General features: G+C 31.5%; 8 protein-coding genes and 2 long non-coding RNA genes across 31 annotated transcripts; 5 read left to right on the top strand and 5 right to left on the bottom strand.

Moving 5' to 3' along the window:
* Positions 1-51,128: 51,128 nt before the first annotated feature.
* Positions 51,129-105,955, top strand: LOC139502822 (uncharacterized). Its single transcript, XR_011658952.1, has 3 exons — positions 51,129-51,223; positions 52,936-53,053; positions 105,566-105,955. It is a non-coding gene; the product is annotated as an uncharacterized lncRNA (long non-coding RNA).
* A 1,453-nt stretch (positions 105,956-107,408) lies between these two features.
* On the bottom strand, positions 107,409-112,127 carry LOC139504300 (BTB and MATH domain-containing protein 38-like). Its single transcript, XM_071294365.1, has 2 exons — positions 111,746-112,127; positions 107,409-107,845 (listed from the first exon to the last, which is right to left on the bottom strand). Exons 1-2 carry the CDS (start codon positions 112,125-112,127, stop codon positions 107,409-107,411), a joined length of 819 nt encoding a protein of 272 aa, XP_071150466.1.
* On the bottom strand, positions 107,465-146,470 carry LOC139502819 (peroxisome proliferator-activated receptor delta-like). Of its 3 annotated transcripts, none has more exons than XM_071292432.1 (9): positions 144,841-145,005; positions 138,514-138,734; positions 137,865-137,975; positions 137,234-137,378; positions 136,344-136,531; positions 134,356-134,562; positions 133,347-133,545; positions 131,600-131,859; positions 107,465-107,845 (listed from the first exon to the last, which is right to left on the bottom strand). In XM_071292432.1, exons 1-8 carry the CDS (start codon positions 144,944-144,946, stop codon positions 131,612-131,614), a joined length of 1,425 nt encoding a protein of 474 aa, XP_071148533.1. In that variant the 5' UTR covers positions 144,947-145,005; the 3' UTR covers positions 107,465-107,845; positions 131,600-131,611. The 3 variants fall into 3 exon arrangements, with proteins under 3 accessions (XP_071148533.1, XP_071148532.1, XP_071148531.1); XM_071292430.1 differs by lacking the exon at positions 107,465-107,845 and adding an exon at positions 146,373-146,470 and having other exon boundaries at positions 131,463-131,859; XM_071292431.1 differs by lacking the exon at positions 107,465-107,845 and having other exon boundaries at positions 129,698-131,859.
* A 7,678-nt stretch (positions 146,471-154,148) lies between these two features.
* Positions 154,149-167,004, top strand: LOC139502814 (protein phosphatase 2C-like domain-containing protein 1). Of its 10 annotated transcripts, none has more exons than XM_071292399.1 (9): positions 154,167-154,367; positions 155,806-155,940; positions 157,848-157,868; positions 158,278-158,295; positions 160,627-161,823; positions 162,191-162,292; positions 163,740-163,963; positions 165,338-166,436; positions 166,589-167,004. In XM_071292399.1, the coding sequence occupies exons 1-8, from the start codon at positions 154,310-154,312 to the stop codon at positions 165,836-165,838; spliced, it is 2,256 nt and encodes a 751-aa protein (XP_071148500.1). In that variant the 5' UTR covers positions 154,167-154,309; the 3' UTR covers positions 165,839-166,436; positions 166,589-167,004. The 10 variants fall into 10 exon arrangements, with proteins under 10 accessions (XP_071148502.1, XP_071148500.1, XP_071148507.1 ...); XM_071292398.1 differs by having other exon boundaries at positions 154,276-154,367; positions 155,803-155,940; XM_071292405.1 differs by lacking the exon at positions 158,278-158,295 and having other exon boundaries at positions 154,172-154,292; positions 165,338-166,428; positions 166,603-167,004.
* A 3,311-nt stretch (positions 167,005-170,315) lies between these two features.
* Positions 170,316-182,719, bottom strand: LOC139502817 (EF-hand domain-containing family member B-like). Its single transcript, XM_071292424.1, has 9 exons — positions 182,429-182,719; positions 179,720-179,782; positions 179,120-179,450; positions 178,321-178,645; positions 177,149-177,371; positions 176,262-176,457; positions 175,031-175,210; positions 174,234-174,415; positions 170,316-173,032 (listed from the first exon to the last, which is right to left on the bottom strand). The coding sequence occupies exons 1-9, from the start codon at positions 182,516-182,518 to the stop codon at positions 172,853-172,855; spliced, it is 1,770 nt and encodes a 589-aa protein (XP_071148525.1). The 5' UTR covers positions 182,519-182,719; the 3' UTR covers positions 170,316-172,852.
* A 184-nt stretch (positions 182,720-182,903) lies between these two features.
* LOC139502815 (solute carrier family 15 member 1-like) lies at positions 182,904-228,726 on the top strand. 10 transcript variants are annotated; one of them, XM_071292416.1, is made up of 25 exons: positions 182,919-183,082; positions 185,827-185,884; positions 187,511-187,568; positions 189,260-189,312; positions 190,089-190,173; positions 190,661-190,802; positions 191,460-191,537; positions 193,520-193,619; positions 194,358-194,448; positions 195,606-195,683; positions 196,690-196,772; positions 197,906-197,980; positions 200,217-200,306; positions 202,765-202,809; positions 203,416-203,451; positions 204,213-204,301; positions 204,912-204,993; positions 206,531-206,647; positions 207,291-207,449; positions 208,653-208,699; positions 210,128-210,259; positions 210,983-211,103; positions 215,083-215,214; positions 216,980-217,087; positions 217,445-217,714. In XM_071292416.1, exons 3-25 carry the CDS (start codon positions 187,514-187,516, stop codon positions 217,616-217,618), a joined length of 2,172 nt encoding a protein of 723 aa, XP_071148517.1. In that variant the 5' UTR covers positions 182,919-183,082; positions 185,827-185,884; positions 187,511-187,513; the 3' UTR covers positions 217,619-217,714. The 10 variants fall into 10 exon arrangements, with proteins under 10 accessions (XP_071148511.1, XP_071148514.1, XP_071148519.1 ...); XM_071292411.1 differs by having other exon boundaries at positions 182,952-183,082; positions 185,827-185,841; XM_071292410.1 differs by lacking the exons at positions 187,511-187,568; positions 216,980-217,087; positions 217,445-217,714 and adding exons at positions 227,498-227,605; positions 228,455-228,721 and having other exon boundaries at positions 182,904-183,082; positions 185,827-185,841.
* Positions 228,727-236,079: 7,353 nt separating this feature from the next.
* LOC139503526 (FAST kinase domain-containing protein 1, mitochondrial-like) lies at positions 236,080-248,335 on the bottom strand. Of its 2 annotated transcripts, none has more exons than XM_071293318.1 (7): positions 248,163-248,335; positions 243,382-245,699; positions 242,629-242,748; positions 240,292-240,423; positions 239,248-239,329; positions 237,437-237,551; positions 236,080-236,240 (listed from the first exon to the last, which is right to left on the bottom strand). In XM_071293318.1, exons 2-7 carry the CDS (start codon positions 245,624-245,626, stop codon positions 236,154-236,156), a joined length of 2,781 nt encoding a protein of 926 aa, XP_071149419.1. In that variant the 5' UTR covers positions 245,627-245,699; positions 248,163-248,335; the 3' UTR covers positions 236,080-236,153. The 2 variants fall into 2 exon arrangements, with proteins under 2 accessions (XP_071149419.1, XP_071149420.1); XM_071293319.1 differs by lacking the exon at positions 248,163-248,335 and adding an exon at positions 247,561-247,638.
* Positions 248,306-254,851, top strand: LOC139503527 (uncharacterized). Its single transcript, XM_071293320.1, has 4 exons — positions 248,306-248,505; positions 250,238-250,386; positions 250,884-250,960; positions 254,472-254,851. The coding sequence occupies exons 1-4, from the start codon at positions 248,412-248,414 to the stop codon at positions 254,584-254,586; spliced, it is 435 nt and encodes a 144-aa protein (XP_071149421.1). The 5' UTR covers positions 248,306-248,411; the 3' UTR covers positions 254,587-254,851.
* Positions 254,852-260,332: 5,481 nt separating this feature from the next.
* LOC139502821 (uncharacterized) lies at positions 260,333-264,327 on the bottom strand. The gene is made up of 2 exons (XR_011658951.1): positions 264,191-264,327; positions 260,333-260,657 (listed from the first exon to the last, which is right to left on the bottom strand). It is a non-coding gene; the product is annotated as an uncharacterized lncRNA (long non-coding RNA).
* A 69-nt stretch (positions 264,328-264,396) lies between these two features.
* LOC139502820 (angio-associated migratory cell protein-like) lies at positions 264,397-287,716 on the top strand. The gene is made up of 11 exons (XM_071292433.1): positions 264,397-264,586; positions 266,481-266,597; positions 267,267-267,386; positions 268,600-268,739; positions 269,112-269,256; positions 270,211-270,297; positions 272,597-272,712; positions 274,247-274,323; positions 274,669-274,759; positions 286,622-286,776; positions 287,598-287,716. Exons 1-11 carry the CDS (start codon positions 264,493-264,495, stop codon positions 287,671-287,673), a joined length of 1,218 nt encoding a protein of 405 aa, XP_071148534.1. The 5' UTR covers positions 264,397-264,492; the 3' UTR covers positions 287,674-287,716.
* The last annotated feature ends 642 nt before the right edge of the window (positions 287,717-288,358 follow it).

The raw sequence follows: 288,358 nt of genomic DNA, 5'->3' as shown, positions 1-288,358 counted from the left end.
ACACAGTCGTTTTGATCTGTTATTTATTTCAGTTCGGGAGATAATTTGCCAAAAATATTAAAAGGTTAATGGCATGTATTTGTCCCGGTATCAAATGACAGCACCTTTTGAATTTATTTATTTTAACTCGAAAAAATATAATTCATAGTATTTGTCGTGTTTTATCCAATTGCTATAACAACAGTTATTTGAATTATCACAACACTATTCAATATAACCCATTAAGATAATTTAAAACATGACATTTTCATTTGTATTGCACATTACCATTTATACATATGTATACGATTTGTGAATAGAAATTGCTTTTTTATAATTATAACCTGTTGAGTAAAATTTAAACAGATATATCCAATGAATCACCCTAAAAAGACTTTATGTTCAATTTTTTAAGTATGCATCCTGACCCAAAATAAGGTTATGTTGCATAGTTTTAACTAAAAACATATGATATAGGGTAAATCAAAATACAATTGTTGTCTTGTGCAGTTGTGTTGCTAGTTGTTGTTACTTGTCACTTCAATGTTCAATATAAGATACTCATAGATCTAAAATAAACCGATAACGCCATGGCTAAAAAAGATCAAGACAAACAGACAAATAATAGTACTCAAGACACAACATAGAAAACTAAAGACTAAGCAACACGAACCCCATCAAAAACTGAGGTGATCTCAGATGCTCCGGAAGAAGGATAAGCAGATCCTGCTCCACATGTGGCACCCGCCGTGTTGCTTATGTTATTACAAACCCGGCAACTAGTCTAATTCGGTAAGTCACATATATATACGTGGAAAGGGAACAGGATTGTAGTGACGACTTTAGATAAATACCTGATATCAAATCATCTTTTCGCGCTATATTGTCATAAGAGACCTACAAATCTTCAGCAAAACCAAATGTTGTAACCTTTATATAATAATTCATCGGAGTAGCATGGCATGAAAAGAAGTTAAATCACAAAAATACTGAACTCCAAGGAAAATTCAAAAGGAAAGTCCAAAATCAAATGGCAAAATCTAAAACTCAAACACATCAATCGGATGGATAACATTTTTCATATTCCTAACTTGGTACAGGCATTTTCTTATGTAGAGACTGCTGGATTAAACCTGGTTTCATTGCTAGCAAAATATCTCTCTTGTATTGTCAACGTATATTTATTCCGCCTAACAGAAGTTCCACTAGAAACTTTATTATAAACAATGTCATAATACCTTTTCCTGTTGGAACAAATATTCTATACTATTTATTCCGTTAGGAACATATACTGTAATATATATTCCTGTGGAAATAATATTCCAGAATATTTATTCCTTTTGGAACTTATATTATGAAGGAACTTATATTCCGTGACAGTATGACAGTCGCATAAAATCCCATTATATTGACTACGATGCTTAAACAAAACAAACAAAACTTTTCTAACCTATTAATAAGTTAGTTTCAAAATACCTAGACTGTAACAAAATTCTTTAAAATCAAAAATTCAACTGTAAAAATCTCAACAGACATATATTCTGATGAAGTGTCAAACTTTGAAAACTTTCTGATACAACCTTAGAAATGTACAATGTTTTTTAGACTATATTTAAGTTTGTTTTGTATAAAAACTTTTTTTTCCAAACATGTGAATAAAAAACAGCAATTTTGTCGATCTCAACAACAGAAGGTCATTTGCACTAAGAAAGGGCTGTTTTTGACAATACAATGCACATATATCAGGTACTAGCACCATCAAGTCATGCTAAATTACTGAAATCTTCACAATTCTAGCATTTTAGTTAAATTTTAGACGGTTTTCGTGTGAAACGTAAGTTGCCGCATTCGTGTTCATCCTTAATATTAAAATGTAATTTGTATTTTATGATAATACATAACATATATAAAGACTGAGGATGAACACGGATGCGGCCAATTTCATTTTTGACGAAAACCATCCGAAAAGTGACATTTTTCGGCATATTTGGTAGTTTTTTCATATTTGAGCTTGAATTTGGTCGTTTTTAAAGACAAAATCAGTTAAAATCTTTCACATAAACTAATTGATTCAAATGAAATAGACACTTAAGTGTTTAAAAAGTGGTCAAAATCTATCGTCAGATAAACCTGAAATTTGAGGCCAAAATCGGTCCTTACTCCTTTTGGAAATTCTTAATAACAAGAATTCATAAAACGAATAAGCCAATAACTATAAAATAATAAAATAATAAAATGTACAATAAACAGCAACAACAAAAATTTTAAAAACTGATTTGATAAGCAATAGTTATCTAAGAACGCTATTCTTGACTTGACTTGTTTGTTTAATATGATATCATAAACGTTCTGCTGTTGTTGGTTTTTTTTTCAAAACGTTCCTTTATATGATAACATTTGTCATTCACAAAAATGCAATACATAGTAGGGTTTTTTTTTTTTTTTATTTGCCAGTCATTTTCTTATGTAGAGACTGCTGGATTAAACCTGGTTTCATTGCTAGCAAAATATCTCTCTTGTATGACAGTCGCATAAAATCCCATTATATTGACTACGATGCTTGAACAAAACAAACAAAACTTTTCTAACCTATTAATAAGTTAGTTTCAAAATACCTAGACTGTAACAAAATTCTTTAAAATCAAAAATTCAACTGTAAAAATCTCAACAGACTTATATTCTGATGAAGTGTCAAACTTTGAAAACTTTCTGATACAACCTTAGAAATGCACAATGTTTTTAGACTATATTTAAGTTTGTTTTTTATAAAAAAAAAATAAAAAATTTCCAAACCCTGTGAATAAAAAACTGTTTTCTCAGCAATTTTGTCGATCTCAACAACGGAAGGTCATTTGCACTAAGAAAGGGAAAATATGTGACATCAATTATACCTTTTATTAGAGGTATTGATTCGTTGAAATGGTAATCATTAGTCTGTCCATATATACTGACTTAAATGTAGTTGTTTTGCTTTCCTGACACTAACATGACATGCTACCTTCGTTTCTGTGAACAATTGAATCTTTACACTGTTTCTACATCATGACACAAAGTGTAAAGAATGATTAACATCGTTTCCTTACTAAAGAATTCAATTAAGGATTCAGTATGGTCACAGCTTTTCCTATAAGTGTTAATTCAAAATCCCATTTCGTCTTGTGTCAGAAAATTTAACATCGCTGTCAACTTTAAATTACATCTTTAAAAAGATTTATCAAGGATAGATATTTAAGGTCTTTCCTCTACAAAGAAAAGACCTTATTGTTTTTCTTCCGTTTTTTTTTTCTTCTTTTTTTTCTTCCAACATTTTTTTGACATGCCCGCCTCTTGTTTCTGATGAAGTTATTAAGACCAAATATGGAACATAATTTTAGAAAAATTGTATTTCGAGAACCAGAAGTCATAGAGACTTAGGACCTTCACAAATAATCTTAAATTCATGTGACCTTTAATATGCAGTCAAGGTCAAAGGTCACTGAGTGCAAAAACAAATTACGCTGCAATTTCAAGCTTACATATTAGGAAAACGATAAGTCCAAAAATGTCCGACTGTCTGTTCAAAAGTTGCAACGGGATGATTTTTAAAAGTATAGTATTTTGTGTATATCTTTTCAAAGGTAACAGATATCAACCTACTATAAACTGCAAAGATGATCAGTAATTCAGGACCGTCAAATTGAGGGCAATGTCAGGTCATGATGAAATTTCACCTTGACCTTCACAGTATACTATGACCTTGACCTTGTGATATTTGAAAGGTCAAGTGGTCTTGAGTTGAATGGTGGTAGTCCCATGTCTCCACGACTTCCGGTTCTCAAGTTTGGTATTGCATCATATATTTGATGATTTATTGTGACCTTGGTGAACTTTGAAATTGTCCTAATTCTTTTTCTATAATGTTGTCCTTTAACTGTAGATCATTTACCATTGAACAGATTTGAGATATCTATTGTTGTTTTAGAGATAATGCAGTTTAAAATTTTGTGAGCGGCGGCATGTATTTCTGAATCAACAACAGCTACCACTTAAAATGTTCAAGAAATTGAAGAGGTTAACATAGTTATATGTTTGACCAAATACCAAAAACATTCCATTGAAAAAAACACCAAAAAATCATTTTGAAATTTTCATGTTTTGCATTGACTTTGTAAGTTTCATAACTTCTATTTATATCGTTGATATTGCATCAGTTTTGGCACTTTGTCAAATGGGGTCATCTGATATATCAAATTGAAGGTCTCAATAAATTCTACTTAAAAATGAAAATTTTAAACCTCTTTTTTATCCCAGATGGAAGGGTGGGGTCATTTAGTGCAAAAATTCAAATTTCTCAGATGGTAAGGTTGTCGCATATCAAATGAAAGAACATAAAGCGTACATTTCAAATTCCAAATTGACGTCCCCCAAAAATTGGTTGTATGGGGTCATTGAGTGCAAAAAATAAATTGTTCTTTTACGATAGAGTTGTTGTATATCAAATGAAAGGTCATGATGTGTACATTTGAAATATCAAATTCCCAACCTCCAAAAATTGGTTGGATGGGGTTATTAAGTGCAAAAATCAAACTTTTTAGAAAATGGCGTTGTCGCATATCAAATGAAAGCTCATCTACCCTGTGTTACATATATCATACTTCCGATCTCAAAAATGTAGGCGGATGAGGTCATTAAGTGTACAAAGCGAAAAGTTTCAGAAGGTATGCTTGTCGTATATCAAACGAAAGGTCGTACAAAAAACATTACGAAAACATCACTTTTACAGGAAAGACCTTTCAATTGTTTTACAAACAATTGAGATACTAGTTTAGTTTATTAGTTGTCAAATACTTAAAATCAGAAATTATATTTATTTAGAAAAATAATCAATAGTGGTTGTTATGCGTTTCTTTCTTTATCGAGCTTACTATTATAGTAAACACAAAACATATTTATTGAGAAGCCATGATGACCAAGTGGTTAATTAATCCATCTACAGTTATCACTACCCAGTTAACCCTAAGATTCGTTTTCCGCTTGTGACAGGTCTAAATACAGTTTCTCTTCGACTGATGATTTTTTCATGTAACCTTGGTATCTTTCGCCTTTTGCTTTTACATTTCTGCTATTTTGCTTGTCCAGTTTAAAAGGAATAGGATCGAAATTTTAAATTCTGGAACGGATTACTTCGGTAGTTTGAGACAGTGTCATATTACGATGGATATTTTGGTACTACTATATAGATATAGGATGATGTGGTGTGAGTGCCAAAGAGACAACTCTTCATCCAAATAACAATTAATAAAAGTAAACCATTATAGGTCTATGTACGGCCTTCAACACGGAGCCTTGGCTCACACCGAACAACAAGATATAAAGGGCCCCAACATTACTAGTGTAAAACCATTCAAACGGGAAAACCAACGGTCTAATCTATATACAAAACGAGAAACATTGAAAAACATTGTACAGAATTGGAACACGATATTAGAAAATAAAACATATATAATAATATTCAATTAGCAACAAGTTGTCGTAATTTTATTATCTATTCACTGATGTACATATGTATAAAGCTATTGTAATTTCATAGACTTATCTATTTACTGATGTACATATGTATAAAGCTATTGTAATTTCATACACTTATCTATTTACTGATGTACATATGTATAAAGCTATTGTAATTTCATAGACTTATCTATTTACTGATGTACATATGTATAAAACTATTGTAATTTCATAGACTTATCTGTTTACTGATGTACATATGTATAAAGCTATCGTAATTTCATAGACTTATCTATTTACTGATGTACATTTGTATAAAGCTATTGTAATTTCATAGACTTATCTATTTACTGATGTACATATGTATAAAGCTATCGTAATTTCATTATCTATTTCCTGATGTACATATGTATAAAGCTATCGTAATTTCATTATCTATTCACTGATGTACATTTGTATAAAGCTATCGTAATTTCATTATCTATTTCCTGATGTGCATATGTATAAAGCTATCGTAATTTCATTATCTACTTACCGATGTACATATATATAAAGCTATTGTAATTTCATAGACTTATCTATTTACTTATGTAAATATGTATAAAGCTACTGTAATTTCATAGACTTATCTATTTACTGATGTACATAGGTATAAAGCTATTGTAATTTCATAGACTTATCTATTTACTGATGTACATGTGTATAAAGCTATTGTAATTTCATTATCTATTCACTGATGTACATTTGTATAAAGCTATCGTAATTTCATTATCTATTTCCTGATGTACACATGTATAAAGCTATCGTAATTTCATTATCTACTTACTGATGTACATATATATAAAGCTATTGTAATTTCATAGACTTATCTATTTACTGATGTAAATATGTATAAAGCTATTGTAATTTCATAGACTTATCTATTTACTGATGTACATAGGTATAAAGCTATTGTAATTTCATAGACTTATCTATTTACTGATGTACATGTGTATAAAGCTATTGTTATTAATGAATATTTTGTACATTTTTTTTTTAAATTCTTACCTTCTCAAGTTGTTTGATAAATTTGATTTTTCATGCTGCTGCGTAATGTATGTCACTAGGGTTTGAAAATCTATACATGATATCTCATAATCATATTTTCATTTAGTGTGGTGTTTTGGTAGAGTAAATTTACATCTAACTTGCTTTGTAAAAGAGGGACGAAAGATACCAGAGGGATAGTCAAACTCATAGATTCAAAATAAACTGAAAACGCCATGGCTAAAAATAAAAAGACAAACAGACAAATAATAGTACAGAAGACACAACTAATGACTAGGCAACACGAACCCCAGTTAAACCTGTACATTTTTTCATAGTCAGTTATTGCCAAGGGGTTTTAGTTTTTGGTATTTGTAGTGCTTCTTTAGTTTTGACAATGTGGAATTATAATGATTATTTTACCACGACGGATCAATTACAATAAAAAATATGTTGCAAAGTAGAATTTTCCTTTAAAAAAAAAGGATGCCATTTAAATGAATATTCAATTTGCTGATCATTTGGGATCAAGTATTCTATACTTCTTGTACCTTTAATTGTGTTGTATCAGACTGTGATAGCACAAGGACCGTTATGTTGTTCAAAGGAATAAAAAAAAAGTGTGTTCTTAAAAAGCAGATTAGAATAATAGAATGCTATGACCTAAAGGTAGAAATTTCTTCTGTACGCATGCTTTTTTTCTTAAATCTCAACTATTTTCGTTGCCATTTGTAAACAGTGATGTTTTAAAAAGTTTTATAAAGAACACCAACTGTAGAAGTAACTATAACTGGATATGTTTTACCTATAATTCTAGTTTTGATATCTACAACAACACTGTCAATTAAATCTTAAACATCAGACCAAGTGGCTTAGTGTTGTATCTGTGCCATTAAATGATTGACTGAATTCTAAATTCAAAAAAATTGTTTTTTTCGGATGAATATACTTATGTTTCAAACTAGTATGTCTAGAGACCAACCAAAATCAAGCAATTGCATAATCGCAGCTTGCACTGTTGTTTATCTTATAGGAATCGAACAGGTATTTTTTTTATTATTTGCGTCAAAATGAACAAGTGTGCCTTGTCTGGTAGGTCCCTGTTAAGTTTAATATTTGTTTTCAATTCAAATTAACAATGTGTACTTTAAATGGTGTCATAACTCTCTCTGATCATGAAATTGCATGATTGTATGATAGCAAAAACAATATATCTAATGGACTGCTAATGTTTACAGATGACATTTTTCGATTTCAGAACAAGAAATTACAATATAGATAAAAAGTAGAACTACCATACAAACAGTTCAAAGATAAATAACAATTAATCGCCTGTAGAAAGTGAATACATTATTGTTGATGTTATTTAGTGATATTACAGTTTTGACATACAAAGTTTACTGCAAGCTTAATTTATGCCACACAATTCGGTTAACTTTTCTTTTAGTGACAAAAACTTTGAAAGGTTGTTTCTTCATAAATCTTCTTAATTTGTGTGTTTATATTATTTTTTTAACCTTTAGTGTCCATGATTCTGAATTATAAACCTGTATTTATGTCCAATTTAAATATTGGTCACTCTCGAACCCTATTGGGTGTGCAAGTTTCCTTAATTTTCAAAACTATTAGCTGGTCCTTTACTTGATTTGAATAACACTTTCATTCCAGTTTATTCATTTAGAAAAGAGATTTCTTCTTGTGTACTCTACTTTTCAGCTTAAAGGATTGTAAGATATGTTATAAAGAAAAAAAAAGTGAAAAATACCAAAGAGGCACTGCAAAATTATACTAAAAAACACGCAGATAACACAAAATGCAAAATAACATACTTTGAACAAAATTGGTCCTTGTCATGTTTTTTCAGGCTTCTTTAAAATTAAAGTCAAGTATTTGTTTTTTTATCTTTTAGTAAAATTTTGTTGTTCTAATGTGGATTTTTCATCAATCAATGTAAAAAAACGTATGATAAGCATAAAGTTTACTCTTTGTTTTTTTCCTTCTTGAAAAGTTTTTCTGATTTTTTGTTAACTTCTTGATACAATTATTGTGGGTATCATTTAGACATTTCGGAGAGGTTTCAAACATAAGTTTGTCATAGTACCTTATAGTATAGTAGTTTTGCTTAAGTCTTCGCCAATATTCTATAAACAACTATTTTATTTTGCGTACCCAGTCTCGGTCGTTTTAATTTCATGCGATTCCCTCAAGTTTTTTAGAACTTGGTTTATTATTAATTTTTTTTTTATCAATGATCGTTGTATTCAATACGAATGTAATAACTGTATTGAATTGCTCATAATTGTGAAAGTGAACCGCTACAGATGGAATGAGCTAAACAAAATCAGAAAATATCACCGAAAGGCACTCAAAAATCATAAAACTATATAAAAAAAACAACAACAACAAAAAAAACAAAAAAAAAAACAAAGACGATACAACAAATGACATTAACAGTACCAACTTACTGCACCAAATTCGCATTTAGACAAAATATTTCTTTTCAGGGATTTTTAGGGTCAATATATTTCCAAACAATTATATTACCGAAAACGATCAAAATGTGTAGTCAAACAAACGGAATCGGTGCTTTGTATAAGGATACATTCTATAAAATTCAACATCAATAACGGTTTCATATTTTCCATTCTGGTAAATTTAAATATGTATATGCAATCGCATCTGAAAATGTAGACATACCCAATATTTTCATAAATGTTTAATAGACATATACATCAATATCTTCCATGTAGTTTTTTCCCCTCTCAAGACCAAAATATCTAAGAGGAATGTTAAATGGACACTACATGTAGCTACGAGATATATATAAAATCTAAATTATGATTTGTTTTGGTTCAGTCGTTGATGAAAGTGGAGTAGTGAAATAATAATTCTCCTTAAGAAGCCAGTATAGATCAATTTTGTCAAAATAATCTAAGAACATCGATGATGAATTATTCACTTGCAAGTGAATGATTCAACCTCATTGAATCCGTATTCATGTGTCCTTCAGTTCAAATCTTTGTAATACACATGATTTATGCGTTTTACGTGATTCAAAGAAAAAAATGTCAACCTATAAAGTGAAACAAAGGTAAATCATTTGATTGACTGATTCTAGCCACACAAAATACTCATTCTCATACTGATAAAAACAAACATTTACTTATTTTTCAACCTATGAATGAAATAAAACAGATATAGAAAAATCCAATTGCACGCGGTTGCTAAATACTTATAATTTAAGTTTATGTTTATATTGTGTTATGTGTTCGTCGGTAGTTTTCGGAGGTCTTCTCGATAGTTAATTAGATAGCGTCTGGACTCAAATACACACTTAGTTCTGATATATATTATCAAGTATATGCACTGTTAACTGATTTTTGAAAAATTATTTTGTGTTGGATATGTGTTTTAATATGTTACAAATATGATATGAGAATTTCAGTCAAATCGGTGAACAGGATTATGACAGGTAATCGCCTTTTAAATCTAAAGAATTTTTCGTGTAGATAGCTACAAATTATTGTCATAATGTGGTAGTTTACAATATATATGTTCCCTAAAGCTATCAAATATATTGATTTATTTCATTAACTGATTTATAGATAGTTCACCCACTTTGAATCTTACTGGCAATTTTTCATCAGATTGAGATCTATTCGGGTTGTCAAAATTGGCAGTATGTATCCATTTGCAGTAAACATTGTCCATTTGATACGATACGACATTACAGAGTTTGCTTTTCCTTACATGGTTTCCTAATTAGATGATTGTTTCCATAAAATAACACAGAACTCTAATGAAACGTAAAGTTCTTTATTAAATGGTACAATCAAAAGCTCAAACAAATGAACTGATAGATTTCGCGTTATCCTTATGAAACTTTACGGACACCATCACGAGTTGATTGCCCGTTACTAATACTTTGAAAAATATGACTAAATATAAATTGCATCGATAATCGCACTCCTGATGATCGAAAACTACGCAATTCTTATTCATATTTGTATTCAAGTTTTTTGTTATTGCAGTCACAAAAGTTCCTGAAACATTTTGCAATACAAAATTAAACATTTGTTTCATGAGAGAAGACAAATATACAGTCATTTGGAGACAACTCGGATAGATACCCCAAAAGGTAGCACATGTTCATTTATTCATTCATTGTTCTCTGTAAATGAAAAGCCTATCTTGATAGGCCATACACCATATGTACTGAAACTTACATATATATGTCATAAAATTGAGAATGGAAATGGGGAATATGTCAAACCGACAACCCGACCAAAGAGCAGACAACAGCTTAAGGCTACCAATGGGTCTTCAATGCAGCGGAAAACTCCCGCACCCGGAGGTGGTCATCAGCTTGCCCCCAAATACAATAAAAATGGACGTCACACTAACCTCCAACACATATACCTGAACTAGAATTAAAAAAACATAAAAGACTAACAAAGGCCAGAGGTTCCTGACGACTTTGGACGATAGCAAAAATGCGGCGTGGTTAAACATGTTTTGTGAGATCTCAACCCTATCCCTATACTTCTAGTCAATGTATACATTTTTCCTGTGTACATTTTTCATGCATAGATTTTTCATGCGTTTGTGTACTGTCCGCATGTTAAATTTATATGTTACATGAGACGTTATTAATCAAAGGAACATGCTAACGGGACAATCCAATTCAAGTATTGGTAGATATGAAAATTACATAATAATTATTAAGATAGGTTTCGAAATAGAAGTAATCTTCTGAAAAAGTTGCAACTTTTTGGTATATAGCTAAATACTACTAGAGCTCCAAAAGACCATGTTAACAATAAATTCAACTATCAGAGAAATATGTTGAGCAATATATACCGTCTTAAATTTTACATTGTTAAGAAAAGTTGTTGCAAATATATAAGTACAACCACGAATATTAACGCATACGATAGACATTATTCCAGTAAAATGAGCAGTATAACGTATAGTTTTACTTACATTTACTTAAAGTAGACGTCTGGTGTTAGTACATTAATGTTTAGAATGTTCATGATTTTCCCATCAAGGAGATAATAACTGGATGTCTTGTTTGATAATTATATTTGAGGAGAGTGTTCTTTGTAAGTCTACCGTTGGGGAAAGAGCTGATGTTGCAATAATTGCTTTATTAATAGCATCAACTGTCATTATTTCACAAATCTTTCCTGGGTCATTTTGAAGATATGTTTGTATTTGCTTACTTGTTTATTCCTTGTTATATCGTATTTAATTTCAAGTTGATAAATAACAAAAATAACTGTTGGTTGAAAGTCTTATCAGCTCAGTCGTTGGTCCTGGTGTGGTTTATAAAAAAAACTTTGCTTTTGTATACTGTTGAATTATATATGTTTTCCCACAAATCCATTTTTAAGGTTTGATACGTCCTGATGTAGCTAAATCTAGAAAAACTCGGTGGACTCGCCTCAATATAAAATCATTATTTCCAAATAATCAATGAAAATTAGAAACCAATCCAGGACGATAAGAATCGGCATAAAAAAATGACTTTCATCTTTAATAAGACAATACATAAATTTTAGTACAGAACTTCTGGAGAAATTCTAATGACCTCAAAATGTACTTTTTATTCTTGACATTTCACCAGTTTGTATTTACATGATGCGTGCAAAGCAAGAGTCGATTACCCAATTACTTGATCTGGAATTACAAATGTATAAATTGATTTAAGTACAATGAACATTATATAATTCTATTGAGATAAGTAAAAGATTGTTGCACGTTTCGAAAAAGTACAACATAATGCAAAATATTAAAGGTTAATAAGACTTTTATAAAAAAAAAATTACCATGGACGGCACACTTTTGAAATGAAGCTTTTTTCGGAATGAAATTTCAATTCGGTCAGTGGATATTAACTACAATACAGAATGTATTTAGAAGCACTTGCCCGTGAACACGTCATTTCTAAAATTTTCAATGATATAAAAGTACTTGACTTCAACAGTATTATATATTATCTAACCTTTGTTGTCCGAAACTTTTCAGCAATGTTATTCAGTAAATATAAACAAACGTCGTGTGCAGCAGTCAATAAATGTAATTAGAATTTATATTCGCACTTCCGTTTTGAACTTTATCTGAAGTAGTACGTGACTATACATTCATTGATATACTTCCCTCAAAGATTAATAAACCAAGGTTGTTATTTTAGTGACACCTGATCCAATTAAGCATATGTGTGTGCTAAAGAGTTGAAAAGTATTAATTTTTTAGAGATGTTCTTTGCTTGATTTTTTATAACGCTAATGTTTAATTTTCACGGTTTTATGATATCAAGCATCTACCTTCATCTGTTTTGAATTCACGTAATGATCTTAATGAAAGAAGAAAGCAATGTGACGTTCAAACTCATATAAAGAAAACTGACAACGCCAGTGCAAAAGAAAAGAAAAAACAACGAAAATATAAACAAAGTTCACACAACGTACACAGCTTTGAATCATAGCATAACGATTCAGACAAAAAAAGCAAGGAAATAATATGCTCCCAACACATAGTCTGCTTCCCTCTAACTTAAACATCAGTAGTGCTGTCCACCTTCACCTCTGGTTAAAATAAAATGTTGATGATATATCAGTTAAACAATAATTCTTTTAGATACGATTTACATCTCTAATTTTTTATCGAAAATAAAACAACATCCTACATAAACAACTTCATTTTGGTGTTATTTTATCCGAATTTAATCTTAAAGTTAGGCAATGACATTCAGTTCTCATGAATACAACGTCCAGTTAAGCCATAACGTCTATGTGACTGAATCATTCATTAAGTTCGGCGAAAGTTTATGAATAATTGTATTTCAAATTGATACATTTGCTTCAGTTCTGGCGTTTCTTTTCGTAATATATAAGAATCGAAATAACTGTACTTAAGAGTTGACAACGTTATTTTAGTTATCCTCAATTATACGATAAATATGTTTATAAATTAACCTTGTGTGAAATAAAGAATAAAAACGTTTTAGAATTGTAACCAATTTTTCCTATTGATTAATTGTTTTTTTTTTAATCATTTATTATTCCAAAAAAACATTCAAAAATCAATATAAAGCTCTTAAGATAAGCTTTGTATTGTCTTCCATATAAAGGACTTCAAAATGTTATTCCATTCAACATGTAATATGGTTACCAATGAAACAACATTAAGGACCAAAGATTACATTTATCAGAAACACAACACATATTTTCATTTCCAAAAGTATTTCATTTTGATGTTCAATGTTCTTGGCATTATTATTCAGATAACACTTAACTTTCGCCAAGGTGTATACAAAGGAAACGGAAAAATAGTAAAATGTTGTAAGATTGAATACGATTTAAAATATTTTTGGTGTGAAAAAAATTTGGGTCTACCATATTTGAAGAACGTTTGATTATGGTATTAATAAAATAAAACCATATCTGATCTAAAAATGATATATCTTAACGAATCCTTTTCATAAACACGTCATCGTATTGTATAAATATTGTCATTGAATTCAGGTTAAATATGGAAAAATATAGCCTATGGGAATATTTTTAACATCATTGCTAGGATAAGGTTCCTTCAAAGGATGCAAACTGTGCCATATTTGATTTCAGTAATTCTTTTTTTAATTTACTTTTTTTATTGTCCCTTTCTTGTTATGGAATCAGTGGCATTGCTTATTCTCGGGTATTTAGTTTAAAACACGTTTTTTTTTATTTCCGATAATATTGCCATTTCATTTTAAGTACTATCTGAAATGGCGTCAAAATTAATCTGATGTGATCCTTTAAATACTTTACCATTAAAAAAAGAGTGTGAGTAGAAGTTTGTTCACAAATTAAACCTGTCAAAAAGGGAGGAGTCTAGACAGATAAATATATTACATGAAACGTTACTTAAAATATACTTAAAACCTACTAACGAGCATCATCAGTGTCACCATTACTGCCTTTTCATTATCAATAATCCATAAAACGCTGTCGTTACATTTAAGGAAATTATTGCATACATGTTTTCTTGACTTTTAACCACTCCATGGATTTACCATATGCACAAAAGCATATCAGATTGTTTGTTTTGTTGGTAAAGAACATCTTCGTTAATTGTACAATATATGCTTGAAATATTGGTATCCAGCTTTGTTAGAGTGACTTGGACTTTTTGCATTACCTATTTTCGTTTTCTAAACCTTGAAATTAATTGCTTTTCAATTGCTCCCCAAAAACTAGTCAAAAGTTTTCATTTACTCCACTTCTTTGTGATATACTTTGTGTCTTTGAAGAAAAGGATGAGACGGAAGTAGAAGTCTCTTTTAACAGATTTTGTAATTGGCTTGAAGCTTAAAGTAAATATTAACGAACGGTTTTAAGATGAAATGCATTGTAAACTGCATGCATCACATTTCTAAGGTGTCAAAATTCAATCTGTTTTTCAATTATCTAATAATTAAACTTAAACAGAAGAAGATTAAGCAGTAACTTGTTTGTCACTGTAGAAAAATTAGAAGTTAACATGTCTAACATCATATGGTTGTTAATCTTTGACATATGGATGTTATTTGATAACGTACTATTTACTAAGGAACCGATGACGAATTAGTGATTGAGATATTCAGCTCACATAAGACTGTTTGCCTTGCATGTATACAGGTCGATATCAAATTAAACAATATACATTTGTGATCAGTTATGCCGTCAAAATGTCAATATAATCTACATAAAGGATAACATCGCATCACATAGTTATATATAAAAGCGAGTTACATTGTACACATGTGTTTGACACTTTGTTTCATCATCAGTTATATCAAATACTTCAATGTCATGAATTTTCTTGAAAACCAATTCGGAAGTGAATGCAAACAAATATGTTGAAAGCCGTTCTGTCTTTTCATATAAAATATCATTTTGCACCACCTTTTAATAATTTATCAAGTATTTACTGCATTGTTTGTATTAATTAAAAATATGAAAGTGTGTATGTAAATATTTAGATCATCAGAATAAAGATGAAACTCACTTTTTATCATTTATATATTGAAATTATTGTATTTATACAAAACGTTAGCGTTATCTGAATATTAATCATTCAAGGAAGGAGAATTAGTATTAATTTTCATGTTTTCTCCTGACATTTAAGACACATTAAGGATTTCAGATAAGGATAGATTGAAGACGCTTATTTCCCTTTTTATTTTTTTCTAAGTCATTATGCCAAATATACGTCATGTATCGCTTTCATCATTGATCAAAACAAAGTATTTATCACATTTTAAACAAGCTAATAAAAGTATCTCGATAAAACCGCATGTCAGTTTTTTTTTTTTTCATTCTTTAATTGAAATAACAATGTTGTAACCATCGATCTATTTTTTGATAGTTATTTCGATTAGTGTTTTGTAATTATATAACCCAAGTGAAATGATATCGAAGATACCCTTCAATGTTCAACATTATACGGCATAAATAAAAAAAAACGATCAGAGAATTCCCTCTTACATGATAATCTCCTACTTATATCTATCAAAAATATCATAACGACTTTTAATGACACCCCTAAAAAACTAATTTCTGGAAAAATTACACAAATATAAACCGTTTTAGGGTATTAAATCAAAATGACTTTAACAAGACACTAACATTCGTGTGATGTCTACTCTTCCCGAGAGAGATACAAGTATCTTGTCTTAGGGAGGGATAAATCATACTTTGTAAAGAATCACTCTGATTCAAACAAAAAATTCTCTGAAACCGATATTATCAAGATGCTTGATTTCTTGATTGACAACATATTTGTAACGTTCGGAGGACGTGTTTTTCAACAGACTGTCGGCATCCCAATGGGAACAAACTGTGCCCCTCTACTTGCCGACTTGTTTCTTTATTATTATGAGGCTGACTTCATGCAGGAACTTCTAAGAAGAAAGATAAGAAGTTAGCAATTTCCTTTAACTCTACTTTCCGCTATATAGATGACGTTCTTTCACTAAACAATTCAAAATTTGGTGACTATGTGGAACGCATCTATCCCATCGAATTGGAGATAAAGGATACTACAGATACAGTTAAGTCGGCTTCATATCTTGACTTACATCTAGAAATTGACAATGAGGGTCGGTTGAAAACAAAACTTTACGACAAAAGAGATGATTTCAGCTTTCCAATTGTGAACTTTCCATTTCTAAGTAGCAACATTCCAGCAGCACCTGCATACGGGGTATATATCTCCCAATTGATACGATATTCCCGTGCTTGCATTTCCTATCATGATTTTCTTGATAGAGGGTTACTGCTCACAAGGAAGCTATTAAACCAAGAATTCCAAATGGTGAAGTTGAAATCATTCCTTCGTAAATTTTACGGACGCCATCACAAGTTGGTTGACCGTTATGGAATAACCGTTTCACAAATGATATCGGATATGTTCCTTACGTCGTAACTACAATCCCCTTCCCTTTCATGAATGTGACCTACCGAATTAGACTTTTTACCGGATTTGTAATCACATAAGCAACACGACGGGTGCCACATGTGGAGCAGGATCTGCTTACCCTTCCGGAGCACCTGAGATCACCCCTAGTTGTTGGTGGGGTTCGTGTTGTTTATTCTTTAGTTTTCTATGTTGTGTCATGTGTACTATTGTTTTTCTGTTTTTCTTTTTCATTTTTAGCCATGGCGTTGTCAGTTTATTTTAGATTTATGAGTTTGACTGTCCCTTTGGTATCTTTCGTCCCTCTTTTGTTATCTTATTTATCTAACATTTAAAACATTCAACAACGGAAACTTTGAAACAGGAGATGGAAATTAAGATAATTCCGAATCAACTATCAAAGCACTGATTATTTAGTAAAATGTACTCTAGGTCTATAAAACATGTACTTAACTATAGATTTTTTTTCTACATTTGGAATATGTTATTTATAGTTCAACCAGTAGAACAATAGGAGAAACATGTTGTAGTGGTTAGCTCATATGACAACTAACGCAAAGGCTCCTGGTTCGATCTCCGTTCAGGGGAGAAGATTTCAGGGATTACATTTCCGGCTTTCCCTTGACACCACTTTAGATAAATATGTTTAACTAATTCTATCATATGCAAAGAAAACATGGTTTGTCTTCGGAAAATAAATTAAACAGATAATATATAAAGAACGACAGGCAAAATTAACTCTTACACCTCATTATCAGTTTTGAAAGCTCTCAGCAAAATTGCATTCATGATAAGTCAGTCGTAAAATATCAATTATGAAATTTTCAATATAATGCAAACAACTGTCAAATTAAAGATATTTATATTTACTTCACTAAATCAATTTTTCTTTGAGCTAATGCATGTAATCCGCACAAAGAAAATACTTGATTTTTATTTGAAATTGTATTTTGTATGCTGAGTGAGGATGAAACAGTGAGTTATTTATATGATTTGATCTTCCAATTTTTCATAAATAATTTAACATAATCTCAATTGAAACGTTACGCTATTGCATGTTAACTCTATACAGAACTATAAGGAAGAACGATGAAACACTACATTAGATGTTTAAAGTGACCATTACGAAAGAATAGCGTTGACTTATACTTAATGACTTAACGTTTTATATGGATTTTTTTCAAAATATATTGACCAAAGTCCCAGTGTCAAAATAAGCTATTTCACGTGTTGACTGAATGAAATTCTTTAATTTATACATATCTTATGGAAAAGTGTATCATAGAAGTGAACTTCAATGATCTTTTATTCTGCTTTGGACTTTGCAAGATTTGTAATATTAACCGTCAATACAGGAATAAATAGAAACATAGCGTTCATATACATAAACATTCTCTAATAAAAAAAGAGACGCTTGTTAAGTGACGTAATTTATTTGAAATGCAATACAGCTTCAATTTTGTATTTGTCTGTCTTTATAACTATTTTGATATGAGCGTCACTGATGAGTCTTTATGTAGACGAAAAGCGCGTCTGGCGTACTAAATTATAATCTTGGTACCTTTGATAACTATTATAGGATACATACACTTAATTTTGAATGCACCAATAAAAGATTTTTTTCAAGAGACATATCATATATATATAAATATAAAGGTGTGCATGAAAGAAAATATAATACATAATACAATTTACAAAATACGAAATACGAGCGGAGAATGATACAATACGTTTAAATAAAGTGAGAACAAATATACTATATAGTGCAGTTAAATTCGAAGTTTTTCTGCTGATTTTAAAAATATACCTAAGTTATTCAATTTTTTACTGTTTCTATTTTTAACAAACAAACAAAAATTTAAATCCTGAAGATTGTCTTCCACTGGAAAAAGACTACCTTAGTTGTATTTTGGAATCTTTTGGTCCTCGTTGTTTTCCGTTTGATGTTTCTGAGCTATTGGAGTTGCCATTTGATAAGGGCCTGTCTGGTTTTTTAAATTAGCTTTTTTCTTCAATTTTGTATTTAATCAGATAACAATGATAGAGGAAATATAAATGCATCATACTCATTGCAGTGTATCCTACAAGTTTACCCGTATTCAAAGTATTCTTTAAACTTGAAGATTGGATAGACATAGAGTACTGTGAAAATGCTCTTAGGTCAACATAACTCCCAGGATAACAACATAATTTTTAAAATAAAAGAATTATTGGTTCAAAGAAAATTAAAGTCAAATCTATATTTGAATATAGATAAACGCTGTGAGTAGATGCTATCCATGGTTAACAATAGTTGACGAATTGTAAAGACATCCCATTGGTAGTAAAGTAAAGATATGGATATCTCTATCAGTCTGTTTTATAAGACATGCTTCAGGCTGCTTTCAGGCCAAACTCTACAACCAATACGACATCTACAAAAAAACTAAAAAATGATATGAAAAATGACGATGATATCATAAGCATGTTAATCTCCATGATTGGGTATGGCTAGGATAGTAGTAGGCCTTCCCTTCATCAAGCTTCTAAAACTTGGGAAATCTCACACCACAACATTGTACGGTTATGTTATTTGTCGTCATTCTTCTTTTTGACTCACTGTTTAAACATAGATAATATATTATTTCGTCTGAATAACCAAATAAATACAGTGACGTAAATCGATTAGAAGTTTTTTCTTGTATTAATGATATTGCTCGACGCAGATACTTTTACTAAGGTAATAAAAATTCCATTTAGAAATGTTCAATATTGAAACAAACTAGTAATGATTAAAATAATACAACAATGCATATGTAATTATTTGTAAGTGTTGGCTCATATAGTAATTAAACTTTCTTTAGTCACTTATCCTCGACGATCAGTTGACAGTGCGTTCTGGTATTGGAAACATGAAACAATTACAGTAGTAGTTATCAACAAAATTAAACACAGCATGATTTGGTTACATAGCGATTTAATCGAAGCAGATCAGGTGATGAAAACCCTTTTTAATGTTGCATGTCACCAGTTCAAACGTCTGGAAAAGATAACTGACGCATTATACTCGAAAGCCTCATAACAGTAAAAAAAGTTTCTATATAAACTTTCCCTTTAGGATTTAAGTATCAAATTAGGGTTGGAATTATAAATATTGTCTGAACTTATTTTTAAACAAAACTATATTCCGACCAATCACTAGCAATACAAAATTAAAAGAACACTATAAAAATTCTTTTATCAGAAGTGTTTTTTTTTTTTAATTGGATTCACCTTCATCGGAAACATTCAAATCAGACTATATTAAAGCCAAGAATGTAAAAGAACCGAAACAGTCGAAGAGCTTAATATCTCCCAATTGATACGATATTCCCGTGCTTGCATTTCCTATCATGATTTTCTTGATAGAGGGTTACTGCTCACAAGGAAGCTATTAAACCAAGAGTTCCAAATGGTGAAGTTGAAATTATCCCTTCGTAAATTTTAAGGACGCCATCACGAGTTGGTTGATCGTTATGGAATAACCGTTTCACAAATGATATCGGATATGTTCCTTACGTCGTAACTACATTCCCTTTCCCTTTCATGAATGTGACCTACCGAATTAGACTATTTACCGGATTTGTAATCACATAAGCAACACGACGGGTGCCACATGTGGAGCAGGATCTGCTTACCCTTCCGGAGCACCTGAGATCACCCCTAGTTTTTGGTGGGGTTCGTGTTGTTTATTCTTTAGTTTTCTATGTTGTGTCATGTGTACTATTGTTTTTCTGTTTGTCTTTTTCATTTTTAGCCATGGCGTTGTCAGTTTGTTTTAGATTTATGAGTTTGACTGTCCCTTTGGTATCTTTCGTCCCTCTTTCAATAGTCAAAAAGACCTAAACACATTATTGAAATCCATCTAAGGTCAACTTTGCTTGAGGAAATTAAAACCTCAATGTCTTTATAATTTTAGAATTTATAAACGGAAAACGTATATATGTAATCATACCAGTAATGAAGTACTGACTACTTAGCTGATGATACCTCGGCCACCTGCTAGCAGAGGTAAAATAACACGTTATCAATAGTATGTATCTGAAGTGCTTTTATAAATTTACCTTCATTTCAACACTTGAAATTTTAACAATGATACAGTTAACAACCAATTATACAGAATAAAAGTACAACACTTTATTTTTTATTAATGGGATTCGTGTTGCTCAAGGTTATTTTATATATACATATAGATTGTTGTTTTCTTTTCGTTGTTTTTCGGGTTTCGTAAGAATAAAAACGCAATTTAGGGAAAATAACATAACCCATTCTATGTGTGCCTGTCCCAAGTCAGGAGCCTTGTTGTTCAGTAGTGGTGTTTGTTGCTGTGAAACATCTTAGTTTTTTGTTATTTTTTTTGTGTATAGGTTAGACCGCCAGTTTTTTGTTTGAATATATATTTTTTTTCAATTCAGGGCCTTTTTTATAGCTGAGTATGTGATATGGTTATTGCTCATTATTGCAGGCCGTACGGTGACCTATGGTTGTTAATTTCTGTGTCATTTTGGCGCTTGTGGAGAGTTGTCTCCTGGCAATCATACCAAATTTCCTTATGTTTATATATATTTATTCATTAAAACGAAGCGAAATAGAAAATATTTTTATCTCGTTTCTATTTTTATGAGGGGAGCTATTGAAATAATGTTATTGTTATCTTCTCTTTCTTGACTCTTTCGTAATAAACAAGCAAATGTTCAATTTTCTTTTTCTTAAATTAGCACAGACAAAATGTGTTTACTGATCATTGAGAATGCTACGAAATAACAAAAGCAAATATTTCCAAAGACTAATTCTTCTTACATGAACGGATCTATCTATTTAGGAACATACAAATGATATCAGACATTAGAGACTTGTAATTTGGCATCTAATACTTTTTGAAAAGAGTACAGTATCCACAAAGATGAAAACATCAGTCTAAACGAAGCGAACCTATGGATATATTTAAGCCATTGATAATAGTATCAAAATGGGTGTGTATGTCTTCCGCTGTCAATCTGCATTCATTACTAAGAAAATGGTTTACTTATTACAAAAAGAAAAATTACAAAAACTCAGAACTCCAAGAAAAATTCAAACGGAACACTGTCTTTATATAATGGCAAAATCAAAACCTCAAACTCATCAAAAAATGTTAATAGCTTTTTGTGGATAAAAAATGTTTCTTGGTCATAAATGAAATTCAACTACCGGCATCTCATTCACCCTGTTCACCTAGTTTTTGTGTTGTTGTTGTTTTTTTTTTTTTTTTTTTTTTTTTTTAATTGAACCTCTGTACTTTTTCAATTGACTTAGGCTGAAGTAAAATATATAAGAAAGTGGTGGCGGATAAAAAATGAAAATGGATCGACATGGAAGACTTTTCTTTTGAATTTGAATTAGAAACCATTTTGAGGAACATGTGGGAAAAATTGTGATAACCGTCAATATGAAATCAGCATGAAAATTTGTTTGCTTAATTAATTCTGCGCGTTTCGTTTTCTAGTCAGTCTTATGAATAGATCCTTCGATTGTTTACCTTAAAAGTGTTTTGTATATTTAGGTTGCTGAAGACTAAGAATTTCAATTAATTATAAAACGGTTTTTAACTATCCTTTAGATGAAACTATTCAAAACAAGGATGAAAAATATAAACAAGACCAGGTAGATCTGTGATTAGTATAAGTTGAAGACAATATATTGCATAATTAAGCAAAAATAAAAAGCATACTCTTGTTGTAAGCTAATATTTAAAAGAAAAAAAATATAGTGAGCTGAAGCGACTTAGCAATGACCATTTCTTTTAAAGGAAATGTATAGATTTCATAGCAGAACTTACCATATAGGCAATTGAACGTAATAAAAAAAAGATGTGTTCAATCTCGAAAACAAATTGACAACGCCACAGCAAAACAAAAGGACCAAAAGACAAACAATAGTATACACAATACAAAAACGAAAACTCAAAACTGAGCAACATAAACCCTTTCAAAATTCGGCACTGATATTATGTGTTACCAGAGGGATATCATAGCCTATTCAACATGGGGGAAATCTAGTGAAGCATTTTAAGCATAGTTAAAATCCAACTCTCATTTTTCAACTCAAACCCGTTTTTTTTTAAATAACTCTATATAGAAACCAATTTATCGCCTTTAACCTTATTTGACCAAATGGTCTGAAAAACAAATAATATTTGTTTATGAATTTATCAACTATTATTACAATAATATATATTGTTTTGGTTCTATTTCCTATAGAGATCCGTATAACGAACGATATGATGCAGAGTCATCAAGATGATCGACTTTACAATGTTTACACACATTCCTTCTGCTATGAAAGACTGCATGTAGACATATTGCGATGAGACATATTCATTCACCGAATTACTATGAAACCTTTAATGATATTCTTTTTCGTTTTGCAGTAATATCAAATCATTTGGTTTTTTTTCTACATTTTACCCTACTGTTCCTCATACTCATTTGAATGATAAAGTACATCATTAGAAAATGGATTTCGAAGATACAAATTTCTTGTTTACCGTCATAAAAATCTTACTTTGTAGACAACCGGTATTGTTCACAAATCAATAACTGTAAATTCATATTTTTTTATTAGAAAACATGTCAACAGGAGTGGTTTTTAAAATAAAAAAACAGCATTTTAATTGGTATTTTTTCTTTTGCATACATCAATTCCGGAAATGGTAAAATTCAATCTCGATTTTTTTTTTCATAATCAATCAAATATTGCAAAAAAGATACACGTATAAATTTCTGAAAATAAATATTACCGAAGATAACGTGAGTTTGTTAGATTTTTTTTTTCAACTGACAGTCGGTATTGCACTCGATTCATATTCTACATGCCTTCTGGACGACTTTGTTTCGTAATCATATGAAGCAAACTTTCTACAAGTCTTCAAAAAAACAAAAATACCTTTTTTTTTATTTCATTTTCCGACATATTGGTGATGTTATGTCACTTAGAAACCAATATATACAGTGAATGTTTACATATTATATATCCCAGTGAATGCTTACATTTTATATATCCCAGTGACCTTGTGGTAAAGACTTCTTCCGAACAAGGAAGTCTGATTCATACATTGGTAATATACTCTTTAATCATGTTAATGACACCAAAGGACGACTTCAAAATAGAACCTATGACAAATGAAATGAATTCAACTTTTCAGTTGAAAATTTCCAATTTTATAGCAAAACATATCGTGTGACGTTCACATACGTCAAACTGATACGTTATGAGCATGCTAGTGCATGCTACACAACATATGCTCAATTCACAAAAAACTGCTTTGACAGAGTTATGAGAAAGCACGAATGCAGAGGATTTACGGTCACCATGACGAATTTGATTTTAAGACAGCAGAATAGTTGTCTTAAAAGAAAATGTACGCATTGTGTCCTATTCCCCAATGTGACCGTTTGAATGAGAGTTTATTCTGATTGCGGGCATTGCTTGCTTTGCAAGTAACTCTTACCCAGTCGACATGTTCGCTTTTGTTCCTTTTAGAAGTTAATGCGATTTTTGTTTGATACTTTTATTGGTCTTCTTACTCGACTGATATGATATTTGAACATCGGTAAACTACTGTTACCAATTTTCAATAAAATTTTCTAGTATTGTAGGTTTCTTCTTTATAAACAATGAATAAATATATTGTTTCAAACAACTGAGTATGCCTTAAATAAGGAAATAAAAAAAAAATCAAACAAGAAAACCAACAGTTGGAAACAACAATAAAAAGACAAATATTGTATACAAGTACAAACGATAACCACTGAGCTACATGCATCTGGCTTTTAAGAAGCACATACAAAATGTTATGGGGTAAAACAGGTGTTGTTGAAATGTTTCTAGGCATCAAACCCTCTCCATTTCCTGAGACAGTGGTGTTACGACAACACATTAGATGAACAAACTATTAAAATCAGTAAAAAATGGCTTTACATACAAATCAACGAACAAAAAACACTAAATACATAAAGTACCGGTCTGAAAGTTGTAGCAGTTCCTGAAAGCTAGTTAAATTCCAATAACAACTAGTAATAAACTTCTTATCAAGAAATGTACGTTGTCTCATTCGCTTATGCAGCCAAGAATAAAATAGGAACATGTTTCATTAGTTGACACTTTACATGGCTACAAATCAGTCAATCACTAAACAGAAAAGTGGTTTGAAGTAACGTCAGATTTGTGAGATCTGTATGTCATATACAATTTAAACAAAGTAAATCTACCTTAATGAGAGTAACTGCTCCCGACTTCGGTCTTTATATATTAGTTTTTTAGGTGAACACAATTAGAACATCATATAAAAAAGATGTTTAAATTCAATGTAAACTAGTCAAAACTTCACAAATAAACCTATCAAAATAGCTCCAGGAAGTTTCTAATCGGTATTCAAGTTTAACACGTACCCATGTGGTACACCAAGACCAACTCCCACGGTTAGAGTTGACATTGATGAATTGTGCTATTTCATTCTCATTAGTTCTAGCCAAACTTTTCTACGTAATTTTACTTCTCTGACTTACAAGTGTTTAAGCATTTCTGGTGGAGACAACCTAATAAAGGGCTTTTGGCGCGCAAAATTTATAAAATTTTATATTCATTAAATATTATTACATTTTATCATCATAAGAATACCTTAAATAAAGGCAACAGTAGTATACCGCTGTTCAAAACTCGTAAATCCATGAACAAAAAACAAAATTGGGGCAATAAAACCAAAACCGAGGGGGTAAAACAAACGGGAAATCAAAAACCATCATCAAGCAGACAAACAACCAACATTTCAATACACAGTATAAATAGAATAGATTACCGCGAACTATACAAAAATTCAAATGGGGCAATATGCGTAATTGTTTCTCCATAGGCGGTAATGGTAACGTTTTCTTCTGTTGCTCATCCCATGTCGTAAACTTGTATATGTATGATTGCTTGTTTCGAAGCTGAGACATTTTTACATATGTGGTTAAATTTTCAGGGTACGAAGTGTGATTCATTTTTCCGTAAATTAGCAAACCCCGAGTATCCTTTTGCGATGTGGCTCCTCATGGTAAAACATCCCATTTTTAACACAATAAGTTCTTTAAAAATTTAATACTTTGAACACATTTAATAGCTCCATAGAATTTACACATTTATTCTGTGTTCAATTACTTTCTTAATTAACACAAATGGTTCAGCTCAGTCATTTGTTTATCATAGAAATGTGTCAAATATCACTACACAGAGATTTTTTGTTTACACGTGACTTTTGAGTTCCTCATTTCAAGGCGCATTAGGGATATTGTCCCATATTGTGACCTGATTTGCTGTAAACAGGTTATTAATTCCTGCTTTACAAGTGAAGATGTAAATCAAAGTGTTAAAAAATCATTATGATAGTAATTAAAGACGTATATAAAAGGTAAAATATTCAATAGCAAAGTTCTATAAATAGTATTACTTTGACAAAAAAAAATGTTTTGCAACGGTATTAACATTGACGGATTTTAGCGTAATGCAGATATAATATAATATAGTCGATTCATTTTCAGTTGTGTATTGAGTTGTTGTTTTTAAGAAAAAGTGCGTTTTATTTTTTCCTTTGTAAATGTCTTTGATGTTGTTGCATTGTACAATTATAAAGCTATTTGGTGCATTAGTCTTCAGACGGAGTATATTGTAGCTTTATGACTAATTTTAATTGATCAAATCAGGAATGTTTAAGAAGAAAAACGTTAAATGAAAATTGACGACAAATAAGTTTGACTGACATCAATTAATCCAATTTGTTATCATTTGACTTGTAAATTGATCCTTGAGGCGACCTGTAAACAGGCAATATAAATATCTCATGAAGTATGCACGCAATGATCTTTCTTATTTCAAGTATCACTGGTGAGATCTAGATTTACGGCAAAGACATGTGAAGTATCAAATTAATTGTTATATCATTTTATTGGCAATATGTAATTACTTTAAATGGCGCCTGCCTGATGCATTATAATTTCTAATCACTTATTCATCTTAATGTCTAAAACTTTAATTTCCATTATGAACATTTGTTATGTTCTTTTGTTAGGCTTCGTGTTAATCTATCTTTACTTGTAGGTGTGTCTTTTGTTTAATCGTTGTCCGTGTTTTCTGCATTGATATGTTACCCATGATGATACCGAGGATGTTACCCATGATGTTACCGAGGATGTTACCCATGATAATACCGAGGATGTTATCCATGATGTTACCGAGGATGTTACCCATGATGTTACCGAGGATGTTACCCATGATGTTACCGAGGATGTTACCCATGATGTTACCAGTTTTTAACGACTTTGGGCTTTAATCTACGCTTAGGTATATTTTTAATCTTCACGTCAAATGTAAGTATCAGTGGTTGTTAAACAGAAATTTAATGCTTACAATTTCTTTGTTTTGATTTAATGCTTACAATTTCTTTGTTATGCCCTTTCGACCATTGGCTGGATAACTTACTGATAAAGTCTACCAAACGTACAGATAAATTGAATCGTCCACACAGAATCCGTGTGAAATAACCAACCAAGGAATACAGATAAGAACATATTTATTATATTTTTGATTGAGTATCATTAGTTAAAAGATGAGTATCCTCATCATGTATCATTTGATCACTGAATTACATTAAAGTAACAGACAAACCTGTTTTCGTGATACTTATTGATTGTAAAAACCAAATAAAAGGTTTACCACTGTTTGAAAATTGCAGGATGTCAAATTAGTTAAAGCTTGCCCATTACAATCTCGGGGTGAAACGTCAATCTTTGTCACGTTCAACTGGTTAGTTTATTTGCTGCGTTGTGATTAAACGTTACATAGAATGACTATTTCCTTCTTTTTAGAGATCAAAACTGACAAATAGAAGTATCAATGTCCTTGAATTAGTTTATCTAACATGAAATTTATAGGAATTTTGTCGACTATTGAAACAAATATTTGTTTTAAATGTACGCAATTGGACTTGAGATTGCCTTTCTTGTTTCTTATTTGTTACATCTAGGTTAATTGTACGAAAGATTAGAAATATTACTTATGCTGATCTTTGATATATTGATCTGGGTTAACATTTAGATCGGCTCGTTATTCAACCGTTATTTAACATGTCTTGTGTCTATTCGTGTTTAGAGCAAACTATATTACCGACTATCGTTGTGGCAGATGCATTCGTTACACCAAATCACAAGAATGTTTATCGGCCTGGCAGTTTAATAAATGTTTTAGTTGATTTACATGTTTTGGCGATCGTGTACAGCTGACCCAGCAAACTCCAACGGTACATTTTGTGAACTGTGCAATGAAAAGATATTCTTTACAATTCATCGTTGATGTTATCAGATTTAAAATATCTCCCAATTACATATACAGGCGCAGATCCAGGGGGGGTCCCGGGGTTGGAACCTCCCCTTTTGTGGACGATCAATGGATTTGAATGGGTACATGTAGTTGGACCCCCCCCCTTTTTAAAATGGCTGGATCCGCCCATGAAATAGTATGCAACATAAGCGCCAAATTGTACCAAAGTGAGTTGAATAACGGTCAAACTTGAAGGATTGTGTTCCAAGCCTACACAATGTTCCAAGCCTACACAATGTTCCAAGCCTACACAATGTTCCAAGCCTACACAATGTTCCAAGCCTACACAATGTTCCAAGCCTACACAATGAGACGGTCGTTAGGCAATTATATAATCATTCCCAAGAGGCTGAAGTTATAATATATATTCATACGTTTAATTAAGATATGAAACTAACTTTTAGTGTTTAAAACCTGCTGGTGTAAAATATCTATAGTACGTTCATACACTAAGGCAATTTGTTTGGTATTGTACTAATGTTTCAAACAGGATTGTGTCAAGGTTTTGTGATCAGACAATGCCCTTGTGTTGCTCTGGCCGTTACTGTACATTTGGGTTTGATGTCTTATACAGCTTGTGTACGCGTCATAGTAATCTGCTCCTTTAAAAGTTTATAAACAGGTGGTAATAAATACATAATTGAAAATGTGTACTAACGAGATGGTGATAGGAAGAAGTAAAAACACAACCTAAACGACTGCTCATTGTGGCTCTCCAAAGATATGTATAGGAGTCACGTTCTGTGTATGACGTTCAATAGCTCAATTCCCTTCTCATTCCCATTATTTCCTTTATACAGTCTCTTCCTAAAATTGCCTTCATAGTATCTTGATAAATACATTTGTGGCGATTGTGACATTATCTAATGACACTGAATAATACATGTGAACTTGCATGTGCGACATAACGAGTACCACATGTTGAGCAAGAACTGCTTTCCATTCAGAAAAACTGATACCTATGAGTTCACCCCTCCCCTTTCATTTTGTTCGTGTTGTTCAATCTTCAGTGTTCTATGTAGTTGACTTGTGTGTCTTTTCAACATTTTTCTTTCTTCATTTTTTTTTTTTGCAATAACGTTGGGCGTTGTCAGTTTTTCCTCGAATTGTGGGTTTTGGTGCCGTCTGCTTCTCTATATAACATATATTTCCAATAACAGCAAGTGGGCGGCTTGTTATTGTAAAGAACCAACTGTAAAATTGAGTATGAAAATTTGGAATGAAACAACAACCCGCCCAAAAAGCAGAAAACAGCCGAAGGCCACTAATGGGTCTTTAACACGACAAGAAAATCACTCACGAGTTCGGAGTTCCTATCGCAAAAAATATTTCACACGAAGTTATTAATCTGAAAGTTTGTACGATTTCTAATATGCTTGTATAATTGATGTTTTAACTAATAATTTAGTTTAAAAGAACACACTTTGTCAGGTACTACGTCAGTGCCGAATTGGTTACGTAGATGAAAGTTTTCTAATGTTTGTATTGTTATATAAGAACCCTTATGATAAGTTGAGCTCTGACAGTGTTGATCAAACAACTTAAATACAGGAGAATAAGAATGTTGACGTAATTATAATCTTAAGAGATGATATTGTTATTGGAGATAGAACGAGTAAATATTTGAAGAAAAGCGGAACTGATCAAGTTTTACTTTATGTCTTAACGCTAACCCAACTTATTGTATTATTTTGTTTTGTCATGATTAACTGGTACATAGTATGACGATGCATTATGTTCGATTGTTCGACAGAACATTTAACAAATTGATATGTTAATGTCAATAAATATATATTTTCCTTAAAATAAATCTAGCACAAAACATTATTATTTACAAAACTATAAACAGAAAAACAATGGCTTCGCCTAGGTCCCTACTCTATGAAATTCGAAATTACCGAAAGCTAGTTCAAATATAAAAAGAAGATTCGATATTTTTCACAATGAGACAATTCTGCACAATAGATCAAATGTCACAGAAACTACCATCTATCGGCCTTCAACAATGAGCTCCTACCGAAAACATTATTTTAACAAATAGATAAATCAAGCTTTACCTCAATTCAAATATGTTTCAGTACTCATCAAATTGATTTAGTTAAAGGATATGCATTCTAAGAAAACGATTTTACCTTGTAAAATGCCAGAATATAAGGTTGTTTTCATTGGTTTATACAATATGGAAGCATTTAATAACAGGCGGATACAAAAGAAATGGGACTATTTATGAGAGAAGGTCGAAAGGGCCAAGTTGGTATATTTACTTGTTTACAATAACTGTTACTATGCTTTATACATTTGATAAATGTGCATAATGTAGGATTTTGTGCACCTCTAGACTTGTTTTACTTTTAAAATTAAAGTAATGAGCTTTTAAATATTTGTAAGCTTTAAAAACAAATTTTCACAAAACAGTTGATTGTGGAAGTTGCAAATACATGTGGATCTTCTTTTTTTTTTGCATAAGCATAACTTTGGCTGAAAAGTAAAATACAGAGGGAGTTAATAGATTGATTATAGCATTAGTTGTCATCATTTCTGCCCCTTGTGATAGTTTTGGAAAACTATCTGAAAATTAATTATTTTATCGAAAAGTGATAGTCGAGTATACTTTTTTATGCTCAGGCCTGTAAGTTGAGTTAACTATTCTCAAAACGTATAAAACATATCATCTCGCTTCAGATTTTATTATTTTTATATATATGTTGTGATTCACACTGCTGAAAATACTGAAATAAAAGTTAAATTATTCGAACCACTTTTTTTCAGGTTTTTGTTTGCAAATTTCATCAGATGTGTTTAAATGCACAATAAACAATCAAAATACCGCTAAAGTCAATTTGATTAATTGACAATACTATGATGAAAGTGCACTTATTTTGATTTGTATGAATGAAATGAAATTCGAGGTTTTTATCGTTATTTTTTTTCAGTTCATACCATTGATTAATATAACACATGCAATACTGATGTGACAGTTGTAAATTTTGATAAAAACGTTGTTTGGACAGAATAAAAGGATTGATACAATTTATGTGATTACATATAGAAACAAATTAACTTAAAACTCTATCAAACAAAATTTTGTTTTGATATTTGTAATCGTTTTATTTGTTTAAATTCTTCAGGGTTTTTGTGTTCACAAATCGTACCTGTAGGTACAAACACGTTCATTGTAATTGTTCATACATGTACCATTATATATTATACCTACAATCTAGTTGATACCTATCTATAAATCTATCATTTGTTTTAACTTTTATGTTCTGTTTAACGAAATTTCCTGTTGAACAGATTTTTATACTTAATTAGAATTTTTACATATTGTAACATTTTGCATCTACGCTATGAATTTATTTGTATCTGAAAGATATACTTGCAACATATGTTTAATTTTGATTAATGTTGTCCTTTAATATGTATGAGGAAAGTACTCAATATCTATGGATGTAAATAAAATGGTTCATCATAATTTGTTTCCGTGATTAATGCTTATAAGTCTCCCTTTGTAGTTATACCCTAGAATACAAATACTTAGATGCTGTATATTTAGGTAAGAGATACAATACAAACTGATGTTACCATGAAATTTGGCGTGTTAGCAGTATCAAATTTGCATTTGTTTACCCCTATTTTTGTATTTATCATTCAAATATGAGACTGGTTCTTTCGATATGTTTCCTTATGATATTATATTAATGATTTCAAATAATGTTAATACTGGTAATTCAAATGAAAAAAAAAACTTTTTAAATTAGGCTTCAGAAGAATAGAAAAACAATTAGTGTTAAGGAGATTATTGTTGATTCAATTACTCAAAAGAAAAATCTAAGCACAGTGAAAATTGAATATTTCTGGAACGTCAATTTCATCTAAACGCGTGAAGAATTTCTAATTAATGTTTAGAAATTGTTTTCTTTGGGTGATTACATATATGATTACTTAATTGTGTTGTTTAAGATCGTCCCACTTTTCACGTATAGTATACGGATCCCATAAAGCTTCATCTAAGAAACGTTCATGAGCAATTTGATATTATGAATTGAGTTCGGAAGATATAACTTGGGAAATTTCACATCAGGTCTCGCGATGTAAACGTGTCCTTGTAATATTCGACAATCAGCAGACACTAAGGAATTATATGATGTTGGCCTTTTGCGTATGAAGTTTAAGGACTCAGATTGAAATGAAATGTGTCATATTAACTTCCTTATGACATTCTCAACGTATATCCCAAAAAAATTATAAAGTTCTTTTTCGTTTTTAACAAATCAGATGTCAGAGTTTTAGAAGGAGCAGGAAGATATATATTCCAGCTCGGAACGTCAATGTAGGATAAACTGATTGTTGGCATCAATGACTCTGTGTTACTTAAAAAACAGAAGGCATAAAAATACCATTCCATGTTCCCTATCTGATATAAAGGAGAACAACGTGTTTCTGTACCTTTTATTCGTATTTTCAAAATAGGTGTTGTCTTTCTTTTTACGCAACTCTTTACTATGGTAAAAATCAATGAAGCTTTTATTGTCCGTATTTGATTATCGGCTCTTCTGTTGTGTTCCTATCTTATTGAGAGTACCTTTCATTCGTTCTTTCAAGAATTGCAATTTCATTCGTTTAAACGGACAGGGCATTATAATGAAATTAATTTGTCCTTGGTGTTTTCATCATTTGTAGCATAGAGGGCGTTAGTTTTTCCCGCTTCAAAATTGTTTTTGCGGTATTTGATTGCCTATGTAATCATTCAGCAAGACATCGCCAATCTAGAAAGTCGAATTTTCTTGGTCAATCTTACTTCTGGTTAAAGTTTATTCAGCTTTATATTGAAGAGTTTTTGGTTTGATACTGATGTATGAATTATCTTATTATATGAATATCAATTGTATGGTCATTTCTATAAATTTATTGTTTGTAAAAGTATGAATTATGGTAATTTTTATAAATTTACTGTTTACAAAACTTTGTATTTTTCAACAAAAAAAAAGGATGTTCTAATTCCAGGCATAGATTACCTTAGCCGTATTTGTCACAACTTTTTGGAATTTTGAATCCTCAATGCTCTGCAACTTTGTACTTGTTTGGCTTTTATAAATATTTTGATATGAGCGTCAATGATGAGTCTTATGTAGACGAAACGCGCGTCTGGCATACTAAATTATAATCCTGATACCTTTGATAACTATTCGAAATTCTAAAGATAACCTTAGCCATATTTGGCACAAATTGTTGGAACTTTTTGTCATCAATGCTCTTCAACTTTGTTTGGCTTTCTAACTTTTTTATCTGAGCGTCACTGATGAGTCTTATGTAGACGCGCGTCTGGCGTTTTAAATTATACGCTGGTTACCTTTGATAACTATTATAAGTGTATGTATATTGAATATAGAGCATCGGCGTTGTCGTGAGACTATCTACTTTACAAAGTATTTGGTATGTATTATAGCTTTTCTTGGCGTGTATATTCAGAGGGTTTATATATACTTGGTTATTTGGTACAAGTATTGGATTATACCCCGAGAACATGAAATCATTTACCTGAATCTGTTTTAAAAAATAGTATTTAAATAATAAAAAAAATATTAAGTTAATTTGTAAAGAAACTTTCTACATACTCTATTAGCTGTTTTACAAAAAATAATATTAATTCGATTCTTTTAGCCAAATATATTTGTAAAAAATATCGCTATAAAAAAAAAAGGAAGAAACGGTCTTGAAATTAAATTATCAAAGAAAAGAAAATGTTGTGTAAAATCAAACTGTATACAATATATAGCCTGAGAACATAGTTATTTCGTAGTGCTTTCTTAAGACTAAAATGCAAATTTAAAATATCTCTGCTCTTTCCAAAAATGTTTTTTGCAGTGAAGTGTTCTACTTTTGGGGCAAATTATATAAGTCTATCGACTCTAACTCAAAATATTGATAATTTTATGTTCAGGAGTCTTTAATTCAATTTGACAGCTTCAGACATACTAATTTTCGATCTTTTCTAACTGAACCAAATCACTACTTTACCTAAAGATTTAAGCCCAAATATTTTTTACATGTAATTTTGTTCCTCTAATTACTATTTTAGGCATAAAATATAAAGTAATGAATTTGAAAGGTATATGAAAAATTTGCAAGTTATACACTGTTCACACAAAGGACGATAACTGTGTCCCCTGGCCTAATAGGTGAGAAAGACTTGACAAATTTTAATAAAACTAGGCAGGAACTAAAATTAGGAAATTATAAAACAGTTTACCAAGTTTCATGGCAATATAATATACATTAGGGACCATATGGTCATACTAATATTTCAAATTTAGGTGTTTATTTTTTACGTGTATATCTAACAATTTCAATTTTTAAGATTTGGGCCTATAAAATCTAAATATTGCTTAAAAAACGTTGTAAACGCCTTATATATATTGTAGCATGTATTTGACGCAACTGACCACTCATTTGGTGTATCAGATTTTTTATATATAGTTATCAAAGGTACCAGGATTATAATATAATGTAGCATACATTTAAAGCAACTGAACACTCTACCTCACTGATAATTTTGTTGTGATTTTTTTTTTTAAATAAGGAGAAATTTCGTTAAGAAGAGACAGTGGAGTACACCTTTTATGTTCAGGCGTGTTTTAGTTGAAGAATCTGTGTTGTAAACGTATAAAGTAAAACTATTAGATACATCATTTCGCTTCAGATTCTATTATTTTTATATATTGAGGCTACGTGTTGATTTAATAACAGTAAACATTCACAGCGCTACAAAAATGAAATATATGGGTTTTAATAAGTCATTAAACAGACTTACAGTGTTCGAATAACATGTTTTTACTCAAATTACTTGACGACAGACTTTACCAATTTATTTCAAACATGCATAACTTCCAAAAAGCTTTATTGTGTGTGTGATATCTAATTTTATGAGTCTTCAACCTCTGAAATGTTTTAGTCTGAACTTTAATGAATTATTTAATCAGTCTTTTATGTTTTGTTTTTTGAGGTTTTTTTTTTTAACTTTCAAAAATCCCCCCTGACAACCGATCAGACAATTTTTTTTATTTGACAAAATGCATAAAAGGATGCATGGTTTGTTATAAGCAATATGCTCACATCAAAGATTTCAAATCATTGCTTAACATCTTTTTTTAAAGAGAGTATTTGTTTAATTATGAAATTGCAGTAAATAAAAATTAAAATTATTCGAAACAATTCAGGGTTTTTGTTGTTAAGTAGATATCATCAGCTATGTTTAAATGCACAATAAACAATCAAAATATCGCTATAGTCAATTAGATTATCGTTATTTATACAATTTTTATCGTTATTTATACAAGTTTTATCGTTATTTATACAAGTTTTATCGTTATTTATACAAGTACAAATGCAATACTGGTGTTATAAATTAAGATGATAACATCTTTTTGTACTAGATAAAAGGATTGATACATTTTATGTGATTACATCCAGAAATAAATTAAGTTAAACCTCAATCACACAAAGTTTTGTTTTAATTTTCAAAATCGTTATATGCATTTAAATTCAGCGGGGTTTTTTGTGGGTTATTTTTTTTTCAAGCGTACCTATAAGCACAAACAGGTGCGATGGGAAACTGTTTATACGTGTACCATTGTAATAACTATACCTACAATTCTTGATACTAACATACCTTCCATTTCCTTCATATTTTATGTTCTGTCTAAAGAAATACATATTGCTGTTGATTTTTATACTTAATTAGGAAACAAATGCATCCTTGAATATATTTGTATTCGAAAGTATACTCAATATTTACGGACGTCGATGAAATGGTGAGTTTATCATAATTTGTTTCCATGATTTGTAGTTAACCCTCTAACACAAACACTGGGACTGTATTTTTAGGTAAGAACGACAATACAAACTGAATGTCACTATGGCAGTTGGCGTGTTAGCGGTATCATATTTGCATTTGTTTCCCGCATTTTTTTTTTTGTATTCATGATTCAAATCTGATGATGTTGACATTTCATTGATGAGTTCCATGAATTTGATACTGAAAAATAATATCTGATTTTTTAAATTAGGTTTCAGAAGAATGGGAAAACAAATATAATTAAGGAGATTATTGTTGATTCAATGACTCAATAGAAAAATCTAAGCACAGTGAAAATTAAATATTTATTGAGGAAATTCCTGGAACGTCAAATAATTTAACGTCATCTATACGCGTGAAAAGTTTCTTATTAATGTTTAGAAAATGTTTTCTTTGGGTGATTACATATATGATTACTTGTGTTGTTAAAGATCGTTCCACTTTTAACGTATAGTATACGGATTCCATAAGGCTTCATCTAAGAAACGTTAATAAGCAATTAACAATTATAAATTGAGCTTGGAAGATAGTCATGATGTAAATGTGTCCTTGTAATATTCGACAACTAACAGACCCTACGAAATGATATGATATTGGCCTATTGCTAATGTTTAAGAACTCAGATTGATGTGAGATGTGCCATATAAACTTCCTTATGACATTCTCAGAGTTTTTCTTACATATAGTTCTGGTGGAATTACTGCAAACCCCATTAACGTCCTAAAACCAGGCCATCCGTCGTCATGTGTTTCGACCCCTAGATCGGTTTTCTCTCGGGATGGGAGTCCACAGTGGTAATCATCACTGTGCATTGGTGGTGGGTTTCCAGATACTACTGTCTCTCTTTATCCATATCCAGCAAGATGCTTTCTCTGCTGCTTGGCTCAGTTTCTTGATTGATTCTCTTCTTTACCTGTCAGTTACTCCTACTGCAGAAAACAAACTCAACACTGACTGTGCAGGGAAGCCTCTTCAGCCAACCTCAATAGGAAAGTGCCATGTCTGCCATCCTCTACCGCTGCACTCTGTCAACAGTTTATCTTACTTTGCCCTCTATCTTTCATTGGCTTCGCAACATCTCTCCTCCGAGGGAACAGTCAGTTCTATAATTACAATTTTTTACTGCCAGAAAACCAGAGAACCATGCCTGGTCTTATGGTAGATGGTACAATATCCGAAATTTTCTATAACTTCTTCTAACTGTGAATCTGATTGTTCTGTTTACTTTTCTGACATAGTTTCCCCTCCTTCACAAAGTGGATCTTGATGTCATTTTAATGCGAGTTTTGCTAACTTTGAATTCTTCTACTATAGATGTTAATGGTATCTGAAACTTTGCGGTCCTGCTGTACACTCCGACAATTGAAAAACTTGGAGGGACACCTAACAATTTCCTTAGATGTCTGTTGATGGTCCAACTATTGTCGATGTAATATCGAACAACATAAGTGGCCATGGCCATGATATCCTTTAATTTATAGTCAGAGTTCTAATTTAAATTTCCACAGCCATCAGTTATAGTATCCATATCCTTCGTTTTTCTATTGATAAAAACTGAAACTAATGTTTTAAAAACGTATTGTAAACGCAAATGATAATTATAGAATAAGGAGATGTGGTATGATGACCAATAAAACAACTATTCACCAAAGTTAAAATGAATACAAATCGAAAACACGTCTATGTATTCATTATTGCATTTTGATATCTGCAGAATGCGGTTGTTGTGTTAAGAGACAAACCTTTGAATAGTATTACCTAGAGTAATGACTTGAAACAAAGGTCTCGCATACTTTAAATGATATAACTTATCTTTAAGATCTTTCGCATTGATAATCAATATTTATATATATGCATATGCCGGTTAATAAAAAAGGGAAAAAATGTAATGGAAAGTTAATGTAAATGTCAGTTCTCTAAATGATTTATATATCCGCAAGAAATAGTCCTCGAATTATATCTTAATTTCTGATGAGCAGATCTGCAGAAATGACGTTATTACATCATTCACACCTCAATATGCATTGTGTTCATGCTATATTTCATTTTTAAGTAATTAAGTTAAAAATATCTATGTCTATTTTTCTCAATCAAACATCTGGAATATAATCAGCTGTTTCAACTTTCTTGGATTTCATAGTGGCTTGTTTTGGGCCATCTGACGGATTGGGTTAAGAATTCTTTCTTTTTTAAATGCTGGTGTTATATAGCCATTTTCTACAAGGCTACCCACAAAACCGGTTGAAAAAATTGGCATGATCTCATTTTCATCCGATGAAATTTGGAATAATTGCCATTTCGAATTCCACGCCAATATATATTTCGGCCTGGGTTGCATAGATGCCATGTTGGGTACAAATTGTGTGTTTTTTATTGACGCGCGTGTCTTTTCAAAGGTATGTGGCCGAATAGTAGGGTGTGGCTCTGTCTAAAATTCGATTTATTCGTATGACTTTCATAATAATTGATGTATTGTTTAATAAAATTACCTCCTCCTTTGATATAAGATTGGTTGAAAAATTCCATCCATTCATAAATTAAAAATTCTGAAAAAAAAAATGGACATCAGTAAAGAACTATTGAAAGGAGTTACCTTACATTAAGCATTGAACTTTTTTCAGCAGCGGTATATGTCCACTGACGTGTGCATGTCAGATAGTAGGATGATTTCATCACAAAATAGTATCTACAACCTAAGTTCATTTCTGCATGGTAACTCGTCTGTCTAAAAGTCCATTAGTCTGTCTTTATGTCCAGTAGTCAACATGTATGTCCTCTAATCAGTGTTCACCAGATGGTGTTTATACTCACCAGTCTGTCGACATGCCTACAAGTTTGTCTATATGGCCACCAACTGTGTGTCTCTGCAAGTCTCACTAAATATTCACCAGTCTGTCTCTACGTTTTAACCGGTCATTCGACACATCCACCAGTATATGCGTGTTACCACCAGTCTGTCTATGAGTCCACCAGTCTGTATAAGGTTCACGTGCAGTCTTTCTAGTTTCTTCACACCCACCAGTCTTTGTGTGTGTCCATTAGTCTGTCTATGGGTCCACTAGTCTATAAAAATGTTCAATGACCAGTCTGTTTACTATATATATATACTCATATATATATATATATATATATATATATGAGTCTGAAAGATTGTGTAACAATACCGATAAATAGATGGAAAACAAAACACTAAAAAGTGTTGAATATCATTGCACAAAGATGGAAAAACTGAACAGATGATATAAATTATACAATAATTGCAAATATTTCGGCTCAACAAATGGCCTTCTTCGGTGACAAAAGTTTTAACAATAATGAGATATAATGTATAAGGTGTAAACATAGATCACTAATAATACAGGTAAGTTTTGGTCGATTGATTTTAATCCAAAATCCTGAATATAATAATATTAACACTAGACTGTAAATTTAATTATTTCTTTCTATTGATTCCATCTGGATGGAGGACACCCAGTGTTTTTATCCAAAACCTCTCCCGATTTTCTCTTTGCCTATTTTGCCATGTACAATCCTGTTCGATCACAAGGATCTTCATGTGATCAAAATCTTTCAGGTTGTGATCTGGTAACCTGAAATGTTGGCTGACAGGAATGTACGGTTTTTTTGTGAGGTCACTTTTTGCGGGTACAAAAATGGCTCCATCTTATGCCAATATATTCATGGGTAAATTTGAAAAGCAACTGCTGGAGTGCTCCATCGAAAAACCGCTTTCCTGGTATCGATTTATTGATGACGTTGACATGAAATGGGACAAGGGAGACCAAAAATTAGAAACTTTTATAACAAATGCTAACAATCAACACCCTACCATCAAATTCACCCATGAAACATCTAATTCCACCATAAACTTCCTTGATACATCTAGCACCCTCTCTGTAGGTATAATAAACACAGATATATACTCTAAACCTACAGATACTCATCAATACTTGTCGCCTGAAAGTTGCCATCCTCCACACTGCACGAAGAGCATTCCATACAGCCAAGCTCTCAGAATAAGGCGAATCTGCTCCTCTGAAGACACTGCAAAACAACGTCTGGGGCAGCTTAAAGGACATTTAAAAAGAAGGGGATATAAACACAAAAACATCAAAAATAGTTTTCGAAAAGCGGAATCCATCCCCAGAAGCAGTCTGCTAACTTACAAAGATAAACAGAAAAGTAAAAGAATCCCATGTGTGCTCACCTACCATCCATGCCTGAGAAATAGTTTCAAGACCATTCGTGATCATTGGACAGCAATCGAGAAACATTCGAAGTTATCCAAAATCTTTCCTGAGCCTCCCATGATTGCCTTCAAACAACCTAACAGCCTGAGAAATATACTTGTCCGTGCTGACCTTTCCAAACCTAACCATACTGTAGGTAATTGTCAGCCTTGTGGGGACAAGCGCTGCAAGTGTTGCAACCAATTGCAGCATTCATCAACATTTCACAGTAAGACCACAGAAAAGACATACAAGATCTTTTGCAATGTCAACTGCAAAAGCTCAAACGTGATTTACGTTCTTGAGTGTCCTAGATGTGGTCTCCAATATGTTGGTGAATCTATGCAGCCATTTCACAAACGCCTCAATGGCCACAGGAGTGACCTCACAAAAAAACCGTACATTCCTGTCAGCCAACATTTCAGGTTACCAGATCACAACCTGAAAGATTTTGATCACATGAAGATCCTTGTGATCGAACAGGATTGTACATGGCAAAATAGGCAAAGAGAAAATCGGGAGAGGTTTTGGATAAAAACACTGGGTGTCCTCCATCCAGATGGAATCAATAGAAAGAAATAATTAAATTTACAGTCTAGTGTTAATATTATTATATTCAGGATTTTGGATTAAAATCAATCGACCAAAACTTACCTGTATTATTAGTGATCTATGTTTACACCTTATACATTATATCTCATTATTGTTAAAACTTTTGTCACCGAAGAAGGCCATTTGTTGAGCCGAAATATTTGCAATTATTGTATAATTTATATCATCTGTTCAGTTTTTCCATCTTTGTGCAATGATATTCAACACTTTTTAGTGTTTTGTTTTCCATCTATTTATCGGTATTGTTACACAATCTTTCAGACTCATATAATTTTTCCTGTTTGTGTAGTATTGTCAATTTTGATGATCCAATACCTATTAAGTTTACTGGTTGGTAGATTCTTATAGACTCTATATATATATATATATATATATATATATACAACTCGTCTAAACATCAACCCAACAATGTTAGATCTGTAAATTTGCTTTCGCAAATTTTTGGTTCTTCCCTCGCCGGGATTCGAACCCATGCTACTATATATATATATAAGTACGTCTGAGCCAGTGACAACTCTACAAAAGATTTCAGTAGCATGGGTTCGAATCCCGGCGAGGGAAGAACAAAAAAATTGCGAAAGCAAATTAACAGATCTAACATTGTTGGGTTGATGTTTAGACGAGTTGTATATACATAATGTACACAGCCATGTATCACCATCACTGCTGGTGATCCAATGGATTAATCTGTTGTAGAGTTGTCACTGGCTCAGACGTACTTATAAATATAATTACTTTCTGTGACTGTATCTTACATTAATTTCAAGGCCGTAACTACCCAGGCAATTGCCTCACTAAAATTTCGACACTGATTATTTTTTTTATACATATATATAAATATAATAGTCATTTGTTGTTCTGTCTCAACTTTAATTGCTATAACTTGTCATCCTTCCTATTAAACTATTCTTCCTGGATATAACTCAGCATCTCAACGGGTGATGTTTCTCGATTACATTAACCTAGTAACGATAATCATCATGGATCTTTAGTTAAAAACAGGTTCTTGCAGAAAAAGGAAAAGCGACACTGAAGGTAAAGAAGGAATAATTCTAGTAAACTAGTTTTTTTTGTGAACAGAGTCTGAGTATTGCATATAACTTCATTAGAACAACCCAAAAACGATAAGTAGACTGACAAATCAAGTACTGGTCTTCGGAAGGAGGCAGTTCTGTCTGCGTATTCATTTCTCCGTTTCACCAACTTTTGACAAATCAAGTACTGGGCATCGCAAGGGGGCAGTCCTATCTGCGTATTCATTTCACGAACTTTAATCTTTCTCTTTACAGATAAATAAAATATAAATAATATGAAACATGAATGCATGGATTATTAGTTATCTTGGTGTAATCAGGGGGTGTACAGAATTTTACACCGTTGTTGAAAATTCATACACCCTGAGGCGCAGCCGAATGGGTGTATGAATTTTCAACAACGGTGTAAAATTCCGTACACCCCTGATTACACCAAGATATCGAATTTATTTCTTATGAACAATTCCTTTACTCATTTTTAAACTGGAATGTAAACTTGAAAAATGCTAATGGAAGATTTCCAGTGTAACATTTTTTTTCAACGTCGATGTTGCATTTTCAAAGACTTTTTCTTTTTCTTTTTTCCAGAAATTCAGAAAAAAATTGGTATAATTTGAATTTTCAGGAAAAAAAATATTTTTAAATTTAAAAATGTTTTTTTTTTTTTACATATTTTTTTTCTTTTTTTTTTTCTTTATTTTGGCAAAATTTATTTTTTTGGAATTTTTATCCCGGGGTGAACAAGGGTGGGGTGTTATTTACACCGGGGTAATTAACCAATCAGATTGCAGGATTTTTGCTACATTAGAAATAATAGTTTTTATCCATTTTTCTTTAACCTTAAAAATCGAACGAATATCCCATATTCTAATTTGATATTATTGAGGAATGGTAGAACCTTTAACACAGGATTTTGTCTTTACTTATTCGGGACTACGGAATTTCGTTTCTTTATATTCGGGGTTTCGGAATCGGACACCCCCAACCCCTAACCCCTAAATTTATAGATTCTGGAACTAAAATATCACCAACTATTTCCAGAAATAATTTGAAATTACAGAACTACATGTAAACGTCAAAAACTCCATTCCAATTCCCCTGTACCCGTATCATAGATACTTACTCTATAGATAGAATCATATACATGTTATCTCATTGTATCCCTAGTTTGTCTACTCTTTGTCAGCATAAAAGCGAGTTTAATATTTTGTAACTGCGACTGAATGACGGTGCTTACAGGAAAGCTTAATTTCCTTTTGCAAACAAAAGCTGCTACCGAATTGCTGATGGAGAAGGAATTGGAAGAAGACATTGATTATTGTGTTGATGATAATGTGCTACCTTTAGAAACACAGACTGCCCTGAAACGACTGAAAACTTGGAAAATAGCATGCATGAGTGGCGAGAGATTGTGCGGTCTTGCCATGCTCCATGTTAATCGCGATAAGGATATCAGCAGACCAAATTATGATTCTGAAACGATTTGACTGAACCGGCAAACTCTACTGAATCGATGTTTGTTCTATGTTCTGGCAGCAGACTCAAATCAGTGATATTTGGGTGATTATCTTACATATAAATTTAAATAAAGTTGTTAAAAATTTGGTGTTAGTAAAAGTCTTAAATATGAAAAATTTATATAAAAAGTGTCCAAATTCTAAACATTATCAAACTCTCTTAAAATGCCTAGAATGCAGGATTTTGCACCATTAATTTCATACCCTCCAAAAAATATTTTCGCCTAACTACGGCCTTGAATTTGTAGGATCCTTTACTATAGATAATTTAGCTGATCTGTAAAAATTACGTCTCCATGCCTTATATATCGTTTACTGTAGTACGACGCTAAAACTGACGTGAAAAGGTAACACCCGGCCACCGATAGCTTCATTTTTATGAAGCCCAGGTGGTCGTGTGGTCTAGCGGGACTGCTACAGTGCAGGCGATTTGGTGTCACGATATCTCAGTAGCATGGGTTCGAATCCCGGCGAGGGAAGAACAAAATATTTGCGAAAGCAAATTTTCAGATCTAACATTGTTGGGTTGATGTTTAGACGAGTTGTATATATACATATATGTTACCCGCCATGACATTTGCAGGCTTATGGAGGTAGAACGTCATTGTTAGAAAAAATATAAACATGATAAATATCGAGATTCAATGAAATACGTATTGTGAAGAAGAGATAAACACTTTCCTTGGCTTCTTTTTTGCTGACGCCGAACTATACATTATATATACAAGTTTTGAAGAAGTTTTACTTTATCGTTTGAAATGGAATATATTTGAATCTACATTTTAAATTGATACAAAAAAAAATCAAATTTCTGCTCTATAGATTTCCTTTCATAAATGAAATCTGAAATACATCCCTAACAAATGCACCGTATAAAATGCATATAAGAGAACACCCACTTATAAACTGTTACGCGTCGCATATTAAGTATAGAGACATGCATAATAAATCTAAATTAAAAAAAAAGGAATTCTTAAAGCTTACTTTGACAAATTTTAAACTAACTTCATTTCAACAAGTTTAAATTACATGTTCTAAAATAGAGCAACAAAAAAAATCCTCTGCTTTATAAATTTTCTTTCATAAATGGAGTCTGAAATATATCCATAATAAATGTACCGTATCAAATGCATATATGAGAACACCTACTTGTAAACTGTTACGCGTCGCATACTGTGTTTAGAGACATGCATGATAAATCTAAATTAAAAGACGAATTTAAAAAAAGGAATTCTTAAAGCTTACTTTGAAATTTTTTTAACTAACTTCATTTCAACAAGTTTAAATTACATGTTCTAAAATAGAGCTAAGAATTGTTTGTATTGTAGTAAATTTAAGTCTTTGAAATCTCATTCAAATACGCTATTGAACATTAAATACAATAATTTTGTATTTTATAAATTAGTGCCTTCAATAAATACAAGCCGTCATAGAACAATCTCATTTTCATACCGATATTCGAAATGACTCGTGTCATTGCTATTACAACAAATATGTCATTATAACACGACAGAGAGTTTTGTTTTGGAATATTCTAGATAAATATACAAAAAGCAAATTTTAGACAATGTACCATCCTAAGCCTGGAAGTGGCTAGACACATATAGTTAACGTCGATTTTCTCACAATGACGTTCTACCTCCATAAGCCTGGATATGTCGTGGTTGGTCACATATATGTCACTATAGCAACAACCTCACATTAACTTCACTTTGTGTTCACACTTAGAAGTGAGGTTGTTAATCCGGGTTCGCCTCACATTAACTCCACCTCAAATGAGGGGTAATTTTTATCAGGGTTCGCCCCGGGATAAAGCGTTTAGACTACCTAAATTTAACCCGGATTAACTAATTCGGGTCAAACCGGTTTGAAAAGGCATAGTGTGAACGGGGTACAAGACGCTTGATTAACGTTAATAGTGCAGGGCTACAGGCGGTCCCCTCGATTGGATAAATGACGTCATTTAAAGACGCGCATTTTTTTCCGGTGACGGATGAACACGAAAGTAAATAAATTCTCATTCCCCTTCTCCAATATCCTCTGTATTTCCTTTCCCATCACATCGTATCACTCTCTCTTTCACTCACTCCTCTCACACACTCTGTCTCCACTAAAAGCCATCCATGCTCCCGCTCTTCTCTCTCGATCACACCCACCCACGTATACACTCACTCGGTACTCTCTCTCACACTCACTCTTCTCTCATACACTGATACTTCACACCCTGATACTCTCTCCTCTCACACACTGAAACTCTCTCTCTCTCTCTCTCTCTCTCTCTCTCTCTCTCTCTCTCTCTCTCTCTCTCTCTCTCTCTCTCTCTCTCTCTCTCTCTCTCTCTCTCTCTCTCTCTCTCTCTCTCTCTCTCTCTCTCTCTCTCTCTCTCTCTCTCTCTCTCTCTCTCTCTCTCCCATACTACAAATTTAAAATTTTGTCATACAAAATTATCTTTCAGTGGATAAAAAGTTACTTTTGTCATGACAAAATTCATTTTTGTAACACAGACTTTACTTTTGTTACCTAATTTGAGAATTGGGCGACTAAGTCAATTTTGTATGCAAATTAGTTTAGTTTGGATTCTGTGAACTAATTTGCATACAAAATCGACTTTTGTGACACAAAATTGAATCTTGTCTCACAAAATTGAATCTTGTCTCACGCAATTGACTTTTGTGTTTTAATTTCCATATTAGGTAACTAAAGTCAATTTTGTATGCAAATAAGTTTATATTTGCATACCTTTGTGACAAAATTGACTTTTGTCCAGACAAAAATGAACATTGTCTACAAAAATGAACTTTGTCTACAAAAATGAATTTTGTCATCACAAAATTGAAGGTCTCATAAAACAAGTCTGTATCACATAGTTTTGTATAAAGACAAAAATGATTTTGTTATGACATAATTGAATTTTGTACAAAACCACAAGAGTCCCATTCGGCGCCTCGTAACACGACACTTAACCATTACTCCTATGCATGACCACAACTCCTCTCCCAGTGAATGGTCTGTATACGACTGTTTCCCACCCACATGAAAAAAATCAATGTAACAGAGATTCAAAATGGCTATGACAGTACAGGAATTCTACTCCTAATGGGCAGTGGACACCTCAGTCCATCGGTGAAGACACCACTGTCTATCATTGGCTGCGAAAGGTTGATACTTGTCCCTTCAGTTAACCTTCATTCTGTAAGAGCACACACTATACAACAAAATAGAAGTTTTTAACGACCTTGACTGGACATACATCCATCGCCTGGTCGGATTGGTGGCCAAAAATGCGTTTGGTGAGCGTTTAAATATTTTCTGCAGTGGGTCAGGAACAGGTGGAGGACGACATTTTTGGTAGGACGCCATCTTGGTTTTGTTGATTTGTATTTGGTTTGTTTACTATTATAATGTTTCTTTTGTACTTCACAACGGCTGCTTTCAGAGCCAGATTGGTCAGCTTGGCAGCCCGCTTACCGTCACGATGATGGAGTACTGGTAGATGAGTCTCGGACGTAGTATTAACGATGACAGGAAGCTTTATCAGGACCGAAGGCGTGAGACAGTGAAATGAAGGTCCATGATCTAACACCTATGATACAGCCCTCGGACGTCAGTCGGCATAACACACCCCATTTATAATGGGTTTTAGAGTGCATGTTGACGCGGGAATTTTCGAAGAATACCAAACGTTTACTGTATGTAGCGTTGAATTGGTAACTGTCATCAAAAGTAGTCAATCGTTGGTCCATCTGCAAGTAAACCCTCATTGAAGATAGCGAGTAAAGGAGAGCAGACCCCCAGCACGTTCGTTAAGCTGTCATGACTGAGACGTGACTGGATATGAGAACACTATAAATAAGAGCATCTATGCTTTATTTGTAAACGAAATTTCGTACAACAGCTCTAAGATCCTCTAATATTATAGCTGACATTATGAATGTGGTTATTTCAAAAACGTGTATTTTAATTTTCATTTAAACCTGTAGCCATGTGAATTACGAAATTTTCAAACTGCAATAGTATCAAAACAGCAAATATAATGAATAACAGAGAAGGTCCTTTTTGTACATATACCAAGGGGAAACTTCGTCACCCGAGAAGGTGTATGAATTGGTTCATATTTATATTTGTTTCAATCAATATCTAAATTTATAAACTAGTTTTTTTACGTTTGTCTGATGTTAGGTTGAGAGTTACAAAGTACTAATTTCTATGAAACTGTGAATCTGGCCGGGGTATTCAGTAATTGCAGGAAAACCTAAAAAAAGAATTATTTAAGTAATAAAGTGACTTAATACACTGATCCCTGTAATTGAGGAGGTGAACATGGAATGATTCCCACTTGCCCCTCCTTTTCTCCTTTTCTTTTATTTTTGGTTACCATAAAAATCCTTTTTTACTTCCCTCGCCACCTGGTTTCCGTCCCACTCTCAATTCCCTCCAACCTAACTCCCACTCATTTCCAGGCTTCGATTCCAGAATCGTGTCCACCTAGTGGCATCTTTGAGGGAAGGGGGTTTCGAGGGTTGGAAACCCACTTTTTTGGACGATCAATGCATCTAAATGGGACATATGGTTGGACCCCCCCCCCCCCCCCCCAAACTATCTCATGGGTTGGAAACGATTGTCTCAATATATACAGACTGGTCTATAATCGATGGTGAAGGGGTATTTCTTAATTTTAATAAATTATATGATATATTTATAGAACTGGTTAAATGGTATGTTTATTGAACTGGTTAACATTGTTAAATAATATTTTTATTGAACTGGTTAAATGATATGTTTATTGAACTGGTTAAATGATAACCTGGAGAGAAACATATTGCGACTGATATTTGAAACTTTTCAATCATTATTTAAGCATGCTGTATATAATTAATCATTTTATATAAATACCATGACGGAGAGCTAAACCGATTGTCGAATTGAGGGATGTAATATGTGTGCGAAGCGTCTGCATCAGTCAAAAGAAATTTCGAAAATGTTTACAGAACTAGAGAGAAAACCTATCATGACTTGATGGAGAGCTAAGCCGATTCTCGAATTGAGGGGTGTAATGTGTGCGAAGCGTCTGCATCAGGTAACGGATGTTGTCAATCATGTATGGATAAGAGCAAGAATGTATCTCCCATTCTCAATTTTATTACTTATCAAGGAAAATTATTGAAATATTCTTTGAAAATCTGTAAACACCATAAAAAAATAAAAATAAAAAAACGAAAAGTGGCTCCATACCATAAACGCCTGTGATCAATTTGACATCATTCGCACAATGATGCGGAAAACGCTTTGAAAGCGTGACAATTTTCTCTTCTCTAGAAAGCTATTACTAAGCAATGTAATATTACAAATGTTTGATCATCATATTATTCTTAACAGAGACATATATAAATTTGTTTTACATGCACACGTATAAAAATTGCGGTTTTTATCCAACGCAATCATAGGTTTGAACGTAGTTTTCAATTTAGACTCGCATCATGGGCGTTTTTCAATAAAAACGTACTTTCTTGTCCCAGCCACCTAAAAAAAAAATGTGTTTGATCTTTGCAAGTAATTTTTTGTGCAGTCAGTACATTAAATTAGATATAACATTTTTAAGCAAAGAAACAGTTTATTTTTTAGAGAGATTGATAAGATATTGATTCCTGAATGGTCCAAAACAACCAAAATGGCATGTCCCTAGACCGCCTGTTCAACATTCATACTCTCAAATATCGTAAAAAAATGAAGAAATAAATATTAATTTTATTTAATATAAGTTCGTTAATAATTCAAAAGTATGTTTAGAGCCAACATATTTTAATAAACAGCTTTTAACATAGGATTTTTTATTTTAGAAGGTGTGTCCCTAACACAATGTCCACTACGAAACGAAGTCATTAAAACTTGCTTATAAACAGTTTTATAAAATCAATGTAATTTTTTGTTTGCAAGAGATATAAACATTAGGGTCTTACAAAAGAAGTGATGCTTTTATAACGGCAATTAAACTGTTGGTAAGAAAAATTGAGCACATCAAATGGACCAGAGTGATACCGTATTTTTGTAAATGTCCACTACGAAACGGGTCAAATCTCCTTCAGTAACTGGTTTTAAAATTATGAAAAAAAATATCAGTGTACAGCTTAATAACGCTTTGATGAATACAGTCAGTCTTGTTACTATTGCAATATTGGGGTTGTGAGAAAAAAATAAAACATGTGAATACGTCCCCTACGAAACAAGTTTGGGAGTAAAACGTTTCGTAGTGGACACTACCACTACCATGCAGTCTTTTTTTACTCTTTTTTCAATTATATTCGTGCAAAGCAAATAACAAAGGTTAGTTTCATGTAATTTTTATTATGTTTTTATCAACATAGAATAGGGTTGATGTCAACTACGAAACTTTTTGTCCACTACGAAACGGTTTTGTCAACTACGAAACGTAACAAAATGTCCACTACGTAACATGAGTTGTACCTTCATATGTGAAGTACTGTCTAATCTTTATCAATAAAAAATGGTTCTCCAATTCAAAAAATAATGAGATTTTTCTAGTATATAACGTAAACAAACTGGAATGTCTATAGGAAACATTTAAAATTGCAAAAATATGTGTGTTTAGAAGCAGTTTCGTAGGGGACAAAAGTCCCCTACGAAACAGTACACAAATTATGAAAATAATATCATTTTAAAGAGTATTTAAGATTGCACCTTTTGTTTACAAACAGGTCTATAATAGAGGTATTCAAAATAACTCTTGAAAATAAATTTAAGACTAGTTGATTTTCCATTTTTTTTTAGGTCTGAAAGGAACGCTTTTATTGAAAAACGCCCATATATACATGTATATATATATCCAGTACTGTCAAAACAGTGTTGTGATATATAAGTGCAGAAAAAAAGACAACTGTTTTTTTTTTATTTTTTTGCTAAGAACTTATCAAATGTAGCAAGGATACAAGACTGTTACTAGTCTCAATGTTTTTAGCATTATGTAAAATAAGAAAATAATTTAACCGCCTGTGAATTTTCAAGCATGAAATAATATTAGTGGATTTCAATTATTTCGATAAATATTTGGGAATTACCATAAAAACTCGAGTTGTCCTTCTTCTGTCGTGCTAAACAGGGCATTTTCTTTCATTTTTTTTAATAATCTTAATTTTTCTTTCTTTTAAAAGATTTGTAATATCAAAAGTACTTGTTTTTTATCAAGCTCGTCACAGTGCCATACAAGTGTAATTAACCAATCTGCTATCTTCAAATTATATGTCTTCCTTCAAGCATTGCTGGAATCAAGAGGGATTGAAAAGATACTCAAGGATATGTAAAAATCGGATAGGTATATACATTTCAATGTATTGACAATAAAATGATAGAATTGCTATAAATAAATTGTAATATAAAGATTTTATGGAACTAAAACATGTAGGTCCCCTATACTGAAATTTCATATAAAACAAATAAATTTGTTTCCGTCTTTTAATGTTATGGAAATCCGTTTACAAGACTTCCCCTATAGGTGACATGTGACGACAGATGTTATTTAAGCCAGGTAAGTACGTGTAATATACATTCGTGTATAATTTAACACAATGGATGGTTTATACGTAGTGTTAATATGGATAGTTTGTCTTATTCCAGCTAGTAAGTTGTGTAAACTTATTGTTTTGGTCTGGTTTATCAGTACTCGAATTGTATTTCATATGTATAACGTTAAATAGTCCAGTAGTAACAGTGAACAGTAGAATGTAGTTTTCTATATTTTTTTTCTTATATTGTGTTTTATGTTTACCTTATCTTAATTGGTTAGATAACAAATGATATTTTTTAATGTATTTTTTTATTTACAATACATGTCATGGTGAATGTGTATACGTAATTTGAAAATTACTTTGCCCTTGGCCCATTTCTTGTTGTAATTTGTGCTTCATAAAATCTATAATAATCGGATCAAATCTTGTGTTTTTGATATGTCTAAACATCTGGGGGCTTATTCACAAACATCCGTTAACGGACTTATTAAGACTAATCAAGTGTAATTCGTATTCACAAACTGTGACCCTTGTTTTTTTTCTTTTTTAAGTTTTGATCCATTTTGTCGATTTTCGACGAATCTTTTAAGTATTCATGTAAGCTTTAATGTCTATTTCTCATCTAGTCAATTGAAGAATGTAATAAAAAAGATACCTTCATATGCTGCTTTTAGAGATAAATTTGGTCGAAATTTAGACATTGACTTTTTTGGGGGGGAGGGGGGCTTAAGCATGTTATATAACAGTACTATCATTTGGGCACATAAACTTATTTTTTGTTTTGTTTCAAAAGATAAACAAAAGTGGATTTTTGTAAAAAGACAACATTCGGAATATCTTCTCTAGACTTTACATGGAAACGGTGCGAGAGTGACAGAACATATGATTCAGATGTGGATATAAAAAGTCCAAAGATCTGTATAAATAATCTAAGCTTCTTTCCTCTTGCAAAAGTATTAAACATTTCACTTTTTTATCCTTTAAACAAGTACATTACAAACTAAAATTGGAAGAATTCGTCCTGTATAATGACGTAGATATATTGTTTTATGGAGTGATAAATCGTTCTTTGTAAAAAAAATATCCACTCCTATTCAAATAAACATTTTCTGAAACTGACATCATCAAAATGCTTGATTTATTAATTAACAACATATTTGTTACTTTAAAGTCGTGTTTTTCAACCAACAATCTAATTCCCGTGGGATTTAACTGGACTCTCCTTCTTGTCGCCTTTTTTTCTTTATTATTTTGTGACTACTACATATAACATATTCTAATTTAGAATTAAGAGAAGCTAGCATTATCCTTGAACTTCACGTCTCGCTAAACAATTCAAAGTTTGGTGAATCTTTAACTTACTTCGATGATACACCACATGCAGTTAATTCTTGAACACCAGGTAGTAGGCCTAATCAGGAACATTAATTTATACTGTTACAAGGTCTAATCATTCAAGTCCTTGGCTAAACAAAGTTCTATCAACACATTTAAAAAGTCTTCGCAGCAGAGGTTTCGAAATAATCATTATATTTATTCTACTTACTTTTCAAGTTTTGATATTTTTTTCTAAAGAAAGCTTTTGACTTATATTATTGTGAACATGATTGCGAGGTTTTTAATATATTAAATAATTAAAATATAATCTGAAAATCATTACCAAAACATCTTAATTTGTATTACCTTGAACAAACTTTCAGTAAGTATAATTTAGTTTGCACAATATCATATTATATTCCAACTAGTTTGATAGATTCCTTTTATTTCATATTTTGCCTAAAAACATGAAGATATAAAATGAACACATTTTTTTCTTTATTTTAGCCATTTTTGCCCCGATTGAAGTGATGTGTCCTGATGGAAGGCGCCCATTGAAGTGCGCAGATCGATACAAAAAACACTGTAATTCTATGTATTGTCAGGTCAAAGAGGCCGTCTGCAAGTAAGTATTAACTACACAAAGAATAATTAACTACTGTAACAATATGTATTGTCAGATCAGAGAGGCCGTCTGCGAGTAAGTAGTGACTGATACAAAACCACTGTACCAATATGTATCGTAAGATCAGAGAGGTCTTCTGCGAGTAAGTAGTTACAACACAAACAAAAACCACTGTAACAATATGTATTGTCAGATCAGAGAGGTTGTCTGTGAGTAAGTAGTTACTACACAAACATAAACCACTATAACAATATGTATCGTCAGATCAGAGAGGTCTTCTGCGAGTAAGTAGTTACAACACAAACAAAAACCACTGTAACAATATGTATTGTCAGATCAGAGAGGTTGTCTGTGAGTAAGTAGTTCAGTACTACACAAACAAAAACCACTATAACAAAATTTATTGTCAGATCAGAGAGGTCGTCCGCGAGTAAGTAGTTATTACACAAACAAAATCCACTGTAACAATATGTATTGTCAGACCAGAGAGGCCGTCTGCGAGTAAGTAATAACTGATACAAAAACTAACAATACATATTGTTACAGTGGTTTTTGTATCAGTAACTTCTTACTCGCAGACGGGTCCTTTGATCTGACAATACATATTGCTACAGCGGTTTTTGTTTGTGTATTATCCACTTACTCGTAGACGGCCTCTTTGACCTAACAATACATATTGTTACAGTGGTTTTTGTTTGTGTAGTAACTAGTTACTCACAGAAGACCTCTCTGATCTGACAATACATATAGTTACAGTAGTTTTTGTATCAGTTATTACTTACTCGCAGACGGCCTCTATGATCTGACAATACATATTGTTACAGTGGTTTTTGTTTGTGTAGTAACTACTTACTCGCAGACGGCCGCTCTGATCTGACAATACATATTGTCAAATCAGAGAGGTCGTCTGCGAGTAAGTAGTTACTACAAAAACAAAAATCACTGTAACAATATGTATTGTCAGGTCAAAGAGGCGGCCATCTGCGAGTAAGTAGTTACTACTCATGAATATATATAGCTTAGAGGTGGGGATCTCGACGGTTTTCAAGTTCTCAAACAGGAAGGGGTAAGGTGACCCTAGGGACTTCCCCTATATTTCATTTGATTTGTTAAATTGTCCCATACATGAATATATATGGTTTAGGGGTGGGGATCTCATCGGTTTTTAAGTTCTCAAACAGGAGGAGGTAGGGCGACCCCAGGGACTCCTCCTATATCTCATTTAATTAGTTATATTGACCCATACATGAAGATATATTGTTTAGGGGTTGGGATCTCGACCATTTCCAAGTTCTCAAACAGGAGGGGTGGGGTGACCACAGGAACTCCCACTATATTTCATTTTGTTTATCACATTGTCCCATACATGTATAAATATAGTTTAGGGGTGGCTTGGGGATCTCAACCGTTTCTAAGTTATCAAACAGGAGGGGGCATGGTGACCACAGGGACTCCCTCTATATTTCATTTCATTTGTTTAATTGTCCCATATATGAGTATGTATGGTTTAGGGGTTGGGATCTCATCCGTTTCTAAGTTATCAAACAGGAGTGGTAGGGTGAACACAGGAACTCCTCCTATATTTCATTTATTATATAGTACAATACATGAGTATATATAGTTTAAGGGTGGGGATCTCGACCATTTCCAAGTTCTCAAACCGGAGGGTGTAGGTTGACCATAGGGACTCCTCCTATATTTCATTTTATTAGTTATACTGTCCCATACTTGAATATATATGGTTTAGGGGTGGGGATATCAATCGTTTCAAAGTTATCAAACAGGAGGGGGAAGAGTGGCCAAAAGGAAGCCACCTATATATCATATGATTTGCTTACATCCAGGTGTTATATATTATAGTTGCATTATTTGTGGAAATAAAGTAAGAATCTTCCAGCTACTTTAACTGACCCTTCAAAATTGAGAAAAAAAATACCCCTTCAAAATTGCAGTAATATGTTTACACTTTAAAAGCATCTTACATGCAGTATTATCATTTATCACTGATCGATAAAGAAAATTTATACTGTGACTAGGAACATATATACTGTTCCCAGCTGTCACATTGTGTTGGATTTTGACATTAAAATTTGTAATTTTGAGTTTCTGTATAAAATATTTTCTGCTTTTTCTTTCTTTTACATCTATCTTTTGGTTTTCAATTCTAGTGTTCATATTCATTTACCATGCATAGATGTATTTTGTCACCAGCCTGGATGTTTTGGTAGTTGATCGCCAAAACCCGGAATTATCCTTATCCACTTCCGAAATCGGATCCGATATTGTAATTGTCTTCTTAAGGTGGCACGGTAGTATTTGCATTCCAGAATTTAGGTTGCTCTTTTGTGTATCTAAACAGTGTGATTGGACAAAAAATACAGTATCAACTGAACATACTTTCCCAAACTGAGGGATGAATCAGGTGTAGAAAAATATGAAATAATTTTACATACAGATGAAAATGAATTTTTGAGAATTTTTTTAAATTTTGTATTCACTGCACCATAAAATACCTAAAAGTACTAGTGGCCTTAGGTTTTTAAAAATAGCAAAAAAAGTAAACGGTCATGATACATATTCAAATTCATTTCTGAATAGTAAAATGAAAGTACTTCAGTTAACTGTGAATGTAGAATTTTTTGCAGTGTTAGAAAGTGGTGAAAATTCTAAAAAGGCTATCATTATCCCTTATGGGCCAGGAAATACTACCGTGCCACCTTAAGGGGGATATATATTTTTACACTAAATCAATAAAGGAACTTTTTTTACCCATGCAATTTGTAAGTTTATCAATAAAAAGTTGATTAAGGGCAACTATGATAAAAACAAGCCTTAAATTCCACCCCTGAGAGTAAAAATTGCTGATTCAGCAAATTTTGGCTGATGTGTAGGTAATAATGTAAAAATTTACCTAGAAAGTAGAACTTCATTATTTTTATGTAACTTGCAAAATATTTTTAATTATAAATGCTCGCTTTAACTTTTCGCAGTGTCTGACACATGTGCAACCACTGAAATTTGAGACGCGACATTCTTCGGTTGCATGTACATCCTATTATTTTCACCGAAATAAATAAATTGCATAATTCTTATTTTTTTCAACACAAGTACAGCTATACTAGTTTTCTTGAGGTTTAATTTGTAGTTCTAATGTAAAATGACACCAGAAGGAGCTTTTGGGGAATCAGTAAGTGGTTAAGGGGTTCTTACTTAGTCATTTATCTCTCATATTGGTCTGAAAAAGAGATAGAAATAGGGGTTTCTGTACATTAACTAGACATTATTTTTGACAAAGAATGTATTTATGATGCTATATCAGTAAGATTAAATGGTTTATTCATTTTCCATGCAAATACCATTAGTTGTTAATATTTTCTGATAGTGAAAAGCACAATAAAGGCAAATTGATTATGTAAGGGGACATAATTTAACTTAATGCATACATGAGAAATAGACAAACAGTCAACTTAGAGATGTATTCTAGTACATGTATTGTCAAACAGATTTTGGAATAACAGTTAACTGCAATCTAAAGACTCTTGTTGTATTGCCCTCATAATCTGGAAATGTTTAAAGTAATATAAGGCATGCTGTAAAATGTGGAATGGACTTTGATATCAGTTTTCATGATTTGGTGCTTAAACTGTTTCTTTTAGTCAGATTAACCATAAACATAGTTGGCAATCCAATAATTCCTCCTGAATCACCATGTTTGACTTCTGTGTTGATTTGAAACATAATATATTTGGGTTTTGTTCACTCTTTAAGTAAAAATGGTAAAATGAAAAAAAAGTGAAAATCTGCCAGATGGGGTAGGGATGTAATGTTTCATTTTTTTTGGTAAGAAATGAGTGCAGACTAGTATTCTTTATTGTAATATGTTCCAAAGTAAGAAGTCTATGAATCATAGGTGTCATGACTGGTTTCAAGTTTGTTATGTCTTGGTTAAGGGGGATATATATTTTTACACTAAATCAATAAAGGAACTTTTTTTACCCATGCAATTTGTAAGTTTATCAATAAAAAGTTGATTAAGGGCAACTATGATAAAAACAAGCCTTAAATTCCACCCCTGAGAGTAAAAATTGCTGATTCAGCAAATTTTGGCTGATGTGTAGGTAATAATGTAAAAATTTACCTAGAAAGTAGAACTTCATTATTTTTATGTAACTTGCAAAATATTTTTAATTATAAATGCTCGCTTTAACTTTTCGCAGTGTCTGACACATGTGCAACCACTGAAATTTGAGACGCGACATTCTTCGGTTGCATGTACATCCTATTATTTTCACCGAAATAAATAAATTGCATAATTCTTATTTTTTTCAACACAAGTACAGCTATACTAGTTTTCTTGAGGTTTAATTTGTAGTTCTAATGTAAAATGACACCAGAAGGAGCTTTTGGGGAATCAGTAAGTGGTTAAGGGGTTCTTACTTAGTCATTTATCTCTCATATTGGTCTGAAAAAGAGATAGAAATAGGGGTTTCTGTACATTAACTAGACATTATTTTTGACAAAGAATGTATTTATGATGCTATATCAGTAAGATTAAATGGTTTATTCATTTTCCATGCAAATACCATTAGTTGTTAATATTTTCTGATAGTGAAAAGCACAATAAAGGCAAATTGATTATGTAAGGGGACATAATTTAACTTAATGCATACATGAGAAATAGACAAACAGTCAACTTAGAGATGTATTCTAGTACATGTATTGTCAAACAGATTTTGGAATAACAGTTAACTGCAATCTAAAGACTCTTGTTGTATTGCCCTCATAATCTGGAAATGTTTAAAGTAATATAAGGCATGCTGTAAAATGTGGAATGGACTTTGATATCAGTTTTCATGATTTGGTGCTTAAACTGTTTCTTTTAGTCAGATTAACCATAAACATAGTTGGCAATCCAATAATTCCTCCTGAATCACCATGTTTGACTTCTGTGTTGATTTGAAACATAATATATTTGGGTTTTGTTCACTCTTTAAGTAAAAATGGTAAAATGAAAAAAAAGTGAAAATCTGCCAGATGGGGTAGGGATGTAATGTTTCATTTTTTTTGGTAAGAAATGAGTGCAGACTAGTATTCTTTATTGTAATATGTTCCAAAGTAAGAAGTCTATGAATCATAGGTGTCATGACTGGTTTCAAGTTTGTTATGTCTTGGTTAAGGTGGCACGGTAGTATTTGCATTCCAGAATTTAGGTTGCTCTTTTGTGTACCCTACTTAGGTAAATGTATCTAAACAGTGTGATTGGACAAAAAATACAGTATCAACTGAACATACTTTCCCAAACTGAGGGATGAATCAGGTGTAGAAAAATATGAAATAATTTTACATACAGATGAAAATGAATTTTTGAGAATTTTTTTAAATTTTGTATTCACTGCACCATAAAATACCTAAAAGTACTAGTGGCCTTAGGTTTTTAAAAATAGCAAAAAAAGTAAACGGTCATGATACATATTCAAATTCATTTCTGAATAGTAAAATGAAAGTACTTCAGTTAACTGTGAATGTAGAATTTTTTGCAGTGTTAGAAAGTGGTGAAAATTCTAAAAAGGCTATCATTATCCCTTATGGGCCAGGAAATACTACCGTGCCACCTTAAGGGGGATATATATTTTTACACTAAATCAATAAAGGAACTTTTTTTACCCATGCAATTTGTAAGTTTATCAATAAAAAGTTGATTAAGGGCAACTATGATAAAAACAAGCCTTAAATTCCACCCCTGAGAGTAAAAATTGCTGATTCAGCAAATTTTGGCTGATGTGTAGGTAATAATGTAAAAATTTACCTAGAAAGTAGAACTTCATTATTTTTATGTAACTTGCAAAATATTTTTAATTATAAATGCTCGCTTTAACTTTTCGCAGTGTCTGACACATGTGCAACCACTGAAATTTGAGACGCGACATTCTTCGGTTGCATGTACATCCTATTATTTTCACCGAAATAAATAAATTGCATAATTCTTATTTTTTTCAACACAAGTACAGCTATACTAGTTTTCTTGAGGTTTAATTTGTAGTTCTAATGTAAAATGACACCAGAAGGAGCTTTTGGGGAATCAGTAAGTGGTTAAGGGGTTCTTACTTAGTCATTTATCTCTCATATTGGTCTGAAAAAGAGATAGAAATAGGGGTTTCTGTACATTAACTAGACATTATTTTTGACAAAGAATGTATTTATGATGCTATATCAGTAAGATTAAATGGTTTATTCATTTTCCATGCAAATACCATTAGTTGTTAATATTTTCTGATAGTGAAAAGCACAATAAAGGCAAATTGATTATGTAAGGGGACATAATTTAACTTAATGCATACATGAGAAATAGACAAACAGTCAACTTAGAGATGTATTCTAGTACATGTATTGTCAAACAGATTTTGGAATAACAGTTAACTGCAATCTAAAGACTCTTGTTGTATTGCCCTCATAATCTGGAAATGTTTAAAGTAATATAAGGCATGCTGTAAAATGTGGAATGGACTTTGATATCAGTTTTCATGATTTGGTGCTTAAACTGTTTCTTTTAGTCAGATTAACCATAAACATAGTTGGCAATCCAATAATTCCTCCTGAATCACCATGTTTGACTTCTGTGTTGATTTGAAACATAATATATTTGGGTTTTGTTCACTCTTTAAGTAAAAATGGTAAAATGAAAAAAAAGTGAAAATCTGCCAGATGGGGTAGGGATGTAATGTTTCATTTTTTTTGGTAAGAAATGAGTGCAGACTAGTATTCTTTATTGTAATATGTTCCAAAGTAAGAAGTCTATGAATCATAGGTGTCATGACTGGTTTCAAGTTTGTTATGTCTTGGTTAAGGGGGATATATATTTTTACACTAAATCAATAAAGGAACTTTTTTTACCCATGCAATTTGTAAGTTTATCAATAAAAAGTTGATTAAGGGCAACTATGATAAAAACAAGCCTTAAATTCCACCCCTGAGAGTAAAAATTGCTGATTCAGCAAATTTTGGCTGATGTGTAGGTAATAATGTAAAAATTTACCTAGAAAGTAGAACTTCATTATTTTTATGTAACTTGCAAAATATTTTTAATTATAAATGCTCGCTTTAACTTTTCGCAGTGTCTGACACATGTGCAACCACTGAAATTTGAGACGCGACATTCTTCGGTTGCATGTACATCCTATTATTTTCACCGAAATAAATAAATTGCATAATTCTTATTTTTTTCAACACAAGTACAGCTATACTAGTTTTCTTGAGGTTTAATTTGTAGTTCTAATGTAAAATGACACCAGAAGGAGCTTTTGGGGAATCAGTAAGTGGTTAAGGGGTTCTTACTTAGTCATTTATCTCTCATATTGGTCTGAAAAAGAGATAGAAATAGGGGTTTCTGTACATTAACTAGACATTATTTTTGACAAAGAATGTATTTATGATGCTATATCAGTAAGATTAAATGGTTTATTCATTTTCCATGCAAATACCATTAGTTGTTAATATTTTCTGATAGTGAAAAGCACAATAAAGGCAAATTGATTATGTAAGGGGACATAATTTAACTTAATGCATACATGAGAAATAGACAAACAGTCAACTTAGAGATGTATTCTAGTACATGTATTGTCAAACAGATTTTGGAATAACAGTTAACTGCAATCTAAAGACTCTTGTTGTATTGCCCTCATAATCTGGAAATGTTTAAAGTAATATAAGGCATGCTGTAAAATGTGGAATGGACTTTGATATCAGTTTTCATGATTTGGTGCTTAAACTGTTTCTTTTAGTCAGATTAACCATAAACATAGTTGGCAATCCAATAATTCCTCCTGAATCACCATGTTTGACTTCTGTGTTGATTTGAAACATAATATATTTGGGTTTTGTTCACTCTTTAAGTAAAAATGGTAAAATGAAAAAAAAGTGAAAATCTGCCAGATGGGGTAGGGATGTAATGTTTCATTTTTTTTGGTAAGAAATGAGTGCAGACTAGTATTCTTTATTGTAATATGTTCCAAAGTAAGAAGTCTATGAATCATAGGTGTCATGACTGGTTTCAAGTTTGTTATGTCTTGGTTAAGGGGGATATATATTTTTACACTAAATCAATAAAGGAACTTTTTTTACCCATGCAATTTGTAAGTTTATCAATAAAAAGTTGATTAAGGGCAACTATGATAAAAACAAGCCTTAAATTCCACCCCTGAGAGTAAAAATTGCTGATTCAGCAAATTTTGGCTGATGTGTAGGTAATAATGTAAAAATTTACCTAGAAAGTAGAACTTCATTATTTTTATGTAACTTGCAAAATATTTTTAATTATAAATGCTCGCTTTAACTTTTCGCAGTGTCTGACACATGTGCAACCACTGAAATTTGAGACGCGACATTCTTCGGTTGCATGTACATCCTATTATTTTCACCGAAATAAATAAATTGCATAATTCTTATTTTTTTCAACACAAGTACAGCTATACTAGTTTTCTTGAGGTTTAATTTGTAGTTCTAATGTAAAATGACACCAGAAGGAGCTTTTGGGGAATCAGTAAGTGGTTAAGGGGTTCTTACTTAGTCATTTATCTCTCATATTGGTCTGAAAAAGAGATAGAAATAGGGGTTTCTGTACATTAACTAGACATTATTTTTGACAAAGAATGTATTTATGATGCTATATCAGTAAGATTAAATGGTTTATTCATTTTCCATGCAAATACCATTAGTTGTTAATATTTTCTGATAGTGAAAAGCACAATAAAGGCAAATTGATTATGTAAGGGGACATAATTTAACTTAATGCATACATGAGAAATAGACAAACAGTCAACTTAGAGATGTATTCTAGTACATGTATTGTCAAACAGATTTTGGAATAACAGTTAACTGCAATCTAAAGACTCTTGTTGTATTGCCCTCATAATCTGGAAATGTTTAAAGTAATATAAGGCATGCTGTAAAATGTGGAATGGACTTTGATATCAGTTTTCATGATTTGGTGCTTAAACTGTTTCTTTTAGTCAGATTAACCATAAACATAGTTGGCAATCCAATAATTCCTCCTGAATCACCATGTTTGACTTCTGTGTTGATTTGAAACATAATATATTTGGGTTTTGTTCACTCTTTAAGTAAAAATGGTAAAATGAAAAAAAAGTGAAAATCTGCCAGATGGGGTAGGGATGTAATGTTTCATTTTTTTTGGTAAGAAATGAGTGCAGACTAGTATTCTTTATTGTAATATGTTCCAAAGTAAGAAGTCTATGAATCATAGGTGTCATGACTGGTTTCAAGTTTGTTATGTCTTGGTTAAGGGGGATATATATTTTTACACTAAATCAATAAAGGAACTTTTTTTACCCATGCAATTTGTAAGTTTATCAATAAAAAGTTGATTAAGGGCAACTATGATAAAAACAAGCCTTAAATTCCACCCCTGAGAGTAAAAATTGCTGATTCAGCAAATTTTGGCTGATGTGTAGGTAATAATGTAAAAATTTACCTAGAAAGTAGAACTTCATTATTTTTATGTAACTTGCAAAATATTTTTAATTATAAATGCTCGCTTTAACTTTTCGCAGTGTCTGACACATGTGCAACCACTGAAATTTGAGACGCGACATTCTTCGGTTGCATGTACATCCTATTATTTTCACCGAAATAAATAAATTGCATAATTCTTATTTTTTTCAACACAAGTACAGCTATACTAGTTTTCTTGAGGTTTAATTTGTAGTTCTAATGTAAAATGACACCAGAAGGAGCTTTTGGGGAATCAGTAAGTGGTTAAGGGGTTCTTACTTAGTCATTTATCTCTCATATTGGTCTGAAAAAGAGATAGAAATAGGGGTTTCTGTACATTAACTAGACATTATTTTTGACAAAGAATGTATTTATGATGCTATATCAGTAAGATTAAATGGTTTATTCATTTTCCATGCAAATACCATTAGTTGTTAATATTTTCTGATAGTGAAAAGCACAATAAAGGCAAATTGATTATGTAAGGGGACATAATTTAACTTAATGCATACATGAGAAATAGACAAACAGTCAACTTAGAGATGTATTCTAGTACATGTATTGTCAAACAGATTTTGGAATAACAGTTAACTGCAATCTAAAGACTCTTGTTGTATTGCCCTCATAATCTGGAAATGTTTAAAGTAATATAAGGCATGCTGTAAAATGTGGAATGGACTTTGATATCAGTTTTCATGATTTGGTGCTTAAACTGTTTCTTTTAGTCAGATTAACCATAAACATAGTTGGCAATCCAATAATTCCTCCTGAATCACCATGTTTGACTTCTGTGTTGATTTGAAACATAATATATTTGGGTTTTGTTCACTCTTTAAGTAAAAATGGTAAAATGAAAAAAAAGTGAAAATCTGCCAGATGGGGTAGGGATGTAATGTTTCATTTTTTTTGGTAAGAAATGAGTGCAGACTAGTATTCTTTATTGTAATATGTTCCAAAGTAAGAAGTCTATGAATCATAGGTGTCATGACTGGTTTCAAGTTTGTTATGTCTTGGTTAAGGTGGCACGGTAGTATTTGCATTCCAGAATTTAGGTTGCTCTTTTGTGTACCCTACTTAGGTAAATGTATCTAAACAGTGTGATTGGACAAAAAATACAGTATCAACTGAACATACTTTCCCAAACTGAGGGATGAATCAGGTGTAGAAAAATATGAAATAATTTTACATACAGATGAAAATGAATTTTTGAGAATTTTTTTAAATTTTGTATTCACTGCACCATAAAATACCTAAAAGTACTAGTGGCCTTAGGTTTTTAAAAATAGCAAAAAAAGTAAACGGTCATGATACATATTCAAATTCATTTCTGAATAGTAAAATGAAAGTACTTCAGTTAACTGTGAATGTAGAATTTTTTGCAGTGTTAGAAAGTGGTGAAAATTCTAAAAAGGCTATCATTATCCCTTATGGGCCAGGAAATACTACCGTGCCACCTTAAGGGGGATATATATTTTTACACTAAATCAATAAAGGAACTTTTTTTACCCATGCAATTTGTAAGTTTATCAATAAAAAGTTGATTAAGGGCAACTATGATAAAAACAAGCCTTAAATTCCACCCCTGAGAGTAAAAATTGCTGATTCAGCAAATTTTGGCTGATGTGTAGGTAATAATGTAAAAATTTACCTAGAAAGTAGAACTTCATTATTTTTATGTAACTTGCAAAATATTTTTAATTATAAATGCTCGCTTTAACTTTTCGCAGTGTCTGACACATGTGCAACCACTGAAATTTGAGACGCGACATTCTTCGGTTGCATGTACATCCTATTATTTTCACCGAAATAAATAAATTGCATAATTCTTATTTTTTTCAACACAAGTACAGCTATACTAGTTTTCTTGAGGTTTAATTTGTAGTTCTAATGTAAAATGACACCAGAAGGAGCTTTTGGGGAATCAGTAAGTGGTTAAGGGGTTCTTACTTAGTCATTTATCTCTCATATTGGTCTGAAAAAGAGATAGAAATAGGGGTTTCTGTACATTAACTAGACATTATTTTTGACAAAGAATGTATTTATGATGCTATATCAGTAAGATTAAATGGTTTATTCATTTTCCATGCAAATACCATTAGTTGTTAATATTTTCTGATAGTGAAAAGCACAATAAAGGCAAATTGATTATGTAAGGGGACATAATTTAACTTAATGCATACATGAGAAATAGACAAACAGTCAACTTAGAGATGTATTCTAGTACATGTATTGTCAAACAGATTTTGGAATAACAGTTAACTGCAATCTAAAGACTCTTGTTGTATTGCCCTCATAATCTGGAAATGTTTAAAGTAATATAAGGCATGCTGTAAAATGTGGAATGGACTTTGATATCAGTTTTCATGATTTGGTGCTTAAACTGTTTCTTTTAGTCAGATTAACCATAAACATAGTTGGCAATCCAATAATTCCTCCTGAATCACCATGTTTGACTTCTGTGTTGATTTGAAACATAATATATTTGGGTTTTGTTCACTCTTTAAGTAAAAATGGTAAAATGAAAAAAAGTGAAAATCTGCCAGATGGGGTAGGGATGTAATGTTTCATTTTTTTTGGTAAGAAATGAGTGCAGACTAGTATTCTTTATTGTAATATGTTCCAAAGTAAGAAGTCTATGAATCATAGGTGTCATGACTGGTTTCAAGTTTGTTATGTCTTGGTTAAGGGGGATATATATTTTTACACTAAATCAATAAAGGAACTTTTTTTACCCATGCAATTTGTAAGTTTATCAATAAAAAGTTGATTAAGGGCAACTATGATAAAAACAAGCCTTAAATTCCACCCCTGAGAGTAAAAATTGCTGATTCAGCAAATTTTGGCTGATGTGTAGGTAATAATGTAAAAATTTACCTAGAAAGTAGAACTTCATTATTTTTATGTAACTTGCAAAATATTTTTAATTATAAATGCTCGCTTTAACTTTTCGCAGTGTCTGACACATGTGCAACCACTGAAATTTGAGACGCGACATTCTTCGGTTGCATGTACATCCTATTATTTTCACCGAAATAAATAAATTGCATAATTCTTATTTTTTTCAACACAAGTACAGCTATACTAGTTTTCTTGAGGTTTAATTTGTAGTTCTAATGTAAAATGACACCAGAAGGAGCTTTTGGGGAATCAGTAAGTGGTTAAGGGGTTCTTACTTAGTCATTTATCTCTCATATTGGTCTGAAAAAGAGATAGAAATAGGGGTTTCTGTACATTAACTAGACATTATTTTTGACAAAGAATGTATTTATGATGCTATATCAGTAAGATTAAATGGTTTATTCATTTTCCATGCAAATACCATTAGTTGTTAATATTTTCTGATAGTGAAAAGCACAATAAAGGCAAATTGATTATGTAAGGGGACATAATTTAACTTAATGCATACATGAGAAATAGACAAACAGTCAACTTAGAGATGTATTCTAGTACATGTATTGTCAAACAGATTTTGGAATAACAGTTAACTGCAATCTAAAGACTCTTGTTGTATTGCCCTCATAATCTGGAAATGTTTAAAGTAATATAAGGCATGCTGTAAAATGTGGAATGGACTTTGATATCAGTTTTCATGATTTGGTGCTTAAACTGTTTCTTTTAGTCAGATTAACCATAAACATAGTTGGCAATCCAATAATTCCTCCTGAATCACCATGTTTGACTTCTGTGTTGATTTGAAACATAATATATTTGGGTTTTGTTCACTCTTTAAGTAAAAATGGTAAAATGAAAAAAAAGTGAAAATCTGCCAGATGGGGTAGGGATGTAATGTTTCATTTTTTTTGGTAAGAAATGAGTGCAGACTAGTATTCTTTATTGTAATATGTTCCAAAGTAAGAAGTCTATGAATCATAGGTGTCATGACTGGTTTCAAGTTTGTTATGTCTTGGTTAAGGGGGATATATATTTTTACACTAAATCAATAAAGGAACTTTTTTTACCCATGCAATTTGTAAGTTTATCAATAAAAAGTTGATTAAGGGCAACTATGATAAAAACAAGCCTTAAATTCCACCCCTGAGAGTAAAAATTGCTGATTCAGCAAATTTTGGCTGATGTGTAGGTAATAATGTAAAAATTTACCTAGAAAGTAGAACTTCATTATTTTTATGTAACTTGCAAAATATTTTTAATTATAAATGCTCGCTTTAACTTTTCGCAGTGTCTGACACATGTGCAACCACTGAAATTTGAGACGCGACATTCTTCGGTTGCATGTACATCCTATTATTTTCACCGAAATAAATAAATTGCATAATTCTTATTTTTTTCAACACAAGTACAGCTATACTAGTTTTCTTGAGGTTTAATTTGTAGTTCTAATGTAAAATGACACCAGAAGGAGCTTTTGGGGAATCAGTAAGTGGTTAAGGGGTTCTTACTTAGTCATTTATCTCTCATATTGGTCTGAAAAAGAGATAGAAATAGGGGTTTCTGTACATTAACTAGACATTATTTTTGACAAAGAATGTATTTATGATGCTATATCAGTAAGATTAAATGGTTTATTCATTTTCCATGCAAATACCATTAGTTGTTAATATTTTCTGATAGTGAAAAGCACAATAAAGGCAAATTGATTATGTAAGGGGACATAATTTAACTTAATGCATACATGAGAAATAGACAAACAGTCAACTTAGAGATGTATTCTAGTACATGTATTGTCAAACAGATTTTGGAATAACAGTTAACTGCAATCTAAAGACTCTTGTTGTATTGCCCTCATAATCTGGAAATGTTTAAAGTAATATAAGGCATGCTGTAAAATGTGGAATGGACTTTGATATCAGTTTTCATGATTTGGTGCTTAAACTGTTTCTTTTAGTCAGATTAACCATAAACATAGTTGGCAATCCAATAATTCCTCCTGAATCACCATGTTTGACTTCTGTGTTGATTTGAAACATAATATATTTGGGTTTTGTTCACTCTTTAAGTAAAAATGGTAAAATGAAAAAAAAGTGAAAATCTGCCAGATGGGGTAGGGATGTAATGTTTCATTTTTTTTGGTAAGAAATGAGTGCAGACTAGTATTCTTTATTGTAATATGTTCCAAAGTAAGAAGTCTATGAATCATAGGTGTCATGACTGGTTTCAAGTTTGTTATGTCTTGGTTAAGGGGGATATATATTTTTACACTAAATCAATAAAGGAACTTTTTTTACCCATGCAATTTGTAAGTTTATCAATAAAAAGTTGATTAAGGGCAACTATGATAAAAACAAGCCTTAAATTCCACCCCTGAGAGTAAAAATTGCTGATTCAGCAAATTTTGGCTGATGTGTAGGTAATAATGTAAAAATTTACCTAGAAAGTAGAACTTCATTATTTTTATGTAACTTGCAAAATATTTTTAATTATAAATGCTCGCTTTAACTTTTCGCAGTGTCTGACACATGTGCAACCACTGAAATTTGAGACGCGACATTCTTCGGTTGCATGTACATCCTATTATTTTCACCGAAATAAATAAATTGCATAATTCTTATTTTTTTCAACACAAGTACAGCTATACTAGTTTTCTTGAGGTTTAATTTGTAGTTCTAATGTAAAATGACACCAGAAGGAGCTTTTGGGGAATCAGTAAGTGGTTAAGGGGTTCTTACTTAGTCATTTATCTCTCATATTGGTCTGAAAAAGAGATAGAAATAGGGGTTTCTGTACATTAACTAGACATTATTTTTGACAAAGAATGTATTTATGATGCTATATCAGTAAGATTAAATGGTTTATTCATTTTCCATGCAAATACCATTAGTTGTTAATATTTTCTGATAGTGAAAAGCACAATAAAGGCAAATTGATTATGTAAGGGGACATAATTTAACTTAATGCATACATGAGAAATAGACAAACAGTCAACTTAGAGATGTATTCTAGTACATGTATTGTCAAACAGATTTTGGAATAACAGTTAACTGCAATCTAAAGACTCTTGTTGTATTGCCCTCATAATCTGGAAATGTTTAAAGTAATATAAGGCATGCTGTAAAATGTGGAATGGACTTTGATATCAGTTTTCATGATTTGGTGCTTAAACTGTTTCTTTTAGTCAGATTAACCATAAACATAGTTGGCAATCCAATAATTCCTCCTGAATCACCATGTTTGACTTCTGTGTTGATTTGAAACATAATATATTTGGGTTTTGTTCACTCTTTAAGTAAAAATGGTAAAATGAAAAAAAAGTGAAAATCTGCCAGATGGGGTAGGGATGTAATGTTTCATTTTTTTTGGTAAGAAATGAGTGCAGACTAGTATTCTTTATTGTAATATGTTCCAAAGTAAGAAGTCTATGAATCATAGGTGTCATGACTGGTTTCAAGTTTGTTATGTCTTGGTTAAGGGGGATATATATTTTTACACTAAATCAATAAAGGAACTTTTTTTACCCATGCAATTTGTAAGTTTATCAATAAAAAGTTGATTAAGGGCAACTATGATAAAAACAAGCCTTAAATTCCACCCCTGAGAGTAAAAATTGCTGATTCAGCAAATTTTGGCTGATGTGTAGGTAATAATGTAAAAATTTACCTAGAAAGTAGAACTTCATTATTTTTATGTAACTTGCAAAATATTTTTAATTATAAATGCTCGCTTTAACTTTTCGCAGTGTCTGACACATGTGCAACCACTGAAATTTGAGACGCGACATTCTTCGGTTGCATGTACATCCTATTATTTTCACCGAAATAAATAAATTGCATAATTCTTATTTTTTTCAACACAAGTACAGCTATACTAGTTTTCTTGAGGTTTAATTTGTAGTTCTAATGTAAAATGACACCAGAAGGAGCTTTTGGGGAATCAGTAAGTGGTTAAGGGGTTCTTACTTAGTCATTTATCTCTCATATTGGTCTGAAAAAGAGATAGAAATAGGGGTTTCTGTACATTAACTAGACATTATTTTTGACAAAGAATGTATTTATGATGCTATATCAGTAAGATTAAATGGTTTATTCATTTTCCATGCAAATACCATTAGTTGTTAATATTTTCTGATAGTGAAAAGCACAATAAAGGCAAATTGATTATGTAAGGGGACATAATTTAACTTAATGCATACATGAGAAATAGACAAACAGTCAACTTAGAGATGTATTCTAGTACATGTATTGTCAAACAGATTTTGGAATAACAGTTAACTGCAATCTAAAGACTCTTGTTGTATTGCCCTCATAATCTGGAAATGTTTAAAGTAATATAAGGCATGCTGTAAAATGTGGAATGGACTTTGATATCAGTTTTCATGATTTGGTGCTTAAACTGTTTCTTTTAGTCAGATTAACCATAAACATAGTTGGCAATCCAATAATTCCTCCTGAATCACCATGTTTGACTTCTGTGTTGATTTGAAACATAATATATTTGGGTTTTGTTCACTCTTTAAGTAAAAATGGTAAAATGAAAAAAAAGTGAAAATCTGCCAGATGGGGTAGGGATGTAATGTTTCATTTTTTTTGGTAAGAAATGAGTGCAGACTAGTATTCTTTATTGTAATATGTTCCAAAGTAAGAAGTCTATGAATCATAGGTGTCATGACTGGTTTCAAGTTTGTTATGTCTTGGTTAAGGGGGATATATATTTTTACACTAAATCAATAAAGGAACTTTTTTTACCCATGCAATTTGTAAGTTTATCAATAAAAAGTTGATTAAGGGCAACTATGATAAAAACAAGCCTTAAATTCCACCCCTGAGAGTAAAAATTGCTGATTCAGCAAATTTTGGCTGATGTGTAGGTAATAATGTAAAAATTTACCTAGAAAGTAGAACTTCATTATTTTTATGTAACTTGCAAAATATTTTTAATTATAAATGCTCGCTTTAACTTTTCGCAGTGTCTGACACATGTGCAACCACTGAAATTTGAGACGCGACATTCTTCGGTTGCATGTACATCCTATTATTTTCACCGAAATAAATAAATTGCATAATTCTTATTTTTTTCAACACAAGTACAGCTATACTAGTTTTCTTGAGGTTTAATTTGTAGTTCTAATGTAAAATGACACCAGAAGGAGCTTTTGGGGAATCAGTAAGTGGTTAAGGGGTTCTTACTTAGTCATTTATCTCTCATATTGGTCTGAAAAAGAGATAGAAATAGGGGTTTCTGTACATTAACTAGACATTATTTTTGACAAAGAATGTATTTATGATGCTATATCAGTAAGATTAAATGGTTTATTCATTTTCCATGCAAATACCATTAGTTGTTAATATTTTCTGATAGTGAAAAGCACAATAAAGGCAAATTGATTATGTAAGGGGACATAATTTAACTTAATGCATACATGAGAAATAGACAAACAGTCAACTTAGAGATGTATTCTAGTACATGTATTGTCAAACAGATTTTGGAATAACAGTTAACTGCAATCTAAAGACTCTTGTTGTATTGCCCTCATAATCTGGAAATGTTTAAAGTAATATAAGGCATGCTGTAAAATGTGGAATGGACTTTGATATCAGTTTTCATGATTTGGTGCTTAAACTGTTTCTTTTAGTCAGATTAACCATAAACATAGTTGGCAATCCAATAATTCCTCCTGAATCACCATGTTTGACTTCTGTGTTGATTTGAAACATAATATATTTGGGTTTTGTTCACTCTTTAAGTAAAAATGGTAAAATGAAAAAAAAGTGAAAATCTGCCAGATGGGGTAGGGATGTAATGTTTCATTTTTTTTGGTAAGAAATGAGTGCAGACTAGTATTCTTTATTGTAATATGTTCCAAAGTAAGAAGTCTATGAATCATAGGTGTCATGACTGGTTTCAAGTTTGTTATGTCTTGGTTAAGGGGGATATATATTTTTACACTAAATCAATAAAGGAACTTTTTTTACCCATGCAATTTGTAAGTTTATCAATAAAAAGTTGATTAAGGGCAACTATGATAAAAACAAGCCTTAAATTCCACCCCTGAGAGTAAAAATTGCTGATTCAGCAAATTTTGGCTGATGTGTAGGTAATAATGTAAAAATTTACCTAGAAAGTAGAACTTCATTATTTTTATGTAACTTGCAAAATATTTTTAATTATAAATGCTCGCTTTAACTTTTCGCAGTGTCTGACACATGTGCAACCACTGAAATTTGAGACGCGACATTCTTCGGTTGCATGTACATCCTATTATTTTCACCGAAATAAATAAATTGCATAATTCTTATTTTTTTCAACACAAGTACAGCTATACTAGTTTTCTTGAGGTTTAATTTGTAGTTCTAATGTAAAATGACACCAGAAGGAGCTTTTGGGGAATCAGTAAGTGGTTAAGGGGTTCTTACTTAGTCATTTATCTCTCATATTGGTCTGAAAAAGAGATAGAAATAGGGGTTTCTGTACATTAACTAGACATTATTTTTGACAAAGAATGTATTTATGATGCTATATCAGTAAGATTAAATGGTTTATTCATTTTCCATGCAAATACCATTAGTTGTTAATATTTTCTGATAGTGAAAAGCACAATAAAGGCAAATTGATTATGTAAGGGGACATAATTTAACTTAATGCATACATGAGAAATAGACAAACAGTCAACTTAGAGATGTATTCTAGTACATGTATTGTCAAACAGATTTTGGAATAACAGTTAACTGCAATCTAAAGACTCTTGTTGTATTGCCCTCATAATCTGGAAATGTTTAAAGTAATATAAGGCATGCTGTAAAATGTGGAATGGACTTTGATATCAGTTTTCATGATTTGGTGCTTAAACTGTTTCTTTTAGTCAGATTAACCATAAACATAGTTGGCAATCCAATAATTCCTCCTGAATCACCATGTTTGACTTCTGTGTTGATTTGAAACATAATATATTTGGGTTTTGTTCACTCTTTAAGTAAAAATGGTAAAATGAAAAAAAAGTGAAAATCTGCCAGATGGGGTAGGGATGTAATGTTTCATTTTTTTTGGTAAGAAATGAGTGCAGACTAGTATTCTTTATTGTAATATGTTCCAAAGTAAGAAGTCTATGAATCATAGGTGTCATGACTGGTTTCAAGTTTGTTATGTCTTGGTTAAGGGGGATATATATTTTTACACTAAATCAATAAAGGAACTTTTTTTACCCATGCAATTTGTAAGTTTATCAATAAAAAGTTGATTAAGGGCAACTATGATAAAAACAAGCCTTAAATTCCACCCCTGAGAGTAAAAATTGCTGATTCAGCAAATTTTGGCTGATGTGTAGGTAATAATGTAAAAATTTACCTAGAAAGTAGAACTTCATTATTTTTATGTAACTTGCAAAATATTTTTAATTATAAATGCTCGCTTTAACTTTTCGCAGTGTCTGACACATGTGCAACCACTGAAATTTGAGACGCGACATTCTTCGGTTGCATGTACATCCTATTATTTTCACCGAAATAAATAAATTGCATAATTCTTATTTTTTTCAACACAAGTACAGCTATACTAGTTTTCTTGAGGTTTAATTTGTAGTTCTAATGTAAAATGACACCAGAAGGAGCTTTTGGGGAATCAGTAAGTGGTTAAGGGGTTCTTACTTAGTCATTTATCTCTCATATTGGTCTGAAAAAGAGATAGAAATAGGGGTTTCTGTACATTAACTAGACATTATTTTTGACAAAGAATGTATTTATGATGCTATATCAGTAAGATTAAATGGTTTATTCATTTTCCATGCAAATACCATTAGTTGTTAATATTTTCTGATAGTGAAAAGCACAATAAAGGCAAATTGATTATGTAAGGGGACATAATTTAACTTAATGCATACATGAGAAATAGACAAACAGTCAACTTAGAGATGTATTCTAGTACATGTATTGTCAAACAGATTTTGGAATAACAGTTAACTGCAATCTAAAGACTCTTGTTGTATTGCCCTCATAATCTGGAAATGTTTAAAGTAATATAAGGCATGCTGTAAAATGTGGAATGGACTTTGATATCAGTTTTCATGATTTGGTGCTTAAACTGTTTCTTTTAGTCAGATTAACCATAAACATAGTTGGCAATCCAATAATTCCTCCTGAATCACCATGTTTGACTTCTGTGTTGATTTGAAACATAATATATTTGGGTTTTGTTCACTCTTTAAGTAAAAATGGTAAAATGAAAAAAAAGTGAAAATCTGCCAGATGGGGTAGGGATGTAATGTTTCATTTTTTTTGGTAAGAAATGAGTGCAGACTAGTATTCTTTATTGTAATATGTTCCAAAGTAAGAAGTCTATGAATCATAGGTGTCATGACTGGTTTCAAGTTTGTTATGTCTTGGTTAAGGGGGATATATATTTTTACACTAAATCAATAAAGGAACTTTTTTTACCCATGCAATTTGTAAGTTTATCAATAAAAAGTTGATTAAGGGCAACTATGATAAAAACAAGCCTTAAATTCCACCCCTGAGAGTAAAAATTGCTGATTCAGCAAATTTTGGCTGATGTGTAGGTAATAATGTAAAAATTTACCTAGAAAGTAGAACTTCATTATTTTTATGTAACTTGCAAAATATTTTTAATTATAAATGCTCGCTTTAACTTTTCGCAGTGTCTGACACATGTGCAACCACTGAAATTTGAGACGCGACATTCTTCGGTTGCATGTACATCCTATTATTTTCACCGAAATAAATAAATTGCATAATTCTTATTTTTTTCAACACAAGTACAGCTATACTAGTTTTCTTGAGGTTTAATTTGTAGTTCTAATGTAAAATGACACCAGAAGGAGCTTTTGGGGAATCAGTAAGTGGTTAAGGGGTTCTTACTTAGTCATTTATCTCTCATATTGGTCTGAAAAAGAGATAGAAATAGGGGTTTCTGTACATTAACTAGACATTATTTTTGACAAAGAATGTATTTATGATGCTATATCAGTAAGATTAAATGGTTTATTCATTTTCCATGCAAATACCATTAGTTGTTAATATTTTCTGATAGTGAAAAGCACAATAAAGGCAAATTGATTATGTAAGGGGACATAATTTAACTTAATGCATACATGAGAAATAGACAAACAGTCAACTTAGAGATGTATTCTAGTACATGTATTGTCAAACAGATTTTGGAATAACAGTTAACTGCAATCTAAAGACTCTTGTTGTATTGCCCTCATAATCTGGAAATGTTTAAAGTAATATAAGGCATGCTGTAAAATGTGGAATGGACTTTGATATCAGTTTTCATGATTTGGTGCTTAAACTGTTTCTTTTAGTCAGATTAACCATAAACATAGTTGGCAATCCAATAATTCCTCCTGAATCACCATGTTTGACTTCTGTGTTGATTTGAAACATAATATATTTGGGTTTTGTTCACTCTTTAAGTAAAAATGGTAAAATGAAAAAAAAGTGAAAATCTGCCAGATGGGGTAGGGATGTAATGTTTCATTTTTTTTGGTAAGAAATGAGTGCAGACTAGTATTCTTTATTGTAATATGTTCCAAAGTAAGAAGTCTATGAATCATAGGTGTCATGACTGGTTTCAAGTTTGTTATGTCTTGGTTAAGGGGGATATATATTTTTACACTAAATCAATAAAGGAACTTTTTTTACCCATGCAATTTGTAAGTTTATCAATAAAAAGTTGATTAAGGGCAACTATGATAAAAACAAGCCTTAAATTCCACCCCTGAGAGTAAAAATTGCTGATTCAGCAAATTTTGGCTGATGTGTAGGTAATAATGTAAAAATTTACCTAGAAAGTAGAACTTCATTATTTTTATGTAACTTGCAAAATATTTTTAATTATAAATGCTCGCTTTAACTTTTCGCAGTGTCTGACACATGTGCAACCACTGAAATTTGAGACGCGACATTCTTCGGTTGCATGTACATCCTATTATTTTCACCGAAATAAATAAATTGCATAATTCTTATTTTTTTCAACACAAGTACAGCTATACTAGTTTTCTTGAGGTTTAATTTGTAGTTCTAATGTAAAATGACACCAGAAGGAGCTTTTGGGGAATCAGTAAGTGGTTAAGGGGTTCTTACTTAGTCATTTATCTCTCATATTGGTCTGAAAAAGAGATAGAAATAGGGGTTTCTGTACATTAACTAGACATTATTTTTGACAAAGAATGTATTTATGATGCTATATCAGTAAGATTAAATGGTTTATTCATTTTCCATGCAAATACCATTAGTTGTTAATATTTTCTGATAGTGAAAAGCACAATAAAGGCAAATTGATTATGTAAGGGGACATAATTTAACTTAATGCATACATGAGAAATAGACAAACAGTCAACTTAGAGATGTATTCTAGTACATGTATTGTCAAACAGATTTTGGAATAACAGTTAACTGCAATCTAAAGACTCTTGTTGTATTGCCCTCATAATCTGGAAATGTTTAAAGTAATATAAGGCATGCTGTAAAATGTGGAATGGACTTTGATATCAGTTTTCATGATTTGGTGCTTAAACTGTTTCTTTTAGTCAGATTAACCATAAACATAGTTGGCAATCCAATAATTCCTCCTGAATCACCATGTTTGACTTCTGTGTTGATTTGAAACATAATATATTTGGGTTTTGTTCACTCTTTAAGTAAAAATGGTAAAATGAAAAAAAAGTGAAAATCTGCCAGATGGGGTAGGGATGTAATGTTTCATTTTTTTTGGTAAGAAATGAGTGCAGACTAGTATTCTTTATTGTAATATGTTCCAAAGTAAGAAGTCTATGAATCATAGGTGTCATGACTGGTTTCAAGTTTGTTATGTCTTGGTTAAGGGGGATATATATTTTTACACTAAATCAATAAAGGAACTTTTTTTACCCATGCAATTTGTAAGTTTATCAATAAAAAGTTGATTAAGGGCAACTATGATAAAAACAAGCCTTAAATTCCACCCCTGAGAGTAAAAATTGCTGATTCAGCAAATTTTGGCTGATGTGTAGGTAATAATGTAAAAATTTACCTAGAAAGTAGAACTTCATTATTTTTATGTAACTTGCAAAATATTTTTAATTATAAATGCTCGCTTTAACTTTTCGCAGTGTCTGACACATGTGCAACCACTGAAATTTGAGACGCGACATTCTTCGGTTGCATGTACATCCTATTATTTTCACCGAAATAAATAAATTGCATAATTCTTATTTTTTTCAACACAAGTACAGCTATACTAGTTTTCTTGAGGTTTAATTTGTAGTTCTAATGTAAAATGACACCAGAAGGAGCTTTTGGGGAATCAGTAAGTGGTTAAGGGGTTCTTACTTAGTCATTTATCTCTCATATTGGTCTGAAAAAGAGATAGAAATAGGGGTTTCTGTACATTAACTAGACATTATTTTTGACAAAGAATGTATTTATGATGCTATATCAGTAAGATTAAATGGTTTATTCATTTTCCATGCAAATACCATTAGTTGTTAATATTTTCTGATAGTGAAAAGCACAATAAAGGCAAATTGATTATGTAAGGGGACATAATTTAACTTAATGCATACATGAGAAATAGACAAACAGTCAACTTAGAGATGTATTCTAGTACATGTATTGTCAAACAGATTTTGGAATAACAGTTAACTGCAATCTAAAGACTCTTGTTGTATTGCCCTCATAATCTGGAAATGTTTAAAGTAATATAAGGCATGCTGTAAAATGTGGAATGGACTTTGATATCAGTTTTCATGATTTGGTGCTTAAACTGTTTCTTTTAGTCAGATTAACCATAAACATAGTTGGCAATCCAATAATTCCTCCTGAATCACCATGTTTGACTTCTGTGTTGATTTGAAACATAATATATTTGGGTTTTGTTCACTCTTTAAGTAAAAATGGTAAAATGAAAAAAAAGTGAAAATCTGCCAGATGGGGTAGGGATGTAATGTTTCATTTTTTTTGGTAAGAAATGAGTGCAGACTAGTATTCTTTATTGTAATATGTTCCAAAGTAAGAAGTCTATGAATCATAGGTGTCATGACTGGTTTCAAGTTTGTTATGTCTTGGTTAAGGGGGATATATATTTTTACACTAAATCAATAAAGGAACTTTTTTTACCCATGCAATTTGTAAGTTTATCAATAAAAAGTTGATTAAGGGCAACTATGATAAAAACAAGCCTTAAATTCCACCCCTGAGAGTAAAAATTGCTGATTCAGCAAATTTTGGCTGATGTGTAGGTAATAATGTAAAAATTTACCTAGAAAGTAGAACTTCATTATTTTTATGTAACTTGCAAAATATTTTTAATTATAAATGCTCGCTTTAACTTTTCGCAGTGTCTGACACATGTGCAACCACTGAAATTTGAGACGCGACATTCTTCGGTTGCATGTACATCCTATTATTTTCACCGAAATAAATAAATTGCATAATTCTTATTTTTTTCAACACAAGTACAGCTATACTAGTTTTCTTGAGGTTTAATTTGTAGTTCTAATGTAAAATGACACCAGAAGGAGCTTTTGGGGAATCAGTAAGTGGTTAAGGGGTTCTTACTTAGTCATTTATCTCTCATATTGGTCTGAAAAAGAGATAGAAATAGGGGTTTCTGTACATTAACTAGACATTATTTTTGACAAAGAATGTATTTATGATGCTATATCAGTAAGATTAAATGGTTTATTCATTTTCCATGCAAATACCATTAGTTGTTAATATTTTCTGATAGTGAAAAGCACAATAAAGGCAAATTGATTATGTAAGGGGACATAATTTAACTTAATGCATACATGAGAAATAGACAAACAGTCAACTTAGAGATGTATTCTAGTACATGTATTGTCAAACAGATTTTGGAATAACAGTTAACTGCAATCTAAAGACTCTTGTTGTATTGCCCTCATAATCTGGAAATGTTTAAAGTAATATAAGGCATGCTGTAAAATGTGGAATGGACTTTGATATCAGTTTTCATGATTTGGTGCTTAAACTGTTTCTTTTAGTCAGATTAACCATAAACATAGTTGGCAATCCAATAATTCCTCCTGAATCACCATGTTTGACTTCTGTGTTGATTTGAAACATAATATATTTGGGTTTTGTTCACTCTTTAAGTAAAAATGGTAAAATGAAAAAAAAGTGAAAATCTGCCAGATGGGGTAGGGATGTAATGTTTCATTTTTTTTGGTAAGAAATGAGTGCAGACTAGTATTCTTTATTGTAATATGTTCCAAAGTAAGAAGTCTATGAATCATAGGTGTCATGACTGGTTTCAAGTTTGTTATGTCTTGGTTAAGGGGGATATATATTTTTACACTAAATCAATAAAGGAACTTTTTTTACCCATGCAATTTGTAAGTTTATCAATAAAAAGTTGATTAAGGGCAACTATGATAAAAACAAGCCTTAAATTCCACCCCTGAGAGTAAAAATTGCTGATTCAGCAAATTTTGGCTGATGTGTAGGTAATAATGTAAAAATTTACCTAGAAAGTAGAACTTCATTATTTTTATGTAACTTGCAAAATATTTTTAATTATAAATGCTCGCTTTAACTTTTCGCAGTGTCTGACACATGTGCAACCACTGAAATTTGAGACGCGACATTCTTCGGTTGCATGTACATCCTATTATTTTCACCGAAATAAATAAATTGCATAATTCTTATTTTTTTCAACACAAGTACAGCTATACTAGTTTTCTTGAGGTTTAATTTGTAGTTCTAATGTAAAATGACACCAGAAGGAGCTTTTGGGGAATCAGTAAGTGGTTAAGGGGTTCTTACTTAGTCATTTATCTCTCATATTGGTCTGAAAAAGAGATAGAAATAGGGGTTTCTGTACATTAACTAGACATTATTTTTGACAAAGAATGTATTTATGATGCTATATCAGTAAGATTAAATGGTTTATTCATTTTCCATGCAAATACCATTAGTTGTTAATATTTTCTGATAGTGAAAAGCACAATAAAGGCAAATTGATTATGTAAGGGGACATAATTTAACTTAATGCATACATGAGAAATAGACAAACAGTCAACTTAGAGATGTATTCTAGTACATGTATTGTCAAACAGATTTTGGAATAACAGTTAACTGCAATCTAAAGACTCTTGTTGTATTGCCCTCATAATCTGGAAATGTTTAAAGTAATATAAGGCATGCTGTAAAATGTGGAATGGACTTTGATATCAGTTTTCATGATTTGGTGCTTAAACTGTTTCTTTTAGTCAGATTAACCATAAACATAGTTGGCAATCCAATAATTCCTCCTGAATCACCATGTTTGACTTCTGTGTTGATTTGAAACATAATATATTTGGGTTTTGTTCACTCTTTAAGTAAAAATGGTAAAATGAAAAAAAAGTGAAAATCTGCCAGATGGGGTAGGGATGTAATGTTTCATTTTTTTTGGTAAGAAATGAGTGCAGACTAGTATTCTTTATTGTAATATGTTCCAAAGTAAGAAGTCTATGAATCATAGGTGTCATGACTGGTTTCAAGTTTGTTATGTCTTGGTTAAGGGGGATATATATTTTTACACTAAATCAATAAAGGAACTTTTTTTACCCATGCAATTTGTAAGTTTATCAATAAAAAGTTGATTAAGGGCAACTATGATAAAAACAAGCCTTAAATTCCACCCCTGAGAGTAAAAATTGCTGATTCAGCAAATTTTGGCTGATGTGTAGGTAATAATGTAAAAATTTACCTAGAAAGTAGAACTTCATTATTTTTATGTAACTTGCAAAATATTTTTAATTATAAATGCTCGCTTTAACTTTTCGCAGTGTCTGACACATGTGCAACCACTGAAATTTGAGACGCGACATTCTTCGGTTGCATGTACATCCTATTATTTTCACCGAAATAAATAAATTGCATAATTCTTATTTTTTTCAACACAAGTACAGCTATACTAGTTTTCTTGAGGTTTAATTTGTAGTTCTAATGTAAAATGACACCAGAAGGAGCTTTTGGGGAATCAGTAAGTGGTTAAGGGGTTCTTACTTAGTCATTTATCTCTCATATTGGTCTGAAAAAGAGATAGAAATAGGGGTTTCTGTACATTAACTAGACATTATTTTTGACAAAGAATGTATTTATGATGCTATATCAGTAAGATTAAATGGTTTATTCATTTTCCATGCAAATACCATTAGTTGTTAATATTTTCTGATAGTGAAAAGCACAATAAAGGCAAATTGATTATGTAAGGGGACATAATTTAACTTAATGCATACATGAGAAATAGACAAACAGTCAACTTAGAGATGTATTCTAGTACATGTATTGTCAAACAGATTTTGGAATAACAGTTAACTGCAATCTAAAGACTCTTGTTGTATTGCCCTCATAATCTGGAAATGTTTAAAGTAATATAAGGCATGCTGTAAAATGTGGAATGGACTTTGATATCAGTTTTCATGATTTGGTGCTTAAACTGTTTCTTTTAGTCAGATTAACCATAAACATAGTTGGCAATCCAATAATTCCTCCTGAATCACCATGTTTGACTTCTGTGTTGATTTGAAACATAATATATTTGGGTTTTGTTCACTCTTTAAGTAAAAATGGTAAAATGAAAAAAAAGTGAAAATCTGCCAGATGGGGTAGGGATGTAATGTTTCATTTTTTTTGGTAAGAAATGAGTGCAGACTAGTATTCTTTATTGTAATATGTTCCAAAGTAAGAAGTCTATGAATCATAGGTGTCATGACTGGTTTCAAGTTTGTTATGTCTTGGTTAAGGGGGATATATATTTTTACACTAAATCAATAAAGGAACTTTTTTTACCCATGCAATTTGTAAGTTTATCAATAAAAAGTTGATTAAGGGCAACTATGATAAAAACAAGCCTTAAATTCCACCCCTGAGAGTAAAAATTGCTGATTCAGCAAATTTTGGCTGATGTGTAGGTAATAATGTAAAAATTTACCTAGAAAGTAGAACTTCATTATTTTTATGTAACTTGCAAAATATTTTTAATTATAAATGCTCGCTTTAACTTTTCGCAGTGTCTGACACATGTGCAACCACTGAAATTTGAGACGCGACATTCTTCGGTTGCATGTACATCCTATTATTTTCACCGAAATAAATAAATTGCATAATTCTTATTTTTTTCAACACAAGTACAGCTATACTAGTTTTCTTGAGGTTTAATTTGTAGTTCTAATGTAAAATGACACCAGAAGGAGCTTTTGGGGAATCAGTAAGTGGTTAAGGGGTTCTTACTTAGTCATTTATCTCTCATATTGGTCTGAAAAAGAGATAGAAATAGGGGTTTCTGTACATTAACTAGACATTATTTTTGACAAAGAATGTATTTATGATGCTATATCAGTAAGATTAAATGGTTTATTCATTTTCCATGCAAATACCATTAGTTGTTAATATTTTCTGATAGTGAAAAGCACAATAAAGGCAAATTGATTATGTAAGGGGACATAATTTAACTTAATGCATACATGAGAAATAGACAAACAGTCAACTTAGAGATGTATTCTAGTACATGTATTGTCAAACAGATTTTGGAATAACAGTTAACTGCAATCTAAAGACTCTTGTTGTATTGCCCTCATAATCTGGAAATGTTTAAAGTAATATAAGGCATGCTGTAAAATGTGGAATGGACTTTGATATCAGTTTTCATGATTTGGTGCTTAAACTGTTTCTTTTAGTCAGATTAACCATAAACATAGTTGGCAATCCAATAATTCCTCCTGAATCACCATGTTTGACTTCTGTGTTGATTTGAAACATAATATATTTGGGTTTTGTTCACTCTTTAAGTAAAAATGGTAAAATGAAAAAAAAGTGAAAATCTGCCAGATGGGGTAGGGATGTAATGTTTCATTTTTTTTGGTAAGAAATGAGTGCAGACTAGTATTCTTTATTGTAATATGTTCCAAAGTAAGAAGTCTATGAATCATAGGTGTCATGACTGGTTTCAAGTTTGTTATGTCTTGGTTAAGGGGGATATATATTTTTACACTAAATCAATAAAGGAACTTTTTTTACCCATGCAATTTGTAAGTTTATCAATAAAAAGTTGATTAAGGGCAACTATGATAAAAACAAGCCTTAAATTCCACCCCTGAGAGTAAAAATTGCTGATTCAGCAAATTTTGGCTGATGTGTAGGTAATAATGTAAAAATTTACCTAGAAAGTAGAACTTCATTATTTTTATGTAACTTGCAAAATATTTTTAATTATAAATGCTCGCTTTAACTTTTCGCAGTGTCTGACACATGTGCAACCACTGAAATTTGAGACGCGACATTCTTCGGTTGCATGTACATCCTATTATTTTCACCGAAATAAATAAATTGCATAATTCTTATTTTTTTCAACACAAGTACAGCTATACTAGTTTTCTTGAGGTTTAATTTGTAGTTCTAATGTAAAATGACACCAGAAGGAGCTTTTGGGGAATCAGTAAGTGGTTAAGGGGTTCTTACTTAGTCATTTATCTCTCATATTGGTCTGAAAAAGAGATAGAAATAGGGGTTTCTGTACATTAACTAGACATTATTTTTGACAAAGAATGTATTTATGATGCTATATCAGTAAGATTAAATGGTTTATTCATTTTCCATGCAAATACCATTAGTTGTTAATATTTTCTGATAGTGAAAAGCACAATAAAGGCAAATTGATTATGTAAGGGGACATAATTTAACTTAATGCATACATGAGAAATAGACAAACAGTCAACTTAGAGATGTATTCTAGTACATGTATTGTCAAACAGATTTTGGAATAACAGTTAACTGCAATCTAAAGACTCTTGTTGTATTGCCCTCATAATCTGGAAATGTTTAAAGTAATATAAGGCATGCTGTAAAATGTGGAATGGACTTTGATATCAGTTTTCATGATTTGGTGCTTAAACTGTTTCTTTTAGTCAGATTAACCATAAACATAGTTGGCAATCCAATAATTCCTCCTGAATCACCATGTTTGACTTCTGTGTTGATTTGAAACATAATATATTTGGGTTTTGTTCACTCTTTAAGTAAAAATGGTAAAATGAAAAAAAAGTGAAAATCTGCCAGATGGGGTAGGGATGTAATGTTTCATTTTTTTTGGTAAGAAATGAGTGCAGACTAGTATTCTTTATTGTAATATGTTCCAAAGTAAGAAGTCTATGAATCATAGGTGTCATGACTGGTTTCAAGTTTGTTATGTCTTGGTTAAGGGGGATATATATTTTTACACTAAATCAATAAAGGAACTTTTTTTACCCATGCAATTTGTAAGTTTATCAATAAAAAGTTGATTAACGGGCAACTATGATAAAAACAAGCCTTAAATTCCACCCCTGAGAGTAAAAATTGCTGATTCAGCAAATTTTGGCTGATGTGTAGGTAATAATGTAAAAATTTACCTAGAAAGTAGAACTTCATTATTTTTATGTAACTTGCAAAATATTTTTAATTATAAATGCTCGCTTTAACTTTTCGCAGTGTCTGACACATGTGCAACCACTGAAATTTGAGACGCGACATTCTTCGGTTGCATGTACATCCTATTATTTTCACCGAAATAAATAAATTGCATAATTCTTATTTTTTTCAACACAAGTACAGCTATACTAGTTTTCTTGAGGTTTAATTTGTAGTTCTAATGTAAAATGACACCAGAAGGAGCTTTTGGGGAATCAGTAAGTGGTTAAGGGGTTCTTACTTAGTCATTTATCTCTCATATTGGTCTGAAAAAGAGATAGAAATAGGGGTTTCTGTACATTAACTAGACATTATTTTTGACAAAGAATGTATTTATGATGCTATATCAGTAAGATTAAATGGTTTATTCATTTTCCATGCAAATACCATTAGTTGTTAATATTTTCTGATAGTGAAAAGCACAATAAAGGCAAATTGATTATGTAAGGGGACATAATTTAACTTAATGCATACATGAGAAATAGACAAACAGTCAACTTAGAGATGTATTCTAGTACATGTATTGTCAAACAGATTTTGGAATAACAGTTAACTGCAATCTAAAGACTCTTGTTGTATTGCCCTCATAATCTGGAAATGTTTAAAGTAATATAAGGCATGCTGTAAAATGTGGAATGGACTTTGATATCAGTTTTCATGATTTGGTGCTTAAACTGTTTCTTTTAGTCAGATTAACCATAAACATAGTTGGCAATCCAATAATTCCTCCTGAATCACCATGTTTGACTTCTGTGTTGATTTGAAACATAATATATTTGGGTTTTGTTCACTCTTTAAGTAAAAATGGTAAAATGAAAAAAAAGTGAAAATCTGCCAGATGGGGTAGGGATGTAATGTTTCATTTTTTTTGGTAAGAAATGAGTGCAGACTAGTATTCTTTATTGTAATATGTTCCAAAGTAAGAAGTCTATGAATCATAGGTGTCATGACTGGTTTCAAGTTTGTTATGTCTTGGTTAAGGGGGATATATATTTTTACACTAAATCAATAAAGGAACTTTTTTTACCCATGCAATTTGTAAGTTTATCAATAAAAAGTTGATTAAGGGCAACTATGATAAAAACAAGCCTTAAATTCCACCCCTGAGAGTAAAAATTGCTGATTCAGCAAATTTTGGCTGATGTGTAGGTAATAATGTAAAAATTTACCTAGAAAGTAGAACTTCATTATTTTTATGTAACTTGCAAAATATTTTTAATTATAAATGCTCGCTTTAACTTTTCGCAGTGTCTGACACATGTGCAACCACTGAAATTTGAGACGCGACATTCTTCGGTTGCATGTACATCCTATTATTTTCACCGAAATAAATAAATTGCATAATTCTTATTTTTTTCAACACAAGTACAGCTATACTAGTTTTCTTGAGGTTTAATTTGTAGTTCTAATGTAAAATGACACCAGAAGGAGCTTTTGGGGAATCAGTAAGTGGTTAAGGGGTTCTTACTTAGTCATTTATCTCTCATATTGGTCTGAAAAAGAGATAGAAATAGGGGTTTCTGTACATTAACTAGACATTATTTTTGACAAAGAATGTATTTATGATGCTATATCAGTAAGATTAAATGGTTTATTCATTTTCCATGCAAATACCATTAGTTGTTAATATTTTCTGATAGTGAAAAGCACAATAAAGGCAAATTGATTATGTAAGGGGACATAATTTAACTTAATGCATACATGAGAAATAGACAAACAGTCAACTTAGAGATGTATTCTAGTACATGTATTGTCAAACAGATTTTGGAATAACAGTTAACTGCAATCTAAAGACTCTTGTTGTATTGCCCTCATAATCTGGAAATGTTTAAAGTAATATAAGGCATGCTGTAAAATGTGGAATGGACTTTGATATCAGTTTTCATGATTTGGTGCTTAAACTGTTTCTTTTAGTCAGATTAACCATAAACATAGTTGGCAATCCAATAATTCCTCCTGAATCACCATGTTTGACTTCTGTGTTGATTTGAAACATAATATATTTGGGTTTTGTTCACTCTTTAAGTAAAAATGGTAAAATGAAAAAAAAGTGAAAATCTGCCAGATGGGGTAGGGATGTAATGTTTCATTTTTTTTGGTAAGAAATGAGTGCAGACTAGTATTCTTTATTGTAATATGTTCCAAAGTAAGAAGTCTATGAATCATAGGTGTCATGACTGGTTTCAAGTTTGTTATGTCTTGGTTAAGGTGGCACGGTAGTATTTGCATTCCAGAATTTAGGTTGCTCTTTTGTGTACCCTACTTAGGTAAATGTATCTAAACAGTGTGATTGGACAAAAAATACAGTATCAACTGAACATACTTTCCCAAACTGAGGGATGAATCAGGTGTAGAAAAATATGAAATAATTTTACATACAGATGAAAATGAATTTTTGAGAATTTTTTTAAATTTTGTATTCACTGCACCATAAAATACCTAAAAGTACTAGTGGCCTTAGGTTTTTAAAAATAGCAAAAAAAGTAAACGGTCATGATACATATTCAAATTCATTTCTGAATAGTAAAATGAAAGTACTTCAGTTAACTGTGAATGTAGAATTTTTTGCAGTGTTAGAAAGTGGTGAAAATTCTAAAAAGGCTATCATTATCCCTTATGGGCCAGGAAATACTACCGTGCCACCTTAAGGGGGATATATATTTTTACACTAAATCAATAAAGGAACTTTTTTTACCCATGCAATTTGTAAGTTTATCAATAAAAAGTTGATTAAGGGCAACTATGATAAAAACAAGCCTTAAATTCCACCCCTGAGAGTAAAAATTGCTGATTCAGCAAATTTTGGCTGATGTGTAGGTAATAATGTAAAAATTTACCTAGAAAGTAGAACTTCATTATTTTTATGTAACTTGCAAAATATTTTTAATTATAAATGCTCGCTTTAACTTTTCGCAGTGTCTGACACATGTGCAACCACTGAAATTTGAGACGCGACATTCTTCGGTTGCATGTACATCCTATTATTTTCACCGAAATAAATAAATTGCATAATTCTTATTTTTTTCAACACAAGTACAGCTATACTAGTTTTCTTGAGGTTTAATTTGTAGTTCTAATGTAAAATGACACCAGAAGGAGCTTTTGGGGAATCAGTAAGTGGTTAAGGGGTTCTTACTTAGTCATTTATCTCTCATATTGGTCTGAAAAAGAGATAGAAATAGGGGTTTCTGTACATTAACTAGACATTATTTTTGACAAAGAATGTATTTATGATGCTATATCAGTAAGATTAAATGGTTTATTCATTTTCCATGCAAATACCATTAGTTGTTAATATTTTCTGATAGTGAAAAGCACAATAAAGGCAAATTGATTATGTAAGGGGACATAATTTAACTTAATGCATACATGAGAAATAGACAAACAGTCAACTTAGAGATGTATTCTAGTACATGTATTGTCAAACAGATTTTGGAATAACAGTTAACTGCAATCTAAAGACTCTTGTTGTATTGCCCTCATAATCTGGAAATGTTTAAAGTAATATAAGGCATGCTGTAAAATGTGGAATGGACTTTGATATCAGTTTTCATGATTTGGTGCTTAAACTGTTTCTTTTAGTCAGATTAACCATAAACATAGTTGGCAATCCAATAATTCCTCCTGAATCACCATGTTTGACTTCTGTGTTGATTTGAAACATAATATATTTGGGTTTTGTTCACTCTTTAAGTAAAAATGGTAAAATGAAAAAAAAGTGAAAATCTGCCAGATGGGGTAGGGATGTAATGTTTCATTTTTTTTGGTAAGAAATGAGTGCAGACTAGTATTCTTTATTGTAATATGTTCCAAAGTAAGAAGTCTATGAATCATAGGTGTCATGACTGGTTTCAAGTTTGTTATGTCTTGGTTAAGGGGGATATATATTTTTACACTAAATCAATAAAGGAACTTTTTTTACCCATGCAATTTGTAAGTTTATCAATAAAAAGTTGATTAAGGGCAACTATGATAAAAACAAGCCTTAAATTCCACCCCTGAGAGTAAAAATTGCTGATTCAGCAAATTTTGGCTGATGTGTAGGTAATAATGTAAAAATTTACCTAGAAAGTAGAACTTCATTATTTTTATGTAACTTGCAAAATATTTTTAATTATAAATGCTCGCTTTAACTTTTCGCAGTGTCTGACACATGTGCAACCACTGAAATTTGAGACGCGACATTCTTCGGTTGCATGTACATCCTATTATTTTCACCGAAATAAATAAATTGCATAATTCTTATTTTTTTCAACACAAGTACAGCTATACTAGTTTTCTTGAGGTTTAATTTGTAGTTCTAATGTAAAATGACACCAGAAGGAGCTTTTGGGGAATCAGTAAGTGGTTAAGGGGTTCTTACTTAGTCATTTATCTCTCATATTGGTCTGAAAAAGAGATAGAAATAGGGGTTTCTGTACATTAACTAGACATTATTTTTGACAAAGAATGTATTTATGATGCTATATCAGTAAGATTAAATGGTTTATTCATTTTCCATGCAAATACCATTAGTTGTTAATATTTTCTGATAGTGAAAAGCACAATAAAGGCAAATTGATTATGTAAGGGGACATAATTTAACTTAATGCATACATGAGAAATAGACAAACAGTCAACTTAGAGATGTATTCTAGTACATGTATTGTCAAACAGATTTTGGAATAACAGTTAACTGCAATCTAAAGACTCTTGTTGTATTGCCCTCATAATCTGGAAATGTTTAAAGTAATATAAGGCATGCTGTAAAATGTGGAATGGACTTTGATATCAGTTTTCATGATTTGGTGCTTAAACTGTTTCTTTTAGTCAGATTAACCATAAACATAGTTGGCAATCCAATAATTCCTCCTGAATCACCATGTTTGACTTCTGTGTTGATTTGAAACATAATATATTTGGGTTTTGTTCACTCTTTAAGTAAAAATGGTAAAATGAAAAAAAAGTGAAAATCTGCCAGATGGGGTAGGGATGTAATGTTTCATTTTTTTTGGTAAGAAATGAGTGCAGACTAGTATTCTTTATTGTAATATGTTCCAAAGTAAGAAGTCTATGAATCATAGGTGTCATGACTGGTTTCAAGTTTGTTATGTCTTGGTTAAGGGGGATATATATTTTTACACTAAATCAATAAAGGAACTTTTTTTACCCATGCAATTTGTAAGTTTATCAATAAAAAGTTGATTAAGGGCAACTATGATAAAAACAAGCCTTAAATTCCACCCCTGAGAGTAAAAATTGCTGATTCAGCAAATTTTGGCTGATGTGTAGGTAATAATGTAAAAATTTACCTAGAAAGTAGAACTTCATTATTTTTATGTAACTTGCAAAATATTTTTAATTATAAATGCTCGCTTTAACTTTTCGCAGTGTCTGACACATGTGCAACCACTGAAATTTGAGACGCGACATTCTTCGGTTGCATGTACATCCTATTATTTTCACCGAAATAAATAAATTGCATAATTCTTATTTTTTTCAACACAAGTACAGCTATACTAGTTTTCTTGAGGTTTAATTTGTAGTTCTAATGTAAAATGACACCAGAAGGAGCTTTTGGGGAATCAGTAAGTGGTTAAGGGGTTCTTACTTAGTCATTTATCTCTCATATTGGTCTGAAAAAGAGATAGAAATAGGGGTTTCTGTACATTAACTAGACATTATTTTTGACAAAGAATGTATTTATGATGCTATATCAGTAAGATTAAATGGTTTATTCATTTTCCATGCAAATACCATTAGTTGTTAATATTTTCTGATAGTGAAAAGCACAATAAAGGCAAATTGATTATGTAAGGGGACATAATTTAACTTAATGCATACATGAGAAATAGACAAACAGTCAACTTAGAGATGTATTCTAGTACATGTATTGTCAAACAGATTTTGGAATAACAGTTAACTGCAATCTAAAGACTCTTGTTGTATTGCCCTCATAATCTGGAAATGTTTAAAGTAATATAAGGCATGCTGTAAAATGTGGAATGGACTTTGATATCAGTTTTCATGATTTGGTGCTTAAACTGTTTCTTTTAGTCAGATTAACCATAAACATAGTTGGCAATCCAATAATTCCTCCTGAATCACCATGTTTGACTTCTGTGTTGATTTGAAACATAATATATTTGGGTTTTGTTCACTCTTTAAGTAAAAATGGTAAAATGAAAAAAAAGTGAAAATCTGCCAGATGGGGTAGGGATGTAATGTTTCATTTTTTTTGGTAAGAAATGAGTGCAGACTAGTATTCTTTATTGTAATATGTTCCAAAGTAAGAAGTCTATGAATCATAGGTGTCATGACTGGTTTCAAGTTTGTTATGTCTTGGTTAAGGTGGCACGGTAGTATTTGCATTCCAGAATTTAGGTTGCTCTTTTGTGTACCCTACTTAGGTAAATGTATCTAAACAGTGTGATTGGACAAAAAATACAGTATCAACTGAACATACTTTCCCAAACTGAGGGATGAATCAGGTGTAGAAAAATATGAAATAATTTTACATACAGATGAAAATGAATTTTTGAGAATTTTTTTAAATTTTGTATTCACTGCACCATAAAATACCTAAAAGTACTAGTGGCCTTAGGTTTTTAAAAATAGCAAAAAAAGTAAACGGTCATGATACATATTCAAATTCATTTCTGAATAGTAAAATGAAAGTACTTCAGTTAACTGTGAATGTAGAATTTTTTGCAGTGTTAGAAAGTGGTGAAAATTCTAAAAAGGCTATCATTATCCCTTATGGGCCAGGAAATACTACCGTGCCACCTTAAGGGGGATATATATTTTTACACTAAATCAATAAAGGAACTTTTTTTACCCATGCAATTTGTAAGTTTATCAATAAAAAGTTGATTAAGGGCAACTATGATAAAAACAAGCCTTAAATTCCACCCCTGAGAGTAAAAATTGCTGATTCAGCAAATTTTGGCTGATGTGTAGGTAATAATGTAAAAATTTACCTAGAAAGTAGAACTTCATTATTTTTATGTAACTTGCAAAATATTTTTAATTATAAATGCTCGCTTTAACTTTTCGCAGTGTCTGACACATGTGCAACCACTGAAATTTGAGACGCGACATTCTTCGGTTGCATGTACATCCTATTATTTTCACCGAAATAAATAAATTGCATAATTCTTATTTTTTTCAACACAAGTACAGCTATACTAGTTTTCTTGAGGTTTAATTTGTAGTTCTAATGTAAAATGACACCAGAAGGAGCTTTTGGGGAATCAGTAAGTGGTTAAGGGGTTCTTACTTAGTCATTTATCTCTCATATTGGTCTGAAAAAGAGATAGAAATAGGGGTTTCTGTACATTAACTAGACATTATTTTTGACAAAGAATGTATTTATGATGCTATATCAGTAAGATTAAATGGTTTATTCATTTTCCATGCAAATACCATTAGTTGTTAATATTTTCTGATAGTGAAAAGCACAATAAAGGCAAATTGATTATGTAAGGGGACATAATTTAACTTAATGCATACATGAGAAATAGACAAACAGTCAACTTAGAGATGTATTCTAGTACATGTATTGTCAAACAGATTTTGGAATAACAGTTAACTGCAATCTAAAGACTCTTGTTGTATTGCCCTCATAATCTGGAAATGTTTAAAGTAATATAAGGCATGCTGTAAAATGTGGAATGGACTTTGATATCAGTTTTCATGATTTGGTGCTTAAACTGTTTCTTTTAGTCAGATTAACCATAAACATAGTTGGCAATCCAATAATTCCTCCTGAATCACCATGTTTGACTTCTGTGTTGATTTGAAACATAATATATTTGGGTTTTGTTCACTCTTTAAGTAAAAATGGTAAAATGAAAAAAAAGTGAAAATCTGCCAGATGGGGTAGGGATGTAATGTTTCATTTTTTTTGGTAAGAAATGAGTGCAGACTAGTATTCTTTATTGTAATATGTTCCAAAGTAAGAAGTCTATGAATCATAGGTGTCATGACTGGTTTCAAGTTTGTTATGTCTTGGTTAAGGTGGCACGGTAGTATTTGCATTCCAGAATTTAGGTTGCTCTTTTGTGTACCCTACTTAGGTAAATGTATCTAAACAGTGTGATTGGACAAAAAATACAGTATCAACTGAACATACTTTCCCAAACTGAGGGATGAATCAGGTGTAGAAAAATATGAAATAATTTTACATACAGATGAAAATGAATTTTTGAGAATTTTTTTAAATTTTGTATTCACTGCACCATAAAATACCTAAAAGTACTAGTGGCCTTAGGTTTTTAAAAATAGCAAAAAAAGTAAACGGTCATGATACATATTCAAATTCATTTCTGAATAGTAAAATGAAAGTACTTCAGTTAACTGTGAATGTAGAATTTTTTGCAGTGTTAGAAAGTGGTGAAAATTCTAAAAAGGCTATCATTATCCCTTATGGGCCAGGAAATACTACCGTGCCACCTTAAGGGGGATATATATTTTTACACTAAATCAATAAAGGAACTTTTTTTACCCATGCAATTTGTAAGTTTATCAATAAAAAGTTGATTAAGGGCAACTATGATAAAAACAAGCCTTAAATTCCACCCCTGAGAGTAAAAATTGCTGATTCAGCAAATTTTGGCTGATGTGTAGGTAATAATGTAAAAATTTACCTAGAAAGTAGAACTTCATTATTTTTATGTAACTTGCAAAATATTTTTAATTATAAATGCTCGCTTTAACTTTTCGCAGTGTCTGACACATGTGCAACCACTGAAATTTGAGACGCGACATTCTTCGGTTGCATGTACATCCTATTATTTTCACCGAAATAAATAAATTGCATAATTCTTATTTTTTTCAACACAAGTACAGCTATACTAGTTTTCTTGAGGTTTAATTTGTAGTTCTAATGTAAAATGACACCAGAAGGAGCTTTTGGGGAATCAGTAAGTGGTTAAGGGGTTCTTACTTAGTCATTTATCTCTCATATTGGTCTGAAAAAGAGATAGAAATAGGGGTTTCTGTACATTAACTAGACATTATTTTTGACAAAGAATGTATTTATGATGCTATATCAGTAAGATTAAATGGTTTATTCATTTTCCATGCAAATACCATTAGTTGTTAATATTTTCTGATAGTGAAAAGCACAATAAAGGCAAATTGATTATGTAAGGGGACATAATTTAACTTAATGCATACATGAGAAATAGACAAACAGTCAACTTAGAGATGTATTCTAGTACATGTATTGTCAAACAGATTTTGGAATAACAGTTAACTGCAATCTAAAGACTCTTGTTGTATTGCCCTCATAATCTGGAAATGTTTAAAGTAATATAAGGCATGCTGTAAAATGTGGAATGGACTTTGATATCAGTTTTCATGATTTGGTGCTTAAACTGTTTCTTTTAGTCAGATTAACCATAAACATAGTTGGCAATCCAATAATTCCTCCTGAATCACCATGTTTGACTTCTGTGTTGATTTGAAACATAATATATTTGGGTTTTGTTCACTCTTTAAGTAAAAATGGTAAAATGAAAAAAAAGTGAAAATCTGCCAGATGGGGTAGGGATGTAATGTTTCATTTTTTTTGGTAAGAAATGAGTGCAGACTAGTATTCTTTATTGTAATATGTTCCAAAGTAAGAAGTCTATGAATCATAGGTGTCATGACTGGTTTCAAGTTTGTTATGTCTTGGTTAAGGGGGATATATATTTTTACACTAAATCAATAAAGGAACTTTTTTTACCCATGCAATTTGTAAGTTTATCAATAAAAAGTTGATTAAGGGCAACTATGATAAAAACAAGCCTTAAATTCCACCCCTGAGAGTAAAAATTGCTGATTCAGCAAATTTTGGCTGATGTGTAGGTAATAATGTAAAAATTTACCTAGAAAGTAGAACTTCATTATTTTTATGTAACTTGCAAAATATTTTTAATTATAAATGCTCGCTTTAACTTTTCGCAGTGTCTGACACATGTGCAACCACTGAAATTTGAGACGCGACATTCTTCGGTTGCATGTACATCCTATTATTTTCACCGAAATAAATAAATTGCATAATTCTTATTTTTTTCAACACAAGTACAGCTATACTAGTTTTCTTGAGGTTTAATTTGTAGTTCTAATGTAAAATGACACCAGAAGGAGCTTTTGGGGAATCAGTAAGTGGTTAAGGGGTTCTTACTTAGTCATTTATCTCTCATATTGGTCTGAAAAAGAGATAGAAATAGGGGTTTCTGTACATTAACTAGACATTATTTTTGACAAAGAATGTATTTATGATGCTATATCAGTAAGATTAAATGGTTTATTCATTTTCCATGCAAATACCATTAGTTGTTAATATTTTCTGATAGTGAAAAGCACAATAAAGGCAAATTGATTATGTAAGGGGACATAATTTAACTTAATGCATACATGAGAAATAGACAAACAGTCAACTTAGAGATGTATTCTAGTACATGTATTGTCAAACAGATTTTGGAATAACAGTTAACTGCAATCTAAAGACTCTTGTTGTATTGCCCTCATAATCTGGAAATGTTTAAAGTAATATAAGGCATGCTGTAAAATGTGGAATGGACTTTGATATCAGTTTTCATGATTTGGTGCTTAAACTGTTTCTTTTAGTCAGATTAACCATAAACATAGTTGGCAATCCAATAATTCCTCCTGAATCACCATGTTTGACTTCTGTGTTGATTTGAAACATAATATATTTGGGTTTTGTTCACTCTTTAAGTAAAAATGGTAAAATGAAAAAAAAGTGAAAATCTGCCAGATGGGGTAGGGATGTAATGTTTCATTTTTTTTGGTAAGAAATGAGTGCAGACTAGTATTCTTTATTGTAATATGTTCCAAAGTAAGAAGTCTATGAATCATAGGTGTCATGACTGGTTTCAAGTTTGTTATGTCTTGGTTAAGGTGGCACGGTAGTATTTGCATTCCAGAATTTAGGTTGCTCTTTTGTGTACCCTACTTAGGTAAATGTATCTAAACAGTGTGATTGGACAAAAAATACAGTATCAACTGAACATACTTTCCCAAACTGAGGGATGAATCAGGTGTAGAAAAATATGAAATAATTTTACATACAGATGAAAATGAATTTTTGAGAATTTTTTTAAATTTTGTATTCACTGCACCATAAAATACCTAAAAGTACTAGTGGCCTTAGGTTTTTAAAAATAGCAAAAAAAGTAAACGGTCATGATACATATTCAAATTCATTTCTGAATAGTAAAATGAAAGTACTTCAGTTAACTGTGAATGTAGAATTTTTTGCAGTGTTAGAAAGTGGTGAAAATTCTAAAAAGGCTATCATTATCCCTTATGGGCCAGGAAATACTACCGTGCCACCTTAAGGGGGATATATATTTTTACACTAAATCAATAAAGGAACTTTTTTTACCCATGCAATTTGTAAGTTTATCAATAAAAAGTTGATTAAGGGCAACTATGATAAAAACAAGCCTTAAATTCCACCCCTGAGAGTAAAAATTGCTGATTCAGCAAATTTTGGCTGATGTGTAGGTAATAATGTAAAAATTTACCTAGAAAGTAGAACTTCATTATTTTTATGTAACTTGCAAAATATTTTTAATTATAAATGCTCGCTTTAACTTTTCGCAGTGTCTGACACATGTGCAACCACTGAAATTTGAGACGCGACATTCTTCGGTTGCATGTACATCCTATTATTTTCACCGAAATAAATAAATTGCATAATTCTTATTTTTTTCAACACAAGTACAGCTATACTAGTTTTCTTGAGGTTTAATTTGTAGTTCTAATGTAAAATGACACCAGAAGGAGCTTTTGGGGAATCAGTAAGTGGTTAAGGGGTTCTTACTTAGTCATTTATCTCTCATATTGGTCTGAAAAAGAGATAGAAATAGGGGTTTCTGTACATTAACTAGACATTATTTTTGACAAAGAATGTATTTATGATGCTATATCAGTAAGATTAAATGGTTTATTCATTTTCCATGCAAATACCATTAGTTGTTAATATTTTCTGATAGTGAAAAGCACAATAAAGGCAAATTGATTATGTAAGGGGACATAATTTAACTTAATGCATACATGAGAAATAGACAAACAGTCAACTTAGAGATGTATTCTAGTACATGTATTGTCAAACAGATTTTGGAATAACAGTTAACTGCAATCTAAAGACTCTTGTTGTATTGCCCTCATAATCTGGAAATGTTTAAAGTAATATAAGGCATGCTGTAAAATGTGGAATGGACTTTGATATCAGTTTTCATGATTTGGTGCTTAAACTGTTTCTTTTAGTCAGATTAACCATAAACATAGTTGGCAATCCAATAATTCCTCCTGAATCACCATGTTTGACTTCTGTGTTGATTTGAAACATAATATATTTGGGTTTTGTTCACTCTTTAAGTAAAAATGGTAAAATGAAAAAAAAGTGAAAATCTGCCAGATGGGGTAGGGATGTAATGTTTCATTTTTTTTGGTAAGAAATGAGTGCAGACTAGTATTCTTTATTGTAATATGTTCCAAAGTAAGAAGTCTATGAATCATAGGTGTCATGACTGGTTTCAAGTTTGTTATGTCTTGGTTAAGGTGGCACGGTAGTATTTGCATTCCAGAATTTAGGTTGCTCTTTTGTGTACCCTACTTAGGTAAATGTATCTAAACAGTGTGATTGGACAAAAAATACAGTATCAACTGAACATACTTTCCCAAACTGAGGGATGAATCAGGTGTAGAAAAATATGAAATAATTTTACATACAGATGAAAATGAATTTTTGAGAATTTTTTTAAATTTTGTATTCACTGCACCATAAAATACCTAAAAGTACTAGTGGCCTTAGGTTTTTAAAATAGCAAAAAAAGTAAACGGTCATGATACATATTCAAATTCATTTCTGAATAGTAAAATGAAAGTACTTCAGTTAACTGTGAATGTAGAATTTTTTGCAGTGTTAGAAAGTGGTGAAAATTCTAAAAAGGCTATCATTATCCCTTATGGGCCAGGAAATACTACCGTGCCACCTTAAGGGGGATATATATTTTTACACTAAATCAATAAAGGAACTTTTTTTACCCATGCAATTTGTAAGTTTATCAATAAAAAGTTGATTAAGGGCAACTATGATAAAAACAAGCCTTAAATTCCACCCCTGAGAGTAAAAATTGCTGATTCAGCAAATTTTGGCTGATGTGTAGGTAATAATGTAAAAATTTACCTAGAAAGTAGAACTTCATTATTTTTATGTAACTTGCAAAATATTTTTAATTATAAATGCTCGCTTTAACTTTTCGCAGTGTCTGACACATGTGCAACCACTGAAATTTGAGACGCGACATTCTTCGGTTGCATGTACATCCTATTATTTTCACCGAAATAAATAAATTGCATAATTCTTATTTTTTTCAACACAAGTACAGCTATACTAGTTTTCTTGAGGTTTAATTTGTAGTTCTAATGTAAAATGACACCAGAAGGAGCTTTTGGGGAATCAGTAAGTGGTTAAGGGGTTCTTACTTAGTCATTTATCTCTCATATTGGTCTGAAAAAGAGATAGAAATAGGGGTTTCTGTACATTAACTAGACATTATTTTTGACAAAGAATGTATTTATGATGCTATATCAGTAAGATTAAATGGTTTATTCATTTTCCATGCAAATACCATTAGTTGTTAATATTTTCTGATAGTGAAAAGCACAATAAAGGCAAATTGATTATGTAAGGGGACATAATTTAACTTAATGCATACATGAGAAATAGACAAACAGTCAACTTAGAGATGTATTCTAGTACATGTATTGTCAAACAGATTTTGGAATAACAGTTAACTGCAATCTAAAGACTCTTGTTGTATTGCCCTCATAATCTGGAAATGTTTAAAGTAATATAAGGCATGCTGTAAAATGTGGAATGGACTTTGATATCAGTTTTCATGATTTGGTGCTTAAACTGTTTCTTTTAGTCAGATTAACCATAAACATAGTTGGCAATCCAATAATTCCTCCTGAATCACCATGTTTGACTTCTGTGTTGATTTGAAACATAATATATTTGGGTTTTGTTCACTCTTTAAGTAAAAATGGTAAAATGAAAAAAAAGTGAAAATCTGCCAGATGGGGTAGGGATGTAATGTTTCATTTTTTTTGGTAAGAAATGAGTGCAGACTAGTATTCTTTATTGTAATATGTTCCAAAGTAAGAAGTCTATGAATCATAGGTGTCATGACTGGTTTCAAGTTTGTTATGTCTTGGTTAAGGTGGCACGGTAGTATTTGCATTCCAGAATTTAGGTTGCTCTTTTGTGTACCCTACTTAGGTAAATGTATCTAAACAGTGTGATTGGACAAAAAATACAGTATCAACTGAACATACTTTCCCAAACTGAGGGATGAATCAGGTGTAGAAAAATATGAAATAATTTTACATACAGATGAAAATGAATTTTTGAGAATTTTTTTAAATTTTGTATTCACTGCACCATAAAATACCTAAAAGTACTAGTGGCCTTAGGTTTTTAAAAATAGCAAAAAAAGTAAACGGTCATGATACATATTCAAATTCATTTCTGAATAGTAAAATGAAAGTACTTCAGTTAACTGTGAATGTAGAATTTTTTGCAGTGTTAGAAAGTGGTGAAAATTCTAAAAAGGCTATCATTATCCCTTATGGGCCAGGAAATACTACCGTGCCACCTTAAGGGGGATATATATTTTTACACTAAATCAATAAAGGAACTTTTTTTACCCATGCAATTTGTAAGTTTATCAATAAAAAGTTGATTAAGGGCAACTATGATAAAAACAAGCCTTAAATTCCACCCCTGAGAGTAAAAATTGCTGATTCAGCAAATTTTGGCTGATGTGTAGGTAATAATGTAAAAATTTACCTAGAAAGTAGAACTTCATTATTTTTATGTAACTTGCAAAATATTTTTAATTATAAATGCTCGCTTTAACTTTTCGCAGTGTCTGACACATGTGCAACCACTGAAATTTGAGACGCGACATTCTTCGGTTGCATGTACATCCTATTATTTTCACCGAAATAAATAAATTGCATAATTCTTATTTTTTTCAACACAAGTACAGCTATACTAGTTTTCTTGAGGTTTAATTTGTAGTTCTAATGTAAAATGACACCAGAAGGAGCTTTTGGGGAATCAGTAAGTGGTTAAGGGGTTCTTACTTAGTCATTTATCTCTCATATTGGTCTGAAAAAGAGATAGAAATAGGGGTTTCTGTACATTAACTAGACATTATTTTTGACAAAGAATGTATTTATGATGCTATATCAGTAAGATTAAATGGTTTATTCATTTTCCATGCAAATACCATTAGTTGTTAATATTTTCTGATAGTGAAAAGCACAATAAAGGCAAATTGATTATGTAAGGGGACATAATTTAACTTAATGCATACATGAGAAATAGACAAACAGTCAACTTAGAGATGTATTCTAGTACATGTATTGTCAAACAGATTTTGGAATAACAGTTAACTGCAATCTAAAGACTCTTGTTGTATTGCCCTCATAATCTGGAAATGTTTAAAGTAATATAAGGCATGCTGTAAAATGTGGAATGGACTTTGATATCAGTTTTCATGATTTGGTGCTTAAACTGTTTCTTTTAGTCAGATTAACCATAAACATAGTTGGCAATCCAATAATTCCTCCTGAATCACCATGTTTGACTTCTGTGTTGATTTGAAACATAATATATTTGGGTTTTGTTCACTCTTTAAGTAAAAATGGTAAAATGAAAAAAAAGTGAAAATCTGCCAGATGGGGTAGGGATGTAATGTTTCATTTTTTTTGGTAAGAAATGAGTGCAGACTAGTATTCTTTATTGTAATATGTTCCAAAGTAAGAAGTCTATGAATCATAGGTGTCATGACTGGTTTCAAGTTTGTTATGTCTTGGTTAAGGGGGATATATATTTTTACACTAAATCAATAAAGGAACTTTTTTTACCCATGCAATTTGTAAGTTTATCAATAAAAAGTTGATTAAGGGCAACTATGATAAAAACAAGCCTTAAATTCCACCCCTGAGAGTAAAAATTGCTGATTCAGCAAATTTTGGCTGATGTGTAGGTAATAATGTAAAAATTTACCTAGAAAGTAGAACTTCATTATTTTTATGTAACTTGCAAAATATTTTTAATTATAAATGCTCGCTTTAACTTTTCGCAGTGTCTGACACATGTGCAACCACTGAAATTTGAGACGCGACATTCTTCGGTTGCATGTACATCCTATTATTTTCACCGAAATAAATAAATTGCATAATTCTTATTTTTTTCAACACAAGTACAGCTATACTAGTTTTCTTGAGGTTTAATTTGTAGTTCTAATGTAAAATGACACCAGAAGGAGCTTTTGGGGAATCAGTAAGTGGTTAAGGGGTTCTTACTTAGTCATTTATCTCTCATATTGGTCTGAAAAAGAGATAGAAATAGGGGTTTCTGTACATTAACTAGACATTATTTTTGACAAAGAATGTATTTATGATGCTATATCAGTAAGATTAAATGGTTTATTCATTTTCCATGCAAATACCATTAGTTGTTAATATTTTCTGATAGTGAAAAGCACAATAAAGGCAAATTGATTATGTAAGGGGACATAATTTAACTTAATGCATACATGAGAAATAGACAAACAGTCAACTTAGAGATGTATTCTAGTACATGTATTGTCAAACAGATTTTGGAATAACAGTTAACTGCAATCTAAAGACTCTTGTTGTATTGCCCTCATAATCTGGAAATGTTTAAAGTAATATAAGGCATGCTGTAAAATGTGGAATGGACTTTGATATCAGTTTTCATGATTTGGTGCTTAAACTGTTTCTTTTAGTCAGATTAACCATAAACATAGTTGGCAATCCAATAATTCCTCCTGAATCACCATGTTTGACTTCTGTGTTGATTTGAAACATAATATATTTGGGTTTTGTTCACTCTTTAAGTAAAAATGGTAAAATGAAAAAAAAGTGAAAATCTGCCAGATGGGGTAGGGATGTAATGTTTCATTTTTTTTGGTAAGAAATGAGTGCAGACTAGTATTCTTTATTGTAATATGTTCCAAAGTAAGAAGTCTATGAATCATAGGTGTCATGACTGGTTTCAAGTTTGTTATGTCTTGGTTAAGGGGGATATATATTTTTACACTAAATCAATAAAGGAACTTTTTTTACCCATGCAATTTGTAAGTTTATCAATAAAAAGTTGATTAAGGGCAACTATGATAAAAACAAGCCTTAAATTCCACCCCTGAGAGTAAAAATTGCTGATTCAGCAAATTTTGGCTGATGTGTAGGTAATAATGTAAAAATTTACCTAGAAAGTAGAACTTCATTATTTTTATGTAACTTGCAAAATATTTTTAATTATAAATGCTCGCTTTAACTTTTCGCAGTGTCTGACACATGTGCAACCACTGAAATTTGAGACGCGACATTCTTCGGTTGCATGTACATCCTATTATTTTCACCGAAATAAATAAATTGCATAATTCTTATTTTTTTCAACACAAGTACAGCTATACTAGTTTTCTTGAGGTTTAATTTGTAGTTCTAATGTAAAATGACACCAGAAGGAGCTTTTGGGGAATCAGTAAGTGGTTAAGGGGTTCTTACTTAGTCATTTATCTCTCATATTGGTCTGAAAAAGAGATAGAAATAGGGGTTTCTGTACATTAACTAGACATTATTTTTGACAAAGAATGTATTTATGATGCTATATCAGTAAGATTAAATGGTTTATTCATTTTCCATGCAAATACCATTAGTTGTTAATATTTTCTGATAGTGAAAAGCACAATAAAGGCAAATTGATTATGTAAGGGGACATAATTTAACTTAATGCATACATGAGAAATAGACAAACAGTCAACTTAGAGATGTATTCTAGTACATGTATTGTCAAACAGATTTTGGAATAACAGTTAACTGCAATCTAAAGACTCTTGTTGTATTGCCCTCATAATCTGGAAATGTTTAAAGTAATATAAGGCATGCTGTAAAATGTGGAATGGACTTTGATATCAGTTTTCATGATTTGGTGCTTAAACTGTTTCTTTTAGTCAGATTAACCATAAACATAGTTGGCAATCCAATAATTCCTCCTGAATCACCATGTTTGACTTCTGTGTTGATTTGAAACATAATATATTTGGGTTTTGTTCACTCTTTAAGTAAAAATGGTAAAATGAAAAAAAAGTGAAAATCTGCCAGATGGGGTAGGGATGTAATGTTTCATTTTTTTTGGTAAGAAATGAGTGCAGACTAGTATTCTTTATTGTAATATGTTCCAAAGTAAGAAGTCTATGAATCATAGGTGTCATGACTGGTTTCAAGTTTGTTATGTCTTGGTTAAGGTGGCACGGTAGTATTTGCATTCCAGAATTTAGGTTGCTCTTTTGTGTACCCTACTTAGGTAAATGTATCTAAACAGTGTGATTGGACAAAAAATACAGTATCAACTGAACATACTTTCCCAAACTGAGGGATGAATCAGGTGTAGAAAAATATGAAATAATTTTACATACAGATGAAAATGAATTTTTGAGAATTTTTTTAAATTTTGTATTCACTGCACCATAAAATACCTAAAAGTACTAGTGGCCTTAGGTTTTTAAAAATAGCAAAAAAAGTAAACGGTCATGATACATATTCAAATTCATTTCTGAATAGTAAAATGAAAGTACTTCAGTTAACTGTGAATGTAGAATTTTTTGCAGTGTTAGAAAGTGGTGAAAATTCTAAAAAGGCTATCATTATCCCTTATGGGCCAGGAAATACTACCGTGCCACCTTCACGGTAGCCATGGTTATTGTGTTTTCAATGTTGTTTTTGTTAGTCAGATACGATTTTACTCGAATTTACACATTATACGTCGGCAATTTTCTGTATAAAGCTAGCGGTTGAACAAAATGAACATCGCTGTCATGAGTAATAATGATGAAAATAAGTTTTGAGATCGTTTATTTGGAGATTTTGTCTTTGACTTTGGTGACAAGGTTTGCCAAGTTATTTTTTATTGTCTTTCAAGTGGACGGTCCGTCGGGCGTAGCTAGTAACCACGTCGAAATTCCGATTGCAAAAGTGGAAAGTCGCGGACCTCGGACCACCGCTAATTTAAACCCCTGCCTCCAAATTGAAAAGATACCAAAATTTCGTCTTCTAATTCAAGTTGAAATTGCCGCCAACAGCATGAACAGTTGAACTTATTATATAATAGATTACTGACGTAGTTGTACTACGTATTGACGACAAACAATATATTCCTACGACTTTTGCCATTTGGGAATTCTAAACTGCTTGTCTTTACAGATTTTCGGCGATTAAATATTTCATACAATTGTTCCTTGACATCTTTAATAGCCCAAAACACAGGTGATAATAAACTACATAATGATTCCTAATGAGCACTATTTCCAATGTGCAACTTCAAAACTTTTGGGTAATTCGACGATCATTTAAGGTTTTTTTTGTCATATTTTTTTTGTAATCCAGAATTAAAAGTATTAAAAAAGACTAGTGTTCAATTAGTTATCATGGTTATATATAACATAGTAGCCAGCTAGATAATAACAATTGCAAGTATTTCAGCATTTAGGCAGCAACCATTTGATTTTCTGGGGGGGGGGGGGGGGGGGGGGGGGGGGGGGGGGGCTATGGTTTTTTTTTGGAAAAAAAAGTTTGTTTCCAGTTTTTGGAGAACAAAATAATTTGTTTTTGATTCTGAGAAAAAAAAATTGTTTGTTTCACGCTCAGCTGCCACTATATGTAATGCTAAAATTGAAAGAAAAAAATTGTTTTCGACTTGTAGCGAAAAAAAATAGATTGTTTTTCGCCGCAGGCGAAAAAAAAAAGTTTGTTCAGAAAAAAAACCATAGCCCCCCCAGAAAATCAAATGGTTGCTGCCTTATTGGGTAGAACACAAATCTAGGGTGCTCGCATAATGCAGCTCAGTCATAACTGCATAAAACCCACTGCAACAATTTGTATTGTCAGATCAGAGAGGCCGTCTGCGAGTAAGTAGTTACTACAGAAACAAAAACCACTGTAACAGTATGTATTGTCAGATCAGAGAGGTCGTCTGCGAGTAAGTAGTTAAACAAAAACCACTGTAACAATATGTATTGTCAGGTCAAAGAGGCCATCTGCGAGTAAGTAGTAACTACACAATTATCATGTATAATATAATATGCATGTGTAGCCAAATTCATAGATGCTTCATTATAAAAATTTGAAATCAAATTATGTAAAAGTACTTCTAAACGTATCCATAATGAAATATTTAAAAAAAAAAGCCTACTCTATCATGTCTATCTGACGTCAACATTGCCTGAGAGGTAAACAGTTGTTACTAAACTTGTTAATAGTTTACCAGTCATTGTTGTTAAATAATGAACCCACGAGGTAATGCTTGATTTATTGATTGTTGCTTGTTTAACACCCAGAGGCAAATATTCGGAACAAATTAAAAATTACGCACAAAAGATAACTGAGTTGATGCGTCATATGTATTGCCAGTGGAAAATAAATGCTTGTTAGATATGGCAAACATTCCCCCCCCCCCGTCAAAAGGCCACCTATGGACCCCTCATACCATCTGATTCCCACTGGTCACCAATAGACCCCTCATACAATCTGATTCCTACTGGTCACATATGGACCCCTCATTCTATCTGATTCCCACGGGTCACCTATGAACCCCTCATACAATCTGGTTCCCACGGGTCACCTATGGACCCCTCATACAATCTGATTCCCACTGGTTACCTATTGACCCCTCATACAATCTGATTCCCACTGGTCACCTATGGACCCCTCATACAATCTGATTCCCACTGGGATCTTCTTGACGACTTTTTCCTTTGTTTATTCGAGGCTACGAAATATAAGATATTCTAATGGATAATTAAAAGAAGCAAATTGCAAGGGTACTTCAACGAGAACTTTAGCTAGTCGTTTATTTCGGAACGTAGAAGAAACCTTGCACAATTGTTTGAGGTGACCATAGATTGCTTGACTCAATATATGTCACCTTCGAATTTCCTACATATCCTACTTTCCATTCGAAATTTCCATCCCTGTGGGTTCAGCCTACCTTGCAGAACAAAACTTTTAATTTTTGATAGCCTATCGTCCTTGGTATTTACGAATCGATTCCCACTGGACGAAAGCCGTTAAGCAAGCAACTATCATTCAAACAAAAATGAACAAGAATGAGAATATAAAACACCACAAAAAATATCTTTAGTACTGTTAAGCTTCAGATACATTCAGTAACAAACTTTCTTCAAGGCAACGATTTACAACATTTTAGGGGCCAGCTGAAGGACGCCTCCGGGTGCGGGAATTTCTCGCTACATTGAAGACCTGTTGGTGACCCTCTGCTGTTGATTTTTATTTGGTCGGGTTGTTGTCTCTTTGACACATTCCCCATTTCCATTCTCAATTTTATGTAATTTCCAATTTTTAGTAATTGATTTGAAAAAAAGTTTGTGACATCAGCGTTAAAGGCTGCATTTGTTTGTTGCTTTGTTTTTTCTTTACTTGGTATTCGGTGGGATTTTTGTCTTTTCAGTTTCACTATATTCTAATGATTTTACGCTATAGCCTCTGTGAGATAAACTTGAATGTATGAAATAAAGCCGGTCTCTCATGGTGTTTTTTTTTATTACAGTATTGATCTATGTTTTACGGATTGCTGGCCACGATTTTACTTCAAGAATGGTACTAGATTGAGCCATACAGACTGTGGAGGATTCACATAGCTCATATTTAATTTTTAAACAAACAAGAACATAAAAAAGACGACTAATGAAGACAAGTGGGCTGATTCTTTCTATTCTACGTTATGTTACGTAAATCAAACATTTATATCTACAGACTTATATGCATCAATTCGCCTTTTATTTTTTCTTGAAAGAAATTTTCATTCATGTAGCTCAGAAACTAAGTTCGGATCTACTCTTGACGACAAAACTGTGAACTTATTATCGGCCACAGCTGTTTGCCATGGTCCATTTCTGTACAGTAAATAATTTAGAACTATAAAAAATCATTCAAATTATGTCTTGGGAATTGTTTCATATATGCACTTTAAACTTTTCCTGATAATTAAATCAATATTTCCTTCTTCCGCGTTTTAAAAATGTCATATTTCGTTTGTTGGTCCATCTGATATGATAAGTGTTTTCCTGATTTTGCAAGTGACTTTGTTCTTCCGTTTTATACTGAAAATAACCTTGAAGTTAATAATATCTGTTTGAATTTCTAATTCTTACCATTAGGGGTACACATAATAAAAGTCAGGATTAGAAAATCGGGAGGGGAGAGTGTGGCAGGGTATTTAGAATCATATTCAAAACAGTGTGGTCCTGGCCATTGATTGACGACCTAAATTATCCCATTGACTGGGACAGATTAGGTGAACGTTTGTCGGTAACAATCACTGCTCACTATGTACTTGTTAAAGACACTGAATCTGTGGGGTCACCAAAGGTTCTCAACACCTAAATAAAAAAAATCGAAAAACGAATCCGGAATAATACGATGTGTTGATTTATATCAATAATATAAATCAAAACATAAAGGTTATTCCTGAATAATTTTTCGAATTATTTTATTATTAAAGGCGTTAAGAACCTTTGGTGACCCCACAGTTTTAATTCTATAATAAGCAAAAAGTGAGCAATGGTCGTTACAGACAAACGTTCACCTAATCTGTCCCAGTCAATGGGATAATTTAGGTCGTCAATCAATGGCCAGGACCACACTGTTTTGAATATGATTCTATATCTCAAAACAAGAAAACTTATACGGGATGATTTAAAATGTTTAAAATGCAACATAGAGTCAATGTGGATAGAATTAAAAGAGAGGCGAAGGATACCAGAGGGACATTCAAACTCATAAACCGAAAATAAACTGACGTACGCCAATGGTGAAAAAAGAAATAGAACAAACAATATAGTACACAAAACACAGCATAGAACACAAAAGACTAAGCAAAACAAACCATTTTCATAAAAAGAGGATTTGGACCATACGCATATTGTCTGAATATTGGTGTATCTCTTAGATTGCATTCGCTATGGTCAATTTAAAGAGAATCTATCCTGTCAACCTTTTGTTAGTAAGTGAAAACACTGGAGAAACTTGGGGCATGGACCTTTTTCTGATGTTTATATTTTTGCCTTTTTTTATAATTTATAAAAATCGTCAATTCACCAAAGTTTCTTGACAATATGTTAAAGCGTTTTTGAGTAATTGTCCGATTTATTGACGAAGGAAGGACAACTGTGTATATATATGTATATGTATACCATAATACGTAAATATATATTATTTTTTTTATGCACTGACTAGCTGTAGTTAATTCCAATTTTAAAATTTCTGTACATTCGTTATTTCCCACTTGTGCTGCAGAACACGAATCTAATTGTGACTCTTTCATTTATTTTGATTGTTTATTTATATAGTTTGCTGTTATAACCAACTTGAAAACTTTTTTGATTTTAATGTCATAACCTTGAAAACTCGCCAACTGCTAATTTTCCTATTGATACGTAACACTTCGTACAAATACTGTCTTTTTTATGATAAACGCTACAGTGGGCTTCAATTTCTGCTACTTTCTTCTGAATTTTTTGATGGGCCTTTTCAAATAGTCGCAGTCTACCCATAAATATTTTTGTAGTTGTTGTTGGTGAAAGATCATAAAATTCTGAATTGTTTTCTAATAAATCTGAGGGCGTTCTGGTTGCCTGTTCTATAGCTTTGTCTATAATGGTTTCAAGTTTATAATGATCTGCCAATTTCATGAACCAGACGAGTTGTTCCACTGGTAATGATTTTGGTCCATTTTCTATCTGTCTCAGCATAAACTGCGAACAACGATTCTTTAACGTTTGTACTTTGTATTCCTCTGAAAGTTTGAGCAACACAGAGAGGTTTTCATCTGAAAAAGGAAAAACACATTACATTCTTGTAAAACATCGAGTTTTTTGTCTAAAAAAAAACATGTTTGAAATATACCTATGACTGACACAAATCAAATAACGATTTCATGGAATATACTTATAAGTTGTTTTGTATGAGGGCGTGGATAGGGGTTACAGAATAGAGAACAATGCGCAAAAACATAAAGAATAGAGAAAAATTGGCACAAAACAAATAAAAAATATAGAATATTGGTGTGCCAAAGTATAAAAAAAAGCACTGGCTACGGTTTCATGGAAATGTAAAGTATTGTTACATTGGAGACTATTGCCGGAATGAAGAGTTGAGTAAGGAACCGATTTATTACGAATGTAACAATAATATATTTGTGTCTACGGAAAACTGCAAAAATTAGTATTCCAGGTAAAACTATACTAATCACACAAAAAGAACAATGTCCTGAATGCAGATATCAAGTAAATATAGAATAGCCGTTATTTTTAAAGATAAAGAATAATGAGTGAAGAAGTTAAAGGCTACAGAAATGAAGGACTGTCCATCTATACCCTCGTGTATTAGGAGAAGTTAAAGGCTACAGAAATGATCGACTCCCCATCTATACCCTCTTGTATTGGGAGAAGTTAAAGGCTACAGAAATGATCGACTCCCCATCTATACCCTCGTGTATTAGAAGTTAAAGGCTACAGAAATAATCGACTCCCCATCTATACCCTCGTGTATTAGGAGAAGTTAAAGGCTACAGAAATGATCGACTCCCCATCTATACCCTCGTGTATTAGGAGAAGTTAAAGGCTACAGAAATGATCGACTCCCCATCTATACCCTCGTGTATTAGGAGAAGTTAAAGGCTACAGAAATGATCGACTCCCCATCTATACCCTCGTGTATTAGGAGAAGTTAAAGGCTACAGAAATGATCGACTCCCCATCTATATCGTCGTGTATTAGGCCGTTACGAACGAAAAATTGATGACCATGGAAAAAATATTACACTGTCAAGATCAGAGAGAACATGCCAGTTTTGTTCAATGAACTCGGTTGAAGACGACGAACATTTTTTATTTAAATGTACCTTTTATAATAAGGAAAGAAAAACCTTTCTGGATGAACTCTTTGCAAAATACCCATATTTATCCCAAATATCCGATAGTAATCTGCTCATTTGGTTTATGTCAAACGATAGCCTTCATTTTAACTCTAAATTATGTGAATTGCTATCCTCATTTTACACATTGAGAAACTAAATAGTTGCTTAACTGAAACTTATAAAACTTATTTGCAGTCGGAAACCCGGTTGAAATAGAACAAAAGAATCGAAGCTCTTTGTTAGAGAAGGCGATAACTGTGTACTGTATTGTTTACCATAGTGACAAAAAAGAAACAAACAAAATTACAATTTTCTTCTCAATTACGAGGTGTTTTATTTTAAAAACACCATTTGCATAAGTTTTCAATTTATCTAGTACATAGTTAAGCAGAACAATTAGATTTCAAGTCGACAACATGGGTATCTTTCAAGTTGGATGAAGAAAATGCATAACCTCCGATTTTTTTGAAAAAATTATCATGGACGGAAAACATATCAATCTATTAGTTCAAAAATTTTCGTGTCTGTCCTTCTATTATGTGACTCAAAAAAAAATTCCAAAAATGGGTAACGATTTTATCGAAAAGAGAAAATCGAGTGCACCTTTTTATGTTAGGCGTGTTTGAGTTGAATATTTTGTCTTGATATTGTACAAAGTAAGATTATTTCATACATCGTTTCGCTTCAGATTCTATTATTTTTTTATATATCAAAGCTACAGATTGACTTTATAACACAAAGAAATAACAGTACTAAAAGATGAAATATATGGGTCAAGTGAAATACCTATCTAATGAGTCACAAAAACAGAGAAGGTGTGTTCGAATAGCTTTTTTTTACTGAAAGTTCTTGACGACAGTCTTTCAAGTTGGATGATGAAAATGCATATCTTTGAAAAAATATAATTTTTTTGTGTGTGAAAACTAGGGTTTATAGTCTTTATACACTAAAAAAATCTAGTCTGCCCTTCCACGAAATTTTTAATTAGATTTTTTTTATATGTTTATGAATTTTCGAAAATTTCACCTGACAACCGATCACACGATAGTTTTAAGTTGAATCAATGCAGACAAGATCGTTAACTGATGCTCCTTAGCTAGTTGATACATTTGTCTTTTAAAATACAACTGACATATAAGGATCGTAATGGTGCAATGTGGGTAAATTTATCGGTTTCCATGGGCAAAATTGGTAGCGCGTCATCCCTACAATGGCTTCCATTTCTACGATTGTGAAAATGAACTGGCGTAATGGGGAGATAATTCTGACGAAGTAGAATCCTGACTGTTTATAGTCTTCACCAGTTTATTGTAACATTATATACTTGAATTGTTCTTTTCTGGGCAGTAAGAGTTATCCTTCGTTCCATATATATACAATGTAGCCAACTGACTCTCCTCACAAAAAAATACGTTTGTAATGGTATTTTTATCTGTATTTTATTTTTTTCATTTACATGTTGTACTGTAAAATCAATTATCCTTAATCAGAACGATAGTTGTATATGTGAGTGTATGCGAGTGGGAGAAAAAGGCTTTTTATTTTTACTTTATGTGATTACATGCTTGTTATGAGCCCTATGATAAGGAAATAAAATATCTTTATCTTTATCTTTATCTTCTTATACCCTCGTGTATCAGGAGAAGTTAAAGGCTACAGAAATGATCGACTCCCCATCTATATCTATCGTGTATGTATAATATAACTTTATAATACTCTATGTACTTATAAATATGTTATTATTATTTTGAGGATTCTCAGGAAGATTAGTTTTAACTAATGGGATCATCCTCTTGAAATAAAGATTATTTATTTATTTATTTTATTTTTATACCCTCGTGTATTAGGAGAAGTTAAAGGCTACAGAAATGAACGACTCCCCATCTATACCCTCGTGTATGAGGAAAAGTTACAGGCTACAGAAATCAACGACTCCCCATCTATACCTTCGTGTATTAGGAGAAGTTAAAGGCTACAGAAATGATCGACTCCCCATCTATACCCTCGTGTATTAGGAGAAGTTAAAGGCTACAGAAATGATCGACTCCCCATCTATACCCTCGTGTATTAGGAGAAGTTAAAGGCTACAGAAATGAACGACTCCCCATCTATACCCTCGTGTATGAGGAGAAGTTAAAGGCTACAGAAATGAACGACTCCCCATCTATACCCTCGTGTATTAGGAGAAGTTAAAGGCTACAGAAATGATCGACTCCCCATCTATACCCTCGTGTATTAGGAGAAGTTAATGGCTACAGAAATGATCGACTCCCCAGCTATACCCTCGTGTATGAGGAGAAGTTAAAGGCTACAGAAATGAACGACTCCCCATCTATACCCTCGTGTATGAGGAGAAGTTAAAGGCTACAGAAATGAACGACTCCCCATCTATACCCTCGTGTATCATATGAGGAGAAGTTAAAGGCTACAGAAATGAACGACTCCCCATCTATACCCTCGTGTATGAGGAGAAGTTAAAGGCTACAGAAATGAACGACTCCCCATCTATACCCTCGTGTATGAGGAGACGTCACATATAAAGGAACTCTCAAATAGAATATCAAATAAAACATTTTATATCACTAAATCTTACGGCATAAAGAGACAAACTCAGAATTAAAGGAGGTGATTGTTAAACATTAATGAGACAGCAAATCAACAACCTAATATCAGAATATGCAGCTGAATATTACATGTTCACGTCATACCGAAAATGATCCCTAATCGGTACTAGATCGTGAATTCAGCTGATATAGCATCAACCATTGAATTTCAGAAGAATATTTTGCGTATTATACGAGAAATTTCTTACCTGAAATAGGTTTTAAACTGTCAGGATAAACACTGTACAAGAATTCCAACATTTCATCATATTTTCGACCAGAAAGTGGAATTTCAAACAGTGATAATTCCCTGGCACGTCTTTCAAACATTTCCTTAAAAACTGGTGAAATTATGGACAAAACTAATCTGGAAACGTATAAAGGTTTCCCTTCGACAATCAGTCGCATATCTGAAGTGTCAGTGGCTCGTGAAAACGCATTTGAGACGCTCTCGTGCGACAACGAAGATGATATAGACGATACAGACAACTTTCGGTGGCTTTCAAAATTGTCATTTTCATCTTTTTCGATAACACTTATTTCGCTTGTTTTCACAACATCTATGTCTTTGTTCTTTTCGCCGTCTTCCATATTTCTTTCCTTTTTTTAACTCAATTCTACATCAATCTAACAATAATTGATATGTAGAGACAAGACGAACTGAGCGGGACCCGATCACAAAACAACATATTACACGGGTAGATGAGTAACAATGAGGGGCTATGATAAAACATGAACGCTTTGTTTAAATGTTTCAATTGATAAATCTTTATCTTAGTTAATGAGAACACTAAATCAGAATTTGATAGTATTTCAAGTGACCTGACATTTTAAATAACTATTTAAAAACCTCGACAATGTTTTTATACATGCATTTAAGAAAGACTTTATACCATGAAAATCTATATGAACGATGCACCACCATCAAACTAGCTTATCATTAGTATGCTAAATTGTTTATAATTTATACTGTTTGCAAATGATATTGCGCTGTCCTCTGAATGATAGGAAGGATTTCAAGAAAATAAAATATAAAAATGAACACAACCAAACTAAAGCAGTGACTTTAAGTAACAAATATGTGGAGAAAGCATGGAAATAATGACTTATTATTCATTCTTGGTAACTTTTGGTATAACAAAGGTAGCCTTTGAACTGCACGACACATAAAAAAACTTATAATCAAGTACAGAAGTCCTCGTGTCCTCTATACCCAAGAAATACATGTATTCCCGTCGATTTACAGCTTAAACTTGTTTACTCTTTAGTTAGTACTGTGGTACTCGCTGTATGCTCTATACTCTTTAGTTAGTACTGTGGTACTCGCTGTATGCTTCAGATGTATTTGGATATAATTTAAGAATAATTACTCTACCGACTTTTTCAACATGTCGATATTTGTTTTAGAACTTCTAACAATCGAGCACACTAGAAAATATCAACATCTTCTCAACAAATGCAGAAACATTTTACAAGCCGTGCAAACATCATCAACGTTTGATTTCTTTTCTTAAAAGAGTTCAATTGTTGTATATACTACAGAAAAACTTAAAAAAATAGACATGCTGTTTAAGCTTGTGAAATGAGGGATGTATAGATACAGACTTGTATGAAATCGGTAAAGCTTATTGACACTTATGCCAGATGCAAGAAAAAATGAAAGTAAATTCAATCTATATTCTAGATCGATGAGAATTTCGTTGAGTACTGGTGTCCCTATGTAAGACAACAGTGGGACTCAGTGGACATTGATAAAATTGTTCAAAATTTTAGGCATCTCGAATAAAAATGACAACTTAACCTATGTTTCATAAGGATCTCCGTTTTTTGTAAGATATAATGTAGTTTTGTGAATCTCAAGCATCGTGAACTCGTGGAACATCGCCTGTGAATCGAAAGATACAAAACACGACAAACATAGTATTTGTAAAAAGGAGATAAAGGGCCGTATGAAGGCTCTATGTTCGTATTTGCATTGGGCACGTCCACAAGGTCCAGCTAATTCTGACATAATTTGATAAATCTATGTTTCTATCTATAACAGTTTTATTATTACCCTACATGTATTCTCACAACTACTCTTATGTTTCTAGTTGTCGAAATAAAACACACATATAAGAAGAACACTTATAGATATGAAAGACCGTTTTCATCACAGCATTTCTTTTTATAATTTCATAGTAAGGGAGCTACCGTTTGATTTTTAGGGGGGGGGGGGGGGGGGGGTCTAGGATGAAAACTTTTGTCCTGCATTTTTTCGTTGTAATCTCTCTGTCCTGCCTTTTTATTTTTCACTCTTTTCGGTCCTAACTTTTTTTTTATCTTAGTTTATCCTGACTGTTTGACTGTTTATACATAAATTATCACCCTGCCTTTCTTTTTTAGCCAAGTTGCTCATCCTGCCTTTTTTCAAATAGGAGCTCCCTAATCTGGATTTAAAATATGTTAGGGGCCAGTTGAAGGACGCCTCCGGGTGCGGGAATTTCTCGCTACATTGAAGACCTGTTGGTGACCTTCTGCTGTTGTTTTTTACTATGGTCGGGTTGTTGTCTCTTTGGCACATTCCCCATTTCCATTCTCAATTTTATTGGTATAGCCAAAATATGTCTGGTACAATCAAACTATGTCTGGTTTACCAAAATATGTCTGGTTCTATATTTTAGATTACGTTTTCTTAGCAATAACCGGCTCCTACCAATATTCAACCTTGATTGAAGTCATAAATCTTTACCAAAACTTCTGTAGTCTTTTGGAAACTATCGATATGCACTAGAGTTATCTCTCTTCATTTGCTAATAATTTTATTTGCAAATGACACGAAAACGCAATAGTGAAGTATAAACATGAAACAAAAACATGGTCATGATATTTTTTAACTGTTGAAGGACATGCCCACAATTGCAATTTAGTCTCTGTATGTTTCCAATTTTCCTGATTGCAACTTCTAGCCTGAAATTTCTTCAAAGTTTATCTCAGATATTTTAATAAGGAGCCCTGAACTGTCTAAGAGTGGAAGTCATGCATATATATGTTTTAACTTCATCTTTAAGTAATCATTGGGCATATGGTTTATCTTAACTTAAGTCTGCAGCAAAAAAACATCTTCTAAATATTGTCTCTTTAAATCTTTCTCGAGCAAAACTATACAATCTACGAAAAAGATCATGTTTCAGGGATTTATTTTATGCATAGCTTATTTAAAATACGGTTAATCCCCTGGCTATGAACTCATTTAAAAAAAAATATAACACAGTGGCGGATCCAGAAACTGACTGCCTAAGAGAAGTCCGTTCATGTAAAGCTTCAATGATTCTCTGCGTAATCAACCAAATTTTTCCAACAAAAGTGGAGACTCAAATCCGCCTCTGTAACATGAATTGTTGTATAATAAAAAGAGGCAACAGAAAACCTACTCATGCAGTTATGTTTTGGCTGAAACCCGCGGTTTATTCATCTTATGAAGACACAGTATCACTAAATAGCCATCTTGTTCTAATCGCTTCGAAGATTTCAAATGGAAAATAGTTTTTCTTAAACGAGACCTTACTATTATGTATATATACATATATAACAAGACAGGTCTTATAAAGACATCAAATAGTTTGCAGGAAAAAAATTCAGGGATAAATTCAAATCGAAAACGTTCCTTTAAATTCTTTTTTGGCTTAAGTAGGGGTTCGGTCGCTGGTTTGGTATCATGAATGTACATTTGTTACCATGAGACAGCTCGAACCACAAGGGATCTCGAGCAAGAAGGGATACTTGATGAAGGTAGCAAATTTGATAAATAGGTCATAAAGTTGATGGAGACTCAGAGTAAAGCAGTAATAGTTATAGTTGGGATGATATTTAGTCCTTTAACACATGACTTTCAAAGTTTTTATACTGATTTTTTTTTCTGAATGCTCGGGCAGCACATTGATAGTGAAAAAGATGAATAGCAAAATAAGTGAAAAGATAATATTAGAAATATATAGAAATAGAAAATAATGCTCCCGAGGTCATATGTTATAGGACTAGGAAGATATTGGGACTCATGAGAGAACGAATTGTTTACTTTACACGATTGTCCGACGACTAAATAAAAAGAAATAATTGAATGCTTTTTCATGTTAGATAAAGCAAAATAGTAATAATTTTATTTTATTGAATCAAATTGCTATTACTATAGTCACGTGTTTAACTTCATGCAGCAACGAAAAATGCACGTATTCTTTAAACATTTTATTTATTATTCTAAATCATGCATATTACAAAAAAGTACCCGGTACATACCCATTAAAACCACTGATTTAAAATTGTGTAGAACGTCACAAAAAACGTTAATGGCAAAAACATATACCAAGGCTATGTTATATTTCTAGATTCTGCGGCCAATTTTGAAGCTGTTTGTTTTTGTTTTTAAGACGTTCCTCGATTTCATTTTTGTTGGTAATTCTCTCGTTAAGTCGAATTATCTATACTTTGATGGGAAAAAAAGCTTGAAATAGTACAAATATCTACAAGAGATACCAAAATTATTAAAATGAAACTGTACATAGTTGTTCGCTCGCTGAACCAGCACGAGGGTACATTTCAAAATACTCTATGTATTATATAAGACATGGTACATGAACATATGTTGAGGGTCTAGAACTTGTATAACTTCTACATTGTTTTCAACTGTTCAACGTTATGAATGTACATGATATTGATCTTTTGTCTGGGGATATCGTCTGTTCAACATTTACATGTATTCGAACTCTTGGAATATTAATGAAATGTCTGTAAACTGTTGCCTTGGAATCCGAATCGTTTCTTACTCTTTTTAAGTGGTTTTTTTTGTTGTGTCAATCGTTGAGCGTAGTTGTATGTATACGCCATATGGTCAAACAGATATGTGGGTATCTCGTGGGTATACGTCAAGTAAACGAAAAAAAACAAACAAAAAGATTTTTAGAATTGAACATTTATCGCACTGTAATTAAATTCGAAATGCTTGTGGTAAAATATCTCAAAGCTGTTTACCTCATACAGTTATTATCATTTTTACTTCATTTATCGTAAATGATAGTTACAATTCCCTTTATACAATGAACTTTTGTGAACAAAAAAAATCCGTAAAAGGCTTAATTCTTCTTACGAATTCATTACAAAGAATCCCGGGTTTTTCTGACTAAGCATTGGATTCATTTCTCGGTCAAAATAAACTTGACGGTACATGTAGACATATTTGAGTGTCACATTTCACTTTATGTCAGTACATTTAATGTAACAAAATAATAATATACACAGGATATAGGTTTTACTATTTATTCGAACTTATAGATATCTCATATAATATAAGATATCTCATATACAATATAAGATATCTTACATTATTATATGAAATCATATATATTGTGAGCCTCCTCGTATTTTTTTTTTTTTTTTTATTATGTTGTAACTTGGCCGTTCTAATAGATATAAAAATGACGTTGTGATATGATTGCCAATGAGACAACTCTCCACAAGAACAGAAATTAACAACTATAGTCCCCGAACGGCCTTCAACAATGGGCAAAGCCCATACCGCATAGTCATGTATAAAAGGCCCCGAAATGACGACTGTAAAACAATTCAAACGAGAAACAAAAAAGTTTATGTACAAAAAATAAACGAAAAACAAATATGTAACACATCAACAAACGACAACAACTGAAATACAGACTCTTGACTTTGGACAGGCACATACATACATAATGTGGCGGGGTTAAACATGCATGTAAGCGGGATCTTACCTTCCCTAAACCTGGAACAGTGGTGTAATAGTAAAACATAAGAACGATCTAAAAAAATCAGTTGAAAGGGTTAATTCTCAGATGGATACAAATAGAAATACATCTAACAAAAAACCAGAGTGAACGTGGCAGGTTACTTGTATATCCCCATAACAAAAATACTCTACTTACTGATCATAGAGACTCAGTAATCGCCGTTACTGACAGCCAGTTCAAAGCCACTTACAACTAATAAACTGAAAATCATGCTTTTAAGACTGAATTATCAACCAGTACACATCCAACATCCAATGGATGTAGTATAAAGACGTCATAAACAGCCAGAGAAAAACATGACTTTGTGCAATGTCAAGATACAGGTATCGACAGATTGTAGATATAACAATAATATTTAGTATGATTTTATTTACTGATAAAAAAAAAATTAATAGCAATAAAAACAATATTCAATGATGTAATTATAGTTTTGAATTGGTAACATTTTAGAATAAGTCTATTTAAGGATCGTATTAGTTACACAGTGTTCAATTGAGGCGAAGCCAAACCCGATATGAATTTTATTGACCCGATAAATTCCGTATTAGGACAATTGAACAATTGATTTTGTTATATTACATATTATTATATTCAAATTCAATATTAAGACAATATCAACAAAATATATATTGATATTGAATCTAAAAGTGTGAAAAATTAAAAATATTATATAAAGCAACTGAAACTTTTTTTTTTTTATTAGGTCAATGGTATAAGGGAGGTAATTCCAATTGACTTAATAAATAAGAGAAATAATTCCAATTGACGTAATAAAAAATTGTACTGAAATTTATTAGGAAAATATTAGTCAATCAAATTGCGAGAAATTACTCTAAATCAGGATAAATAAGTTTATCAGGATCGTTTCCAAATTACCTGGCACGGTAAACAACATTTCCTGGTACGGTAATAAACAACATTTCCGTAAAAATAAGGATGTGCTATCCCGTTTGAAATAACTTTTTTACAGGTGCAACCAAACTTCAAATAAAATCTAAATATCTATGGAAGAATTTAGTAAAGGTTTTAAGTAATTTGTGGTAACGAAATCCTGGCTTAATAATTTACCAGTAATACATTAAAATCAAATCAAAATCGTTAAAATCAAAAAGTCACAACAGACACGAACATAGCGAGCTAGTTGTGAAATATAAACACTGTAAGATGGTGCCTAAAGAAACATCACCATCCAAAAAGGGATAATTAACAATAGGGAACGAAAAATCGTCCCTTTTGTCGTAAATTTTAGTGTGGAGTTTCCCGTGTAAAACCGAAATATCCGCTAAATCTACGAAAGGACAGTTAATTAAATTTGATTCATTTAAAATAAGTTCCTTTTGGTAAATGTCGGCAGTATATTTAGATAATACTTGATTATTTATCAAAAAAATATCATCAAGATAATGGTAAGTATTGTTGAATTTATCGATTGAATGCAATTTAGACGGATCTTTACTGAGTTTGGTCCTAAACTGTCTCGGATTCATAACAGTACCAAACAAGTCTGCTATCATAGGGCGCAATTAGTGCCCATTAGAATATATACAACCTGTCGATAAACTGTGTTGCCGAAACGTACATAAATATTATCAAGGAGAAAATCAACAGCTTCAATCATCTCGTTACACCTCCAGTAAGTATCTAGATATAGGAAGATGTGGTGTGAGTGCCAATGAGACAACTCTCCATCCAAATAACAATTTTAAAAAAGTAAACCATTATAGGTCATATTTACATTCCTCGTAAGAGAAGAAGGCTTTAAATGAATTGCAGTAAATCTATTTGCATTCGGATTTACCAAACGACCATTTAATTAAATAGGAAAACTTTTGTTTGGTAAAATTGTGTGGAAGTGTAGTGTAAAGAGTAGAAAAGTCAGAATTTTCAACAGAATCAAAAGGGCCATCAAAAGCACGTTATTTATGTAGAACATCCAAAGATTTTTTTCCAAAGAGACTTTTTTATTGCAAGACCACATAATCTAAGACTGTATTTTTGATTATCTGGTTAATTTTTTTTTTAATGATTGAATGATTATATTGGCAAAAAAATGTGTGATTACTTGGGACACCCTAATAAACGGTCTTTAATGTCGTTTTTATAAGATATCTTGAACTTTGTAAGATATCTCCGATACTTTATAAGATATCTCCGATACTTTATAAGGTATCTTATATTTTTTTGAAGGAATGTTCAAAAGTTTATAAGATACCACATTTAATGTATAATGTATCTTATAAAGAAAATGATATAAGATATCTTATAAACTATTTATGAGTTTAATAAACATCTTGAAGTAAGAATGAATAGTAAAACGGCTTGTCATAGATTTCCATTCTAAGCTTCTTTTTTATACTTTTTTTTGTTCTTCTGTCGATACAAAGTCTAATTAACATTTTTAGTTCTCAAGCAGAAGTAGACACGGCCAGACATAAACTATGATACATAATGCCTTATTGTCAGTGCATTTGTTTAGAAGAAATAATTATTATGCTCAGGTTGTACCATTACATAAAAAGAATGATCCACTGGATAAAAAGAACTATTTTGATAATTTATTATGTACACTCGAAAGAGAAAGTGCTGTTTTAATTGACTGGTTCAGATTTAATTGTATGCAGGCAAATCCTGACAAATTCCAAGCCATTGCAGTTGGAAATAAAACATTTGCAAAAAAGCCTGTTTTTAATATACAGTCAGCAAAAATATCCTGTGATGAGATTGTCAAACTTGTAGGTATTGATATTGACTATCAACTTAATTTCAATCACCACATTAAAAATATTTGTCGTAAAGCATCCCAACAACTGAATGTTTTAAAGCGCATTGGCTGCTACCTTACTAAATTGAATAAACTGACAATTTTCCACACATTTATTTTATCTAATTTTAATTTTTGTCCTTTGGCATGGCATTTTTGCAACAAAAATAACACCACCAAATTGGAAAAAATTCAGGAAAGGGCTTTACGATTTATATATGAAGACTATGTTAGTTCATATGATGAACTACTTTTACGAGCAAAGGTTCCATCACTGAAAATAAGACGTATGCGTAACATGGCTATTGAGTGTTTTAAAATTTTATATAAATTGTCACCACCATGCTTACATGATTTAGTTGTTTTGAAAGACTGTAAATATAATTTTAGATATTCTAATATTGTAGATATACCTAGGGTCCGAACAACAACCTATGGTAAGAACTCTTTTAAATACACAGCTGCTGTTTTATGGAATGATCTACCTGATGATTTTAGAAAAATTGCTAATTTTAGTCAGTTCAAAAATATTTTAAAGTCATGGAATGGAAATGACTGTAAGTGCACAGTTTGTGCAGACTTTTAGTTTATATATTATGAAAATTTATTTACCATCTAGATCATATCCCATTTTTTCAATTTTTTATGCTAAGCATTTTTACCAGCTTTTATGCCTAGTTTACACTTATATGCTTTTAGCCTTAATACCTAGCTTATGCTTATATTCTGCTTTTAGTGCTTCATTTTGTGCTGTGATATTTATTGCATGTGTACTATATTATGTATTGTATTGTTATAAATGTTGTACTGTTAAATAATGTCTCATATGTCGGTTAAAAGCTCATTAGAGCTTATGTTTGTCTATGTTTTATATACCATGCCGACTCTAAATAAAGCTTATTTATTAGTATGCCAACTCTTTAGCAAAAATGTTTTAAATGAACCGTAAAACAAAATAAAAGCTTAACATAACTCGATTTCAATGTAACAAAGGAACAATGAACTTGATAACTTGCTTGCATGTAGACCAATAAAGTCTCAGGATGTACTGAATTTGGATGCATAGGCATGTGACTTAAAGACCAGCATATCTATACTCTTATACTCATGTGACTTAAAGACCAGCATATCTATACTCTAATACTCAAATGGCAATGCATTTTTCGAAATTATCCCATTCTTCACAGCAAGAAGAATTATGAGTCAAAAAGAGGAAATGAGGTGGACAACCTACTAGAGGAGCAGGGACACACATCCTGCTGGTAGAGGTGCAAAACCCAATAATAGGGAAGGGGTAGAAAACAAATAAGTGGAGGAGGGCAGATAACCCAATAATAAGGAGGGTCAAAATCCACTAGTATAGGTGGGTTAAGCAACCAACAAATGGCGGAGGACAGTCAACCCATAAATAGTGGAGGACAGACAACCCACTATTCGAGGAGGGCAGACAACCCACTATAGTGAAAGAAACGTAGACAACCTACTAGTTGAAGAGGGCCTAATACTGAAGGACGTTGGGTAGACAACCTACTATTGGAGGTGGAAGGGGTCAAACAACCTACAAGTGGGGAAGCAGGGGCAGACAACCTACTAGTGGGTGATGCGCAGACATACTACTTAGGGGAGGAGGGGACGACAACCCACTACTGGAGAAGGGGCAGGCAACTAACTATAGTAGAATGAACTGACAGACCACAAGCGGAGGAGGGGCAAGAGCCACACTAATAGAGGAGAGCCATACAACACACAAGTGGAGGAGGGACAGACAACCCACTAGCGGAGGAGGGACAGACAACGTCTACATGTCCTTCAGAGATGATTCATCTGAGATTGAACTACTGGTAATTTCGTGGATCAGTGATCAAGGTTAAGGTTACATGATTATATCTATATCTCAGATACTATAAGCAGTACTTAATAGGTGAACTATATTTGGTGTATGGAATGATTGTTAGATGTACATGTCTGTCTGGCAGGTATCATCTATCCTTGACATCATTTTCATGGTTCATTGGTGAATGTTAAGTATTTTCTGTTAAGGTCTCTTGTTCAAATAGATCTAGGTCAGCTTTGTTTCGTGTATGAAATAATTGTAAGCTGTTCATGTCTCTCTTGCATGTATCATCTGACCTTGACCCCATTCTCATTTTTCAATTGTTTTAAGTTTTTCTGTTTTGATTTGAAGCTTAATTTGATGTATGGAGTAATTGTCTAGCAAGTATCATCTGACCTTGACCTCATTCTTATGGTTTTTATCTGTTTTTCTATTACCATATGCAAGAGGTCAGCTTTATTTGACGTATGGAACAATGGTAAGGTGTACATGTCTGCCTGACAAGATTGATCTGACCTTGACCTCATTCATACCTGCCAACTGTCACTATTTGTGGGGGATTTCCCCCATGGCGTCTCCCAAATGGAAATTTTGAAAGAGCAATTTTGTCCACAATTTTAAAGCAATGGTCAGTAATACAGATGAGACATTTCAGTGTGTGCACTCTGGTTAAAGAAATGAAAGGCTAAACATTAGGTAATTAGTTTTATTATTTTTAGGGAGGGATTTGTTGTGGTGTTGCAAGAGGTCATGTTGAAAAATTGATTTCCTATGTGAAGTCCTAGAGGTCTCTTTGACATAGATTATTGGAACCAAAATTAAACGGAGAGAAATTTCTTTGCTGACGGACTTGCAGGACTGATTTTAGGATGGTTTTGTTTTGGTCAAACTGGGCCTGACAGATATTTTTATTTGCATGGAGTTTTCACTATCATAATGAAGTAAGCAATTTGGCAATAATAAAATACAATTTTCTTTTTAGTAAATTTATTTCCTATGACATTTTAACATTTAACATGGGTCAATGATTACACATACCAACATATGTAAAATATATATATATATACATGTAAATATAAAATGAGCAAGTTTAGAATCACCGGGAAATAGTAGTTGTTTCTGAATCAACTAGAAAATCAACATGGCACATATAATTACTGTATAGAACAACAAAATAAAATATAATCACCGGGTTATCAACAGGGAAATATCATTACAAAGATATATTTTACAATCAACAGAGAAATATCATTACAAAGATATATTTTACAATCAACAGAGAAATATCATTACAAAGATATATTTTACAATCAACAGAGAAGTATCATTACAAAGATATATTTTACAATCAACAGAGAAATATCATTACAAAGATATATTTTACAATCAACAGAGAAATACCATTGCAAAGAGATATTTTACAATTAACAGAGAAATACCATTGCAAAGAGATCTTTAACATTCAACAGAGAATTACCATTGCAAAGATATGTTTTACAATCAGCATGAAAATTGCATTGCAAAGAGATATTTTACCTGAATAATCATGAAATAATATAAGAAAAGTTGTACCAGAATCAACAAGTTAATTACTAACTTATCTAAATCATCCAGGAAATAAGGAACCCCTGAATGATTGGGATAACATAACATCACAAACATGTGTATCTTAACTGATAGGGAAATACATGTTATATTGTGGGTTCATTTATTTTCGTGGGTACTAATTTTGGAAGATAGGGGAAATCTTGCAAATTCAAGGATATTAAATTTCTTGGCAAAGTTTTCATACATTCCTTTAGAAAATTGTAAAAATTGTGGTTTGTCTGTTACCCATGAAAATTAGTATCCAACAAATATTAATGAATCCACAGTATTTAAATTTGTCCAAGATTCATCTCTGGGAATTAAAGAAAATTATATTACAAATACTAAGGGTTCATATAATTTCATGATAACAATATTAATTTTAATTTGTCATACAGGAAATTCATCTTCCTTTAAACATCAGAATTGCTGGTTCCCATTTACCCTACAGATAAATTTGTCCAAGATTCATCTCTGGGAATTAAAGAAAATTATATTACAAATACTAAGGGTTCATATAATTTCATGATAACAATATTAATTTTAATTTGTCATACAGGAAATTCATCTTCCTTTAAACATCAGAATTGCTGGTTCCCATTTACCCTACAGATAATCATGAATCCACTGTGGATAAATCTAAATCACTACAGATAATCATGAATCCACTGTGGATAAATCTAAATCACTATAGATAAATTCCCTACAGTTGTTACTATATATATATACATATGAAAAATATCTATAATATATCAATCAACAACATCTCAAGAGTCACAAATTAAACAAAATCATGAAAAACATCTAACATATGAGAAGTTACATATGAGTAATTACATATGAGTAATAACATATGAGAAGTTACATATGAGTACCAGTAATAATTTTGACAATATAATTAATGGAGGTATAAAGCAGTAGTTGTATATTTTGATTTGAGAACACAACTCTCATGAAAATACCACTACACATATTACATTGTAATCAATAAGTCTCACAACCTTTTTCAGTCAAAATACATGTTCTACTTTAAAAAGCAAGCATGACATACTCAACAAGCAAATGTTTTTGTGCAAAGAAAAAGATGGAGAGCTTTCATAGAAATAAAAAAAAAATGGGTTTCAATTTCCAACAGATTTCCAGCTCTTCATTTCAGTAAAAGGTAATTACAAACCCAGTAATAATCTGTACGGGGAAATTTTGAAGTAGAGATCAGTCGGATGAAATTTACAGCATTAAACAACTATTTATTTATCACCCAAAAATATCTTCCCTCTGATTGCACAAGATAACAAAAATGGTAATATTTAGTTTTTTTTATTTTAAGTTGAAATTATTTGGCAATCACTTTGTATTTCAACCTTTTTTAGCATAAATACATAGTAATTAGTAACCCACTTTACACTAGAATAAGCAATATATTATTGATGCATAAAATACAGTAATAAAATAAGATATGATCATCTATGACGTAGGAAGATGAATGCCAGTATTATATAATATAATATCAAGGGATGTGCATCACTGAAATCTGTTACATATTGTAAAGTCATTATATGATCATGTCACCGGTAAACAAGAAAATGTCACCAAAAATTCGATCATAAGTCAGCAAAAAAAAAATTAATAATAATAATAAGCAATATAACAGCATACTTTATATATTTTTTGTAATATATGTATGGGCGAGCGAAATGTGCAGTTGATTCTTATTTTATTTTGTCAAGAGCTGTTAAAAAAAGCCAGGTGTTGAAACCAAAATTGAACAGCTGGAACTGAGATAGTCCCTAATAATTTTAATGAGTATAATGTATTTTAATGTTGAAAAAGATGGGATCTACCTTCACAGAACATATTTTTATTAATGGATGACAAATTCTGATTTCATGATTTGATTCCACTTCATGTTTACTTTATTACTTCTGACAGCTTGTTTGACAAACTAAATGGTATTAATCCAAATCATTAGGGAAAATGTTGGAAATTCAAAGCATGTGTTGATAAAGAGTGCACACTTCAAATAACTCAAAATAACAACTCATAAAAATGGTTAGCTGCAAGTCAAAATCTTTGTGACTAAATTGTCACCAAATGTTTTTTCATTCAATTGGCACATATATTTCCTACATTTTCTTAAGTTTTTTTTTAATGTATGCACACATGTTGATTGCATGATTGTTTTTTGCTTTAGATAACATCCAGGACAAAGTTTTTCTTTAATATTCATCATTATACATGTATAATTTCCATAACTTGCTATAAATAAAGACTTAACAGCTTTAATCAAAATATGTTAACAGAACATGTTACTATGTATCTGATGATGGACAAATGCTATATAAACCTGTTAAGGAAAGGAAACACATGTTATACATGTATCAAGGAACTTTTTTAAAAGGAGATTTCAATTTTAATTATTAAATTACATACATGAGGAAATATTGAGTACTGTAACTGACTATAATCATCTAATGCCTCAAATAAAAATAACTAACCTTCAAAATTTTTATCAAATACCTTTCTGCAGGTGTGGTAATTTTTTAGACAGTTTTGAAACAACGAATAGCTAGATGTGTATGGACAAAATAAATGTCTGGCCTGTTGTTAAATTCAATTGATGACGATTCAATGAAAACAGATTTGGGACCCACTATTTGTTTTTTTTTTAATTCAGTGTAATTGGTAAGAAAATAAAATGACCTGGTTTGACTGCCAATGAGATAACTATCCATTAAAGTAATTATGCTGTTGATTATTTCTTGAGTTTCCTATACTTGCAGTTCTGAATCTGACATTTAAAGTTTAATCATCCTCATATGTGTCACATAAAGATTATCTTTTAAGACTTTATAACTTAATCATATGTATCCTTTATGTCTAACAAATGAACCATTTAACAGTCTCACTGTGTGGTAAAATATGCTTCAAATACATTCTAATAACTATGGTTTTCTTTCTATACCTCAATATTTGTAAAAGCTATCTTATAATCCAAAATATAATTATAGATTATCGTTGATCATCTCAACAAGATTGATTTTCTAGCTTGAGCCAGTATGGCGAAAGCAGGAAAAGGAATCGAGTTGAGATGATTATAATCTGTTTATCGCTATTTAACCTATGAGAATGTTGTCAATTTCATTAGCAACGCCACTTGCCTCCTTAGTTTCTAGCGATAATTTTTCATCTCAAGCGAGTAGCGTGATATGAAGAATTATCACAGAAAAAGATCAAAGGAAAAATGCACAAAATAGCGATAACTACTGTTATCACATGAATATATGCAATCAAATTATCACTAAATTTAGTTATTTGTAATCACATAATTACTAAATATCAAGCCAAGGATTCACATAATTACTAAATATCAAGCCAAGGATTCACATAATTACTAAATATCAAGCCAAGTTATCACATAATTTCATTGAATAAAACAGTCTTGTTCACTATGAACATAGAACATATAACAATCGATAAAAGCATACTTCTAGGAGAGTAGCCTAATACCCCTGGATCATAAACAAAGTAGGTTAAATATACAGATGCAAGATTTTTTGTTCATGAAATTACTAGGTTACAAATTGAATCTGGTGACCAGTAAAAATTGATAAATGATCAATAAGTTTCTGGTTAGCTTGAAAAAGTCTATTCTATCATAACTTTAAAAGTAACTAATTACAAAAACTCATTTTAATGGGAATCAACCCTGATTTCATATTTACAATAACAAATAAAAATATGACTTTTCTAATATGGCACAAATTATTTCCAAAAATATAAAAATAAAGAAATCTACAATCAATTGCACCCCACTTTAATATGCCCATTGTATAAAAAAAACAATTTTTTCTTCTAACTAAAATTGAGCAGACATAAATCATTGTTGTGAAATCACTTTTATTCATGACCTGTCAAAATACTCCTGCTCCTCTTAGATGAGTATGTCCAGGAATAAAAGATATTTCACAAAACCTTTCACAAATTTATGAAAACTGGTATCTACCTTACTTGTACCTCCCTTGGTACCTTACAAACCAGTTCATACCTGAGAGTATTAGGAAGTTTTCCATAGAATGATATCAATTAAAATTTGACTGTTGAAACCCGTGTCAAATTTCTACTGGTTTGTACCAAAATTATGGTACTCAACTCCTTAGCTCATCAATGACAGGAAACCAGCAGTTATACACTTTTTAGTTAAGTTCATACTGGATAATGGAGAACATCCCAGCATCTAACAGTACACAATGAATAACTAAACTTATGGTTTGCTCTGCAAGTCTAATTATTAGACACTCTATATTTATTCTATATTAAGAATATTTTGAAAAAACAAAAACCTTATATCTGCCAAGGTCTATCAAGAGATAATTACAGCACATACAAGTCCTAAGGGCCAGCTGAGGTCACATGTATGTCTGTGACGCCGCCGGACGTTTTCCCTTTTTCATAGGATATTTGCGCTTTTATTATTGGACACTTGCGCTTCAAATCATAGGACATATGCGCTTTTTAAAAATGGACATTTGAGCTTTTTACATAGGACATTTGCGCTTTTGTAATATTTTGTTTTTATGACTATAATCCTCCTCTTTTATTCGGGCTTGGGACCTGGCTTTACCTGGCAGAGTTAAAAGTTTAAAAATCATTGCATAGCACATTTCTTAGCACATTGATATATGTTAAAAAGTTTATATACAGCTAAAACTAGTAAATGAAAACATTCTAAAGACATGAAAACACAAACAGTCATCACAGGTCAGTTTTCGCTTGATATCTGAAGCCCAAGGACTGAAAAAAATAGCTCATGCTATCTGTTCTGTCTGATATTTCGCCCATATTTCAAATAAATAATCATGTTTCTCAATTTTGGGGTGTCTGTTCATCAATATAATGAATCTTATTGTAATTCACAGACTGTTGTTAATTGATACTCTTCAAAAAGTAAAAAAAAATAACAGAATGAGTGAATAGAACTGTTCATTAAAGTGTGCATGGAAGGATTCTGCACCATTTCGGCATTTGTCGTGATAATGACAAATATAAGTTAAATTCATCTATGTGATATTACTTCTCATTAAAATTACAGGTGGACGACTAGAGGTAAAAAGCGCAAAACTCCGGTCAATTTAAAACAGGTGATTCAAAATTTAAAGCGCAAATGTCCTATCATTTTACAGGTTAAAAAGCGCAAACGTCCTGTGCCCGTCTGTGATTAGAAATTCAACAACAATTAGTGAAAATGCCTACCTATATATTTGTAAACTGCAAAAATTAATAACCAGCAACATGAAAAGCAGTACTTATATAATGATTCCCTGTATATTATAAGATATATGGCACATAATATGGCTACATTCAAATAATGTATGGTGTTCTGCTATTAAAATATTAGAACACATATGGCACAAAATATGGCTACATTACATTAAAGTATGGTATTTTCAGAGTTTGACCTGAGAATTCAAGGCAAGGAGAGGTGGTGCAAATCTATGAGTATTGTGACATTAAAATACATTTTGTTATGATTAATCATACCTGTCAACCTCTGAAAAAGGAAAATGCAGGTCATAATTAAAGTTTAGTATTTATCTTTCTTAAGAATGGTTTTAATAGTTTTATTCACACTGCTTTTCAAAAATACAGTTTATAAGCCTCAGCTATAATTAGAAATCAGTTATTGCTAAATGTTCTCCATTAAACAGAAGGAAGATAGAAGAAGTAAGTGTGTTTACTTCCAGTGCAATATCTGGCTCAAAGCTTTGATATTAACAAAATTAAGCGGTTTAAATATAGAATAACTAATCGAAGAATTCAAATAGAGAAAAATATTCAACGAGTGACCGAACAACACATTAATCCACAAATGTGCAGTTAATTATCAGTGTTGTTTGGTCACGAGTTGAATATTTTTCGATATTTGAATTCTTTAATTAATTATTCTTTTTATGACATTGGCAAATGGCTTTTTTTAAAGAAATTAATGTGAAATATGTAAGGAACTATATCTTTTTTCTACCCATTCACAATTTGTTTTGATCCACCATTATCGATTTCTTGACAACGTCTATTGTTGTATGACCTCAGAGAGTGAATTAATCACGTTTATTTCACATGTGAAATTATCGGTTTTTATTTAATTGGGAAATCAATGTAATTCATTGCAACAAATGTAATAAAATAGTTTCTTTTTCAAGGTAACAATGTTGATAAAACTGAATTTATATTTCACTACTAAATACCAAAATCCATGATGGGTGTTTAAAAATCCTTGATATGATAGGAAATTCATGGGAGTGACCCACAAATTAAGGGTCAGTTGACAGGTATGAGTAATATGTTAATGATAAGTACAATGTATCTTACATTTGGTTGATTTCAGAAAAATTATTCAAAGAAAATCGTTGAAACTTAAATTCTCTGAAAAAACATACATTATGTATTTGTGGCCTACAATATCCTGTTTACAACTTGTCTGAAAAACATCAATAAAAAAGGGTCTGTTAAAATATCATTCTAATATCTCTTTCAAAATCAGCATTATACTACAAGTAAATAACCTGTTTTGTCTTTACACCGGTTTTCTTTTGAGCTTGGATAATCTTCATTGTCAGAACCAATACACTCAATAAATAATTTGTACAAATACATACATAAATATATTCATAATTATTTTGAGGACTACTTGATTTGGAATGATATACAAATTATGCAACTTTTACAAACATAAATAAACAAAATTAATAAGAAACATTCCATAAAATTAAACAAAATAACTTTCCAAACTTTTTAAACTGAAATGAAAGGTTGTTTTTTTTTATGTCACAAAAATGAATTAAATAGAAATGAAAGACAAAATTTCAAACACACGCAAATATTACTGAGGACTCATGTCTATAAGGAAAAAAAAAATAACAATAATCTTGGGCAAGAACTTTTTTTTACTGTTCATTATAATGTTTATAATTATTAAAGTTGTATTTACAACTGTAACAAGGTCTGTGTAAGTTTCATCTTAACAAACAAACAAATGATATTTCATTGTTATCTCAATACAGTCAGACAAATTAGCTCTAATATAACAGTGATTTCTTTAAAAAAAATATCTAGAACCAAAGACAAATTTGTACTAATACAGAATAAATATCTAAAACTAAAGGCCAATTTTTATCTAATACAGAAAAAAACCATCTAGAACTAAAGGCCAATTTTGTACTGATACAGAATAAATACTGTGGACTCAGTCACTATTATTGTCGTAAACCAATTAATGCGGGTTTTGTTGGTACAGGTCAATAACAAAATTCAAATGTTCAACAATAACAAATTTTCTATAAGCTTGGTATTCAGAGTTTGGCAAAACCATGATAACAAATATCCTTGGAAATGCAAGTGTTCCTCAATTGACAAAAATTGATAACCACAAAATAAATGAGTCCACAGTATCTAGAACTAAATGACCAACTTTAGTCCAATGCAAAATAAATTTCTAGAACTAAAGACCAATTTTGGTCCTATACAGAATAAATATTGAGAACTAAAGACCAATTTTGCACAAAAAATAAATTGCATTAGAGATACTGAGGTAGTATTGTCAATCGATAATCTAGTACAAAAACATGCATGGTGCCATCTGCTTAATATGAGATCAAATCAAGAGATAAGTTTTAGAAAAATAATTTGTTTTCTGCTTAATATATATATTTGTGAATATCTGTGTAACATCTTGTAAAAGGTATATGTGTGACTCAAAAAGAAAAGTATGATAGATAAAATTACATCATGAAAAATAAAATAAATTGAAACAAAAAGTTAAAATGTCATTGATGATCAATTACATGAGTTTCCAACAGATGAGCTATAAAAACAACATATATGTACAACAATTCACCGGTTAAAACATCATTGTGCTAGATAATGACCCCTTCTATCTCCCAATAGCACAACAAAAAGTTTACGCTATGTAAGTGTAAAAGGTAATATAATTTGTTGGGCTTCAAACCAATAAAATTTTAACTTAAATATTTCCATTGTCACTTTGACCATATATAGTGTTACAGTCAAAATAAAAAGATTGAATGCTTACTATATGATCCTTCTATATATTAAACATTTCTTTGATTAATGGTGCAGTGTCAGACAGATCCTTTGATTTGTCGATGATACCAATTCTGATGTTTTGTCCAAATGCCTCAACAGCTTGGCGAAGATCTGTGACCAGCATAACAAGATTGGGAAATAAGTGGCGTTGTTTTGGATGATTGTGTTTCAATTCGATTCTCAAAGCTTGAAGTAGATCTTGTTGTATTTTGTCTATTTCTATTGGACTTTGAAGAAAAGGATTTTCTGTGAAAAAAAAAAATTGTTTCTTATTATTACGAAATTACAAACATTATAATTATTATCAGTAGTTTAGTATATCACACAGTAAATAATGATCACATGAAGCATAAAAACAAATTTCAGGATGCTCTAAATTGTAGCTTCTAGAAAAATGTGACGAAAACATCCATACATGGCCATTATATGTTTGAATATATCAGTAATCAGATAAGAAACGGACTAAGCATTAGACAAAATCCGATGAGAATAACAAATATAACATCAAAACCAAATACATGAATTTTGGATAGAAAAGTACCGTGACACAGTAAACAGGAGATTGATAATTTATAGAACTAAAAATGCATCATACTGAATTGCATGCCTCTGTAGGATGTCTGATTACATTTAAGGAAACTAATCACAGTTCACCAGAAGAATGCAAGGAAAATGTCATATATATAGCAGTTACTTGTATTCTGAAAAACCAGAACATGAAAATAAATGAATAACACTGCATAACACGTTATGGCATGTTAACATGATGACATATATCAAATTTCCAGAAGCTCTGATTTGCAGTGCCTGAGAATTTTATGGGACAACAGAAATATAAACAGGGTAAAACAGTATTCCCCCATGGTTCAATGATATGGATAACATTATACATGTAGCTACAATAAACTAGTTTCATATGAACTTAAGGTGGTACCCAACACTTTCACTAAAATTAATTTAGCTCGTTTAATTTTCATTAAATTTTGTCAAATTATTTACTTTGACCCTTTAACAAAAATATAGAAATTTAAAAAAATTTGAACCAACCATTTTGTCAGAAAAATTACACTGGTTATATAGCAGTTTGACAAACACCAATTTTGATTATTGAGAAGCTTAATATTCCTTTTACAACACAATGTAATTGAAACGTTAAGCTGACTTTACAGAGTTATCTCCCTGTAGTATTAGGTACCACCTTAAGTTCTCATGATTCTGATTTATTTTCACTCAATTGAAAAAGGCCTATAATACAATACAGTCAGTGGACAAAAGTGAGTTCTCACTCGAAAAAAATATTTCCAATTCACTACATGACTGATTCTTATGAAATATATACCAAAAGATGTAGAAATGTTTAAAGCTTTATTCAGACTAATTTTAATTAACATAAAGACAAATATTTCTGGGAAAGTTTGCTATGTGTATTCTAACAAAATTAAAATCCTAAAAAATTTGCATATGCATTTAACCTTTCAGAAAATGAAAAGGTTCCTCACAAAAATTATGGCCAAATAAACAATACAACTTCAGACATTTCTACATCTTATGTTATCTTAATTCTAAAAATCGCCCAAAAAGTCACTCGGTAATATTTTTTTGAAAAATAACAATTTTAGTTGAAATGATAGCACATTTTTTTAATGGGAACTCACTTTTGTCAACTGAAAATTTCAATATCAATAGTGAGGTGAACAATCTATATTTATCCTGAATTGTAGATGGTTACTTACCTGAGAAACAAAGTGTGGCACAAAACAAGGAAATCTCGGATTGTAGCAGTTCAAATTTCTTCAACTTTTCGTAAAACTTCCAAATCTGACCAAAAAGTTGTCGGACAATCCTACATTCTTCTAGCAAACTTTTGTTGAGGATTAAATTCATCTCCATTCCAGGAATTTTAAATTTCACATCTTCCACTAATGGACTCATCTAAAAAAAATAATGAAATTTTTATTTTTCACATAATTAATTGAGAAGGATTTAATATCATGCACAAACAGTTATCAGTTACTATGGGTAATGTTTCTGTACATTGTGACAAAAAAAATATTCTTTTTTGAATTTGGGGGAATTGTATTATTGATTGTGTACCTTAAGGTGGTACCTAACACTACAGGGAGATAACTCTGTAAAATCAGATGAACGTTTTAACTACGTTGCGTTGTTGAGAGAATATTAAGCTTCTCAATGATCAAAATTAGTGTTTGTCAAACTGCTATACAACCAGTGTAATTTTTCTGATAAAATGGTTGGTTCCAATTTTTTTGAAATTTTTATATTTTTGTCAAAGGGCCAAAGTAATTACTTTGTCAAAAGTTTATGAAAATTAAACGAGCCAAATTGATTTTAGTGAAAGTGTTAGATATCACCTTAAATCTTTCCAAATTTTGGTAAATAAATTCAGTTATAATGGGTCTTTAAACCATTGCTCATCTAATCAATCTCCAAATGTTACAAATATAAGGTAGATAGAATATTCTTTACAGTAATAAAAGTTTCAGTTTATAAAACATAACCTTTCATTTCCAATATAAGCCAATGATTTTTGTTCTGAGTAAGATTATAAGAGTTGATGTTAGAGAAGTTTCTAATTATGATCAGTTTATCTGAGACTTTATTCAATTTATCCTTTTGTTTTTAGGGCTTTTCCAAAAAAAAAAATATATTTTTGCTTCAATACAATTTCCCTAAGCACTAAAATATTTTAACCCATAATGCATCTGCATTCAGCAGACTTACCGCTACTATAGCAACAGACATAGATGCCTGCTTCATTAATGTTATCTGATCATAGGTTGATAGCTCCAAAAATCCAGGTAGTTGTTTAGCAAATCTTACAGCTCCCTCCATTAATGGCAGCACTACTTCCTGATATTTGACGTAAATCTTCCAATTCTCAAAATCTTCCTCCGATTCAAGTCGGTCTATCAAAATATCTTTGCTCTCCTAGAAAAGAAACTTAGTTTAAAAAAAAAAATTCCAGGTTCTCTGTCTCATCCATTACAATAATTTAGTTTCTGTTAATATTTTTATCAAAATGAAATTAGATGAAAAGGCTAAACTCATTAGATCGCAACAAAGCAAACCAAACAACTAACAAAAAATCGAAAGACAAACGTAACAATCTGAAAGGACTAGTAACTAAACCAGTTTTTTACTATTACTGTAGTAGAAATAATCTGTTTTGTATTCTATGGAGCTTTATACAAATTTGTTTATCACCATCACAGAATTTTCGGAAGAACTTCTAATAGCAGTGAAATTAATCTTTCAACAGATCTAACCAGAAATTTTAAGATGATTTGATAAACCATTTGTGCTATTAGATACTTGCTTTGTTTTTCTTTGATAATTTAGTAAACTAATTGTGCTATCAGATACTAACTTGTTTTTATGATGATTTGGTAAACTAATTGTGCTATCAGATACTAACTTGTTTTTATGATAATTTAGTAAACTAATCGTGCTTTCAGATACTCTTTTTTTTTTTACAATAATTTAGTAAACTAATTGTGATATCAGATACTAACTTGTTTTATGATAATTTGGTAAACTAATTGTGATATCAGATACTAACTTGTTTTTATGATAATTTAGTAAACTAATTGTGCTATCAGATACTAACTTGTTTTTATGATAATTAAGTAAACTAATTGTGCTTTCAGATACTCATTTGTTTTTACAATAATTTAGTAAACTAATTGTGATATCAGATACTAACTTGTTTTTATGATGATTTGGTAAACTAATTGTGCTATCAGATACTAACTTGTTTTTATGATAATTTAGTAAACTAATCGTGCTTTCAGATACTCATTTGTTTTTACAATAATTTAGTAAACTAATTGTGATATCAGATACTAACTTGTTTTATGATAATTTAGTAAACTAATTGTGCTATCAGATACTAACTTGTTTTTATGATAATTTAGTAAACTAATTGTGCTATCAGATACTAACTTGTTTTTATGATAATTTAGTAAACTAATTGTGCTATCAGATACTAACTTGTTTTTATGATAATTTAGTAAACTAATTGTGCTATCAGATACTAACTTGTTTTTATGATAATTTGGTAATCTAATTGTGCTATCAGATACTAACTTGTTTTTATGATAATTTAGTAAACTAATCGTGCTATCAGATACTAACTTGTTTTTATGATAATTTGGTAATCTAATTGTGCTATCAGATACTAACTTGTTTTTATGATAATTTAGTAAACTAATTGTGCTATCAGATACTAACTTGTTTTTATGATAATTTAGTAAACTAATTGTGCTATCAGATACTAACTTGTTTTTATGATAATTTGGTAAACTAATTGTGCTATCAGATACTAACTTGTTTTAACAATAATTTAGTAAACTAATCGTGCTTTCAGATACTCATTTGTTTTTACAATAATTTAGTAAACTAATTGTGATATCAGATACTAACTTGTTTTTACAATAATTTAGTAAACTAATTGTGCTATCAGATACTAACTTGTTTTTATGATAATTTAGTAAACTAATTGTGCTATCAGATACTAACTTGTTTTTATGATAATTTGGTAAACTAATTGTGCTATCAGATACTAACTTGTTTTAACAATAATTTAGTAAACTAATCGTGCTTTCAGATACTCATTTGTTTTTACAATAATTTAGTAAACTTATTGTGCTATCAGATACTAACTTGTTTTATGATAATTTGGTAAACTAATTGTGATATCAGATACTTACTTGTTTATCCTCATCCCCGCCATTGAATTTGAGTAGAATTTTCACAACATGTTGATGAAATGATTGTTTTATAATATCTGTTATAGATCGTAACTCTAGTATCCTCACACTGCTGTTTTCTTCCAATTCTTCTTTGTCAGCCATTAACTTTTCTCTTTCAACTTTTGGCATTCTTCCAAATCTTACAGCTGCAATTAAAAGAAAGATAATAATTAAATCTTCAAAAGTCATTAAATAATGAGCAAAATGACATTAATAGGATAATTGTAATTCGCTTTGATAATAGTAATCTATAATGGTAATTGTAATTCGCTTTGATAATAGTAATCTATTTGGGTAATTGTAATTCGCTTTGATAATAGTAATCTATTTGGGTAATTATAGTTTGCTTTGATAATAGTAATCTATTTGGGTAATTGTAATTTGCTTTGATAATACAATGTAGTAATCTATTTGGGTAATTGTAATTCGCTTTGATAATAGTAATCTATTTGGATCATTGTAATTCGCTTTGATAATAGTAATCTATTTGGGTAATTGTAATTCGCTTTGATAATAGTAATTTATTTGGATAATTGTAGTTTGCTTTGATAATAGGAATCTATTTGGGTAATTGTAATTCACTTTGATAATAGTAATCTATTTGGGTAATTGTAAATTGCTTGGATACAAGTAATTTTCTTGGAGTATAGTAATTTGTTTGGATTTCAGTAATTTGCTTTGACCATATTAATTTGCTTGGATTCTTTATATGACTTTGAGGCTGAAAGATAGAAATTAACATGTAATGAGAGATATGATAAATGGCTTCTTGTCACTCATATTTTTACCAGATTTTCATTGCATCCATATCAAGGTCTAATTCAACCATGGTTAAGATATAAACTTACCATCCTGAGACATCCCTGCCCGTAAACATCTCTGAAATCTGCAGTGCTGGCATTTATTTCTGGATCCTAATGACAGCTTACATTGTTTCAGTGCTCGACATGGCTTATACACCAAGTTTTTCTTTATGGTCCTTCTAAAAAATCCCTGCAAATACATTTAACTATGTAAAAAATACTTGCAATACATTTGAAAATGTTTTAGCAGAGAAAGCATACTCCTCTCTTAAAAGCATTGTAAAAAATTTAAGAAATCCCTGTACTTATTATATATTTTCTTTTGAAAAATGCAATCAAGAAGACATATAAAATCAGGTACAAAAGAGAAACTTAGAAATCGAAATATTGAAATGGCTCTAATGCAAATAGATGGTTGAAAAGCATGCTTGAAAAATGTACTATAAATCAAAAGGGAAGTAACTCATGTCCATAAAATTATCACATCAATATAGACAATTATGTAAAAAGCTTAGATTAAAAAAATGACGGAAGCATATTTTTAAAAGTATTTTATTACCTTTTTGCAACAATTTCTGAGTTAACACAGACAGATTTTTACACTATACGAGGAACTAATACTGCATTTAAAGAAACAAGAGGCCTACAGTCTGTTACTATCAAAAGTTCTACTAACCTTACAACCTTCACATGAATGTACTCCATAATGGAACCCTGAGGCTTTATCACCACAAATTCTACACAATACAGCAAGCTCTGTTGTATATAGTTGTTTGGGAGGTGGTAACTGAAAAATTAAATAAAATTCATTTAAATGTAGGTTATTCTATCTAGTCATATATCAATATATATGACAAATTTTATTTTAGCAGTATGCCTCAGTGGTTGAGTGGTCTATTGCACATGTATTGGACTCCAGTCAACTAGTTGTCAGTGCATGTATCTTTGAGTCCTCTCAGATCTGTCTTCAGTGTCTATTAGTTGTATAAGTACCCTGCAAAGCCTACTCTGCTTTTTGATAGCCAACTGTGCAGAATGGGTTTTACTCATTGTTGAAGGCCTTATAGTGACCTATAGTTGTTAATTTTTGTGTTATTTGGTTTCTTGTGGAGAGCTGTCTCATTGACAATCATACCAAATCTTCATTTTATTTTATAGGATTGTCAGTTTTCCTGCCTAAGTTTGATTCTTTTCTTTTTGGAATCTAGCTCAAACAAACAAAAAATAACCTGACCTGCAAATTGTGCAGAGAGTGCAGTTTAGATACCAACAATGAATCAATCAATACTAAGCATTCAATCTTTGGTTGGGTTGTTGTCTCTTACCCTTTTGTTGTATGGTTTTGATTTTTGAACTCGTTCATCAGAAGCAGACGACACCTGAATATCTTCTGTAGATGTAACTATGGCAACAGGTGAACCTGGTTGGTTTGGTGATGGATATGATGACAATGAATCTCCATTTCCAGATAATGATTGTGGTTCCTGTGGTCTTCCATTAAAATCCATCATTATATTCTCAAAATAATCTTGATCCATCGGAAAATCTGCAAGATAAAAAGGGACCATTCAATATTGTTATATTCAATACTCAAATTTGTGATATTTGCCTACAAACTAGTGTCTCAGTCGATTATATCATGGCTCCTATAGCTAGTGTCTTAGTCTTTTTTCTTTCAGAAATGATTTCATGACTCCTTAGACCCTTCCCTAGATTTTCCATCAAACATGATATATGAAATAGGGCATGCACTGAACTAAACAATACACACATGTAACAGGTGTACCTATAGATGACAGAGCTGAACAAATACAATGTTTTATTAAATCACAGAATATGCTTCCATCTGATGGTTGATTCCCCATCAAGTTTCCATCATTTTACATGTAATGGAAAATATTCCATCAGTTAAAATGTTCCATCAATTATCCATCAGATGGCAAAAATACCATCAATTATCCATCAGATGGGAATTATGCCATCAGTTTTCCATCAAACAATTTCCATCAACCATTTTCCAGCATTGATGGAAAGTTGATGGAAAGTTGTTCCAATACTCCATCAACTGATTGAATTTGGTGGCATTGTTCCATCACAAAATTCCATCATGTTTGATGGAAAATCTAGGAAAGGGTATTGTGTATTATAGTTTCATGAAATTTGGATGAGAAAAATATTAGTTAGCATGTGCAAATTAAAAAAAATGTAATTTCAAGTTATAACAGGGCATTTACATGATATAACTATAGAACAATAATAAAAAAGACTCACTGCCAAAATTTGAAGTCGGTTTGTAAGTTTGGGTTCTATTACAAAAAAAATTGTATTGTGCATGAGTTAAAATTTACATGCATCTAACTTAATTCAGAGTTCGGAATGTGATAATTGTTGTTTTTAAATTAAAAGATTTCAGTTGTAAATAACAGGTGTTTTTTTTATAAAAAAAAATTGCAGTGGTAGTTTTAAGTTCTTATATTCATTATTATTTAACAATTACTTTATTATTTATTGTTAAATTACCTTTTTAAATTTTGAGACATTAAAAAAAAATATTCTTAGATTAATTGATATTTCATACAATTTTGCAATATTGAAAATTCAAAAGTAAAGACTTTCCTAATAAAGTAATTAACGTCATTAACAGGCTAGACAGAATGTCAGAGAAATTAAATCTATATCCTATATATAAAGGTATACATTAGTGATTTGTTATGAAACGTTTATCAAATTTAAGTGCAAAAAAGTGATGATCAAAAAGAGTTCAAATCACAGTAGGTGACTCGAGGTAGGTGAGGGTAAAAATAATTGATGTTTGTGACATGACTTTGACTCAATGTTTATTACTATGTATGGTGCAAGAAGGTTGTACAATTATATGGGTTACATGTCCACTTCAGTGGTTCATTGATTTATTAATTTTACCATCACCACCCTCTTTAATTCGATTCATTTCACTTATTGATTTTACATTATAATTTTTGTCTTTAATGAACTCTTTGGCGATCGATTGTACTATAATCTACTGTATATATATCAGTACAGTTACATTTAACAAAGAAAAGATCAAAGAAAACAGCTATTTGGTTTTAATGCATTTATCATGAGAAAAGAAATGCATCAAAAAAGCCATTTTCATGGTAACATTCATTAAAGATTAAATATTTGTCTCAGCCAATGATATGATACAAATTCAAGGTCATTTCTGTCACTTCCTCCTTGTATATTGTCCCCCTCCTTTACTGTCTACATTTTAATCCCTACAACAATCCCTTTACTTCTAACATATAAAGTGACTTTATTATTATTGAAGTATTATTTCATCATTTCTCCCTAATAGACCTGTAAAGGTATTACAAGGACACATAAGCACTTATTTACTTCTTTGTCCCATTAATCAATAACTGACCTCATTTCTCATGTAAAAAACATGTTTGAGATCTTCCCTCATGTCATCAAATATTATTTTTAGCCAAAAAGGTAAACTAGCGAACAGTTATGTTTTGTTTCATATAAGTAGAGATGTTAGGGTGACATGACACAAGTAGTAGGTCATCCTGACCGAGTTGATGAAAAGGAGGAATTTATTGAACCAGAAACACATATATGATAAAATATATGTCTCTTAAAACTAATCATTATCTTTCAGATATTACAACCATTTTTTACTATCAATTTTTGAATATCTTATATTATAGGGTTATTGCATGAATATTGGGGAAGATTGTCCCGAGTAGAATTTTATATTGCACGAGCTTGTGAGTGCAATATATGTTCTACAAGGACAATATTCCCCAATATTCATGCAATAACCCTTTTAATGTATAGCAATATAATATTTGGAGGTAAAAATAGGTTTATACTAAGAATTTGACGTTGATGACATCACGAATTTGAAGATTTATTGCACTAGTGCAATATTGGAATTTATTGCACTCTAATTTTTAGTTACTTTTTGTGGGAAATATTATATTGCTATACAATAAATTACAATACTGTGGACTCCTTATTCATGTTATTATTCGTTGGATACTAAGTTTTCTGGCTTTCATGGGTACAGGTTAACCACAAAATCCAATGTTCAACAATAACAAATTTTTCCATCAGCTATATTGGACTTTTGCAAAACCAATAAATTAAATATCCAAGAACATGCAAGTTTTCCATAATCCGCAAAAATTGGTACCCACAAAAAATAAATGAATCCACAGTAGTTATAGATGTTGAGATGACATCTTCTTTGGAGGATCCAGGGGGTGTGTGTGTGTTCCGGGGGTTGGAACCCCCTTTTTTTTAGGACGATCAATGCATTTGAATGGGAGCATATAGTTGGAAACCCCCCTTTTTAAAATGGCTGGATCCTCCCCTGCATCTTTGACCATTGTCCAATAACATAACATATAAAAATGGGAAACCAAAATCAACCAAAAGGGTATTTTCAATGAGCACAATATTCTCAATCTTGATCCTGATTTTCCAAAGCAAGTGCCATCTTTAATTCTTTTTGTGCAAGTTCGTGATAATTTTGTTCATAACACCAAAGAAGATTTTGTATGTATAGTATTTTACTTTTAATAAGGGTCAAGAATGGAAAAGGAAAATGATACACAAATAACAGTTGTAAGCCTACCTAAATCAGGTAATTTTAACCATGTGCACCCGTTTGTCTTAGTTTGTTCATCAGGGATCACCCCTGGTTTAAATTAATGTGAGGTTTGTTTCACCCAGTCCTCTATGTTGTAGGGATCACCCCTGGTTTAAATTAATGTCAGGTTTGTGTCACCCAGTCCTCTATGTTGTAGGGATCACCCCTGGTTTAATGTGAGGTTTGTTTCACCGAGTCCTCTATGTTGTAGGGATCCCCCTGGTTTAAATTAATGTGAGGTTTGTGTCACCCAGTCCTCTATGTTGTAAGGATCACCCCTGGTTTAATGTGAGGTTTGTGTCACCCAGTCCGCTATATTGTAGAGATCACCCCTGGTTTAAATTAATGTGAGGTTTGTGTCACCCAGTCCTCTATGTTGTAGGGATCACCCCTGGTTTAAATTAATGTGAGGTTTGTGTCACCCAGTCCTCTATGTTGTAGGGATCACCCCTGGTTTAATGTGAGGTTTGTTTCACCGAGTCCTCTATGTTGTAGGGATCCCCCTGGTTTAAATTAATGTGAGGTTTGTGTCACCCAGTCCTCTATGTTGTAAGGATCACCCCTGGTTTAATGTGAGGTTTGTTTCACCGAGTCCTCTATGTTGTAGGGATCCCCCTGGTTTAAATTAATGTGAGGTTTGTTTCACCCAGTCCTCTATGTTGTAGGGATCACCCCTGGTTTAAATTAATGTCAGGTTTGTGTCACCCAGTCCTCTATGTTGTAGGGATCACCCCTGGTTTAATGTGAGGTTTGTTTCACCGAGTCCTCTATGTTGTAGGGATCCCCCTGGTTTAAATTAATGTGAGGTTTGTGTCACCCAGTCCTCTATGTTGTAAGGATCACCCCTGGTTTAATGTGAGGTTTGTTTCACCGAGTCCTCTATGTTGTAGGGATCCCCCTGGTTTAAATTAATGTGAGGTTTGTTTCACCCAGTCCTCTATGTTGTAGGGATCACCCCTGGTTTAAATTAATGTCAGGTTTGTGTCACCCAGTCCTCTATGTTGTAGGGATCACCCCTGGTTTAATGTGAGGTTTGTTTCACCGAGTCCTCTATGTTGTAGGGATCCCCCTGGTTTAAATTAATGTGAGGTTTGTGTCACCCAGTCCTCTATGTTGTAAGGATCACCCCTGGTTTAATGTGAGGTTTGTGTCACCCAGTCCGCTATATTGTAGAGATCACCCCTGGTTTAAATTAATGTGAGGTTTGTGTCACCCAGTCCTCTATGTTGTAGGGATCACCCCTGGTTTAAATTAATGTGAGGTTTGTGTCACCCAGTCCTCTATGTTGTAGGGATCACCCCTGGTTTAATGTGAGGTTTGTTTCACCGAGTCCTCTATGTTGTAGGGATCCCCCTGGTTTAAATTAATGTGAGGTTTGTGTCACCCAGTCCTCTATGTTGTAAGGATCACCCCTGGTTTAATGTGAGGTTTGTGTCACCCAGTCCTCTATGTTGTAGGGATCACCCCTGGTTTAAATTAATGTGAGGTTTGTGTCACCCAGTCCTCTATGTTGTAGGGATCACCCCTGGTTTAAATTAATGTGAGGTTTGTGTCACCCAGTCCTCTATGTTGTAGGGATCACCCATGGTTTAATGTGAGGTTTGTGTCACCCAGTCCTCTATTTTGTAGGGATCACCCCTGGTTTAATGTGAGGTTTGTGTCACCCAGTCCTCTATGTTGTAGGGATCACCCCTGGTTTAATGTGAGGTTTGTGTCCCCCAGTCCTCTATGTTGTAGGGATCACCCCTAATTTAAAGTGAGGTTTGTGTCCCGCAGTCCTCTATGTTGTAGGAATCACCCCTGGTTTAATGTGAGGTTTGTGTCACCCAGTCCTCTATGTTGTGGGGATCACCCCTGGTTTAAATCAATGTGAGGTTTGTGTCACCCAGTCCTCTATGTTGTAGGGATCACCCCTGGTTTAATGTGAGGTGTCACCCAGTCCTCTATGTTGTAGAGAAAAACCCGGTGGGTTTTTTTAATTGTTGTCCTGTGTGGAGTCACATGTCGGAGGTTTTTGTGGATTGTTGTATTGTGTGGAGTCACATGTTGGAGGTTTTAGTGGATTGTTGTACTGTGTGCAGTCACATGTTTGAGGTTTTTGTGGACTGGTTTACTTTGTAGAGTCACATGTTACAGGTTTTTGTGGATTGTTGTCCTGTGTGGAGTCACATGTTGGTGGTTTTTGTGGATTGTTGTCCTATGTGGAGTCACATGTTAGAGGTTTTTGTGGATTATTGTCCTGTGTGGAGTCACATGTTGGTGGTTTTTGTGGATTGTTGTACTGTGTGGAGTCACATGCAAGAGGTTTTTGTAGATTGCTGTACTGTGTGGAGTCACATGTTGGGAGGTTTTTGTGGATTCTTGTCTTCTGTGGAGTCACATGCTGGGAGGTTTTGTGGATTGTTGTCTTATGTGGAGTCACATGTTGGGAGGTTTTGTGGCTTGGTGTACTGTGTGGAGAAACATGTTGGTGGTTTTTGTGTATAAGTGTACTGTGTGGAGTCACACGTTAGAGATTTTTGTGGATTGTTGTACTTTCCAGTATTATTGATAGTTCCTGTTATACTTTATTGTCTTAACAAAGTATTTTATATACAGACAATGAAACCATGTCTTAATACAATCTCAATATTGAGCACTGTTTATCCTAAAATTGTCGAAATATATTGCAAGAAACACCTGGTGCTATGTCCACACTTGTCTATGTTGATTGACCATTGAGAAGTTATTGATGTTGTTTATTCATAAATGATAATCAAAGGTTTCATCATTTTATTTACAAATGAGGACTGATAAGAAAAGACACAAGTTGTTAAAACCCAAATACACTGTACTAATACATTTAAATGTTTTAAGCTATATTTAACATTTCATTATATCAAATCAACTTTCAAGTCATAGGACAAAATCATTAACAGAAACCAACATTAGTAGTAACTGAATTAAAAATTCCCAAGAAATCATAAAGTTAATTTTAAAACAAATAACAGATAAATATTAAAAAGCTTACCTGGTGAAGTTGAATTATATGAACTATTCTGACCAAAGTCCACTGGTAACATGTAACTAACCATTATTGTAGAGTATTTCTGGTTATGGTCAAAATCATGTCGCATCCAGCTTGGTCTATGTCAGTGTGACTTAATAAAGGAACAGACTGACATTTGGTGTTTTTCTGAAATAGACTATAGTAAATATTTACTAAGCTCCACCTACATCTCTTTAGTTTGTTAACCTGAACAAACATTGTTGTTTACACTCATTATAATGTCTAACGATAAGCAATTATCATTTAAGTTCCAATCCAAGTAGATATTTATTTGTACATCTATAAATATTAAAGCTAATCTCTGCCTTATTATGCGAGTTAAATCCAAAAAAAGGGGGGTTACATATTTTCCCTTTTGACAGTAACTGTACTTCATATTCCAAATGACTGCAAAATACATAATACAATGATATGTATTATAAATCTCAAATAGATTTGTACAATGGCAATAATTCAATCATCCACCTTATTTTTAATTGACTTATCAGAAGTTCAGACTTCTCATTGATAGGTTATTTAGGTCATGATAAAGAGGTCACATCAGGTGAATGTCCAGGTGATTTAAGGCCAGATCACTTAATGGGTCATTATCCTTGAGTGAATGTTCATGCCTCTATCAGCTGACTACAAGCTACCAATTAATACTATTTATCGACACTAAATGTTTAACCACTGGAATAAAAATACTAATACTAACAGTAGATAAAGTATCTCAATTTTGGAGAAAATTCTTGATTCACACAATCATTCAAACTGTCTTGAATTATATTATCATTAAAAAAAAACCAATTAAGAATCAGGCTAATAAATAAAGTGTTGCTTTTAAATTTCAAGTATATAACCAGTACCTAGTCCTTATGTACGGTACTTATGTTTTCAATAGTTTCTTTACTTGCTTGTAAGTACAAATATATTTAAGGTTATAAATGATTAATTATGGTTTTTATGTTGTTGTTTATGTTTGTATGTGTAGGATTAAAAGCTCTCTAGAGCTTATATCTTGTAGTTGATAATTATACCAAATCTAAATAAAACTTTTGTATCATATTAAAGTGTACAATTGTGTCTCATTTTATTTTTATTGTAATTTATTTAAACAAACCTTTTACAAGATGAAACCAATTTTCAAAGAAAACAATTTAAAAATTAAATAATTTATTAATAAGATGATCAAGGCTCAATGAGCTTTATTAGTTCAGGTCTAGGGGAGTCATAAGCCATATTAAGAAGATGACATTACTTTTTTTAAAAGAGAATTAAATCATCAAGTTCCTGACTCTTCTTGTTTTGTGAATCTCATATCAACTTCTCATTATAAAGTAGAATAGTCAATACACAAAGACCTACTTGCCATATTGTTCATATATTATGAAATCAATCAATATGATCATTTCTACGTTGATTTACTAAGTATTTATAGTTTAATAAATCTATTGAACTATTGATGTTATCTTCATATAACATGCTACTAACATAATGAGTCCATGACTTACAATAAAACACCTTCAGGAGTTATTCTTCTTCTTATACTTTTTAAATTTCCAAACCGTTCCATGTAACTCCAATTCAAACAGGTTTTCCATTTTCTAAAGATAAAATCATAAAATGATTAAATTTTATTTTTTAGGTTTATCAGTGATTTAAAGCAGAAATGGTTAGTACTACACAGATATCTAAATATAAAAACTGCAGCATAAGTCATTAAAAAGAACAGAAATATCAAATAAAAATAAAGCACTTGACATTTTTTGATACTTCCCTAATTTCTCATAAATGCAGCCTCAAATTTGTTGACAATTTTAGATAAGATTTTTTTAAAAGAATACCAGCAATAGGGATAATGGACTACATCAAAATCTATAAATAACAACAGACATCTTTTGGTTACAATTCACAAAATTACATCAGACCTCTTTTGGACACAATTCACAAAACTACAACAGATCCATGCTGGGCATAATTTACAAATTAACAACAGTCCTCTGCTGGAGACAATTCACAAAATAACAACAGATCTCTGCTGGATATAATTAACAAAATAATAACAGACCTCCGCTGGATTGTCTATTGTCTATAATTCACAAAATAACAATAGACCTCTGCTGAACACAATTCACAAAATAACAACAGACCTCTGCTAGTTACAATTCACAAAATAACAACAGACCTCTGCTGGACACAATTCACAAAATAACAACAGACCTCTGCTGAACATAATTCACAAAATAACAACTGACCCTCGCTGGACACAATTCACAAATTGACAACAGACCCCTGCTGGACACAATTCACAAATTGACAACAGACCCTTGCTGGACACAATTCACAAATTGACAACAGACCCCTGCTGGACACAATTCACAAAATAACAACAGACCTCTGCTGGACACAATTGACAAAATAACAACAAACCTCTGCTGGTTACAATTCACAAAATAACAACAGACCTCTACTGGACATAATTCACAAATTGACAACAGACCCTTGCTGGACACAATTCACAAATTGACAACAGACCCATGCTGGACACAATTCACAAAATAACATCAGACCCTTGCTGGACATAATTCACAAATTGACAACAGACCCTTGCTGGACACAATTCACAAAATAACAACAGAGCTCTGATGGTTACAATTCACAAATTGACAACAGACCCTTGCTGGATATAATTCACAAAAAAAAAACCAGACCTCTGCTGGATATAATTTACAAATTGACAACAGGCCTCTGCTGAACGTAATTCACAAAATAACAACAGACCTCTGCTGAACATAATTCACAAATTGACAACAGACCTCTGCTGGATACAATTCATAAAATAACAACAGACCTCTGCTGGACATAAATCGCAAATTAAAACCAGACAAACAGGAACTCTTTGTTAACATGATTAACATTAGGAATGATTTTATTCAATTGAATTCAATTGAGAAAATATAAAACCGTTAATTGTTTCTACAGTATCACACAGATTATGAAAGCCTTAATTGTTTCTACAGTATCACACAGATTATAAAAGCCTTAATTGTTTCTAGTGTCACACAGATTATAAAAGCCTTAATTGTTTCTACAGTATCACACAGATTATAAAAGCCTTAATTGTTTCTAGTGTCACACAGATTATAAAACCGTTAATTGTTTCTACAGTGTCACACAGATTATAAAGGTACAATAGAACACTCAAACCAATAGTGGGAGGGTCCTTTAAAAATCTAAGCTGAATTGGTTTCAAAACCTGATGTGAGTGGACCATTAGTTTCAAGACCTAAAGAAGAATCCATTAAATACTGTAGGTTTAAATTTGCCCAATGCTTTCAAAAGAAACAATTTAAACAACTTTTTTAATTACACCAAACAGATGACTCAAGTCTCTATGCCAAAAAAAGTAAAATGACAAAAATCCCAACTCTGTGGTAAATTCACAGCGGAAAGTCCCTTCAAATGATAAAATCAAAAGCTCAAACACATCAATCCAATGGATAACATTTAACTGTCATATTCCTAGCTAGGTACAGGCATTTTATACGTAAAAAAATAGTAGATTAAACCCAGGTTTATAGCTGGCTTAACCTCTCACTTTTTGTGATATAATTTCTCACTTTCTTGCACTTAAAGCCAGGTGCAAACAAATTAAACTGTATTAATTAACTAATTTATGTATTGTTTGGCAGTAATAATTAACCTTCTTTTTAATTATATAACTATTGTCTTCCTGTCTGCCTATATTGTCTGTATGATATCTATAAATAACACATCTTAGTTATACATGTACATGATAATTCACATGTTTCTCAAAAATAAAATTTATAAATTTTGTTAATATCAAAATAAGATCATAAATTCACTAATTGTTAGATTATAAACAAAGCTGTCAAAAATATGTAACAAAAAAAATTTGATTCATGAAAATCGTGATAAAACAGGGTGATTTATTTTAAATATTTTCAATAATGACATAAATTCATAGATAGTTGTACATCTAAAGCATAATCACTTATTTTTAACAACATAATAATGCATACAAGTGGATGTTTATATCAATAAATATCACTTTTTACATTATCTTTTGTCACGAAAAAGTAATTTTCCATCAATGTAAATCCCTCTAAAGCTGTAAACGGCATACTTTTTAGTACTTGTTGACTATCCATGACAAAAAGAGATTATTTCAACTCTAATGATTTATTCTGATTTTTTGTACTCTACTGCTAAAAACTAAAATATTTCCCTACAAATCTAAAAATTTGTAAGGGTTCCAGGGAATCCAGTGTCTCGCCTTCTTTTGCTGTTAATCGCAGACTCAACAATAATGAGGAAAACATGTTTTAAAAAAATTATTCCTCTCAATACTATCTTTTGATTGTAAGAAGCTTCTGTCCAACTCTGGTAGAAACCCATGATAGTTTATGAATCTAATAAATGTTTTAAAAACTTTAACAGCAGACTGTATGTAAAGTTAACAGGAAGAAAAACTAAGTCCATTTATAAGTAAAATACAAATAAACAGATACAAATTTTAACAAAATTTCCTACTAGCTTTTGATCATAAAAAAGCTTTTGTCCAAGTTTGGTAAAAATCCAGGATAGTTTAAGAAAGTTATTAAAATTTGAAGAACTTTAACCTCAGAGTGAATGTATTGTTTCCTGGCAGAAAAGTCCATTTATAAGTATAATTACACCTTATGTAAGAATCTTGGGTTTTGATTGGTTGATAGCCAGTGTATTTTTCACCAATTCACTGTTATCAAACGAATATCGTTCATTTTTTAACTCCGCCGGGGTATTTGCCAAAAAGGATTTGCCTTTTTTACCCTCTCTGCCGTGGTATTTGCCAAAAAATACTCTATCCGACTGGACGCTTGTAACGTCACGATCATCAATGCGTTTTAGAACATTAACATTCGGTGTAATTAAACAGATATATCATGTTCTTGAGGGGTATTTGCGAAAAATACCAGTCTTGAGAATGAATTTCCCTAGCTCGCCTTACGGCTCGTGAAATTTAACATTCTCTCGACTGGTATTTTTCGCAAATACCCCTCAAGAACATGATATATCTGTTTAAAATACGGAAAAATGTATTTATTTTTTTCACAAAATTTACTTCTGGTTACTATCTTATGATCAGAAACAAGCTTCTGTCCAAGTTTCGTATAAATCCAGGATAGTTTTTAAGAAAGTTTCATAAACTTTAACCACAGAGTGAATATTTGTGGACCCTGTCGCCGCTGACGGTATTTACTGTAGGATAGCTATGTCTTGGTTTTTTTACTAAAGTGGAAAGGCTCTACAAAAATAAAGAGATTTGGTATGATTGCCAATATGAACTATCCACCAAATATTTCAAATTAAGTGGAATTTAGCAATTATATGCAACCATACAGCCTTCAACAATGAGAAAAAATGGTAAAATCATGAACAAATATTAAATATTTTGGGAAACTAACATCCTTCATCGGTATAAGATGACTATTCATATACATTTTGGTAATACATGTATATGAAAATATATATACATTTTAAAATCTCTTAAAGGGGCACTAGCCGCCAAATTCATGTTCAGACACCGCTTTGACTCAAATTCTCATATTTTATTAATAACAATGTAAAACATTTTTCCAAACTATCAAAAGTATAAAATAAACAATTTACAGGACATGGTCTCAATAAGATGAAGTTTCGTTTCGTGTGAATTTTAGCCAAGACGCCTGGCATTTAATTAATTATCGACCTTCTATGACCATATAAGCGATGTAAACATAAACAGAGATATAAATAGATATAAATAGATTAAGCAACTCGTGCAATTGGATTTTGATAGGTCTGTTAAATAATATATTATGGATCAAAAATTTATGTTTATCGTTATTTTCTTTATAAGAATGATTTTTGGTGGATCGAATCAGTCAATCAAATTATTTACCTTTGTTTAACTTTCAATGTTGACATTCTTTTCCTTTAAATAACCGTACATGGACAATGCATGCATTATTCTATATCTTTTTATGGGGTTAAATTGGAGTTCACATGAATACGGATTTAATGAGGTCGAGTTATTCACTTAATTAACTATTTCACATAATTAAACAGTTTTCCATCAGAAGCTTTATTTTGGCTAGCATACCAATTGCTAATATATTTAGTGTGAATTAATTTACTAGATATGTTCAAAAATTTATATTGTCCGAAATGTTTTACTTCTTGTTTAATTTTAAAAACTTCTAATACTTTTTTAACAAATGAGAACCAAGAAGTTATGTTAGATTTGTGAAGCTCTTGGCTGCATTTATAAGCATCTTTCAATAGACTGAAATCAGTTGTAAGATTTTCAAATCTATACCAGTATTTTACAATTGACTTTACAATATCATAATGTAAGGGGAAACGTCCCAGTTCTGATAATACAGCAAAATTGACACTCCTTTTGTGTACACCAAGTATAAATTTAGAAAATTTAAGATGGAGATTCTCACACTCAAGATTTTTAAAATCATTTTCAAGATTAAATAAGGAAGACTGTAATTTATTACAAGAGACATTATAACCTCCCCATACCTCTGAATTATATAACAGAATGGGTTTTAGGGTATGATCAAAAATATGAACACAAGATTTTATTCCAGGAGACAAATTGATAAAATCCTTTCTAAGTTATAGTAGGCCTTAAGAGCCTTATTATAAAGTTCAGTTTTAGCTAGATGAAAACTTCCAGATGCAGTAAAGTGAACACCTAAATATTTGTAATGAGCGACAGTCAATCAAGTTATTCTGCAGTCGAAAATTTGCCTGAATTTTCTTTCCAGCCTTATTAAAAATTATGACTTTAGTCTTTCTAATATTAACTCTCAGGCACCAGTCAGCACAATATTTTTCTAGCTGATCAAGTCTACTTTGAAGCACTGTGGCTGATGTTGACATAATCACAATATCATCCGCATACATCAAACAATTTAATTTCTCTGAGTGCAGGGAAACTGCATCCAGACAGGAGTCAAGATAAGATGGGAAGTCATTTATAAAAATTTTAAATAATGAAGTACTCAAGTTGTCTCCTTGTCTTACACCTAATTTAATGCTAAAAGGGTCAGTGAGAGAAGCTCCAACTCTTACACATGCTTTACTATTATTATACTTATCTGATATAATATTATAAAATAAAGTACCAACTTTCATATTAATAAGCTTCAGTTTAAGACCTATATGAATTACACTGTCCAATGCTTTGCAAAAGTCTACAAAACAAGTATATAGTCTACCCTCTTTACTGTGACAGTATTTGTCTATCAGTGTTTTCAAAATAAATATATGATCTGAAGTTCTGGCATTTTTTGTAAAGCCAATCTGAGAATTATGAATTAAGTTGTTTTGGTACAAAAATTTGTCAAGTCTTGTATTCAAAATATTGTTAAAAAGTTTACCAATGGCACTAGTAATTGTTATACCTCTATAGTTAGATGGATCACAAGGATCATCTGATTTAAAAATTGGCGAAATAAAACCATCAGCCCAAATCTTTGGGTACACACTATTCTTGAGGCACAAATTAAATAATTTATATAAGCAACCTATCAAATATGACTGACTATATTTTAACATTTCATTTGAAATCAAATCAGGTCCACAGGCCTTGCCTGATTTTAAGCTCGCAATAGCATCAGAAATTTCTTTTTTACTAATATCATTATCTAAATCATTAAAAACTACAGATTTTTCTTTGTCATTCAGGATCATTTCCAACTGGTTAAGTCGTAAAATGAGAAAATTGTCCCCCCTTTTTTTTCTCAGAGGGCTTTTGTTTTGTATATAAACCATAATTCTGTGGTAAAACATAGATTATTAAGAGCAATTTATATATCCCTCAGCTACATAACTTGCTAAACTGGTTCAAATTTGCATGTACAGTGAGATTTTCGAATTCTTATTAGTGTATACCATTTCCCTAGATTGTAAAAGGCTACCATATGAAACACAATAAAACTTGAAAAATCATAAGATTATTTTGACCAAGAGCTATGTTGTACCATATACAAGTCATTTCAATCACAAAAAATGCAAAAATAAGAGCTTGGAGTCAAGTCTTAAGGTTTATGTACCCTTCTGTAGCCATTTTTGTACGAACTTTTCAAACTTCAATTGTATCAACACTACAGATATTATGAATAATAGAGATAGGCCATTTTGTACATATTCCAAGGGGAAACTTGATGCAAAGCATTATTTTTTACTGTTCCATTGCATTTAATAGAAAAAGAGGACTTTGTGGCAAATAAATCAAGATTTTTATAGAAAATCCACAGCCTTTATCCTTGTACTCTCATATTTGGCAATTTGATGACTGATAGATATAGGATTATTGCATGCAGTGCTAGCATTGATTTCCTTAAAACAAGTTTATAAATGTAGTTATTGGTTAAGACACGTATAAATATGGCCAAAATCAAGTACACCTTTTAGGGTGCGCTCGACTTTAGTGACTCAGCACGATGTGTTTTGGAATTTACAGGTTACTTAGAACTTTTTGTAAAAAATAAACACTAGCACATCATAGAAAATCAAGTGAGTAATTTATGTTTCAAATTTTATAACAAAAATCTCTGTATTAAAGGCTGTGGATTTTCTATAAAAATCTTGATTTATTTGCCACAAAGTCCTCTTTTTCTATCAAATGCAATGAAACAGTAAAAAATAATGCTTTGTATCAAGTTTCCCCTTGGAACATGTACTAAATGGCCTATCTCTATTATTTATTTTATCTTTAGTTTTGATACAATTGAGGTTTGAAAAATTCGTACAAAAATGGCTACAGAAGGGTACATAAACCTTAATAACTGCATGCATGTTGTCTGACCATAAAAAGGCTAAAATACTTGAGTATGCCAATTTAAAATTTCCCATAAACAGGATGTTTCACCAAAAAGAGATGATTAAACATGATTACTAACTTCAAATTTGACTTTTTTTCATTGGAATAGGTACAACATCTAAAAAATGGATTTCTGATGATTGTCTGTAATAGGAAGTACACCACTAATTCATGGTCCTATGTTAAATAGCTTTCTATGTTAAATTCCTCCATTTCAAGCAGGCACACCTCTCTTGTTTTAAGTTCAAATAAAGTGGCAATCATTGCATTTCAAAGCAACGCTTTATGGTGTCTTGTACTGAAAAAATCAACATACATTTTAATGGCATATAAGAAAGAACTGGTGTCCTGAACTTCGAATTAGTGTTGTTACACCTAAAAGCTGAACTCCGGAAAATAGACCGATATCGCACCGGGATGATTCTTAAATTAGAAATACTTACTTTGCTTTGTTTACACTGACGACGAGAAGCTGAACACTTTTTCATCAAATCTTACATCTAGATTTCCCAGTAAATATAACGCAATAACAAATTATAAAATTAATGTGCAACACAAATCTGCATGCATGATTTTGCCAAGCACCTAGCTGTGGCTGTGAATCACATTCGACTGTTCGGAAGTGAGTGTTCGGCTTCATAAGTCGAAACCACATATTTTATAAATCAACATATTGTTCTGAAGTTTTGTTTGTAAACAAATCTGGCAATTTAAGTCATGTAGATAGACAAGATATATTGTTACATTAGCAGTAAGAATACATGCACCTTATCACTATTCCTGCTGGTGTAGATAGACAAGATATATTGTTGACAGTGTCTGCGGGTACGAATAGTCAAATTGCCATTCATAGGCTATGCGTACCCACATCCAGGTTAAACTAGACCCCTGCTGTTTGTGTCGAAATCAGCGTGTGGCCAGTTAACATCCAGGTTTCTAATAAAATGCCATCAGATCAGGAATGAAACGTGAAATATAAACGGAAAATATCGATAATTTGGGGATTTCGTGTAGAACGAGTGAAGAGTATGAAAAATAATATTTTCAAATTGTATTTAATAGATAATAATACATAACAAATTAAATGCACAGACACTGATCATGATGGAACATGAAACTGTACAGTCCCTGTAAAAGAATAACATGATACTATTATAAAATAATAATAATTTTATTTGCAAAATACACCCATATGGGTCAAGCAAACACAAATACAACATTTAATACAGACAGTGAAGAATTACAAATATAAACATAAAAAAAAACATAGTTATAAATGGTAATTAATGTAACCTTTGATGGACATGGACCTCATTTTCGCAACTCTAAAGATTGCTTTATCATTTACTGTTGATGATATTGATATCGTTCGATGATATTGTTCTAAATATGCCTATTGCTATTCTATGCATTATTACTATTTGTATACCAGTTGTATGGGCCATTGCCAATTATTGTAATTGTGTTTGTGCCAATAAAATATTTGTATTTGTATTTATAAAGTCACCAATTTCTGTCAAAAGCTCAGATAATTATAAAATATAAATGCAAATTTAAAGAATTAAATTTTACTGATTTTGAAAATAACATGAATTATTTCTAAACTACCGTGCAGAATGATGATTCTGAAAGTGCTTGAAACTTTGATAGAGCAGAGATACTGGCATGCCTAATCTATCTGGTAAATGACGTCATAAAGGCGTTTGAAATTGTCAATATGAATTTGAAATGAAAACCTAGTTTGCATTTACAAAATTATAGAGAATCATAGTTCAAAGACTAATTTCTTCTAAGAGATAAACTAACCATGTTTTTCCAGACAAAAAATATCAATGTCTTTATGAGTTTGACTTAATTTTTCACCTCCAACAGATTTATGACCAGTAAGAGAAAACCACAGCCTTGTGTAATGCAATGATATAATTATCCACTGGATGTATATGATTGTGGAACCAATAGTGTTTTGAAAATAAAATCAATGTTAAATACAGATAAACACAATTATCCCTACTACAATGTATGTTTACATTTGTTCATGTGACAACTTTTTGTTTTAGTAGAAATGACATCTGAATCTGGGTCAGTAGAACATCATCAGGCCACACAAGCTGATGAGGAAGAAGAGGAAGAGGAGTCTATAGACATTTTAGATGGACCAACACAGGGTCTACAGGGACATAATGTCAACAGATCAGGTAATCATAAAATGATGTAACTTTATAGGGAGACAAGAATTTTATGAAATGATAAAAAAGCAGTCTTACAGACCAATTAGGTCCAACATGATGCTATTTACATACTACACACTAACCTCCTTGTTAGTAGGACTTTGGTTCTATCTATGAGAACTAGATGTGCTGTATTAAGACACATATGGTACATGTACCGGTATGTTAATAAATGGAACATATGAAAACTAAATAAGGATATATTTTATTGTTAATTGTATATGATTCCTGTATTTGCTGTGTGGTATGTTCAATGCTAAAATACGTAAAGAAAATGAGAGAAAGACCCATTGGGGACAGAGAAAAGGATGAAGAAAAAGCTAATGAGGTCATGATACATTTTGTGCACAAAAATGTCATATTTTTTTATAATTTTTTCTGCTCTATACAGATAGGAATCTGTTGTTATGATCTGCCATTTGTTTAGGGACTTTCCTGTAGAATTCCCCTTAGGAGTTCAGTATTTTTGTATTTTACCTTTTCTGAACATATTTGTAAATGCAATATTAATCTTTATCATATGCTTTTTCCATTGAAATTTGAATAATTTAATTTTGAATGTAACACGTCTTCTGATTGGCTGACGTTATTTTGTTATGAACCCATAGACATAATTTAGTCATGTGACCAATGACGTCATCAACGTTTTTTCATGGTTTTCTATGGTTTAAAATGGAATTTAGAATTAAATTATAAGAAATGACTGTAATTTTTTTCTGTCTATTAGAAATTACATAAAAAATGTGGTGCACACTGTTAGATAACCCACTACACGCGTTATTCAGTGTGCACCACATTTTTTATGTTATTTCTTCATAGACAGAAAAAATATTACAGTCATTCCTTAAATAATTTAGTACCACCTGTGGTTTATATAAGTTTGTCATTGGTATTGGTATTGAATTTCAATTTGGGTAAATTGTTTGAAAAAATATGGCAGAATTTTTTTCATGGTATCAATCTCCCCAAAAAAGTTACTTTTTATCAAAATATTATTTAAAACTGATAATTTTGATAAAAAAATAATGTTTAAAATTATTTCATATGTTTATGAAATTTGTATTAAAAAAATCATGAATTGGAAACTCTCTTCTTAGCCTACAGACATCAAGGTATCATTTTAAAACTAACAACTAAATAAATTTAGGTGCTTATACTTACAAAGTATATTAATCTTACTACGCTTATTTATTATTTTATGAGTATTATAATTATTATGTTCTTACCTTTTTCCTGCTGTTCCAGATGGACAGCTATTTTTTCATCTTCAAAAGTTATTTGCTATTAAATAAATCATTATTCATTGGAACCAAACATGAAGATACAAAGACTGTTCATGAAATGTTATATATATATCTTCAAAAGTGTCTCATTTTCGTCTAGTCAATTTGAAATTTTAAAAAAGAAAGTTCTGTAACAAATGAAATAACATTAGGGAGGATGACAGTTGGTATATTTTGTTAGTTTATTATTCAAATTATAAAAAAAAAACTAGTTTTTACTTTTTATCAGAACTTATTGATATGCAAATTAGAAAAAAAAAGATGACAACAGAAATAGATCAGCAAAAGTGGTTTAAGGAGAGGTCATCTGTTATATAAATGTTTTGAAATTTTGCTTAAGAAAATTCACTACATTTTGTTGTTTTGATTATTTATTAAAACAGTATTCTTTTTTGTCCAAACATTTATTGCAGAATCAATGTAATACATTAAATAATTTTATGAAGGGGAAATAACTCTTAATATTATCCAATAATAATAATAGTAGAGTTATTTCCCATATGTAAAAGTATAAAGGAATTTGATATTGATCAACACAATCTTATAATTAATTAAACTGAACTTGTTTATCTTTACAACATATGCATGCAGCTGTGGCCATTGTATCAGGAGGTAACATTTTTGTTAAGTTATGGTTTACTCAAATAGCTTAGTGGACACTGAGTTAAAAACATTCTTATTTTGGTAATGGTTAGAGCAATCATTGGTTCAAAGATTGTTAAATATGCACATTTGTGATATTTACTGAGAAAAAGAACTTTGTTTTATAGTGTTAATTCTTGAAATAAGAGATGTAGTAAGAAAGAAAATAACATTGAGATAAAAGATATTAAACTCTTTCAAAGGACATCAAAATGGAATATTTGGTTTATATTATCATTGTTCTTCAAAAGTGACAGTGTTGTGTATGTGTTGTCATAATACAATTTTGTCTTTGATATATGATATTAAGAAAGGAAAAATGCAAAATATTTTATGGTTTAAGATTTTATTTCACTTAATTTTATGGGCAAACATCCAGTGGTTAAACAGCACAAGAGTAAGTTTTTACAATGAAAGGCATCTTTAGATATCCATAGCAACCAATAGAAAAGGGGAGAAACTTGATTACTGAATAAAATTTGATGTCAATGGATAGATATTTGCATTGCTTTACACAAATTTGTTCTGTTTGAATTTTTTGCAGTCATAGACAGTTATAATTCTGTCTAAATGGCTGAAAAATATATAATTTTAATGAGGTACTCAAAATGTATAAATGATAAAAAAGATTTATTTAGAATGAATATATGTAAAAAAAAGTTAGAAGTGCTGTTTAAATATTGGTTGCTGTAAAAATGGATTGACTGAAGAGGCTTATAGGTGTCAAGTCTGAGCTGTTGTAAGAGGTCATCTCTATTCGATATATATTTCTTAGCATGTACAGTCAGTAAATGTAAAAATTAACGATGATTGTTTTGCACTGATGTCCTGTCTTGGTCTTGTAAAATAAGAGACTGCAAAGATATAATATAAACCATTTATAAGGAACTCTGAATCAGACCTTTGAAAATATATTAAATATTCTTAAATTTCTTTTATTATAAAAGAAAGGCAGCACAATGAAAGATATTTAGATTTAGAGAAAACACATTGTGATAAAAGAAAGATTGCATCAATTGCTGAAAAAATTTAAATGAAACAGAATTTGTTTGGGATTGATTTTGTCTATTACAACAGCTCAGTGTGAAAGGAATAGATATTGTAAAGTTGAAGGTATATGTTTGACTAAAAATGATCTATGAATTCATGAAATGCTTTTATCTAAAATTATAGTTGCAGGAAATAGAATAATAAACACACTAAGAGTAACCAAGCAAAGGAATGTTAGACTTGCTTTAATAGTAAATAGTATTGCAAATGTTTAATTCATGTTTGAAAAAAACCAATTTCCTTATTCTATGTACATTTTAGTTTATTTGACCCATATCATCATAATATGAGAAGGATTTTTCACCATTTGGAGTTTTTTAAGTTGAAATTGTTTTAAAAAGCTTTTAAGTGGAAACCATAACATTAATAAGCGATATTTTCTGAATTTGTCACATTTTTTTAATGAAAATCATAACAAGAATGTTATATGAATATCCCTGATAGAACATGTCTAACAATGTCATACAGAACTATTACTTTACGAATCATTGTAAAATTTATAAGTAACAGTGGATTAATTAATTTAGCATTTTAGCAAATTAGAAGTTTAAATTATTCAAAAGTATGACTACAAGTTCTTTTCACGATGTTGATAAATGTTTATTATGGAAAATATTGTGGCTTCACCAAAAAATAAGTTTTAAAGTGTCCATAATTTTTGCTGAATTCATTGATTAAAAAGGTGGGGAACTCCACTTCAATGTGGTTGAAGGGAGATAACTACCGGAGATTTCTGACTAATGTTGGTGTCAGTATAAAGTATGAACATTTACTAAATGACATTTGTTTTCATCAACATATATAGACTGCATTAAACCGAATAACTGCATGTGTTGCATGTTAGTATGTTATTGTGAACCTTTGTTGTACTTAGTCAGATCAATAAAACACACAGACAGCTATAAATATGCATGTTACATATAGTTGATAGTTTTTAAATGTTGAACTTATAATTTGCTGATTAAAACTTTAATACAATAAATATATCATTATCCAAGAAACACATGTTTGTTTTTATATGAGGTATATTTGTTCATTCATTTAATTTTTAATTTTATACTTTTTCTGATTGAATAGTTAAATTATTGACTTATGAAATTCAAATACATTGTTTTTGTTAATTTGATTAATTTCTGTTATCAACAGTTAATTTGATGATCATATTTTGATTTTATGTCTGATGCATTTCCTGCTGTGGTTATGAAGTTTTTTTTTTTAATTCTTGACTCAAAGAGAAAAAGTCAGCATTTGCTTTTCAAAAATATATATTAGGAAATAATGGATTATCTCCCATTATTTAATAAGATTAAGAACTAAAAATATTCATCTAAAAGATTTTCAAATGAATAAATAGGTTATGCAAAATTCAAAAGCTATATCCTTCTGCATTTTACTGGGAGATTATCAATAAATTCTGTGTTTCATCTATAAAGTGCTAAATGGCTCCATTTCTTTCATCAAACATTTATTAAATAGTTTTATTTTTCTAAAGACAAATGATGTGATTGTATTTAAGATTGGTTCTATCTATGAAAGTTTTCATTTTTTAATTTGTATCATATTCCTTCTAAGGATATGATTTATATATTTTTCATATAAATGCAACATACATTTATTTAAAAAAAGTATTAAAATAAAAATGTATATAACCTAAAATTGATATTATTTCTCCTGATAGATACACCACAGACAAATCTTCCAGATGGGGAGACAACTCCTGATATTACAATTCTATGTGAAAAATGTCAGGACTATGTCCACCTACTACATCTCCAAGAACACAGGAAGTACCATAAAGCCCTAGCAACAATGAAATATGGCAAAAAGTTACCAAGGCCACAAAATATAGAAATGTTGCTGAAAAGAAGAAATGTAATATTGAGAAAAATGAAGCAGTCTGCTGCTAGTTTAGGAAACCACATTGAACCTCGAGAAATACAGAAAATAAATGAAGCTTATGAATATTTAAAAACTGACATGGATGGAACTTTAGCGCAGTTACAGCAGATGAGAGAGGATCTGGATGTACATGTAAATGGTTCAGCCTTGAACTGTAGTCCAGATTGTGTTTATGCTGTTGGCTTTTGCTCCCATGGAAACAGTCGCTGGAAGAACCAGATGGAGGATACAAAAGTGTATCAAGATTCGTTTGGTGAAGATAATGATAAATGTTTCATGGCCGTCTACGACGGATATCATGGAAGATTTGCATCAGATGTTGCTGCGTCTGAACTCCATCACATGTTGTTAAATGAAATGAAGAAATTTGACCCCAAAACTACTTCAACCAAGGCAGAAAATATGGCCGACAATATGGAGGATATATCTAACTATAAATTTGATAGACCAACAACAAAAGAGAGTGAGAGGGAAGTACTTTATGAGGGAAGTATGAACATTGTTGATCAAATTATCAAACTTTGTGAATCAAAATATGACGATATGATGACACCAAGATCTGGACGTTCATCTAAAGCTTTAGAATCTGAGAGGAGCAAAGAGCAGCTGATACCAATAGAAGAAGAAAAATCTGATTATGAAAAGTCACTTGGTGGGGAGAAAACTCCAAGGAACAAAAAACAACCTAAACCACCAATGTCTATTAAAATGGAAGAAGCTTTTAAAAAATCCTACCAACTTTTAGACATTTTGCTGTCATATGGCAAGGATGAGTGTTCCAGGGTGAGATGGAGTGGATGTTCTGCTACGACCTTGATACTGCACCGTATGGACCCAAATAAAGTAGATAGAGATTGGGTTATCTCCCCTGTGAAAGAGGAAGATGGTGAAAGTCAGGAAGAAGGTGATACATCACGTAAACCTTCAGGATATGAGGAACCAAGGACCCTCGGTCTCTTACATTTAGCTAATGCAGGTTTGTGGTTTACTGTCACTTTTATCTGTATGTAAAAACTTTTTATGTAACAAATATGTGCATAAAGTTTGCAAATCAAATGTTGAAGTATTTATTTCATATCCTATTTTTCAATATTTTTAACCTCAACTGCAGAATTTTACAACTGCAAAAATAACTTTTTATATGGAATAGAATGACCTTCATCAGGTATAACTAAAGTCTCAAAACCAAAATGTTAAAAATCCAATTACAAAAAACATTTATGATCATCAAAAACAAACAGGTCTGCAACCAAACATTGCAAAGGTCTAGTAATATGATTTTGTGGATTTCTCAATGTTACAATAATTAGTATAAATCATTTGTATTCTCCACTATTTTTCAGGGAATGTTCATTGTGTTTTAGTAAGAGGTAATCAGCCTTACAGGATAACAAGAGAGCATACACCTAACAATGAAAAGGAATTAAAAAGAGTCATCAAAGCAGGTTTGTATATATGAGTCTTACTTTCCTTGTATCAACAAAAGAGAAATAGATATGAGAGATATATAACTTACGTGAACACAAGATCATGACAATGCTACAGTGAAGAATTTGATTTTACTTTTTCCATGGTTTAATGATATGTCACAGAATTATTTTTGGAGAAAGATAGGATTGTATAATGAAATTAACAGTTATTCTGTCATGGACACAAGAAAAGTACATAAAAAAGAGCAATGTACTGTAGTATCATCCCAATTTAGTATGTGATCAGTTTAATGCCAAAACTTCTGATGAGATTATTTATTTGTTGGTTAAAAACATGTAACACCTTATACTATGTTGTGCTCTTTCACCACTGTTCTATATTTAGGGGAGGGCTGAGCACTCACAAACATCATTAACCTTGCTACATTCTTTATGTGCTTGTCCCAAGTATGGAATTTGTTACTGTTTGTTTGTTGTTGGTTGCTGTCTGTTATATTTGTTTTTCATTTAATGTTTTAGAATTGATCAGACGATTGGTTTTCCAATTTCATTTGTTTCACATTTTGTCATACCAGGGCTTACAATAGTCATATATACAGTATCAGTTTTTCTGACTGTTGAAGGTCATAGACTGACTTATATCTGTTTACATCATTGACCTTGGGTGGTCTCCAGTGGACCACATGTCCATATTATTGAAATGATAAAGAGTGCATTTGTTTCTAACCAGAAATTTTGTCATCGATGACTATCGTTTAGTAAACGTTAAGCTGCTAGAAACAAATACATCGTTTAATAAACTTTATCGACCCCACGTTGTCAGACAAAAATAGATTACACTCACGCACTGTAAACAAACAGGTAAAAGTGCGGGAAATAAATAACCAGGACTTTGCGAAAACAACACGTCCTCGTAATTATTTAAACGACAGATGCAGAAAAAAATTTATCGTTTACACGTCTCAACGATAAACGATCAACGACTACGCGACTATTTTGCGCGTACATCGTTTATGTGAACGATGTCAACGTTGACCAAAAAATGTAAGAAACAAATGGATTAAAAGACTACGCGCATAGTCGTTTACATCGTTTAGGTTAGAAACAAATGCGCTCAAAATCACACAACCAAAATTCATCCAAAAAGTACAAAACTCAATAACATGACTGTTATAGCTAAAGCCCTGTCAACCAGAAAAGGATGTTGTATAAGAAAAAAAATAGCCTGGCCAGACGCCAGGGCGTCCCAGAAAAAAAAAGACTTGCCAGATGCCAGGGCGTCCCAGAAAAAAAAATAGCCTTGCCAGACGTCATAATTATTTGGACTACATGCATTCTTACTGAAATAGGTTTTAAATTTTCCGGATCCTTGCTTTATTTTACCAATTACAGTATACAGCTCTTTTCAGAGTGATCTAGTGTTATATTTGTAGTGCATTGTACATTTTTATATAATTGACAGGTGGCGATATAAGTGAAAGTAAAAAAGAAAAGAGAGTAAATGGGGTTTTAAGTACCACAAGAGGACTTGGTAACCATGGTGATGTAAAGTTAAAGAAATGTGTTCTAGTAGAGCCCTACACCACATCAGTACCGATAGACCAGTATGCACAGTTTCTTATTTTAGCTTCACATGGAGTCTGGGAAGTGTTCACCCCACAAGAGGCCACATCTCTATTGTTGAAGGTATAATGAAATCAAACTATAACCATAAAGTATGTTTATTGAAGAATGTTTAAAACAATAAGGAAGTGTCTGAGATAAATTCCTAACTCTTGCAGTGAAACTCTATGGAAAGTAAAATGAATTTAAAAGTGTCCTTTTAATCATAAATTGTCTACATATATAATGTTAGATAAAGTATGGTGAAAAGAATAATGAAGTCACCACTAAGTTTTCAGGCTTCAGCAATAAGCAGGTAAGCACACAAACCTAAAATTTTGTCACTTTTGACAAGATGGGGGAAAATATGTGAAAAGGAAAAACAAGTGAAAAAACAAAGTTCTTTATAAATAGTAAATTTTGATGTGGATCTTAATGACCACAATTTATTTATGTGTTCCTAGATGTTATGATTAAAATACAACTTCCTTTACAGTGACTTGACTGTTATTGTTGCTCTCCTATCCTGTTTACAATCCTATAAGACTTTAATTCCACTTTAATGATGTTGTGACAAAATTAGTTTATCAGTTTGTATAGTTATATTATAGTCATTTCCATGCTGAAGAGGAACTGTTTATTTTGAATTGCTATAAAATTGTCCAAACTAAGCCTTCATATAGTTTTTCTTTCTAAAAGTATTCTATATTTATAAGAATCAGATATCATTTTAAATAAAACATCATATATTCAGTAAAATATGTGTGAAATAACAATATGCTATTGATAAGTTTTCAGGGGAGATAACCTAAAATATTATTCTTTTGAATAAAGACTTTTTGAAAGAAAAGTTATTATCTCCCCCATGGAAACTTCCTACAAACATATATTGCAATTTTACACATATTTTACTGAATATGAAATGTTTTAATTCACATAATGTCTGATTCTTATCAATATAGAATACTTTTAGAAAGAAAAACTATATGAAAGCTTAATAGCAATTCAAAATAAACAGTTCCCCTTCAGCATGGAAATGAATATAATATAACTATACAAACTGATAAACTAATTTTGTCACAACATCATTAAAGTGGAGTTAAAGTCTTATAGGATTGTAAGTATGTTTTATTTTATCACCTTTCACTTTCATGACTTGGCTGTGGTTTTCTACAGCAGTTGGTTCAAATTTCTGACCAGTTGAACAATTTGATTTTATAAAACAAATTGCAATTTGGTCAAAATTTTGAATGAGTTGCAATTGGTGGAGAGCAACACTAACAGTCAAGTCACTGTAAGAATGATTGATTCTTCACTTGAAATCTGAAAATGGTTGATGTACACTTTTTGAGGTATGGTGGGGGGTCTGAAAAAGTGTACGTTTTGTACACTTTGGGAAATGGTTGACAAATATGGATGACCCCTAAATTATAATAATTCTCTTCTTCTCTTTTTTAGTTGTTGCCTAGCAACTTTGTTCCAGTACCAAGTAAAATTAGTACTACTCTCCAACCTTTAATGGAAGACATAAATAGTCAACATATTACTACACCACATTCAAATTTCTCACCATCTGTTGCTAAGCAACATCACCATGACAACACAATAGATGAAAAAGAGGAGGAAAGACAGTTATCACCACTCATTGATGAACGTCTTAGAAAAATTGAAACTAAGAGTCCAAACACTGAAGCAGACCTGAAAACTGAAATTGGTAGTCACATGGGTGACTCAGATGGAGAATCTGGAAATGAGGCTGATATAGAAACATATGGAGATTACTTATCAATCCCAGCATTCTCTAGAATGTCAATTATAAATCCCAATCACACCAGGGACACATATCATCGTGAGTTTGCCAAAGTTATGGCCGAACATTTAGTACAGGCTGCCTTGCAAGCAGGAGCTAAGGATAATATAACAGTTACTATTGCCTTGTTGCCTGGATGTGGTTTATAATCTACAGATTTATGATGAACAAAGGTTAATCTTCTTGCTGATCATTCAAGACAGTTCTTGTTGCTGTGAAAAGGAAAACAATGTGAAACTTTATCAGTAAACTCATCATAGATATCAGCCTTAAAATTGTGTATGCCAGTAGTGCATTTTGTCTACAAAAGACTCATCAGTTGTGCTTTAATCCAAAACATTAACAGGCCAATCAGTTTTTCAAATTTGCCTTAGTGAAAGTTGCATCACTATCACTATTGACAGTTGGTCTTGATGTAAAAAAAAAAGTCAAAAATTCGTTGAGTGTAAAGAAAAATTAACATAATATGTAAGATATAAGTTAGTAAAAATTCAATGAAAAACTAGGTCTTAACTTTGACTTAACTTTTATATTTACCACTCTTATGGAGTTTAGTTTTTTATCACATGATTTACTCACATATGAGTGATAGGACAACTATATTTGTTTTACACATGAGTGCACAGTAGAAAGTCTGTAATATTGATATATTGAATTATATTGATACAAGAGGGTCATACAAGAAAACTTATACTGTAAATTCAGAAATTAATGCGAGGTTTTTATTATTGGGACAAATGTGACAGAGTTGTAAACGCAATAATTTAAACTCGCATTGTGAAATATTTTACATGAATTAAACAGGATTTTTCTCAAAATCGTAAAAATTAAAATTGCATTAAAGTCTAAAATGACAAAATCGCAATAATAAATGCATGCAATAATTTCTGAATTTACAGTATACAAAATTTAGAATTATTCCATGCTCTCAAAGACTTTGTAATAAGTGCAAAGTTCTGGATGATGAATCCCATTTCTTTTTATTTTGTAAAATAAATTATGATTTAAGGCATGTCATTTAAACAATTTAATATAACTCAATGCAAAGATTTTTCTGATAATAAACTGAAATATATATTAAATTCAACCACTAGTCAGCAAGTGAAATCTTTAGGCTCCGTTATTAAACAGTCCATGGAACTGGGGACACTGGGCACTTGAGGTCATTTGTTGTATGAGTTTTATGTTTTGTTTTGTTTTGTTTTGTTTTGATGTAAATGTTAATGTCATCATTATATTGTTGTTATTACATGTAATTGCCTTTGACCCTCTTATGGGTGTAATTCTAATAAAGATTATGTTTATGTACCAGTAATATTAATGTTTATTATACAAATATCACATAATCTTAACATTAGCAATGTTCTTGGAAAATTAGGTCATGGTTTGATAAACCATGCCAGACAGACATGTTATCCTTATAATCATTCCTTACACCAAATAAAATAGTCATATGAACCCTGCCAGATAGACATTGAAACCCTACAATCGTTCAATACTCTTAACTATATTTGACACATTGCTTGGAATATCTGAGAAATGGAACAAACCATAAAAACTAAACATTGTCCAATGAACCATGAAAATGAGGTCAAGGTAATATGACACCTTCCAGTTGGACATTTACGCCTTACAATTATAACCTACACCAAATATAGTAGACCTATTGGTTATATATCTGATATATGAAACTGACCAGGAAAACTTAACCTTTTTAACTTATCCATGAAATGAGGTTGAGGTCAAGTGAAAATGTCTGACAGGCATGAGGACGATGCAAGTACCCACATACCAAATATAGTTATCCTATTGCTAAATATATATAAAATTAGAAACCCTAATGAACCACATAAACAAATGACAACCACTAAACAGGTTACTGACTTAGTTACTTATAAATGAAGGTCCAAACATGACAATATTGATTCAAATCAAAAACTGACTTATGACAAAACGAGAAAAAAATGAAAGGGACCAACACCAAAAAACAATATCCACTGACTCTCGCGTTGGTACATACCCATACAGAACTTGGAAAGGTTCAACTTTAATTGGTACTCATAATTTTTAATCATCCTCTTATCCCTTGTTTTCTAACAAATAAGGCTCCAATTAATAATGGATGTTGGATGTGAACTGATTGATATTTTACTTTTGGATGCATTAATGTTTTTTCATTAGTTAACTGTTTATCAGTTCTTTTTATGCCTGTTCTAAGTCAGGAGTCTCTAATTCAGTGGATGCATTAATGTTTTTTCATTAGTTAACTGTTTATCAGTTCTTTTTATGCCTGTTCTAAGTCAGGAGTCTCTAATTCAGTGGATGCATTAATGTTTTTTCATTAGTTAACTGTTTATCAGTTCTTTTTATGCCTGTTCTAAGTCAGGAGTCTCTAATTCAGTGGATGCATTAATGTTTTTTCATTAGTTAACTGTTTATCAGTTCTTTTTATGCCTGTTCTAAGTCAGGAGTCTCTAATTCAGTGGATGCATTAATGTTTTTTCATTAGTTAACTGTTTATCAGTTCTTTTTATGCCTGTTCTAAGTCAGGAGTCTCTAATTCAGTGTGGTTGTCATTTCAAATTAGTTTTTCTTTCAATATTTTGTTCATAAATAAGGCCATTATTTTCTCCTTTGAATTGTTTTATATTTGTCATTTCAGGGCTTTTAAATATGTGGTATGGGTTTTGATTATTTTAATGGTGAATTTGGGTGAATTTATGTGTCAATGGTTCTCTTGTGGAGAGTTGTCTCATTGGCAATCATACCACATCTTCTAATTTTTATACCTACTGTTTGTTTCAGGTATATATGGAAATGACATCTTCCATAGTTTTTATTTTCAACATTAAAAATGGTGAGATTATCTCTGTTTGGTGAAACCATGACAATAATCTGCATTTATTTGAACAAAATATTGCAAAAATAAAGGGGGTGAAAATGTCACAAAAGTTCTAAAGGTCCTGAAAATTTGGTCTAAAGTAGAATTTCAGTTCATTTGATTGATAACTCTACAATAGTACTTTCATATAAAAAAAAAAGATGTGGTATAATTACCGATGAGACAACTCTCCACAAGAGACACAAATGACACAGAAATTAACAACTATAGGTCACCGTAGGGCCTTCAACAATGAGTATAGTCAGGCTCATACATAGTGACAGGGTTAAAATTGTTATCAGGATCCTAACCTTGGACAGAGGAGTAACAGTACAACAAAAGAACAAACTATAACTAGAGGCTCTCAAGAGCCTGTGTCGCTCACCTTGGTGCATATTAATCAATGGACACAGATAAATTCATGACAAAATTGTGTTTTGGTGATCGTGATGTGTTTGTAGATCTTACTTTACTGAACATTCTTGTTGCTACAATTATCTCTATCTATAATGAACTTGGCCCAGTAATTACAGTGGAAAATATTTTCTAAAAATTTATGAAAATTGTTAAAAGATTACTATAAAGGGCAATAACTCCCTAAGGGGTCACTTGACAATTTTGGTCATGTTGACTTATTTGTAGATCTTAATTTACTGACCATTATTGCTGTTTACAGTTTATCTCTATCTATAATAATATTCAAGATAATAACCAAAAACTTCAAATTTTCCTTAAATTACTAATTCTGGGGCAGCAACCAAACGATGGTTTGTCCTTTTTTTCTCTGAAAATTTCAGAGCAGATAGATCTTGACCTGATATACAATTTAACCCTGTCAGATTTGCTCTAAATGCTTTGGTTTCAGAGTTATAAGCCAAAATCTACATTTTACCCCTATTTTCTATAATTAGCCATGGAGGCCATCTTGGATGGTTGGCAGGGTCATGCCACACATTTTCAAAACTAGATACCCCAATGATGATTGTGGCCAAGTTTGATTAAATTTGGCCCGGTAGTTTCAGAGAAGAAGATTTTTTAAAAGAATACTAAAATTTTAGATCAATGGTTAAAAATTGACTATAAAGGGCAATAACTCCTTAATGGGTCACTTGACAATTTTGTTCATGTTGACTTATTTGTAGATCTTACTTTGCTGAACATTATTGCTGTTTACAGTTTATTTCTATCTATAATAATATTCAAGATAATAACCAAAAACTGCAAAATTTCCTTAAAATTACTAATTTGGGGGCAGCAACCCTGAACAACAGGTTGTCCAATTCATCTGAAAATTTCAGGGCAGATAGATCTTGACCTAATAAACAATTTTACTCCATGTCAGACTTGCTCTAAATGCTTGGTTTCAGAGATATAAGCCAAAATCAACATGTTACCCCTATGTTCTAATTTTAGCCATGGCGGCCATCTTGGTTGGTTGGCCCTGTCACCGGACTCATTTTTAATATTAGATACCCCAAATGATGATTTTGGCCAAGTTTGGTTAAATTTGGCCCAGTAGTTTCAGGAGAAGATTTTTGTAAAAGTTTACAGACGACAGACAACGGATGCCGGACGCCAAGTGATGAGAAAAGCTCACTTGACCTTTCAGGTCAGGTGAGCTAAAAATCAGTTGAAAAAGGCTTAACTCATCAGATGGATAAAAATACAAATACTACAAATACAAGTATGGCATCCCATAAAATATGCTATCCATAATGCAATACATTTTCTAGAAAAAATGAAGATTAATTTTATAATTCTTTAATAGTTATCATACCATACATACATCAACAAACTTCACAATCAACAAGGAGAAATCACAGATAAACGATAACAAATGTTATTGTCAGTAATGAAATATACAAAAATGCATGTAGAGTTGCATTTTCCATAATGCAGTCAAAATATAGCTTTAAAAAAGCAGCACTTTTTGTGGCTGCAAACAGGATAATAAATTTACTTCCAAAATATCCAATTATATATCATTTAGTACAGCCATAAACTTTAAATCTGAATCTTTTTTTTAGAACAGAAATTCAGTAAGAGATTCCCTTTATTTAATCAGGGAATTTTAATTTTCAAACAGTGTGACTGACAAGGTTTAAACTTGTACTTATAATTGATGAAATAAACTACAGTAAAAATGATATAAAAAAGTATGAACAAATATCTAAAAATCTAACAATAAATATTAACAACAAAATTATCCTGAAAGGAACCCTACTCTCTATGTTTAGGATTAATACATAGAAGACGCTTATAAAGGTCACTAGAGTAGACTACACTATAGTAAAACTGAAAGTCTCTATAGCTCATTAAATATATATATAATTAGTCTATATATATATATATTGAAGTAAGAAACTAATCTGAATATGTCTTATTACTTTTAGCAAGTTAATGCTCATTGGTATAATTTACATACAATGGTAAACAAATTTGATATTACCCTCCATGTACTTATCTCACATATGTGAACTTGCAACTCTGTCACCTAACAAAAATAATCTCACTTCACCTTAATATTCATAATTGTTGCCTCAATAAATTAATAAAGAATGCTGAAATTTTGTAAAATTGGTATAAAAATATATATGTTAAAGATATATGAAAGTGCTTTTGATCTAAAGCTACATTACTTTTCATCAACCATTTTCAATAGGAAATATAACACAAGTTCATCAAAAATTTTAATATAAAAGTTTTATATCTGACTTTATACAACTGTTCCATTGTTGACCATATATCAAAAGATACTGGTAAAAATAATTTACCAAAATAGATTGTATACTGTATCATAAAATGCTGCAAAAAATATTATGTTTCTGGGTAAAATAATTTTGGCACTTAATGTATAAACATTTTCCCAGTAATTTCTTTAAAATAACTGCATCACTGTAAGGGGTGATAAAAAAAACCCAACATATTGGTGAATCTATCAATTTTCTGAGAAACTATTTAACCTCTGCCTAGAAAAACACAATGCATCCAGTAGCTAATATTAAGTAAATTTTGATACAAAAATAATTGGTTAATACTATGTGGTGGCAATGCTGAGATTAAATGCTGTGTTTGCAAGTTAATATATTTTGTAAAAAGTGACCATACATTGTTTGATAATGCTCAAGTGTATATATAAATGCTTAAAAAATACTGTTGTGTCCTACATATATTATACATATATGGGCATTATATATTAAAGCTTAGTGTCTGTGGTCTCATAAAATTGGTAAAAAGTACTAACAGGAGTAAGCTTCAAAATTATAAAAAAAACATCTAAATCAGTGATTTTTCTATATTACTATTGTGCTATGCTGTTAAAATTCTATGAAAACATATGTGATAACAAAGTTCGCATTTAAATTATTGGTCAACTATGAAATTCATGCAACATGATGCAACCTCTTTAAAAGAATGATAAATGAAATGTTCATAACCTCACAATACTAATCACATCTCAATAACCGACATGTCAAGTCTGGAAAATCAAAATTGTGTAAAAGTCATGAAAATCTTAGAAAAAATACTGTCGCAATTTATTTTTACAAAATTTAAAATCAAAATGTATGACCCTCAAATTTTGAACAGGCCATTTTGATATAACGATTTAAAATAGTAACAAGATATAAAATACATGGGATATTTCTATAATACTCATTTGTGTAATGCTGTTTGAATACTGGATAATAATCGACAATTATTTGCATATTTATTTTAAAGCTTTTGATTGTTGTGAATTTGAACATAAAAATTCTGCATAGAAAAAAAATATATAAGTTATTTCACAATGAGATAATACTGCACCTTGCAATCAGATTAATTCTAAGGACAAAATAGTTTTATCCTCCAACAATTCTTTTAGTTCATTTATGTAATGTAAAATTATGAATGATATGTATGAATGAAAAGAAGAAAACATTTCAAAACGCCACATTTGAGGAACAAATAAATGTGTATCTATGTCATCTACACATGCATGTAGGGCAGTTTTTCATACAATTTTAAAAAAAAAAGTCTTAAATATAGTCATAATGGAAAATGAATTGTTTTTACATCTAGCTAACCAATCTGAACAATGAGTGTCACAAGATAAAAAAAAAAATCTTTATTTACTCCTATTGCCAAGACTCAATAGAAATCTCAAGGTTATGGTATCATTCTGACAAAATAAGTTTGCCTTTAGATTAACATATTTCTTTTCAAATAATAAATTTCTTCCTTATCAACCAAATATTTGCATTAAATAAATAGTGTCTTTAAGTATACATTTTGAGTCTTTGAATTAGACAGCCATAGGATGCTGTCCAGTCATAACTTGATGAGCTTGGATATCGTCAATTACTCCTCTCATTGACTCGACACTCACATGACCTTTAGGATTCTGATTAGCAGCCGTGTTATAAACCTGCTCAAACATTTCACCAGTCATCTGTACACCAATATTGTGGAAAATGGATTTAAGCTGAAAATATAAGAAACTATTTACTATCTGTCTGCATGTTTTCTGCCTTAAAAAAATGAATACTTCCAGAAATATTTTTGATTGTGATTATTAAAGAAGAAGGAACATCTACAGATGAGTAAGTTTTACTGAACAAAGTACTGTGGATTCATTTATTTTCGTGGGTACCAATATTCGTGGTTTCAGGAAAACTTGCATGTTCGTTAATATTTAATTTCATGGTTTTGACGAAGTTTGCTGACAAGCCTTTAAGAAATTTGTGATTCATTGAACATTTAATTTCATGATTAATCTGTCCCAATGAAATCCATGAAAAATTGGTATCACACGAATAATAATGAACCCACAGTATGCTGTCCTAGTATGTTTCTTGAAAATATTTCAACAGTTTGAAAATGTTCTTTTTCAACAATCAGAAAAACATTGTGATCTATACTAGTAACTGTCAGATCATTATTCTAGAAAAGCCATGAAATTGAACATTATAATGGAATTCTGACCAATAAAGTAATGAGGACAAGTGAAATAGTCATTTTGAATATATAAACAAACAAGAATGTGTCCACAGAACATGGATGCCCCACTCGTACTATAATTTTCTAAGTTCAGTGGACCATAAAATTGGGTTTAAAACTCTAATTTGGTAAAAAAATTAGAAAAATCATACCATAGGGAACATGTGTACTATGAGTTTCAAGTTGATTGGACTTCATAAAAAACTACCTTGATCAAAGTTTTAACCTGAAGAAGGACAGATGGATGAATGGACAGACGAACAAATGAACAGTACAATGAACGAACAGTTACACAGACAAGAATACATAATGCCCCTCTACTATCGAAGGTGGGCATAAAAATATATTAAACACAATGGATATTATAAATTATGTCAAAAATTTTCTACATTGCTCTTGTTTGGATTTTTTTATTTATTAACTTCATAAATTCAGAATATACATGTAGGTATACTGGGAATGTCATCATTTATTTTGGTAACATAAAATATCACCATGAAACAAATCTTTAAAACAAAATAAAATTGAGAATGGAAGACTCATTACCTTGGTTCTTACCAATCAATTATCTAGAAAATTGATTATCTTTAATTAACTATTATCAACACAGAAAAATATTTTAACCATATCTCTCTTCCCCCCCTTAAAAAAATATGTTACATAAATTTTTTTCAAATACTAAATACCTCTTCTTTAGTTCTGGGAAGTAGGAAATCTTTTTCATAAACATGACGTCTGCTAAAGATAGATGGATTAACAAGGCCATAAGCATCAGATTCATCTCCGTAGTTCTTATTATCATCCACACGTCGTATCCTAGGAGCATGGATATCTGTTCTTATTGTAGGTACACCGTAGGTCCTGTAATCTGGAAAATTAAATGTTTGCTCTAATTAATACATTAGTGTAAATCTTCAACAAAAGCACTTCAAAAATTTAAAAAGCTATTTACAAATGGAAAATTTGGTGGCTTTAAGGTGGTACATAACACTACAGGAAGATAACTCCGTAAAAATCAGCTGAACATTTTAATCATGTTCTATTGTTAAGGAAAAACTAAGCTTCTCAATGATCAAATGGTTCTCACTACTCAGTCAAACTGCTATATATGCAATGAAATTATTTCGATAAATTGTGTGCTTCAAGGTTTTTTTGTAGTTTTTTTTTTTGTCAAAGGGTCAAGGTAAACATTTTATCAAAATTATATGAAAATTAAACAAGCCAAAACAATTGTATTCAAGGTGGATGGTACCAGCTTAATAGTATACAACTATAAACTGGTTATGTGTACAACAGCAAGTTTGTTGTTACCCAAGACATCATCTATTTCTCGATGTGAAGACAGTAAACAAGTTTTTAACTGTATAAGAAAGATTACTGTCTTGTCGTCATGATTTTTGTAGCAAAATAGACTAAATTTCAGTCCGCACAATCCATAACTAGAAATTAAAAATTTTGTCTTTTTTCATGTTGCCTAACTGACCTCTGGTAGAGATTCCTCCAACAACAGCGTTTATCATATTAGCACTTGTTCTATGATCTCCAATGGCTTTATCAATCTGTAACTTCAATCGACGGGGAGTACTTTCTGCACTGTGTACAGATTTTCTTACTAAATCATCTGAAACTGCACTTTTACTTCTTGAAGAATTAAGTGGTGTATCTATGGGTAAAAAAGAAGATACATAATAAAAAAAATTAATATAAAATGTCTTTAATGTAAAATATATAAACAAGTTAGCATAAAATTCAATATACGCTTATGATTTAAACACTTCTTATTATGGAAAGATTAATTCCAATTTGAAGTAAAATGTAGGGTTTCTTTACATTTTTGTAGATTCAACTAACTTGTAACTAAAATGAGTGACAATCAATGATTCTTTAGCTCATAAATTAATAGAAGTGGTAACCTGAATAACTTACATGACTTATAGATTTTATTCATTCAAACTGGATAATCTAAATGGTCCGAGGGGTTTCCTTCATCATGAGATGTTATCTATATATATACATTACTGAATCAAGAATGTGTGCATAGTACACGGATGCCCCACTCACACTATCATTTTCCTTGTTCAGTGGACCGTGAAATTGGGGTCAAAATTTTAATTTAAATTAGAAGGATCATATCATAGGGAACATGTGTACTTAGTTTCAAGTTGATTGGACTTCAACTTCATCAAAAACTACCTTAACCAAAAACTTTAACCTGAACTTCGCACTATCATTTTCTATGTTCACTGGACCGTGAAATTGGGGTCAAAACTTTAATTTGGCACTAAAATTAGAAAGATCATATCATGGGGAACATGTGTACTAGGTTTAAACTTGATTGGACTTCAACTTCATCAAAAACTACCTTAACCTGAATCCGGACGAATGGATGCATAGACGAACGAACGAACGGACGAATGGACTTACGGACCAGAAAACATAATGCCCCTCTACTATCGTAGGTGGGGCATAAAAAGGCAGAAGTTTTAAAAAATGTTTAAAAATTACCCCCAACATGTATAATGATGCTTTTATTTATTAATTTATACACCATTTGGTCTTTGATAAACAGTTAAGTCATTGGCTATCATACCACCATTTTTTTATTTTATTACATGTATTTATAATTTTAAAATAAAAAATCTGAATTTGACATTTACCTGACAGTCCCAAAAATAGTTTTTATTACTGTAGCAAAAATGAAAGATGTATTATACCTGGTTTGTCTGGTAATCCTGACTTCATTTTATCTTTCCAGTTAAGGAAGTTAGAGAATTCTACATAATCTATTGCTCCATCCCTGTTGGCATCACAACTATCCAGTAATTGTTCTAATAATTCTGGTTCCAGTGGTAAATGATACTGTATACAAACTTCACGTAAATCATTGATATCTATCACACCTTTACCATCCTGTCAAACACACAAATGCTAGTTAATATTTAATCAGCACAATTATTACTTATCATAGGTACTGCATCATATTGGGTGTAAATATGCTTAACTTGCTCAATTATTTCAAATAAAAAAAAATTGTATTAGTTACCATTAACCATTAAAATCTGGCAAAATGAGAAGAAAAAAAGCCCAAAATTTTAAAATAAAGAATAGCAAGAAAAAAAGTTCATGTACTTTTAGGGACGACATCAAAATTAAGTTCAATGTAGGATAAAAAACTTAATTCACATAGTTTTTTCACTGACCCAACTCCCCTCGCCCCCCCCCCCCCCTCAACTTAATTTGGGGAAAAAATGATTTACCAATAGGGATATATGTAAAAATCGATTTTAGATATACAAAACTTGCAGAATTTTACCCCCCCCCCCCCCCCCCCCCCCCCCAAACTATTTGATTTAAGTTTTTATCCTACATCGATCTTTTGATGTCATCCCTTAATAGATAAACACAAATATTTGGAAATACAATATATTACTGGAAAGTACATTTTGTAATTCTTGAATCAAATTTTAAGGTTATAATTATTTTGCCTCTCAACTATGATGCCAAAACTGATATGATAGGAAGCCACTGAAATCAAGGAAAAAACCTCTCTCTCAAATTAAGACAGAAAAAAATCGAACCAATCTAAATCCTTTATCTTTACCTTATCATAATATCTAAATGCATGCACAAGATCGGTAAAATTATGAAAATTTGCTTTCTTTAGATGTTGTCTAATGGCAGCTAGGACTCCCCTCTGTCTGTCCTTTCCTCTAAGGTAATTAGATGGAGCACGACCATGCATTAGGTCACCAGCGCCATACTCATCAGGTTTGGCTAATATACCATAGGTGTGATCAGGTCCAACTTTGAGAGTATCTTTAATTCTACAACAAACAATACAAATATAAATAATTATATTATTCAAACTACTTCCAATAATATTTTGTATATCTGATGCTTATGATTGAAACATAATCTACAGTTCAAGCTAATATAGCTTTACCCCTTAACAAGGTACATTTATAAGCTGAATTAGGTTAAAATAATATCTCCTAATGAAAAAATTTCGTGACATTTGATTTTTTTTTGCAGTGCAAAATTAATTTCTTAATTTCTTATAAAAATATAGTTGAATATTTCTGCATAACAAAATCTTTTAACAAGAGTTCTTGAGAATATTTTTAATGAAAAAGTACATATTTACTGGAAAATTATAACCAACAGTTTCAGAATGCATTTCCAAAACAAAAGTGAGATTTTTTTTTAATCAAAGGGAGACAGTTCATTATGTAAGACTAAGACCCATCTAGCTTATATAGCAAGATCATCAATATTATCTAAATGGGAGACAACTTTAATATTATAAACCCATTTATAGCTTCTATAGCAAGATAATCGATATTATCTCAAAAGGGAGATATTTTATTTAAGCAAGACCATCAATATTATCTCAAAGGGAGATAATTTATTATAGCAAGAACATTATTAATATCTCAAAGGGAGATAATCTATTATAGCGAGACCATCAATATTATCTCAAAGGGAGATAATTCATTATAGCAAGAATATCAATATTATCTCAAAGGGACACAAATACTAGATATAAACAATTTGAATGTGAAATGCATAACAATTTTTTTTTTAAAACAACTAAATGTATCTTTTATGTTCTCTGAAAATTGAAATTTTGTAATGGTCAACCAAAATGTAAAATTAGAAAGATTTGAAATATCAAAATTTTAAAGAGACTTAATACACTCTAAGTAGCAATAAAAAATATGAAATGAAAAAAATGAATGTGAAAGAATCATCAAATATCTAAGAAAACCTTACGGATCATGCACTTGTCCAAGTATGGGTTGTGATCTTTCTCTGAAGTCATCCACACGTTTGGATACAATTTTAGTTGCCTTTTCTTGTTCTGTTTCTTGCATCCATTTAAGAGTTTTCTTGACTTTGATTCCTTCATTATTGTGAGGTGTTGGAATGCCAAATTTTTTTTCTGGGAAGAAACTAGGTTGAGTATATCCACGATGAAGTTTTTCGCCAACATCAAAGTTTTTGTGTGTTTCTCTGTATAATTCCATTCCAACTGCAGATTCTGCCGCGACTTCAGCATATGTCTTGTTAGGATTAATCAAACCACCAGCACCAATATCTATTGAAAAAGCATTGAACATTATTTCATTTGAGTATCACATTTATTTTGTTTATTGCTAAAAAGTAAAATCTTGGAAAATGAGGATTTTTTTAAACCCTGATTTTCCCTATTAATTCTTTGTACAAGAATGTAAATAAAAGTGTTCAACTACCATGGTAATATGAGAAAAAAAATGGAATAAATAACAAATGTTTGCATTCTTTTGAATCTATCATTTTTTATAATCATGCTTCAAGTAAAAGCTGATGTTCCAATTTTCAGTGCATTATAATCAGAATTAAAATTATTTACCATACTTTCAAGAATTATTGTCTTAGATGTATTTCCTCTTTACAAATTTGTTTGATAATATGTTTCATTGAAAACAAAAATTTGTATGATAAGAGATTAACCATAAATTTGAGAAATAGAAAATGCAAATTTTTTTTAGAGGAATAATGTAATTATACAGAAAATTTATTTCTAACATACCTAGCTCTGTAGGAATTCCAAATGTGAATTGGTCCCTGTTGAGTCCTCTAGGTAAACCATGTGACTGTTCATGTGAAATACCAAGAGGAGCTCTAATATGACTGGCATAGATATTTTCTTTTCTGTCTAATTTTCTTTGATTAAAAAGTGTTTTAGGAGGTGGATTGGCAAGTTCTCCAGCTGTGTTTGATGACGTTGTGTTGATGCCATGTGTCATTTCAGCTGCCCATTGTTGGTGAGGGTCCTGAGCTCTTCCATAAAACACCCTCATTTGGCCAGCATCAGGACGAACAGTGGCTCGAAATCTACGAATTATGTCAGCTGAAGGAGGCTAAAAGTAAATTAATTTTTTAAAATGAAATATAATTGTCCCAAAAATTTCATATTTAAGCAACAAATAAATGTAGTGGCTGAGTTGAATGATTATTTTTTCTTCTTCAGATAAACCTTCTTACAGAGAAATTTTTCATAAACATAATCAACATACTAACCAACATAAAATAATGACAACAAAAGATTTGCATAATGAATTTAAAAGTCAACATCTTTGAATTGATTCGTCATAGTTTTTAAATTTAACTTTTATAATTTTTTACCCACCCTATCATTTTTAGGTTTCATACATAGTTCAGCAGTATCTCCTGATACTGTCAGCTTCCCTGCCTGAAATAAACAATAAATACATTTATACAATTTAGATTTCATACAAAAATCAGCGTTATCTTCAGATATGCTCACTGATATATGAGCAACTAGTTTTTTGTGTTGTAAACTATGCATTTACATTGTATATTTGAAATCAAGTTAAACAAGGAAACTGTGTAGTCGTGGTGGTAGTAACATTCAACAACTGTAGCGCTAGTTTTGCATCTAATTCTAACAGCTTTGGCTTCATTGTTTTTTATTTAAGTTTTTGAAGAATAAAACATCAATAACTACAAATGTACCTGTATAGCGTTTAAAAACAAACTTGTTGATTATTTATTAACTTGAAAAAAAACTAATCAATACATCACTCATCAGTCATAGAATGTAAAAAAAAATTCAAATAATTAACTTAATGTATGTATTATTCTATCTGCTGGATGATTTTTAATGATGTATATAAATTAAAATCAAAATCCAATAATTTTTTTTAAATAAATAAAAATAAATAGATCATTTATACATTTTTAGAATTATTTATATACAAAGATGTATATAATATTTCAAATATTATTTGATGGCAATTTGACTTTTTCTATAGGTGACGATTTTGACCAGGTGCTAAATATAATTTGTCTTGTACCCCTTAACAGCATGCATGTGCATGTACATGTACATGACACTAATGCCAGATTACTATTATGACTATGTCACGTACAGTTTAACAAAGTTTTTAAATAGATCGTATTGCTTCTTCTTCTTTGAGGTCAACAAGGCTTCAATACTGAAGAATACATATGCTATTTGGAAATCTGTGCCCCTTGACTTAAGAATCTGCGGCTGATGAACTTGTGACAATCAGACATCATACAACAGTCATTTTTCCATTGTGGTGTCAGATATTTTCTATTGTGACGTAAACAATACACCTCAAAATTCGCTAATCCTGGCTGACCCGAGAAACTGCAGACAAAATGAATATTCTCATCTCTTGGGTTTCATACTTGTTATATGAATATAGATGTTTATGTAAAATTGTTTAATCTTATTCTTAAGTCTGGTATCTACCCAACTTTATGGAAAAAAAATTTTATTAAGCCCATTTTCAAGGGTGGGTGTTTTAATGATCCATCTAATTACCGAGGTATAGCCCTTTCAAGTTGTTTAGGAAAATTTTTTCTAAAAGTTTTATATAACAGATTAGAAAAGTATCTTGAAGGAAATGAACTTATTTGTCGTGAGCAAATTGGATTCAGAAAGGGAAGTCGAACAAGTGATCATATTTTAACTCTAAAAACTATAATTGATAAAGCATTTAAATCATCAAAAAAGATATATGCCTGTTTCATTGATTTCAGGAAGTTATTTGATACTATTAACAGAGATGCCCTCTTTTTGATGCTTGTGTTAAACCTATACTTCTTTACTGTAGTGAAGTTTGGTCTCTGTATATGATAAAAGATATTACAAATCTAGAGTCAAAATATTGGTCATTGGCTACCATCAAAGTCCAAATTAAATTTGAAAAAACTTTAATTGGAGTAAATAAATCAGCTGTCAATTTAGCAGTACTAGCTGAACTTGGTATGTATCCAGTTTTTATAGAAGCTTTAAAACTGTCAATTAGCTTCTGGTTGCATGTGATCAAATCTGATAACAATTGTTTACTAAAAGATGTATATTTTTCCAACCTGCAATTAACCAATGGATTTGCTAAAAAGATTGAACAGTTACTTGCTACATTAAATTTTTCACATGTTTGGAAAAATCATGATACTATTTCAAAAAGGCGTTTATTATATGCAATTCATACCAAACTTAATGATAGATATCTTAATTATTGGAAAGAAAATATATTTTGTGATAATAAATCAGTACATGGTAATAAGCTGAGAACATATAGACAGCTTTAAGAAAATTATAAATTGGAAACCTATTCATTGTTAAATATAGACAGAAAAGTGATAGGGCATTTTGCTAAAATTCGTATTAGTAATAGTGTTCTTAGAATTGAACAAGGGCGTCACACTAAAACCCCTGTAGAAGAAAGAATTTGTCCTTTGTGCCTCTTGGAAGTAGAAGATGAATTTCATTTCACTTTAAAATGTACAAAACTAAATATAATTAGAGACCAACTGTTTTCCAAAATTAGTGAAATAGTTCCCTCTTTTTTAAATATGACTAATGAAGCAAGATTTAAATTTTTGTATACGTGTGTTGAGACTGATATAATTAGAATTATTGTTAAATTTATAAGCGACATGTACATTTCTAGAAATGCTTTATTAAGCACTAAATAACTTTGTGTTACCACCTCCTCATATACTGTTTATGAAATTGGTATGATATATATATGTTTGTATGTTTGTGTATAACAAATTTGTATTGTCTTGGTATCAATCCTGTAATTTTGGATTTTAAACCAATAAAAATTACTTACTTACTTACTTACTATTAAGAATGCATTGTGAGGTCACAATTTCCAATGAAAAAGCATGCATGGTACAAATTCATGTGAGGTACGAAATCATACGATCTGATGGTAATCGTGTATTATTTGTGACTAATATGTCTTAATTTTACATTGTTACAAATAAAGACAATTGCATGATTGTTTTGCTTATAAGAAGATTTAATTTAAAACACAAATTATGGATTACTTACTGGACGAAGAGATGGTGACCAGTCCTTAAATTTGCCAGTGTATATGCCCCCATTGAGACTGGGTAGCCTTACTTGAGTTTCAGAAGACATTGTAGTCAGTGGTTTTGTATTCTTTTTGCGCGAAATTTGTATCTTCTATTTCAAGAATGATTTTGTATCATCGATGAAACTACCTGTAGCATAAATGCTACAATATATACAAAAAGATACGACCACTTTGCTCCCAAGTCCTCTTTTGTTGACAATGCCCTGGCAACAAAGGTCACAAGGTCAATTCCACATGCTGAAGTGGTTGAGACAAACAGTTTCGAATAAAATAATCGATGGTCTTTTTGAAAAATTCAGTAGAAATAACAGAGAATAATATTTTATGGTGTTTTCTAATTGACTGTGATTATTTTTTCTTTCAGGAAAAACAAAAAAGCCAGTCCATAATTTTTCGGATTCGTGTACGTTTTGGGATTTAGAATATTGTCAAACGTTCTTCTGAGTCAGAGTCTGGAAAATTTGACAAGTGGCAAAAATTATAAACAATACCAGAAATTCTTGTCATAGTTATAAATGATAAATTTCTCTGCCAATGCATGGAATCTTATGGTGCTACAGAGACACGGGCTGACAATTCACAGTTTTCAGATGCTTTGAAAATTAATGGTAAAGTTGTTAGCCAACTGTAATTTTACCAGCTGTGCTTATTCATGCATAAAATATGTATCTCTTATCATTGAGAAAATATGGGTTTTTTTTGTTTGTTTGTTTGTTTATTTTTGTATTTGTATTTTGTAAATGTCGGCTGGTATCATTTCTGTATAGGAATTTACACCAATAAAATTATTTGATTTGATTTGCATAAATCCGATTTATCTGTTCATAATTTTAGTTAGAGAGTCTTAATAGAGGGTGGTAAAGGGGGGCCCTGAACACGGAAACACTTGAAATAAAAACCGCAAAAACGTTGCATGGAAAAAAAAAATCGGAAAAAAACGAAGCATGAGAAATACAATCGTAAATATTAATGGAAAAAGTAAAATAATTTATTAATCAGCCGTTCTTGGAGATCATCTTGTCATTATATAATGGACATGATGACCTTGCAGTCACATTTTAGCGTCCACTAGTTGCAACTGATTTGAAAGAAAAATATTATTCATAATAATTAATTTGATAGCAAATTATTCTGGGGACACATAATTTAAAACAATCTCCGGACTGACTTTGAATTTAGTCCTGGTTTACTTTTTAATCAAATGTGGGACAGGCACAAGAAATTAAGAGTACCGACACGAAACACGGAAAATAAATAAAGGAGAACACGAGGCACGCACGTCGAACAAAACACGAGAAAACGAGAAATAAAATGTCAAAACACGAAAACACATGAAATAAAAAGGCCGAAAACGTTGCACGAAAATAACCCTTTACCACCCTCTCGAAAGAAACCACGGATTTATATAGCACTTTATAAACTCCTAGAGAAATTACCAGGCTTAGTTCAAATAATTATATGACATCTTGGAAGGCTATTTTAAATTTTTACTTTGACGCCTTCCTGCGTCAATGTAAGGCGTCAAAGAAAAAAATATAATAGCCTTTCAATAAGTCATAATTATTTGGACTACCCCAGGCTAAGTCTGGTCCACTAACAACATCGAACCAGTTACTGACATGACTTAGTTAGGGACAACAGACACATTTCCATATTATAATTAAACTGCCATTTTGACCTATAAGGTCATTGACAAGGAAAATGCATCATAGGACACTGTGACAGAAAGATATTTGTTTTGTGACGTAAAAGATAATCCAGGGAAATGCATTACTTAATACAATATTCAGAGAATGTAGGATAAAAAGTCAGTCACAGAACAAAAAGTCACTGGACATAAAGTCACAATTCAGTTTTAAGATTTTTATTTTTCTTTGAACAAGAAAACACTAATCTTAGGCCCCAAAAAAATGTATGTCTGATTAAGGTTACACAACCGACCCTAAGTCATTTTATTTCCGTTGTAAAGTGAAAAATAAGAGTTCTCTGAATTCCGATCGATAAATCTATTTCTGTCATATAAGAACTGAAGTGGAGTTTTCATATATATGTCACCTTTATGAAACTGATATTTGATATTGTACTTCCATAAAGAAATGGAGGTTGTTTAATTAACATTTCATATACTTCCTTGCTACAAATCACAAGTCTTGTTTTCTTGACTTGAAGGGGTATCAGATTTAATGGTTGCTCTGGATTCCCCACTCCATTGATTAATTTGAACTCACGAGATCCTTTCTATGTCTGTCTGCTATTGAGGGTTATTGTTGTTGCATAATTTTAAATCATATGCATCATTTAAATTAAAATAAATGTAGTCCATAACATAAAGGTGTAACTAGAACACCCCTTCAGCCAAAATGGAGTCTTCCATATTATCGCTTCGAGTTGTCTCCTTTCCGTAACTAACTTTTGTCAAACAACGATACCTCGAGAAAAATTAACTCGTTCTGTCGATAGACGTCGTTTTATATTAAAACCCATCACAATTTAAACAGAGGAATGTGTACGAAAAGGAGTCATGCTCACTGACCCAAAGGAAATTAAATATTTAAAGAGTTAGGAAAAGGGGTTCAACCTAGAATTCACGTAGGAAAATAGGTGATAAGGTATGAAGTGAAATACCTTCTCTCACTCTCAGTGACTGCTGTGGAAAGTCAACTTTTAATTAATAGTACAAAAATAAAAGACAATAAGTACATTGTTCATACACTTGTATCGAGGATTGGCTATTTTTAAAGTTGAATAACTATTCAGATTACGTAAATTACATTTTACGAGTATTTTACACGTGTAATTGAATTATTTTTGAAAATAATACTAATACATGTATCAATGAAAACAATGGCAATTGTATCCCTCAGAGCAATCTGCTCTTTGATTGATATTTGAACCCTGTTATCAAATTGGTCCAAATTGAGGTCTAAAGGGTCCAAAATTGAACTTTTTTTTTATTTCATGAAAAATTGAATTCTTGGGGTTCTTTGATATGCTGAATCATGTATTTAGATTTTTGATATTGGACCATAAAGGGTAAATGTCCATTTTAAAAATTTTAAGTTCTTAGACCACTGTATGCATTCTGTGTCAGAAACCAATGCTGTGTTAACTATTTAATCACAATCCAAATTCAGAGCTGAATTAAGCTTGAGTGTTGTGTCCATACTTGCCCCAACTGTTCAGGGTTCAATCTCTGCAGTCTACAAATGTTTAAAGCTGCACCCTGTGGAGCATCAGCTGGTTCCCAGTTTTAAAGGGAAAATGTGTTATTTGTGTACAAAAAATATACCTCTTTGATCAGTCCAACAGTCATTATCTGTTTATTTTAGGTAAATGTTTATGTTTTTTACAGATGCAGTGGTTCTTTGTGAGCTATTTTGTTTTGAATTATCATCAGGGTGCTTGAATTGGTATTAACGTTGTGTGCATGGCCTAAAGTTGAAATGATCCTCTGTTTGATAATTTTTCAATTTTATAGGTCAATAAATGTTTTTATGCATGTTTTTACATTTTTAGGTTGATTTTTATATTTTTTACTCATTAATGAATTCTCTGTACACTATTTTTGCAATCTTATTTGATAGCTTGACATAAAAATTAAGAATGTGCATGGCCTATGAAATAACCCAATTTTTATTTTATCATGGTTACTTGTATGCATGTAGGTAAATAAATTTCACAACAGCTTTGACTGAGATTTGACTGTAAACTATTTAAATTTAATCAAATTTAAAGGCTAGTGAAAAGAATGTTAACTTTTGTGTCAAACTAATTTTTTCTAGGGGGAAGTCTCAACATGCCTTGACTTACAAAATGTATTTGGTTATTAGCTCAATTGTATTTTTAAGTACTTTGATAACTATGTTTGGTATACGGGAACCTTGCAAAGTTGGTATGCGTAAGTTTTCTCGTTTAAATTGTTTTACATTTGTCATTTCGGGGGCTTTTATAGCTGACTATGCGTAATGGGCTTTTCTCAGTGTTGATGGCCGCAAGGGTGACCAATAGCTGTTAATTTGTGTGTCATTTTTTCTCTTGTAGAGAGTTGTCTCATTGGTAATCATACCAAATCTCCTTTTTTATATGCCAGTCAGATAGTGTTCACCTTATCATGGTTTTATTATCAATGTTATGTTTTTGTGGTTTGGGCCATTATTCACATATACTTTAATTTGGATACTACATTGTATAAGGAAAATGTCATATTATATTAGGTGCATGTAATGATTGTATGGTGTACAGGTCTGACCTTGACATCATTATTATGATTTATTGTTGATTGTTTATTGTTACATTTGACATTTTGTATTTTCTGCTTCTTCAATAAGCAGGTGGAATTAATGAGTAATTACAAATGTAGCAAAGACTGATCGAGTCTGCATAATGTGTCCTGGGAAGATGACATGTGGATTGTTACCTTTTGAACAATCGTAAAAACTCCAGCTCAGCATTTATACTCATAGCACATCATCATGTTCATGTTCTAAATATGCATTATATTGGGAAATTAAGCAGTCATCCATTCATCCATTTGTATGTGACTACCTGTCCTGGTCCCTCTTGCAGAGTTCATTGCTGTGTTAAGGTGGTAGAAAGTTATTTTAGAGGTTAAATTAGCTAGCTATAAAACTGATTTAATCTACCATTTTCTACATAAATAAATGCCTGTACCAAGTCAGTTGATTTCTATTCATTTGATTTGTTTGGGTTTATGATTTTGCCATTTGATAAGGAACTTTCTGATATGCATGATATGTGTTTTCCTTGGAGATAATTTTCTATTATTATTTTACCTTTTAGCTGAAGGTGTATACTCTCAGATATTATTTAAGAAAATTGGAAATTGCTGATTCTCATACATAATATTCAGATAAATTTTGTACTAAATTGATGTTATTTAAAATTAGAATTCTGAAGTGAAAGAATAGTTACAGAAATTGTTATTGAACTGTTATGAGGTGATGTCACTCTTATAATGATAGGCAAATCTAATAATGCAAGGCTTGAAATATATGGAGTTACATCTTCTATTCTAGATCATGTCGTCATGGAGTTCTGATGAGGAGGAAGAATATACTCTATTTTCTAAAGAAGGTCTGATTTCATCCTTAATATCAACAATACTGTTCTTGTTTTCTTTCAAGTTATCACTTTTGTTTTGTAATCCTAGAGGGTTTTTACCCCATGTTTGTCTTGTATTCCCTTAATGCTATAGTGCTAACTCTACAAGCTAAAGTAGAGAGTTTTATAAACACTTAATATAATGTTTTAGAGCTAATTTCCTAATGCTTGAATTGTAGAATAAGTCTTCAGTTTGATTGCTTGCTTTGTTTGTATAAACACATAAAAATTATTAAATTATAATCCTGGTACCTTTGATAACTATGTACACCACTGGGTTGATGCCACTGCTGGTGGACGTTTCGTCCCCAAGGGTATCACCAGCCCAGTTGTCAGCACTTCGGTGTTGACATGAATATCAATTATGTGGTCATTTTTATAAATTTCCTGTTACAAAACTTTGAATTTTTCAAAAAAAACTATGGATTTTCTTATCCCAGGAATAGATTACGTAGCCGTATTTGACACAACTTTTTGGAATTTTGGGTCCTCAATGCTCTTCAACTTTGTACTTGTTTGGCTTTACAACTATTTTGATCTGAGCGTCACTGATGAGTCTTATGTAGATGAAACGCGCATCTGGCGTATTAAATTATAATCCTGGTACCTTTGATAACTACTTTAGCTCAAGCATTGTTATTAAGACTGACATCTGCAAACAATAAAGATAGGCATCATTAAACCTGTATATCATTATATTAAAATTTGATTGAATGTCATCCCAATTTCAATAATATACAAACAAAGCAAGCAAGCTAACCAAACTCTTACTCTACATGCATTATGAAACTAGCTCTAAATAACCCATGCTTTTTTGTTGTTGTTATGGGAGTTGCTGTAGGAGTTTAGCAATTTGTTTTGCATGATTTTGTAAAAGATTTTTTTTATGTGTACATGTATCTCTATATGCATGTGTGTATGGAAATGATTGTTATGCAGATTGAAAATGTGAACTTAATTAGTAACTTTATTATTATAATTGGTGTATAAAGTTTACCGTTTTAATGCATGCATTAGCAGGCCTTCCTATGATTGTAACAATTTAAAGTAAAGACAGAACCTTGTTTATTTGGTATTCAGCATTCATGATTATGCACGACAGGTAACTAGATTTCTAATCTATTAGAAGCATTATAAAAAATATTGAGAAATTGTCATTTTATTTTCTCACCTCATTGGACTTATATATGGTAATATACACTTCTCATGAGGACGAAATCATAGGTTTGATTCTAATTAATATAATACATTTTGTACTGAATCTTTGTGTATATTTTGCCACTGGATGTGAAGCATCTATAATTGGTCTGGTTATCATTCCTTAATTTTACTTGTCTACAAATATAGTCCTTACTGTGGACAGTGTATAAGTTGCAATTTTTCCAAATTTATTTCTTCATGCCTCAAAAAGCAACAAGTAAAAAAGGTGTGTCATGAAAGTTAAGTTATGTTTTGGTCCAACTGAAAAAAGTTTGAAATTAATATAAGCAATGAAATTATCTGTAACTCCTTAAATTTGGAAATGGCTAATTAACAGAACAAATTAAAGCTTGAGAGTCAGCTTACAAGCAGTGTTTGACTCAATAATGTTTGATTTTAATATTCAGTATGTTTGTTAAGATTGCAATTGAACAATATAGAAACATTTGTTACTTCTTTTTCAGATGATAACTTACTGAACAATCAAAATGGCAGTAGTGGAACAGCAAGGTCAAAGGTATATTCTAATTGGGATTTTTCAGGTTTTTTTTTAAAAGATGTTTATGTTTTTATCTTCAATTTGTGTCTTTGCCACTTACTATGTATTTAGAAATAACATTGAAAAATCAATATAATTAATGTGCATGCTTATTCCATATAACAAAGGGAAGGCTGGGATTCAGTTTTGGGTTAATTTCCCCGAACATGTAGAAATAAGGGGCCAAAAAGAAGCATCTTTCTAGTTTACAGACAATAACTTGTGTTTAAGTGTATGGATATCTCTAAAATTATACTACAAGGTTTCTGACTGCAAAGAAAAGGCTGGAATTGAGTTTTAGGGTTCTTGCTCCAAGGGGGTTCTAATAAGTTAGGGCCAAAAAGGGGCCCAAGTAAGCATTTTTGTAGTTTCCAGTGAATAACTTGTGTTTAAGTGTATAAATCTCTCTGAAATTATACCACAAGTTTCCATACTACAAAGGGATGGTTATGGGGGCTTATGGCTGAAATAATTTAGCAAATAGGGGCAAAAAAGGTGGAAATACAAGTGTTTTTCTGGTAAAAGGCAATTTAGACAATTTAAAAGCAGTGTAAGGGAGGTAATCCCAATTCCATTTAAATAATACTGTAACATTATATTTTTTAGTTTGATTACCTCAGTTACACTGTTTGAAAATTATGTATTAAGAAAAAAGAAATGATGATTGTCTTGAGATGATTAGTTGTAATTTTTTTTTTAGAAGTTACAATTAATTAATATTAATTTTAACCATGACTATTTTTATTCTCTTACAGGAATCCAATGGAGGTTATCCTAAAAGTGTTTTCTTTATCCTGGGGACAGAGTTTTGTAAAAGATTTTCTTACTATGGCATGCGAGGTATGTGTTACAGTATTTAAATTGAGTTTTCAGTTGTCATGATAATGCAAGTTGTCTCTAGGTTTCATTAATTAGGCAAATGATTAACTAGCAATTACAACCAACAGGCAACTGTATTTTTGGTCGGATTTTGTATCAGAATATATAGAAAAAATAATGTGCATATATAAGTTATCCTCTCTCTCCCTAGCTAAGCAGCTCGAAGTACTCACAGTACTGCCCTGTTAAATTTGACATAGTCTGGGTCCAATTTAAAAACTTACCATTTAAATTGATATATATTCCAAAGTCATAGTGAATATTAAAACAATATGGATTGAATAGGACACACACTACATGTATAACTTTTACTTTTGCTTTGAGCATTTATGTTGAGGGACAAGCTTGAAAAGCTTTTAAAAAAATTGTGTATTACTTTCCTCATGAAATTAAAGATTTAAGATATAAATGTTCATTTTGAAAGTGATGTAATATTATTTAATTTCAGCCATTTTAATTTTGTACCTGACAAAATGGTTAAAGTTTGATGCAGATAATGCCACTGGTGTTTATCATGGATTTGTGTTCCTCTGTTACTTTAGTCCTCTGTTTGGAGCAATCATTGCCGATGGTTACCTGGGTAGATACAGGTAAGTTATGTGTTCATCTGTTACTTTAGTCCTCTGTTTGGAGCTATCATTGCCGATGGTTACCTGGGTAGATACAGGTAAGTTGTGTGTTCCTCTGCTACCTTAGTCCTCTGTTAAGAGCTATCATTGCTGATGGTTACCTGATACAGATAAGATCATGTGACATCTATAAAGTGATCTACATGGTGTAACAGTACATTATAATAATGTTCCAGAAATAGCTGTGTATAATCCATATTTATCAAAGAAGAATTTGTCGTGAAGCTGTATAAGTGAATACTTTTTTTTTAAATAGATTTGCATTATAATATTTATAAGGTAATTGATAAGATAATTTAAAAAGATTATGAATGTCATTCTTTTTTCAAGAAAAAATCAAAATAGAAAACATAAAAAAAACACTATGACATGAGATCACTAAAAACTTTTTCATTTTATAGTCATGATAGTAGGGGTGAAATGATTTTTGAGTGTTATTTATGGTTTTGGAAATGTTATAATGTCTGACATTAATTTTTCAGGACAATCCTATATCTGAGTATTATTTATGGTATAGGAAATGTTATAATGTCTGACATTAATTTTTCAGGACAATCCTATATCTGAGTATTATTTATGGTATAGGAAATGTTATAATGTCTGACATTAATTTTTCAGGACAATACTATATCTGAGTATTATTTATGGTATAGGAAATGTTATAATGTCAGCAACAGCAGTACCACCACCAGAATGGTAAATTATCTTTTATGAATACATGTATTATATTATAGTTTTCAACATTTGAATTTAAATAAAAACAATGATTTTAATGACGTTCTTCAAACTCTTTGAGTACATACCTGTGGTAAAATATGAATATATTGGTTGGGCTGTTCTGATCATACTCTTACGTCATATTGTTTTTTTTTGATGAATGAGCTACTCGACATCATTGAAAGAAGATGTAAAAATATAAGATTTTACTATAAAATAAATGTTTGTGAAACCGAAAGTCATAAACACAAGAAATCATAAACAAACCATGATTAAAATCATACAAATCTATCTAAATATGTTATTGTAAATAGTTTAAGTATGTCACTTATTCAGGTTGCACCATTCTTTTATGTCATTGTAATTGTGCATTTATTATGGGAATGGCAAATATTTGCCTTTACCTAGAGCGCTTCATTTAAAAAGAATTGCCATATTTGTCCTATTATAATAGAAACTAGAACACACCCGCGAAATCGCGGGCATTCAGAGCGGAGTTAAAAGTATGTAAAGTGTTGTTAGAAGTTTTATACCTCCTCCTTCATTTCCAAAATTCCCAATTTTTGGTTTTCTATCAATTTCAATATGAACATACATTTAGTATGTTATGAACATTTAAGTAAGGAGCCTGTAGTTTAGTGGTTGTCGTTTGTTTGTGTGTTACATATTTGTTTTTCGTTCCTTTTTTTGTACATAAATAAGGCCGCTAGTTTTCTCGTTTGAATTTTTTTACATTGTCATTTCGGGGCCTTTTAAAGCTGAGTATGCGGTATGGGCTTTGCTCGTTGTTGAAGGCTGTACGGTGACCTATAGTCGTAAATTTCTGTGTCATTTTGGTCTCTTGTGGAGAGTTGTCTCAACATGGCAATCATACCACATCCTTTTTTGTTGTTAGAAATGAATTTTGTAAAATATTTAATGAATGGAGAATTTCAGAAAAGGTATCAAAAGTTCACATGAATAATTTTAGCGCTTATCTGTATATTACTATATAAATAAAGTGTATTTACTGTCACTTCTTAGTTTAGTAATCGATCCATGGTGGTCAATTGACATAGTATACAGACCCTCTCCATTTAATAAACTCTGAACAGAATTAAAATACACTTTATTCGTACTATTTGTTTGTTCAAAGTATACAAAAAAACGCAAACCGGAAGTATAATCTGACTTAAAATTTCGTCCAATGACGGGACAATATCCGGATGCCTTTTTTCTCGTTTTTCTCCCAAAATAACTCAATATGAATAATCATATGAATGGATGACAAATGTGACTATGCACTGTACATATAGAACACAGAGTCGTGTTGATTAATTTATTGTGGAAAGAAGAGAAGCGACACCAAAAATGAGGTCTTCTCGTTTAATAGTATAGATAATTTTTGGGGGCTTGAATTTATACCGATTTTACCATGGGTTTGACCTTTATGTTGATATTTTACCGCTTGCTGTTTCATGGATAAATACTTAAACTGCCTGTTTACTGAATAATCTATGACACTCTAGTCATGTTTAAAATTTTCAGCACATTTTTCTGAGGAATTACAAATCAAGCTTTCTTAATTTTGAACATCATCTTTACATGGAATTCTGTGCAATGCATTTTTGTATTCATCCCTCATTAACGTCATGTTTACCCAATACTTAATGTCCATGTTAGAGCTATAAATCAAGACTATCTGATATATGGTGTTAAATCTTTATAATGTGAACATGATTTTCAGTGTGATGCATTTGTTACATTCATCATTAATCCCTTGTTTCTAAAGTTCACTACCCAATAACCCAAGATCTCTAAAAATAGAAATTTTGAAGTCAGTTGACTGTACTCAATGGTAATATATCTTATTATAAAGTTAAAATATCATGAAAATTTCAGTGTTAAATCAATTATCATAGTAAGAAAATGTTGTAAAATCAGCTACAGTACTGTATGAAACCTTTTATTTCACTATGTAGGATTGGGCCAATGATTGCATTAATCCTGATTGGAATTGGTACTGGAGGAATAAAACCTTGTGTAGCAGCCTTTGGTGCTGACCAGTTCAGACCAGAACAAGTAAGGATTTTTCCTAATTATGATATTACTCTATTTATCATTCATCCTGCTGTCTCTTTGAGTACCAGTCTTTGTAAGGATCCGGCATTCTTCTTTTAAGTGAGCATCATCCTAAATTAGAAATTGTAATCCTGTTTTTCTGCAAGTTTGGTAATTCGAAAAATCTCTTAATAAACTTTGGTTAGAATGATAGTAAATTACAAAGTTATCTCCCCTTAAATGTTAATTTTGTGTGCATTTGAACCAAATTACATCTTCAAATACCTCTGTCTGATTTTAAGTCAGTTTGACAATTACTCATTTTGCTTGGGTAAATTTTTATTTATTTTATCACTTCAAACTAAATTAACTAATCCAGAAACAATTATATTGTATACATGTTGTGATAAAAGATGTGAAATGACAGAAATAGATAATAGTATACTGTTTAATTTACTGCATAGTTCTCTGCTCATTCAAAAAGCATATAAGATTCAGTGAATTATCAAACAATAGCACCGTGTCCAAGATTGGTGCACAAACATATTTAATTTGCACAAATATTTGTGTTCCTCATTTAGAGGCACAGAAATTGCAAGTACACTCTCAAAATCTTCTACTATGAAGAAAACAACTTAAGTAAGTCCAAAAATCGCAATATTAAATAGCCGCGAAGTGGTCTACAAAGGGTGAAACGCGAAATAAAGTATCAGAGAAAATAAGTTGGTTTACAGTAATTGTTTAATTTGTATATTTTAGGAAAAACAACGTGAAACCTTCTTCTCAGTGTTTTATTTCATGATAAACTTAGGAAGCATGTTTTCAATAATACTGACTCCAATCCTCAGAGGTGAGTATTTACAGGAAATTTTGACTAGTAATTTTAGTTTAAGATTTATTTTAAATGTAAGAACATGAAAAGAATAATTATAATTGAAGAAGGCACTCGACTTTACATGAGACAACACACAGTATGAATATGATCAGAGTTTTGCACAGTTCTTTGAAGAAAACAAATATTATGAATTTATACATTTGTACTACTGTAATTGATTTATTTGCAACCTTTTAGATGTATGGAGAATTGTAGTTGCACAAGAATAATTTAATTTTGAATGTAACACATCTTCTGATTGGCTGACGTTATTTTGTTATGAGCCCATAGACATAATTTAGTCATGTGACTGTGACGTCATCAACGTTTTTTCATGGTTTTCTACGGTTTAATTTTTACCTAATCTCAACCTAAGTACATCCTTAAGACATTTAAGGAATGATTGTAATTTTTTTCTGTCTATGAAGAAATAACATAAAAAATGTGGTGCACACTGAATAACGCGCGTAGCGTAAGAAATTAAGAAATTAGAATTGATACATTAAGCTGGTAGAGCATCAATTAAGGATAAAGATAAGCTAAAAATATTGATAGGTCATGGACCTCCTTTTTAGAGATATTTGAGACTTAAAATATGGCGGGAAAAGGCTGAATTGGACTTTCACCTTATATTTGCATTGGTATTATTTGGGTCTCAAAATAAAAGAAAGAAAATCAAGAATCTTCTAAAATTTGGATAAATTACCTATCATGAGCTATTAAGTCTTATATGAAAAAATAAATGGGTGTTATGGGGCAAAATATTTTACATTGTATTGTATGGAAAAACACCAAGGAGTCCGAAAATTTGACACAAATTCCAAAACCTCACCTAAGTACATCAAGTAATTTGCATTTTGTTACTTGATACAAAACATCATTTGCTCTGTTTGCTTGTTTGTTTTATTGAAAGAACAGTAAAATAAAATGAACTATTTTTCATTGATATATTAATTTTAAATTAAGTTCTGGGAAGTTTTACACTCCTACCTAGGAGTCTACTCCTGTATTCGGAAGAAGAAGAAGAAGAAGGAGGAAACAACCTGAATAAACGACTTTGGTCAGCTTGAAATCTATAAATTAAATTTTATTTAATCTTACTGTTTACATGTATTTGTTATTTTTTCCAACAGCTGATGTGCATTGTTATGAAGCAGAATGTTACCCATTAGCTTTTGGTATTCCAGCTATTCTGATGATTTCTTCTGCTGGTAAGTTACATGACATGACTTAGCAATTCTAAATTGCTCTTAAACATGTCACATTAAGTCATTATTATAAACATTTAAACAATAGTCATATTTGTCTCTACCATTCTCAATGGTAAATACTCGAGAAATATTGCAGTTTTGTGACTGCTTATTTCTGTGATTGGAAATAATCATGTTTTGTTATGTTTATTGTTCAAATGGAGTCAAACAGATTCAAAATCTGTAAAAACATGTACTTTAACTTTTATATACAAAATGAAATTTTGAATCGAAAGTGAATTATTCAATAAAAACTTGCACCACTTGCAGTTTCAGGAGTTTGTCAACAGAAATTACTTCCCTGTCAGCACTGAGGATGTGGCTATGAATCCTGGTCATTTTTTAACACTGATAGTGGTGTTTTTGAATCTGATCTTATCTGACAAGAATTGCCATTTTTCCTACTGAAGGTCGTCCTTCTTTCTAGGTCACTCAGGCTTCTTCCAACAATAAAATAAATAATCGGCCATGATATATCCAGTGAATGGAATTTAACACCAACAATCAAACAAACCAATGTAAAATTAACTTGATAAAAAACTATTTTCAACCTTTTTTAAGAAGTTATTTTGGCTGCTTATCAGTGAAAACATGCAGGATACATCAATGAGACAGAAATCCAATGACAAAAATAAACAAAAGTCATCTAGTGCATAAGATGCAGTCTGATATATGTCAAGTTATTAGTTGTTTGTAGTCAATAAACAGTGTGCATTAATTAAACTGAAACAATCGAAGATGTGTCATCAACACTATATTTTCAAATAAAATAAGATATCTGCATAGTTACAGTTTGATGTTCTGTATGCATTTACAGCTGATAGTACACAATTACACATTACCTGGTAAATGTGATTTTTGTATTACATGTACTCCCATCACATTTATCTAGTTGAATATCATGAATAACTTTGGTTTACCTTAACAAATATTATATAAATAATTACTTTTACTTGAATGTTTTCAGTGATATTTATAGCAGGTGGGAGATTATATAAGAAGATTCCCCCCACTGGTAACCTCATTGGCAGGGTATTTAAATGTATTTTTGTAAGTAATATAACGATTCTCCTCACTTGTAACCTCATTGGCAGGGTGTTTAAATGGGTTTTTTTTAAAGTAATATAATGATTCCCCCCCCCCCACTGGTTTCCTCAATGGCAGGGTATTTAAATGTATTTTTATAATTGATATAATTTATGTTAACAATTTAGCTGCCAATTTGATTTCTTATGTGTTTTTTATTTGACTGCAAATTTCAACTGATAAATTCTTGGCACTGTCAGTTATGGTGTTGTGTCAAGAAAATGGATTCTTCTTTTTGTTACTTTATTGAGGTGTTCTTGTATGCTTTAATTAAGTTTCAGCTCAATAAATACATGTAGGTAGTAAACATTGATTGAACTGATACCTGACAATATAAAAAAGAAGATGTGGTATGATTGCCAATGAGACAACTATCCACAAAAGACCAAAATGACACAGACATTAACAACTATAGGTCACTGTACAGCCTTCAACAATGAGCAAAGCCCATACCGCATAGTCAGCTATAAAAGGCCCCGATAAGACAATGTAAAACAATTCAAACGAGAAAACTAACGGCCTTATTTATGTAAAAAAAATGAACGAAAAACAAATATGTAACACATAAACAAACGACAACCACTGAATTACAGGCTCCTGACTTGGGACAGGCACGTTCATAAATAATGTAGCGGGGTTAATATTTTTGATCCACAATAATAAAAGGTCTTAGTTACCACGGTTATTTAGTTGGGGATTTTATATGTAGTGTCCAAAATTTTCAAAGAAATTCTAATGAAGTAAAAAAAAATATTTTATACTTTTTTCGTTTAATTAATGTCAAATTATAATGCCTTGATCTAAGTTTCTAACAATGATTGCATCATTCATGACAATAAATTGATAATTTATTATATTTCAATGTTTTCTTTTGTTGTCTGAGATTTATATTTTACAGTAATTTATGTTTCAAAAAAGTTTTTATCTTTAAATACTAAAATATGCAGTTGCTGTTGTCAAATATTGGAGTATTCAACCATAAACTTGATTCTAAATTTTAGAAATTTAAACATTTTTATAAAACTGTTATGTTTGTGTATATATGCTAACCATGAACATTTCATATATTTACAATTTTTTTTCTTTTATAATTGTAGTATGGTATAAAAGGAAAGATTTCACATCCAGATAAAAGACCACATTGGTTAGATCATTCTGTTGGACTTTTTGAGGTAATGAGTGCAAAAACTCTGTAGCAGGCAGTTGACATTTACACATATGGACACATATTGGATATATTATAAATCAGCGTTTACAAATTTATACTAGCTGCTTCAAATTTTTTTCAGGAGTCTTGTAGACCAAATGTTCTAAGTAGTTAATTTACACTCTAATTAGCCTGTAATCACTTTAATTGCAAGGTGTTTTTGACTCTAAGTAGACTAGGTTTGCCAGTTTTCCTGCCCAAGTCTGGTTTTTGTCGAGCCTGCAACTTTTGTTGCAGAAAGCTCGACATAGGGATAGTGATCCGGCGGCGGTGTTAGCTCACTTCTTAAAAGCTTTATATTTTAGAAGGTGGAAGACCTGGATGCTTCATACTTTGTATATAGATGCCTCATGTTACGAAGTTTCCGTCAGTCACATGTCCAATGTCCTTGACCTCATTTTCATGGTTCAGTGACCACTTGAAAAAAAAGTTCAGATTTTTTGTAATGTTGAATTCTCTCTTATTATAAGTAATAGGATAACTATATTTGATATGTGCGTACCTTGAAAGGTCCTCATGTCTGTCAGACAGTTTTCACTTGACCTCGACCTCATTTCATGGATCAGTGAACAAGGTTAAGTTTTGGTGGTCAAGTCCATATCTCAGATACTACAAGCAATAGGGCTAGTATATTCGGTGTATGGAAGGACTGTTAGGTGTACATGTCCAACTGGCAGGTGTCATCTGACCTTGACCTCATTTTCATGGTTCAGTGGTTATAGTTAAATTTTTGTGTTTTGGTCTGTTTTTCTCATACTATATGCAATAGGTCTACTATATTTGTTGTATGGAATGATTGTAAGGTGTACCTATCTAGCGGGCAGATGTCATGTGACCTTGACCTCATTTTCATGGTTCAGTGGTCAAAGTTAAGTTTTTGAGTTTTGGTCTTTTTATCTAATACTATATGCCATAGGTCATCTATATTTGGTGTATGGAAATATTTTATGATCTTTATGTCAGTTGCGCAGGTTTTATTTGACCGTGACCTCATTTTCACGGTTCATTGCACAGTGTTAAGTTTTTGTGTTTGGTCTATTTTTCTTAAACTATAAGTAATAGGTCAACTATATATGTTGTATAGAAGCATTGTTAGCTGTACATGTCTGCCTGGCATGGTTCATCTGACCTTGACCTCATTTTCAAGGTTCATTGGTCTTTGTTTAGTTATCTTGGTTAATGTTAAGTTTATGTGACAGTTGTATTAAAGCTTAGCTTTATATTTAGGACTATCAACATAATATCAATGATTAGTATAGAAGGCGAGACATTTCAGCGTGTGCACTCTTTTTTAGACTTTAGGTACTTTGGCCTCCTCCACAAAAATCTTGCTTTCATGTGCTGAAAGTGGTATAAGTACTTCCCTTTCAAAACAAAATAGAATAATTTAATTTTGGATGTAACGCGTCTTATGATTGGCTGACGTTATTTTGTTATGAGCCCATAGACATAATTTAGCCATGTGACCGTGACGTCATCAACGTTTTTTCATGGTTTTCTACGGTTTAAAATGGAAGTTAGAATTAAATTATAAGAAATGACTGTAATATTTTTTCTGTCTATTCGAAATAACATAAAAAATGTGGTGAACACTGTTAAATAACCCGCTACGCGCATTATTCAGTGTGCACCAAATTTTTTATGTTATTTTTTCATAGACAGAAAAAATATTACAGTCATTCCTTAAATAAATCTGAAAGTTTCAACAGACGAAGAAATTAATAATGTACAATTGAAATAAATTCAGAAAACAAATTTAAAATGAACGAAATGCAAGTTGTTATAGTTGGCATTTGTTTTTTGTATGACAAATGAAAGTAGGTTCTTAATACTGAAAATTGAAGACTTAATCATGTTGATAGTCCACTAGCCTAAATACCACATGTGAAGATAGCCGGTAAGATCAATTTGTTACATGGTGTGCTAGTGACCTAATACACTATATATATACAAAAGAAGATATTTATGTCTGTCCATTCATCCTTCAGGCCATCTGTCAGTCCATCCTTTGTCCCCTGAATATTTTGGTCAAATCTTTCTCAGGAACTACATTACAGGGATTTCTGAAAGTTGGTTTCAGGGTTTATGTGAGTCAGCAACTGTGTGATGCTTTTTCAGATTCATCGCTCAAGCACTTCCTGTATCAGTAGTAAGCAGTAGCTTACAGATTCACTTGTTAAATATTTTCATTGCATTTTCAGGCTGATTTTGTGGAAGAAGTAAAACGACTGTTAAAAGTGTTAATCATATGTGTACCCTTGCCATTATACTGGGCTCTTGGTGATCAACAGGTTTGTATAGCTTAATGCATTACAAGACCAAATTCAGGAAATGTTTGTAATCATTTTCTCATCTCGTCCGTCGTTGTTGTAGATAACTTTTACAAAAATCTTCTCTGAAACTACTGGGCCAAATTTAACCAAACTTGGCCACAATCATCATTGGGGTATCTAGTATATAGAATGTGTCCAGTGACCCGGCCAACCAACCAAGATGGCTGCTATGGCTAAAAATAGAACATAAGAGTAAAATGTAGATTTTGGTTTATAACTCTGAAACCAAAGCATTTAGAGCAAATCTGACATGGGGGTAAGATTGATTATCAGGTTAATATCTATTTGCCCTGAAATTTTTAGATGAATAGGACAACCGATTGTTGGGTTACTGCCCCTGAATTGGTAATTTTAAGGAAATTTTGCTGTTTTTGGTTATTATCTTGAATATTATTATAGATAGAGGTAAACTGTAAACAGCAATAATGTTCAGCAAAGTAAGATCTACAAATAAATCAACATGACCAAAATGGTCAGTTGACCCCTTAAGGAGTTATTGCCCTTTATAGTCATTTTTTACCAATTTTTCTAACCCGAATAATTCAGTCGTTATATTCCGCTGATCTACGAATGCTACATTAACGCCTGAACGTCTTCCTCGATCAAGACCGTCAACCGGAAAATTCACACCGCTTTGCAATATGGGAATTTTTATTTAAATTGGCAGCTAAAGAAGGAGGAGTTCCGGACGTTAATTGATGATAAATGATGTAAACTGATGTTAATTGATGTTAATTAATTATTATCGGATTTGTGTTAATTGAACACACGTGTTTGGTAAGACAATTTCAAGAGAGTTGCGCAGACTCATATCCTGATCGCCGCTGATTGGCTCTCTCTCATAGAGAGCAGGCGACGCGGCCAATGATCACTAGGAGTTCAAGCCCTTGTGTGGGAGAAAATCGGACACGGAAAGGGCTTGAATTATTCGAGTTACAATTTTTCATAAATTTTTGTAATCTTTTACAAGAATCTTCTCCTCTGTAACTACTGGGTCAAACTTAACCAAATTTATCCTCAATCATTATTAGGGTATCTAGTTTAAAAAATGTGTGCGGTAACCCAGCCGGTTACAATGTACCAAATAAAATTACATGGGCGCAGCCATTTTATGAAGGGAACATGACATAGAGATAACAATAGATGGCTCTCTGTGATTGGTTGTTATATCATTTATATATTTTTTTTCTGGAAAGCATTATGAATGAAGTTTCATGCAGGCACAAATTTGTCCTTAAATGTATATGATGAAGGGCCGGAAATATTTTTTTTATGTTAATCAAAATTGGGGACAATTTTCTGCAAAATCGTAAGGTATCGTGAAAACACCCAAATTTCACCAAGAAAAGCCATGGGACTATATATATTTGAGTGCGGTAAAATCACAAATAGATATCGAGCTTCAATTAGACAACAGCAGTTTTTCCATAATTAGTTTATTAAAAACACCTTTTAAGGAGATAATTGCTAAAAATAGCATTGCCGGCAATGGGGCCACCATTTAGTACTTTATATTCAGCCAGCCAATCAAGATGGCCACCATGGTTAAAAATAGAACATAGGGGTAAAATGTAGATTTTGCCTTTAAACTCTAAAACCAAAGCATTTAGAGCAAATCTGACAGGATTAATTTGTTATCAAGTCAATATCTATCTGCCCTGAAATTTTGAGATGAATTGGGTAACTGGTTGGAATTGGAAATGTTTTGGTTATTATTTTGAATACTATTATAGACACAGACAAACTGTAAACAGCAATAATGTTCAGCAAAGTAAGATCTAATAATAAGTCAACATGACCACAATGGTCAGTTGACACCTTAAGGATTTATTGCCCTTTATAGTCAATTTTCATAAATTTGGTAAATTTTTGTAAATTTTTACAAAATATTTTCCTCTGTATCTAAAGGGCCAAGTCTATATAGAACGAGAAAATTGTTAGGAACAAGAATGTTTAGTAAAAGTAAGATCTACAAACACATCACCATCACCAAAACACAGTTTTGTCATGAATCCATCTGTGTCCTTTGTTTAATATGCACATAGACCAAGGTGAGCGCCACAGCCTCTTTAGAGCCTCTTGTTCAATGTTTTAAGCAATTTAGATAACAGGGATTCATTTGTTTTTATTGGTAACAACTTTCAAGGATACATGGATTTTTGTTGTTTCTAAAGCACTGAAGGAAATTTGTGTTCTATAAAGAAAAGTCAGAATTTATATCAAAAAGGAAATGTGGTACGACTCCTAATGAGACACCTCCTCACAAGAGACCAAATGACACAGAAATTAACAGCTATAGGTCACTGTATTACTCTCAACAATGAGCAAAGCCCATACTGCATAGTCAGCTGTTTATCAACTATCACATTTAAAAACATATTAGAACAGTACTTATTTGCCTTCTATTTTTCTATAGGGATCCAGATGGACTTTACAAGCAGAACAGTTAGATGGCAGCATGGTATGTTACTGTTATAACTTCTATACCATTAAAGTACAAAGTATTCATATTCCCTTGGAACAAAAGTGTCAAGAGATATGGTTATAGTATTTTGTCTACATAGATTGTGCATATATTTGTTAAATGGGAGGCTAACACACCTTGTCAAAATAGAGCAGGACTTATTTACACAGTCAATTCTTATTGACGTTTATACCCATAATTACTTCAGGATATAGTATAGACCCCTCCTAAGCTATTAGGTGAACAGGTGATATTGTTGGTTCAAAACCAAAAACGTGTCTTGGTTGTTTAGCATAAAATTTTATACAAACAACTGTTGGGAGTTTAGAAGAGGAGTTTCTCTATAACTTTCGAACATTGATGTTGAAACCTTGTCTGAATGAGACCTAATACAAACAATTTCAACATATAATTAGTTATCAAACGTACCAGTATTATAATTTAGTACGCCAGATGCGCGTTTCGTCTACATAAGACTCATCAGTGACACTCATATCAAAATATTTATAAAGCCAAACAAGTACAAAGTTGAAGAGCATTAAAGATCCAAAATTCAATAACTGCTTTTTTATTAGGCATTGTTCAATTATTTTTCCTTTGCAGGGTCCTCTTGGAAGAATCAAGCCAGACCAATTACAGGTAAGATACAAAAACTATGTTATAAACAAAGGTTTTACAAAGAAAAAAAAGAAATATTAGTTACTGTGAATTCATTATTATTCGTTGGATATTAATTTTTTGGTACAGCCGAACCACAATTTCAAATGTTCTACGAATAACAAATTTTCTATAGGCTTTGCATGCATAGATTTACAAATTCATGAAATCAAATATCCACGTAACTGCAAATTTTCCTCAGCCCAGGAAAAATGATACCCACTAAAATAAATGAATCCACAGTATTTGTATACAGATATGATTTAATTTTGGATGTAACACGTCTTCTGATTGGCTTACGTTATTTTGTTATGAGCCCATAGACATAATTTAGTCATGTGACCCTGACGTCATCAACATTTTTTCATGGTTTTCTACCATTTAAAATGGAATTTATAATTAAATTATAAGAAATGACTGTTATATTTTTTCTGTCTATTCGAAATAACATAAAAAATGTGGTGCACACTGTTAAATAACCCGCTACACGCGTTATTCAGTGTGCACCAATTTTTTTATGTTATTTCTTCATAGACAGAAAAAATATTACAGTCATTCCTTAAATGATTTTGAAAAAGAGTAGAACCCCAACCTAGACAACATTAGGAACAGAATATGTAAAACGTTCATTAATATACTATATGTAGCTCCATAAAAGCTTTTTAACCAATCTGTTTATAGCACCCTTATTCTTCCAAGTAATCTGTATCTATTGTAATGAAATTTAAATGATTTCTTTGTAGGCCCTTAATCCTATCCTGATATTAGGACTTATACCACTGTTTGAAAAATTGATTTACCCATGTTTGGATAAATGTAAAGTTCCTAATAGGTGAGTATGAACAAAAGATATGGGTATCCATCCATGACACAAAATAACAGTTAAAAAAACACAAACACCCAAAGTCACAGTGAAAAGTGAAATCACAAAAAATACTAAACCCTGAGGAAAATTCAAAACAGAAAGTCTTTAACATAAATCAAAAAAGCTGACCTCACCTCACTCTGAGCATTGAAGCTGATTATATGATTTAGAAAATAATGTAGTTTATATAATAGATATTCAAAAGATTGAAATATTGTAAAGATCAGAAGTTGATTTCACAAAAAAACTTACGACTAAGATTAATCGTAAGTATACTGATTTGTTCATGACTTAAGACCAATCTTAGTCGTAAGTTTTTTTGTGAAACCAACCCCAGTTATTTTTTGGAAGACATTTGATTCAACTTTTGAGTTTTTGTACAATACTGATTCAGATTTTTTTTATTACAGAGCTACAGCCCAAAAATGTCTGTTTAAAATTGAATGATAGATCATTATTACTGACATATATATTTGGAAACTGTTTCGAATTTTTTGCAGAAAAGTTTGATAAAGGTTGTATACATTTTAGAATAACTTCAGGATTTAAATCCACCCTGGTATTTTGTATTTTTCAGACCTCTACAGAGAATGGTTGCAGGAATGTTTTTGTCAGTAATAGCTTTTGTTATGGCAGGCTTTGTGCAACTTAAAATAAATGTGAGTAAATTAATTAAACATGGAAATCTACCACTTCTTAACAGATGCATGTCTGTCACAGCATAAATAAAGAATCACACCTGTTAGAAGGGGTAAATTTAGTTAAATAAAATAACCTTATATATTTATATAATAGAACATTTTAAGCATTTGGTCCTATGCATATAAAGTGGAAGTTTCTATATATTTTAAACAGTGTAATTTAAACTTTTATATTGTGAATAATTTTTGATGTCTTGAGAGTTTTTATTTGGGGGATATTGGGATGCCATGTAAATAATGTATATCCTGTATATCCCCTGTCATATTGAATTAAACAAATAATGTTGAATCTTTTATGAAACATGGTAATTTATTTGTTGTTCTTTAATTATCTGTGCTACATACAAATACAAATGTCACAGAAATTGATGTAAGGGCAAATAGAATGTTGACACAAGAAAACAGTATTAGTATCCAATGAAAGGGAAGTAACCATTTTTATAAAAGAATAAATTTTCCTCTGAAGTTCTTTTAATATTTCATCTAGTTATTTGCAATTGGAATAAGACAGCAATCTACAACTCAAATTTTCATAAGAAATATAAATGTATTGGCTTAAATGAAGGTTTTCTTCTTTCTCTAGACAGTACAAACTCTATGTTGTACAATTTTTGACTTTTGATGAGGTTGAAAACAATGATTTATAAACCACAAAGGTCAATGGCCAAGGATGACTGTTATATCTCTGGGGTTGATAAATCATTGCATCAGCGGAAATCAAAAGTCAACAATTGTTTTATTTTATGACTTTTTTCAATTTCTTGAATTTGTACAAATTTAAAACTGCTCCCTGTTTGTATACTTGATATATTATCTGATTTTGAAGTTGTTAATTTTCAAAAGTTGAAATAATCAATAAAGTGAAATTATCAGTTTTTATTGAACTGGGAAATCAATGTAATTCATTGCAACCAATGTAATAAAATGTTTTATCAAAGACTATATCCTATGTTTTTAGCCAATGAAAAAACAGAAAATGTATAGTCATTTATTAATTATAGATTATCATTGGTCATCTCAACAATATCGATTTTATACTGCTTGAGCCTGTACGGCGAAAGTGAGAAAGCAATCAAGTTGAGATGACAAATAAGAATCTGTTCATCTCTATTTCACCTATGACGATGTTGATTTCAGTGACCGGCATTTACACCCTTAGTTTCTAGAGATAATTTTTCATATCACTCTACTGTGGAAATTATCAGTTAGTTTAATCAATTGAAAATTTCGTAAAATAGTGATAACCCTGCTTATCAAGCCTTCCTTGTTTTTGTGTTCCTGCCAATATTTTTGATTGATGCTCCTTAATAATTTACATGTATGACTCCAGAAAAAAACATCAGTATCATATGATATTCTTTAAATTACTTTGCTGAGTTAGTTTATGTAATTTTGGTGGATCATTATCACATACAATAGGTCAGTTTAATTTTATTCTTGAATATTTTAACATAGTAAACAGTTATTCTAAATGACCAATTTGTTTTATTTTCAGAGTCAGTTTGAATCTCCTTTAACTACTACAGAAATAGGTATAACTCATTACAACATGTTACCATGTACTGCATCTGTTTCTTCAGCCCATTACAGTCAAAGTATACACAGTCTTCAGGTATATATATATATATATATATTTGCTGTATACTGTGGATTCATTATTATTCGTTGGATACCAATTTTAGTGGGTTTCGTGGTTACGAATGAACCACGAATTCAAATGTCCAATGAGTTACAATTTTCAAAAGGCTCTTTATGCAGAGATTGTCAAAACCACGAAATCAAATATCCACGAAAATGCAAGTTTTCATCAATCCACAAAAATTGATACCCACGAAAATAAATAAATCCACAGTATCTTTCCTGAAGAATATTTATTGGTTTTGTTATGGTGAATTGAATAAAGATTGAGTTCAATGTGTCAAAGCTTGACTCTATGATATATAGATAATAGATGTCACATACATATGTATAAGCTTAAAAGAGGGACGAAAGATACCAAAGGGATTGTCAAACTCATAAATCTAAAACAAACTTACAACACCATGGCTAAAAATGAAAAAGACAAACAAACAACAGCACGCACTTAAACTGATTGTTGAAAAATTTCATTATCAAGAACCCTAGTTTTAAAAAGAATAACTTGGATATGAAAACTTCTTTATTTTATGCTTAGATCTTAACTTTGTTTTATTGAGGAATGAAGTATTGCTTTTTAACAATACCATTAGTGTAATACTACTGTTAATTTATTTCAGTTAGGTGAATTTCAGAAATTCTCACCTGGCAATATAACATGGAATATATCAGCAGATTGTTCTACAGAAAATATCTCTAAAACATTTAGTTTCATTGGAAGTCACTCATATAGACTTGTTATTCTACAAAACAATAGTTCATCACTGGATCTCATTAAGGTGGGTATACTTTGTGTCTGTATTGAACAGGTTTCATTTAATTTTTATGCCCGCTCTATCACAAAAATACCAAAATTGATCCCAAAACTGGTTTCCGCTATCAAACTTTAATTTGCCTCTGACAGCCAAATGTTATGAAACTTATACACAATGCTTATTTCAACAAAATACAGATCAAGTTTGAAATTGAGTGGCTTCTCTTTTACCTTTCGCCAATTATATCCTTTATAATATTAAATCCACGCAGAGGCATTTGTTTAATATTGAAAGATGAATAGAACCACTCTTTTTATTCTTTGTTGTCCAGGGGTAGTATAAAAGGAGATAATTTAGATACCTTCAAGCATGAATCATCCAGCTTTATTAGTTTAACAGTATTATAAAAGTCTGAAGAAAATGTTTCATTTTGTAAAACTGTTAGTAAAAGTTCCAAATAGTAACTTATTTATCCTCAGATTAATATGATCACAACAAGTACCCAGCTCAAACCAAAATCGAAAACAGTAGAACTTTTACAACACAAACAAATGATAATGTGATATAATTTACTATAAAAAAAAAAATTTAATTACAAGAGGAATCTCTCAATGGCTTTGATTGAGTAAATAAATGTATACATGCTATCTTAATTCTTTTTATTGCCTGCTTGGAAATATTCAATTTATATAATAGAAGAGTAAGGCAAATTTAATCATACATAGTCATAGAGATGGTATACAGTGTGTACCACACAAATTTACAGAAATATCAAGAAATGAATCCTATGTTAATTCAATTCAATTCAAATCTTTATTGTCATAAAACTACATATTTATAGTTGTGACACAACATAACAAAATGAAAATAAAAAATAACAACAAGATCACTAATATACACGATAAAAGTAAATATTTTAAGAGTCCCCTGTCCTCAGTTCAATAGACTGTTTTAAAAAGGATCCTAGCTTATTTACCTGAATGTGTGAAATTGGGTTCAGAATACAAGTTATTTTATCTATGTCATTTAAATTTATAAAGTTGATATTCTCATTTATCAAAAAATCAAAATAAACTTTTCTATTATTATGGTTTCTATTACAATATAAAAAGAAATGAATTTCATCTTCAATTTGTTTACAGTTTTTGCATAATCTTTCTTCTCTTGGTATTTTAAGGTATCTTCCCTTTAATCAAATTGTACAATATTATTTCCTATTTTATTCAGATAAAGGATCAAAGAAAGAAATCAGGAGAAGGAAATGCTTTAATAAGGTAAATCAAATATGTCTATTATTAATGTTTGGAAGATTGCAATATATCTTTTATAATCTTTGGAATATTCCAATATATTACGGATTACAAATGTGTCGAGGTTTGTGATTGGATAACAACACAGAGATGTCAGTATATATTCAGGAAACTGCCGGGGTATATCCGACGTTTTTTATCCCCAATTGGAACCTCAAAAACGTCATCATAACACCGGTTACTATGTGACGTAGTCAAAAGCTATCAGACTGTCAGAGGCTCACAGAGGGAAAATAATGACGTGCTTCAGTCAATAATACATTTTTGATACAAAATCACGCATTTTACACTTTTAATACTTAAATTTAATGTTAAAAGTGTTATTATAAATTATAACATACACGATAAAATTATGTTCACAGCAAATTAGAAAATCCTTCACGTATGCCGAACATATCAGGTTGGGTTTTTCAATATACATGTTGTCAACAAATACCTGCACTGGAAAATAACATTAAGTCAGGGGTAATCCGTAATATATGTGTAATTCAGGTCTCAGAAAGGGTATATACTGTGACCTGAATAACATATAATATCTCTTAATAATCTTTCCTGTTTTACTTTTTGTGATATGTTCCCATAAACCACGATCAACAGAAAATGGAAACATCAGAATAGGGCTTTTTGCACAAAAATGTTATGGTACAGCCTCTCTTTTAAACCTTTGTGGTATCTTCCTCTAAAGGAGAAGGTATATTGTAACTTCAGAAATCCAATAATGGGTTATTTATACCTACATTTTGTAAGTCACCAAATCTATGCCTAATGGATTGGAACTCAAGTAGAAAGAATAATTTGTTTGAGAACTTTGGTTCTTGGTTATCTGGGTCAAACTGTTGTCTTAAGATATTAGGGTCAATCTGTGGTCCTTGGTGATGAAGCTTAATCTTTGGTCACAGGTTAACAAGTTCAATCTTTGGTAACCACTACAATCTGTATGTGCTTGTCCCAAGTCAGGAACCTATAATTCAGTGGTTGTCAGTTGATCATTTGTTTTACAATTTTTGTTTTGTTATAAATTATGACGTTAAATTTCTCAGTGAAGTTATTTGATAATTTCATGGCAGTTTATAGTCAATTATAATGTATGGGTTTATTCATTGTTGAAGGCCATACTGTTGCCAATAATTGCTTACATCCACTTCATTTGAAAATTGTCAATCCTACCACATCTCTATATTGTATCAGTGGTGTGGTGGTCTGGTCACAAGTGGTAGCATGTTCAGCTTGGTCATCAGAGGGTGTTTGTTCGAACCTTGGCTAGGTCAAAACAAAGACTTTAAAATTGGTATTTGCTGCTTCTCTAAGAAGTATGCAGAATTTAGGAGTAATAGCAAAGACTCATGTACAACTATTGTATACAACTTCTATAAAACTGCTCACTTTTTTCAGTGTTATGAATATGGATAATTCTATAGGGAGTGTGAAACTGGTACAAACTACTTATACTGGTACTGTTACAGAGAAAACAGGGATCACATTTGATATCAAAAACCACACCCACCTATCTTTAGAACCTGAAAGGTAAGATGATATTTCTATTTGCAAATTAATAAGCTGTAATTTGTAAACTTTGGCAGGGTTTTCCCTGTGTAAATTCTCTTTTTTGTGCAAAATAATATTTCTTTAATCTCCTGTTGTGTGAATCTGTATGAAGGATTGAAGAGGAAAGTTTTACCTAAAACAGATTAACATTATTTTCTTTTGTTATGACTAATTATTACATTGTCATCACAGTTACTGGAAATGGAAAATCAAGGAGAAATTAAACAAATCAATAGCTACCAAATATAGATAAAATACCTTACACTACAGGGAGATAACTCTGTAAATCAGCTAAACATTTTAATTACGTTGTGTTGTTTAGGGAATATTAAGCTTCTCGATGATCAAAATAAGTGTTTGTCAAACTGCTATATAACCAGTGTAATTTTTCTGATAAAATGGTTGGTTAAAATTTTTTGAAATTTTTATATTTTTGTCAAAGGGTCAAAGTAAATACTTAGTCAAAATTTTATGAAAATTAAACAAGCCAAATTAATTTTAGTTAAGGTGTTGGGTACCACCTTAAGAATTATAAGTTATGCTGTAAAACAATATCATTATATATACTGTTACTTCAATAGAAAATCTTAATATGAAGGTTCTGTTCATGGCTTAGGCCTGATGTTTAAAGATGATGTATTTAATCATTTTGCTGTAATGAAAATTTACTATCTGTTTACCTAATAACAATTAATTTAACAGTTATGAAGTTTATAAGTTACCAAAGAATGGTGATAATGCAACAGATTGGAGTCTGGTGTCTACTGTCAAGTTGGGTATAGGTGGAATATATACACTTCTGTTATATAATGAAAATAGCAAAGTAAGTACTGGTATATCAAAGCTTTTATCACATAGAAATGTCTTTTCAAATTTATCCTTGGATATAAAGTAACCATAAAAAGACAAATGTGTCATATACAGCCTGTCTTTACAACAGAAATTCTGGTGGAAGATTAATTTTCATCATTTGTTTAAGAAGTCAAAAGTCATATATGTTAAAAAAAAAACAGAAGTTGTGTAAAACACTAAATGCACTCTAAATTCTATATATATGTTCAACCTTTATTGTTGTGGACACATGCAAATGACCAAAAAATGTTTTGTTAACTTGATGACAAGGTATTGAAAACAATACACCATAACCAATTATTGATAACCTGCAACATTAATAAATTATCAGGTGTTTTTGTTTTGGATAAAAGCATTTTAGATATTTTCAGTTGTACAAGTTTTACTGTTATTTATAGGACAAGTATTATTGTTTTATTTTCATGTTCTTTATTTCAGACAAACCTAATGTTATTCACCAGTGTAGAACAGAACTCCTTATCCATGTTTGTGATGGTACCACAGTATATAGTTATAACTGTTCTTTATTTCAGACAAACCTAATGTTATTCACCAGTGTAGAACAGAACTCCTTGTCTATGTTTGTGATGGTACCACAGTATATAGTTATAACTGTTCTTTATTTCAGACAAACCTAATGTTATTCACCAGTGTAGAACAGAACTCCTTATCTATGTTTGTCATGGTACCACAGTATATAGTTATAACTGTTCTTTATTTCAGACAAACCTAATGTTATTCACCAGTGTAGAACAGAACTCCTTGTCTATGTTTGTGATGGTACCACAGTATATAGTTATAACTGTTCTTTATTTCAGACAAACCTAATGTTATTCACCAGTGTAGAACAGAACTCCTTATCTATGTTTGTGATGGTACCACAGTATATAGTTATAACTGTTCTTTATTTCAGACAAACCTAATGTTATTCACCAGTGTAGAACAGAACTCCTTGTCTATGTTTGTGATGGTACCACAGTATATAGTTATAACTGTTCTTTATTTCAGACAAACCTAATGTTATTTACCAGTGTGGAACAGAACTCCTTATCTATGTTTGTCATGGTACCACAGTATATAGTTATAACTGTTCTTTATTTCAGACAAACCTAATGTTATTCACCAGTGTAGAACAGAACTCCTTGTCTATGTTTGTGATGGTACCACAGTATATAGTTATAACTGTTCTTTATTTCAGACAAACCTAATGTTATTCACCAGTGTAGAACAGAACTCCTTATCCATGTTTGTGATGGTACCACAGTATATAGTTATAACTGTTCTTTATTTCAGACAAACCTAATGTTATTCACCAGTGTAGAACAGAATTCCTTGTCTATGTTTGTGATGGTACCACAGTATATAGTTATAACTGTTGTCTTTATTTCAGACAAACCTAATGTTATTTACCAGTGTGGAACAGAACTCCTTATCCATGTTTGTGATGGTACCACAGTATATAGGTTTAACTGTTCTTTATTTCAGACAAACCTAATGTTATTCACCAGTGTAGAACAGAACTCTTGTCCATGTTTGTCATGGTACCACAGTATATAGTTATAACTGTTCTTTATTTCAGACAAAACTAATGTTATTCACCAGTGTAGAACAGAACTCCTTATCCATGTTTGTGATGGTACCACAGTATATAGGTTTAACTGTTCTTTATTTCAGACAAAACTAATGTTATTCACCAGTGTGGAACAGAATTCCTTGTCTATGTTTGTGATGGTACCACAGTATATAGTTATAACTGTTCTTTGTTTCAGACAAAACTAATGTTATTCACCAGTGTAGAACAGAACTCCTTATCTATGTTTGTGATGGTACCACAGTATATAGGTTTAACTGTTCTTTATTTCAGACAAACCTAATGTTATTCACCAGTGTAGAACAGAACTCCTTATCCATGTTTGTCATGGTACCACAGTATATAGGTTTAACTGTTCTTTATTTCAGACAAACCTAATGTTATTCACCAGTGTAGAACAGAACTCCTTATCCATGTTTGTCATGGTACCACAGTATATAGTTATAACTGTTCTTTATTTCAGACAAACCTAATGTTATTCACCAGTGTAGAACAGAACTCCTTTTCTATGTTTGTCATGTTACCACAGTATATAGTTATAACTGTTCTTTGTTTCAGACAAAACTAATGTTATTCACCAGTGTAGAACAGAACTCCTTATCCATGTTTGTCATGGTACCACAGTATATAGTTATAACTGTTCTTTATTTCAGACAAAACTAATGTTATTCACCAGTGTAGAACAGAACTCCTTATCCATGTTTGTGATGGTACCACAGTATATAGTTATAACTGTTCTTTATTTCAGACAAACCTAATGTTATTCACCAGTGTAGAACAGAACTCTTGTCCATGTTTGTGATGGTACCACAGTATATAGGTTTAACTGTTCTTTATTTCAGACAAACCTAATGTTATTCACCAGTGTAGAACAGAACTCTTGTCCATGTTTGTCATGGTACCACAGTATATAGTTATAACTGTTCTTTATTTCAGACAAAACTAATGTTATTCACCAGTGTAGAACAGAACTCCTTATCCATGTTTGTGATGGTACTACAGTATATAGGTTTAACTGTTCTTTATTTCAGACAAAACTAATGTTATTCACCAGTGTGGAACAGAATTCCTTGTCTATGTTTGTGATGGTACCACAGTATATAGTTATAACTGTTCTTTGTTTCAGACAAAACTAATGTTATTCACCAGTGTAGAACAGAACTCCTTATCTATGTTTGTGATGGTACCACAGTATATAGGTTTAACTGTTCTTTATTTCAGACAAACCTAATGTTATTCACCAGTGTAGAACAGAACTCCTTATCCATGTTTGTCATGGTACCACAGTATATAGGTTTAACTGTTCTTTATTTCAGACAAACCTAATGTTATTCACCAGTGTAGAACAGAACTCCTTATCCATGTTTGTCATGGTACCACAGTATATAGTTATAACTGTTCTTTATTTCAGACAAACCTAATGTTATTCACCAGTGTAGAACAGAACTCCTTTTCTATGTTTGTCATGTTACCACAGTATATAGTTATAACTGTTCTTTGTTTCAGACAAAACTAATGTTATTCACCAGTGTAGAACAGAACTCCTTATCCATGTTTGTCATGGTACCACAGTATATAGTTATAACTGTTCTTTATTTCAGACAAAACTAATGTTATTCACCAGTGTAGAACAGAACTCCTTATCCATGTTTGTGATGGTACCACAGTATATAGTTATAACTGTTCTTTATTTCAGACAAACCTAATGTTATTCACCAGTGTAGAACAGAACTCTTGTCCATGTTTGTGATGGTACCACAGTATATAGTTATAACTGTTCTTTGTTTCAGACAAAACTAATGTTATTCACCAGTGTAGAACAGAACTCCTTATCCATGTTTGTCATGGTACCACAGTATATAGTTATAACTGTTCTTTATTTCAGACAAAACTAATGTTATTCACCAGTGTAGAACAGAACTCCTTATCCATGTTTGTCATGGTACCACAGTATATAGTTATAACTGTTCTTTATTTCAGACAAAACTAATGTTATTCACCAGTGTAGAACAGAACTCCTTATCCATGTTTGTGATGGTACCACAGTATATAGTTATAACTGTTCTTTATTTCAGACAAACCTAATGTTATTCACCAGTGTAGAACAGAACTCCTTATCCATGTTTGTGATGGTACCACAGTATATAGTTATAACTGTTCTTTATTTCAGACAAACCTAATGTTATTCACCAGTGTAGAACAGAACTCCTTGTCTATGTTTGTGATGGTACCACAGTATATAGTTATAACTGTTCTTTATTTCAGACAAACCTAATGTTATTCACCAGTGTAGAACAGAACTCTTGTCCATGTTTGTGATGGTACCACAGTATATAGTTATAACTGTTCTTTGTTTCAGACAAACCTAATGTTATTTACCAGTGTAGAACAGAACTCCTTATCTATGTTTGTCATGGTACCACAGTATATAGTTATAACTGTGGGGGAAATTCTTTTCTCAATTACTGGTCTCTCGTTTGGATATTCACAGGTGATTATTATTTTATAAACCATTTGTCATTCAATATTATACATTTATTTCCCATGCCAGAGGGAGATATGAAGATTTGTTCACCCAAAAATAAGGGTGATAAAATCTTCCTATCTACCAAAACCAAGGGAAATGAATGTGTTATTCCACTGCCTCTGCATTGTTTACTTATTTACAATAACTGCATGTTACCTCGCACGATGTAGTCCTGACATTTCAGAGGGGAATATGAAGATTTGTTCAATGACTTGGGATAGTCTCAACCAATCAAATACTGATTGAACTTGCAATATGTATAAGCAGTGGAATAATATAAGTTAAATAGTTAACTAGTGACCTAATATGTTATATACATGTATAGGGTCAGTAAATTCCAATAGCACATTGTGTAACAAATATATCTTGCAGACTATCTTAATTTGTGTCATTTAGGAACATTTTGATTGGTGGCTTATCAAGGTGAACAAGTCTTCAATATAACGAACCTGCATCTCTTGGTCTATATAAAAACAAATGCCAACAATAATGATTTATCACCTTTTCATGTGTTTTCTGCATTTATTTCAATCATTCATCATCAATTTCTTTGTCTGTTGTCCGTGTTTTTAGATTTTTCCTCAAAGTCGTGTTTTTTTCTTAAAGAGATATATACCAATACTAAATGTGTCTCAAATTAAACCATGCCTATATTAAATATACATGGTCTCCACACGGTCGCTTTTAACCAATGATATTCCTAGAAATATATAGGAGGTAAGATAATTTTTGATTTATTTTTTCCAACTTCTGTATTGAGGAATGATATGTTATTTGGTTAGGAACTAATCATGCTGAGTTGAATATTTAAACGAAGTTTATTTCCTGTTGTGCAGTCACTTCCTGCTTGAAGATGTCTTGAATTTTAGCTATACATGATGTGCATAGATTTTTTGTTACATATTATTTAGCTTGGTTGATATCTAAAATTTGTCTTGTATGCCATTTATAAAACTACAAGAAAAGACAATTGGTGTTAGATGATACTTAAAGATTACATTATTATTATTATATACCAACTGGGTCAGAATTTTATTAATGTCTAAACATTCATTTTGATTTTTCTTGATTTGAGATTTTATGCCACTCTTCTTAAACTTCAGTAAAAGATACTGTATACAGCAATACTTATAACTAATGACATCATTAATTTGTCGGCCTTCAATGTATAAGATCAATTTTATTTTAATATAGATATAGGAAGATGTGGTATGAGAGCCAAATAGACAACTCTCCAACCAAGTCACAATTTATAAAATTTAACCATTATAGGTCAAGGTACATTCTTCAACACAGAGCCAAGTCTCACACTGAACAGCAAGCTATAAAGGGCCCCAAAGATTACTTGTATAAAACCATACAAACGGGAAAACCAACAGTCTAATCTATATAAAAAACAAGAAACGTGAAACACTTATGAACCACATAAACAGACAACAACCACTGAACATCAGTATTCTGACTTAGGACAGGTGCAATATGATTATTTTAATGTTTATCTATGAATTCGGAATCACATAAAAATGATTTGATATGGAGTAGATGTGTTTGAATCAGTAAGTCAACAGCATCCAAAATAAATATATACATGTATCTATATCACCTTTGATGCTGAGTAACCACAGAAACTACTTTTTTCTAAAAATGGTTTCTGTTTAAATTATCAAGAAAACTCTTATACTTTGTTGAAACTGGTTAATTGTTTTAATGTAGTTTCTTTTGTTTACAGGCACCAAAGTCAATGAAATCCTTTATTCAGGCAGCCTTTCTAATGAACACTGCCTTTGGCAATTTAATTGTTGCAATAATATCTGAAATCCGATTATTTTCTAATCAGGTAAGATATAAAATGAAGATGTGGTATGAAGATAATATTTGTACAATTTTACATAACAAATTGTATAACTGAAAATGGACAAATACTTTTGGCAATGTTGATCCTTGATTTAACAATTCTAGAAAAAGGATATTTTTGTAATCATTTTAATGACATCAAGTTCTGATTTTGAATTTTGATTTTATGGTGATGTCGGCCAATAATATTTTTCATACACAAAACAAAATTTTGAGGATTTAAAGAATATATTTCCTTTCCTAATCAATGGCGCCTTTCATGATATTTGTTTATTGTATTTTGTTAATGAGATTTTTTTATTGTATTATGTTTATGACATTAGTTTATTGTATTTTGCAGGCTGTGGAGTTTTTCTTTTATGCAGTGATTATGTTAATAGACATTCTGATATTCATGGTCATTGCTTATTTCTATGAGTATGTCAGGGTAACAGAAGAGGCTACCATACATACAGAAGATACATCAGGACTTATAGATAATTTAGAAATGGAAGATAGTTATAAAAATAAGTAATGCAATAATCGGACAACTTGTTAAAAGAATAATTTCCTGGTGTATGTCTTTTGTTCCTTTAGTATAGTAATGTTATTTTAATGAAGAAGAAAAAAACATTATAATACAAAGTTTATGTTTGGAGTTATTCTTATCTGCTGTTAATCAAGTTCTCTGATATTTTGTGATTTTTTAAAATGCTACTGCAAATTGAATTCAATTTTTCTTTGTTTAAAAGTAATGTGTGTTCAGATTTGGTGCTAAGCCAGGCGGATTGCAAAATTAATACTACCACAATGCCAAACGTGATTATAATGTTTATTTGTTACCAATATATTTGTGCATGGCAGGTTTTAATTATGAGATTATTTAGTGTTTTATTACTATAAATTTAGAAATAATTGCAATCTTTTTATTATTTCAAAATATGTGACAGGGTTAAATCTAATAATTTAAACTTGCATTCAGAAATTATTTATATTTGTTTTATTAGTTAATATTTTATGACTGAGTTCTAATCTCAAATTGTTTATGACTACATCAACCTGATGTTTACATGTTTCGATTTACCTTTACAGATGTCTTTTTGTTTTTTGTGTCATTTGGTTTTCTGTCTCATCACCCCACATCTTGTGATGAATGATATGAGCATTGGATTATATGATGATATATGAGCCAGTGCATGCGAAAAGGTACAAAAACGAAAAATTTATGCAATTCTAATAAGTGTGCATAATTATTGGCAGTAGACTTGTGATTTATAAAACACGTTTATTTTTCCTCATATCATCAAGCTTTGAGCTACTCGCACCTGCAAGTGTTGAGAACCCTCCCCCCCCCCCCCCCCCTCCTTTCTTTAGCTTTATCAAAATTTTTAATGATTTTTTTTCATATCAATCATTTTCAAAGTACAGTTTAAATGGCTTGATTTGCCAATTGTTAATGTTAACCCCGGTAGCAGTAGGGATAAGGCTCTTGTTTACAATGCTGATATCAGTGCAATCAAACCGGGCAACGGTTCGAGTTCCGTGCAGCTAAGGTTGATTTATATAATAGTAAATAACTTAACTTAACTAAAATTTCAATTTCTAAAACACAAGATGTCATAGTTTTTGTATTTTCCCTCATGTTTTAATGTTGCCTTACTTTCTTTAAACCTACAGAACTGACGAAAATAATTGACTTTTGTCTCTGTAGTGTCGTAAATGTTTAAGTTTCTGGTCAGTATAGCATAAGTTCGGGGAACAAATGATTTTACACTTGCTCAAATACCAAAAATTCAGATATTTATACTTCTTTTTCTGTTTTAATTGACAAATTCGGGACAGAATTGACAATCTTATGAATGTTGACATTAATGTAATTTTTTTTCGGATAAAATCGTTTTTCAAAAATACTATAACAAACTTTGATAACGTGTCCTGCAAAGTACCTTTTCGCATGGACTGGCTCATATATCCTCCTTATTTGAAATCAGCTGGTCAAAAATAAATTGAGTAGAAAATTACAGAGCATATATTATCAGTGGAGTAAAAACAGGGAAATTACATAAGATAATTCAGAATAATTACTACAAACTTTATCATGAAATAATGGGACAAAGGAATTAATGACTCCAGAAGAGAAAAGTATGCCAGCTTGATCCATAAACAATACTTGTAAATCATTTCATTACGGTATTTTGAGAATCTCTACCTAAATAATGTAATGTTAAACCTCATCAATGTAATGACATGGATTGCCAAAACATTTGCTAAGTTTTCCATACTGTTTAATGTGAACATGACTTACAATTATAGTACATTATAATATATAGCATTTTTTGATAACCCAAATCTCCCACCAAAGAAATGAAAATTCATGTGTCTTCCAATTTGTGGTAGGAAATGCCATGTATTTAGTTACATATATATCTGTTCTCCTGTCCTATGCTTTGATAACATATTAAGTTTAAAATAAGTTTTACCACAAAATGGAAAATGCAATAAAGTTTGTTATTTTTATATATTATTTTATATTTTATTTGTATATGTAAAATATGGTGTAGGGATCAGTAAAATATATATGTATCAGTGTGCAAATGAAGATTTCATTTTTTTACATGAGAGATTAAACTTTTAAATGAAACCATGTATCAATTGTATAAAAGATTATTTCCCTTGAAATGCTGCATTAGTTCAACTACTATATGTAGAAATGAATCTAAAGAATAATGAAACTACTTGAATCTTCATGAATCTGAATTAGAAGATTTTGCTTTTTACTCTTTTGAGAGAATAGATAAGGTTGTGAATGGGTTTTTTTTGTTGATTTTTTTAACTACATTCCTGTTTTTAGCTCACCTTTCCAAAAGGAAATGGGAGCTTTTGCCATCACTTGGCATCCATCGTCCGTCGTCGTTGTCGTCATCGTCGTAAACTATTAGCCATGGCTAAAAATAGAACATAGGGGTAAAATGCAGTTTTTAGCTTATAACTCAAAAATCAAAGCATTTAGAGCAATCTGACATGGGTAAAATTGTTTGTCAGGTCAAGATCTATCTGCCCTGAAATTTTCAGATGAATCGGACAACCCGTTATTAGGTTGCTGCCCCTGAATTGGTAATTTTAAGGAAATTTTGCTGTTTTTGGTTATTATCATGAATATTATTATAGATAGAGATAAACTGTAGACAGCAAAAATGTTCAGCAAAGTAAGATTTACAAATAAGTCAACATGACCGAAATGGTCAGTTGACCCCTTTAGGAGTTATGGCCCTTTATAGTCAATTTTAAACCATTTTCCGTAAATCTTGGTTATCTTTTACAAAAATCTTCTCCTCTGAAACTACTGGGCCAAATTTAACCAAACATGGCCAAAATCATTATTAGGGTATCTAGTTTAAAAATTGTGTCCGATGACCCGGCTAACCAACCAAGATGGCCGCCATGGCTAAAAATAGAACATAGGGGTAAAATGCAGTTTTTAGCTTATAACTCACAAACCAAAGCATTTAGAGCAAATCTGACATGGGGGGGTAAAATTGTTTATCAGGCCAAGATCTATCTGCCCTGAAATTTTCAGTTGAATTGGACAACCCGTTGTTGGGTTACCGCCCCTGAATTGGTAATTTTAAGGAAATTTTGCTGTTTTTGGTTATTGTCTTGAATATTATTATAGATGTAGATAAACTGTAAACAGCAATAATGTAATGCTTGGGGTATACAATGTTTTTTTATACTTCTATCATAAATTATATTATGAACACGAGACAAACGAGACATTTCAGTGTGTCCACTCTAGTTTTTGCTTTTGAAGAAGATATGACAGAATCGAAGAACCATTTATATAAATTGAAGACCCAAAATAATCATTCATGGAAGATTTAAGCAAAAAATTTAAGGTGAGCGATTCAGGCTCTTGAGAGCCTCTGGTTTTTTTTTAAGTTTGCAAATTTTGTGTCAGATATAGTTGATATAGTATACCTCATTGTAAAGTGTTAATATAATTTTTAATAATGCTACTTTATAATGTCTACATTAATTCCTAAACATAAGGTTTAAATGTTACAGAATATTATCAGGGTATTAGATAAAATTTATTGCTGCATAATATGTTTATTAAAAGCCGAACTCATTTGTTTTTATTTTTTGATCTTTTTACGCAATACTTGCTTTTGTCGAGCCTTCGACTTAAGTCGAAAAAGCGAGACTAAGCGATCCTGCATTCCGTCGTCGTCGGTGTCCACAAATATTCACTCTGTGGTTAAAGTTTTTGAAATTTTAATAACTTTCTTAAACTATACTGAATTTCTACCAAACTTTGACAGAAGTTTGTATATGATCATAAGAAAGTATCCAGAAGTAAATTTTGTAAAAATAAAATTCCATTTTTTCCGTATTTTACTTATAAATGGACTTAGTTTTTCAGCGAGGAAACATTACATTCACTCTGTGGTTAAAGTTTTTAAAATTTTAATAACTTTCATAAACTATCCTTGATTTGTACCAAACTTGGACAGAAGCTTGTTTATGATCATAAGATAGTATCAAGAAGAAAATTTTGTAAAAATAAATTTCCACTTTTCCGTATTTTACTTATAAATGGACTTAGTTTTTTTGCCAGAAACAAAACATTCACTCTGTGGTTTAAGTTTTTAAAATTTTATAATGTTCTTAAACTATCCTTGATTTCTACCAAACTTAGACAAAAGCTTGTTTCTGATCATAAGATATTATTCAGAAGTAAATTTTGTAAAAAAAAAATCACTTTTTCCGTATTTTACTTATAAATGGACTTAGTTTTTCTTTCAGTTAACATTACATACAGTCTGCAGTTAAAGTTTATAAAACATTTATTAGATTCATAAACTATCCTGGATTTTTTTACCAAACTTGGAAGCTTCTTTCAATCAAAAGACAGTATCGAGAGGGAAATTTTTATTGATGTTTTTCCTCATTTTTGTTGAGTCTGCGATTAACAGCAAAAGTAGGCGAGACACTGGGTTCCGTGGAACCCTTACAAATTTTTTTATGAAAAGCTGTTACAGCAAGAAGAAAAATACTTTTTTTTAGCCATTTGTTAATACAAAATTTCTTTTTATTGTACAAAATTATTCACATTTTTCATGGTTCTTTTTTATTTTCTCATGCTGATTTTTTTTTCTTGTAATCTTGAAATCCTATAAATAAGGTGATCAGATGATGAAACAATCCAAAGAAGGATAAGATCAAATGTATCCTATTTTTTAATAAACATTAAATTAAGTGATGACTGGTCAAAATTAAAGAATGGATAACTGAAACTTTTACATATTTTAAGACATCTATATCAGTTCTAGAAAATTATTAATTAAACCTAGATAGTTGTAAAATTTACATTTGATATTATTTTGTTTAAAATTTACATTTGGATATTATTTTGTTTCTTTTTGAATAATCAGTAATTAATTGATTGATAAAAAAAAATAGTTACAAGTTCTTCTAGAACATGATCTTTTATTGTAGGTTTATAACAAAGTTTAATCATTCCTGTAGGTGAATGGTTTTGCAATGAGTACTACATATGTAGATATTAATTTATGAGATCTAATACTTTTGTCTGAAAGAGTAATTATATTTTTATATAAAGTTAGTTGATATTATATTTGTTATGCGTTAAGTTTTTTTTTTAAATAAAATTTCGTGTTAATTATTTCTATATTTTTCTATCTTGAGTATGTATGTTATTCCAAGCATGTTATCATGGTAGAAATTTACATGTTTTATTTATATTTAGTTTAGTTAGGGATTCAATTTTTCCAGGTGATCTGGTTCCTTCTAAGAAAATTATGTTTTTATTGTATTACTTTTTTTCATCATGAGTTATTTTTGTTGAGATCTTGAAATCCTACGAGAGATGAAATCTGTACCACACTGATGTCAATACTTGATCTTCATTATTAAAAAAATCTAAGTGAAGCTGTGTTGCTATTCATTTATGTATAAAATAAAAGTTGGGTAAAGGTAAATGAGACAGCAACCAAACAACAACATTAACCAAAAATCCTTAAGATGGCAAATGTCTTCAATAACATACAGGTTCCAATACAATATATCAAGCATTTAATCCTTCCAATTGATATAACTCTTTATGACATTCATCATTAAACTTTATAAAAGAATCCGTTGAACATAGTGTAGCACAAAGCTTGTTAAAGGTGACAAAAGGGGACATGTTAGAGCTCAAATATTTAATCTTAAATATCCTGGCTCCCAATTATGAAATATTATATCTTGCATTCACTTCTATCAGACTTGTGGCTTGACCTCTATTCACATTTATCAGACTTGTGGCTTGACCTCTGTCGTGTGGTGTTGAAGATAATATGTTTTCCTTTAGTAAACTTCTGTTCAGAAATCAAATGCCATCCTGAAATGATGTCAAAACAGTGATGACTTAATTATATTTATTCAATGAAAGGATAATCTATTTGATTTTTAGGGACATACTGAGGTTATGGATCAAGGTCTGAATCATTTACATGCTGGATTGAATGTTTTTTTTGTTAATATTTATTGTTTTTATAAGAACATGGATAAACAATTAAAATTACAATGTCAGATGTATTTTGTACAATGCACGAGATCAAAATGGATGTTTTTGTCGGTTTAACACCTCTAGAACGTAAAAGTAACTGATTAAAAACATCATGTTTCTGTTCATTTTCAGCTCACCTGGCCCAAAGATCCAATAAAGCTTTTCTCATCACATTGCATCTGTCAACGTCTATTAAATTATACAAAAATCTTCTCATCTGAACTGGGCCGACATTATCAAACTTTACCACAATCATCAATCTAGGGTGTGTGTGTTTAATGACCAAGCCAGACAACCAAGATGGCTAAATATAGAACATAGGGTTAAAATGCAAGTTTTGTCTATTTGAAATCGTTATAAATAGACAAAACTTGACAAGGCAGTCAATTTTGCGGTTTAGTTATTAGACTGTCACTCTACAGGAGTGATTTGCCTTAAATGAAGATCTTTTGGGTACAGATTGCATGAAATTCAATAAAACTCTATGGTTCTGACTTGATATCTAAATCTTCGAAGGTTCATCACTACTTTTGAGATACACAAAATATAGTGCATTGATCATTGAACATTATTTACATCATATCCATTAACAATTCCAGAATTTTATCAATGAAAAATATGCTCAGATATTCAAGTTACCTATCAAAAAAATTACATAAGTTGTGTAAGGTGCAAAGGTAAAAAAAAAAATGAACGAAAAACAAATATGTAGCATATAAACAAACGACAACCACTGAATTACAGGCTCCTGACTTTGGACAGGCACATACATAAATAATGTGGCGGGTTAAAACATTACTTTATACAATGGAATATTTTATTTTACTTCCCACTTCAAACATTAAAGCAATCTTTACCCTTCAGTGCTTATATATTAGCACTTTGATTTACCCTCTTTAGTGTTGTGAGCAAAATCCAAAGAAGAAAGAGAGAAACAACAGCATTATGTGTGTATTGCATGGCAATACATAGTCCTGTACCTACCGGTTAAAAATTCGTTGTATTAAAACAAAATTTTATCTTAATCTATAACTTGTCGTGGTGAAAGCTTTATTACAAACATCAAGCCTATATCTTCAAGAACGACATAAAATGTCAGGAACAGTGCAAGGAGAGATAAGAGGGCATTTTTAGACAAACTGACAGCAGAAGCAGACAAAGCAAACAACATCAAAGCTCTGTATAACAATATAAAACTGCGAACAGGGAAATACCAGAAAGGAAGTAGACTAGTCAAAAGCAAAGAAGGGAAAACACTCAACACACATGAAGAGCAAATAAAAAGATGGGTTGAGCATTTCAAGAATGTGCTAAACAAGGAGTCACCTGTAAATAAATCTGACATTCCACCCTCTTAGAGCTTTTGGCAATAAAGAAAGACACATGGTAAAGCTTTTTTAAGCATTTGTGACTCCTTTCTCAATTTTATAGAGGAATAATGCTACTATCAGTTTCAGGGAAAGTTTTAAATAGAGTAATGTTAAACCGACTCAAAAATGCTATAGATGGAAAGCTACGTGACAACCAAGCTGGATTTAGACAAAACCGATAATGTGCAGACCAAATAGCAAACTTACGTATCATCCTCGAACCATCACAAGATTTTAATTCAATCCCTCTATTCTGTTTTTGTCGTCTTTGCCAAAGCCTTTGACAGTTTAGATAGAGATGTGTTGTGGCAGTTGATGAGACACTATGGCATTCATGGAAAAAGTTATTACCATCATCAGAAACACCAATACAGGAATGCAGAGCAAGGTTATACATAAAGGTCAACTAACAGAAGCCTTTGATATAACAACTGGGGTAGGACAAGGCTGTCTCCTTTCACCTATGCTATTCATCCTAGCAGTTGACTGGATCACGAAGCAAGCCACAGATGGCAGAAGAAACGGTATCCAATGGACCATGTTTACCCAGCTGGATGACCTAGACTTTGCCGATGACATTGCCTTGCTGTCCCACAACCACCAACAAATGCAGGACAAACTAGAGAAGGTTGAAGAGAGAGCAGCAGAAATAGGCCTTTCCATCAATCACAATAAGACCAAAGTGTTAAAGTCAAACACAAAGTCCAAAGCAAGTCTGATGGTTAACACCCAAGCTTTTGAAGAAGTGGAATCCTTTACATACCTTGGAAGCATGGTTGATAATCTTTGCGACTCAGATAAAGATGTAGAGATCAGAACTGCATTTGGTCAATTTGGAAAGCAAGGAACATCACTCCCAAGACCAAAATACGCTTGTGCAATTCAAACGTAAAACCCATACTCTTAAGTAATATGGAGCTGAGACTTAGAAACAACAAAAAACTCATGAACTTCAAGTCTTCTTTAACAACTGCATCAGGCACATCCTTAACATCAGATGGCCTGAGAAGATATTAAACAAAGATATTTGGGGAAAGACAAACCTATCCCCAGTTGATGGAGAGTTGAAAAAGAGAAAATGGCGATGGATAGGACACATTCTGAGGAAGCCAAAGACTTAACATTACAATGCAAGCCTTACAGTGGAACCCACAAGGAAAGCGTGGCAGGGACAGACCAAGATACACCTGGAGAAGGAATGTTGCCGCCGAGATGGAAAAAGAAGGGTACAAGTGGCATGATCTGGAGAGGCTAGAAAAGAACAAAACAAGGTGGAGAAATATCGTTAATGGTCTATCCTCTACCAAGGGGCAACAGGATTAAGCAAGTAAGCATCTTGTCATGACAAAACAATACACCAAATATCATATAAATATCTTCAAGAAGGAAAAAGAGTGTGGAAAACAAACTGATTTGCAAGACAGACAGATTGAGTGCAAACTTTTGACTTGGTAAAACTTTAGGATTACAGTATTTCAACTGCGTTTGGAATGTTGAAGATAATGCAAAATAAATAATACTGAAGCCAGGAACCTGTTGTTCAGTGTTTGTCAATTGTTGTTGTCCTTCAGTGTTTCTCGTTTTTTTTTAAATGTTGTCATTTCAGCGATGTTTGTTAACATTGTCCTAAAGCGGGAGGTTTGGTTAGCAATTAAACCAGGTTCCACCCATCATTTTTCTAAAAATGTCCTGTACCAAGTCAGGAATATGGCAGTTCTTATCAAATAGTTCGTTTCTATGTTTGTTGGCGTTTTTGTTTTTTGTTGCACTTAAGTGTTCCCGCTGTTCCTTTTGGATTAGTTGTGTTTCCCTTGGTTTTTGGTTTGTAACCGAATTTGTATTCTTTCAATCGATTGTTGACTATTAAACATCAGTATACTACAGTTGTCCTAATTATATAAATTAGACCTTTGGTTTTCCAGTTTGAATTATTTTACACTATTCATTTTGGGGCCCTTTATAGCTTGCTGTTCAGTGTGAACCAAGGTTCTGTGTCGAAGGTCGTAATTGATTACTTTTACACATTGTAACTAATTACATCATTAATTAATTTGCCTACAATGTATGACATCAATGCTCTCTCTATTTCATTATATTTTATCTTCAAAACTAGAATAAAATGTGATATGGAGAAGTGATGGATGTATCAATAAACCAACATCATCAAAATAGATATCTAAATGTATCTATATCGCCTATGAGGCTGAGTTCGTTTCTGTGTATGTTACATTTTAGTGATGTGTTTCTGTTCTGTCTTAGTTCTCCTCTTATATTTGATGTGTTTCACTCAGTTTAATTTTGTAACCCGGAATTGTTTTTTTTTTCTCTATCGATTTATGAATTTCGAACAGCGGTATACTACTGTTGCCTTTATTAACCACAGAAACTAAATGGTTTCTTTAAATTTTCCAAACAACTTCTATACTCTTCCTGAACTTGGTAATTTTTAATGTAGTTTTTCTTTTGTTTACAGGCACCAAAGTCCATGAAAGCTTTTATCCAGGCAGTCTTTCTAATGAACCAAGCCTTTGGTAATTTTATTGTTGCAATAATAATTGAAATGCAATTATTTTCCAATCAGGTGAGAAAGTAATCTTACAATTGCACATAACAAACTGTTTGACAAAAATATTTATACATCAAACCCAAAACTGAAAATGTATTTTAAGCTTAATCGGTTGTCCATCTCATGTTCAAAAGGTTATATTTGTCCTTAGTTTTATATGAGCTCATGATCTTATTTTTAATTTTTATTTCATGGTAATATGAAATTATGTTTGCCACACATATGTCACAGGCTTAGCCAATGAAAAATGTAGCATTACAAAACATTTATAATATATAAACAATGTTGCATAATAAAACTTCTAGGATATGAAAGATGTAGCATAACAAAACTTTTTTCTTAAAATACCCTGTACCAAGTTAGGAAGATGACAGTTGTTATCTTATAGTTCGTCTCTATGTATGATGCACTGTCGTTTGTTTTTTGTTGCACTTCAGTGTATCTGTTGTTTCGTTGTTTTCCTCTTACAATTGATGCGTTTCCCTTTAGTTTGTAACCCGGATTTGTTTTCTCTCAATCGATTTGTGACTTTTTAACAGCGGTATGCTACTTCTGCCTTTATTTAGGATATGAAAAAGGAAGCATTACAAAACTTTTAGGATATGAAAAATGTAGCATAACAAAACTTTAGGGATATGAAAAAGGTAGCATAATAAAACTCGTAAAACATGAAAAAGGTAGCATAATAAAACTCGTAAAACATGAAAAAGGTAGCATAAATATTTTTTTATGATTTGAAAAATGTAGCATAACAAAACTTGAACAGCGGTAAGTTACTGTTGCCTTTATTTAGGATATGAAAAATTACATTTCCTTTCCTCGTCATTGGTGACTATAATGACATCAGTTTATTGTATATTGTAGGCTGTGGAGTTTTTCTTCTTTGCAGTGATTATGTTAATAGACATTTTGATATTCATGGTGATTGCTTATTTCTATGAGTATGTAAGGGTTACAAAAGAAGCTACCATACATACAGAAGATACGTCAGGACTTATAGACAATTTAGAAATGGAAGAAAATTATAAAAATAAGTAATGCAATGATCCGAAAACTTATTATAAAAATAATTTCTTGCAATGTGTTTTCTGTCCCTTTTTAATACAACTGTATGAGAATACACGTGCTACTGCAAATTAAAATGAGCATAGAGCATGGCAGGATAGAATTATTTCGATTCTAATAGGAATATTTGAACTTTTTCACTTCGAAGCGGACCTATAGTAGACACTCGAAATGTCGCCATTTTGATTTCATGAACCAAAAACGTAATAGAAAATCAGCAGTTTATCAATAAAAAAAGAACAGAAACATTTAAACTTACTTTTAGAATGTTTTTATTTAATTTCCTAGCGAGCAACACCAACAAAAACGTCTATTTTGATCTCTGGTATTGTTCAAAATTTATCTGATGTTGCAATTTCAATTGTGACGTCAATCACGTGCAGCCCATGTTCTATTTGAATTAGAACATGGCTTTGTACCCAAAGCTTAAGAAGAACGTCATATTAGAATCAATATTAAGGTTTTTATTAACGCTAATAATGTGACTTGGTGATTATTGCAATGATAAGAACTTGCATTCTGATACCAATGATACATATATCTATGTAGATATAAGAAGGTGTGGTATAAGTACCAATGAGACAACTCTTCATTCAAGTCATAATTTGTAAAATTAAACCATTATAGATAAAAAGGGCACAGAAGTGACCAGGAAAAAAAATCCAGGAAAACCAACAGTCTAATCCATATGAAAAACGAGAAACAATTAGATTTTCCAGAAATCGCTATACTTATCTTGCATGTTTGTCTATTTTTCAAAAATCTAATAATAATAAATGCTCACAACAACTTCTGAATTTACAGTATAAATAGGGCAACAACCTTAGGTAATTATTCAGAATAATGACCAAAACCCCCTTTTTTTACCCTGAAAAAATAATAAGGGACAAACAGTGGGAAACAATGTTTCAGGTAGAACCACATCACAAAATTGTAAAATGGTAACTGATTAACATATAGAATACTTGATCATTACAAAAAGGCGATTTGGAAATCTTTGCTTTGATGATGTGATGTTGAGACTCACTGTCATGTTATGGGTCGCTAAAACATTTGCAATGTTTTCAATACGGTTTTGATTTAAAAGTGACAATTAATTGTCAAAAAGGACAAAAAGAGAAATGACAATCATACAATGTTGCTATTAGAAAGTATAACAATAAGAATACCGAACTTTGAGAAAAATTCAAAACGGAAAGTCCCTAATCGAATGGTGAAATCAAAAGCTAAAACACATCAAACGAATGTATAACAACAGTCATATCCCTGACTTGGTACAGACATTTTCTTATGTAGATAATGGTGGAATAAACCTGGTTTGTTAGACATATAAAGATTCAGCTGGATATACGAGATATGCAGGTGTCTTCCACCATCATAACTCATCATAAAGTCAAAATGGCTTGGGTAATATATCCAACTTACCTGTGCCTTGTGTTCATCCTCATAAAGTCGGCGGATCTCATTGAGGCAGTATAGAGTGGGTGATAATTCCAACTAATTTGAGCCATGTATCCCTCGTAACTCATATGGATCTGGCTATAAGACTGTTGATCTCATTGAAGCTGAATTCAAACTTATGCAGGTGAAGGCTTTATAGGTCAGGGAGACAACTATAGATTTAGGGGTCAGTAGGTCAAAGGTCATATGTACTTAATGAAATATATTTTTAGTTGAAATTCGGTTTCCAAAGTAAACTTCAGTAGGCCATCTGGATTTAAATGACACTTATAGGCATAAGGGGTAAGGAAGACACTGATTTTTGGTTCAGTAGGTCAAAGGTAAAGGTCAAATGTACTTAACGAAATATTGTGAAATTCAGTTTCCAGAGAATAACTTTACTAATTCTTCGTTGATTTTTAAAGAAACATATGTATGTTAAGGTTTAAGGGGTTAGATACACTAGTACTACGTCTTGTCTACATGATGTATATTTTAACTGTAACTCATGTACAGACCAATTCCAATACCGTGAACTCTTTTGACATATGTTGAATACATGACGTACACTTTAATTGCAATTCAAGTACAGAACAATTCAATTCAAATACACCAAAAACTATGAACATTTATGTGCAATCCCTTTAAAACTTTCGACTAGACATAAAATTGAGAATGGAAATGGGGAATGTGTTAAAGAGACAACAACCCGACCATAGAGCAGACAACAGCATAAGGTCACCAACAGGTCTTCAATGCAGCGAGAAATTCCCGCACCTGGAAGCGTCCTTCAGCTGGTCCCTAAACAAATATATATGTCGTGTACAAGTTGCGATTTTGTACAGGTTATAACATGTACAAAAATATTGTACATGTTATAACATGTATAATGCAAAAATACAAGTTATAACATGTACAAAAGTACCTCATACATGTTATAACCTGTACAAAATATTGCTTAAAAATGGTCTTAACTTGTACAAAATTTAAAATAAATCTTAATGAAGTGAAATATACATTTAAATTCACCAATGCATAAAGAACAACAATAAATAGGCCAGAACGTGTCTTTTTCTGTAGAGGACAATGATCACAAAGTTTCAGAAATATATGTTTCATGATTTATGTTGGCAAAATTTGTTTTCATGTAATTGTATGTTTTATGCAGTCCATCATGGCTTAAATAAGTGTGAAACCATTTACTAAAAGCTTGCATTCCTCAATGACAATTACATTAGATACTAGTACCTAAATTCTTCCAAAAAATTTAAGAACGATTCCTAACAATTTTTATAGCATGCAAAGACTAAAACAATGTCTTATATGCCTACTCTGTAAAGGCAAGAGAGAGCTGAAATAGTTTTCATTGGACCACGCTTCATTATCAATATCTTTGGATCTACTCTTCAACATTTTTGGCCTTCAGCATGATTTATGTAAATTTATAACTCAATTTTTGTTTATAAACTATAAGATCATTGCATGAGGCGAATGTCCTTTTGATGTTTTAAATATATATCCTCTACTTTGAAAGCATGTATTTGTGGCCTTTGGATGCTGTCTGCTCCATGGGCGGGTTGTTGTCTTTTAGACACATACCCCATTTCAATTCCCAATTTTATTTGTAGACACATCTATCCTGGCTATCCTCTTATGTCTTTTAGTGTCAACTAGAAAGAAAGTATTTTACTATTGCCTTCAAAGTGGACACATACAATTATAATTCATCAAATAAAGATATGTCCATCGATAGTCATAAGAGGATCATAAGACATGTCCTAAGATATATCTTATGACAGGTCTTAGGAATACTTCGTAATACCGACCCCTGGACGACATTAACTGTATCAAAAAAGGATAAAACACACTAACATGAAGAAATAATACAAAAGTTATGAAAATGATACATTGTGATATTGAGGTCAACATCATCTGTTGCAATAATAGAAAAATATCCTTGTTTTTCGATTTTGTACAAGTTAAAACCGTTTTTAAGCAATATTTTGTACAGGTTATAACATGTATGAGGTACTTTTGTACATGTTATAACTTGTATTTTTGCATTATACAAGTTATAACATGTACAATATTTTTGTACATGTTATAACCTGTACAAAATCGCAACTTGTACACGACATATATATATATACTAGTTCAGTGATAATGAACGCCATACTAAACTCAAAATTGACTTTGGACAGGCGCAAAAATGCAGCGGGGTTAAACATGTTTATGAGATCTCAACCCTCCCCTTATACCTCTAGCCAATGCAGAAAGGTAAACGTATAACAATAACTTGACGTACATATTATTAACTGTACACCATGTACAAACCTACTCAATCTTTATAGACACAAACCTAATGTACATTAATGTGCATTCCAATCAAAACTTTCGACATGCTTTGTCTACAGACCAAATTATTAAATCAACATACACCTACTCTGATGAAATTAATGTGTACTAATACCATCAACACTTTGGACCGGCTTTGTCATCTTGGCATTCACATCAACTGTACCTCAACGGCAGGCCAATTCAATCTGCATATACCAAAATCTAATGAATATTAATGTATATTTAATCATCAAAACTTTTAGCAGTTATTGTCTACTTATCATATACATCAATTGTCCCTCAAGTACCAATTCAATCTACATATATGTAGTATAGCTTTTTGACTCCTTGAAGGTAAGATGAAAACCAACTTTACAGGTATCTCAGGTGATACTCTCGGGGAATAAAAACTTCACAAGCAAATGAAACTGTAGCACATTCAAGAGGAAAAAGAGAATTGAAATCATGGTCGAAAACTTTGTTCAAATTAGTCTGTTGATCCGTAACAGTGCTCTAGCTAGAATTCAAAAGGGGCAGGGTGCCAGTGGAGGGCAGGGCACTTTTTTATGATAGAAGGCACTGCTCATTTCTTTTGTCTACGTCCCTGCGTGTATCACGAGTTCACATATTTTTTTACTGTATATATTGTCAATAAAGATGCATAAGTTGTTGTTATGATTATTTGTTCTATAAAATTTGCATAAGAAAAGTCATTCATGTTCATATAACATGGCAATACACATTCATACTATTAACCAAAAGAGGCAAAATAAACTTACTATTCTCCCCCACCCCCTCTCCTTCCAAAAAGAAAGAACATAAACTAAACATCTCATAGTTTACCATACATGTACATGACAGAGTAGTTGTATTTCAAAATTTTCATCTAGAGCTTGGCCCTCAAAACTTTTTTGTTTGTTTGTGTTTAGGAATATATTATTTATTGTAACTTCATCATGTTGATTTGTGATGAGAGTTTAACTACACACTTCCATTTTTGTAAGTTGATAGCTTGACACCATTCAATCAATTAATATATACATATTTCTTAATTGAGAATGTATAAAACATGGATTGCCAAAAGTATGATTAGCAAAAATAAATTGCAATATATTTTTTTTGTTTGTTCAAAGACAGTTAGTAAGTATCCTTAAGGTAACATTCTTATATAATTTTGTATTCAATTGGTTATTTTTTCCTATTTTTAGTGCTAGATAATATTTGAGGAGCACAATTTTGTAATAAGCTTTTTCAGGGGAAGTAACACCAAAATTAATTTCCAACATGTTTACGTCTGCTTGTCGCTCACAAGTTGAGATGGACGATGTTTCTGTGAAGGCAAAGTTGATTACTTCAATTCAATTCTAAATTCATGAAAGTCTTCATTCATACACTCTTCCATTGTGACTTGGAGACAAGAAAATGCCGACACATTCATCATATTTATGACAAAAAGGTACATTGTCTTAATTAAATTACCTAGTAATTAACACCTTTGAAGTCTTATTCACAATTATTGATTGTAATGACATGATTAACCTCGTTACCTGGGGGCAATCACCAGGTGTCATATATGTAATTTAACTTCTGATAAGAAATCGATGAAACAAAAGGCAATTTTACCAAAACGGCACAAGGGTTTTTCAGAAAACGGCGTCAGGGCAGAAGGGCTTAGCAGAGGCGGATCCAGGGGGTGGTCATCCGGTGCCGGTGACCACCCCCTGGGTTTGCAAAAATGGTGCACCATGTACCAAAAAATGGTGCACCTTGAACATTTTGAAAAATAAATTCGTCGATCAAATCAATTTGTCTATCGTAATCACCAGTCATAAAGTTGTCATTACTCACCTTAAGGCTAAATACATGTACCTTAACAGGTATGTTTATACAATGAACATGTAATCAACAATCGCTAATTACTTGGTCGATTTCTTTGATGTTAAGTGTAAAAATGAAGAGACATAGATGTTTTAGCAGGTAATTTATACTTTTTTTTACATTACGTTTATCTAAAATTTTAAAGTTTGTATGACAACTTTTCTCGACCAATAATATTTTTTTACTGTGATGCCAAAATTTAAAAATAATTTTAAAGTTTTAAAATCACACAAATATTCTATATTGAATGAATACCCTCGTTCCATCATCTGTTTGTCTAAAAATTTCGTTAATTCCAATTTTTTAGTAACTTATATCCTCTTTCCTTCAGGAAACGCTACAAATCAGCCCCTCTGAAGTACCAACGACTTGTAATGGACCTATCATTGATACCAATAAAAGTGATCAGATTAAAGAAACAACCCCCGACTTACATATAAGTACAGACGACATTGGTTTTGTAAAACAATCAACACGTAAATTAACAAACGAAGAGAAATTTAATTTGATATGTAAGAAATCATTTCCAACCTGGAATAAACTATAACTTTCCTATAAAAAAAAATATGCAGGAAAGAACAGACTGTTTCAGCTGAATTGGCTAAATCGCTATGATGGGCTAGTGTACTCACCTTCACAAGAAGGAGCTTACTGCATATACTGTGCTCTGTTTGGGGTTGATAGTTTGGGAACATTATCATGCAAACCACTAACAGATATGGCACATGCAAGTACAAGACTTAATGATCATTTCGGCCGTGATGAGAAATGATGATAAAAAAAGTCATACTGAAGCTAGAGCAAAAGCTCAACTTTTTCTTGACAACATTAAGCAAAGGACTACTGATATTCAAACATTTATTGATAAAGCAATTAATGAACGTATAAAAGCAAATAGAACGGTTTTGAAATCTATATGCAAGTGTGTTTTGCTTTGTGGCAAACAGAATCTTCCTATAAGGGGCCATAAACAAATTGAATTTTAATTTAAGATTTCAAAAGGTGACCACCCCCTAATAAATTCCTGGATCCGCCCCTGCTTAGGGCACCCAGGGCCCGGCGCCCATCTATTTTGGGCTAACGAGACCACTGCATAACCATAGGAGTTAAGATAAGAAGCAAGATTATTTACCACTGCACTGTGTACTGAACATGGAAGAACACTGTTTGTTGATGATCATTGTCAAACGTTTAGTTGATCTTGTGCAATTACATGGAATAAGTTCTAAAATAATGTTTTACCAAAAGAAATTGAACCTGCAACATGTACTAACACCACTGCCAAGTTTGATTTCAAATATTTTGTGTGTTTTATGATTCCAGAAGAAATTGAAGTACTTACAACAAACAAGATGCAGATTGTAGGGAGTCATGTGTATTAATCCACTAATATAGCATTTTTTAAACAGGTCTCAAATATTTCAAGTCATTTTTTTATTATCAGCATGTATATTGTGTTAATCAATGCATGAAAATGACATTAGCTCAAATACTGATGACCAAATGACATGAGTGTTAATTTACTTTATTTTAAGTATTGCTCCTTATGTTTTAGAACAAAATCTGAACATAAATGCAGTCCCAATATTTATGTTAACGCTCTTACAAAACCAATATTTGAGGGAATTGTGACTCACAATTATCAGTAATTTTTGATATCTCTAGTGTGTGATATGTCAGAAAATTGACAATAGCAAGATGACAGGCAATAAATGGGAAGTAACTCTGATGATACCTTTTGGTATTATGAACTAAAAAAGTTAAAAATCTTTAAAATAATTGATGCTTTTTATTTATTTTTTTATAAAAATCTTTGCTTTGTCTGGCATGAACTTTGCTCCCCTCAGAATGATAACATTTTAGTCCTAAGATACTTTTCTTTAGATTCTTTTGATGAGAGTGCCATGGAATTCCATTCAAATACAGGAATCTGAAGAAAACAAATCATATCATATAGTCACCAAATCTTTCCTGTAATGCCCTTTAAACTATTTGATGAATAATGTTATTAATTGCTAAGATTATCATGATTATCTTAAACTTTCAAGCAAATACTAGTTTAGAAATTGTAACTTATGAATCAGATAAACACATGTATAACGTTATTCCTTTAAACAGACCCCTTCCCTTCCAGATGAAACAAGAGCTACTGGACAAAATTAAAGCAGGACACTTAAAGAAAAAGGTTTTTAAAAACTTGCTATGGTGAATGGTGAAAAGACAGGGTCTGAACCTTTATGGTAGTGTGCATACAATTTCATTTTTCAATAATTGAAAGTACATTGTGTATTACAAATAGTATTTTTTTCTCTTAAGGATGTACTTAGGTGAAGTTTTGGAAATTGGTGCCAATTTTACGGACTCCTTGGTATTTTTCCATCAGTACTGGGTTAATTTTTTTGCCCCATAACACCCATTTTTCTTTGTATAAAATATTTCAATAGCTCATAAAAGGCCATTTTCCAAAATTTGAGCAATTTCTTAATTTTTGTTCTTTCGATTTGAGACCCAAATAATACTAATGCAAATGTAAAGTAAAAGTCCAAGTCAGCCTTTTCCCGCTTTTTTTTAAAACTCAATTATCTGGAAAACAAGGTCCATGACCTATCAATATTTTTAGCTTATTTTGTTCCTTAACCGGTGCTCTTTCAAAATGTAGTATCAATTTTAATTTCTTGATTTTTTAAATTTCACCTAAGTACATCCTTAAGGTTAAAACTCTCTTTAATACAATCAATCAATAATTAACAACTATAAATATAAAATTAAGGAGATGTGGTATATAAAGCAAATGTTTGAAAAAACAGCAAATGACAATAATGCCAACAAGTAAAGGGCCATAAATAACATTTATAACAGATAAAAACAAATATCAACCAGTGAATTAGGAGCTTGGCTTCCGACAAGCAAAGAAAAATATAGCAGGGTTAAACATGTAAAGCATTTTATCTTGTAAAGCCCTAGAAAACATTAGATATTTTGTCAATGTCAATGATGTTTTACCATCCTATTATCACAAGTAAAATAATTATATCTGTTTAAATAGATATAAGAAGATGTGGTATGAGTGGCAATGAGACAACTCTCCATCCAAGTCACAATTTATAAGAATAAATTTCTTTTTACCTCTACAACATGAGATCCTGACATCTGTATATGACGGATCTTTGCTTTAAATGAACCAACTAATCGTCGACTGTTCAGGCAGAAATGTCTTTGATCCATATATAATACAACTACCCTATAATTTGAAAACATTATTTGGTTACCTACATAATGCAAAGTTTCTTCTCTGGAAAGAAATTCCTTTCTCCCTGTACTTAACATGTATATTAAGGACATACAAAACAATATTGATACTAATTATTTTTCACATAGCCATGATAGCCAGTTCAAATATGTAATAAAAAATATAAATTCATATGCTTTTTTTAAAGAGATCAATGGGGTCAAAATCAGAGGCGGATTTAGGGGGGGGGGGGGTGTCAGGGGGCTCAGGCCTCTCCTTTTTGGAAAAAAAAATTGGTTGCTTATATAGGGAATCACTGAAGCCAGACTGGAGCGGGCCCCCTCTTAGGTCAGTCAGTGGGCCCACACTTATGAAAATTTCTGGATCCGCCACTGAAAATTTAAGACATTTAATCAAAATTAAAGTTCCTTGTACATTTCTCCCAGAAAGTAAAAGCACATGGTTACAGATTATTTTGTAGATTTTCTGATAAGCTTGGTAGTTGACAGGTTCTTCTATCAATTACAATTTCAAAAGAAACATGAAAATTAAGTCAAAAAGTGGCATTTAAGAGCAATAACCCTTTAAGGACATTTACTGCTGTAAGGAGTTGACAGGCAATTTTGAACATACATGAATAATTTATCTTTCAATCTTGTCTTGTTGGTCATTTTTCAATCTCTATCAATCTATTAAATTTTCAAGATAGTATACAAAAAATATCAAACTATTGCTAAAATAGTCTTTTTAAGGCAATAACTAAGTACTGTCTGTTACTTGCAGTTTGGTATTTTTACTTTTTTTTATCAAAAGATGACCAATGATTTCACCCCTTGTTGACTTAGTTGTAGATGTTGTCTAGTGAATGATTTTTGCTTTCCAAGTTTCTCTCTCAGCTTGTAATAATTAAAGGTTGATAAAAATTGTGTTATATGAAATATTGCCCCTACTAACACTTGTCATCTTTGCTTATATGAGATAACATAACATTTGGTTGAGGCAAACTTAAATTAGAGAACAGAAACGAAAAAATTATCATTTTTTCCATTTGTAGAGGACAAAACTCGAGAACCGTAAAGGTGATGCTATCCAAATTCAAAATTGAACTTTATTGTGTAGTAATAAGCATTGTGTACAAGTTTTATAACATTTGGTTAAGGCAAACATAAGATAGAGAATGGAAACCAATTTCAGGAGAGACATTTCAGCCATGTTCATGCTAAATTATTTGAAGATCTTTTCTTGTAGATCATTTTTTGCTATTAATGTTTATCTTTATCTGTTACCATTTTCGAGATAATAGACTAAAGAGAAAACAATTGGTAAAATTCATCATTTAAGGACAATAAGACAGATGACAGTCATGATCTTTATATCTATGGTGGTTTTTATCATAATAGATAAACTTTGCATTTTACCTCATATTGGCAATGATGGATTGCAGGCAAGGTCATTAGACACAATTTCTAAACTAGATACCCAATGATGATTGTGGCCAAGTGTGATTTCATTTGACCTGGTAGTTTCAAAGAAGAGTATTTTTGTAAATAATAATGGGCTAGCAAAGATAATGGACACCAAGTGAAAAAAATAGCTCACTTGACCCTTTAGTGTTATAAGCTTAAAGGTATAGTACAACAAACAGCAAGTAATGGCAATAGCTCACAAAGTGTTTTTTGGTCAGGTAAGCTCAAATATTTAAACAAACCTTTGTATAGATGGATCCCTCGAATATTTTCCTTTTTTGTATTCCACAGGTTTTCTGTCTTTATCCAAATAAAACACAAAATCTTTGGAGGAAGAAATTAAAAAAGTTATTTGATTATGATATATGAAGCATGAATTGATAAATAAATGATTTTTTTATTTTTTTTATATTTTCTATTCAAACAGGCAAAAATATGAAATCAAACATATAACCTTTTTTTTACCTTGCATGTAATTATAGAATCGAAGTACAACAATGTCAACACTAAGTTAGTAAATACTAGTCATATCTACTGCTGGAAATATTGAATATTGGCAAAATATTTATAACATGTTAAAAGGAAAAGGCCCTAAATTTAAAATATGTCATGCTAGTGCATGTGTACTTTTATTTAATTTAATGCCATTTTGTTTAAATTTATCGTTGTCTTTCTGACATTGTTATGGATACATTGTTTTACATATTGTATTCATATTGTGTCATAGATCAAATTTATTTGTTCTGTATGTTTACTTGTTTTGTTAATATTTCTTTTTGATCGACTTAAGCAATTTCAATTGATATTTTACAGTGTGTCTTTCTATGTTGTAATGTTATACTACTGGTTTAGGTTAGGGTGAAGGTTGGCGCCTGCTAAAACATTTAAACTTGTTGCATTTGTTTGCACCTGACCAAAGTCAGGAACCTGTTGTTCAGTGGTTGATGTCTGTTGCTGTGGTTCATAACTAATTTTTTTTTTTTTTTAGTTTATATCAATAAGACAGTTGGTTTTCCTATTTAAATTGTTTTACACTAGTCATTTTTGGGGCCTTTATAGTTTGCTGTTCAGTGTGAGCTTAGGCTATAAGTTGAAGACGGTACCTTTTATGGTTTACTTTAACAAACTATGTCTTGGATGGACAGTTGTCTCATTGGCACTCATAACTCTTCTTCTTATATCTCATAACTGTTGAATTGGGAATGATGAAATAACAGACAAAGATAACAATATATGTCTCTGTCAAAAGAGTCAGTGGGCATCAAAAACATAACTATGAATCTTACCACCAATGTAGTTGTATGGTAAAAAATCTGTTCTGTTGTAAAACACTTCACTCCCTAATACTGAATGAATCACTGATTCTAGATCTTCAAATCTTCTTCGTCTAAATGTCTTTCTACTTTCAACTTTAAATTCTAGAGAGAGAGAGAAATGTAAATACTATAAATACATCTACTACAAAGTGTTTTAAACTATACACATGGAAAAAAGTATTGCAACACCTTGATTTTTCAAAAATTGAAAAATCAGCCTCTTTTTTTGGATGATATATAATAAGATATTTGTATAATATTATTGAAACATAGTTTATGATAACATTGGCATTGAAACGAACAAAAAATGTTTAAAAAAAAATGATTTATATAACCACAATTTTAATAACAAAATGAAGCGTTTTTTGTACAAAAAAATGCATTTTACAACTTTGACTGTAGTCGAACTTTACAATGTCAGACATTTCAAAATTAATCTTCAGATGACTGTTCACATCATGGTTGATCGTTACACGCCAAAGAATTAGTACTTTGTGCGCAGCCTCCATTCAAACGGATAACCGCATCTTAACGTCTTCTGATTCCTGCCAAAAATCGACTAATTTGTTGCTAAGGTAGCAGCAACCATTTCTGATGAAGGGCATTGTTTATTTCATGATGTGTTTGAACTGGGGTGTCCTTTCGCGCACTTCCCGCCCAATAGTGTCCCATATATGCTCGATATGGTTCAAATCTGGGCTACGATCCGTCCACGGAAGATGACCCGAATTCCATTGGAACAATGAATCTTCCTCCATGATGCTAATTTTCAATTTTAGCGAGCTCTGCACTACATTGGATACGGAAAACTGTGTGTCTATTCGTGAACAAAGGTCTCCGAAATGGTCTTATCGCACGATAACCAGTAGCAATGAGTCAATCTCGAACAGTTCTTGTTAAAAGGTCCCTGTATGCCAAACACTCTCTTTTTTGGATTGTATTGTATGCAAGGGGTTTCCTTCTGACCAACCTTTTTTATGCTTGATTTTCCCTAGCAATTGGTATAGAGGGTCTTCTTTATTTCGGAAGGTCTTTAACATCGTTTAGTGCCATTTTTAATTCTCAAAACGACTTCTAGTGAAATGGTGATGACCAACAATACGTGCAGTTATTACAGCGACCTCCTGCTTCACTCATGCTGATAATCTGTCATCTTGCTGCAGTTAAGAGTTGTCGATGACCCATTACAAGGTGTCAATCACATAACTTTAAAATTTTGGTTATTTAAAGTTTTGAAAACAATGAGGATGAAAACACCTGTTTTGCTGTTTACGGGTACAGTGGCTGCATGTGCAGATAAAAACTTACCGAGTCGATATTTATTGATTAAACTCAGGTGATACTTAAATAATGTTTAAGTAGTTCTATTTTACCAAATTATATCACAAAAAAATAAAAAGTGTTTTTTTAATTTCAATTTCAATTTGGTGTTGCAATACTTTTTTCCATGTGTATAGTATATAAATATAACAGGAAATTATAAGTAGTTCCAGACAAATTCTATAGTGTAGAATGAATTTGGGAAAGATAAAATTTGAAGCCACCTATTTGAAACGTGTAGGCATGCATACCCATAGCCTGCACTTGAAAACAAATATGCACTTTTAAAGTCAACATTCTGTTCGAATTGTGACTGTTAAAGTCAAGTTCCTGAGTCCAAATAACCCCCCTTGAAAATTCCTGGCTACAGGCCTGGGCATGTGATCAAAAATCTTTCTTCCAGCAACAGACAAAATTGCCTACCGAACATAACTAATAACCGATTTGTCTCTATTCTCTTACTTAATTTGCTATCCTTTAAACAAATTCAAATTGTGTTCATAAGGTTTTATCAGGTTTATGAATTCAAGAAAATAATTTCTATGTACATCATTTGTTCATGTACCAAAGAGAAGAAGGTATGATACGGTAACTTTTATGGTTAATTGATTTGATTCAATCATGACATTTAATTTTCTGGTTTACTCTAAATATCTTTAATGAATTCACCAAAAAAAGGAGACTATACGTGATGACGGTTCATAAAAAGACCACAACATTTTGCAGGCAATTGAAAACAAATTGAAAAAGAAAGGTTAAGTTTGTCAACATATCATCTTAAAATCATTAGAAGAACAGATTTCCCTACCAAATCTTGACAGTTAAAATTTTTAAAATACTGAAAACGTTTGGAGAGTTTCTCTTTAGAAATTTGAAAATTTAGCTGTCTCAAGTGAAGACACTCATACCACATGTACCACATCTTCTAATATATATTTATATCGTATCACAATTGATGCAGTGGTAGAATCTTCCTAACTGTCTTACCTGGTGGAAACTTTTTCATGATCCAGGGAATATTAAACTGTGGACAATCAATAACCACTGTTCTGTTTAGATTGGCCAAGGCTAACCTTATCCTTAACACTTCTTGCTCATCTTTTAGACCTGAAATACAAGTACAATTGGGAATTATTTCTGATAAGATGAATAAACACTTAGTTCTTGAAAATAAATTCTCCCATTGAACAATTATCTGGATTGAATGCTGAGTGTTTAACTGTTGGCAATTTAGCCATTAAAATATTGTATGTCACCTGACTTACTAGTAGTTTTAACATATATGCCAGTTGGTCTCTGGTGGAGAATTGTCTCATTGCTAATCATACCAAATCTTCTTGTATTGTTTGTTGTTGAATATAAGATTGTTTGATAATTCTCTTAACATAGGATCAAACTATTTCAAGATCAAATTACCGAATTGAAAAATGGAATCATGTATGGTGTCTATAGTGATATGACTTACAAAATATCCTTGTCCTATATAATATACCATAATATTCCTATTTATTGACAATATCATAGTGCAACTTTCCATAAAGACAGCTTTAGCATGTACATGTATAGCATTTATAGCTAAATTGTTATATAACTTTTTACTTTTTAGGCCATTTGAAGTTGACTGGTCACTTCAATCTTACTGTTAGAGACCACTAGCAGTAACCTCTAAATATAATTGGTTGTTGGTGGCTTTCCAACTAACATGTATCCAATATCTCTTATTATATACATTGTACATACCATTAATAAAATCGCCTAACCGCTTAAAGAATTCCAAAGAGAATATATGATGAATGTATTTCTCTGGGTATATTTGTAGTGTACACAGGTCTAAGACTATATCAATCTGTTCATATTGAGATAATTCATCAAAACTCCGGTCCAGAATTTCCAAACATACAGATTCAAAATTGTGCTCTTTGATTTCATATCCTGTTTCCTCCATATAACCAAGAACATAGATCAAGTGTTTTATCAATATGTTGTCTTTGTTCTTAATAACATAGTTTTCTAGTATATGAAGTAGCTCCTCATTATAGTAGGCCGTTACTGAAATCCTCCGTAGAAGATGTCCAAACTCAAGCATGGTCATGTTTCTGGCCACATCAGGAAGCATTCTAGAGAATTGTATAATGGCTTCATTGTCCATTCTCAACAAAGGTATGTCACAAGAGATCATCATGTTTATATGTCGGGTTAATGTATCAAGTTGTCGATCTTGGTGGATTTTGGCTGAAACAGATTTATTTATTGCCATCATTAAATCTCCATAATATCGATAAAACTCCTTTTTTCGTTGTCTAAACATTTTTCTGAAACATACTGCTATGAAAAATATGTCCTTGACCTCTGCCCTTGGAATAGCTTGGATAAGGTCATTGATTACAAAATTAGGAGGGTCTATCTCTGGTGAAAGCAGTATAAGTGAAGCCCCGAGTCGACAAGTCATTGTGGTACTGTAAGTTTTGTGTTTGAACATGTGCAGTAGTTTGGATACAAGTTGATTTCTGATTGGTTCTATATCATTCCTCGTACTGAAACCTAAATACCGTACAATTTTTTTGTCATATTTTTCAGTTAACCTTTCTAAACAAATATTGTTTAGGTCGTAAATGAAATCCATGCTGACATTTTCTCTATGAATATTATACGCCAAATGGCTAATAATATAACCATCAGCATCTTTCAAACATTTCCTTAAAGTCTGTTCTATTTTCTCACCATGTACAGATTCTCTTAAATTCTGAACATGAGGAATTGCATAGCTGACTTCTGCTGAAGTTAAATTTTCTTTATCAAGTAATTCAGTACATTTTTTGGTTAATGCGCTTTCAAGTAAATTAAATATGTCAGTTAACTGTTTTGGGTAAAAGAAAATGCACTGATTGATAATCCAAACGCCTTTTCTGATTGTTCTGTAGTTATATGGTTCTACGTCATCAATATTTTCTACAATTGTTTCAGCAGACCTCAAACAGATCTTGATAAAAAGCTGAAACATCACATCAGAGGAATGAAGACTCTTATGACCATCATCCTTTGCAAAATTAACCATCAAATCAAACATATCTACAGCTACCTCATGATCATTGAAAACTTCCTCTGAAGTTAAAGATGCAATTTTTCTCATGCATTTGATTATAATATCTACTGGATACCTGTCTGCAGCTCGAAGGAGTAAAGGATGAAAAGAAAGAAGCATATCTCGACTCTGTCCTTCTAAACCACTATTTTTTATCAGTTCATGAAATTTTGGATAAATAAGCATGTTAAATATGATTTCTCTATTTCCTAAAGCACCTTCCATTGCTAAGGGAACAATATGTCTGAAATCTGACCAACAAAATGATGCAGACTTGTCTAAAATTTGGTTAAGAATGTCAACACATGTAACATTTGACAAAGGCACTCCAAGATGAGCAACTGCAGATAAAATTTCTGTTAAATGTTCTGTTTCTAAGTCATCTATACTTGTTGAGAGAGAATGTAATAGTTGTGTGAACTCTGGTCCCTGCAGTGGAGTATTTACATCAGTCTGTAATCTCTTATTATAAACAAGTTGTTGAAATGCAATTTTCCTTTCTCCATATAGCCAAGACAGGTGAGTTAATTCTTTTTCATAAACAATATCTTCAAGGTGACTGAAAATGGGAACAAGGTCAGTGGGATTGAAATTCCAATCTTGTGTTTTTCTTGAAGCAAGTGATAGAAGAGCTTTACTGCTTTCACATGCTAGAATTTCTGTCATTCCAGTTGGATGAAGTAATTGACGTCCTAAAACACTTGAGCTATCAGCAATTTTATTTTCAACCATATTCTCTGAATTAGTATTAGAGAATACTTTAGATGATTTTGTTAAAAATCTGTAACCTGATTTTTCACATGTTTGATATTGCAGACAAGTTTGATTTGTAAGTAAACAGTTATATATCGCCGAACATCGAGGCACCTTAGACCAAGGAATACATAATCGATTCAGTGCCATTCTTACAGAGGTATCCTGTTTAATTTTTACCAGCACAATTTTACAGCATCTTTGTATCCCATGATGATCACACCTGCAAAGAGAAATAGCATACCATTCATTACAGAGTCAGGGAGCAAACTTAGGTCTTGTTTTTCATATATTAAGAAAAAAAGCGTGAAGAGAATAAAATAATAATAATCTATAATAATAAATGTTTTCCTGAATAAAAAAAATAATTATTGCTTGTTTTGTCCTTAATATAAAAGGGGATATTTACGATGCTATATCTAAAGTGCAGGGGTGTGGAAATATTTGTTGTGAGCACTTGTCCCTGGGCAAGTAAAACTAAAAATTTAACTTGTCCGGAATTTTTTTTACTGATGATCCCAATAAATATTGAAGTATTTCTTGTTAGATAATATATGATTCTTACTTAGCACTATTGTGCATCACAAACAAATGAAATCCATTTGTTTATATGTGTCAAAAATTTTGAAAAGTAGGAAATGGGTTAACATCAATGGGACAGAAACCTAACAGCAAACCAACCAATGAAATGACATGTAAAGGACAATTTTGCAGCAGTTTTGGAATAAAAATTGTAGCCAGTAGGTACATAATAATTATACTAAATTTGAGGACAGTGATTGAAGAAATGTAAACTAAATAATAGATTAACTATTGATTTTGTGTTGTTTCTCTCAACTGACACACTTGTTTTTTTCTTGATTATTTATTATTGTCTTGATGTGCAATTAAAGCGTCCCTTCTATTTACCAGTTTGACAACATATTATGTTGACCTTTCATATATCTATACATAAGACAAAAACTTAATTTATTTACCGAATTTCCATCTATAGATATCCAGAATGTCTGAAATTCTCGCTTCCGTTTTTTTTTTTTTTTTAAATACTCTGTGTCCTCTGTTTGCTTTTAAAGTTTTCTACTCGACTCATGATTCTTTTTGCCTTGCTTGCCCAGCTTTTTATTAAGTATTTGTCAATCTGAATCTCGATACAAAATTAAAAGAAATGACACTTCCATTAAATGATGGATGAAACTTAATCGACGATCGCGGGTCAATGGACAAAGCCAATGCAATGTTAAGCGACTCGGGTTCACATACTTATTTTTATTTATTTTGGTAATCGATCTATTTCCGGTATCATGTAATATTTATGGTCATGAACATTGATGTTTTTACTTGCTGAACATTGGTTTATTTTATATAAATTAAACATCTTTTTACGTTTTGAAATTAATTTTATGTTTTTGTTGGATTTGAGCTTTGTCTTGTATATTTTTTTACTTGTCCACGGGCAACCAAGACAAAAATAATTACTTGTCCGGTTGTTCAAATGTACGAGTTTGGCGAGTCGGGCATAGCATTTCCACACCCCTGAAGTGGGTCTCATTGGGGTCTAAGTGTGACGCGGGATTGCCGATTTTTTGTAAGCGTGACACGTGAAGGTCAAATTATTGTGTCTGGAAAACAGGAAATGAGGTCTAGCGGGACCCACGAAATGACAAAAAAATGAGAATTGCTTACGTACATAGTGTAAGCGGGTTAAGGGAATCCGACAAAACAGTAAGCGGGATCCGGGATCGGAACCCCCCAATGAGACCCCCTCTAAATAAAGTGGTTAGATAGTGTTGTTGCACTTTAACATTTAAGTAAGTAAATATATGTTGTGTCGTTGTTCTCCTTTAATATTTAATGAGTTTCCCTCAGTTTTAGTTTGTTACCCTGATTTTGTTTTTTGTCCATAGATTTATGAGTTTAGAACAGCGGTATACTACTGTTGCCTTTATTTCATACTTGTTTTTGTGCTTTAATACAAATGTCTATTATCTGAATTTGCAAAATACTTGTATAAAATAAAATTTAAAAAAACAATGTGCTTTAAACTTTCATTGACACAAAGTTCTCTCGTGCCAGCAAAATATTACCGTTGATGAAAAAATATCTCTATTGGTTAATAATAGCTCAGCATTATTACTTAAGACTGTCTTCCTCTTTCATATCAGAGTGTCTAAATATAAGAAATAGTGAACTTAAATGATACATCAATATGTAACTTTTCATTATAGCATGATATGTTATCATGAAACCTTTCATTCTACCATGGATGTCAATTATTATAGTTATATGTAATGCCATAGGTCTTAACCATTTATTGTTAATGAGTTTGTGCCAATAAAAATATTTGTATTTGTATTTGCCATTACAAAATCTATACATTTTCCTTTTTTTAACCCTGGGCAATTTTTTTTACGGGGCGATTTTTCTTTTCCCCAGGCGCTTTTTCTTTACCTGGGCGCTTTTTAGTAGAACCCATTTTTTGTAATTTATACGAATCATGCTCTCCAGGTCCATATGAATGGAGGAATCTAACTATATATATATTCATGTATTTTTTCAAATAATGTTTGACATCTTATATAAAATAAATGGTATTCAATAATCAGTTATATAAAAACTAATGTTGTATGTTTTGGCTCCATTATCACACATGTTTCACATGTATCCTAATTTGATAAAACATGTTAACCTTTAGATTTTGTTGCTAGTCAAATTCAATTTTGAACTTGAAATTCTGCATTGTCTTTCAAAGATGATCAGTTTTCATGCAGTTTGGAGTCTTCGTCAACGTTATGTGGTATTACTAATACAGCGTGCTGCATTTTAGCATGTCCCTTGAAAATGTTGTGTAAAGTGTTGATTAATTCTGAAAGTCATGAGGTCGTACTTTCGACAAGAAGTCTTTTAATCAAGTTTAAATAATAGTGCACATTGCAAAATGAAGAACTATCTTAAGCATTTCGCCGCTCTAGGACTATCGCTTGGTGCTGCATATACTTACGCTCAAATTTCAGCTCGAGACAAGTATCGAGGTATTAGACGGTGTTTTAAAGTGTAGATTTTTAGACTTTATTATGATAACCTCTCAAACCTTTTGATTTTGTATTGCTAATTCTGTTTCTTATATTTTTAAATGAATATATGTCCTGAAGTGTAATTTCTACAAGTTAATGCTACAAACACCAAACTTTCAGTATTCACCATTCAAATGATGTCACATTACCACTATAGTTTCCACCACTGAGGGGGGATAGGACCTTTATCGGGACTCCGGGATCTGGTGTTTTTAAGCTCGGGATTTCGGGATTAACCCCTTCGGGATCCGGGAATTCTTTTTTTCAAATTTCGGGATCCGGGATTTAACTTTATTTAAATTCGGGACCTCGGGATTTCGTGTTTTTAAGCCCGGGATTTCGGGATCAGGACCCCTCCTACCCCCCCTCACCACTGCAACAAATGTGTTATGATATTTCTTCACAGGAGACATATCTGTAGTGAGGGGGGATAGGAGGGGTCCTGATCCCGAAATCCCGGGCTTAAAAACACGAAATCCCGAATTTAAATAAGTAAATCCCGACGTCCGAAATCCGAAGAAAAGAATTCCCGGATCCTGAAAGGGTCAATCCCGAAATCCTGAGCTTAAAAACACTTGATCCCGGAGTCCCGATAAAGGTCCTATCCCCCCTCTGTAGTGGTACGTGTAGAATCCTTTTTAGACTTTTATATATATATTCCACAACTGCAGCAAGTGTGTTACGATATTTCTTCACTCTTGACAGTTAAATTAAAATTTTTAAAGTGCAAGGCTTTCAGAGCTTTTTAAAAAATTAAAATTTAACTTTTGAGAGAAGAGAAATATCCCAAATCATGAGTTATAGTGGTGGAATCTTTTCTCCAATGATATATATCCTTCCTTTCTCAAGATTTGAAGAAAGTTGTGTACTTTCTAAATGACGTCATCAGGCATGGTTGACTTTTTTCATGATGTCACAATAGGTAAAACTCAGAAGAAACTTAATATCGACAATTATCTTTTGCAGAGAACAGATTTTTCACTAGTAAAGAGAAATATTTTTCACACTCTGATCAAGAAATGTGAAAATAGTGCAAATGATAGAGAAAGTTAGATTTTGATATTCAAAGCGTGAGGCCTGCTGAGCTTTTTAAATAATTTAGATTTTTAATTGTTAAGGGTGTGGAGAAGCATTTTCATATACAAATTATGAGGGGCCTGATGGGTTATTTTTTGTTCTTCGTGATGGCGCATTTTCGCTATCATGATCCATTTTTCTACAGATTTTTTTTTATTAATATTTTCGTGATCCTTGATCATGGAATTTAATTTATTTTCTGTGAATCCTGATTGACAAAAAAAATCAATCCTGAATCATGATGAGACATTGTCAACATTAGAAAAATCCTATATTAATTTTCAATGCTAAGTATAAAAAAGAAGATGAGGTATGATTGCCAATGAGACAAATTACTCTCCACAAGAGACCAAATGACACAAAAATTAACAGTCTTAGATCTGTTTTAAATGTACATGTTCCTTAAAATGTACATTTGTATATGTCCTGTATAAAATAGAATAATTGCAAAGATGCAGTTTACTTAAGTGTTGTTGTCAATGTAGCGGTATAAAATTGCAATGAATACAATATTAATTCAGAATCCTGCTATTCTTTTCCATCTCTACAAATCAGATGGTTGCTACTTTGAAGAAAAATTTTAATATCAACAAAATATATTTTATAATTACAGTATTTATGGTAAATTCAGAACATTTTAAAAAGTCTGTAAATCTTCTGCAAGGATACCAGCCTGTTGTTGATTTGTTAGGAGATCCTATCACAGCTGACACAGTGGAACTTAATGACCCATATACACAAGTGGATGATTTTTCTGCTCAGGTAACTAAATTTTTACAAAACAATGATATAAATCCATGCAGCAACAACTGAAATTCAGTTTTCAAAAATTGTACTACTCTGAAACCACCATGACAACTTCAATCAAACATGGACTGAATGATCTTTAGGGGAATCTAGTATAAAGTTTGTGTTTCTTATTCCTGCCAATCAACCAATATGGAGGCAGTGTCTAAAGATAGAACGCAAGGCTGAAGGGTACATAGGAGTTATTATCTGTAAATGATGAAATTTAACTAATTTTAATGTTTTTGAGTCAAAATATGATAGATGGGCAGAACTTTTACAGCAAAAATGCTAAGATTTTCAAGATCTTTCTCAAAATGCAGAAATGACTGCAACCATCAAAAATTTACCTGTACACGTTGTAAGAGTTATGTTATTATTCTGAAACTATATATAGCACCTTTGCGAAAACAAAAAATGACTACAAATATTATTGTAATTTCATTTTCTCATCTTAATTTTCTTTTTTTCAGCTCTCAATTCCACTTCATGGTACGAAAAAGAATGGCATCCTATTAACAAAATGTAGCAGACCAACAATAGATGATGAGTAAGTGTAATTACTACTTGGTACCAGGGTAAATACACTCTGCTACTGTTTCAGCTTTGCCTTCATTTTCTGTGGTCCCTTAGATTTTACAAATTCTTCTCCTCTGAAACTTATAGGCTAAATTAAACCATACCAGGCCAAAATGGGTATCTAGTTTATAAAATGTGTCAGATGACCCGGCTTGGCAACCAACTTAGCAGGACAAGGCATAAATTGAACAAACAGTTAAAATGCATGTTTTATCAACACTATTTACATACCTGTCAACTGACCCAGATTCTGCGGGTGTGACCCGAGATTTTCACAATTCTGAGGGATCACCCGGATCACCCGCCGGGTCATTGAAATAACACGGAAATTCCGAAAATGACCCGATTTCACCCGTATTTCTTAGCCTTGAGATTGATTTTCATAAGTAATATTCCTTTGAAATACCGGCAAATTCGTAATTCTTCCATGAACATGCAGTTCATCTAGCTATGTAAACTATCAAATTAAGTGACCCATTAAGTGCATGGTTTCACTTGACAGCTTTGGTGTCAAACACACTGTTGATTAACACCAATTACCTTAGCTTTAGCTATAGGTCGTAATTAAATTGCCCTGTTGTTTTACAAAGATATTTCAACCAAGAGTTACTTCCCCTTACATCTACATCTACATAATACTTCTTAACTTCAATCATTAAACCCTTATTTGTCACCATTCAAAATTATTCGTTATATTTACGTTTTATGGGTGAAAAAAGATTAAATCATAATAATATAAAATTCAAATACATATTGAAAAAAAACTTTTCATTATTTTTATACCTTTATACAATTTTTAAAAAAAAAGTTGAAAATTATTTTTTACATTTATACTTCCTTTAACTGTATTACTATATTTTATCATAGTATAATTTCCTTGTCAATTGAGAGTTGAATGTTCATACATGTAATACCTCTACATGGTATGTTTAAAGGCTAGTAGTCTCATTTTAAAATTACACTTAAAAATAAATTTTAGATGATGACAAAAAGTAAAGGACATAAGACTGTGATACACAAGTTTATAAAAATCTTTAAAAGTGTAATGAAATAATAATAAATAAGATTTAAAATGACTTAACCAAGTGAACATGCATTGATGTTTTGGTATCTTTGATAAATTGATATACATTATAAGAAAATGTACCATAAATACTGAAATTCAGCTCGAAAAGTTCATACGCGTTATGACCTGAGATTTGATTCTTCAATGCAGGTCATGACCTGCATTTTCATCGTCACAGGTTGACAGGTATGCTATTTATAGAAAAAATCTGATGAAGCAGAAATGTTCAGAATGTTGACATCTACCTACTGTCTAATTTACACCAATACTGTTAGATGACTTTTATTGCAAACCAAATGAAAGTTTACCACAGAGTTGTCTGCTCTTGACCAAGGTATTTAAACTTTTGCAAGTTTACCTGTCCCATTGAAACAATACAAAGCTATTGTTCACTATGTAGTTTATTCACTTGGGACCTTTATATTAAATTTCTTCTAGGAGAAATCTATCACTCATTGATTAATTTGCCTGACCAAATAAATGTCTTGTTTGTTGATTGAAATACATGTTTAAAGTCCCTTAAAGGGGCACTAGCTGTCAAATTCATGGTCACCGATTTGACTCAAATTCTCATATTTGATTTATAACAATCTAAAACATTTATCCAAACTATCAAAAGTCTAAAATAAACAGATTACAGAGCATGGGGTAGATAATATATAAGTTCGTTTCGTGTGTATTTTAGTCCAGACGCCATCTAATTAACTATCGATTTGACCTCGGATGACCATATAAGCGATGTAAACATAAATAAAGATATGAATAGATTAAACCAACACGTGCATTTGGATTTTATAGGTCTGTTTGATTTTATTTCATAGATTAAAAATAGATGTTTCTCATTACTTTTAACCGTATAAGAATGATTTTATGTGCATCGAATTAGTAATCAAATGATTTACCGTAGTTTCACTTTCATAGTTGACATTCTTTTTCTTTAAAAAACCAATACACAAACAATGCATGCGTTGTCAATTTCTAGCTAGGGGTTAAATTGAAGTTCACATGAATACGGATTTATAGAGGTTGACTCACTTACTTGCAAGTGAATAACTAATTATCAATGTTTCTTAGCGTAATTTGACAAAATTGAACCTTTTTGGCTGCAAAAAGCAAATTGTTATTTCACTATTTCACTTTCATTATTGATTGAACCAAAAAAAATCAAACTTTAGATTTTTTATATATCTCGTAGCTAGTGCCCCTTTAAACTGCATGTGATACAGTTTTTATTCTATAACAATAATGTATTTTCAGTATGTTCAATATAAACACTGATTCAATTTTAAAAAGTTTATTTTTTTTTACTACTGTTTCAAAGAATTTGCGTGTTTTTTGTGGTCGTTCAGTTATGAGGGGGGATAGGACCTTTATCGGGACTCCGGGATAGGGTGTTTTTAAGCTCGGGATTTCGGGATTGACCCTTTCGGGATCCGGGAATTCTTTTTTTTGGATTTCGGGACGTCGGGATTTACTTTATTTAAATTCAGGACCTCGGGATTTCGTTTTTTTAAGTCCGGGATTTCGGGATCAGGACCCCTCCTATCCCCCCTCAGTTATAAAGAATACATTTATGAGGACCTTAATTTAAACATTATCATTTTCAAGTTTTTATTTGTGAACACACCAAAAAAGCAAATTTTAATAAGTTAAATATTGAAATTTGATCAGAAATCAACTTTTAATGTTTTATCAGTGTTTATATTAAACAAATTAAATATTGATATTGAATAAATACAACATCACATGCAGTTCTTTGATTCCTTATTTGTACATTTGTACATGTATTTTCATTATTGACAGGTAAATTAATCAGTGAGTGATCGATTTCTTTTGGAAGAAATTTAAAGGTCCCATTGAATAAACTAAACAGAGAACAATAGCTATTGTATTTGTTAGATGGCACAATAGAACTTTAAGAAGTTTAAATCGACAGGTAACTTGCAGGTAAATCTGTGGAAAGGTACCAGTATCATTTGGTTCGCAATAATATAGGAGTTATTATCCTAAAATGACAATTTTTTCCATTTAAAAAAATTTGTTGCATATCTCTTGAAAACTAAAATAGATAGGGAGAAACTGCAGACAGTAAAAATGATCAGCAAGACGAGATTAGCAAAATTTGTGGAAATCATTAAATGATTCCTTCTTTGAGTTATTGCCCTTTAATTGACAATGTTTTCCAATTTTGACTGAACAACTTGTCTCATTAATTCACGAATATGCAGGAAATGAGAATTTTAATATATTTCAATTCTTTATATTACATTTGTGCAGTGCCCCTTTAAATATTTTGTGGTAAAAATACATAAATTTATAATAGATTTTCTAGATTTCTCTGGAGTAGGTTATTTAGCAACTAAAATTTCAAAAACACAAAAATATTTTAATGAGTTGACTTATTTTATCTTTTCAGTTGGGAAGTTGATAGTTTGGATTTCAGAAGAGTTGATAATTCAAAACAATGGACATTTTATGTTGGCAAAAGTAAACTACATGCAGATACAGAAACAAAAGAAAATGTGACTTAAACAACAATTCAAAATAATATATTTAATTTATCATAATACCAATACATTATAACATTAAATTGTGTACTTGTATAAAGATTTGAAAGTTTGTGGATTTTTGTATAAAAATGCAAAATATTGTGATTGTTTGTGGTATGGATATGTTTTTATCTTTGTTTGAAGAAATAAATTGATAAAAGATAAAATAAAACATTTGGCTGTTTGGGTTTCTGCTAATACCTAATGATGTCATAACAATAAACTCATCATAGATACCAGGACTAAATTTTGTATATATACGCCAGACGCATGTTTCGTCTGCAAAAGACTCATCAGTGACGCTCGAATCCAAAAAAGTTAAAAAGGCCAAATAAAGTATGAAGTTGAAGAGCACTGAGGACCAAAACACCTCTTTTTGTACTGTGATGTTATACAAATAGACTCTACCACTTCATCCAGTGTGATACAATATTTCTCTACTTGAAACAGTTCAGTTTTCAAATTCAAAAGATGAGGCTCAATTTGCTTTAGATTTTTAAAATTTTAAAGTCAAGAGTGGAGAGATATTGTTTTGCATGAGATTTGGTTATTGAATCTGTTTCTCTTATGTGCAAACCATCTTAATACTTCTTTTTCAATGCTCTGCAGAAAGCTATTTTCTTTCAATGTAACATCTTTAGGGCCAGGCATGGTAGCCTTTTTTCCTGATATTACAATAGGAAATTCAAAGGAAAGCAATGAAATTTGACATCAAAATCATATTTTGACCAATGTAGAACTTAAATCAAATAACCATAAACAATGTCATGACAGACTATGTAAAGTTATGTAAAGTTTTGACACCTTATATGAAAATTTCTCTTATTCTTAGCTGATTTATCATTCCTGACTTTTTATTTTACATTACGAAAAGGAAAGACCTCATTTTGACATTTTAATTGTATCCTATTTTTGTATACTATATACCTTATGAAAACATAAATTACTTACCTCCCTTTGACAATCTACAATTTTGTCATTTTAAATTTTGTAACATGGTTTTTGTCTTGCCTACAAAGAAAGTTGCAGAATGTGAGATACAAGGATAAAAATCTGGCAGCATTGGCATTTAACTATTTGTTTAAAGTTTTATATTTTAGAATGTAGAAAATCTGGATGCTTCATACCTTGTATGCAGATGCCTTATGTTATCAAGATTCCATCTGGAAGATGTCCCTTAAATTGTCTTTTACCTCATTTTCCTGGTTTAGAAACTACTTGAAAAAAGATTGTTCTTTTTTTTCATGTGAATTTCTACATGTCCATCTGAACTCAATCTCATTTCATGGGTGACAGGATTGCTTCCCTTTACTTCTTTAGCCCAGTCACAAAGTGCTGCCTTGTAACACAGAGATCACAGGTTTGGGTCAAAATGATTTGGTATGTAGAATAATACTCTCCGGTTATATTTGGTGTCAATCTAAAAAACTATGGTGGTTTAAGAGGACTTCTAGCTAGGGTATGTATGCAAAAGTCATAATGGTATGATAACTTTTAGAGGGAAGAAAGTGTGGCCAGTTCCTTTCCTTCATTAGTAGATACTTAATCAGCTGTCAGCAGTTGAGCTAAGGAAGTACTTCTTTATCTCAGTCAGTAAAAATGCTGCCTTGTAACAGAGGGGTCCCAGAGGAGACAAAGTGATTAGAATCATCCTCTCTGGTTACACATGGCCAAGTCTGTATCTCAGATGCTATGAGCACATGTAAACTATGCTAGAACACACCCGTGATATCACGGGTCCGTGACTGAATTAAAGTATATAACTATGCGCAAGCCTTATTTTAGTATTAGTATTGTCATCTGATAAAGTCATGTCGATTATAAGATACACAGTTTTTCTCTGGCCTCTGCTTTCAAGTCTTTCTGTTTGAACCCGTTGAACTGGAACTTATCAGTTATTGGTAATATTAATTATTTGGAAAACAAAAGGTCCTGGAATGGAGTATTTTTTAATCAACAGCATTGTCCTATATAAGTTATAAATAAAGTTGAATTCTTTCCTTTGCTGTTTTACGTCATGCCCACTAACAAATTGAAAACTGTACCTATACGCCTTATTTTTAGTCCAGATTTCTAGTATTCGTATTGTTATCTTAGAAAGTCTTACTGATTAAAATACTACAATAGGTAACAATTTGACAATTTAGTAGTGTCAACCCTGTGGTTATGACCCATGTATATAGCATATTAGTCCTGAATACAACGTTTGGTGGTGCGCCTGTCAGATGTGGAACGTACAGATAAGGTAATAGGTAACAGGTGAATATACTATTGGTATCGGTAGCAGACTCGACCCGGAACTTCTTAATTATTGGCAATATTAATTACATGGAAAACAAAAGGGCCTGGAGTCGTGTAATTTTTAATCTACACCTTTGTACTATATTAGTTATATATAAAGTTGAATTCTGTGATTCGTCGTTTTTATGTGATGACGGCTGACAAATTATAAGATACAGTTTTCCTCTGCTTTCTAGTCTTTCTGTTTGAACCCGTAAAACTGGAACTTATCAGTTATTGGTAATATTAATTATTTAGAAAACAAAAGGTCCTGGAATGGAGTATTTTTTAATCAACAGCATTGTCCTATATAAGTTATAGATAAAGTTGAATTCTTTCTTTGCTGTTTTACGTCATGCCCACTAACAAATTGAAAACTGTACTTAGACGCCTTATTTTTAGTCCAGATTTTTAGTATTCGTATTGTTATCTTAGAAAGTCTTACTGATTAAAATACTACAATAGGTAACAATTTGACAATTTAGTAGTGTCAACCCTGTGGTTATGACCCGTTTATATAGCATATTAGTCCTGAATACAACGTTTGGTGGTGCGCCTGTCAGATGAGAAATGTACAGATAAGGTAATAGGTAACAGGTGAATAAACCATTGGTATCGGTAGCGGACTCGACCCGGAACTTCTTAATTATTAGCAATATTAATTACGTGGAAAACAAAAGGGCCTGGAGTGGTGTAATTTTTAATCTACACCTTTGTACTATATTAGTTATATATAAAGTTGAATTCTGTGATTCGTCGTTTTTACGTGATGACGGCTGACAAATTGGACCTCATATTTTTAGTATTATAGATATGGTGTATAGAATGATTTTAGTGCTGTACAATGGACTCACAGGATTCATCAGATCTTTATTTCTTTTTGAGGATTCATTGGTCAACACTAATTTTTCATGGTTTTGTCTGTTTATCAAATACTATAGGTTGCACCTTGTAAATACAACTGATTCACCAACCACAGCTTTTTATGTGAAATGATGAATATTCATAGATATTCCAGATATGATTTCTTTGTTTCATCTCATAGACTCAACTTGGGAATTTAACCATTATAAACACTGTTGGACAGCAGACAAATTGTATTCTCAGGAAGACTGAAAGTGAAGAGAGGGGTAGTACAGAATATCAGCATAATTTTAAACTCCTAGAAGTTCAAGTCATATAAATATTGAAAATTACGCTACACATCTTAATGTTTTGTACTTAGCCAAAAAATAGATGTGTATATGAACTTTTCATTCCAAGATATGATATATTTGTGAAGCTTCATAGTTTTAGCCATATAAGTAATTCCTATGGGGAATTTTATTGTATATATAAGTGCAACCAAAAAGCAAGGGGTCAACTATATTTGGTGTAAGAAATGTACATGTCTATCTGGCAGGTTTTAACTGACCACAACCTAATTTTAATGGTTCATTTGACAATTTAATGTAAACAATAAGTAAAATACATTAGATGTATTGAGCGATTGCATGGTGTTCATGTTGTCTGGTATGGTTCATGACCTTTTTTTCATGGTTTTTTGGTTAATTTTCAATTTTCGTAATTAAGACGCTTTCTCTGATACCAAAAAACAGTAGGTTAAATATATTTCATGTATGGTATATTTGAAACTTGTACATGTCTTTCGAGCAGGGTTCATCTGACCTCTACTTTAATGAAAATTATAGTAAAACCTTCATTTACCACATTTTCAACATAAATTCAATCATGGAAAAGAAAAGCAGGTGCTCCCTTGCAGCAAAATTATGTTTTCCAGACAATGTGACTAGATTAATAATAACCACTTGTTCATACTCAAGTTTTTTGTTATGTAAGTTGGGTTTTTTTTTTTCGAATTTCATGGATAACTTGTTTGATTTAACCCATGCAGGAAAATATTAAGAAAATACAATAATTTTTGAAAATTACTTCCCTTTTAAAGAACAACATTTCTATATAAATGGTAGCTATATGCTTGGTTTATAATAAGGCATTTAATTTTTTAATTTTTGTGTCATTTGAAAATTTGATGTAGATGGCAAACCATTGATCAAATCTTTTTAAAAGAATTAGACAATTCTTTTGAACTGTTTTACCTTTGTCATTGTGGGGCCTTTTATAGCTGACTATGTTGTAAAGGGCTTTGTTCATTGTTGAAGGCCATACTGTAACTTAAAGCTGTTAATTTCTATGTCATTTGATCTTTTGTTAAGAATTGACTCATTGGCAATCACATCTTATCTTCATTTTTATAATAGCTATTGTTCTCTTTGGATTTTATTCACTGGAACCCTTAGAAAGCCATTACTCATGGATTATAAATTTACTTGCAGAATAAAAATGATCAATTATACATGTATTAATCAACTCACAAAACTGCATGCTATTGATGTTGTACTTATTTTATATTGATAATATATTATCAATCTGTTAAATATAAAAACTGATTCCGACATTAGAAGTTGATTTTAGATAAAATTTTCAGCATTGTTTCTATTGAAATTTGGTTTTCTGCATGTGTTTGACATATAATAACTGGGAAATGATAATGTTTAAATAAAGGTCTTCTTAAAATTTAATGAGTGAACAAACACATTTCAATAGGAACAATGTTAAATATTTTCTCAGAAAATAACTGTTCATGATTAAATCAGTATGTATATTGAACAGATTAAAAAAAACAACATCACATGCAGTTTTGTTGATACATATATTTTTTTTATCCATTTTGTAGAAAATCATTTTCTTCAGGTAAATTATTCCATTAGACTAAGTGAAAAATCTTTTAGGAGCAATTTAAAGGTCCAAGTGCATTAAATCTACTAAGAACAATACCTATTGTATTCTTTCAATTGGAGAGTTCAATGTCAAAAATTAAATTGGCACAGGTAAAGCTTTTCTCAAACTTAGGGAACCTTGGAAAAAGTTGTATGTGTCATTGAATTACTGACTCACTCTTCAAACCTAACTCTTTAGACACAAACAGTACCTAACTAAATTATCTTGGTGCATTAATATTTCATAATGGAATTAATATCCCTCAAGGATAGAAATTATTTTCTGGAATTACTTTCCTTTTCAAACTGAGCTACTGCAAGTAGAGCTCACAAAATGACAGTATTGACCTTCAATATTCAAACTCCAATACTATTTGGGACACACTCTCTGGTTGTGGATACACAAATTTTAGCAAATATCATTGAAATCCTTCAAAGCATTCAAGTTTTATTTGGCTCTTACTGAACTTAATCCTTTGAAACTACACCAGATTTTTTTTCTAAATTCAGTGCCAGTAAATTCAACGTAGAATTTTTTTACACACATAGCACATAACTGACCCATGGATTGCAATTGCCAAGTGACATTAATAGCTTATACAGTCTTGGGGCAAGTAAACTTCAAGAATTTTCTACATTTGCCTGAATTAAAACAAACAAATTTTGACTATATGTTCAACTTCTTTTATCATTATTCATGCTACAAAAAACATACGATAACATATATATAAACTATAAAGTGATTCAAGTTGAAATTTGTCATGTTTTTTTTCACAATAAATTATATCCATTCATTCATCCTTCCACATTTTCCAGTCATAATATCAAAATAATACATTGTCAGCCATAATCTTTCATCTCTGTCCTTCCAATTCTTTTTGTCTTTCTTCTTGTTGTAAGACTCTTTTATAGTACATTCTTTCTTTTCGTTGACCATTAACGTTCTGCACAACACCAAGAAATCCTATTGGTCCAACAATAAACATTGTAACCCTGAAATAATAATATAAACATCATGAAGTAATTTATCACTTCCTAGTTTGGTAGTTTTTTTATGATACACTGTATTTAATTGATTTTCTGTTGATGACATGTGGATCTCATTAAATTGCTGCGGCAATACCTTACATGTTGTTGTTATAACTGGTTTCACAATAATCGTGATAATATAAATAATAGTGTTAATAAATTTCAACAGGTGTATTTGATGTTCACTTTAAATGTAGTTAAGATTTCTGTTGAAAATGCTGAAAATCCATATATACAGTATAATAAATTATTTTAATCAACATGGTCAACAGAGCCTTAAATATATCATATTTGGTCATGATTTGATTAGGCAATTAGACAGACAAAAGAAAAAAGAGTAATAAAACCATAATAACACGAACAAGCATTCTGTGAGTATTGCATGGTAATACACCATGTACATAGTCCCCTACTGGTTAAAAAATCATTGTAATGGAATAAAAATTCTAACTTGATCTTTAACATGTCATGGTGTAAACAACATAAAATAACAAACACACCTACCACTAAATTCTTCAAACAATTGACTAAAGAAAAGGGGGGGAATAAAATGTCAAATTTATCTTAAAACAATCAATTTTAATGTCAAATTTATCTTAAAAAATCAATTTTACAAATCTTTATAAAAATGGAGTTATTACCCTTTGAACAGAAATCTGGTAATTAAATAATAAGTCTTTCATAAAAAAAATCTATGGAAAGGACTTTAACTAAAGAAGGAGAAAAAATAAAATCTTAGAAATCAAACTTGACCTGTAACTTATCAAGATTAAACAATACACCAAATATCAAATCAATATCTTCAAGCATGAAGAAAAAAATTCTGAAAAACTGATTTGTCAGACTGATGGGGTGGACAGACAGACAGAGAGACAGAAGGACAGAGTGCAAAACCTAAAATAAGGGACTAATAATGAAGATATCTATTATTAATTCTATTAATTATTTTGTAAAATAAAAAGATAAGATATAAAATGAAAGAACTCATTGCTTCTATGGAGAAACTGCAGAAAAAATCAACTTCTTCTCTAGTCGCATATACAAAATGTATTTCATTTTCAGAAAATTCATCTTACCTTTATAACCAAAAAATGAAATATCATTAGTTTTGTTATTGTTATGATCCCCTCCCCTTTCTAAATTAACAATCATTTTGTGATTATGGCAAAACATAGTCCCCTAGCTACTGTCATGACTGTTTTAAAATTCATTGTATTGGAACAAAATTCTAACTTGATCTATGACCTGTCATGGTGTAAACTAAAACAAATATCAAGACAATATCTTCAAGCTTGACGAAAAAAAGTGTGGAAAACTGATTATTTAAATAAATTTTCTAACACCAATGACCATATCTCTGAATAAAATCACCAGACTGGAACAAAATTTCAACTTGATCTGTAATATGTCATGATAAACTATATACCAATTTTCAAATAATATCTTCAAGCAAGATGAAAAAAAGTGCAAAAAAATGATTGTTCTGAGTGATTTCTAAAAGTCCAAGGACCCTAACTTGCACAAAATCATCAGACGGAACAAAATTCAAAGCATTGTAGTGTTACTTCTGGAGGCGACTGATGGCATTGGATCCATATAAATTGGCCTCTATTTGTTAATTTTTCCTTTACATGAAAATCGTCATTGTATCACTTCATTTATGCCGTTTCATCTGCATGCCAACCTTTATTTTCTCATGTTTGGCTAGTTTTTACAGTGACCCATCGATTCTGGCATTTTTAATAACTTTTACTAAAATGAAAGATTGTCACCTGACCAAGAGAAAAAGTAAGGCGCATTGGTGAATGCATTATGGGTGCTGATTTATGCAAATGAACCTACACTTAGATCAATATGAATACATAATCTAATTATGATGCAAATAAGCTGAATGCCCTAGTGTGTTTCTATTGTTATCATGGTTGGCTTCTAATCATCTGACAATAAGTTTAAATTTCGGATCTTTGGGTCACAATGAAAATTGGTAAATATGAGAAAATAAAGGATGACGGGCAGATGAAACTTGCATACATCAAGAGATAACAATGATGATTTTCAGGTATAAGAAAAAAATTGTGGCTAATTTATATGGATCCAATGCCATCAGTCGCCTCCATAAGCAATGATGCAGCACATTCATTGTAGACAGGAAAATAATCACATTTTTGATATTAGATGAGATCCGACTTCCTATAGTCCAAGCTTGTGTGGCAAACTTTGCATATTCTTTAATATATTAATGAGGGGGGATAGGAGGGGTCCTGATCCCGAAATCCTGGGCTTGAAAAATCGAAATCCCGAAATCCCGGGCTTAAAAACACAAAATCCCGAGGTCCCAAATCCCGAAAGGGTCAATCCCCAATTCCGAGCTTAAAAACACCCGATCCCGGAGTCCCGATAAACAGTCAGGGTTCGGTACTTAAACAAGTGATTTCAAAATCACTTCTTTGAGTGATTTTGGCTGTGAAATATTTAAAATTTTTGCACAGACTTTTCAAAATCACTGAAACAAGTAATTTGAGAAGTTAAAATTTAATCACTTCAATAAGTGTTTATAACATTTTTTGGATATTTTTCCCACAAGCTTGATTTTTTTATTGGTAAAAAGACCAGAATTCCATTGAAAAAACAACTATGTACATGCAGAAATTGTCATTTGCTTGATAAGCCTGCCAGTGTTTACAGTTTATTTGAATATGCAAAAACTGGATTAATTTGTAGATCAGGACATAACCTTAAAATAAATCATTCTAATTCTAAAGAAAACCAATCAGGTCACCTAATACTGTTGACCTTTGTCTGATAGTAAGAGTAGTTAATGAATATTTGATTACAGAACAATTCCCAAGGGTACTTTTATAAGCTATAGCGCACTAACTTACTGCCCAAGCGCACTGGTGAAATTGATATCAAAAGATAAAGGGATAATTGATTTATGTAGGAAAATTATAGAAAAGTTTGTGAAAATATGGAAAATCAATGAAATTAGCATTTGAAGATCAAAGAAAACACCAAAATCACTTAAATAGGTGATAACTGAATATAAAAAATCACTGAAATAGGTGATAATGAAATCACTTGTTTAAGTAGCACCCCTGACTGATAAAGGTCCTATCCCCCTCAATTAATTTTGATAATCATGATAATATTTTTTTGTTTTCTTGTCGCTAAATTTTTTTTTGTCGCTTCTCATTGCTAAATTTATTCTTCTTGGCGTTATAATTCTTCTTGTCACTAATCTAGAACGTTAGTAGCAATTGTTACTCTACAATGCATATCCCTTTATTATTTTTATGATATTCTTTTCAAGTGCAACATTATTAAATTAAGAAGCACTGTAAAATTATTTTACTGTAGTCTGTAGAAGAAAAACCTCTATACAGGAGGTTGGAACTTCTCATTTACTGACCTTGGTATTTTTTCGGGGGATTTTTTATCATCCTTATCATTAGTTTTAAATAAAAATTTAGATTATACAACACTGAAATCCAACTAACCATGCTACGATAATTTTGCGATTGTGAGTTATCTTGAAACCCATTTTGTAAATATTGAGAATCTCTTCGATTTCGTAATAGTCAATGTAATATTAGTTGTTCACAGCTCATTGCTTTTTAGCTAAGTTTAAAACATAAAAATGACTCTGACTTAAAGTTCTAGTCTGGGTCTTTTCGTCGTTTTTTTAAACGTAGAATCCTCTATAATATAGAAGAAATTTTTGCACATTACCTGACAGAAATGTCAAAATAAAGAACACGTGCATGCCTTTAATTAAAGACTAATTGTATGTAAAAAAGAGATGGAGAACGAAAATGTGGATGATACTGGTGATGCAGACTTAGAATTCGACGAAGATGAAATAGTGGAAATAATTGAAATCAACGAAGGAGATGGTAAAGTAGATGAAGATTTTAATTTAATCATTATTACAAATTAATCATGTTGTATTTTCACTATTTGATGTGTTGCTGTCAGTGTCACACCTTTCTTCAGGTATACGAAACTTGTCAGTCAGAAAATGGAAATGCCATGGAAAAAAACCGATGACAAAACAAATATAAATATTAAATAGATTGGTGTGTATCCTGTTTCATCATGCATGCAACAACAAAAAAAGGTCAAAGGCAGAGATGCAACTAATCGTCGCACCCGTCGGACCTAAGGGGCAGAATTTATGCAGGTCCGGCAAAACTCGTAGCTGTGCAGGACCTGATGGCCAGCAATATTTAAGTCCGCTTGGGTCCGCCAAAACTGAAATCCCCCGTCGGCCCCGGCAGAGTATTTTGTTTATAAAATTGCGATCATCTTTAATAAAAGTAAATGTCCTGTTCCCCCGCATTTTCTAACTCCGAGAACCAGTATTTCCGCCCAGTAATAGTCTTTCGTACCTTGTCCATCTCGCCCCGAACAATTCTCTGTATTTCCGTCATGTTTTTTGTTTTAGAAATTCGCTCTCTAGGAAGGAGGTCTATTAAGCATAGTTGATAAGTTCAGGAAATATGTCATGGCCGATAAAATTTGTAAGTGGGTCGAAACCCGGTAAAAGACCAAACCAGTCACCTATTCATTTAAATAATAATAATATCAACAAAATCAAAATTAACGTTTGTTCAATAGCATAATTTCATTTGATTTTTGAGTGAAAATATGTGTCTGGCAGAAATTTGATGGGTCTGGCAAAACTTGGTACCCTGTAGGCCCCATTGTCTGACAGGAAAAAAAAACTGTTTGCATCTCTGCAAAGGTTCGGATTTCTACAGTTTACAGGACATATTATGGTGTACAGTTGTCGGTCCATCAGTTACAGTGTTCAAGCTAAAAAGTTTGAACAGGGCGCACTGCCCGCTCTTTTTATTGACGCCTTACCTTTTTTCTGCCATTCCTCGGGCACCCTGCCGTTTTAATCACGGAAAAATCGGCAATTTCTGCCTTTGAAATCATTAACATTAATTGTTATCAGATTCATGGTTGTAATTTGTGAACAAAACTGTGAGCACACTGCTCACTGGTTACATGTTTAAACACAGCTGTATAAATTCAAATCATACATGTATAACTAATTTCAAGTAATTTGACTACATTTATTCAGTGTCAGAAACATATACATGTAATGTGTCAAATATATTATTAGAAATCAAATTCAGACCTGTATCAAGCTGAATATATTGTCCATTTTTGCTCTCAGGGTTGGACCTCTACAGTTGTTTCCAGCTGTGCTGAGGGGAGCAGTTTATTTTCTAATAGTTACCCAAAGAAATGTATCAAAATATCTCCTTCAGAATTATAAATATTATCAATGTTAAAATATTCAAAGCACATATAAAACATACAGGTTCCAAACTTAAAGTGAAAAGAATTTTATGAAATATATATAAGCAGACAGATTGAGATTGAGGCGTTGATATCATATGTTGGTTACGCAATGTATGGTTGGAAACTTTTCATCAATTTGTTTATAGTTCAAATTTATCAAAAATAGAAAAAACTCATATTATTTGAAAAAAATATACTGGTAGCTCAGTCTGCACGGTTAGCCACTAGTCTGATGCCCCAGACTAGTAAAATTTCATTCGGACTAGTAAGCTTTTGCTTAACTTTGTTTGGACAAAGAAGGAAAAATGTCAGAATATTGGTCTTCAGACTAGTAGTTGAAAAAGTTTTTGGTGCAGACTGGTAGCTGTTATCTTTATTGCACACGAAAAATTTAAATATTTTTATTTACAGTAAAAAATGACATTATCTTGTCTTCTTAATTTCCAGTTTTGTAACCTGTTATGTTAATTTCAGGACTTTTAGAGAACTTAGACAGTATAGATATTGACGATGGTGATGACGAGGGCGGAGAAGAAGGTGGGGCAGATGGCTTGATTGACAGCTCTTCTTTTGTGTTTAAGCAACATACAGGTAATTTTCTTTAGCTGACAAATCAATCTTTAAAAAGACATACATGTATATATCTCAGATTTTTGATGCACAACAAATGAAAGAATTTTGGAAGTCTTCCAGATTCACTCAGCTGTTACCAATGACCAATAAAGTGACAGTAGGGATCTTCTTGGTCTGGTTTCATGCTGTGTGCTGTACAAAATTGAAACTGTACAAAATTGAAAGCCTGTTATCACTGATGAGTGGTTTTTTTTAAACAGTGGATTCCTGTAAATGTTGGAGAAATTTATGTAAATTTGTAGTTAATGTGACTTGACTTAGTGTTGCTCATCCAGTTGCAATGTGTTTTATCATTACAAACTGAAACCATGGAAACAGAAAGTTTTACATAATGAAATTAAAATAAACACACTTGCCAATGCTGGAAAAACAAAGAAAGTAATGAAGAAGAACATAAGATAAGTACATAAATGATAATTTGTATATATATTATAACAGAATTGACTCTGATCAGTTAAGAGCTTGACAAACTTTACACATCTGTCATATTTTGCAAGTCTTATATTGAATAATGAATAGTGTATGCTGACCTCTAAATTTCCTTTTGTTAATTGTATGGTTACACTTTAGTTGTCGTCTAATGGATATATACCCTGCATTTCCTTGAATTCATTATTTTACTTGAAGATGCTGTATTTACTGTGTCCGTTGATAAGAAGTCAAGTAATCTTGTAGTTACCGGTGGACAAGATGACCGAGGGTTTGTTTGGTCTGCCAATACTGGAGAACAGATTATGGAATGTAATGGTATGTAATGTTTGAATATTTGTCTGTTCAGGATTTAGGAGAGTTTTGAATGTTGCTGTAAGGTGTGAGATGATTTGGTAATCATTGGAAACCTTTCAGTTTGTGAAAGTTATCAGTTTTCCAGATTGTATCAATACTTTTGAGAAGAAAATAAACATAGTATATTGAGCACAACATTCAGTTCATTCTAAACATGAACTTTTCAACCAAATATTTACTCAGATATTTAAGTAACAAAATGTAACAAATCTTGTATCTGTTCTAAAAATATCAAGCATTTCACTGTTAAAGTATTTTGTTGAATTGGAGTTATCTTTCTTTGGCTATAATTATAATTGAACCAACTACAACAATCTTCCCTTTCAATGCCTGATACAATGCAATGATTAAGTTTTATTTTGGCTGCAAAATGAATGCAATCTTCACCCTTCAGTGCTCTCAAGTATATTGATAACTGTATGTTTTATCACAAAAATTGAAAATACAAAGCACATCATTGATTGGATTAGTAAGACTGGTTTCCGAGAATAGTATACCTTTTACCTGTTAAAAAGTACTTGACAAAGAACCAGTTAAGAATTATCGATTGCAAGTAAACATGTTGAAGAAAAAGGTTTTGCACTTGAATAAACAGAATACATAAACATGTCAAATTAATATTTGTTTTCTTGTTTTTTGTTTATAATAACTTCGTCATCAAAATTGGATTAAATTTATTTTCTGCAGATTAATGCACTTGTCCCAACGGACAAGCTTGATACAGCTTTTACTTGTCCAACCTTTTTTCCCTCTGGTATCGGACAAGCGTTATTGTCGAGGCCTGAATTAGGCCATAAAAAAGAATAGGTTTGTTTGCCCTAACCCTACTTACCCCAAAAATAGATGCCTACTCAAAATCTTTTATTGTCCTGATGTGAACTTTTTTTTTTTATTCAGATAGACATGAAGACTTCTAAACATCTGATACTTAAATTTCTCTTTGCCGAAAAAAAAAAAAAAAAAAATGCCTAGCCACACTACCCACTGTCTCGGGTAGCGTTTAGGCAAACCAAAATATTTTTAAGTGTGGCCTTACTGTGTGATTTCTATTATGATGCCAAATGTTTAAGGGTGGCTAAATCTATATCTTAGATTTACAATGATGTTATATAATTACATATATCACATTTCAAAATATAGCAGGAAATATTTTCATACCATGTTTACTTTTTAGGTTTTAAGGATTCTGTAACATGTGTTGGATTTAGTCCTGATGGTAGTATGGTAGCCATGGCTGACTTAAGTGGTGTCATCAGAGTATATGATGTAGAAACTAAGAAAGAAGTCTGGTCATTTGAGTGTTCTGATACAGAAGTAAGTAAAAGTCATTACCATTTCTTGGTCTTGGTCATGAAAACTGTTCATATGGATTTTTATGCAATACCTTATGACAGATTTATTACCAGAAAGCATGACAATCAGGGTTTGGTTAATATGGACATATACAAGTTTTTACCTGGTAGGCTATGATTGCAAGTAAAATTTATACCCACTAAAGATCCCTGATAAAAAATATAAATAATTGAGAAGACTTGCATAATGGTCCAAAGAGTAAGTTTAAAACAAAACTTGGTATTACAACATTGTTTTTTTTGTATTTTATTTTTGTGACAAACTGAATTCCTGTGTGAAGGTTTAAAGTTAAGATAACATTTTGTTAAACATTTATGAATACTTGTATTTCAGTGGTTACAATGGCACCCTGTTGCTAATGTCTTGTTGTTAGGGACTACTGATGGTGATGTTTGGATGTGGAAGGTGCCAAGTGGTGATTGTAAAACATTTCAAGGACCGGGATGTACAGCAAATTGTGGAAGAATTTTACCAGATGGTAGGTTAAATGTATATTGATGCAAGAGATAATAAAAACTCACATCTGTAGCTGACAGTTCAACAACATTTATAGTATAACTAATCAAAGGATTCAAACGAAGAAAAATATTTATGGTTTAACTTATCAAAGAATTCAGATGAAGACAAATATTTAGCAAGTGTACAAATATCATATTAACCAATGTAATAATTTTTACCTATTTTGAAAATTGTATATTTCATAACAGTTTCTTATTTGATTTTTCTTATATCATGGAAATAGATAAATAAACACTTTAAATCTCAAATTGATCAGCAAGGCAAGATCTACTAGGTCATTTTTTTTCAATATAGTTGTAGGAGTGATTTCCCTTTAAAGATGATTTTTTAAACCCTCTTATGTGTGTTTTGAGCAAAAAAATAAAGAAAATAGAGAGAACCTAAACATACTAAATGATCAGAGATTTTTGTCATGAATTCTATTCTCATCTTCAATGATTGAGAGTGTCCTTTGTTGAATATCCTTAGAAAGAATAATACTTTTATGTTTTTATGTGACAGATAACTGTTTTACTTTTGCAATGTTTAGAAACATAGTTTTAGTCTTAATTTGGGAGAAATCCATTTGCGCTAAAAATGGTGCATCTTCATGGTGAAATATCTCCGAACATATGATACTTTTAAAGCCAAAATAAGAATAAATATATACTAATCATTAATACTTATGAAAGATATGTGTACAGGTAAATTGGTGCGAATGAGTTCCGAATATTGGCGCAATTGATAAACTTAAAAAACAAAATTTGGCGCAAATGATACCCAATGAAAATCAGTAATTGGCGCAAAAGGACTGTTACCCTTAATTTGATAAGTGATTATACTTTATAAATGTTTGTTTCATCATTTTAGTTCAAATGCACAAATGATACAGTTGCAGTATGAATATAATTTAGAAAAAAATGTGTTTTTTTAGGTAAAAGACTTTGTGTTGGTTATGACAATGGTCTAGTCAAGATTTGGGATTTAAAAGACGTAAACACATTGCACAGTTTTAATCCAGGTGAGTGGAGAAAAGAAATTTCCATTTTTGGCAAAGATTGTAAAAATTAAAAGTAATGATTTCCTTCCATTTTTCTGGAATAACCATTTGATATGCTGGGGACCATAAATTTGGAAAACCAAAAAATATCAAATGTTCGAGTGCATTAAAACCCAAAAGGGCCTTGACAATACTATGGAATTCTAAAGTTAAAAGAAATACTGAGACTGATATTAAAGTCAGATAGCCTTTAGAAATTACAGTTACTTGTGCAGCACAATGTGCAAGGGGTTTTAAATGATTGTAAAATACCCCATGGATTACAGAAACAGGAATGATACTTACCTCTTTAAGTCTTTATCCTGATTTGATAGTATTAATTCCAGTTTATATTTATAGAATGATTGCTCATGACCAGTCTTGTTTGGTTTTGAATTTATAGCAGTGGATTTAGTTATATTCATGTTATTTTTAGTTATTTACTGTGAAAGTACTTTTATTCATCGGGTACCAATTTTCATGGTTTTCGTGGATGACTTTATCCACGAATTTAAGTGTCCAACGAAATAAAACAACCATTGTTCAAATCAAGACATTGAAAGATCCTCATCGGTAGGTTTGACTACTGATAAGATCTAGAGAATATATTGAATAACGCCAAATCTGAGAATACTTTAATAGCAGTCACAGAACTACAACCGCATGCAGGATTATACCCATTTTATCTTTAATAACCTACACTGTAAAACTTTTGATCTTTTAATTCTCATAAAAAATATTTTTGATAATTGAAAGTCAGATTTCCGGTATTGATATGTTAGTATGATGAAGTGTTGATTGTACATCCTCATACTTCTCGTACATATGGGAAATTGATTTTGATAAGAATTATTTGACAATTCAAGATACGTTTAAAGCATTTGTTTATGTTACTGTATTCTTTAGGCGACATGTTTATGGGCTAATTAACAACTTTGATGGTCTTTAATCTGTTGATCACTTTATCATGGGTTAATTAGTGTTATCACTGCAATTTACATGTTTACTTTGCAATTTCCTTCAATCCAGACTATTTGTAACCTTCGTTTCTAAAGGCTTTAATTTTTCAATTATTATTTTTTGAAAACTAAAATCCAAGAATTTAAAAACCCACAAACATGTAAATATTGCTCAAACCACGAAAATTGACACCCACAAATTAAAGTACAGTCAAACCTCGTTGTGTCGAAGTCGAAGGAACCAGACGAAAGTATTCGACTCATCCGAGGTCGAGTGTGATGTCATATATTTGAAATTTATGAAAAACCAATATGTGATTTCTGTAAACTAGGTGCATGTTTATACATGTTTTACATCGACAGGACTTAAGAATTACCTCGACTTAACCGAGAATTTGAATCATCCAAGTTCGACTCATCAGAGGTTAGACTGCATTGATCAAACGGGAATTATGCCGGGACCGAGAAATTACTTCGACTCATCCGAGTTTTCGACACAACCGAGTTCGACACAACGAGGTTCGACTGTACTTTCACAGTATGTAATATATTAACTGGAAAACTAACCATTGTTACACTTTGATGGAAATCAAATGATTGGTTGTTGGATACTTTAGATTTGGTTTCAATACTGGTGTTCTAGCCAGTCAATGAATTTGTATTAGACAAGAAGAGAAATTGAGCTGCATTTTGAATGAAAAATCTGAAAATGTTACTTGGTTTTAGCATAGAAAAAAGTCTGGATAAGCAACACAATATAGATCCAAATAAGCACAAGAAATACATTTGATAAGTTTGAATAAACTAATCATAGATATGAGGATTGAAATTTAAATTTAAATTATTCTGATACCAAATGGACCCAATATTGTAATGGAAATCAGGCTGTAAATTACTTAGTATTTGTTAAGTGTTAGGCATCACCCATGGGTACCTCACAACATCTAAGCTAAAAATATTCAAATTTTCACTTTTACATCATGTAGCTCCAAACAGTCAAAGTTAACAGTCCAAAGAAAATATGTCAATTTTGCTAAATGTGTCATCCAAATACTGAGCCACCCAGTCTGTGTCTTCTGGATTAAGTATTCTCAACAGAGAAACAGCAAATACATGAACATGTTCAGAATCTTCCTTTATTTCTAAATCAATATCTTGATTCAAATATCATTCTGTTGACAATGAGCACTCGCCCAAAAGATCAGAATCAACTAAAGGAATTAAATGATAAGATTTGAGATAACTTATGATACATAAAGTATGATAATTTTTCATGTCATCGCAATTTCTACTTAATGTGTAAGACAATTAATATTTTGAAGGTCGAGAAGGACATGGGTCCTCTGTAGTTTGTATGGATTGTCACCATGACAACACTAGAATTATGACTGGATCAACAGATGTAACCAGTAGGCTGTACAATGCTAATACAGGCAAGGTATTGTGCCCATTTAAATATTATGGGGAATGGTAAAAATAAGATACATGTGGATTTACATGGGAGGTATATTTTAACAGCCATTATCATGTACATCTTGGAGTCTGCGCTAAAAGTATATAGATATATCGAGAATTATATCACAGTGTTGTTCACAAAGTGAAAGATGAGGCCTAAAAAAATAATGTTGTGTTTCCGATCACCCCCTTGAAATTTTGAAGGGACGGTAGGTAGGAATTTTTTTTTTTTTTTTTTTTTTTATAATATTAATATATAAAACTCAATTTCCAGTTACCAGACAAAAGTTTGGGATTTAATAGAAAGAGATTGATTACCCACTTTAAAAATCTCCCCGAGATAACTTTTAGTTTACCCCTTTTAAAATCCCCCTGAAATAACTTTTAGTTTACCCCCTTTTAAAATACCCCTGAAAAAAAAAAAAGTCCAAACCTAAAAAAAATTTGGGCAGCACTTCCCCATGGAAATTAGCTTTTTAAACCCAATTCCCCTATTTCATGACCAAAAGTTTGGGATTGTCAGAGAAAGAAATTGAGAAGATGTGGGGCAGATTCATTTATAGGGACATGAACCAAACATCATCCCAAACCTACAGATAGACAAATATATTATATACACTGTACCTGGCAGGACACTTTCTTTTGGCAAAGCATCTGTGGCTTTTCATCAGAATGTCTAAAGCGTTGATTGGCTGACCAGTTTCAGATGGATTTATATCAGGTTCATTTTTAAGAAGGGTCTGGCATGAAAATTTGATAAATTTAATTCCAAAAGATTGCATTGTTCCAACAGTTGTGTTATTGTCATCAATCTTGGTCCAGTCATTTTTTGCCGGTGGCCGAGCACAAAATTTGTGTTGTGTATTTTTTTTTTCATCGATGTTAGACATTGGATGAATTTCATTGCTAATGTCAAAAAAGGTGTTACTTTCTGTAAAATTTAGAAATATTTTTTTCTCCGCGAAATGGTCACACTTTCCACGTTGAACATTGAATAGGACGCGTTGTGTTGCCATGTTCAAACACTGACAAACGAAAATAACTACTGCGCATGCTCCCGCATCTATAATTAGCCAAGAAGATTCCACTTTCCAGTACATTCTATAAATAAGCCTCAAGTTTAAAATTAGCTTTGTATTCTTTTGGGGCGATAAAAAGATCGAGGGACTTAGAATTTTTTATTTTCTTTCAGAAAAAACGGTCGGTATACAAATTATTTTTTTCCCACATCAGCCTTAAAAACTTTTGAGTCGGGGATCTGAAGGACGGTCGGTCAGGTGACCGGAAACACAACATTTTTTTTTTTAGGCCTGAATGTCATATCAGAATAAATTTAGATCACAGTTTGTAAAACAGATATTAGCAATGGCAGAAACTAGAATTTGAATCTATTTCATTGTAAGAGTCAGTTAAATTTGAAACATTCAAAGTATTATAATGTATCTGTTATTTTGCATTTTTCTTCAAATTCATTTACCTTATTTACACGTTTTTTTACGTTTTGTTTCATTTTGTAGTTACTAGGATCATTAGATTGTAAGAATAAAGAATCAACAGATGAAAACTCTGTGGAAACATGTGGATTTTCTAAAATGTAAGTTTACAGAGAAAACTTCCCAAAAAATAACTGTACTGCATAGATCTTAAATATTTTTTCCAATAAGAAATTTCTGCACATTATGCTGACCAAAATGATTTGGTTATCAGCTCAGGGATGTCTGGGATGATGCAGGCAATATTTTGGATATGTTAAGAAAAGGAACTGCACTTCTTACCTTCACATATAACTTCTATATTTAATTATTACAATATTGCATGGTCTTTTATCAGGGACAGTGATGAATTTAAATATAGGTCAATTGCTATTCTCTGATCTTGATATAAAAAAACAAACATGTCAAAACAAGCTTAAGAAAATAATTTATCCCTGTTTTTGCAGACAAAATTATGCAGCAACTGGCACTTTATTAGGCACATTGTGTATCTGGGATGTACCAACACAGACAGCAAGAAATGTTTGTCCACACGAGGTAAGGCACTTTATTCACTAAAATCTTATCTTGTAAGTCATAAACATTTCAGTATAACTTAAAACTAATTTTAGTCAATTTCATATTCACGGATTTTAATCAAATTCTCATACTTGATTTATAACAAAGTAAACAATTATCCAAATTGTTAAAAGTCTAAAATAAACAATAAACAGGGCACTGGCATATCAAAATGATTTCAATGTTGACATTCTTTTCCTTTAAATAACTTTACACACTTTACACATACAATTCACGTGTTATCCATCTCAAACTAAGGGGTTAAATTGAAGTAGTTCACATGAATACAGATTAAATGAGGTCAAATTATTCAATTGCAAGTGAAACATTCATAGCCAATGTTTTTTTTTAGCTTATTTCGACAAAATTGAACCATACTGGCTGCTAAAAACGAATTATTATTTCACTATTTGCATTTCATTAATGATTGAGCAAAAAAAAATATATTAGATTTTTCATATATCTTGTAGCTAGTTCCCCTTAAAGATTTTTTGTGAAAAGAGCCCCTGACATAATATTTATATTCAAAGGGAAGTAATACACTATTGAAAATGAAAGAAAATATGAAAATAAGTGTGGTATGATCGCCAATGAGACATCTCTTGGTCAGATACAAAATAATGTAGAATTAACAACTTTAGATAACGCAGACAATGTATTGCTACCAACAATGAGAAAAACCCATCCCACTATGAAAAGCTTGAAATTACAAAGTTGAAACAATGAAAATGAGAAAACCTAACGGTCTGTTTCATGTACAAAAACCAATAATTGAAAAAAAACAAACATACAGCAACTAAATTACAGACTTGGGACAGACAAGTTCAGAATGTGGCAGGGTTAATTTCACTGAGATGGTATTTATAATAGATTTATTCTGATTGATTTACTCAAATTCATGAAAATGTCATTTGATATTGCAGGATAAAAACTTTTAAATTGATGTTAAAGGTTTAAACAAAAAAATAACAACATCATGCATTTATGATAAATGTATAATTATATTCATATTTTTGCGCCTGTCCCAAGTCAGGAGCCTTTGTTAGTCTTGTATTATTTTAATTTTAGTTTCTTGTGTACAATTTGGAAATTAGTTCATTATCACTGAACTAGTATATGTTTGTTTAGGGGCCAGTTGAAGGACGCCTCCGGGTGCGGGAATTTCTCGCTACATCAGTCAGAGCTCTGACATAAACAAGTCAGAATAAAATGACTTCTTCAAGTCAGAAAATGTTTTGAAATTCTGACCTGTACGGGTCAATTTTTGTTTTGCGTAGTTTTCCATCGAGTCCGTCAAACCAGAAGATATTTTGAATTTGCCGCCGATCTAAGACACATACGATCACGTGGTTTTTTGCGAGAGATCACGTGTTTGAGAGTCGTTGCTTGGGAGTTTCTCGAACGAGAAGTTATTGAAAATATAGTGATTATTTACGTTTTTTTAGTGCAAATCTAGGTCAATGTGGTCATTTTCAGAAGGTAATACATATTACCTCCGTATTTTCTTGGCCATTTTAATATTTTTTGCGTGTGAAGAAGGTCTTTGCAAGTGATTTTGTTGCTGTTTCATGAAGGCGCGTGACCTGTAAATACGGACGCGTGGCCTTTGAGATGACCGGGTGTCTGACAATTCTGACTTGTTCAGGTCAGAAAATGTTGTTATGATAATGAACTGTTATTTTTGGGAGACAACTCGTGTTGTCTTAAACAGTATTAACATTAATAACCAGTCACTGCAATTTTAAAAGTAAAATTATTGCTTCGAGCTGAACATCATCACGTGATTTTTCTATTTTTAAACTCAATCATGAATTGACTTTTTAACCTTTCCGAGTTTGCGGCTTATAAATATATATGTTTTTTCGTTTCTCCCAATGAGAAAAACGATCTTTTGAATATTGATATTAATGAAAATGAAATGAAATCGGAATAATTTTAATAAAGGTAAAGGGAAGGGAGGGTTTAACTAAAGAACCGAAATATTTTTTTATTTTTATTTTAAAAATGATTTTAACTTGAGAACATTATAAAGAGATTCACAAAACGGGTTTTTCAATTATGAATATGGAATATGATATTAAAAACAAATCAAATGAAATGTAGGGTAAGGCTCCAGGGATCACCCTACCCCTGTCATTTGACAATGTTGAACAGTCGAGATCCCTGCTCCCTTAACTCAATTTTTTCTCGCTGTAAAGTATAATGAAATATACCAGGCTACAGTGGCGGATCCAGAGGGGAGGTTCCGGGGGTTGGAACCCCCCTTTTTTTTGGCCGATCAATGCATTTGAAGGGGGACATATAGTTGGAACCCCCCCCCCCCCCTTTATCCTGGGTTGGGAACCCCCCCTTTTTAAAATGGCTGGATCCGCCCCTGGGCTAGTCTCTATGGGTCGCCCCACCCCTTGTTATTTGAGAATGATCTTATATCTTGAAAATGGTCGAGATCCCCACCTGTAAACCATACATATTCCTTTTTATAATGTCAAATTGATTTGAATGAAATATACCGGGCTAGTCTCTGGGTTTACCCCCTCCCCTGCCATTTGCGAATGTTCTTATATTTTGTAAACGGTCGAGATCCCCACCCCTAAACTATATATATTCTTGTATGGGAAAATAAAACAAACCCAATGTAATATAGGGGAAGTCCCTTGGGGGGGGGGGGGGGTTCACCCCTACTGTGTGAAAACATGTAAATGGTCAAGATCCGCACCCCTGAACCATATATATATTAGTGTAAGGGACAACAAGACAAATCAAATGAAATAAAGATAAAGTCCCTTGGGGTCACCCCACCCCCTCATGTTTGAAAACTTGTAAACGGTTGAGATCCCCACCCCTTAAGCCTATATATTATTATATGGGACAATACAACGAATCAAATGAAATAAAGGGAAAGTCCATGGGGTCATCCCCATCCCCCTTTTTGAAATGGTTTGGATCACCACCCCTAAACCATATAATATTCCTGTTCGTCATTTCAAGAAGATTTGAATGACATACAGGGTCAATCCCTAATTATATGGCATATATGTTTTCCTATGAAGTTACACATCTATAATTCTTACCCCAGATGCTTAGCCACATAAAGCATTAACCTTTTATTTGAAATATAGATAGTCTTTGTTTCTACAGAAGTGAGAAGAACATTGGAAGTCAGTATGTTCTGACCTATAAAAGTCTGAATGTTCTGACTTATGAAAGTCTGAATGTTCTGACTTATTATGAAAGTCTGAATGTTCTGACTTTAATTTAATAAGGCCAGAAAGACTCAGAATGATCTGAAGATAATGACTTGTTTTTAATGTTTAGAGTATTTAAGAATATGAATGCTCTTGTCATGCTAGTACCATAAGAAACCCTGACAAGATTTTGTTCCCAAAAAAATATATATTAAGAATAACAAGTGTACAATTGAACATAAATTACAAAGTTATAAATGTTGCTAAAAAAATATATTTAAAAAACACCCAATAGATAGTTGTAGTGAAAATATTATGTATTTATATGTACCACTTCTTGAAGGACAACAAAGTCACCAAACTTAGTCTGATTTTCTAAGTATGTTCTTCTCAAATTTTTTTACAGAACATGATTTGATCTGTTTAAGTCAGTTTACAGAAAAAAAATCCGATCAAACTAGGTTTCTTCATCTTAGCCCCACCCTTTTTCTCCTTATCTGAATCGACTACTGTTGGGATAATTTTTTTTTTTTTAAGAAACAATTCAGTCAAATGGTTTTTGGAAAGATTACAACCAAAAGTTCTATATGTTAACTTTACAGAAAAAAAGTCATGAAAATACAGAAATAAAATAAATTTTTAAGAAACAAATTTGATGAAATTTGTTAAAAAAAATACATTTGAATATAAAATATACCAAATGCATTTTTTTTATAGTCCTCAATATTATGACTTGAGGGGACCATATTTCATCAGTCTTTTATCTGGTTTGTCATACATTTTAAAATCAATATGAAAATCCTAGACTTAAAAGTTGACATAAGTACTCTTTGAAGTCAGAACATGATTTGACCTGTTAAAGTCAGTTTACAGAGAAAATTAAATCCAATCAAAACTAGGTCTTCTTCTTCTAAGCCCCTCCCCCTTTTTCTCCTTATCTGAATCTGCTACTGTTGAGATAATTAATTTTTTTTTAAGAAACAATTCAGTCAAATGGTTTTTAGAATAATGTTTTTTACAACCAAAAGTTCTATATGTTAACTTTACAGAAAAAAAGTCATGAAAATACAGAAATAAAATAAATTTTTAAGATATAAATTTGATGAAATTTGTTAAAAAAAATACATTTGAATATAAAATATACCAAATACATTTTTTTTATAGTCCTCAATATTGTGACTTGAGGGGACCATATTTCATCAGTCTTTTATCTGGTTTGTCATACATTTTAAAATCAATATGAAAATCCTAGACTTAAAAGTTGACATAAGTTTAGTTTTGACTGACTCTTTGAAGTCAGAACATGATTTGACCTGTTAAAGTCAGTTTACAGAGAAAATTAAATCCAATCAAAACTAGGTCTTCTTCTTCTAAGCCCCCCCCCCTTTTTTTCCTTTTTATCTGAATCTGCTACTGTTGAGTTAATTAATTGATAAGTTTATTAGAAACAATTCAGTCAAATGGTTTAAAATAATATATTTTACAACCAAAAGTTCCATGTGTTAACTTAACAGAAAAGAAAGGTCATGAAAATACAGAAATATAATAAAATTTAAAGATGATTTGATGAAATTTGTAAACAAAATACATTTGAATAGTTCCATGTGTTAACTTAACAGAAAAGAAAGGTCATGAAAATACAGAAATATAATAAAATTTAAAGATGATTTGATGAAATTTGTAAACAAAATACATTTGAATAGTTCCATGTGTTAACTTAACAGAAAAGAAAGGTCATGAAAATACAGAAATATAATAAAATTTAAAGATGATTTGATGAAATTTGTAAACAAAATACATTTGAATATAAAATATTAGTTCTCATCATTGTGACTTTATTATTGGGTGTCTTTTATCTGATTTTCCCATACGTTCTTAAATGCATATATTTATGACAATGCCAGACTTAACAGTTGTAATAATAAGTTAAAGTGAAGTTTTTGACTGACTCTTTGAAGTCAGAACATAATTTGACCAGTTTAAAACAAAATACATTTAAATATTGAATAATCAATATGCAAAATAAACTTTTTTATAGTCCTCATTAATTATTGCGCTGTATGGGGACCTTATTTCCTCTGTCTTTTATCTGGCTTTTCCGTACAATTTTAAATTAATATGAAAAAACTAGACTTAAAAGTTGAAATAAGTTTAGATGGGACTGACTTTTTGAAGTCAGAACACGATTTGACCTGTTAAAGTCAGTTGACAAGAAAAAAATGTCCTATCAAAGCTAGGTGTTCTTCCTCTAATCCCCCTCCCCACTAAATATCAATCTGCTACTGTTGAGTTAATTAATTACTGATTTTTTTTAGAAACAATTCAGTCAAATGGTTATTAAAATATATAAAAAATATGCAACCACAAGTTCCATGTGTTAACCTAACAGAAAAGAAAAGTCATGAAAATACAGAAATAATACAATATTTTTTTTTTTTTAGATAATTTGATGAAAATCTCAAAAAAACAAAATGCATTTGAATATTCAATATATCAAATAAAAATGTTCCATATAATTTAAATCAATATGAAAATCCTGGACTTAAAAGTTGAAATAAGTTTAGTTTTGACAGACTCTTAAAAGTCAGAACATGATTTGACCTGTTAAAGTCAGTTTACAGAAAAAAAAATCCAATCAAACTAGGTTTCTTCATCTTAGCCCCCCCCCCCCCCCCCCCCCCCCCCTTTTCCCCTTATTTGAATCTGCTACTGTTGAGTTAAAAAAAAAAAATAAGAAACAATTCAGTCAAATGGTTTTTAGAATAATGTTTTTTACAACCAAAAGTTCTATTTGTTAACTTAACAGAAAAAAAGTCATGAAAATACGGAAATAGAATAAATTTTTAAGATATTAATTTGATGAAATTTGTTAACAAAATACATTTGAATATAAAATATACCAAATACATTTTTGTATAGTCCTCATTATTGTGACTTAAGGGGACCTTATTTCATCAGTCTTTTATCTGGTTTCCCATACATTTTAAAATCAATATGAAAATCCTAGACTTAAAAGTTGAAATAAGTTTAGTTTTGACTGACTCTTTGAAGTCAGAACATGATTTGACCTGTTAAAGTCAGTTTACAGAGAAAATTAAATCCAATCAAAACTAGGTCTTCTTCTTCTAAGCCCCTCCCCCTTTTTCTCCTTATCTGAATCTGCTACTGTTGAGATAATTAATTTTTTTTTAAGAAACAATTCAGTCAAATGGTTTTTAGAATAATGTTTTTTACAACCAAAAGTTCTATATGTTAACTTTACAGAAAAAAAGTCATGAAAATACAGAAATAAAATAAATTTTTAAGATATAAATTTGATGAAATTTGTTAAAAAAAATACATTTGAATATAAAATATACCAAATACATTTTTTTTATAGTCCTCAATATTGTGACTTGAGGGGACCATATTTCATCAGTCTTTTATCTGGTTTGTCATACATTTTAAAATCAATATGAAAATCCTAGACTTAAAAGTTGACATAAGTTTAGTTTTGACTGACTCTTTGAAGTCAGAACATGATTTGACCTGTTAAAGTCAGTTTACAGAGAAAATTAAATCCAATCAAAACTAGGTCTTCTTCTTCTAAGCCCCCCCCCCCCCCCCCCCCCTTTTTTTCCTTTTTATCTGAATCTGCTACTGTTGAGTTAATTAATTGATAAGTTTATTAGAAACAATTCAGTCAAATGGTTTAAAATAATATATTTTACAACCAAAAGTTCCATGTGTTAACTTAACAGAAAAGAAAGGTCATGAAAATACAGAAATATAATAAAATTTAAAGATGATTTGATGAAATTTGTAAACAAAATACATTTGAATAGTTCCATGTGTTAACTTAACAGAAAAGAAAGGTCATGAAAATACAGAAATATAATAAAATTTAAAGATGATTTGATGAAATTTGTAAACAAAATACATTTGAATAGTTCCATGTGTTAACTTAACAGAAAAGAAAGGTCATGAAAATACAGAAATATAATAAAATTTAAAGATGATTTGATGAAATTTGTAAACAAAATACATTTGAATATAAAATATTAGTTCTCATCATTGTGACTTTATTATTGGGTGTCTTTTATCTGATTTTCCCATACGTTCTTAAATGCATATATTTATGACAATGCCAGACTTAACAGTTGTAATAATAAGTTAAAGTGAAGTTTTTGACTGACTCTTTGAAGTCAGAACATAATTTGACCAGTTTAAAACAAAATACATTTAAATATTGAATAATCAATATGCAAAATAAACTTTTTTATAGTCCTCATTAATTATTGCGCTGTATGGGGACCTTATTTCCTCTGTCTTTTATCTGGCTTTTCCGTACATTTTTAAATTAATATGAAAAAACTAGACTTAAAAGTTGAAATAAGTTTAGATGGGACTGACTTTTTGAAGTCAGAACACGATTTGACCTGTTAAAGTCAGTTGACAAGAAAAAAATGTCCTATCAAAGCTAGGTGTTCTTCCTCTAATCCCCCTCCCCACTAAATATCAATCTGCTACTGTTGAGTTAATTAATTACTGATTTTTTTTAGAAACAATTCAGTCAAATGGTTATTAAAATATATAAAAAATATGCAACCACAAGTTCCATGTGTTAACCTAACAGAAAAGAAAAGTCATGAAAATACAGAAATAATACAATATTTTTTTTTTTTTAGATAATTTGATGAAAATCTCAAAAAAACAAAATGCATTTGAATATTCAATATATCAAATAAAAATGTTCCATATAATTTAAATCAATATGAAAATCCTGGACTTAAAAGTTGAAATAAGTTTAGTTTTGACAGACTCTTAAAAGTCAGAACATGATTTGACCTGTTAAAGTCAGTTTACAGAAAAAAAAATCCAATCAAACTAGGTTTCTTCATCTTAGCCCCCCCCCCCTTTTTCCCCTTATTTGAATCTGCTACTGTTGAGTTAAAAAAAAAAATAAGAAACAATTCAGTCAAATGGTTTTTAGAATAATGTTTTTTACAACCAAAAGTTCTATTTGTTAACTTAACAGAAAAAAAGTCATGAAAATACGGAAATAGAATAAATTTTTAAGATATTAATTTGATGAAATTTGTTAACAAAATACATTTGAATATAAAATATACCAAATACATTTTTGTATAGTCCTCATTATTGTGACTTAAGGGGACCTTATTTCATCAGTCTTTTATCTGGTTTCCCATACATTTTAAAATCAATATGAAAATCCTAGACTTAAAAGTTGAAATAAGTTTAGTTTTGACTGACTCTTTGAAGTCAGAACATGATTTGACCTGTTAAAGTCAGTTTACAGAGAAAATTAAATCCAATCAAAACTAGGTCTTCTTCTTCTAAGCCCTCCCCCCCCCCCCCCCCCCTCTCTTCCCCTTTTTCCCTTATCTGAATCTGCTACTGTTGAGTTAATTAATTGATAGGTTTATTAGAAACAATTCAGTCAAATGGTTTAAAATAATATATTTTAAAACCAAAAGTTCCACGTGTTAACTTAACAGAACAGAAAGGTCATGAAAATACAAAAATATAATAAAATTTAAAGATGATTTGATGAAATTTGTAAACAAAATTTATTTGAATATAAAATATACCAAACACATTTTTTTATAGTCCTCATTATTGTGACTTTATTATTGGGTGTCTTTTATCTGAATTTCCCATACATTCTTAAAGCATATGACAATGCCAGACTAAAAAGTTGTAATGATTAGCTAAAGTGAAGTTTTTGACTGACTCTTTGAAGTCAGAACATAATTTGACCGGTTTAAAACAAAATACATTTAAATATATTGAATATGCAAAATAAACTTTTTTATAGTCCTCATTATTGCGCCGTATGGGGACCTTATTTCCTCTGTCTTATATCTGGCTTTTCCGTACATTTTTAAATCAATATGAAAAAACTAGACTTAAAAGTTGAAATAAGTTTAGTTGGGACTGACTCTTTGAAGTCAGAACACGATTTGACCTGTTAATAAGTCAGTTGACAGAGAAAAAAAAAATGTCCAATCAAAACTAAGTCTTCTTCCTTTAAGCCCCCTCCATATCTGAATCTGCTACTGTTGAGTTAATTAATTCATAATTATTTTTAAGAAACAATTCAGTCAAATGGTTTTTAAAATAATGTTTTTTAAAACCAAAAGTTCCAAATGTTAATTTAACAGAAAAAAAGTCATGAAAATACAGAAATATAATAAAATTTTAAAATAATTTGGAGAAATTTGTTAACAAAATACATTTGAATATTAAATGATAGTATACCAAATACACTTTTTTATAGTCCACGTTTTTGTGACTTTATTATTGGGTGTCTTTTATCTGAGTTTCTTATACATTCTGAAATGCATATGACAATCCCAGACTTAAAGTTGCAATACTTGATTAAAGTATAGTTTTTTACTGACTCCTTGAAGTCAGAACATAATGTGACTTGTTCAAGTCAGTTTGCACAACAGGATTTACCTCAATGAAATATTAAGATACAATGTATCAAAAATATACCAAATTATCTTTTATATATATAGTTCTTATAATTGTGACTTAATTTTTTGTGATTTTTTTTCCTACTTGTATCCATACATTCTAAGTTAACAATCACATCACAATCATGATAATGCACGACTTTTACAGAACTTTGCAAGCCATTTAGTTTTTGACAGACTCTTTTAAGTCAGAACATGATTTGACCTGTTTAAGTCAATTTGTCCGAACATGCCCATTTGACCTGTTTAAGTCAATTTGTCTGAACATGATTTGACCTGTTCAAGTCAGATTGCAGAACAAATTTTCCAATCAAAGCTAGGTGTACTTCCTTTAAGCCCTGCTTCTGAATCTGCCATTTGTGAATTTATTTGATAAATGTTTAGAAACAATTAAGTCAAATGGTTATTTATTTTAGGGGATCTTACATATATTTCTTATGTCTGACGTTCCCATACTTTCATTTAATATCATATGTCAGTGCCCCACTCTAAAAATTTCAATAAATTTAGTTTTGGGCTGACTGTTATAAGTCAAAACATGATTTGACCTGTTTAAAAGAAAATGCATTTAAATATTGAATATACCAAATATTTTTTTTTATAGTCCTCATTGTGACTTATAATTAATATTTTCTCTGTCCTATATCTGGCTTTCCCATACATTTTTAAATCAATATGACAGTACAAGACATAAAGGTTGAAATAAGTTTAGTTTTGACTGACTCTTTCAAGTCAGAACATAGTGTGACTTGTTTGAGTCAGTTTGCACAACAGTATTTACCTCAATGAAATATTAAAATAATAAATGTTTTGCTCTTGATAAATTTAGCTAAAAGTGGATGAAAATAGATCCCTTATTTTTTCCTTGGAAGATTTGAAGTATTGTCATGGTACTAGTAAATGTATCCAATATTGTATTTTGTAAATCTTTTGATATTGACAGAAAATTGTATGATCCATTTTTCTGCTTTGGTTTTTGTTTGTATTAATTTTGAAATGATCGAATTTGATGAGATAATATATTATGTTAAGATTCTGGAAAGAAGAAGGTATGACGAGCCCCACTTTTTAAACTCTTTGACTCGAAACTAGTAATCACTATATTTTATGGAGATTGATAACAAAGTGGTAGTAATGACTGCTTCAAGTCAGAACAAAAATGACCTCTCTAAGTCAAAATGTATTAAAAAGGGACATAAATCTTATTAGAATATGAAGATATTAAGTCACAATATTTTATGCAAAAGCTGACCTGTGGAAGTCATTTTATGATAAATTAAAGTCCGACATAAACTGACCTGTACAAGTCATATTCTGTTGAGTGCAAGAAGGGAGACAACACTTGCATCAAATTATATCTGACCTATGGAAGTCATTTTATTCTGACTTGTTTATGTCAGAGCTCTGACTGTACATTGAAGACCTGTTGGTGACCTTCTGCTGTTGTTTTTTTCTATGGTCGGGTTGTTGTCTCTTTGGCACATTCCCCATTTCCATTCTCAATTTTACAATCTGTCTTTATGTAATATGAAATTTAAATCATCTTTTTGGCTGCTATAAAATATGCCATTTCACCTTCAACTGGAATAATTAAGGTGGTACCTAACACTACAGGGAGATAACTCTTTAAAGTCAGCTGAATGTTTTAATTATGTTGTGTTGTAAAGGGAATATTAAGCTTCTCAATGATCAAAATTGGTGTTTGTCAAACTGCTATATAACCAGTGTAATTTTTCTGACAAAACGGTTGGTTCAAAAAATTTTAAATTTTTATATTTTTATTGAAGTCTCAAAGTAAATACTTTGACAAAATTTTATGAAAACTAAACGAGCCAAATTAATTTTAGTGAAAGTGTTGGGTACCACCTTAAATCTTTTTTTCCTGCTCTAAAGCAGCACAATGAATACCTGAAGGCATGATGAATGATGAGGTTGTAAATCAATTGTTTAAAAATAGCTCAGGATTTTCTGTATAACCTTAAATTTGAGCTATCATCTGGTTGGCTCTCAATGACAAAGAGCGCCAATCAAAACCCTGGATTCAGTACACATTTTAATCATATAAAGTGTTCAGGTCCCGAGAAAGTTGATCACAGGGAGGGGCTGCATTATTCAGGAAATTTAACCATTTAAAAAAACCAGGCTTTAATGGTTGAACATATTCTTTGTTTTAGGCTGGTATAGTGAAGTTAAAATGGGATGCCATTTCCCCATTGATTTATACAGCGTGTTTAGATGGAGTGTTAAGATTATGGGATTCAAGGAATGGACAGTGTGTTACACAGTGGGCAGGACACCAAGATGCCATCTTAGATTTTGATATTTCAAGGTAAAGCAATAACCATTACTGAAGTAATTAAGATGGAACATTTGATATTGATGATCCACACACACACACAAAATCTTCAGGTTAAAATTATAAAATCGAGGTTTCATACTAAAATAATGAGTTCAACCATTCAACATCATTGAAGGACCTTGCTGTTCACATTATCATTTATAAAAACATTACATATATGTTTTATTATATTACGTTATATTGATTTATAGCTAACAGCAACCTTGCATCATTCTGAAATCAACCTTCATTTCCAAATGAAATGTAACATTCATTATGAGCTTCCACAAAAAAGTGCACAGGTAAATTATAGAAAAACTTGATAGAAATCGTGTTTTCATGATCTAATACAAAAAATGTGATAACAAGTATTGAATACTTCTTTTAGTAATTTTATAGGGTTGTAAAAGCATTGACCATGCATACATTTTTCAAAAATGTCACCGCTTTTACACCCCAATAGATTTACAAAAAGAAGCATTCAATTCTTAAATATTTTTATCCTTGAAAGAAGAGGAATAAAAAATCATAATACTTGAAAGTGCATCCATAAGAAATAGCCAGAAATAGAAAAAAATACTTTGAAGATAAACAGCCAACATCATGGCCAAAAAAAAAAATACAACAATGTCCACAACAAACAAAAGATTGGTAGAGAACTTTAAAAAATGCTTGTTTATTGTGTTTTTAGTGCATTCGTTCACCCTTACAAATAACTGCATATGATATAAGAAAATGATATTTGAGTTCTTGAGATTTCCTTTTTCCTTTGAAGTGATTATGGTAAAAAAATGGAACTACTTTCTTTACAGTGATGGAAACACATTGATATCTGTATCAGAAGACAAAACAGCTCGAGTGTTCTCCTTACACACACCAGACAGATAATGGCATTTGTAATGTTTTAATGTAAATAAAGGAAAAAAGTTAATATGTGTTCATCATATCATTAAATTAGGGTGACTCTGTACAATATAGAACTTGTCATATTGTATGGACACTTATCTGTGGTTGACCTGTCAGATATATATTTTTATGCCCCATTTATGAGCATTGTGTTTTCTGGTAAGTCCATCATTCAGTTTGTTCGTCCGTCTGTCCCGCTTCAGGTTAAAGTTTTTGGTCAAGGTAGTTTTTGATGAAGTTGAAGTTCAATCAACTTGAACCTAATTACAAATGTTTCCTATGATATGATCTTTCTTTAAATGCCAAATTTCACGGTCCACTGAGCATAGAAAATGAAAGTGCGAGATGAGCATCTGTGTACTATGGACACATTCTTGTTATGCCCCTGTCATACCAGATTGGGCATAAAGTTTTACCATGTCTGTCTAAAAGTAGCCAGTACATCCATATGTCCCTAAATTTTGTTCTGTTCTCCACCTTTTTGATGCCTCAATCAAATGTCATAAAACTTGAAGTTTTGAATATTGGTGGTGTCACTTTTAACTATCGAGAGTAATGTCCCTTTACAAATGAAATAATTGCTGAATTTTCATTCTGTTACCTAACTGAAGTTTGCATTAATCAAATTCATGAAACTCAATACATATATCCTCAAAACAAAGATTAA

This window comes from Mytilus edulis, chromosome 14, assembly GCF_963676685.1.
Source record: "Mytilus edulis chromosome 14, xbMytEdul2.2, whole genome shotgun sequence".
Lineage (NCBI taxonomy): Eukaryota > Metazoa > Mollusca > Bivalvia > Mytilida > Mytilidae > Mytilus > Mytilus edulis.
This window is presented reverse-complemented; position numbering and strand designations above follow the sequence as displayed.

Bases quoted from the DNA above. Each gene is read 5' to 3' on its own strand.
- LOC139504300 (XM_071294365.1), bottom strand. From the start codon at position 112,127: ATGGAAGACGGCGAAAAGAACAAAGACATAGATGTTGTGAAAACAAGC. The intron at 107,846-111,745 runs GTAAGAAATTTC...TTCCTTTTTCAG, and splicing joins CAGTTTAAAACCTATTTCAG to ATGAAAACCTCTCTGTGTTG.
- LOC139502819 (XM_071292430.1), bottom strand. From the start codon at position 144,946: ATGCGACATGATTTTGACCATAACCAGAAATACTCTACAATAATGGTT. The intron at 137,976-138,513 runs GTAAGAGACAAC...TTAATTTTTCAG, and splicing joins CAAAACCATACAACAAAAGG to TTACCACCTCCCAAACAACT. The intron at 133,546-134,355 runs GTAAGTCTGCTG...TATTTTTTTTAG, and splicing joins TGTCTGTTGCTATAGTAGCG to ATGAGTCCATTAGTGGAAGA.
- LOC139502814 (XM_071292398.1), top strand. From the start codon at position 154,310: ATGCATGATTTTGCCAAGCACCTAGCTGTGGCTGTGAATCACATTCGA. The intron at 162,293-163,739 runs GTTTGTATATAT...TATAATTGACAG, and splicing joins AAAAAGAGTCATCAAAGCAG to GTGGCGATATAAGTGAAAGT. The intron at 163,964-165,337 runs GTATAATGAAAT...TCTCTTTTTTAG, and splicing joins CCACATCTCTATTGTTGAAG to TTGTTGCCTAGCAACTTTGT.
- LOC139502817 (XM_071292424.1), bottom strand. From the start codon at position 182,518: ATGTCTTCTGAAACTCAAGTAAGGCTACCCAGTCTCAATGGGGGCATA. The intron at 178,646-179,119 runs GTATGTTAGAAA...CTTTTTCAATAG, and splicing joins TGGAATTCCTACAGAGCTAG to ATATTGGTGCTGGTGGTTTG. The intron at 177,372-178,320 runs GTAAGGTTTTCT...TGTTTGTTGTAG, and splicing joins CTTGGACAAGTGCATGATCC to AATTAAAGATACTCTCAAAG.
- LOC139502815 (XM_071292410.1), top strand. From the start codon at position 183,013: ATGGAATCTTATGGTGCTACAGAGACACGGGCTGACAATTCACAGTTT. The intron at 200,307-202,764 runs GTTTGTATAGCT...ATTTTTCTATAG, and splicing joins GGGCTCTTGGTGATCAACAG to GGATCCAGATGGACTTTACA. The intron at 204,302-204,911 runs GTGAGTATGAAC...TGTATTTTTCAG, and splicing joins AAATGTAAAGTTCCTAATAG to ACCTCTACAGAGAATGGTTG.
- LOC139503526 (XM_071293318.1), bottom strand. From the start codon at position 245,626: ATGGCACTGAATCGATTATGTATTCCTTGGTCTAAGGTGCCTCGATGT. The intron at 242,749-243,381 runs GTATGTACAATG...CTTGTATTTCAG, and splicing joins GTTAGGCGATTTTATTAATG to GTCTAAAAGATGAGCAAGAA. The intron at 240,424-242,628 runs GTAAGACAGTTA...CTCTCTCTCTAG, and splicing joins CATGAAAAAGTTTCCACCAG to AATTTAAAGTTGAAAGTAGA.
- LOC139503527 (XM_071293320.1), top strand. From the start codon at position 248,412: ATGAAGAACTATCTTAAGCATTTCGCCGCTCTAGGACTATCGCTTGGT. The intron at 248,506-250,237 runs GTATTAGACGGT...TTATAATTACAG, and splicing joins AGCTCGAGACAAGTATCGAG to TATTTATGGTAAATTCAGAA. The intron at 250,387-250,883 runs GTAACTAAATTT...TCTTTTTTTCAG, and splicing joins TGGATGATTTTTCTGCTCAG to CTCTCAATTCCACTTCATGG.
- LOC139502820 (XM_071292433.1), top strand. From the start codon at position 264,493: ATGGAGAACGAAAATGTGGATGATACTGGTGATGCAGACTTAGAATTC. The intron at 272,713-274,246 runs GTATTGTGCCCA...TTCATTTTGTAG, and splicing joins ACAATGCTAATACAGGCAAG to TTACTAGGATCATTAGATTG. The intron at 274,760-286,621 runs GTAAGGCACTTT...TCTTTGTTTTAG, and splicing joins GAAATGTTTGTCCACACGAG to GCTGGTATAGTGAAGTTAAA.